Source organism: Lepisma saccharinum, chromosome 2 (assembly GCF_977018435.1).
Source record: "Lepisma saccharinum chromosome 2, izLepSacc3.1, whole genome shotgun sequence".
Taxonomy (NCBI): domain Eukaryota; kingdom Metazoa; phylum Arthropoda; class Insecta; order Zygentoma; family Lepismatidae; genus Lepisma; species Lepisma saccharinum.
Window position 1 is genome coordinate 193865072 of NC_139230.1, and position 288358 is coordinate 194153429.

At 38.3% G+C, this 288358-nt stretch overlaps 1 protein-coding gene across 1 annotated transcript; it reads right to left on the minus strand.

The window, feature by feature from the left end:
* Positions 1 to 13157: 13157 nt before the first annotated feature.
* LOC145983817 (uncharacterized) lies at positions 13158 to 120995 on the minus strand. The gene is made up of 5 exons (XM_083116861.1): positions 120884 to 120995; positions 118076 to 118169; positions 115289 to 115376; positions 112518 to 112787; positions 13158 to 13343 (listed from the first exon to the last, which is right to left on the minus strand). Exons 1-5 carry the CDS (start codon positions 120942 to 120944, stop codon positions 13158 to 13160), a joined length of 699 nt encoding a protein of 232 aa, XP_082972987.1. The 5' UTR covers positions 120945 to 120995.
* Between the last annotated feature and the right edge of the window lie 167363 nt (positions 120996 to 288358).

Here is a 288358-nt window from a genome sequence, read left to right on the forward strand (position 1 = left end):
AAGTCACAACTAGCAATTGTGAAACGAAAGATACGAAAATATTTTGAGTTAACTAAGTTTTGGATATCAATTTTATCAATATATTCAAGTAACTATTAATTTTATTTCATCTTGAAATCAGGGAGTGTTTTTATGCTCACTGAGTACAATAATTTTATTTTTCAATTTTAGAAAACTAATAAGAGATCAATGTTTAAAAATCTCCTTGCTTTTTAATCCAAAAAAAAAAAAAATGAAAATATTTTGAACTTTACAGCTAGGTATGGAGAAAGTAAATTAAAATTAAATAATATTATATTGTGCCATTTATTGTTTAATTAAATAACTAATTTATATCAATGTTCTCAATATTAAAGGTTATACATGCTTGAATTGTTTGTTTGAATTGTTAAGTTCGCTTCGTGCAAAATAGGCTAATCGAGACTGCATCTACAGTGGGTGGGATGCAAACGACTGTGCAATATGTCTCCATCGGGTAATGAACCCAGGACCGCTTGATTCAAAGGGGACGACGTCACACATGCTTGAATGCAAAATTCTATACTCACATTTAATGTGTGTGTACTGTCCATCCTTTTAATATAATATATTATGCTACATATTTACATAAGCTTCTATCAATTTCTTAATTCTTGTAGTTAATCTCGTCGATGATAATGAATAATGAATTGATGAAATCGATTAAAGAACAATCACAGTGACATGCCTACCATGCTGCGCGGCCTTTCTCCTCATATTCCATAGACAGAGTATATATTTTGGGGGTATCCGACCCAAGTGTCTCGCATTTAATAATAACATAACAATAGGTAAATTAATTATTATTATTGAATGACCAGATAAAGAAGCATGTACTCATTATCTGTTTTTGTGTGTAGTTAATATCACTAATATTTGGGTAAAAATGGCTGCCTTACCAAAAAAATTAATGTCAATTTTTTAAAAGGCATTAAATAACGAAAAGGTTGTTAGGTACGCAATAATTTTCAGAGGTGCTGTTCACAGAAAGCAGTAAATCCACAATCGTATCCTTACTTCTGTGAAAATCAATCAACTTCGTATAATACAACAGCAACACGTGTTTTGCTTATTAAATTTTGTAATTGGTTAGTCTCTCGGGAGGCTCCCCTTCCCTAAATAAGCCATTGGCCGGCAATTATCTGGGCGCAGGTATAACATTGCATGCTAGAGTAGATCAATTTTCACTAATATTCAGACAGGTGTGAAGAGAATCACGGGCGGTGACTACTACAATGTGTATGAGGGAGGAGGGTAGGTTGGGGTGGTGGGTGAATCTTTTGTTGTCAGCATCGTATGTCGCTGATTTTTCATCTGTGAAGTGGGGGTTGGAGGGAAGGTCGTCTACCTCTTCTGTTAGGGTTGTACTCGTGTTCTGGGGTCTTCTCGGTACTTCAAGCACTGTAGGTTGGGATAACACAGGGGCGTTTCACATGTCAAATGAACAGGGCCACTTTTCACTCGATTCACTTGAGGCCTCCGCAAAGAGCATACAGCAAAATGATGGCCCTCAAGGTCACATACATTGCACGTATGCACCTGGAAAAAGTAGGTTACCCAATATCTATCTCCCTGTATTGTTATGAGAGAAGGGATTCCTTTTTGCAGGACCATTTTAATAATAAAAAGAAAGTTCTGTATTTATGTTCTCAATACTTCTCTTCTTTTATATCGAGAACTTTACCGTATTCACTAATTACACTACCAATCGCATCGTGACTCAATTCTTCTGACACTACATTCACCGTACTAATACACTCCGTTGGTTTACCCATTCCACAAAACATGACGATGGGCACTTTGCCCACTATTACCTCTGCCATCTGCTGTACGTACAGTCACGCACACGTCTGGATTGTAACAATCCCATTAACTTTAGCGTAAAGTTCTAATTCATTGCCCTCTTGCATTATATCTTTGTATGAGCCTCCCCGATGGCGTAGTTGTAAATGCTGTCACCTTTTAATGAAGTGGTCACGGGTTCGATCCACGGTAGATCGGATGCCACTTTAAACTCTGGGACCAGTCCTAATTAGCCTATTTGAGAATAAACTGAACTTAGAATAAACTTTCCTCTATGATAGATAACTGCAATAGGAAATTAGAAAGATGATCTTTCACTTCAACGTAAAGCATTTCGTCTTGGAGAGGAGAGAGGTATCATATGGCCAAATATTTAGTCCATGATTAATTGATCACATCACCCCCACTCACGACCGGATCAAGAAAGTGTGGGGCGTTACGCCACACCCCCTATACGCCTTCATGGCGTGGTGCTATGCACAGGGGAACACTTTACCTTTTTTTATGATTAATTGATACAATTTTTAACAAAATAGTGAAAAATACACACACACACTCCACTGCCTACTTAACGATCAACTTCCCAGTTGGTCGATCCTCCCCGATGCCGCAGTGGTAGAGTCCATACATTTTAATCAAGGGGTCCCGTATTGAATACCCGCTGGAGGCACATAGTTGTTCGGATCTCACTTTAAACTGTATGTCCAGTCCCGATTACGCTTACTGTGCATAAAGTGGACATTAAAACACCAACTCAATCAATCAACTTTACAGGCGGAAATCAACTTGTGTTAATGTTTCTCACAAAGTACCATCTTACAAACCGCCTGCGAGGGCTGGTTCGGTCTTCGAACCAAAACTTTAAAAAATATCCATCCACAATCATTTTATGTTATGTTAGCCTTCAATAAAGTGATTAAATAACTTCAACATATTGTGTACCAATGATCGCATTAAACAGCATACGTCAATTTTCATTTTATAATCCGCGGACAATAGTAAAATGGTTAAATTGTGAAAGCAATACATTCACGAGCACTGCGTTGTAACACTCCCATTAACCTCCAAATGGAATCATTACAACCCAGAAGTGTCCGTGATATAGAACTGAATTTCTATTATGATCTCGATCTATTTCTAATGTATCTTCACCGATAATCACCATCATTACAACATTTTGTATTCAGTGGTGTAGTCGTGCTAGGGCTCACTAGGCCGACGTCCTGGCTGATGACAATAACAATAATAATTGCAATAATAATTATAATATAAAGTACCATTTTATCAACAGACTGCAGAACGAGGTGCGCGATGCACCTCCTCCCGCGACGTCGTAACTCTCGGCGCCAGCGCTGTTGTCTGGTTGATCTGCTGTGTATTCCCCCTCTCCACTTCCCTTGCAACCATGTTAGGTCGCCCACCGTAAGACTAGACAAGAGCTATAGTGTTTTATGTCACTCCGATGCAGATTTTAAAACGCCCCGGCACTATTTATTTTACGACTACGCCACTGATTATATTTATTATTACTATTTATTTATTTGCTTTAGTTTACTTCGAATTTTGTGCAACTTTTGGGCTAATTTGTGACAATGGGGATGAGTCATGATATGATGAAATTAATGAATGGACACTCACAAACATCCATGCCCAGGCCAGGATTCGAAATCGGAACCCGTGGCCGGCCATTATTATTATTATTAGTTATAATGATTAATCTAGTGGCCGCGGTGGCTCAGTCGGTAACGCGTCTGACTACCATGCTCAAGGTCCCGGGTTCGATCCCCGGCCGGTTCAAATCCGGGAACTTTTCTAACGGTGGAAGCGGCCCCGGCGCCTACCCAGCGTCGAATAACATGGGTACCTGGGGGAAACCCTGGGGGGTAAAGGCGGTCAGGGGCGTGATGCTGATCACATCACCCCCACTCACGACCGGATCAAGAAAGTGTGGGGCGTTACCCTCACACCCCCTATACGCCTTCATGGCGTGGTGCTATGCACAGGGGAACACTTTACCTTTTTTTTTTTTTTTTTTATAATGATTAATCTGAAGGAACCATTTGGTCCCTTCTCCAAAAAGTTCATGACACCATTATCATGTACCTAGAACGAAAAGAAAAAAGGTATTAGTTACCCATGCCGTAATATTTCTTGGGGTTCGTTAATATAAGACAGTCTCAATATTATTACAGCGAGAACCTTAAGGTAATTGGACATTCGACCTGTTCTGAAAAACTAAGAAGATAGCAATCTTTAAAAATGTTTACGCTTTTTCATTTGATTATATGTCTTTGAAAGTGTTTTGAATTTATTAGCCATAAATGTAAAACATTGTTCTAATTAAATAATTCTGTAGAGCGCCATCTCTTGTCGTAAGATCGTATATAATGAATTCACACAAACGTTCTCTGTTCATCACATTTCTATACTCATATATAATGTGTGTGTGAAATGTCCGTCATTCTAATATATTGTTAAAATTTCTATTTTTCTCTCCTATTTCTCTTCAAGGTTAATCGCGTCTATGAGGATGAATTGATAAAATCTATTAATCACAATGATGTATCTTTTTAGCAGCCTTCCTTAACTCCATCAGAGTAGACACTCGTGAAACCATGGTTCGATCCTCGGTGTGGATAATCGCAGGTAGGAATTTTTGTCGATTCCTACATAATAGGTTCCGGGCCCTTGGAGGCCCTGGGTGGTAACGGCGGAAAGAGCGTGATGCTAATCACATCACCTGGAGAGATCATTCCCCCCCCCTGATCTCTGTTTGTGATGATCAGTTGTGCAACTACAGGGGGTCAGGGTAGCATTGCTCCCCCTAACCTTGGACGGAAATCAGTTCAAGGGGTGCAAGCGGGTGGGGGGGGGGCAAACATTCACGGCCAAGGACACCTGCAGGGGGCACAGAGGGACAATTGCCCCCTATATTTCAAATTTTATGTAAATAAAAATACATTTTGTAGAATTTTCTTGCTCTCTTCGATCGCATTCCCTGGATTTCTTAGTCTTATCAAGTTCAGAGGCGTAGCTAGGGGGGGAGTCGGTCCTGGGCGCCGAACGATCTAAGTGAAAGAGTTGTAAAAGAGAGAATGCCATGACACTCCTTGAAACTATTTGCACCCTACTAAATCAATATTGTTTTCAGTTTGCAAAAAATTGGATCTAAAAATTTTCTTTCTCGCTTCGCTCGCAATATTATATATACACTATGTGGAAGAAAGTCATTGGACACCAAGGTTTCAACTCTGAAACGAACTCCTCATGGAAAAGAGAGTACAGACGGGTATATATACGGCAGCAGGAGGCTTCTCAGATCATTCGCTGATTAAATGACGAACAGGAAAGAGCTCAGCATGTTTGAAGGAGGGATCATAGTAGGCTGCTCCATAGGAGGCATGAGTATACGTAGCATAGCTTATGCCCGACAGGTCCCTAAATCAACTGTAGCCTTTGTCATCAAGAAGTGGAAGGAAAAGGGACACTGCAGCAATGCACCACGAAGTGGCAGACCTACGAAATTGGACGACCGGGACAGGAGAGTGCTGAAGAGGGAAATTAGGAAAAACAGGACTCGTCCTGTGCATTCAATTGCAGAAGAGTTTCAAAGTGCGACCTATTTGACTGTTTGGACAAAGACTCTTCGCAAGGAGGCCCATGCACTCGGTTATCATGGTCGAGCCACTGTCCACAAACCCCTGAAAACAAAACCCAATAAACGGCAGAGACTACGCTGGTGTAAAGAGCGGAGAAACTGGATTGTGGAGCAATGGCAGAGGGTCCTATGGAGCGATGAATCATGCTTCACAGTGTTCCGATCAGATGAGAGAGTGTGGGTATGACAATTACCCGGAGAACGTCTGTTACCCGAGTGTGTAGTGCCCACAGTGAAATATCGTGGTGGTGGCATCATGTTCTGGGGTTGTTTCAGCTGGCATGGCGTGGGTCCACTGGTACTGGTGTATGGCCACATGATGTCTGCGTCCTACCGATATATTCTCGACAACTCCATGCTCCCCACGTTATGGCGTTTCTATGGAAACGAAAAATGTGTGTTCCAGGACGATAATGCGACTTGTCATGTTTCCAGGGCTACCATGGAGTGGTATGCAGAAAATAATGTCACCCGACTGGATTGGCCTGCTCACAGCCCTGACCTCAACCTTATCGAACATCTATGGGACGAACTGGAGCACCGATTGAGGTCGCGATCGCCTTGCCCTTCTACACTTCCAGGGTTGGTGATTGTACTGAAGGCAGATTGGTGGAATATCCCACTCGGTGTACTACACGACCTTGTGCCAGTTTACCACGACGAGTGGCTGCTGTTATCGCTGCCAAAGGCGGACCGACCTCCTATTGTTTGCAAGAAAACTGATGGTATCCGCTGACTTGTGGTGTCCAATGAATTTCTTCGACATAGTGTATATATAATGCATTGTAAATTACCAGAGAGAGAGAAAGAGAGAGAGAGAGAGAGGGGTAAGACTTCTCTTCATTGATTTTGTCTTAAATGCATTAACAATTATTTTGATTTCAAATCTGTCGTTAGATTCTCTCTGCCCGGAATGGTTTACGGGTATGATTTTATCTTTTACTAATAGTGTTGCAATCTTAAGGTGAATATTAAGTGAACTTATGTAATAATTAATCATCCTTTCTCTACACTTACTACATTACATTATGTTTAAAATTTATCAGTGTGATATGTGACATAACATTCGCACACAGAATTGTTAGACAATACTTATTATACAAAAATATATTAAAATTATTTCATATTATATTGCATATAATAAATACATACATGCTCTTTTCTTTTGTCTGTCGACGTGCTTCAAAATTCTTCATTTTGTTGAAGTTCTCTAATTTGAAGTCTGAAAAAACTTTACTTTCACTTTGCTAGCGAAAGACGAGGGAATTGGCTTGAAAGACACTTAAAATTCTCTTCCAGTTCTGTCCATAGCCTTTACAAATTGTTGGTGTGAAGAGGGGAAGGTTAGACAGCATATGCTGTACATTTTTTCTCCCACTTAACAATTTCGTACAGCCAATTCTTTTTCTTTCTGTCACGGGGATACCATTTGCAGAGGAACCTCGTATAATTTGTGTAGTTCTGCTGCATCCTCAATATCATCACAACTATCCTGAAGTCAACAAATATCTTCCACTTATGGTCATTATATTTAATGGATTTCTTCTAATATCTAAACAAACAAACAAAACAAGTAAATAATAATCAAAGGAACGCAAATTTTGATCTTTCAAAAAGGGTGTCCTAATTCCGTCCCCCCTTTGTGACAGTCAGATTTACCGTCATTATTATTATTATCATTATTATTCATGTATGTAGCGGTAAAAAGACGTGTTGATTCAAAGTGTTGAGTGTTTTAATTTGTAAGACTATATATTTGATTTTTGCCAAGCCGACGGGAGGAACGAGACGTTCGCGTGTGTTAAGGGTGAGCACCTGAAGGGTCACGCTATGCGTCTAAAGCTTAGGAAATTCGACCGTAATGACAAACATTTAAATATCTCGGTTTCCAACGGTCAGATTCACGTGAAACTTATACCAGCGCAGCGGCATGTGTGCAAGGACGGATGTGTGGAGTTTCGTCACGATCAAGCGACAATTACGGACGCCAGATCTAATCGGTTCTAATTGATCAGTTTGTGAACAGCGATTGCAATTGAGCTATGGGCGACAGCCAGGCGGAAGCTTAATCCGCACAAGTAAACTTCGGACACGGTCCGTCCTAGTTTGGAGACAATAGAGCGTGGTGGAATAACCTCTCCGGAAGCGTCACTCCAACGTGCGCCTAGCGTCCTTTTTCAAAATCCAAATAAAACGAAGGACATGGTTTTTCGATACACAGTCTTACCGCGATCCTTGTAGCGAGAGCAGCTCCGTGCTACCTCTCCATATACAGTTTTGCCGCGATTCTTGGAACGAGAGCACCTTCGTGCTACCTTTCGTGTACAGTGGACTTTGTTGTGTTGTGCGAACACCAGTGTGTGTGATAGGCAGTAAGTCTACACGAGTGCGCCTACCTCAACCGCGGGGGGAAGTTGAAGCGAAACCGTGTTTCCGTGATTACCTTACGCCATTTATAATTTTTGAGAAACGAGGAACACCGGAAACTATGGCGGGCTAGAGGAAGAAGAGAGATGAGGGCGTTACGTCGATTCACCCGATGTCAGACGAGACTACGCCGATGATGCCTACCCGCCACGGAGAGAGAGAGAGAGAAAGATGAGCCACGCCGACGATGCCTACCCGCCACGGAGAGAGAGAGAGAAAGATGAGCCACGCCGACGATGCCTACCTGCCACGGAGAGAGAGAGGGACGACGAGCCACGCCGACGACGCCTACCAGCCGCGACAGAGAGACGTAGAGAGAGATGTTGATGCCCCGACGACGCCGACGACGCCTACCAGCCGCGACAGAGAGATGTAGAGAGAGATGTTGACGCCCCGACGACGCCGACGACGCCGACGACGCCTACAACGACCGCTCAGATGCGACGTCCGAACCGCGCCATACCACGGAGATCCACCGATCCCGAGAGGAAGAGGAGCCGGGGAACTAGGTGTTTGAACCCTTTTCGCATCTTCATCGTCGTGACCAAGGAAACCTTTCGCGTGGATACTATGCGTTTTCAATCGCCCATAAAGACGCCAGGATGCACCCCGGAAGCTGAGAGATGGTAAAGTATTCATCTGTGTGAACCTTAACACGTGACGGCCCGATTGATTTAGAGAACGCCCTTGAAATTCGTCGACATTTTGAAAACGCCCACTCAACTCGAACTTCATACCAAACTCCCGTCGCGCTTGTCATTTGTAATCTATTCGTCTGAGGTCAATTTTTCTTATTCCTTGTGATATTTTTTTTATGATCTTAAATTCATTGTTGTTTGTGCTCCTTTGTATTTGTTTAAAGTGCGTACTATTAGAGTAAAGCGCCGCCCGCTTAATTGCATATTCTACTTGAGGTTTGTTCATTTTTATGTGTCAGCGCTGTGTCGCTGCTAGCTATGTCAGTTCGCATATGTGATTATTTGTTAAAGTATTTGCCTGGTAATATGAATTGCTCGTCGCGGCGAAGTGTTTAAGTCCCGCCTGCTAGAGAGTATATGTTTGCGCCACTCAACGGAGGTTACTTGTTATGTTTGGAACCACGTGAGGTCCGGTAAAAGGAAAACGTCCGCCCACGTGAATGTAATTGCCGTTGAGACGCCTTTGTTTATACTGGTCAAGTAATGTATTGTCACCGCGCCGACTAGTTTCTTTTTTAAAAACAAAAGGTGAACTTAAGTAAAGGCTGGCTAGGATTTAAGTAGCACTGGAGCAAAATCACAAATGACCTGATTAGACAAAAAGTAAGATAAAATTAATTGAGAATGCAATAATTAGGGCTTGTCGTCATAAAACCTGTACATGTCATGTATAATTTCTTGTGTCGATGACCCCATGAGGATTGAATCTGAGAGAGAATGTGAGAGTGCAAGTGTGGGGACCTGTAATAATTCCATTTTTGTTGGTTACGAATAGAATATACTTTTTATTTTCATGTTAATTTTGTGCTATATCATTTTCGTATGCATGTCGCTACCCGTGATTTTCAGGTATGCAGCTAGCCGCTTCCCGGCTACAGGTAAAGAGGTGGTAATTTGAAAGTACATATGTCTTTGTTTTTATTCGATATGGCTTATTACTATGCACTGTTGGTCACCGGTTCCTACACACGAACTTAACCTGGACCGTAACGCTATTTCGCTTGTCCGAGGGAGATTTTGCCGCCTCTATCTAGGTAGTGGTAGCATTTGTTTTCCCGGGCAAGGGAGGGCGTAACATACACCTTTCCAGTTCTTATCTACTCATTTATTTTATAGGACATTTGATTAACACAGTGTTAATATCTCTTGTGATAAATTTATTGAAATGAAAACATGTTTATACATTTATATACATAAGTTACATCTTTTTACCCATCCAGACATAAATCGCAAACAAAGATTTTGACTATTGTTGAATATTAACACATCTCGTGGTACCACTGGAAGTATTTCGAAAACGTTGCCCATTTCTCTCCTCGCTTGTCTTGGGAAAAACGCTTTCCACAAATTGGACATAACACTTCTTCATCGCTTCAACTATCCTCGTCATCGGTGGACACCAGAGGAACTTGTATAGGCATATAGAAGTGTTAAACACATTATAATAAAAATGTCGACAAGTGATCATACATCAATTGAAACTAATCTAAGTGGCCAGGAAAAAATTAAAACATATCACAAGATAGATACACAATGTGGGTCGACTGCCAAACGACTAAAGCTACATGGCTGTGACAACTGGGAAGCAATATTCAAGTACTAATCTATAATTACACCCTGTAACACGATTTTTGTTCCTGTGTAGTGAGTTTTATTTTCTAAAGGCTCCTGACTGGAAGCAATAGAAAATGCCCATTATTCCCCTCAAACTTTGTTTTTGTGACCAGGACAGTGTTATTTTTTAATTTTACTTGTTTTCAATGAGAAAATGTACGAATTCGTGTTTTTAATTTACAATACATAAAGAAAAAGACAAACACATATACATCAAAAGTGACATATATTTGCACTCTAGCTGTGAACAAAATTATTGCAAAAGATTTAAAACTGAGTAGTTTTCCGGGATTTACGATTATACTGTACATTACTTTCACGAATCGGCCCCCAAATATAGTCTCCCATCATTTTCTCGTTATACTGGCCTTGGTAGCGACGTTCGAAGTCCAATATATCTTGATGTAAACGCTAGGCTTGCTTCTCCGAGTATGTTCCCATGTTATCCTTAAATGTATGAAGGTGAACATCGAAGACATGAATTTTCAGGGACATCCTGCAACCTATTTTGTCGTAGTTCTTCACCAGAGTCTCAACCAGTTCCACATAGCTCTCGGACTTATGATTCCCCAGAAAGCCCTTAACCACTAAGTCAAAGCTGTTCCAAGCCGCTTTTTCATTCTCACTGAGATTCTTGGGAAATTCTTCGCACGCCAAAAGCTTATTTATCTGTGGGCCGACGAAGACGCCGGCTTTGATCTTTGCATAAGACAGCTTAGGAAAGAAGTCTTGAAGGTACTTGAAGGCTGCTGACTCCTTATCTAAAGCTTTGACAAATTGTTTGATCAGGCCCAATTTAATATGGAGTGGAGGCATTAGCACCTATTGGGGGTTTACCAGTGGCTCCCACTTGATGTTGTTTTTTCCCACAGAGAACTCGGTCCTCTGTGGCCAGTACCTCGTGTTGTAGTGCGCTTTGGTGTGTCTGCTGTCCCATAGGCAAAGATAACAAGGAAACAATGGAGACCCATTAGATCCTATGATTTTGAAGTCTCCGATGACTTCCCACCCATACTCATCATATTTCAAGGTATCTAGCAATTGCTTTATGCTGTTGTAATCCTCTTTGAGGTGGACTGAGTGAGCTAGTGGAAGAGACTGTTATGCATTTCCATTATGAAGCAGCGCGGCTTTAAGAGTTGTGGAAGAACTGTCAATAAAGAGGCGCCACTCATTTGGACTGAAGTTAGTTCCAATTGCTTCAAACATACCGGTGACATTGTGACAGAAGCAGAGTCTATCTTGACTTATGAAAAAGCTGGAAAAACTTTGATGGACGTAAAGAGTGCTGCATTGGACTTGACCAAGATATCTTATTAAGTCGTTAAGATCTTTTTGATTGGGGTAGTACGGGTTTCTTTCCTCGGCTCGAAAATTGTAAGTATCAAGGTCAATGTCTTCCTCGCTCTCTGACTTACTACTCTCATCTGAAGAGGGCAGCTTTTTCTCTGGAGGAGTGGGCACGGGAAACTCAGGGCAATGTGGCACAGGGGCGATGGACGAAGGTATATCCGGATATATAATAGCTTGCGCATTCTTTACAGCCCGACGTTTGGAAGGATCCACCATGCAAAAGTAGCAATTATTTGAATGGTCAGTGGGTTCCCGCCAAATTCTTGGGATAGCGAACTTCATGGCTCTCTTTTCTCCTCTGTACCATCCTGCAAAAGACCAAAGACAAAAATAAACTAATGTGTATTTTCACAACATATTTCACATATGAGATATGTAGATATATATTTAATATGCACAAAATTATATACTTTTATTAACTTTGTCAATCAGGTGCACAACTGCACCCAAACCTTGTGACTTAGGTGCACTACTATTGGTTAGGTGCATAACTTACAAAACAGAATGTACAATTCAACATTAATGTGGGTAAAAATAAAGTATATAGCAGTTTATTAAATGTTAAACATGTAAGGTGTTAGTAAAAGTAATTTTTCAAAATACATTTGAAATAAACAAAAAATTCTAGGCCTCCTCAAGAAAACCCTAAATATTTAATATATAATTGAAATTATTAAAATTTTACATTTTAATTTTCCGTCTTACCTTCCATAGTTTTTTTGCAGTTCTCGCAGGTGAAATGAGGTGCCCAGGTTTTGTCTTGTTCCCCTACAGACATGTCGAAATATGCTCTGTATGCTTCACACATTTTAGCAGATGCTTTCACAGAGTACTTGTTTCCTCTTTTCTTGATAAAATGTCCAGACATAACAAAATTCGTCTACCTTATACTTGCAGCCTCTTGATGTCATTGTAAACGTGTAACTAATTAGGCAGCTAGAACGACAATGAACCGCTTCAAACTGCACGATTTTCACTACTGTTGCTGTCAGAATGACAAAACCTGTCCATTTCAGTTATAGGGTAGACCAGTATATTGCTAGAGCGCGCAATATGACACGTTATTTATCTTCTTTATTCGTAATGAGAAAAAACGTGTACTGGAAAAGGATAAATCTCAAAACATCATTGTCCTGGTTACAAAAACAAAGTTTATGAGGAATAATAGCCATTTTCTATACTTTTGGAACACAAGGAATTAGGAAATAACAATTATTACCCAGGAAAGAAAAAAAATATTTTTTTGTTACATTGTGTTATCAATCACTTAATTATGAAAAACGTACCGCGAGGCGTCAATATATCTGTTTCAAGCTGATTTCACACTGTAGCAAGCCTTCACACAAAATATTTTTGAAAAACTAAAGCGTGAATGAACAGAAAAAAGCAACTACGTCACTGCCAGTACGCAACCGAATTGTTCTAAAGATTTTCCTGTTGCTCTCGCAAAATGGCAGCACTTTCCATGGAAGTTAAAGAGGGGGACGAATTTAGGGAAGGGGCGGATTTCGGGCACTTTACCCTATATCACGCAACATCGCATTTTTACCTTTCCATCAATTAATCAAATTAACATAACACTACGCCTAACACATATGTGGTGCACACTCCTTATCCTGGTCTCCAATGTCCTTTCCAAAGTAATGTTTGTGGAGGTTCTTTATGATAGATTGAATCCTCTTCTTGTGCCTTGCAAGGGTGAACTCTCCATAGATGTAGCAGAATCCGTCCGGTTGATTTCGATAGGCAAAGTATGTCAACTTAATTTCAAGCTGAAAATACAATGCGTAGTATTTTGACTATAACTTGCAGGTTCATCATGTAGCTTAGTAACAAAACTGCCAACATCTGAAACAGAAGCTCAGAACCAGATGTTGCCAACTGCTCGACTGATATATCGATGCATTTCATACGAACTGTGAATCTGAGTAAAATGAGGCATTATGTCCTTGAAACTAAAAGACTGTGCCTATCTGCAAAATTCTAATTACAGATTTGAATTTCCTAGGCGATAGTACTTCAGAAAAACATATGTTTACATAAGAAAGAAAAACTTTGTAGAACAGTGTTATTAGTACTGTAAGTACCGTAACGCAATGTTAAAACTGGGTTGGGATCGAACCAAGAACCTTGAATATTCGAATGGGTGATGTAGTTATTCATCACTCGCACCGTCGGTACGATACTGTACAAGTGGGTATTTTAAAACAAGATAACAGTTAAAGTAACAAATTCTACCTAGATGGCAGACAACAAAACATAGCAAACATTTCAAAGGAATGTGATTTTCTTTGAATATTTTTTTAAATTATGGAGGCAAAATGAGCAATTCAAGGAATTTACAAGATTTCCAATGCAGTGTGTTCTTCATTTTAGTATATTGAATGGATTCTGAGCATCTGATAAGTTTAAAATTTTAAATTATTAGTGCTGTAAATACAAATGAGAGTTATAAAACAAGAAAACAGTTAAAGTAAAAAATTCTCACTTAAAAGCTTACCACATATATAATACCATTCTACAATAGGCAATATAGCGATAAATAAGCCTCAAAGTGTGAGCAATTAACTTTGATCGCTTTCCAAATTACCTTAAGTTATACATTTCTCTTCTCCACTTTATCACACACACACACACACACACACACACACCCCCGTTTGTGAGATGTAGATCCGAGGAAAATCAACTTTTCACAGGCGTTCCGAGGTACCTCTCCGATTGCAATCTGACATGTCTTAAATGATAGTTTTTGATGTGGTTTACTAGAAAAAATCTGACTTTGGCGTGTCAGGCTTATTTTAAACCCCAAAAATAGAAATTTAGAACCGAGGTATTTTACAAACCTAAAATCTGCATTCAGAGGAAAAATTTGAATTGTGTATAGAATGTGTATGGGGTTTGTTACACCTACTTTAAGAGGTAATTCTTGCGTGTATGGAATTTCGAGGTAAAATTTGAATTTTCAAATTGTTTATGGAACTTCGAGGAAAATTTCAAATTATTGTCGTTGTGTATGCACATCGAGGTATTCACCTGTGTATCGACTTCCGAGGAATTTCCATTTGTACATATGGCAATACAAGAAACTGTGTATTACTGGCTCCAGAGGAGAGGAAGGGCGTTGAACCCCCCCCCCTTCCCCACCCGTTTGAAGACTTCTTTATGATAAGGTATTCATGTTTTCAGGATTCCAACACAGAAACCTAAAAACTCGGGAGAATCTGGAATTTCAAGCAATTTGAATAAATTACAAATCTCGTGCAAATATCCTAAAAAATCTTCTAATTGATAAATGTAATACCATTTGAGCGCATCAGAGGCACTAGAATATGATTCTTCCTACGACTAATAAGTAATATTCATTACAATTAATAAGCATTAATAATTTCAACTGCAATAACTTACTTTACACAAGCTACTTTGAGGACATAGACTTCAGTTTCTCATTACACATTATTTAACATCGTGAACATTTGTAAAATTCTGTTTGTCAAAAACTGAAATCATATAGAGTTTTTCTATATGATTTGTTTGACATTTTATTTTTTGAACTGTAATACAGTTAGAACAGATGTTTTATTTCAATAAATTTTTCTACCTTTGTCTTTAATTAAATGCAAATATATGTCGCTTTATAATTTGTTTCTTGAGTCGTATGAGAAAGTAATAATTAGGGATGATCCGATGTAAGTTTATGCTACTATCAGTAAACCATAAAATTTACTGATTTTGATAAACAAATAAATTTACTGATATTGATAACCAATATTATAGTGATCCAATGTAAAATTGCAAACTTTCCTTGAAGAACATGAGCAGTTCATACACCTCTTAGTTATTGTGTATAACCAGGTGACCCCAATGGGTTTTGTCTTTGAAAAGGAAACAGGTATTTAGAATTTTTTCCAAAGGTACGGCACTTGAAAATATTAACAAATATTTTAATTTTTCACTAAATTACTGGTCATTGATAAATGTGTATGACTGATAAAATTATCTGTAATTTTCGTGATAAACGGATATGCCTATATTGGGCCTCCCCTATGGCGCAGTGGTCCCGTTTTCGATTCCCGGTGGAGGCACATAGTGGTTCGGATTCCACTTTAAACTGTAGGTCTAGTCTCGATTAGCCTTACTGTACATAAAGTGGACTTAAAACACCAAGTCAAGCAATCAAACGGGTATACCTATATCAGCTAATACTGATAGGATACTAATTAATCTGCAACACTCTTAATGTTAGTAATGTAAGATGAGGTGAGGGTATTATGGTTGTAAGGCAAAATGTAAAGGGCTTTATAACATGAATTTACAATATTAATGAACAATGTATCAGGCATTCTGAAAAAAAAACGTTTCTGAAAATTAGGGGAAATATCACGGAAAATGGACTTGAAATTTATGTGGGAACCTTCATACACTCCTATAACTTCATACCGAGGTACTTTTTTGTGTTTGACAATACGAGGAATGTTCGTCATATTTGTGTATGTTCAAGCTATTTCTAATATGGTCGTGAATGCATATTGAGGTATTCATGTGTGTAGAACTTCCGAGGAGAATTTATACACTCGCATAACTTCATACAGAGGTACTTTTTGTGTTTGACAATACGAGGAATGTTTGTCATATCTGTGTATGTTCAAGCTATTACTAATATGGGCGTGAATGCATATTGAGGTATTCATGTGTGTAGAACTTCCGAGGAGAATTTATACACTCGCATAACTTCATACAGAGGTACTTTTTGTGTTTGACAATACGAGGAATGTTTGTCATATCTGTGTATGTTCAAGCTATTACTAATATGGGCGTGAATGCATATTGAGGTATTCATGTGTGTAGAACTTCCGAGGAAAATTCATACACTCGCATAACTTCATACAGAGGTACTTTTTGTGTTTGACAATACGAGGAATGTTTGTCATATCTGTGTATGTTCAAGCTATTACTAATATGGGCGTGAATGCATATTGAGGTATTCATGTGTGTAGAACTTCCGAGGAAAATTCATACTCTCGCATAACTTCATACAGAGGTACTTTTTGTGTTTAACAATACGAGGAATGTTTGTCATATCTGTGTATGTTTAAGGAATTACTACTATGGGCGTGAATGCATGGTGAGGTATTCACGTGGTGTATCAACTTCCGAGGAAAATTCATACACTCGCATAACTTCATACCTAGGAACTCTTTGTGTTTGACAATACGAGGAATGCTTGTCATATCTGTGTATGTTCAAGCTATTACTAATATGGGCGTGAATGCATATTAAGGTATTAGTGTGTGTAGACTTCTGAGGAAAATTTATACACTCGTATAACTTCATATCGAGGTACTATTTGTGTTTGACAATACGAGGAATATTTATTAGTTTAAGCGATTACTATAATGTGTGCGTGAATTCATGGTGAAGGTGAACTAGTTTGATGGGAATGCTACAACAAAACTGAAATTGTCTCATTATGTGGTGAAAAGACTTAACTACTGATGTGGGATACTATAACAATTGGAGAAAATATGTTTGGTTCGGTATATTTTGCTTCACATTTCTGTCACTTTTGGCAAATTAGAAAGATGAAGATGAATAACAATATGATGAAATTGATGACCAGATGTTCATAAAGGATATCCATGCCGTGATTCCAATCCGGAATCCCTGGCGTAGTAGCACGCTGATTATTTGATCATGTAGAATCTATAGGTCTAAGAAGCAAAGACAAACTTCCAAATTTCATTACCCCCATGTGAACTGGGGATTACATTGTATACATGGGAAGAAGTGCATAATTTTCTGCACAAATACAAGTTGTCGTTTTTCTAGGTTTCCCGCAAATATATATGTAGTCACTGGCGTACACAAGGTTTTTTTCGGTAGGGGCTGGAATTTTGCAGGTATATACCACATAGCTGATTTCTAGGGGGCGCGGCATTCGCAGTATATTTTGTATTTTTAGAAGTTTCCATTCTCAAAACTGGCAATCGGGACGCATTTTAATGGATGTGTGCATTTACCACATTGTTTTTACAGAGTTCTCTACTACTTTCATTTAAAAATGTTGATTTTCTAAAACTTTTGGAAGGATCTGTAGCCCCATCAGCCTCCCTCTGTGTACGCCAGTGTATGCAGTATCTCATTTAGTATAAACATCCTGCGAACTGTTTTATTAAGTGTGATACACATAGTTTATTGGAATGTACACGGATACTATTAATAATATTTTGTAAATTCTGCAGCACAATTAAAGCAAATATGCACATTTATCTATTCTTTCTTCTGACCGTCCGTCCTTACTGAAACAATATTTAACCAACAACAGCGCTTTTTCAACATTTGGCAGCCCGATATTAGTTCTTCTACCTGTGAAGAAGATGGTGAGTCACACGCCTCCTGTTTCTCCGAAGGCAACGTCACTCTGATGGACAGACCAAGTTTTCCTTCTGATCAACCTTTGATGTTAGCCCTACGCAGAAGTTGGAGAGTGCCAGAAGTATGTATCAGAACAATCAATCTTCTTGAGAGCGGCTTTATTTTACACCAACCGTTTGTAAATCTCCACGAAAACCTTACCCCACACATCTGACGCGAGATTTGCCATTTGAGTTTGTGGTTTGTGTCTTCTCCCAAGTTCATATTGAAACTGCATGTACGCTTCTTGGGCATGCTTATGCACTCTCTACAAATAACGGAACACACGCAAAACAATACAACTTTTTTTTTAGCATGAAATGTCTCAACTTTATACTTGGTTTTCAAGCTAACCCCTAGACTTTTCTAAAAGGGTACAAATAGTGTTCTAAAATAATATCGAAGGGACGACCGGGACACGCCTCTCAAACGGGACTGTCTCGGTCAAAACGGGACGTACGGTCACACTATATAAATGACAACATAACTAAGGACCTAATGAGTGAACTGTTAGAAGGCACTCCAATATCAACATTTCCAGTTCTAGTATTTGCCTCGACTGTATGTAATCACTGGCTTAGGCCGAGGGGGGATGTTTGAAGAGGCTACAGTCCACTCCGAAATTTTAAGAAAACCAACATTTTCAAATAAAGGCAGTGAAGAACTGGAGAATGGGGGACCAGAGTGAGTGTTAAATGTGCTGACGTGTCCATAATTTAAATAAACCAATCAAGTAAGTTCCGTCCTGCATGAGTCTACCTTTGTAAGTGTAACTCATAATTCATCTTCGTCGTCGCCAATAGTGGCTGAAAAGCGATGTAAATATTAAAGAATGCAAACATAAATTCTAGCTCTACGCTGTTGCAATTCTGACCACCTCTCTTACATAAATCAATTTTGTATTCTTTTTCTCCATGTCGATGCTTCTCAACACCGATATCTGGTTAGTAAAGGTAGAATGAGAATGAGACAACGAGAGGCCGTCTTTCCAGATGTTCCCAGCTTTGGCTGCAAATCATCGCTTCTCCCATCTGGCTAGAACTCGAGAAAGACCAAACTGTTAAAATTCAAATTTGGAGGCAGTACGGGAGATACAACTTTCATTATTGTAATGGTTGTTTCTACATATTTTATTTTTTCAGGACATATTCGAGGGTGGTCAGGCACCATTGGCGTCCCCCGTGCGCAAGACTATGCCCTCACATATCAATTTTCATTTGCTTCATGTGTAGAAGAAAGTATTGACGGTAACCAAAATTAGCAATGTTGTTTGAAAGTTTGTTAATATCGGGTGTGTTGTAGAAGAAAAGAAAGAATTATTTACACTGTTACTCTTCCTTCTACTCGTATTGTGTTTCGTTTGTTAACTGGGACCTCCCCGTTGGTGTAGTGGTAACGTCGTTGCCTTCTAATCAAGGGGTCGCGGGTTCGATAGCCGATGAAGGCAAAGGAATATAGTGTTTCGGGTTTAAACTGTAGGTCTAGTCCCGATTAGCCATACTGTGCATAATGTGTACTTAAAAGACAAATTCAATCAATGAATCGTTTGTTTACTGAACGGTGCTATTCGAATATGAGCAAAGCGCTTTCGTTACTTACGAAAAATGCTTCTACTTTAACAGAATTATAATCGAAACGTTTTATATCTTTCAGCTATGATTGCTTGGAAAAGTTAAAGGATGTTAGGATTGTAAAATCTCGTGGGCTCATTATCTTAGCACCAAAAATTCTGGGTAAAACAGTAAACATGCCATTTTGGTGGCAGAAGTACTCACTGCATCTACGCACAGTATCGGCAGTTTTTAAAAAAACAATGTCATCTATTTGCGTTGGTAATACATCAAAAGGTGAAGAAAAGCAAATGCTGTTATTCACTTTGTTGATGTCTGGTTAAGTCCTGTCTCGTTGTTGTTAACTTTATCGAAAGAGATTTTTTTTTACTCTGCAAAAGATAAATCGTAATTTTGTTAAGCCTTGCATGTATCCTGCAGCTAAATATTGACAACAGTAAAAACGCAACAAAACCAGTGTAACAAAGGGCTTTGGCCACGTGTGTACAAATGAACGTTCCTTTCAACGAAACTCGCACGACTCCACCGCTATCTTTTACTGGCGCCTAAGCGTCTGGACTCTGGAGTTGTTTCGCCCAGACATGTGTACTGGATCTACGAGTTCTTTGAGAGCTCGAGTTTCGGGTTCACTTCCAAGTGAACAAGAGTAATGTATACACCCAAGCATCAGTGGCATTGGGAACGCAAGTTCGCTGCACAATTAAAGTTAACTGCAAAGAAAGATGGGGAAATAGTCTGACTGTTGTCCACTATCGCAAGTCACGTAGTGGTAACGGTATCACATGTAACGATGCGGCGGTCCGGCGTTCGAGCCTCAGTGGTTCAGTTTCCACTGGATGATATTCATTGCGCGAAATCACACCCACCGTCATGGCCACAATTTCGGCAAACGTTTCGGGGTGTTTTTTTAACACACTTGATAGGCATTGCGCCTACAGTATTTGTGGCAGTGACTGAAGGCACGCATATAACGATTACATTCTAAATGCAGTTCTTCTTCATTTTGTTTTAGTCTCGTAAAAATTACCAGACTATCTATCAGACTATCTAAAAAGATGTGCTTCGATCACGGCCAATTTGAAGATGATGTGATCAGCACTACGTTCCTGCCGCCTTTACACCCCAGAGTTTTGCTTCTAGTTACCCAACATTTATTTGAGGCTGGATGAGCTCCAGTCGCTTTACGCGGGGACAACGGCGGAAACATTTCGACCTTAGATCATCCAAGGGACTCCCGTGTGGCAGCCAGGCGCCCTACTGACTAGATTACATTATATTGTGTATAACCATTATTTATTTGGAATCAGCCCCTCCCCCCGCGCCCTTAATTAAAATGATATATTGTTAGCACTAGCTTACCCGGGGGGGATTCCAGGCCAACCACGTCTTGTTTGTCAAATTCTCAAATGTCGATATTTGTATTTAAAAAATGAAAATAAATTAAAATACGTTGCAATGCTCCCTACCAATATTTCTGAATTACCTTTGCTCATACAATGATGAAGGTAACTTACATAGGAGGAGAATTCACGCTGTGGGCCTATCAGTATGTTCCGCCATGAAACTTGTGCCTGTAACAGTGTACAATTGGTTAGTAATTATGGTAATTAATGTAGTTATTATAATTACTTGAGAGCAGCACATACGAAAACAAGAAATAGCATTGATTCATCATTAACATGTAATTTTGAGGTCTAGTGAATGATAAAATGTGTGTGACACTCGTGCAATAATTGGTTCACACGATGGTCATTTTGCAATTATTATATATTTGTTATATAAGTGCAACTATATGAACAACAAAAGAAGAAATGATTCATTAAAAAATTGTTCCATGAATTAATTTTAATGTTAAAAAGGAAAAAAATGTCTGGGCCTCTGGGACCCCCTCATGTATGTTAATTTCTTGTACACCAGGGGAAGCTAGGGATAAGAAAAAACAAACTTCTTCCAGTCTTAACTGCAGTTCTTTTGTAAAACAATGGTTTTATGCTTGCAATCATGTATTATATATTATTGCTGCAAGGGTTCTTCGCTTTGGTCAGATTCCCATTCATTCAACAATTTGGCTGCTACCTTTCCACTACTGTCTTTTACTCCTGAGCTAGAATACAATTCAAATGTAGTCGAAAAAAGGTATAGTCTAGGTGATGTAATTTGTACCTCTTTCATCTTCGATTCCCACAGATCATAAAATTGTAAAGTCACGACTTCAATAACACGAATCATTTTTGTCGGAATAACAGTTTTAAGTAAGGTATAAAACTGGCTACAAATTGGCCGTGCTTCGACTCTAGATATTAGAGAACCAAGTTAAATCATTTGAGCAGGTAAAAATACAAAATACGTATGTTGATAGAATATACGTATTGTAGAACAAAGTGAAAACTATAAAAACCAGTGAAATTGAAATAAATAATCTACATTTCTCAAGTAAGCATAATGGAAAGGAAAAGTAACGCACAATTCTTGCAGTAATGATAAAATATTACTAATTGCGAGAGCTTAACCGTGAAACGATTGCCCCGCCTCGATGTGGAGACACACGGGAATGAGTCATACAATTCGACAAAGACTGCTAGGCCTCTATTTTGACGTGAACCAAGCTTCGTAAGTTCTTTTTAACAAACATTGTTTCAATGTGCATGAGCTATACCTCCGCAGTTTTATTTATTGGGAATGACCTACTACTGTAAAAGCGCGGATTTTCATGAAAGGCTAGCATGTGAGTCAATGTGTGAAGAACCCCGTCTCCTCGGATTATAAGCGTGGAGTTAGAGTAGACCCGAGAGCCCCCTGGTATCAGCAGATTTTTTGGCGCATGGAGTGGGGGAGGGTTGCACGTAATTTTTCGTTTATACTGTAGGAAAGTTCAAGTCCGTGCTTCTCAAGTAAGACATGAATGCCGAAATATTGAGGACAGCGACAGAGTGCTCAAAACAACTTTTCCCACCCTCTTTTTAATTGTTACTAGCGTTTTGGATAAGATTGATTGATTGATTTTTTGTTTCAAGTCCACTTTATTCACAGTCAGGTTAATCGGGACTGGACCTACAGTTTAAATTGGGATCCGAACCACTAGTGCCTCCACCAGGTATCGAACCCGGGACCCCTTGATTATACAGAAACACAATGACCGGAAGTATGGGAATAAATAATATTCACCCATGAAACCGCAAAATCAAGTTAAGGTCTTGCAACTGATGTGGTGAATGCTCCGTGCAGACTTGAAGGCGCCAATGCAACAGTCTCTTTTCATTTTCACATTTATATCGTTTACGTCTCGGGAATCACTCCCGCAAGCACAAGGTATTTCAGTTCGGCTCTGTGGCTGAATTGTTAGCGTAGCTTGTCACAAAACACGGTGTCCTAGGTTCGCATCCCGTTAAAAAAAACCTGGACATGAAGTTGTGTTTGTTCCAACAGTCTGTTTCATCATTCATCCTAGCCTTCATATTATATGCGACATTTGCATGAAGACACAACATTTGCTGCTGTTATCTACTTATTGATTTGATTAGTTTACATCTCGCTTCTGTCTATTTTGGTCACTCGCGAAGATTAGGGTGAAATTGAAGCCAGGGCGAAATTGAAGCCAGGCAATGACGAACACGCATGGGCGGTTAGCAACACACAGACTGAGTGTGAGTCTAGACGCCAAAGCCACGTTCGTCTGCAAAATGCATACTCTGTACTAATAGCACTTGTATAGTTTAAAATATCGATATATCTGATTAAAAAAAATTGATTAAACTTCGTTGTTCTTTAAAACTGCCACTTTCAATATGTATTTCGCCACACTGGACGCGAACCAAGAAACAAGGATGTTGATTTCAGCCTTCAATATCTCTCCACTTGACTTTTAATTGTTGGCATTCAAAATGTTTACATTCGTTTATTTCGAGGAACAATTGTTTATATTCGAGCAATAAAATTGTACATATTGTTTGTATCACGTGACCTTTGAAAATATGGTCATGATGTAAGAACTTATTTAAGCGCTAGATACTCCTTCGTTCATGAAATAAGCAAGTAAAAGGATTTGACATGTTCTATTTTGCTATTATAACAACGTTAAGAAATTTTAATAGTCCATGGTCTTTTTCGCTTCTGCTCCTTCAGCTTCTCATTTTTATGAGGGCCCTAGGTATCCTAGTACCAACCCCCCGCCCCCCTTCCTTGAGTCCATCGTGTCATACCTAAAAGAGACGTTGACATTTTGGCGCTTGAACGAAAGTCATCCGTTACACCCCGCTCCTGTTTGTGGGCAATATTCCCACCCTCTCAGTGGCGTGCCTAAAAATGTAGTAAAGGGATGTGACCATAAGGAGGTTACGAGTTATTTCTTACCACTCCTGGATCATGCAATTTTTTCCTAAATTTGACGTTTTCTTAAAAGAAAAATTGCTCTAAAACCCCTTGTACGAGTAGATAGGCAGCTGTTACATAACTTTGCAGCAGGCATATCATAACACACGTGAATCACCCAGTGACAGAATTCGGCTCTGTTTAGCGTGAAACATAATACAAGCTGACGTAGTGGACTTAAAACACCAACTCAAAACTCAAACCAAGGATAACAGACTGATTCTTCAATATTTTCCCGCTCATCTTATCAATTAATCATCTATATAACAGTCACGATGAATACATTCCGTGGCAAAACGGCCCTTGAATAACAAACACCTGTTGATTGGTTGACACGTGGTCAGAACATCGAATCGCATTGCCGCTGTTATCACGTTTTCTCGATTGGATCCCACTGATTCACGTAGCTTCCCAACTGGCTTCAAGAGCCAGAAATGTTCGAGCTCCCACCAGTAAATAAATCTGTTATCACGCTAACTTGAGTTCTAAGTTTACTTTATGCAAAGATGGGCTAATCAGGACTGGATCTACAGTTTAAAGTTGTATCTCCCCCGGGTATCGAACCCGGATCTCCTTGATTACAGGCCGAAGAAATTACCACAACTACATAGGACAGGCCTATATGTTAGGCACTAACCGTTCGACTGCTTCAAAGCACTTTGAAAATCGTGAGTTTAGTACGGAAATAATATTGATAAAACAAACACAGTTACAGTAATCCTTGCAATAATGAATTACCAGTACATCTTTTGAACAAACCAAAGAAAAGTTTCGCAAAGATACTCCGTAACACCGTCTTTCAGCCCTGAAAGATGGGTCAAACGTTCCTTTTGTAGCATTTTGACTATCTATTCCGTCCGCAGTCAACCACCGGACACAGGTCTTCTTGTACTGCATGTACAATGTAGTTTGGCGAAAGGAAAAAAAAAGCACGCACTTCTTATCGCTCTCTTGCAGGAAGGGAGAGGGACAGAGCAGAATCGTTTTTCATCCTCTTAGCTTCTTAGTTCTTACACAAGGCATATTTTTCCTGCATTTACTTGGGTCCCCCCGATTGCGCAGTGGTAGCGTTGTCGCCTTGTAATGAAGAGGTCCCAGGTTCTAAACCCGGTGGAGACACAAAGTGGTTTGGATCCCACTTTAAACTGTAGGTCCAGTCCCGATTAGCAGAAAGTGCTATTAAAACACCAAATCAATCAATCCTGCATTTACTTGAAAGGTGAAAACATATCAGCATCAAAGGACGGAATTAGCCGAAGTATGATTGAAAGTCGAACTCCACCTAAGAAAAATAGAGAGAATGAATTTGATGTTTAAGATTCACCAAGATGAGAAAAATCCATTGGCCCTGTTATTTAATTTTCAATAGTAAGGGAGCGGTCGGAGAGTGGTGACGCAATGAGCTCTTTACCATGTAATCCAGCCCCTGCGTTGCCAAAATGTTCAGCATTCTTCAACAGATGGTCGTCACCTTCATTCAGTGCTAAGCATTATCATTATGAACGTCACACATCGAAAGTCGAGATGTAATATTTATCGTTGTTGAAGCTTTTGATAACGAAGGAGTGAAGGAAACTGGCAACACGGCGGTACTCGGGTAAATGCGGAAGAGAGAGGAGAAAATAAATTAATGTCATTGACGGATCTACATATTTTGGGCAAACATCGCTTAAGGTCCCTTCAATGTAAAATACACAAGTGTGTGAAAGGAAATGTCAAAACCTTTGCTGCTATTCCGTTTCTTCAATGTATGTATATATTGTTCGTGCGTGCGGGCCCATGGAAAAATTTTATTTTGTTATTTAGCGTCGCTTTTTTACAAAGTGTGTCTAATCGCGACGATGAGGATGAGTGATGATAGGATGAAATTACGGAATGGATGCAGCAACACTCACAAAGAACAGCCATGCCCAGGCAGAGATGCGAACCCGTTACCACTGGCGTCGTAAACTCTGTGCTAACCACTTCGTACGGAGGTCGGTATATCTCTGGATTTTTTACGGATAGTTTTAAGTCCATTTTTATGCACAGGTAGGCTAAATGGGACTGGACCTAAAGTTTTAAAATCAGATCCGAACCACTATGTGCTCCACCGGGTATCGAACAAGGTATACCTCTGAAGAGGAAGGTAGAATTGGAAAGGTAGAGTTTTGCAAAATCATGGACAGATGAAACTTTTGATGAGTCACTTATGAGAGATGTCTAAAGATAAAACTCAGCTGGGAATGATGGACCAATAACTGTTTCATAATATTTCTACATTTGCTCGTTATTACTTTTAATTTGTCAAGCTTTGGACTGGGTATGCAGTAGTGTTTAGGTAAGCAAATCAGGTTTGATGGTTCCCAATGTAAATAGTGATTTCGTTCTATCCACGGGATTTTCGTCCCTTGCTCCGCCTGTCTGTTGCAATTATTACTCATTCATTGGACAAACCATTCGTAATGTTAATACTATGCAGGTTCTCTCCAAGAACCAAGTACGAAGGTTAACTTTTGCATTCCGAACTCAGTCTCCCTTTGTCTAGGGGGATTAACAATTTCAAATAAGGTATTCTTACTTTTCTTTGATTGTCGTTGTAAATACAAGATTTAGAAAAATAATAAAATAATAATATTACATTTAGAAAAACTGGGAATGAAACGTTCGATCACAGGTGAGTTTCCTAAGTAAACTGTCACAGAAAAACCAACGCTGTTAATCATTTCGTTAATTCATAGTTCATAACTTTGCTATCCCGTTGTTGTTAGTTATTGCGAAAGAGAAAAGTATTTCACTCTGCAAAAGGGCAATCATAATTAATCTCTAATAATAATCGTCATGTTATATGTGGCATGAGGTATCATTTTGTTACACCTTGCTTGTAGCCCGCAGCGAAAATTAGATACCAGTCAAAATAATTCTTACGCACTACTCTCGCAGCCAAACAAATGGGAGAAGGGCAACGACTGTAGATTACGGCAGCAGATAACACCCACTTGCGCAAGCAGTGGAAGCACTCTGCCGTTGAAATATCGAATTGGGACATTTGTACAGTCACTGACATTACTGGTTTGTAATTATCCAATTGAAAGTCAATGAAATCGTTACAACCCAGAACTGTTCGTGACTGTACAGCTTGTCATGATGCAAGAAAGGACAAGTACAAAGCATGTTTTTCTGGGATTGGAAACTTGAAACGTTACCCTTGCGCGCTGCACGTAAATAAAGACGGACTGGAAGTAAAATTTAGATCTGACATTTTTGTTAATCAGGCTCACCAGAATATGACGAAGAGAAACACTCGTGTTTTAATTTTTAGTTGAAGTTTGTTGTGATGGAGAGAGTATAAGCAACATATCTTTGGTCTTTGGAAACACTCATGTAGTCTGCAGGTCATGCTAATTTCGTGTTAAAGAAAGGAACATACTAGTATTACATTTTCGGGTTAGTGTAGTATCTTTTTTATTTGTCCCTAAGTAACTTGGAGTTCTCGATTATAATTTGGCTGGTGTGTCTGTAGAGGCCCTCCCCGATGGTGTAGTGGCAACTTTACAAAGTGGATTTATAATAAAAGCTCAAGTCAATTTAAATTACCTGGTTCGTCTAACCTATTATGCACAAAACATCAACAAAACATAGGACAGCTCTATTATTCAGAAATCCTGGTAACGACGAATTGTCCATTGCCAGTGGCGGCTAGGGGGCACTTCCTCCCAATTTTTTTTTTTTTTTTGCAACTTTTATGCTAAACCTTATATACGAAGGGAAAGTAAACTGTCCTTGCCACCTTCCCCCCCTAGTTTTGGCACCTTGCACCCCAGTTTTAGAACCTAATCGCAGCCACTATCCATCACCATTTTCATTCAGTCTGTATTACACAGTGTGATTATAATGAATTGAAATAATGACATTAATAAGCAGAGGCCATTGCCCGCTTCGAACTAACGTAATTTACACCTAAAAACAACATAGGATGTACAATAGAATGAAAATGTAATGAAAATAGCGTTGGGCAATTTTCCTACCATTATCTTTGCCGTTGACTGTGCCTTGGAAGTGTCAATCCCAGAATAAAATGCGTAGGACAGCCAGTTATGGATTTTAGATACCAGGTTTCGGTGTATTGAAATACAGGTCACATCGAAGATGTACAGGGTGATCACAAAGTCCCATTACCCCCTATGTAATACATAGATGTTAGTGAGCACGAAGTCCCATTACCCCCTATGTATTACATAGATGTTAATGAATTGTTGTTTCTTATTGTTGCATTTACTGCCATCACGCCAGCAATGTTGAGGAGAATGTCCCATCGTACATGGCGGAGAATCATACTCTGTTATGAAAACGATGGTGTACACACAGACACTCTGGACTAAATCATAACGAATAATCACACTACCTCCGAGTTGTCCTCTGCCATGTTCTCACATTAATACAATGCGACCATCTACGACGATGTGGACACGCGATAGAGGGTAATGGGACTTTGTGATCACTCTACAACATATTTGTTTGATGCCAATACTTGGGGGTCTGCTATATTGATATTTCCAGCAGCCCTAATAAGTATCACGTTTCTTACAAGTTGTATTTATTTTGGTATCAGACAACGTCCTGAATTTCTGCACTTCTGTAGGTCCAGTTCCGATTAGCCTATCTATGCATAAAGTGGCCTTAAAATATAAACTCAAAACTAAAAATATATGGAGGGTGAACGTGCGCTCGTTTTTTTTTTTTTTTTTTACTAAATTGGGAATCAACACAAAAGGTATAACCTTTATGAAAATAATGCAACTTTAGACAAATTAAGTATTACTTCTATTTATACTAAGCAATTTTATGGCACTTTTCTTTGTACTGGGTTAACCGTGACTATCTTATATACTTCTAAACTGTGAATCTGCCGTCATTTTAATGTTTTTACTAATATATTATTTTAAGCGTGCCCTTCTCTCACTGACATTCGCCAGAATGCACAGTCAAACAGCTAAACAATAGGAAGGGGGACAGGGGCGTGACTTTTCGTGATAGGCAAACGACGGGTTAATTTTCCATTTCGGCTAATTATAACACACATAATACTTAACGTCGTTAACTTGTAATCAAAGGGTTCGATACTCGGTCGAGGCGTAGCCAGTTCCCACTTTAAACTGTGGCCTAATCCAAATTAGCCTTTTGTACTTAAAAAGTGGAATTAAAACAAATTCAAAAAGAACCACCACATAATATTGTTTTTTACTGAGACACTTTTAATTGATTATTGAAAATTTTCCCGTTTTTCTTACTTGATTTGGTTATGCATAGTTCAGGGCAAGGTCTCTCATAATGCACCACCTCCAGCTTTTCGGTAGAAGTTCTTCAACTGATTGAAAAAATATCCCTAATCGAGTACTGTACTTACCTGCACCACTGCAAATCGGTGGCTCGTCTGGTTTGTCATCCATGGCGGTCATTTTCAATATAGACCCTACTTTCACTCAAGATAGCAGAAGCACAACACAAAAGAACAGAATAAAACAGGACGATGGCCACAGTAAAGAAAACACGTGTCCGCAGCTCCCACGCTACGCTTTCAAATAGCACCCTCTTCATCACCCTATTTGCAATGATACATACGCTCTATATTTCGGAGTTACTGAACACATGACGGATATGCGCAAGTATTGGTTGGTGATTTTACTTATAATAATATACCATACGACCATTGATCATCGACTAACTTTATAAGGTAATTTGTTGATTAGTGAAAAGTTTCACACATGAATAATCGTACCGAGTTAGGTGGTTCTACAGATGCATGTAAAATTCTGGAATTTAGAACATTTTTGGGCAGCGTAGACGAGTTATTTCCAACACACTTGCCAAGGACAAACGCGGGCCTGGAATAGCTTGCTTTCGACTATTTATTTAGCGTGAAGGGGGACGCACAGTGACCATGTAAGAACTGCATAAAGCATGACGTCCACTGAGACCCGTAGAAACCCAGTACATGAACACGACAGACCCGTTTCCGGCGTCTCAGTGGGCGATAATCTGTAAAATAACCTGCCAAAAATTTCGTGCTTCGGTTTCGCGCGTTTCCCTGTAGTGGGCGTTACACCATTTGATTTAAGTAGAAGCGGACAGCAGATCTGTTGCCGGAAATTTCCACGTTTCGCCGCGTCTCAGTGGGCGTCAAGCTTCAGTATCTTCCTTTTAACGCGATCAGCTAACCCGCGTGGCTGAGCGAGCCGGTTTATGTTTGCAGGCAATACGACTGCAAATAGGAGAACTGAAAGGTCTGCACATGTAAATATGTTGTAGAAATTAATTCCATTCTAAGGTGTTAAATGCATTGAAAAACATGAACTTAAGATACAAAAGTGTTAAAGAAAACAACGCAAGTGGTGCTTGCTCCGCTTCCGTTACCGCACGCTTCTGAAAAAAAAAAAAAAAGGCGGCGGGAGGGTTTCGCAGTGCGTCTCGGTTATCAGCTGTGGCTCTGTTCTACACAACTCAATCGCCCGTCTGCTAGCTCACTGCCTGTTGGGGCAGATAATATATACAACTCATAATAATATTAATAGTGATAATAATAAAATCGTCTTTACTAGAGCGGGCGTGTTTCGGCCGTCTCTATCGCAAAGATAACAATGAGTCGAAGTGGTTGGTATGAGAGAAAATAAATACAGACGCTCACAAATATTCTCGTAGGGCCTAACGTTAGTGCCTCTACTCTTCAACCTTACAAGATATAAATGAATGTCACCATTAAAGAGAGTACTTTATGTTGGTTACCGAAGATACCGAAAATGTCGGTTCTCAGTATATCGATATTTAGAGGTCATATTTTCGAGTACAGATAACGGATATCGTATATCGATGGTTTCAGCAACCGGCCTCCGTGGTGGAGTGGCTAGCACAGCGCGCTACGACGCCAGGGGTCCCTGGTTCGAATCCTGGCCAGAAGATGGCTGTTTGTGCGAGTCTCTTCATCAATTTCATTAGGCTATATCAGTAGTAGAGATCTGCGCCAGTGGATGTTGCTAATTAATATTCGCAATTTAATTTGCACGTACTTAGAACTAATTTGCACGTACTTAGAGTACTTTACATTTATGTATTTGCATGTTTATAACTTTTATGAATATATACATAATTATTTATTTTATGAATATCCTATAATTTGTTAATGTTTTGGGCCTAAAAGCTTAGAAGAATCAGTTAAATTGATTTGAGGTTTTATTATAAATCCACTTTATGTACAAATATGTTAGTCATGGTGGACCTAGAGTTTAATGTTGAATTATAACACTACGTGCCTCCATCGAACACAGGACCCCTTGCTTACAAGGCACCGAGATTGCCACCATCGGGGTGGCCCTACAGACATACTGTCTGGCTACCTTAACTGAGACCATGGACGAAAGTGTTCATTGGCAAAATAGGGGCACTTTGTTCAGGAAGTGGGTTTCGTGAAAATCGTCAGCTGTTGAAAAAACAATGAAGTTTCAAACGTAGTAACATCGCCGCCAAAATACGTATAGATGTTTACGAATTATGTAAGGGTACAGAATGAAAAAAAATAACCATCCATATACTATATAAGCAAACGGAACATATCAGGAAAGTATTCATTACGTCACATTAGTAGATAAACCTGTTTGTAAACATGGAACTTTATTTTCGGTCATTCGATTTAATTGGTATCCTTAGTAAATCGTATAATTAGCACAAATGTACACAGCAGTAATCAGAATAGTATTCAACAGTATTATTATTATGCAAACTATTATAAATACAGTAAAGAAAATCTAGTAACTGAATGGTTTGTGGCATTGTGTATTATATCAAGGGTGTTTTGTAGAGTGTGCAACAGGGACCAATACGTCTTTGTTTTCTTTGTTCCACTTCGAAACGGTTTGTTACGAATTGTAAGAGACATCACAAACACAACACAGAAAGCAGTAATAAACACAGCAAGCGAACCCTACAGAGCGACCACAAGGAAAAAAACCTTGGACGAAAAGTCCCAGCGTAGCTTTCCCTTCTTCCGTTCAGCTCGTGCCATAAGGAAGCCTGGTCCACTCTCCCCCTCCCCTCCTCGCAGGAGTACGGTGCACAGGCTTTGCGGGTCTGCGCAGGTTTTTTTGCTTGTGCTTTACTATAGCAGGCAAGAGCCACAGGGTGGTGTTCTACCTGCTTCCCCTCTCGCGTTTGGAATCGTACTTTCCAGCTAGTTTCGTTTCCCTTGGCCGGACTGTACCAATCAAATTATAATTTAGAACTCCAAGTTACTTGGTGACAAAAAAAACCTACACTAACCCCCACAAAAAATACCTTACTTCACAGAATATAATACTTTAACACGGAATTATCATTACCTTCAAACTATATGAGTGTTTCCAAAGATCTGCTGCATATACCCTTTCCCTCATAACAAAGATCAACTAAAAATTAAAAAAAAAAAACGAGCGTTTCTCTATTTGCAGTCCGTCTTTGTTTACGTGTAGCGCGAAAGGTTAAAGTTTTAGTGTTTTAAACCCAGAAAAGCATGATTTTGCACTTGTCCTTTCTTGCATCATGATAAGATGTACAAATGCCTCAGCTCGATATAATTCAATTTCAGAGCTCTTCTGCTGCTTGCAGGAGTGGATGTTATCTGCTTCAGTAATCTACATTCCCTTGTTCCACCTGCCAGGCTGCGAGAGTAGTGCTTTCAATTATTTTGACTGGTATGTAATTTTCGATGCTGGCTGCAAGCAATGTGTAACAAAATTATACCTCATGTGATATAACATGGCGATTATTATTATTATTATTAAAGATTAAGTAGTGAAATAGTTTTCTCTTTCGCTAAAATTAACATAAAGAAGATAGCAAAGAATGAACTATGAATCAACGAAATTAATAACAGCGTTTGCTTTTCTTTGACGATTTAATTAGGAAACAGACCTGTGATCCAATATTTCGTTATTATATATTATATTATTCTTCTTTAAATCTCGTATCTACAAGGAAAATCAAACAAAGAAACATAAGGACGTCTTATTTGAAATTCTTAACCCCATAGCGTGAAACGAAATGTGGGAGGGACTTCTAAATGCAACAGTTAACTTTAGTACTTGGTTCTTGGAGAGAACGTGCGTAATATTAATTTAACGAATGGTTTGTCCAATGAATGATTAATAATTGCGACAGACAGGCGGAGCAAGGGGCGAAAATCCCGTGGATAGAACGAAATTACTATTTACATTGGGAACCATCAAACGTGATTTAGTTATCTAACAACCACTGCATAGCCAACCCAAATCTCAACAAATTAAAAGTAAAAGCGAGCAAATGTAGAAATATTATGCAATAGATATTAGTCCATCATTCCCAGATGAATTGTATCCTTAAACATCTCTTACAAGTGACTTATCGAAAGTTTCATCTGCACATGATTGTGCCAAACACTACCTCTCCAATTCTACCTCCCTCTACAGAGGTATAGCATGTTAGATAACCGGTGGAGGCACATAGTGGTTCGGATGTCATTTTAAAACTATAGGTCCTGTCCCATTTAACCGATCTGTGCAAAAAAGTGAACTTAAAACTATACATTAAAAAACTCCAGAGATATTCCGATCTCCGCACGGACTGCTTAGCACAGAGTTTACGAAGCCAATGGTTACGGTTCGCATCTCCCCCTGGAAGTGGGTTTGCTTTGTAAGTGTTTCTGCATCAATTTCCTAATTTCATCCTATCATCACTCATCCTCATCGTCGCGATTAGCCAAAGTGGTAGAAAAGCGAAGCTAAATAACAAAATCAAATCTTTGCAGACACACGCAAACAACATACATAAATGGAAGAAACTGAACAGGAGGAAATGTTTTGTCATTTCCTTTCACAAGTGTGTTTGTTTTACATTCAAGGGAACTTAAATAATGCTTTGCGATGGGCCAAAAATATGTAGATTCGTCACTGACAGTCATTTGTTTTCTCCTCTCCACATCGCTTTTAGCCGAGTACCGCCTTGTTGCCAGTTTCCTTCAGTGCTTCGTTGTCAAAAGCTTCAAAAACGATAAATATTACATCTCTACTTTCGATGTTTGAGTTACATGATAATACAAATGCTTAGCACTGAATAAAGGCGACGACCATCTGTTCAAGAATGCTGAACATTTTGACGACGCAGGGGCAGGATTACATTGTAAAGAGCTGCTTGCCGTCACCCACGCTCCAACCGCTCCCTTACTGTTGGGCTTATGCGCGTTGTGGTTCGGATACCACTTCTAATTATAGGTCAGCACCGATTAGCCCATCTTTGCATAAAGTAGACTTAGAACTCAATTTAGCGTGATCACAGGTTCCATTACCGAACATTTCGGTTTCTTGAAGGCAATTGGGGAGCTACGTGAAATAGAGGATAAAGATAACAGCGGCAAAGGGATTCGATGTGCTGAGCACGTGTCAACTTATAAGAAAGCCACTTAACAGGCCTTTGTTATTCAAGGCCGTTTCGCCACGGAGTTTTTTCATCGTAACTGTTTTATATAAGATTGGCGAGAAAATATTAACAAAGCATGCTATTATTGTGTTTCACGCTAATCGGAGGTGAATTCTGTTACTGGGTGATAGATGGGTGTTAAAGTTAAGAACAGTGGCGTATTTAGAAGAAGTTTTAGAGCTAGGTAGTCTTATTTTTGCTCAAGTATCCTTAAAATAAAAAAAAATCAAATTTAGGAAAATATGGCATGATCTAGGAGTGGTAAGAAATATCTGATAACCCCTTATGATTTGATTTGATTTGATTTGATTTGTTGTTTGAAGTCCACATTATGCACAGTAAGGCTAATCGTGACTGGGCCTACAGTTTAAAGTGGAATGCGAACCACTTGTGCTTCCACCGGGATTCGAACCCGGGACTCCTTTATAACCCACTTATGTTCACATCCCTTTACTGCATTTGTGAGTACGGCACTGAAAGCGTGGGGAATACTGCCCGCAAATAAAATGGAGAGGGTTCCTTAAATAACGATAACAGAAGCGGGGTGTAATGCGTGGCTTTCCTGCAAGAGCCTAAATGTCAAACTCTCTTCCACGTCCTGGACTCAGGGAGGAAGGGGGTTGCCATTAGGCTATCCTAGGCTATAACCAAGGGCCAGACAAAAATGAGATGCTGAAGGGGCAGAAGTGAAAACCACGGCAAATTGAAACGTGCCAAATCCTTTTACTTGCTTATTTCGTTAACGAAGGACTATCTAGCAATTAAATAAGTTATTTCACCATGGCCTATTTTCAAACGTCACCTAGATCATACAAACAGTATGTACAACTCTATTGTTCGAATATAAGTAATTGTTCCTCGAAAAAAGTAATGTAAACATTTTGAATGCCAACAAATAAAAGTCAATTGGGGGGATATTGGCGACCAAAATCAACATCATTGTTTATCGGTTTACCGGTTCGCGTGCAGTGTGGCTACCATAATGTAGTGTTGATTCGTTTTCCTTTAGGTGGCAGAGCAGCCCTTGGCTGAACCTCGCCCGCTGAATAAAGAAAATTTATTATTATTATTATTATTAGTGCGTGTGCGGTATTTGTGTTGTCTGGCGAAATATATATTGAAAGTGGCTGTTTCAAAGGAAAACGAAGTTTAATGAGTAATTTTTAATCCGATGTATCAATGTTTTGAACTTTACAAGTGTTATTAGTACAGAGAATGATGCAGTTAGTGAAAATGAAGTACCATGAGAACAAATTATTAATAAAAATGTCTACAGTGCCCAAAATAGAGGATAGTCCAAATTCTATATATCCCGCTCTGGATGGGCTACATTTTGCAGACAATCGGTGCTTTCGCGTCTAGACTCAGATTCAGTCTGTTTGTTGCGTACTGCCCATACATTCTTGTTATTGCCCTCACATCAATTCCATCCTAATCTTAGCGATTGACCAAAAGAGACAAAAGCGAGAAGTAATATTAGTCAAATTAATCTCTATATAACAGCAGCAAATGGCTGTGCCTTCCTCAAATTGAGGATTCCTCTCGTAGATATCCCATATAACATGAAGGTTAGGATGACTGATGAAACAGATTGTTGGAACAAAAAGAATTTCATGTACAGGTTTTCCAGGGTGCGAACCTAGGACACCGAGTTTTGTTGCACGCTACGCTAACCATTCAGCCACAGAGCCGACCTGAAATACTTTGTGCTTGCGAGAGTGATTCTCGAGACGCACACGATATAAGTGGCAAGATGAATAAGACTTGCATTGGCCCCTTCAGGTCTGCGCCGAGCATTCAACTATATCGGTATCAATACCTCAACTTTATGTGGTTTCAAGGTGAATAGTATGTATGCCCCCTATACTTTCGGTTGTTGTATTTCTGCCGTCCAACTTACAGATATGTATGTGTAACACAGTGTTAATGACCAGGGACATATGAAAAATGGGATAACCGTTAAAATAAAATAAATTATAATTGCATGATTGTGGATTAAAGGTGTTGCTTTGTTAACTGACTTTCGCAGTTATAACTACCGAAAATTAAATATTTGTGGTTAAACTCCCCTAAAATCAATTGGTAAATTGTTTTACAGTTTCACACAAATGTCAAGTTAATGTACTTGAAGCTAATATATATTTTAAGTTGGAGACATCACAGAGAGCGAAGGGGTGGTTGTTGAAAGACTGCTGAATTCGCCGCATTGTTGCTTCAAGGGAAGGGGGGGAAACTCGTTCAAAACGTAAATACTCTCATCTAAAACTAGAAATGCTAGTGGCAACAAAGAAAGACAGGAGAATTGTTTTCAGCACTCTGTCCTCAATATTTCGCATGCATGTACTATATGACAAGCAGCAACTTGAACTTTCCTAAAGGATAAATGAAAAATCTGCTGCTACCAGGGGCTCTAGTTTCTACACTAACTCCGTGCTATTAATTCGAGGAGACGGTTGTTTTCACATATTGACTCACATGCTAGTCATTTATGAAAATCCGCGCTTTTGGTAGATCATTCCCAATCAGTGACATGAATAGATATTGATACTTTTTAACATTAAAATTCAAGAAGCAATTTTTTAATGAATAATTTCCTATTTTGTTGCAAATAATTGCAAAATTATCATCATAATAAATAGGGAACGAATTATTTCACGAGTGTTACACACGTCATATTTTATTATTCTCTAAACCTCAAAATAATATGTTAATATTGAATCAATGCTTTTTCTTGTTCACATCACAGCACCTCCAAATTAACCGCGATTGAGGGATGTGGGAGGCCCTACACATCGTTTTATCTAGTCTAATAGATAGTCTTGTCATTGTTAAAAGACTAAACAAAATGCAGGACTACATTTAGAATATAATCGTTATATTTGCACCTTCAATCACTGCCTCAATCACTGAAGGTGCAATGTCTATAAAGTGTTTGCAACACGCTCCGAAACGTTTGCCGTAATCATTGCAATGGGTGTGATTTCGCGCAAACAATTGTCGGGGAAGTTGTTGGCTGAATATCATCCAATGGAAACAGCCGCTGAGGTTCTAATGGTGATCAAACGCCTAACCGCACCATTAAATGTGATACCGTTACCACTACGCCATTGGGGAGAATTGCGATAGCAGAAAACATTCACACTTTTTCGCCATCTTTATTTGCAGTTGAAGTTAATAATATAGCGAACTTGAATCATATTGGGAGTACTGTATTCCCAACTAATTGCCCCCATGCACACGCCACTGTTGCTTGTGTATATAAGTGTTCACTCACTTACAAGCGAAACCGAAACTCGAGCTCTCAGCGAGACAACTCCAGGCGCCTTGAAACAGATAACGGTTAAGCCACTGAAGGTCGTTGGAACATGCATTTCTACTGTCGTGGCCTTTGAGCCACTGCTTTGGTTGCGATGAAGTATTTTGGCAGGTGTCCTATTTCGCTGCAGGATACATGCAAGGCTTAACAGAATAATGTTAATGATATGCATATGATATAAAATGGTGACTATTATTCGGAAATTAATACATGATTTCTCTTCTGTAGAGTGTAAGAATTTTTTCTTCCGATAAAATTATCAACAATGAAATAGTAAAAAAAATATTTAACCAGAAATGAAGAAAGTGAATAACAACGTTTGCTTTGCTTTTGATATATTACCAAAGCAATTACCGACCTTTTTTTAATACTGTCGATACTGTGCGCAAATGCAGTCAGTACCCCTTCCCCAAAATGATATGTTTACTGTCTCTTTATATATCTCTGGCTCTAATTGATTATTTATTTGCCACGTAAAACAGATGAAACTGACGTAGGAATTCGAACCCAGAATTTATTGTGCTAATATAATGAGTTGACCGACATTTAACAATCGTGGCGTCCTTTAACTTTTCCAGGCAGTCATAACCGAGATATATAAAACAACGTTTCGATTATAATTTTGTTGGTTAAAGTTGGATAATTTTTCTTAAGTAACGAAAACGCTTTGCTCGTTTCCGAATAGCACCTTTCAGTGAACAAATTGATAAATTGATCGAGTTCGTGTTTTAAGTCCACTTTACATACAGTATGGTTAATCGGGACTAGACGTACAGTTTAAACTGGGACCCGAACCATTTTATGTCTTAACTGGTTATCGAACACGGGACTCCTTGATTACAAGGCGACGACGTTTACTACTACGCCAACAGGGAGTCCCAGTAACCAATATATATATATATACTTTTTTTGTCTATAAAACACCCGATATTAACACACTTTCAAACAACATCTTGTACATATGAAGCAAATTAAAATTGATATGTGAGGGCATAGGAGTGCGCACGGTGGTTGCCAGTGGTGCATGAACACCTCAAAATGCGTCCTCAAAAAATTAAGAATGTAGAAAGAACCATTATAATAATGAAAATAATGTCTTCCCTACTGTCTCGAGATTTGAATTTTAATGGTCGAATCTTTCTAAAGTTAAAGCCAGAAGAGTGAAACGACTTGCAGCCAAAGCTGGAATCCGCCTGGAAAGATGACCTTTCGTTCGGGATTCACCACTGATAAGAGGAAACCCTTGATTGCTTAACGAGTGTCAAGCAAACTATTTTGACAAAACAATAATAATACAATGCCAACAATACCCACAATAATTTGCAAAATGATCTACGTAATCAGTGCGATGTGTGTAGTGGTGCAACAGTCTACGTTAGAGAAAACAGGGTTTGAAGTAGAGTCCGATTGATTTGATTTTTTTAACGTTGCATTTCTTCTACTTCTGGCTAATCACGAAGATGAAGGTGAATGATAATAGGATCGGATGGATGAAGCAGTATTCGAATGAAGGGGTGAACCGGGGAATTCCCCCCCTCTATTTTTCCCATGCCCTGCTCTACATTTATATTTTCATTCCCAACCATGGGAAGAAAATTTCCCCCCTCTGAACGTGTACTTTGAATGGAATGACAGTCATTCACTGTTTGAGTCATAATTTCGAGCTTGCTCTTCAAGATGTTTTTAAGAAAGATAGCCATTGCACCCTAAATATTTTATGGATGCACTTTATTTTATGTTCAGTCAAAACAGAAAAAATTAAAAGGATCTGTTCTAGAGTGGTCAAGCAGTAGAAACAACAATGATGGAAATTAACGAAATGTTTGACATTTCTTGGGTGCCATCAAATCAATCTGTGTGGGTAATAATAAATAATTATCTGGTTCTTGTACATTTCTCTTCGAATCGTGAACTCAGTGCAGCTATCAGTTGAAAAGAAATGGAAAGTGTCAAGGAATGCTGAAGAAAGTACCAACTTAGTTATTTGTAGTACAATTTTGACTTTTCCCTGTTTTATTAGATTTCCTCAAACAGTTTCCATTGCCTCTTCAGAGAAGAAGTGCACGTCAGGAACTGGCTGTGGCAATAAAATCACTAGCGTCCCGTGTTTTAGCGAAGTACAAACTTTTCAACCTTACAACATTTATAGTATTCATCACAAAGTAGGTAAAATATATCAATATTCTCATTATTATTATTATTACATTTACTAGACATGGCATACAGTTTTTCTTGCATGTCAGTTGCGTTACTGAATTCTAATTAGATTTATTTATGTGTAAATAACGTAAATATCTTCACAATAATAAGAAAACGTGTGCTAATGTGAAAACTCATACTCATAAACCATAAGTTAAAATTTCATCTTCACACATCTTATGGTTTCAGTGAAAGGGGAAAATTAACTTGTGACAAATAGGCTAACATTGTCCAGATAGTCAACTGAAACACCCCTTTAGGCACTCCCATATGCATTAGTCTGCACATGCACGTGTGTAGCGGGAGGAGAGAGAAAGGAGAGCGTATATTTGAAAAATTAATTAACCAAATGTATAAGTGACATTTCCAGAAGCTGAATATGTATTCCCCGGCATCATGATGCATGACTGAGACTGCGTATCGTATCGTTATCTAAATAACGACGGAGAAAAGGATGCTCGACCGGTAATGACACACTACTAATTGATTAATTGATTTGATTTTACTTCACTTTTCTTCCACTTTTGGCAAATTGTGAAGATGAAGATGAACTCTAGTTTTATCCCGATATTTTAGTCAAATTAGTCATCACGCACTGTTATTTAAAGGAAACCCTTCTTCCACAACTACATGAGTTTGAATAGAAAAGAAAACCGATAAGAAACGCAGATATCTGCTGGTAAAAGAGCGTTATGTGTGCGCTTTAAAAATGTACGAGAAACTTTTTTTTCCTCCGTGATTAACACAACTCCCAACTTTTTAGTCGCTTGCCGCCATTAGGCTTAGCTTACAAAATGTCACAGGCTCAACTACAGTGTTCGCCTCGATCAATACTCTCATCAGAAGCAATGTAGGATAAAACGAAGAAAGAGTATTTTATATATGCCTTAGAGTGTCATAGTAACGCTTACTCTCCTTTCTCTTAAGTTGTTGAAATTAATATTCCACATTTGATTAATTAAAAATTATTTATTTATTATGGTGGACAAAGGACTGATACTTTCTTAATACTGATACTTTCTTAATGCCACTCGGCCACCCAATATTTAATAACATTTTAAGACGTTTCAGGCGAAAGTATCCCATTTCCCAGTTAATCCGTCCATGACTAAATTTACATTGGAGGAGCTATTTTACGCTTAATGGAGAGAGTTTCTTCTATCGCTGAGTCCCATTTTGGTTATTTTATGTTGCTCTTCACCGTAGAATGATGAAGTAATGGCATGATAATTGCACAAACACAATGAATCGTCTATGCCTAATGTACGTATGCCAATAAAATTGCTTATAATGATAGGTTTGATTAGATATATGGACCGTATTCGACATCCACACACGATATTTAAACGTGACTGTATGCTTGCTTTTGGCGCAGGTGGAACTCGTATTTCTCGTGCTTCACTGCAGGGAGAAAAATCCCGAAATAAGAAAGGAGCGGAGTCCGGTAAAAAAAAAAAAAAAAAAAAAATCGCAAAAACGAAAGGCTAATTGTCTATGAACTTGGACGCAAAGAAGCACCAGCAGATTTCTTGGATGACGTGGAAGTAGAGGTCAGGTGACCAACAGTTAGCGTGATTGGGTGGTTACAAAGGATGAGATTTAGAAAACGTTTTCTTCTTCGCTCCACTCGCGAAACAAACATTTCTGTAAACTCCACATCAAGTTCATACTCTCTACTTTCAATTAAATATTTATTCAATTATGCACTATTCAATTAATATTGAATTTGTTTGAGATGAAAGATTCTATTGACATTTCCATTAAGAGACACGATTTTATTCTTGTAAATTTACTGTACTGGTTCTCTGAGAAATTAACACTATCAAAAGGTAAAGTGCTCCCCTGTGCTTAGCACCACGCCATGAAGGCGTATAGGGGGGTGTGAGGGTAACGCCCCACACTTTCTTGATCCGGTCGTGAGTGCTGGTGATGTGATCAGCATCATGCCCCTGTCCCCTGTTATTCGACGCTGGGTGGGCGCCGGGGCCGCTTCCAACGTTAGAAAAGTTCCCGGATTTGAACCGGCCGGGGATCGAACATGGTAGTCAGACGCGTTACCGACTGAGCCACCGCGGCCTTCTAAAATTAACACTATGGTCATTTTAAAAAGGAATGAAATAAGTGACTTTGTCCTTCGCTCTCTTTGTTGAAATATAGTATATTCGCAAAAGCCACGTGATGCGACCTCATCCTCCCCCAAGCAAATAATTACAACAAAGGTAAAATTTTAGTTAAGTGGGGAAGTGGCTAGCACATCGCGCTGCGATGCCAAGGGTCCAGGGTTGGAATCCCACTCGGGCTTGGTTGTTTGTGAATGTCCATTCATCAATTTCATCACATCGTCACTCATCCCCATCTTCGCAAATTAGACAAGAGGCACAAAACGCGAAGTAAAATAAACTAAATCAATCAATCAATCAATCACATCGCGCTACGACGCCGGGGGTCACGGGTTTGAATCCCGGCCTGGGCATGATGTTTGTGAATGTCCATTCATTAATTTCATCATGTCATCACTCATCTCCATCTTCGCAAAGTAGCCAAAAGTGGTACAAAAAGCGAAGTAATATAAAGCAAATCAATCAATCAATCTATTGTAGTTGACTGAAGGGTATCCTAAATCTGTTCACGCCCAGGGCGCAAGAATCTTAACATCTGTATTGTGAGTGACATTTCAGAACGTTGAAAAAGGTGAAAACTTAGTTTCAGCAATATTTTTTTAGGGTCGCTTCAGTAGATTATAGTGCACACTGAGTGTGCACAGAAAATATGTAGTGAGTGGCTTTGCAAAAGTTCTGCGGATACTGCCTTTGCGTAAGCATTTTCTTCCTTTCCTTAGGTGAAGACAATACAATAATAGCTTAATGTGGCTTCGAGAGGAAAGAAACACGCGATAAGACAAGCTGTCTGTGTCGCTTGTCGCTCGCGTATTGCTCGAATTGGGCTTTTATAATCCTGTTGTCTCAGTCCGTTGTTCGCAGTGAATGTTTAGCTTTAGAGAGATTTCACACCTTGCGACAAACGACAGACGACAAGCGACACGAGTCGCTTGGAAACGAACCCCCAGTAATCAAGTGAAACTTTCCAACAGAAGCGACAGAACAAACCGCACGTGCCGCTTGTAGCTTGTGTGTCGCTCAAACTGGCCCGTGTTCTCAATACCGTCCATGGTGTCGCTTGTCGCTTACAGCTTCTGTGTGAATTCTCCGTATCGCTTGTCGCCTGTTGCTTCCAGCTTCTCGCTTTGTAAGGGAAATTTCACACTGAAGCGAAAACGACACGTAACAGGCGACAAGCGATTAACCACTTTTGGTTAATCGCGGCGATGAGTGATAATCACATGAAATTGATGAAAGGGCAGTCACAAAGAATATCCATGCCCACGAGTGACTCGAACTCGGAAACTTTAATGACGGGATCCAAAATCAAACACTTAACGCACTTGACCACATTGGCCATCGAGCTGGCACGAGTTTCTTTGTAATTCATCCACAAAGGCAGGAGGAAGTTAATCTTTTATTGATGGATTACGTTTTCCCACGACATTAGATTCTATCCTTTTACAATGTCTAGAAAACAATTTCAATTTTTCAAAAATAAAATATATCTGAGTTACGGTTTTCTAAACACAAATCACTTCAGGTAGAATATATCTGCAGTTTTCCCATAGTTTGTGGACAGTGAATTACGTGGGAAATGTTGATTTGAACAGAGTTGCCACACTCATCTTGCCTACGGTCCCATCAAATTTATCATTCATTTTTAATGTTGCGGTTACCATAAAGACGTAGAAAGCGACGTCAAATATCAACAGCTGCATCCTACATATACTAGACATATATAAGTTATTATGAACACGCCATTATAAATAACAAACATCTGTGGAAATTTGAAGGTATGAAGGATAATAAGTGTTGGTGGCGTAGCGAAATATTTCATACGTAAAATTGCATTTATTTTCCCACAAGCAACTTTAGATTTCAATGTAGCGTGATTACTTTTTGATATTTGATACTTGATGATAGTCATGATTATTTTTGCTTGATTTGTATAACGAAATTTATTGTTATTACGTGCTGTAAACTTCTTCATATTATTGCCTAGGTCTTATTTCTTGCTTTTTCCTAATACCCAACTGTAAATGGTTGATAGAACCAAGATATGTACGATTAAAACTTAATACATTTCCCGTAAGTTTGCCTTGCTACGGAGACTCGCAAGCTTGACATACCTCTTGGTCAAGTCAGAGCTTGTAGCGGCTCCTGGCCAATGGGAGACCGCTGTGTATCGGAATGCTCTTTCTATAATACTCTATAATCCTTTGTCACAGTATTCCAGCTCCATCTGGCAAGGCCGCGCCCAAAACTCGTTGTCTTTTGCCGAACTTTCTGTTTAAATGTTTGCATTCAAAGTAAAAATATAAAGAAACAACATACAAATACTTACGCAGGGATATTAGCATTGATACTCGTATATGCGTATAATACATTTTCCTATATACCGTGCGTCCATTTCGATCTGCAGCCGAGAGATCGGGAGAAGCGTGGCGGGCGGCGCTGGCGGAGATGCCGACATTTGCGGCCTGAAATGCCCGCTTATTTTTATGGACATACTCGAAAAAAAACCCGTTAGTTACTGTAGCTTACCCCAGAATTCATTAAGTTAAATTTGATGTAACTCGTATTTCTGTAGGTCTAATGGTAAATTTCTAATTGTAGTGAAAACTCGAGTAGTCATAATTTTTAATCGGACAGTAGTGCGCCGGATTCTTTCTTTATTGTTTCCTTTATGACGCAGCGTTTGTGCGAGAGATCGTGATGATTAGAAATAAAGACATATCGCTGTTCAGGAACAGCACATGTTAACACCTTGTATTGATTGCTTCAATCAAAATTTTTGGGTGCGTCGGCACATCAGGCCATTTTGCACCCTTCAATGAATGCGGGGAAGATTCCCTTATCTAAAACCCTTACTTCAATTTTAAAAAAAATATTAAAAAAAGGAGTGTAAAAAGCCCCTCAAGAAAGGTTAAAAATACAGGTTGTAAATGAACCTGCATTAAACAAACACAACACATGAGAAAGGTAAGGATATTTAAAAACTACCACAGAAGCAGTGGAACAGACCTGCTCTTCTCATTTTTTTTTTAAAAAAAATTGTCTAAAACATTGACATTGTCACCCAAAGAGGATGACAAATCCTTAGGGAGGTTAAATCCCTGTCTGATGTGACTAAAATCGGCACATTCGAGAAGAATGTGTCGAACGCTTAAAACAACGTTGCAAGTACGGCACAAAAGAGAGCCCAGTTCTTGCAGCAAACGTCGATGTGTTAGACGACTGTGTCCGATTCGGAGCCGCTTTAATATTACTTCTTCTCGCCGCTAGGGACGAAACGAGGAAGCAGGGATGGGCTTGATAGCTCGCAGCTTGTTTCCCCTTATCTCGTCCCACTCGGCCTGCCACGTGTGAAGAACCGAACAACTAAAACATTCTGCAGGTCCCTAAATGGCCTTGTAAATGAATCGCCTGTTCTTTGTCTCCTTATCACATTTTAAGTACAAGCACCTTTTAACTCTTTCAGCAAATGCTAACTTGATATATAAATAGCAGGTGTAAATATACTAATTAGTTTCATAATTTAAATTAATACTATAAATATGGACGCTTATAACACGTACGCAAAGTTCAGAACTATTCAATAAAATAGGTTGGATCTTGGAGAAACGGGAAGATTTCAATTTATCGTTACTATTATTATTGTTTTCTTTCACTTTCGGTCTCGGAATGGAGTCTTCATGCACGACAGTGTGTCCAAAGTCACCTGTATTCCTAAAATTGCGTACATTTTTCTGGCAGAGACAACATAGAAATCAGGTTAGATTATCATAAGCCATATAACTCCACACTTACATGATTGATTGATTGATTGAGTTAGTGTTTTAAGACCACCTTATGCGCAGTAAGGCTATTTGGGACAGGCTATTTGGGACTGGGCCTACAGTTTAAAGTGGGATACGAACCACTATGTACCTCCACCGGGTATCGAACCCGGCCACACTACCATGACATATATGCCTTCAGTCATGGCGCAATGCACGGGAAATTCTGCACCTTTACTTCGTTTGCGCTTAATTCTTTCCATTTGCGCTTAAAGCGTTCGTGTTTAAACTTTTCGTGATTATTCTTCTTGTGCTTATTTATTAATTTTGGTACGCGATCGTTTCGTTCTGCATTTCTTTGAAATTTAATGGGACTCGATACACTGACATCGTGTCATTCAATGAAAAACTGCTTGAGAAGACTTGGCTTTCCTAGGCAAGTTGCGCCAAATAGTTTAGTAGCGTCCACTTCCAGGGTGGGGCAAAGGTCTCTTCTCAGACACAAACATTGCTTTCTAAGATTCTAGGGGATCGAAAGCACGTAATATCAAAAACACTTGATTCAGTTAACATGTATTGATTATTATTATTATTATTATTAATAATAATAATATTATTATTAAAAGTGTAACATATAGCGAATACATTGCATTCAGTTAGAGAAGTTGCCAGTGAATATTGAGTAATATTTGTGCATTCATACCGTAGGTGGAGGGAGAACAAAGAGAACAACAAAATTCGACACACCCTTTACACATCATTAAACTTTTAAACCTGTCGGACGTCTTATTTTAGGAAATGTATATACTTTATTTGAAAGAAAGTTGTGGGAGTTGCTGCTATGTCATTGGCCACCGCTGAAACTTATTTGTGCAGTTATAAGCCCTACGAAATGAACCCCAGTTCAAAGGGGGAAGGGAAGGGGGGGGTGATGGACGGCGAGGTTCATGCAGTTTATGGACAGCACCAAACGTTGTCGTCTGCCAGGCCAGTGTTCTTTAAAAGTCATTTGTATATTATAATTATTTTACGTCACTTTTTTGCCACTTTTGGCTTATCGCGACGATGAATGCTGATTATGTTGTATGGATGAAGAGACAAAAAAAAAAGTCTAGGCTGACGGGACTCGAACCCGGAGCATACGGTGGCGAGCTCCTGCAGTCAACCAATCAGCGTACTCGCTCACAGACTACAACCTTTAGACAGAGAGTATGCTTTAGAAGTGGGTGGAATTAATATTTTCATACCGTTCCGCTCAGGAAATTACGACAACCATTGATTGAAAATATAAACATATTTTAACTGGCGTTAAAAGTGATCTGTAAGAATGTCCGTTTAACATTCATATTGTTTGAAGAATAGAATTTAATAGGTCGGTTGTTATAACTACAATTAAAACTTTGTTGAAGAGTTTGTTTCATGTTATAAGATTATAATTTATATTATTATGATAGTATTGGAGGCAAGGCGTTAATTTTCAACCGAAAATTTCCAATCGGTTGTTTGACGAATGGGCTAAAAAACAGAACACTGATCGGCGCAGAACATGTTGACCATTCACATCTCTCCAGTAAAGCTCGGATCACCCTCCCCCCATGGTCCGGTCAAGGTTCGTTCAATCGCGCTCAGCTCGAGGTCCGGTCACGATCGGGTGGAAATAATATTTGACCGGAGCGTGAGGAGGAGGAGCTTGACTTTGCGAAGCTCGGTCATTGATGTGAACGTCTGATAGGTTCAGCCCCGTTGCAAAGAATACGTGACCAAGTTTTGTGCGAGAAGATGAGCCTTCAGAAGGCAACGACCTATTGTAACAACTGAAAAAAAGGCGAGTAATTATGAAATTGATTGATGGGGCCATTGAGCAATAAAATCCCACAATATTTTCCTCTCAGTTCTGTTTTTAAAACATTGGTCCAAATATGTGATTTCAAGAACCTGACTAAAATAAATTTAAGAAAAAAAAAAACTGACCGAAACAACCAAATTACAATTAGCAAATGAAAGAAAGTTAAATAGGGAACTAACCACAAGTACGATCCGTAAACACTAGTTGTAACTACATTTTTTCATCTCGTTGCATCAATTAAAATCCTTAAGTCAAGAAGCTAACCTATTGGCGGTCATATTTTCCCGTACAACCAAGTTGTCATTTTTGTGTGTGCAAAGGGAAGGGAGGTGGTGGTTGGTCGAACCTCTGCCAAGGGAAAAATCATTTTTGATAAGTGGCCCCGAATCAAGATTAACAACGAACTTGTTCTTCGTTTAAGGAAAATTACTACCTATTTTTTTTTAAAAAAAAAAAAGTCGAGGAAAGCCACGTTCCACACGATGCGCGTAACAATCGGGTCGTTGAAGCTAGGCTTACAGCCTGCTGTATATTTGTCATGTGTTGTGTGGGAAACTTTCTAATAAAAGAGATGGTCAACAATGTCGATGTGAAACAATGAGCCCGAAATTTTTTATGTCGAACCTAGATCGACAAAGTAGTGTTACCATTGCTGACATTTACAGTTTTGCACATTGTACTTGCAAATAAACGCTGTGCTTTCTGTGACGTCACCTGTGCTGTTTGGGTCTGTGATAACGACAAAGATTTTTCTGATTTGATTTATTTTATTTTCCTTCGCGTTTTGTACCTCTTGGCTAATTTGCGAAGATGGGGATGAGTGATGAAATGATGAAATTGATTAATGGACATTCACAAACAACCAAGCCCGAGCGGGAATCGAACCCGGGACCCTTGGCTTTGCAGCGCGATGTGCTAACCACTCGGCCAGAGAGTCCGGCAAGTGGTGTTGAATTTCCAAAAAATGAAGAAAGAACAGTAAAAAAAATCAATAAATTATTATATGTGGGCCTATGAACCCCGCCCCCCGCACAGGGAAGTAAGTTTCTCGTACGGCACGGGTAAGAAAAGTACATCGGGAGACAAGTTTGGATGTTAGTACCTATCCAAGAGAAGAAAGACAATCTTATCATTGAAAAATGTGGAATATTTAGCTCGAACGAATGAATATGTGTAATATTTAATATGTATTATAGTTTTATTTTCCCCATACTATTAACATTCTTCATACTATCCGTGAATGATTTTTGAGTTGTTAAGTTCATTTATACAAAGATAGGTTAATCGGGACTGAACCTACATTTTTATTTGGGATCCGAACAAGTATGTGCCCTCCCACCCACCCCGGGTATCGAATCTGGGAGCTCTTGATTACAAGGCAACGACGTAACGTTTACCACTATCACTAATATTTCATTTATACGATTTTTCAATTTAATGTTGCTAACAAAATGTATTTTTTCGTTATTGATATTATCATTCTTCATAATACTCAGTCATTGTTATGTGCCCCTACGTGCGCCCCTATATCCCGCTAAATCCGCCAGTGTATCAGTCGACAGCACCTATCATTGCTCTGTGTTTCTCTTTAACCCCTTGGCTATGCCTGCCGTGGTTTGTCGACGAGTCTGCCCTCTTGCGCCTGGAACTAGAAGCTAACACACGTGGTTGGGGACCGTTAGCTGATTTCCCTCTCCTTCCGTCCTTGTCGACCGTACACGCATGCGCACGTACCTCGGAAAGTAAGTGCATCTGACGCTGTGTATGGGAGCCCGCCATCTGCAACGAATTCTAACGACCATAACCGTCATTTGTGTATCGCAAAATTGTCAAAAAAAGCTACACTAGCGCCACATACCCCCCCGTCCCGACCCTCAAGTTTGTGTATCGTGGTTTGTGTGTAGCATATCCGAGGTAAAAATAACTTTTCGCTGGAAACAATTTTCTGGGCTATTTACAGGTCGTAGAGTCCAAAAAATTGGGAGAGCTTTCCGAGGTACCGTCATTTTTACCTCGGTTAAATTTTTTACCTCGGAACGTTGGTGTTTAATCTCATGGGGCACCTCGGAACAACGGATTTGCGAACTCACACAAAAACACACAAAAAAAGTGATTAGCGGAAGTGCAAACCCAGCGAACTTCCAGTGCAAATCTCGTCCAGTTGGTCGGGTTCGTCACGGACAGTGAAATCCATTCTGCAAGTGGCAATATATCGATAAATAAGCTTCAATGTTCGTGCAAACTGCTTTGATGGCATACCAAATGAGCTGTGCCGTTCACAGTTCTCCTCTCCGCTCTCTCGCACATAAAACACCTAAATGGGAGCCAAAAAAGTGATTAGCGGAAGTGCAAACCCAGCGAACTTCCGGTGCAGAAATCTTATCGAAGTCGAGATGTATCCACAAAATGGCGGCTTCGACTAACAGCTGATAAAACACATGCACTCTCATGCTCTGTTCACGGCTTCTGATTGGCTGCTCAGCCGAATGTAATACTGCTTACGTCAGTTTCAAGTCATCAACATTAAATTAGTTTGAAACTGTTGTTTCATGCAATTTCCACATTTCTGTAGGCTTCTAAATCAAATATTTCCATTAATCACATTAAATTATAAGAATTAACAACACGTAACATATTATTTAACAAAAAAATACGATTATATCATTATATGTAATTTAACATTACGATACATTCTTATGGTTTTACACATAACATGAGCATTACAAAATGAATTATGGAGTATCAATTTAATTGCAATTAATATCCTGAGACATAAAGAATAATAACATTTACAGTTTATCAATTAGACAAATTTTAGGACTGGTTTGAATCTGCCTTCTTAATGGTAACACATTGCAGGCAATGTGTAATATATAAGCCCGATATGAAAGTTACTGTTTGAAGGGGGCGAACGGGCAGAGTATCCAGTGTTGTTCATTGGACACCTGTATACACACACAAATGAATTTCGGACTGATGTTAGGGTGCTGGGCACTTTGAAGGTTCGTCCCTTTTTGATATTTTGTCTCCATCGGGTAACAAACCCAAGAAAGCTTGATTAAAAGGCGAGGACGTCACACAAGCACGAAAGCAAAATTTTATACTCACATTTAATGTGTGTGTGTACTGTCCATCCTTCTAAAAAAAGGTAAAAAAAAAAAAAGGTAAAGTGCTCCCCTGTGCTTAGCACCACGCCATGAAGGCGTATAGGGGGTGTGGGGGTAACGCCCCACACTTTCTTGATCCGGTCGTGAGTGGGGGTGATGTGATCAGCACCACGCCCCTGACCGCCTTTACCCCCCAGGGTTTCCCCCAGGTACCCATGTTATTCGACGCTGGGTGGGCGCCGGGGCCGCTTCCATCGTTAGAAAAGTTCCCGGATTTGAACCGGCCGGGGATCGAACCCGGGACCTTTAGCATGGTAGTCAGACGCGTTACCGACTGAGCCACCGCGGCCAATAATATATTATTCCCTACATTTAATTAAGTTTTCGCAATTTCTTATTTATATTAATTAATCGCGTCGACGATAATAAATAATGAGTTGATGAAATCGATTAAAGAACAATGACAGTGACATGCCTACCATGCTGCGCGGCTCTTCTCCTTAGATTCCATAGACAGAGTATATATTTTGGGGGTATCCGCCCCAGTGTCTCGCATTTAATAATAACATAACAATAGGTAAATTAATTATTATTATTGAATGACCAGAAAAAGAAGCATGTACTCACTATCTGTTTTTGTGTGTAGTTAATATCACTAACATTTGGGTAAAAATAACTGCCTTACCAAAAATATTAATGTCAATTCTTTAAAAGGCATTGATTAACGAAAAGGTTGTTAGGTCCACCTATGAAAAGTAACGTCCCTGATCACTATTTTTGTGTATTATTAGTAATAGTGACACGCATAATTCTCACAGGAGCTGTTCACGGAAAGCTGTAAATTCACAATCGAATCCTTGCTTCTGTGAAAATCATTCAACTTCGTATAATACAACAGCAACACGTGCTTTGCTTATTAGATTTTGTAATTGGTTAGTCTCTCGGGAGGGTCCCCTTCCCTAAATAAGCCATTGGCCGGCAATTATCTGGGCGCAGGTATAACATTGCATGCTAGATCAATTGTTACTAGCATTCAGACAGGTGTGAAGAGAATCTCGGGTGGTGACTACTACATTGTGTATGAGGGAGGAGGGGACACAGCAGCCTTACAATGATACAGATTCTAGCTACATGGAGAACAACTGACCAAGGGACCGGTTGTATGCCCAGGATTTTCGAAAGGAAGGGGTTATGTACACTATTTCGGGTAGTCAACCCTCATTTCGCCATCTTTTCCTACCTTTGATGTCCTTTTTTAGGAATACTGGACCAAAGGGAGGGGGTTATAACCCCACAAACCGCCCCTTGGGCACGCCACTGCAAGGGACCATAAAAATATTTAAGACTTATAGTCTAAAAAAGGCAAGAATATGTGCTAACCACCATTTTTGGACACTACAAAATCCTCCCAATAGGTCTAATGTTCTATAGTTCTCAAAGAAATTGTTGTACACTAGCATGTATAAATAAATCCATGTGTAAATACTTACTGATCAACAATCACACAACAATTTGTAATTAGAAGTGATTTTCCATTCCTCAGCGACAAATATTAAGTAAGAACGATTGTACAACCAGCAGCAAAGATAATAGTAGACAATTTGCTATCATAATCTTCATTTACTTCATTTTGAACAACGCAAGGTTATAAAAGAAACAAAAAGAAAGCCAAATAAACGGACGACAACTGATGCCCCAGCATTAATGTAATTTCATTCCTTAATATGTAGCGCTTTTCTGCAATTCACATTGCAAAATCTTACAACGTCCAACTCGTTGTGTTGGAAATTGCTCCGCTCAGAATAGCGATAAAAAACGACTTATCAGTTAATTCCCTGATCCTCCGCCAGATGGCATGACTGACTATTTGTAAAATATTTCGTTGTTATCACGCCATCTGCAGCTCAGAAGTTACAGGAAGTGAAGGCAGTGCGTGGGTATGTGCGTGAGCACAGAGCAGTTGCGTATTGTGCGTAATTTGCGTGCTCCTCTGCAAAAATATCTCTTGTGATATGTAGTTTGGACTTGGTCGTCTTCAGAAACTCCTGATGAATTGCCGAGACTTGTGGAACATTTAATCAAGAGTCTTCAATGCTAAAATAGAAGTAGCTACGTTTCGAATATGGTGCTGGTTGCAAAATTGAAGCATAGGAAGGAACGCGGCATTTGACAATTTGTATGCAGCCAGTGAGATGGAAAATGGGAGAGTGAGGTACTTCGGTTTCTCACCACGAGACACGTACACCCAAGAGTGAAGGAAGTCGTCCCCTGCCAGAACCTATAAGTTGCGACGCATAAAACGAAGGTAGGAAAGTGAAATTGTAGTTTTTGATGGATTATAGTGTGTCAAATAATGCCGATTTTTACTCGACAAAAACTATTCGATTTTTTTGTAACGTTTGCTTCAAGATGTTAAAAGTAACTATTTTGTTACCGGACAAGTTCAGTTTTACGTAGTACATATATGTGCATGGGATTGCTAGAGAAACGACGATTGAATCCTGTAATTGATACCAAAGACGTAACTTTAGTGCAGCACGTGGAAAATTAATGGTGCGTCACGCGTTTGTTAGGAACCTAGTACAGTTTGAACAAAATGATGAAAGTAAAATGGTGGTCTTAATATGCTCATACAATACTGTTTGATAAATTGCCTTTCGTGGAGTGTTCGTTATTTTGCAGAAAGACTTGTAGCATTTTTTGAACTCGTCGCAAATAGTTACCTTAGCTAATCGCGGCGACGTCATTAAACAACGCAGTTCTCCATTTTCTCCCCACCCCCCTTTTTTTGGGATTCCGTCAATTACTGACGAATATGGCAAAGTAGTTAAATTACTTGGTTTTTTGAATGAGCATCTAGGAGAGTACCTTGTACAAAATTGACGTGAAATTATCGCAATTTCTTGGCATGGTTTTTTGCTGTTTATACGCCTACGATAATGATGACTGTGTTTTAAAATGTTGAAATCATTGGGCTTAATCTTCGTCTCAGAAAATAATTGAAACATATATACTAAAGTAAGGGTAAAAATTTACTATCCTTCGGACACCTCTATTTTTTTAGTTTCGTCAATTTTTGACATTGATACTTACGTATCTGCTTCGCGGAACATTCCTGAAGGTGTATTAACGTTGTTTTGATGAAATTAATTGCAATCTTTCACATTACCAGAACGTCTTTCTGGTAGGTGTTTTTCCTTGCCTGAGACACAATATCGCGAGTACACCTTCCTACATAATTGCACGTCCGGCTTCTCTTTTGCCAAATTTTTGACATTCGAACTTACGTATCTGCTTCGCGGAACATTCCTGAACATGTATTGACGTTGTTTTGATGAAAGTAAGAGCAATTTTTCACCTTACGACTACTTCTTCCTCCTACCTTTCCATTTGCCTCACACACAACATGGCGCGGACACCTTCGTAAATAATAACGCGTAGGAATGACGCATCGGCCTTGTTTTTTCTCGATTTTCAATTGTTATACAGTGTTTCAACCTTCGGAACCCAAGAAATGCCCGTCGACAAACTTAATCAGATCTATTTCTTTTTAACTTTATTTTTCGCGTTCTCACACCAAATTTTAACTATGTATCCCAACCTAACTGAACTAACCTATCCACGCACCAATGGTTCGTGGGGCTAGCGCCAATGGTTCGTGGGGCTATCTTTTTCACTATTGAAACCTTTGCGTGGCCCTACTAACCTATCCACGCGCCAATGGTTCGTGGGGCTAGCGCCAATGGTTCGTGGTGCTATCTTTTTCACTATTGAAACCTTTGCGTGGCCCTACTAACCTATCCACGCGCCAATGGTTCGTGGGGCTAGCGCCAATGGTTCATGGGGCTAGCGCCAATGGTTCGTGGTGCTATCTTTTTCACTATTGAAACCTTTGCGTGGCCCTACTAACCTATCCACGCGCCAATGGTTCGTGGGGCTATCTTTTTCACTATTGAAACCTTTGCGTGGCCCTACTAACCTATCCACGCGCCAATAGTTCGTGGGGCTAGCGCCAATGGTTCATGGGGCTAGTGCCAATGGTTCGTGGTGCTATCTTTTTAACTATTGAAACCTTTGCGTGGCCCTACTAACCTATCCACGCGCCAATGGTTCGTGGTGCTATCTTTTTCACTATTGAAACCTTTGCGTGGCCCTACTAACCTATCCACGCGCCAATGGTTCGTGGGGCTAGCGCCAATGGTTCGTGGTGCTATCTTTTTCACTATTGAAACCTTTGCGTGGCCCTACTAACCTATCCACGCGCCAATGGTTCATGGGGCTAGCGCCAATGGTTCGTGGGGCTAGCGCCAATGGTTCGTGAGGCTATCTTTTTCACTATTGAAACCTTTGCGTGGCCCTACTAACCTATCCACGCGCCAATAGTTCGTGGGGCTAGCGCCAATGGTTCATGGGGCTAGCGCCAATGGTTCGTGGTGCTATCTTTTTCACTATTGAAACCTTTGCGTGGCCCTACTAACCTATCCACGCGCCAATGGTTCGTGGGGCTAGCGCCAATGGTTCGTGGTGCTATCTTTTTCACTATTGAAACCTTTGCGTGGCCCTACTAACCTATCCACGCGCCAATGGTTCGTGGGGCTAGCGCCAATGGTTTGTCCACACCCGGCACAAACTTTACAACACACCCACCACACGTCATTCTCCAAACCCTCGATCCACAGTTCTAACTCTCGTCGCAAACGCAGGCAGTTCGAAACACTGGATACCAACAAAACACAATCACGACACGTCATGATAGTCACGACGGTGTATGAAGGTGATGGTGTATGAAGGTGTACGAACTTCATGGTATACGCAGATGTACGCGCCAAACACTATCTCCGTCGGAGAATTAATTTTCAACGAACAACATGAATTTCAGCTCTGAAACATTCCCAAATCACACAAAACACCTTCCTGATGTTCGACAATGCTACAGGAACTAATTACGGTAAGTAGTTTCTTCTGTAAAAATAAATAAATGTGTCCGAAGGATAGTAAATTAGTACCAAAGTGAGATAACAAAATTGTAGATTTCACAAATTTTGCTTATTTTCCAAATTTTGAACATTTTCCTTTTTTTTGTTGAATGGTTGCTTAACATTTTTGAAGTACAAATACAAGTATAGTGATAAATGTGGTACATAAATGCTTCAAACAAATTGTTTCTAGTCAACGTCGAAAGGGGCGTAATTTGTTGCTTGATTGGGGTTAGTTAATATTAACTTAATGTTATGGGAACTTTGTTAATGATTTAATTAAGGAAATCTTGTTGTGGTAAATGTAAAAGGAATATACTCCTTGTTGTGAACATTTAATTGTTGAATAAAATGTGTCATTGAATTGTTGAAATTTGTACATCCGTTTTTGACTTCATATAAACTTAATTTTCCCTTTATCACTGCGTGGTCAAAAATACCAAAAGAAGAGTGAAATAGGCATTTGTAGTTGCATGTAATTGTAGTTTTTGGTGGAGGTGAATAATACTAGATTGCAATAAGGTTACTGTAACGCATAAAGCATTTTGGAAGTTCTTGCAGTGCCTCTTTCTTAATTTTCAGGATATATTCGCAAACGGCAACATTCTTGTGTTTACCCCCTCCTTTTCTCAAATTGAAGTTAAGGAATTGTGAAGTTCGTAGTCAACTTTGAGGTGCCGCGAACAACGTGGCAATAACCTCCACCCCTCAATTGATTTTGTAAGTTCATACCAAGGTGCTAAATCATACCACGGCCTTTGAGGTAACATAAAAGATCCAGCCCAGTCACGACTTTGAAAATAAAAGCACCTTGGAAACTTGAACGTTACAAATATGAAGCTAGAAATAATTGGAAAAATACTTATGAACATTGTTTACTACTATCTCTGCCATTACATGTACCATTTTGTAACAGTTCGTACTAATAGGGAAAATCTTGTTCATGATTACTACTTACTGTTGCTAAAAGTAAAAATAATTCGAAGTAACGATCACATTTTACAATTTCCGTGTATGAAATACAAGCAGTCATGTGGTAAGCTAAGTTAGCACGAATATTGTTATAAGGTCATTTCATGTCAAATCAACAGATAAAAAATAATTTTGAACCTTAAGAATTCAGATTTTTTAGATTTTTTGATTATACATTGCACCTATCAAGAGGAGAAAAACTGTCAAATTTCAGATTTTTCCTACTCTTAGTTTTTGTGTTATTGACTTTCAAAAAAGCAAAATTCCCAAAATTTGACGATATTTTGAAATCTTTAAACAGTTGTAGTTCAAAACACATTTGACCTAGAGAGTTCAATCTGTTGTCATTCTCTTCTGCTTCTAATTAGCTTTAATTCGAAATGCAACTTGGATGTGGTATTAAAATTTTGTAATTTTTAAAAAAACTTGAAATGTGTTTTTTAAATCTTAAAAAAAAAAACATTTTAATTTTTTTTTAAAATAAATGTTTCACTTGAAGGCATCAATTGACTCTTTTTGTGTAAAATTTCTTAATGGGATGGCAATGGGTTCCTACGGAAATGAAATTTTTGTATTTTTGTATGCAAAATTTGTTAAATTTTTGACTTTCATGTTATAACCACAACTATACGCTGAGTGGTTGGTGTTGAAGTCTTCATATTAGTGTATTATATAATTTTTGGAGTACAAATAACATGAATACACCTAAAATTTATAACTTTTAATATCTGGTAAGTAAATGGAAAAATGTACGAGAGGAAGTCATAAAATAATGGGAATATTATTCAAAACTTCATTAAGATTTGTGCACAACAAAAATTTGTGTTTCGGCACTCTAAAAGGTTCCTTAGCAACACGCCATAAAGGTGTCGTTACAGTCGAGCAGTATGCGCCTGCGCAGTAGCTAGTACAAAATGGCCGCTGCACTGTTGACTTGCGGCGTAGAAGAGCCACGTAGCGTTATTCGTTTTTTGAGGTCAGAGGGAGTGAAACCTTCTGAACTCTACAGCAGAATGAAGGTTCAGTACGGAGACAATTGTTTAAGGCAGGGAAAAGTGTACTAAAATTAACGGATTCGCTGATCGATCTGCTGTTTCACTGCCTCAGTTGCCACGCAAACTCGCCTCCCAATCCGATGTCCATCGCTGACATTTTGTCTTCCGCCTCTAAATCTTTCCACCCCCTAATAAACTCTCGAATCTGTCGGAAAACGATACGTAGGTAATTGAGAATAATAATTTCTTCCCGATCACATGCTCCACTGGAAGTATAGTTCAAACTCGCGCCAAGAGATTCATTAACATTTAGTATTTAATACTTACGTATTTACTTTGTAAGAAAATTCAACTTAAATTCTCATATGGCCTGACATCTAGGGAGCAAATTAGTAAAAGTTTGTTTAGGAAATTTGAACTGCGTTGAGGGCGTCCTGATGCTGTTCCTCATTTTTCCTGATGGTGCTATGTTCCTCTGTCGTTCCATAGAAGCTATTAGTCCTCCTTAAAACGATTGTAAACTGTACCAGTTATTAGATATCAAAACTATATTAAAAGACTCAAGATGCTTGAGGAACCAACGTATAATCAGTCACGCTCACTGAATGCAGAGAAGATTACATTTATTAATTCGCTCTCTGGGTGGTGCTACTAACTGTATTTATCATTTTCTTGCAATAATTAACACATATGATTGTGGCTGAAATGAAATTCTGTGTGTGAAATATATAATTTTTTGTTTACTTTCATTTTCTGTGGGGGGATGCATGGTCTCTCTTGCCCTTCACTCTTCCAGACGCCCATGAAGGTCGCCCATTAAAATAAACAGATGATATTCTTAAATTTGAATTTAGAATCTTGGGTGCCTGAGCACTTAGGCTATTTTGCACCCGTCATTTGATACGGGATCCAGCCCCTTACCTGAACTAAAATGTAACTAATAACATAATTGTAAAGTTGGAAGACTAAAATATTCTGACTTAGGTTAACAGAACTAAAATAAACATAACTGTCACGTCGTGTCGTAACTAAAATATTAAAATATTCTCACGGGTTAGAAGCTGAGGCTGTAAAGAGACACTCAGCATATATAAGGAGAAATTGTACTGGCCATACTGCCAGTCGCCAGAGCCTCGTTCGTCTGCAAACTGCAGTCCAGGGTGTACTACGTGAAAGTAAGAGTAAACAGATGATTTGCGGTGAGATACATACATGTATATTTGCTTCTTCCAGTAAATCAAAATAACGGTCATTTTCAGAGAAGACTTAACATTTCAAAATTTCAGTGTATGATCTACAAGCTGTCACGTCGTAAGCTAATTAGCACGAATATTGTTATAATCAGGTAATTGAACGTGATATTTCAAGGTTCAACATGTATCTTCACATCTCAACCTACAACCACATAAAAATGTGTCCCAGTGCTACTTGATGCTCAACATAAGACCGTATCCAAAATGGATGAACAACTTCCGTATGAGCCAAATTGGTAAAACTCCAGCCTGGGGAAATCTGATTGAAAGTCCCAAAATAGCATTTCCAATCAGAAATATTTACATAAGGCTAGGCAGCTTATGCTAGGTGTGGACACTATATCATCACCTTGTATTTGTAATTCATGTGTGTAATTTTCTAAGCTTAAAAACTACAAATTCAAATAGCAGTAACCTTAAGCCATAATTACCATATGCTTCAAAACTTCCACACTCTTCTTGTGCTCCCATACGTCTTGTGAAAGTAGTAGATTATTCGGAAGTCAGGCCATTTATGCATCTCCTTGAACTAACCATGAGATTCAAACATTACCCATTTGTACTTACTCTGCAAAGAGCTTAGCCCGTAGCATTTTAATGAACTCAGTACTTGCACGCATGGGATCATAATGTTTCAGAGCAAATCTCTCTGTAATTTATGATTTCCATCATAAAACAATGCTAATTAATATTAGAAACTTGGAGGGAGTACGAGTACTTGTATTTTATTTTCAAATTATTGATATGTTAGGCACATTTGTTTCTCTCTGATTTCAAGTTTAGTACTTGTTCGTTTCATGGTGTTTCTGAATATTTAAAGGTTTATTTGTTTGTATTCCAGCTGATTTGTAATTTCAGGAAAAAGGGGAGAAAAGGATTTTCTACTGATGTAGGTGGTTTGAGAATTCTGCATTTGACATGAAGATGAGATTAATTATAAACATCGAAATACTGCGATCACACCAGATGTTGTGATGTTGTGCACTCCAATACAACCACCTTAATTTTATAGCTTTGAGCCCTTAAGTACAATTTCTATGCTACACCCAAGTGTGTTCGTTCCATCACGGCTAATGACATGCATGGTGGCAAACAGTTAATCTGAAGTTTGTACTCAACATATGTAATTATAATATTTTCTTGTTCTGTAAGTTAAACAATTATAATTTTAAGACGCGTAAAATATTTTAATTGGATCTACTTAGCGGTGATGAAGCGCCGACTGCAGCGACTAATCAATCGTGTGTTTGTTCCCAATCCTTTCGTTTTACTGCTTGAATCCACTTATTTTTCCGTATCGAATCTGTCAGAAAACGATACGTAGATATTTGAGAATAATCACTCGTTCAAGATCACATGCTCCACCGGAAGTAAAGTTCAATCCAGCTGCAAAAGACTTACGAAAATATAAACATCCTGTGAATAGCTTCTTGGCTAAGCCCCATCAGCTCCATCTAAGTACGCCAGTGCTGGACAATGACCACTGCACACCACTACACGTGGAATTTTCCTCGTTTTGCGTAAATTAATTTGCAACTTGAAATTGTCAAATTCAATAGGGTGATTTTTACATTCGCCCCACTTGGTAGATCCTGCAGTCTGTTTCTTTCCACAGCATATTTGCAGAAGATACAATTCAATCTACATTTGTATCAATATACGCTGTATATAGCAGACCTTGTTACTAACATCGTTGACTATACTATTACAAAAATTAAAATGGCCTCAATGTGGCAATCTTTACTTCATTTGAATTTCATATACAACCTTCACCAACGACTTTATACACCGACAATGTAGGCTTGAAACCTCCCCCCCCCCCCCCCGACATCTCTTCTACAAACAGAACGATGGAAGGACTTTGCTTCCCTTGACCATTCCCGAACAACGTTTGTGTCACGCACGTCTAAACCAGTGTGTAGACATTGACTCGTGTTGGGTTTCTAGTCGCAAAGTTGTACAAAGCCAATCGAGATTTGTACCGTGAGGAAAGTAGTACCACAGAGTAAGTAAAGCTACATACCGTGATGAGCATGTGTCGCTGAATTTTCTCGCGAAGTAAGAATATCAAATTTTTGAAGCGTGGGAGCACAATGGCGTTGGATACCTCCAAGCGTGGCCATGTTCATATTTCTAGCAGAGGGTATAAGTACCTGCTGCGCCAGAAAGTGTCGTATGAACACACTTTCTCTTCCCATCCTGGGGAACGGTGGCAAATATCTGAACATCTGTGATATCAATTAATTGTATCTTTGAAAGATGCGTTTACAATCATATTAACTGAGTCCCGGCAATTTTATACAAAATCTTCAGAAGCGGCGGAACTTTTAACAATCCAACCAAGTAAGATGTGTTTCACTTTTATTATTGAAATCTTTTGAATGTAATATTTTTAGCGCTCTCTACATGTTTTCGAAATACAAATATATAATCTACCTATCACCTGTTAGAACCCTCGAAGAAACCGTCACGATTCGGGAAAGACAGCTGTGAATTACATCAGAAATTTCAATGGACTTACTTACGTATTTACTTTGTAAGAAAATTCCACTTAAATTCTCATATGGCCTGACATCTAGGGAGCAAGTTAGTAAACGTTTGTTTAGGAAATTTTAACTGTATTGAGGGCGTACTGATGCTGTTCCCCATTTTTCCTGATGGTGCTATGTTCCTCTGTCATTCCATAGAAGCTATTAGTCCTCCTTAAAACGATTGTAAACTGTAGCAGTTATAAGATATCGAAACTATATTAAAAGACTCACGATGCTTTAGGAACCAACGTACCATCACTCACGCCCACTGAACTGCAGAGAAGATTACATTTATTAATTCGCTCTCTCGGTGGTGCAACTAACTGTAAATATCTCTGCATAGGAGAAATCTACAACAAACTGATGCACAATATTAGATAAATATTTAAAAGTTAAATATATTCACTACATATTTCTCAGAACCCATCGTGGGTGGGAGTCCACAATGTGTATTATTGTGCCTTAAGTTTTCCTTGTGTGAATTATTAAGTTCACTCCGTGCAAAGTATGTTAACTGGGGATCCGGAATCTCATACAAAATCTTCAGACGCGGCGAAACTTTGACTCTTCTAGTCAAGTGCTGTGCTTTACCTTTATAAGGAGAACTTTTGCATTGGCTTTTTGAAATGTAACCTTGTAAATGTACTCAAGAAAATAGTTGCATACTAGCATGTATACACAAATCCATATGCACATAATTATTGCTCAACTATCATGCAATAGTTTGATATTAAAAGTGATTTTCTATTCCTTAGCAACAAATATTAAATCAGACAGATAATAGCAGACAATTTGCTGATCATGATTTTCATTTATTTCATTTTGAAAAACACAAGGTTGATAAAGAAACAAAAAAAAAAATCATAGGACAATTAACGGCCCATCTACAATGCAATTTCATTCCTTAAAATGAAACAAGAAATAACTGGAAAAATACTTATGAACTTCGCTTACTACTATCACTGCCATCACATGCACTATTTTGTAACTGTTTGTACTAGTAGGGAATATCTTGTTCATGATTATCGATTCCTGTTGCCTTTCATAGAGGTATATCTTAGCATGTTCTTGCTCTGAAGTACTAGTGATTTATGGGAAGCTTCATGGTAATGAATTATGTTGGTGTGGGTCATCGAAACTCGACCTTTAAAGTAAACAGATGATTTGTGGTCAGATGCACATGTTTGTTTCAGTTTCATCTTAAAGTAAAAATATATTCAATCTAACGATCACATTTCACAATTTCATTGTATGAAATACAAGCAGTCATATAGAAAGCTATGTTAGCACTAACATTGTTATAATCAGATAATTTTACGTGACATTATCAAGGTTCAACATGTTTCTTCACATTTCAACACACACCCACATAAAAATTTGCTCCAGTTCCACTTCATGTTCAACATTTAACTGTATCCAAAATGGATGTGCAATTTCGGTGTGATCCAAACTAGAAAATCTCCAGACTGGTGGAATCTGATTGAGAGTCTCAAAATAGCATTTCAAATCAAAAATATTTACATTAATTGGCTAGGCAATTTATGCTAGATGGGGATACTATATCATCACCTTGTATTTGTAATTTATGTATGAACATTTGTAAGCTTAGAAACTATAAATTCACATAGTACAAACTTCAAGCAATAATTGCTGTTTGATTCGAAATTTTCACACTTTTCTTGTGCTTCCATACGTCTTGTGAAAATAATGTATTACACGGAAATCAGACCATTTATGCTTCACATTGAACTAACCATGATATTCTATCGTTACAAAATAAACATTGGTGGATCCATTTGTACCTACTCCGCTAAGAGCTTAGCCCATAGCATTTCCATGAACTGAATTACTTCATGCATGGGATCATAAGGATTCATAGCAAATCTCTCTGTAATTTATGGTTCTTAGCTGTGAAAAAGCTAATTACCTAATCTAAAAAACTTGGAGGGAGTACGAAGAGTCCTATTTTTACAATGATTGATTTTTAGACAGATTTTCTCTTCTTTGATGTCAAGTTTCATGGTGTTAGCATTTCTGCATTTATTACATGTATGCAAACTGATTTGTAATTTAAGGAAAAAGGAAAAAATAGAATTTCCACTCATGCAGGTGGTTTGAGAATTCTACGTATTGACATCAACCTTAGATTATTTTTAAACATTGAAATACTTAGATCACACCAGAAAAAGGGATAATTTTTCACGTTTAGTACTCCAACACAAGCACCTTAATTTCATGGCTTAGAGGCCTTAACTACAATTTCTGGGCTACAACCAGATGTGTTCTATGTACGGCTAATGTCATTCATGTTGGTATATAGTAACATCTGAAATTTGTTATGTCAACACATGTTATTGTAATTAATTCGTGTTCTGTGCGTTAATCAATTGTAATTTTAAAACAACTACAATATTTTTATTGGATTTACTTAGCAGTGATGAGGTGTCGCCTGCAGTGCAAAATCCCTCGTGTTGGTTCCCAATTTTTTCGCTTTACTGCTAGAATCCGCTGATTTGTCCGTGTTGAATCTGTCGGAAAATGATACGTAGATATCTGAGAATAATTATTCGTTCTGATCACATGTTTCACCAGAAGCAAAGTTCAATACCGCGCCAAAGACTCACGAAAATGTAAACATTCGGTGAATAGACTCTATGCTGAGCCCCATCAGTTCCATATCACTACGCCAGTGCTTGACACTGACCACTGAACACCATCACACATGGAATTTATCATCGTTTTGTGTAAGTAATTTGCAAGGTGCAATTGTCAAATGCAGTAGCGTGATTTGTACTTTCACAACATTCAAAAAGGCCTCTATGTGGCAAATCCTACTTGATTTCAATGTTATATTCAACCTTCACCAACGCCTTTATACACTGACTATATGGGCTTAAGACCTCCCCCTCCGACTTCTCTTCTACAAGCAGTACGATAGAAGGATTTTGTTTCCCTTGAGCGTGCGCGAGCAACGTTTTTCTCAGGCGCTTCCAAAGCAGTGCTTAGACAATGGCACGAGTTGGAATTTTGGTTGCAACTTTGTTAATAGCAAAACGAGATTTGTATCGTGAGCAAAGTAGTAGTAAATCTACATTCCGCAATGGGTGTGTGAGGTTGAATTTCCCTGCAAAGCGAGTAGCCTGTAGCCTGGGAGTAGAATGGCGTTGGATCCCTCCGAGCGCGCGTCTGCAGATTTCTAGCCATGGGTATAAGTACCTGCCCAGAAAGTGTCGTATGAACACACTTTCTTTCCACATCCTCGCAAATGGCGGCAAATATCTGAACATGTGTGATATCAAATAAATGTATCTTTGTGAGATGCGTGTAAAATCATGTTAGCTAGAGACTTGCAGTCTCATACAAAATCTTCAGAAGCATCGGAACTTTGAACAATCCAGCCAAGTAAGCTGTGTTTTACATTTATTAATGATTTTTTTTTTTTAATTTTACCATTTTAGCGCTCTCTATATATTTTCGAAATACAAATATATAATCTACCTGTCACGTGTTACAACCCTTTAAGAAACCGTCACGATTTGGGAAAGACATCTGTAAATTACATCAGAAATTTGAATGGACTGTCTTACGCATTTACTTAGTAAGAAAATTCCACTTAAATACTCATGTGGCCTGACATCTAGGGTGCAAATTAGTAAACGTCTGTTTAGGAAATTGGAACTGCGTTGAGTGCATACTGACGCTGTTCTTCACTTTTCTTGAAGGTGCTATGTTCCTCTGTCATTCCATAGAAGCTATTAGTCCTAGTTAAAACGATTGCAAACTATAACAGTTATAAAATATCAAAACTATATTAAAAGACTCACGATATTTTTAGGAACCAACGTACCTTCAGTCACGCCCACTGTATTGCAGAGAAGATTAAATTTGTTAATTCGCTCTCTCGGTGGTGCACCTAACTGTATTTATCTGTAAATATCTCTGCATAGGAGAAATCTACAACAAACTGCTGCACAATATTAGATAAATATTTGAAAGTTAAATATATTTACTACATATTCCTGAGAACCCATCGTGGGTGCAAGTACACAATGTGTATTATTATGCCTTACGTTTTATTAGTTTGAATTTTTAAGTTCACTTCGTGCAAAGTAGGCTAATTGTAACTGCATCTACAGTGGGTGGGATGCGAAATACTGTGCAATATGTCTCTTCTGGGTAACGAACCCGGGACCTTTTCATTTAAAGGCGACGACGTCACACATACTTGAATGCAAAATTCTATACTCACATGTAATGTGTGTGTACTGTCAATCCTTTTTATATAACAGGATACTCTGTAAATTTGTGTACGATTTAACAAATTTTTTAATTCTTGTAGTTAATCGCGTCGATGAGAATGAATAATGAATTGACGAAATCGATTAAAGAACAATCACGGTGACATGCCTGCCATGCTGTACCACGATCCGAACCTAAAACACCTGGCATCGTAGCTCTCTGATCACAGCTACCCCCCCCCCCCCCCCCGGCCTGGTCTCCAAATCATTCACGGTATGAAGCAATGTGTACGGAATAAACAAGTAATAATATACAAGCAAGCACTTAAAACATTGGCCATTTTCCTTGTGTGAAAATGCAATTAATATCAATTTCATGCAAGTCACTTTTCTGTATCATAATTGTTATTAAACCATTTCTCTAGGAATCCACAAAAACCTTCCATGAGTGGCCGCATTTTCACCAAGGCCTATGCGCCGCAGTACTTTAAATCCGGCCCTGGCCTTGGCCCTTGAAGGTCTCTTGGCCATTTTCACCATTCCACACATTTCACAACTTTGAAATCTTAAGCTAGACCCAGCTTCCTCACCGAGGCACGTCCCAGGTTCGAATCCTGGCCTGGGAAGGTGTGTTCTTAGCCAAATATTGCACAAATGCGACGAAAACCATCAAATATTAAGGCTCCTTCATACATTGACGAAAACGCGCAGTGCAGACGTTCCGTTTTAAACAGATTTTTCAGTTACGAGCAAAGATAGGACCTCGGGGTTTGTTTTCTATCCTTCAGAAAATATGGCTGCGTAATTCCTACAAAGCAGAAATTTAAAAAAATACCCTCCTTAATAAGTAAATTGGGCATAAAAATGGGGAAAAACCGTAATTTTCACATGCAATTATCTCGTTAACCACACAAGCTTATGGAAAACTGTTTTGTTGGGGCCATGCAATGTTCATTGTACTTGACATTAACATCATCACTCTAGAAGTCAGTTTTCCTATGTTGAGACTGTTTGAGGAAAACGAAACCCTTGCAATACGTAAAAGTGTCCCTGCACTGTGGCGACATCTCGTGCAGATAGTTAGAAGCGTTCTAAACCCCACCCACATTAGAACGCGGAGGGATACAACAAAATAGCTCGTGAAGACAAAACACGATCGCAAGAGACAGGGAAGTGTGCTTGCGTCAACTGGACGTGTTCAATTGCAAAATATGGGTGACGGCAGCAAGTGTGTTTGGCGTAAGATGTGGGCTCCGAGAAAATCGTCTGCTGCAGAAACAACAATGAAGTTTCAAGCGCTACAAAATCGCCGGCAAAATAAGGGTTCAGAATGAAATATAAATAATACCTATCCGTTTACTACATCATCAAATGGGGAAGTATTTATCGGTTTCCATTAGACGTTTACATTGTACGTACGTACACCAGTAACGTTATTTTGAGTAATTCAATTAAACCGGCGGTGTCCTTGGCAAATATTACGCTATAATACGTAGAACAAGTTTGCTGGGGGTCCGGACCCCCCCCCCGAAAGGATTATGAAGTACTAAAATTAAATAATATAAATATACTCCTTTAGCAATATTTGCATATTCGATGGATAATTTCCTCTGAACGCGTATTGGAGGGAAGGATTATAGCTATAAATGTAATACGGCTTTGAAGTATAGCACCCGAAATACTTATCAAGTACTACTATTTTTACTCTGAATATTTTGGAAGGCAATGATTAGGATTGACATCATAAGGCTTTGAAAGACAAAGGATTTATTTAGGGCGTCTGGACCCCCTCCCCCAAACGAAAAGATTACCAAGTAATAAAATAATGACAATACTCGTTTAGCATTTGTTGTATATGATGGTTGTTAGTTTTATCTGAAGAGACTGAACTTATTGGAAGGCAAGGATTATATTGGGATAGCACGGCTTGGAATGATATTACAAAGAAGGTTTATGCATACTACAACTCATAACAATATGTATACAATATCTATCAGAAACTTCACTGTATCTAACATTTATTTCGTTATGCAATTATCGAAATTAAGTGTCCCTTTTCTGTCAAACATGTAACACCTGCACATGCCATCAAGACGAAGAAAGTAACTTTCTGGAAATTTGACGAAGAGCTTAACGCCAATATCGTGAACACCACACATAATTACTATTACCACGTGTAAGGTAATAGTAATTATTACACGGAGAAGGTACTGTATTTTTGGTCTGTGGACACAGAAAGGTGTTAAAATAGAATACATCCAGAGAGATGATCAATTCTGGAAGAAGAATATGGAAACGCAGCTACAACAATTCTATGTTGAGTGTCTACTACCAAAATTTGTCTATCCACGGCACACATGTTCAATGCAGATACGAAATCCCACGAGAATAATCCAAGCCCAAAATAGAAGGGAAGAAAAAAAAACACCGGCAAACTGATCAAGAAGGAGAATCTTTCTAAACGAGGTAACTTTGTAGGTAACGTATGCACTGTTTGTGGCAAGTAGTACAAAATTCACCCTCCCCCATATGTGTGTGTATATATATATATATATATATGGGGGAGGGTGAATTTTGTACCCCCCCAAATGCAAAACGTTCCTGCGCCACTGTTCACATACAACGATGCCCAGGCTAGGATTCGAACCCGGGACCCCTGGCGTCGTAGCGCGATGTGCTAACCACTCCGCCACGGGAGCCGGCAATACATTATTTTTATTATATACACACACACACACATACTACTTCAAACCAAGTGTCACAATAATAATAATTATTATTATATTTAATTAAATTAAAATATTAATTAAATATGTAAATTAATTAATAATGAATTATTATTATTACATGAATAGGTAAAATATAGTAAAATAATATAGATATAACAGCACGTATTCATTATCTAGCTTACGTGTAGTTAAGATCGCCAAGATTTGCATAAAAGCAACTGCCCTGGCAAGGAATTTAATGTCAAATAGAAAAGTGATTGAATATTTATTAAATAACAAAAAAGGAGTTTGATCCAATTAATGAAAAGTAAAGTTCCTGATTAATATTTTATGGATGATATTAGTAGAGTCCATAAATGTTTGGAACCCTTCAAAGCTGTATGCGTCAAATTCCTTGCCTTCCAATAAGTTCAGTGGAAATAATCATCGAACAAAAGCTAAACAATATTTTGATTATTTACTTTTACTACTTGGTAAGTCTTTCGGGGAGGGGGATCAGGAACCCCCCCTTAAATACGTCCTTGATATCTAAGTATAATGTGAAATATTATATTTTAGAACAACACACACGGATGTCCTGTTATTTAATGCATATTTTGCATAAATATTTTTTTCTTTGTTTTTCTTAGAATTTTAAAAAAAACAGATTTTAAAACCAGATAAAAATTCTGAAATATATAAAGCTCTGGACCTTGTTCGGGGTTTGTTTTAATTTAACGGAACGGAAAATCAGGAGTTTTAAATGTGAAAATTGCGAACAAAGATACATCTATTCATTTTAATGCAGGTTGAGATTAAAGGGGATGAGGAGGATCTTGGGCCACCCCAACCAGAAATAATCATCTCCCACCCAATGGATATAGAAATTACATTATTAAATATATAATACTTATGGAGTTCCACTTCAGTTCTTTTCATTCTAATTTTAAAGTGCCATAGCTACGCATAGAAATATCTTAAACAATTTATGGCAGATGTGTACCACATCCAATGCCTTTTAGAAGCCATGTATTTGGTATTGTTGTATTAAAAAAGAAAATAAAACTAGAGTTGAGATGGTTCCCGATCAACTCGTAAGAAGTCTAAGTTTGAAATATTTGTGCAACATTTGACAAAGCATTTATTTCTTATATAATTACAATTAGCTGTACCTAATGACAGTCTACAAGCACTTTATCATTACATATACAAAACCGAAATCCTTCAGATCTCAGAGGAAACAAGGAAAGTTATATGCTCAAGACTTTTTTTCTTCTTTTCAATCCTTGGTGGACAATATGAAGAGCCGGCCAAGGTTTATTTTCGTATGTAATGGTATTAAATGCAGGTGCATGCGTGTGTTTTTGGGTGACATGTCAATTTCTCGTTTATGTGAAAAGTTAAACTTTAATGTAAGCAAAAGCATGTGCGCGTCACAGTTAAAGATTTTCGCATCTACAGAGAAAATCCAAAACGCATTCCCACCTCGCCGGCCTCCGTGACGATATGGGTTAGAATAGCGCGCTATGACGTCAGAGGTCCCAGGTTTGAATTCCGGCCTGGGCATGGGTGTTATTTGTGAGTGTATATCAATTTCATCATATCATCACTCATCCTCATCTTCGCGATTAGCCAAAAGTGGCAGAAATGCGAAGTAAAATAAATAAAATAAATTAATCAAACACCTTGTGAATCCATCCAATCCAAAATATACCAATAGAACCTGCAGTGAATCTCATTTATGTCGTTCATTCATCTGACTAATGTAATGTACAGTTTGACTTTAGGGTTTAACTTAAAATGGCGTTGTGTTTGTGTTGCATTCGATATCACAATTAGATTATAAGCAATTAATATCCAATTATAAGTATACCCTAATACATAGGTAAAAATAAGTCCCCCTGATAAAGTCGCAAATTGCATCCTGTTTAAATGTCTAGGAAAAATATAATTTCACCTAGGAATGATATCGCTATGCGATGAGTCGAGAATTGTCACAGCCTCATCTCATCTCCTGTGTGGTGAGGTCCTTCTCGTTCTTGTTTGTGCTTATTTTTGTTTCGGTTTCCACTCTGAAGTTATTAAAACTTATTCTAGATTCACTTCATGCTCAAATAGGCTAATCGGGACTCTATTTCCAAAAAAATATCTTAAAATATACGTTTAAGTTTAGTTTTCCGTACACCATCTTACAAAGTTATGAAAAATATGGGTGAGGTACAGGAGTACATTGTACCCCCCAAGTTGGTCTGTCGTGTCTCGTCTCGTTTGTGTAAATATTTCGTTTCGAAAAATTACATTTTAAACATTCAAAAGAAAATGGAGTCAGTCATATACTCTTCTGATGAAGATTTGTATCTTATCTTCGAATCGACGAGACCACTTCTTTAGCATTCGTCTGCAGCATGATTTTCTGAGAGCAAATATGGTTCCATCGTTGCACACACATTTTAAACAATTTTCATCTCCTTAAGGAGGTTACCAAGAACACAGGTCAATGAACTAATTAGTAGAAAGCACAATGTAGTAGAATAAGTTTGCAATGGATTGAATTTCTGTGGTAAGAAAGATAATGCTCATAAATTATAAACAATATACACTTTTTTTATTGGGTGAATTGAAAATAGGTTCTTTTAACAGTAGCACCTTCCGTCTACTGTAAAATTACCAATGGGGGGTACAACTCGATTTACGGGGGTACAGTACCCCCCTTTAAAGATTTGGGGGTACAATGTACCCCTGTATCCCCCCCCCCGTTCCTGCGCCACTGTATGTGAGTGTTCATTCATCATATCATCACCATCTTCGCAAATTAACCTAAAGTGGCACAAAAGGCGAAGTAAAATAAAGCAAATCAATCAATCAATCAATCAAAAAACAATGTATTGTTATTATTACTATAAATACTAAAATCTAAACAAACTTGAAACACCTCGCGACAAAATTCTGCGTACGCCAATTATAGTTACAAAAATTGTAATTTTTATTTAGGAACTGTGGGTACAAAATAGAAACAGTTTTCGATTTTTCTTTCATTGCTCTTTATGGAAGATTAAAGAGAAAGAGAGAGAGAGAGAGAGAGAGAGAAAGTGCCTTTTCCCCTCTCTGCCTCTCCCACATAATGATATATCCAATATTCAATACATGAAAGCGCGGCTGTGTTTACTATCTTCTATTTCATGAATGTTTGAGAATTTTTTGTCATCAAATTACGGATTTACTATCCATGAAAAATTCGTTACGTGTTAAAAGAACGATAATTCATGTGCTTTCTTCGCTCGCCTGCGCGCCAGATTGTCAACTGCTTCACAACAAACAAATTCTCCTCCTTCCACCCTTGCAAGCGATTGTGTAAGTTTCCCCTCAGGTACCCACCCCACTCCAACTGCTCTCCCGTCAGCCGTGAACAGTAAACAGCAAATGCCTACCTTCAACGATCTCATATGAAGATCTGTTTCCATGTGTAGGTAATCTTTTATACTTTTTAAAAATCATTTCGCTGTTTCTTTAACATAACTTGTGTAGGTTCGTTAGGGACTATTTACTGTGTCGGAGCTCTACGAGGAAGTAGAAGCTGAGACCCAAGCAAACTGTGAAGACTGCCAATCTCGTGACGTACTCGGTTACGTCCGAGATACGTTACAGAGTAAGCCACGCAAAAAGCAACCCACATGACCCTCCTTTTTTCTTCTTCTTCCTCAGATTCGACTTTCGTCAAATGTATGAAGGAGCCTTAACGTAACTTCAAACCACTCCCTCTCAATTAACCTCATGCTTTTATGTTACGCAACATTGATAGTTTGAGAAATTTGTTATCCTTTCAGAAAGAATTAGCGCGTCTGTGCATATACGAGAGAGAGGAGGGAGTGTGTGTGTGTGTGTGTGTGTGTGTGTGTGTGTGTGTGTGTGTGTGTGTGTGTGTGTGTATGGAGGTAAGTGGTTAACACCACGCTCCAGCCGACGTGAAGGCTGAACCTCCATTGCTCAGAAGTTCAGTGCCCCCAGAGCCACCTATTCAGAGGCGAAAGAAAAATTGTACCTTAATTACCCTACCGGGTCTGCCGCGTGGGCATTGGTGAAATTGTTACCATAACACCTACGAAGTCAGGGGTCCTAGGTTTTAATCTGTTCCAAATTATTTCAATCTGTCAGAAATTCGCATTGTGACTTTAATTTTCAGACTCTATTGAGTCGCCATTTTGAGGCGAAGGAAGATATTACGCTTTCACATACGATTGAAAGAAAGAGCTGGAATACACTGTTTAGTTTTTTTTGACGTTTTGCTATTAAATCCAATTTTGGCGCCACGGCGATCTGTTTAAATGCCATACACTAGTCGCAAATTGACGCATAAAGGTAGGAAGTCCAGTTTTGAACACTTATTCGATTCGTAGTAAGGCGTGGTGGACATATTAGGCGAAATATGGTTGTGGTTGATCTTTAATCGCTTTCGGAGCCTTCCCGATGGCTTTGTGGTAAGGTCGTCGTCTTGTAACCAAGGGGTCCCTGGTTCGATACCCGGTGGAGGCACATTTAAACAGTAGATTCAGTACCGATTAGCATTTCTGTGCATAATTAACAACAATTAAATTTAACCTCTTTCAAAAATTCATCATTCATCTTCGTCGCTGAGATTTACCAGAGAGAGGAAAAGAATTAAGCAAACTAATAACAAAAATAATACAAATAGATGTAATATTTAAATAAGTGATATTGCGCACATGTGCGCGCACACGCAAGCGGAGTTAAGAATTTAGAATGCAAACAGCATGTCATTCAGTACTGTAAAACCATTGATATTGATGTTTTGCTATTGTAATAAACGATGACGTAATATGCTATTTAAATATGATGTACATTTTGAATCCATAATTATTAAATTGAAAATATTGTCAGCTGTTCATTTCGAAATAGTTAGTGAAGAAAATTATTTACATTACCCGAAACAGGGAAAAAATCAAATTATCATCAGGCTCTCCCATGTGTGAAATTTGAGGCAGTCCTATAATAGACAGACCAAGAAACGTGAGGCATAATTACTAATAGCATTTCATTTTCTCGTATAGGGATTATAGAGAATTGGATCTCCTTTTGGAGAAGGACCAAATGGTCCTTTCACATTACTTAATGCAAATGAAAATCATAATTAATATAATGTATATTAATAAGTAGCCTATAATTCATGGATGACGATTAGCAGCTGAAAATCATATAATTAGGATAACGATTCTTCAGCAAATTTAAAATGATAGAAATATGTCTGTAAGATGACTGAAGCTTAGATGTACTTCACATTTCATCATTCTGATACTGTTCGGATGGTTGTAAACTCAGTTCAGTGTTAAAGTCTGCTGTTTCAAAAACTTTTGGATTCCTTTGAATAAGACCCAACCTATTCGATGAATTTGATCACGTTCGTTGATTATCCACTTGATAGTGTTTGAAAAGTTACTTAAATTAGGTGTCAAAAACACATGAGAGACGCCAGCCACCGCAAAGTAGCAATACCGGCAAGTTCATTGTATTTACAAGGCGCCGGGTGGCATGGCTATTGAGCGTCGGGGCTATTCCCCCCCAAAAGCAACATTTCTTCCGTTATTTACTCACCAATATCGGCGATTGGGTGCCAAAACTGAGGCAAAGGAAGACAGTTTACTTTCTCTTGGGAGATAAGCTCAGCACTAAGAAGCCATAAGGCGAGAAGGGGTGTGGGGTGGACTGGATTAAACAAAGTTTCAAATTTATTCAACAGATATATTGTTAAAGATATTCTGTCACAAATGAATGGCGCTACAGGCAATAGAGCAGGTGGTAGAGCAGCCCTAGGCTGAACCTCGCACAGTAGAAAATAAAGAGTCTATTCTATTCTAACATAAAAGCATAAGAATATAATATTTAAGTTCGTAAATCTATTAAATGCAATGATAAGGTAATATTAACGTTAACGTGCACGCAAAAATCATTGCTCGTATTATTACGTTACGTAACAGATAATAGTTTTAATAACTTCATAAAATAAACTACAATAACCAACGCTGCTTTCATGAAGTAGTAGTAATCTAACGATGTGTTAAGACACATCACGTCATTTATTCACTACAAGATGCAATGTGGCCTGATAATATATGGCAGAACATAGTGCAATACATTTGCAGAACACGTAATTTACAGCCAAAAGAGTGATTAACAGAAGTGTAACCCCCAACGAACGTCTGGTACAGATATTGTATGGTTGGTCGGATTCGTCACGGACAGTGATATTCATTCTACAAGTGGCAATATATCGATAAAAAAGCTTGAAAGTGCGTGCAAAAAGCTTTGATCGCATCCCAAATGAACTGCCTCGTGCATAGTTCTCGTATCCGCTCTCTCGCACACGAAACACCAGGAAGTTAGGGTGCAGAAATCTTACCGTTGTCGAGATGTAATAACAAAATGGCGGCTTCGACTAAAAGCTGATTCAACACATGCACTCTCGTGCTGTGTTCAAGGCTTGCTTCCCATTGGTTGCCCGAATGCAATAGTGCTTACGTCACTTTCACGTCATCAACATTAAATGAATAAAAAACTGTTGTTTTATGCAATTTCCACTTTTGTGTAGGTTACTAAATCAAATATTTCCATTAATCACATTAAATTATAACAATTAACAACACTTTACATATTAGTTAACTAAACATTACGATTATATCATTATATGTAATTTAACATTATGATACATTTTTATGTAGATACCCATAACATGAACATTTCAAAATGAAGTATGAATTATCCATTTAATTGCAAATAATATCCTGAGATATATAAAATAATTTCCGATATGAAAGTTCAACAAAAGTTCTTGCAAATCAAGGGACCTTCCAAACGAGATGTCACTCCATTAGCATTTGAAACCATCGAAGTACCCCCTTAAACCCTTTCACCCACACTCGTACGCCCTTAGCCGGGTACCACACACTTTCAAAATTCCACGACTCAACTCGACGCATACGTTTTTGAGGTAACTGTAAGATTCTGTGCAATTTGATCTGTTAGTAAACTATTCGTTCTGACTGTGTGTTTGTTTGTGTATTGGGGGGAGGGAGATCAACAGGTGATGCGGTTAGCATCATTCTCTAGCCGCCATTACCTTCCAGGGATCATTGATGGAAAGTTGGGTGAAGTCTAGAACTGCTTATGTGGATGACCCACAAATACGTATATTCCCACATGCGTTTGCCTATCCACACCGGATATGGAACCCTGGCCTCGCGAGTTCTATTGTGGTGAAGTTGTTAGCGCAGCACGGCACCGAAGGTTCGACATGGTGTGCATATCATTGTGATGATCTTTCATCAGTTACATCAATTCATTATTTATCCTCATTGAGGCGATTAACCTTGAGAAGTAAAAAGGTAAATATCAAATAAAAAGTACACAGGATAATATATCATATATAAATTATGGACGTCACACACGCATTACATGTGAGTATCGAATTTTAGATTCAATTCTGTGCGAGGAAATATTGAGAGCATTTATGTGAATGCCCTGGCTAATTACCCGGGTATTTATTTATCTTCTATTAGACAGGAAAATAATGAATTCTAACGATAGTGTAAAATCTAACTAATTTTATTTAAAGGTATTTAAAGGTATAAGTACAGTATACAAATTATAAAGTAAAATATTTTACAAATTCACTATAATGTTAATTTAACTCAAACTTGATTATAATCAACATTTTTTTTAGTTTCACCTCCAGGAGCAAGAATAAATAAATTGAACGGCATTGGGAGTGTCACTATTGATCTTAGAGACTCCGAAAACTATAGATTCCAGACTAATATCGGTCGTTTTCGAATATTTTTGCATTTCACCCCCTTCCACCTCACCCCTAGGGGTGCCAGGGTTGTCTTACCCCCACAGTATTTCTGTCGAGATGGCAAGTGATACGCGATCCAAGTTTGGTTGAAATCGCTCCAGGCGTTCGAGAGTTATGCCGGAACAAACACACACACACACTCAGACATATCCATTTTCATATACATATTGTAATATGAGATGGCGTAATATAATAATATTTAATTATTTATTTAATGATAAAATAGTGTTCTCTATCACGACCTATTATTCTTTTCAATCTTTTTATTCAAAGTTGAAATTAGAAATTTATAAACGTTGCTACCTAATATTTTTTTCTAAAAGAGGAATGAATCAACATATCTTACGTTTCTCACTGTTGAAAATGTGATGGCATGTTATAATAAAGAGCCTTAAGAAATCTTGAAGCATAATCATCAATAGCCTTTTGTTTTCTCTTTTAGAACTCTGAAGGAACATCCAATTCATTGTATTTTTGGATTAAGGACTAAATGGTTCCTTGATATCAATAATAGTAATAATAATAATAATAATAATGAAGAATAATACACAGGGTGTTTCCGTGACCTTCAATCAAACTTGCAGGTTGGATGGAGTCTGACCCAAGTACCAATATGAGATAGGAACCATGATCCGGAAACGCGTCATAACAAAACTATAAGGCAAAACTGGTTGGGCTGCCTACGACAGTGGAATAAGGCAACTGAAAGACATATTTGTGGCCTATAGTTATGGCCCTGGAATTCTTTATATTCAGCTGAACGATTGTTGCGATAATATTCCGTGCATAATGAATATCAAGGCTTCTGGCATCGTTTCGAGTTTTTCTGTTTGTTTATTAGGAGCCTCTCATAGGTTCCTTTCCAAAAAGATCATCCTCTAATCCAAATTTTTTCAGAAGACTTCACAAAACTATTCTGGATCTCTCAAGATGTAGAACTTTTATGCAAGTACTATTAAGCGTTCTTAAATTTTGAGACTTCTTATACCACAACCAAAAGTCAACATCCGGTTTTATAAACTAGTTTAGTCCCTTTTAGTTGTTAGTATTACCCAATGAAAAATTTTGAAATTTCTATTATTATTATTTCTTTTAGATATGATTAAGTAAACACATGTGTAGGGTGTTGCCATCTATGAACGAATATAATTAACTTCTTCCATAGAGTTTTTGGTTAAAGATCTTGATGAATCAAAATTTATATGGCATACCGAAGGGGTGATCATAGGACTATAGCCCCCTCCCCCTAAATACAGGAAAATTATTTTGTAGTATTTGGGTATCTTAGAAACAATGACATATTTTTTTCTGCATTACAAACATTTTCTCTCTCGAGATCTAGATCTATCATAAAATTTCTACCAAGTCTGGTTCAGCGTGGAGGCTTCTCATATCGTAATGGAATGTCAATTCTCGGTTACTTAAAGAAATTAGTTTGATTTATAAGTTAATGTACCTAACTAATAATACGTGCCTTCAACCTGAAGACAACAGACTGCTAATGGAGGAATGTCACAGGGAATAATTGGACAGAATTCAACTGATAATCAAATTTGTATCTTAAACAATAATCATTCATTACTCTTACTAACTTAGTACTATACGTAACCTACAATTTAACTTTTCGCAAATTTCAATAACCAACATCTCATGCGACAACATACAACTAACATATCTAATTTGATTAAATGATGATCTTTTACCACTAGTTCACATGCACCCTTTGCACATTCCACGACTGAATTAGCACTTAACCAAACTTCCTGAAGCTCTCCAGGACTTCTATTCTGAAAAATCCAGGAACATCTAATAATCAACATTAACTAGAGGCATGCATATTTCGTCTTTGATGAAAACATGATATGTGGAATAACACATTGTAATGTTAATTTTTCATGTTTCTGAAAGGTGTGAGGTTCATTTTCTTCCACTGTTTTGTCACGAAATAATGCGAAATGAACTGCAAAATGCTAAATAGACTCTTAAACACAAAGTTTAGAGTTCGTTTACCGACACGACTCCTTGTGAAGTCAGAATTATCCTGTGAGTTATGCCATTTACGGAAAAATTATTACTTCTATTGTAAATGTTTGAGAAGCAAGAATGGACCCCTTTATACAGGAATAAAATTAATATTCTGGTAACAACAGAACTGTGTTATTAGAAGGGACATGTTTATTTTGTATAGTAAGTGAAGTTTTTAAATCAAATTTAGGATTATATTCGCATTTTTAAAACCAAGATGTAATTTTATATACCACATTTTCACAGCTATAACAGCGAAATTTTATTTTATTTACCGCTTCTGAACCCGAAATTGACTCGGTTCTTGTACCGAAACTTTGCTTTTTTTGTACCAAAAATATATACCCTAACAATAACCAATAATAACCATATATAATCCTACTAATGATTATTCCCAGTTAGATTTTTTTCATTTATTATTATTTTTTTAAATTTATTTATTATTATTATTATTATTTTCTATCTTCTCTTTTTCTGTTTTGCTGGCTGGCAGTAGATACTACACTTTCTTACTTCTTTCTTTAGCTAACTGGAATTTTTCTAATCCTCTTTTTCTCCTTGATCACTATCCGACATTTGCTATACCTTCCTTCCGTACTTCTCTTATCCACTATCAACTCAACTACTAACAACAATATATTTTTCTGGTTACCCGAATATCCGATTCAGTATATTGTATTGCTTTGTGGTATCATTGTATTGTATTGTATTCTACTGAATTATGAAATAATAAAAAAGAGATAACGGGGGAACTGCAAAATATCACCGATACAACGTCCTGGTTTATTTCAAAGGCTCCAGGACACTAAGTGCATACCCCTGAATGTAGTGGCGGCTGGCCAAGCGCAACAAGTGCAGATGTTTTCACCTAATTTTCAAATTAATATTGACATTTTTCATTTGCTTGTTAAATTAAACTATTTCCCAGCAGAACGCACACGATAATACTCAAATAACACGCCGCTCGGCGCTACGCACGTATTGAGTTCGTCCCAACCCAAGAGCAAACACCGCTAGGTTGCGGAAAACTTAGCCGGTTGTCATGGCAACGGTGACGTCACCTAGCGTTGGCCTTGAACGGGTGTCGCCTTCTAGATGAAGCAGTTCTCTCGTCGGAGAAAACATCGCATCCAGTGCTTGTGGCAAAATCTTCGCGTTCTCGCGAGATCTTGTTCCGCGTGTGTGTTTCGCGTTTCCTATCGTGTGTTGTGTTCATGTGTTGAGCTGTGGTTTCTACAATGAACCCAGTAAATGACTTAGTGTGTAATTTGTTGCAGACACCATTTTCCAGATGGACGGATGAAGACAAAAAAGACGTTTTAAATTGGGGGGGGCACTGGCACTTACTATTTGTTTTCATTGCCTATAAATATACTTCTTCACCTGTTATTTTAGGCACGAGCCGCTACTGGAATGTAGGCGGGTGGAGGAGGGGCTACTTCGGGAGTTCCACCTCTTTCCTTCGTCATACTTACATTAATAATAATAATAATAAACCATTGACACGACAGCCCTCGCAATCTTGTTCCTGGAGCCGAAATAGGAACTAATTACTTTGTTCCAGTTAACTCCCAGTGCATTACTTTTGTCCATGCTCATTGTGGAGTAATGACGTCATCCAGACATTTCTCACAGGAACCTAGCTCTCCATTCTACAGCAGGCAATATAACGATAAATGAGCTTCAAAGTGCGTGCAAAAGAATTTGGTCGCTTTCCAAATGAACTCAATCGTTCACATTTCTCATCTCTGCTCCGTCACACACAAAGCACCTAAATTAGAGCCAAAAAAGAAGTGATAACGGAAGTGCAATCCCAGAGAACTTCGGCGCAAAGGTCGTATATGTAGTTGGCCGCATTCGTCACGGACAGTTATTTATGTATCACTTGTCGAGCCGCAATTTTTAGTTGGTTTTAGGCTGTGAGAAAGCAGGTATTGCGAACGAAGCGAGAAACAACATTTTATGAAACGTATTTTTCTTGCATAACATTTGAAATCGATGGGGGAGGGCAATTGCCCCCTCTGTGCCCCCGCCTTGCAGATGCTTCTGGCCGTTTGGAAGAAAAATACAAGAAATATATGAAAAATAATGTCATCTTTAATATAATTTTGTCATGCTATTGTTAGATTCTGCTAGCCTTGATTTACTTTACATCAATGTTTGCCCCCCTTTCCCCCAACTAGAATTGGTTTTCTTCCAAGGTCGGTAAGGCAAAGCCCCATGCCCCCACTGTGGTTACGCTCCTGCACACATTACACTGAATTCTGAGAGCTGCATGTCTTGTAAAAACCATTGAAATGAATGTTTACATTTTCTGATGAGAGATGGCGCTGAATATTATTGAAATATTATTCACTTTCCTCATCTCTGGTTTCGAAATTCAAACAATCTTCGGTGAAAGTTATTTCCAAATAGTAAGTAAAAATAGTCTTATACACTACCAATAAACTAAGTTTCTAGAGCAATGAAAATGTTAGACTAAAATACGTTTCTCACTGTAAGAAATTTGAGAGGGTGCTATAATAAATAGCTCAAGAAATAATGCATGACTACTAATAAGATTTCCTTTTCAGGGATAATAATCATGAACAATTGGATATTTTTGGGAAAGGGAACAAATGGTCCCTTCATAATAATACAAATTAAAATAATGCATACACACACACACACACACACACATATATATATATATATATATATATATATATATATATATATATATATCTTCCAAGGATGAGGTATCGGCTGGATATATTATTATATCGATTCATCAGGAAACATGCAAAGAACTTTAATATAAATTATATTTCTAAATGTAGTCTACAGTTTCGTTGGTTAAGAGAGATGATAGTGTTTGGAAAGTTACTAATTAAGAGTAACTGACAGTCAGATATACCTCACCCCAAAATATATCGGTTACAGTTACTCATTTGAAAAAGTAATTCATAGCTACCGTTACTTTAAAAAGTAATGCCGTTACTTTTACCAAGATGAGATATTTCTATTGTTTCTGGATGCTTTTCATCACCCTTTGAGTAATAATGACGATGAGGATGAGTGATGATTAGATGAAATTGATGAAGGGGCAATCACAGATAACATCCATGCTCAAGCCGGGATTTGATCTCGGGTACTTGGATTGCTGGGTCGAAAGTAGACCACGTAGCCGACTCGGTTTTATTTACTATAATGTAAAAAGACAGTACTTATAGATGGCACTGCTACCAGACGACTTGATAAGTACAGGGTTATTCAGAAAGCAGGAGCAGATTACAAATCCTTATCTTGAACACGTGTAAAAATATGCTAACATGTGCTATTTGTCACCGGAGAAAGTAAAAATCAAAACTTTCATAACCCAGGTATAATTTACGTTTGATCCCGTACTCTGGTGAATGCGATGTGCCGACTTCCAAAGAGATGTTCTTCTACGTTCCGGGATGTTAAATTGCATCTCTGGCGGCCGCTCAGGTCTCCCGACATAAACCCCTGCGTCACTTATCTATCGTGGTATGGAAATACACTGTTTACTTCCCAGCTCTACCTTCAAATTCTCATTGAGCTACAGCGTATAATTGTTGCGGCTGTGGAGTCCACGATGGTAGAAAAGTTGAAGAGTCGTGTGGAACTGAATGAATTATTCTTGCGACGTTTGTCGCATGACTCACGATTATCATATTGAGTGCATAAAACGTTGATTCTTACTCTCCCTGGTGATGCATGGCACACGTTTGTATCTTTTATCGTGATCCACAATACAGATCTGTAATATGCTCCTTCTTTTTTTGAATAACCCTGTATATTGATTTCTTGTAAACAGAAAGTCATAATTAATATTATTTCTCCGATATTCAGGTTGAATTTATTTAAGTAAGCAAAAAATTGCAATCCATATTTAGAAAGGATTATTATTATCATTGTTATTTAGTCATTCACACGATCCTCGTTGATTGCCTAGTGACCGTCCCTATGAGGATAGCGTAGGTGAATGCATTATTTTTTTTATTCCCTGCACATTGAAACCTGCCAGAGGGTACACACACACACACACACAGTCAGCAATTTGAAGAGGTAATGTGATCAGCGCCACGCTCCCACCGCCTTTACCGCTCAGTGATGCACCCGACTACCCATTATCTTGAAAAATACCCAACTAAATCGAACCCGGGGCTTCCGCGTGGAAGGGGTGTAAGGGGGGACCCTTTCTAAAGACATCCAAATGTCAATCTCACTTCCACGTCGTACATACTGAACTCCATTGTTGCGGACTAACGATGTTCTGGCGCCTGGACGTGCAGGAGTGGCGGATATTCAAGTGAATGTAGAAAATGTTTTTATTGGATTATCTTTATCACATATGAACGTATCTCTGCCTTGGAGTCTGTTGACCTGCGCGCGCACCCAACAACAGCACTTTGCCGCAGGGAATCATCACCAAGTGCAGAGCTCTTGGCTCTTGGGTTGGGCTAGGGCTCCGCAACTTAAGAACTAACGGGAGGCAAATTAGTCTTCTACACTTCGCCTTTGAGGAGTTGAAACTGAGTGCGTATTGTTACCTGGTTCCTTTCGTCCAGTTCAAAGAGAGATATGAATCCTGTTTATAGTTTAGTGTGTGTTTTGTTAGAAACCCCATTTTTTCGTTGGAAAGATGAGGATAAGAAGGATGTTTTACATTGTGAGCGCCATATCGAATCACAAGCAATCAGTGCTAGTAAATAAGTAAAGAAATCGGTTAAATGCTACAATGTGAATTTTAAACGTCCATGGAAAGAAGCTTTTCATGCCCTAAACGAATGAAAACATACATCAGGAATGCAATTTCACAAGAGAGACTCTTCATTAGGGAATATTGCAACTCAGAAGGAACTGTTACATCAGCTATATTCTGTCCCAGCTATCTCTGTTTTCTGTTAATTGCATTCTTGTTCTTGCAGCCGAAATAGGAACATATGACTTTGTTCCAGTTAACTCCCAGTCAGTGATGTGCCGTAGACTATAAGTTTACGTCTACATGCGTTATCTACGCGTAATCTACTGGAAGATTACATTGGCTTATAGTTTGCATAGTCTACTGTAGACAATGCAAAGAACAGGGAAGAAGGAAATCCCAAAGGTCTTTGAAAGAGAAAGTATTTTTTTCTTCAAATATGTCGATAATCTGGGCCTATAACCAACTTAAGACCATCCGACGTTATCAAAGTTTTCGAAAAAGTGGAAAAGGGATTACCGGAAGAAAAATAAATGACAGCCACAGTGAAAACTCACATTATTTTTTACACTGACAAAAAGGAAGTCTTAAAATAGTTATTTTTGTATTATTTCTGCATAGGAAAGTGCATGTGTCTTTAAAGCAGATTTTTCCACGTGTGAAATGGTGGAAATAGAAGTTAAACAAGTCTTGTCATTCTACGAACATAGCATTTTTTGGGTTTATTTTGCGACAAGTTTATTTTGCAGTTCAATTAATAAGTAGTGAATTGGTTGAACGTACATAAATACTTAAACACTTATTTCTGGACAGTCGAATACTTCAAGCTCTCTATATCCACCTGCTGATGCTGGTTGCTGCTTCTAGAATGATGCGCGTGCCTTGCACGGAGAACGCTGGGCGCCATGTTGTCTACGTTGATTACGTAGATTAAATAGTTTACATAGTCTATGTTGTCTACACGTAGAATGTAGGCAATCATTGTTTACGCGTAGACGCACATCTCTGATCCCAGTGCATTACTTGTGCCCATGCTCAACGTGGAGTAATGACGTTATCCCGTCATCTCGTAGGAACTTAGTGCTCCATTCTACAACAGGTAATATAACGATAAATAAGCCTCAAAGTGTGAGCAAAATACTTGCATCGGTTTCGGTAGCTTATACGATTCTCTTCTTCACTTTGTCACACACAAAAAAGTGATTAGCGCAAGTGCAAACCTAGCGAACTTCCGGTGCAAATCACGTACAGTTAGTCGGATTCGTCACGGACAGTGAAATCAATTCTGCAAGTGGCAATATATCATTAAATATGCTTCAAAGGTCGTTCAAAAGATTTTGATCGCTTGCCAAATGAACTGTATCGTTCACTGTTCTCGTCTCCGCTCTGTCGCACACAAAACACCTAAATGGGAGCCAAAAAAGTAATTAGCGGAAGTGCAAACCTAGCGATCTTCCGGTGTAGAAGTCATAATTACCGTTGGTCTGATTCGTCATGGACGGTTCTGCCATCTATCGCCGCTCCGCGATATTATCTTTCATTCTTCTTCTTGCAGCCGAAATATGAATATATGACTTTGTTCCAGTCAACTCCCAGTGCATTAATTGTGTTCATGCTCATCGTGAAGTAATGACGTCATCCCGTCATCTCATAGGCACTTAGTGCTCCATTCTACATCAGGCAATATAAAGATAAATAAGCCTCAAAGTGTGAGCAATTAACTTTGATCGCTTTCCAAATTACCTTAAGTTATACATTTGTCTTCTCCACTTTGTCACACACACACACACACACACACACACACGCAACAGACACACACACAAAAAAGTGATTAGCGGAAGTGCAAACCCAGCGAACTTCCAGTGCAAATCTCGTCCAGTTGGTCGGGTTCGTCACGGACAGTGAAATCCATTCTGCAAGTGGCAATATATCGATAAATAAGCTTCAATGTTCGTGCAAACGGCTTTGAAGGCATACCAAATGAGCTGTCCCGTTCACAGGTCTCGTCTCCGCTCTCTCGCACATAAAACACCTAAATGGGAGCCAAAAAAGTGATTAGCGGAAGTGCAAACCCAGCGAACTTCCGGTGCAGAAATCTTATCGTTGTCGAGATGTATCCACAAAATGGCGGCTTCGACTAACAGCTGATAAAGCACATGCACTCTCATGCTCTGTTCACGGCTTCTGATTGGCTGCTCAGCCGAATGTAATTTAGCTTACGTCACTTGCAAGTCATCAACATTAAATTAGTTTAAAACTGTTGTTTCATGCTATTTCCACTTTTGTGTATGTTACTAAATCAAATATTTCCATAAATCACATAAAATTATAACAATTAACAACACTTAACATATTAGTTAACAAAAAATTACGATTATATCATTATATGTAATTTAACATTACGATACATTCTTATGGTTTTACACATAACATGAGCATTACAAAATGAATTATGGAGTATCAATTTAATTGCAATTAATATCCTGAGACATAAAAAATAATAACATTTACAGTTTATCAATTAGACAAATTTTAGGACTGGTTTGAATCTGCCTTCTTAATGGTAACACATTGCAGGCAATGTGTAATATATAAGCCCGATATGAAAGTTACTGTTTAAAGGGGGCGAACGGGCAGCGTATCCAGTGTTCTTCATTGGCCACTTGTATCCACACACAAATGAATTTCGGTCTGATGTTAGGGTGCTGGGCACTTTGTCGGTTCGTCCCTTTTTGATATTTTTTATATATATATTTTTTTTAATTTAACCTTTTCTGCAATTGCGGACATATATTTTATTATTTTTCGTTCTATGATAACACGGTAAGTAAGCAGTACAAATGAACGCAAAACACCTGTCGTGTCAGCCGAGGATCTCGTTGCACGCATTAATGTCGTCGGAGATACGATATCAGACGGGGGGGGGGGGGAGGTTGTTTGCTCGCACTAGACAATCCTTGATTCGGCGTTGTCATCTCTGCGTGGAAGTTAATGGCAGACAGTTTGAAAATTGTCTGTGATGTGGTTCCCTCGGCACCTACACTCTGCACACAGTGAACATGTCGACACATATGCAACCTAGCGCAGCACCACCACCATCTTTGTTTTTTCTACGTAATGGTGATGTCCACTACGGATATTCGCTTTCTTCTTAGTTGTCAGTCTCCACACATCACTTTCCGTGGATAACACATCTCGCTAAACCCTTTCCTACCCCATGACTTCAGCAGACCCATTCGCTTCCTTTGGGGAAACCCTTGCTCATCAACTTTGCACATCTGCCATGTGCTTTTTTGAATAGAGCATGCCGCATTTCTTTGTGGAACGCCCTTCGCCGCGGTCATATGGTTGGCCGTTGTGCCACTATTTCTTGTAAACATAATTTTCCCACTTTTTCCCACTTCAATAACTCCGAATGGGTGCAGTTATCGGCATTTCGTCACATGATTTTTTTTTGTTTATTTTCATTTGAAGAATCACCTCCTAAGCGTTGGAAACGAACATTAGTAACACCCTGTATATGTGTGTGTTCCAAGGATGACGATTATCGGCCGCATATCATATTATTATATCGATTCATCAGGAAACATGCAAAGAACTTTAGCAATAGAAATTATATTTCTAAATGTAGTCTGTAGTTTCGTTAGTTAAGAGATAGTGTTTGGAAAGTTACCATTTAAGAGTAACTGAGTGTCAGATATACCTCATCCCAAAATACAGTATATCGGTTAAAGTTACTCATTTGAAAAGGTAACTCATTACTTTAAAAAGTAATTACGTTACTTTTACGAAGATGAGATATTTGTATTGTTTTGATTTGATCCCGGGTACTTGGATTGCTGGATCAAAAGTAGACCACTTAACCGACTCGGCTTTATTTCCTATAATGTAAAACAAAAAGTACTTATAGATGACACTGCTACCAGACGACTTGATAAGTACAGGGTTATTCAGAAAGCAGGATCAGGTTACAAATCTCTATCGTGAACACGTGTAAAAGATGCTAACGTGTGCCATTTGTCACCGGAAAATGTAAAGATCAAAGTTTTCATAATAACGGTAGAATTTCCATTTGATCCTTTTCGGTTGTGAATGCAATGTGCCGACTTCACACCTAGTTAAAAACCGAGGCTGTAAAGGGGAACTCGGCACACCGGCCAAATAGGACAATATCCAACCCCATGGAGGATTATACATCTTTTTGGTGTAGGCACCATATCCTCGTTAGTCTGCAAAATGAGGACCAAAGTGTACTTACTTCAAGGAAGAGGTTGACGATTAGGTGCCTTCCGCAAAGGTCACTCCTTGCTCCCTAGACAGGGTATCGAACTCGGATCCTTCGGCAACTAGGTCGCCCCTGTATGTACAGTGGGATCCATGAGTATTACCGTGCAAATCGTCCAAAGCTATTTTCATTAATTTTTCTCTCACATCCAATGTTTTTAAGCGATGGACTTTTATGTATGCTGGTGCAGAAGTTGTCAGCAGCTTGTTTTGAGTTTTCCTTTAATTCTTGAAGCTCTTATTGGCTCAAAGAGTGCACGAAATGGTGATGGACAATTTCCACGGTAATACTCATGGATCCCATTGTACCACTGAACACGCTCGGCAACGAGGTGTAGGCTATACTTTTGAGTAATAGATTGCACAGAATAATGTTTCACGCTGCGTTGATGGAATCCAGGACGACTCCTATTAGGTTAATTAGTAGAGAATACTTTTCGCAGCAAGGTAATATTCATTATACATTTGTATTTGCGTGTATTAGAAACGATTCAAGAACGAAGAGATTAATATGACAACGTTAATCATAGTATTCCTTCCTCGAATATATCGGTACGTGTTTAATGTGTTCAATAAAATTATTAAATTCTACCATATCAAATCTCCTTGGAAGGACTCGCTTCTCGCTTTGAGAACTTTCAAACCTGCATCTTCAGTTTCCATGTAGGTATGTTCGGAAGCGTGCGTAGACATTGTAGCATCATTCCATTGTAAGGAAAGCACCAAACAATGTATGACAGATGAACTACGGAACATCAACATTGCATCTGTAGCGCTCTCGCTCCTTGGAAAACAATCTTCCTGGTTTGCTTTTGCGGTTTTCTTTGTAATAAATATCTCGGGATCTATTGGCAGAGAGCTGTTGTAAACGCGATACTCTGGACTTGCTTGAGTTCTTTGCTGTAAGTAAATATCAGTCGAGAACCTGAAGGGAGCGTTTTAGAATCATGTTACGGCTTTCGAAACTAGTTCAGTCATGTCAAAGAAGGAAAGAGAAACAATCGAAATTAAGAAACAAGAATAAAAATTACAGCATAATATCATGGGAGTGCGCGGACCCTCTGATTAAGGGGGTCAAAACCCTTAATGAGACACCGTTTTATTGTATAGATAGGTATGAAAGGGACGTATGTAGTGAGTTACCGGACCCACAGAAAATCAAATTAGTGTACTATATATACATATTTTCCCTATAATGTTATTGTCCCTTCAAAAAATAGCTTCAATTTGAAGTTACCATGTTCCTGTTATGCCCTTGCATTAATTAACATATTACTGGAACTGAAATGAAATTTGATGTGGGAGGTACCGAAATTATTGCAACATTTCATTTTACAAGGAGGCGTGTCCCACTTGCCCCACCCTATTGGACGTTTACGGATTGTCCAATTTCATACGAGAATACGTAATTTTTCTAAAAGTTTAATATTGTTTGATAACGACGATAAGATTTCTCTACACTAAGATTATAATTGAAATAATTAAGGGGGCAACTGCCCACCCGTGCGCACACCTATGCATAATATATTAGAATGATGGACATTCCAGACAAACATTACATATGAGTATAGAAGTTTGGATTCAAGTGTAAGTACATGAGTTTTAACAGAGAATGATGGTGTAAATTCATTATATATTACGATAAGAGATGGCGCTGTACAGCATTATTTAATTAGAACAAACTTCTAAATCTGTGAAGGTTAATTTGAAAATATTTTCAAAAATTTATATTCGAATTAGAAAGCATAAACACTTTTAAAGATTGCTCCCTTATTATTTTTTTAAAAAACACAGAAAATCCATTTATCATAAGTTTCTCGCTATAGAAAATAGAGACTGTCTTATGATACAGAGACCAAAGAAATCTTACGGTATGCTAGCTAATGCCTTTTATCTTTCTCTGTTAGGTGCACTGGAATCTGTTCTTAACTTTTTGGAGAAAGGTACCAATTGGTTACTTCATATTAATGAATAAATAATAATAATAATAATAAAAAATATAATCAGTGGCGTAGTCGTAAAATAAATAGTGCCTTGCAAATTGCATCTCAATGATAAAACACTATAGCTCTTGTCTAGTCTTACGGTGGGCAGCCTAAGATGCTGTCAAGGGAAGTGGTGAGCAAGGAATACGCCGCAGACCAACTAGCGTCGAGAGTTACGACGTTGAAGGAGGAGGTACTTCGCGTATCTCGTTCTGCAGGCTGTTGGGTTTCTTATCGCGCTGGATTGGTAGTTAAAATTGTATTTTTTATTATAATTGAAGACTAAAATTGGTACACGCTGTAAGTGCCACAATAATTCGAACACCGTTTTCCACGTTAAACTGTGAAATGAGCCATGCTTTATAATGTAGTAAACGTGAAATGTAGCTGGTAGCCAACTGAATAGTTCAAAGGGCGTGTAAAAGGTCACTAGTGTGCACGTTCTTACGGTCTGATGTGCGGAACGATGCGATTTCCCAACACTTTCGCTTTGCCACTTACAACGTTTACTGCTTTGAGTCCTCAATTATTAATACAATTATTATTGTAATTGTCATCAACCAGGACGGTGCCCTGGTGAGCTTTAGCACGACTGCACCACTGAATGCAAGAATACAATACAAATACAAAATATTATAATGATGGTGATTACACTAGGGAGCAGCAGAATAGGTGTTCTTAACTAATTTCGGTATGCTGATTTCGGATTTGCTCCACCGGGTATCGAACCCCGGACTCCTTGATTACAAGGCAACGACGCAACCACTGCGCCATCGGGGAGGCATATACAACAAAGGAGCCATTGTTCTATGTTAGGGTTTGTTTAGACAACAAAAATGTTAAATAAAGCCAATTTACTGTAGTCTTTTGAAACAGGGCGCGCCCTGGTAGCACACAGAAGATATCGAAGCGGTACATGGTGCGTCCTTGTACCGCTGCACCTCTGAACATGTCGGCGTGTTCTTCTGAAAGCGGCAGTGCATGAAATTGCTTGCATAAAAGGGGTCTAAAAAATTTACAAGTCGACAGAATGAGACAGAGAAAATTTTAAAACTTAAAAGATAGGAGACATAGGAAGAAGGAAAATGAAACGAGGGAGAAACAAGAAGATAGAAACGGTGGAAGAAGGAGAAATGAAAGAGAAAAGCGAAAAGAAAGAAATAGGTAAAAAGGAAATGAAAGAAAAGGACAAAGGAAAAGAATCATATTGCAGTGTTTTCAGGATGGGCTCTTACGTTTGAGATCATCACCCCCAAAATGAGAGAGTTTTTGTCACAAGGAAAAGTCGTTAACACTCGAAAATAACAAATGTGCACTAGGAAATGTTGTATTATCACTTTTACCCTTTCTCCTAGAATCCAGATCATCTTACAAAGGCGTTTCTTCTGTCTTCCACGATTGGGGGTGAGGGGGACAAAACGAACAGCCCGCTGGCTGTTGCAACTCGCTGCATATAATCTAGACATTTCAGAGCTTATACGAGAAGTATTTATAAAGCTATTTCTTTGAATGTTATATTATAGCCAAATGTCTGGAATGCCGAAAAGTCTATACCTTACGATTTGCTTTACGTCCAGAGTGACGGGTTTTCCAATATGGCCGCCACAATATTTTCCTACATGTACCATGAGCTAATAATTTGGTTTATATCTTTCTTCGTATCGCAAATACGAAAGATTGTATTCTCGGATAAATTATTACCAATTAATTGATAAGAATCATTATTGTAGGGTAAATATTGCACTTCACAGGCTAATTTTCGTCACAGAAGTTGATAATTTTTCAATCGTGTCATTATTCTGTTTACTTACAATGGATTGCTTTTCAACTTGGGTGAATATCTTCGAGTCTAATGTTTTACCTTGAAGAATTAGCTTACAAATGAGATACGTTTCACGATTTTACACAAAGGCGTCGCCAATGGAGGCCGATAATGGGCACTAGCCCCTCTTCCTGCTCAACAGAATAGCTTCAAGATGCTTCAAGGACGATTCCTACATTCTGCAATTCTGTCTTCTTGTGAGCTTCTTTCTCGAGTTGTGGTATATTTTCTGAAAAGTGTCGTTCCTTGCCAGTCGTGCCTTGTACTATAAATGGTACAGGGAGGGAGGGAGGGGGTCTTGCTTCTTTCCTCATTTCCATTTTGTTGTTCGTCCTTCTTCTTGTCTGCATCGTTGTTCTTCTCTTGGCTTGGTGGGGCATCTGTAGGTTGGGGTGGTGGGTGAATCTTGGTGTCAGCGTCGTATGTCGCTGATTTTTCATCTGTGAAGTGGGGGTTGGAGGGAAGGTCGTCTACCTCTTCTCTTAGGGTTGTACTCGTGTTCTGGGGTCTTGTCGGTACTTGAAGCACTGTAGGTTTGGATAACACAGGGGCAGTTTCAGATGTCAAATGAACAGAGCCTCTTTTCACTCGATTCACTTGAGGCCTTCGCAAAGAGCATTCCGCAAAATTATGGTCCTCAAGGTCACATTCATTGCACGTACGCACCTGGCCAAATTAAGTTTCCCAATATCTATCTGCCTGTATTGTTATGTACGAAGGGATTCCTTTGCGCAGGACCATTTTAATAATAATAGTAAAACGAGTTCTGTGTAGATGTTCTCAATAGTTCTCTACTTTTACACCTAGAACTTCACCGTATTCACTAATTACACTACGAATGGCATCGTGGCTCAATTCTGCTTACACTTCATTCACACGTACTAATATACTCCGCTGGTCCACCCATTCCACTTCTATTATATGCTGGCCGTCTGCACGAACGAAACATGACGATGGGCACTTTGCCCACTATTACCTCTGCCGTCTGCTGTACGTACAGTCACGCACACGTCTGGATTGTAACAATCCCATTAACTTTAGCGTAAAGTTCTAATTCATTGCCCTCTTGCATTATATCTTTGAATGAGCCTCCCCGATGGCGTAGTTGTAAATGCTGTCACCTTGTAATGAAATGGTCACGGGTCCGATCCCCGGCGGAGGCAAATGGTAGCGGATGCCACTTTAAACTCTGGGTCCAGTCCCAATTAGTCTATCTGAGAATAAATTGAACTTAGTACCAACCTTCTTCTGTGATAAATAACTGGAACAGGAAATTGGCAAGATTACCTTTCACTTCAACGTAGAGGTTGCAGCCTGCATTCCGTCTTGGAGAGGAGAGAGGTATCATATGGCCAAATATTTATTCCATGATCTTTCTATATCTTGTTTGACACAATTTTTAACAAAATAGTGAAAAATACACACACATTTCCCCTGCCTACTCAACGATCAGGTGGTCGAGCCTCCCCGATGGCGCAGTGGTAGCGTCCTTACCTTGTAATGAAGAGGTCCCAGGTTGGATACCCGGTGGAGGCACATAATGGTTCGGATCCCACTTTAAACTGTAGTTCCTGTCTCGATTAGGCTTACTGTGCATAAAATGGACATTAAAGCACCAACTCAATCAATCAAATTCACAGGCGGAAAACAACTTGTGTTATGTTTCTCACAAATGTCCATTTTACAAATCGCCTGCCAGGGGAGGTTCGAACTAAAACTTTAAAGGAATATCCATCCGCAATCATTTTATGTCATGCTAGCCTTCAATAAAGAGATTAAATTACTTCAACAGATTGTGTTTAAGAAAATAAAATTCACTCTGTACCAAAGATCGCGTAAAATAGCATACGTACATTTTGATTTTATAATCTGCGAATTGGTGAAATTGTTAAACCAACACAGTCACCGACCTATAAATGGAATCATTATAACACAGAAGTGTCCGTGATATTGAACTGAATTTCTATTATGATCTTGATCTATTTCTAGTGTATCATCATCATTTTGCATTATGTATTGTATTCTTATATTCAGTGGTGCAGTCGTGCCAGGGCTAAGCAGAGTTGGTGACAATTACAATAATAATTGTAATAGTAATCATAATTATAATAAAAAATACCATTTTATCAACGACCAATCCAGGGCAGTAAGAAAAACAACAGACTGCAGAACGAGATGCGCGATGCACCTCCTCTCGCCACGTCGTAACTCTCGGCGCCAGCGCTGTTTTCTAGTTGGTCTGCGGCGTTTTTCCCGCTCGGCACTTACTTTGCCAGCATTTTAGGCCGCCCGAAGTAAGACTAGACAAAGAGCTATAGTGTCTTATGTCAATGTGATGCAGATTTTAAAGCGGCCCGGTACTATTATTTTACGACTACGCCATGGATTATATCGATTATTATTATTATTATTATTATTATTAATTATATTGATTAATCTGAAAGAACCATTTGGTCCCTTCCAAAATGTTCAGAACACGACTCTGATGTACCTAACAGAAAAAGGAGAAAGGCATTAGTTACCCATGCCGTAAGGTTTCCTGGGTCTCTGTATTATAAGACAATCTCACTATGTTTACAGCGAGAACCTTATGATATTTGGATTTTCGTCCTGTTTTGAAAAACTAATAAGGTAGTAATCTTTAAAAATGTTTATGCTTTTTAATTTGGGTATATATCTTTGAAAGTATTTTCAATTTAACGGCCATAGATGTAAAACTTCTAATTAAATAATGCTGTAGAGCACCATTTTTATCATAATATGTAATGAATTCACACCAATATTCTCTGTTTACTCATGCATACCTGAATCCAGATTTCTATAGTCATATACGAGAATGTGTGTGTGTGGATGTCAATCATTCTAATATATTGTTATATTATTTTTTTTGGTTATTTTTCTCTCTTCTTTTCTCTTCAAGGTTAATCACGTCTATGAGGATGAATTGATAAAATCTGTTAATCACAATGATATGGCCAGAATGCTGTATATTTTTAGCGCACTTTCTTAACCACGCCATCAGAATATACACTCGTGAAACCAGGATTCGATCATTGGTGTAGATAATCGCAGGTAGGAATTTTTGTCGATCCCTACATCATAGGTTCTGGGCCCTTGTAGCCCCTGAGTGGTAAGTCGGCTAGATCGTGGTGCTAATTACATCACCTGGTGAGATTATCCCCTCCCCCTTCTATCTATCTCTCTCTCTCTCTCTCTCCCACAAGGGGCAGGGTAGCATTGCCCCTCCAACCTTGGACGGAAATCACTTCTAGGGGGGCAAGGGGAGCAAACATTGACGGCCAAGGGCACCTGCAGGGGGCACAGAGGTGCAATTGCCCCCTCGATTTCAAATTTCATGCAAATAAAAATACATTTTGTAGAATTTTCTTGCTTGCTTCGTTCGCATTCACTGCATTTCTTAGTCTTATCAAGTTCAGAGGCGTAGCTAGGGGGCGTGGGGTGTCGGCACTGGGCGCCGAACGATCTAAGTGAAAAAGTTGTAAAAGAAAGAATTCCATGACACCCCGAGAAACTATTTGCGTTCTATTAAATCAATATTGTCTTCAGTTTGCAAAGAAATGAATCTAAACATTCGCTTCGCTCGCAATACTTTTATATATATATATATATATATAAAAACCATTGTAAATTTCCAAAGAGAGAGGTAAGATTTCTCTTCATTGATTTTGTCTTAAATGCATGAACAATTGTTTTGATTTGAAATCTGTCGTTAGATTCTCTCTGCCCGGATTTTATTTTTTACTAATGGTCTTGCAATCTTAAGGTGAATATTAGGTGAACTTATGGAATAATTAATCATCCTTTCTCTACACATACTACATTACGTTCAAAATTTATCAATGTGATATGTGACATAACATTCGCACACAGAATTGTTAGACAGTACTTATTATACGAAAATATATTAAAATTATTTCATATTATATTGCATATAATAATTACATACATGCTCTTTTCTTTTGTCTGTCGACATGCTTCAAAATTCTTGATTTTGTTGAAGTTCTCTAATTTGAAGTCTGAAAAAACTTTACTTTCACTTTGCTAGCGAAAGACGAGGGAATTTGCTTGAAAGACACTTAAAATTCTCTTCCAGTTCTGTCCACAGCCTTTACAAATTGTTGGTGTGAAGAGGGGAAGGGGGGACATCATATGCTGTACATTTTTCTCACATTTGACAATTTCGTTGAGGCCAATTCAAAAATAGAAAGAATAGCCTACTCCATAGGTGTGACTTGGCGGGGCAAGGGAGCCACTTGCCCGCCCCAAAAATTCAGGTTTGTTAAAATTTACAAGTTAAGGAAATTTTTGCTAACATCCTGAGACCCGAAGAACTAAGTAATACTTAATAGCATTGGTGATTTCGCAAATGTAACAGTTATTTAGCAAATAATCCTGAACACTATTTTTACTGGATGAAAAACTTTTGAACTCTGCCCCCTAAAGTTAAGTAACAAGTTACGCCCTTGGCCAACTAAGTGACGTAGGGGTACATTGTATTTACCTATTCTGTTTTTTTTTTTGAGAGGGGTATGCACAGTAACCTCCTTAATCAGCAGATCCATGTTGTACACCTTCCATCCCCCAAATAATTTGACCGACGCAAGGTGCTGCTGTAAAAAGAACGTATTCTAATGGTTTCTGAGGAATATGTTGTCAGTCGTTTGACGATTAAAATTTAACTTTTAAATACCAACACAAGATTCTGCAACAGCTTGTTGTAGATTTTTCCTACCATATTAGTGTATTATCAGCAGAGATATTTACTATTGCACCACCGAGAGAGCGAATTAAATCAATCTTCTCTTCTCTGGGTGTGACACTGATGGTACGTTTGTTCCTACAACATTGCGAGTCTTTTATTATAGTTTCGATATCTTAAAACTATTACGTTTATATTCATCGTAGGGACGATTAATAGCTTGTGTAGAATGGCAGAGGAACATAACAGCAACAAGAAAAATGAGGAACAGCGTCAGTACGCATGTAAAGCAGTTTCCATTTCCAGAACAAAAAATTACTGATTTGCTCTCTAGATGGCATTGCTTATCAGAATTCAAGTGGAATTTTCTTACGAAGTAAATACATGGGTAAGTCCCTTGAAATTTCTGATATAAATTCTACATGTCTCTTCCGAATCGTGACGGTGTCTTAGAGGGCTCTAACACGTGATAGGTAGATTATATGTTGGTGTTTCGAAAATACATAGAGAGCGCTAAGAATGACCAAATTGATTATGCTGATTCTGAGGGTGTTAAATTGGTTGCAACTGACTGGCTGCTTGAACTCAATGCAATAACCGATTAGAACTGATTTAAACTCAATGTAAAAAAGTATTTGGAAATTATTTCTCCTAAATGTGAGAGCCTCGATACTAGGTACTAACGGTTTCCTTCGTTTAATGTCCAATAATAAATTCGAAATGCTGCTTGTATTGCTCATAAAAGGAAGTAGAGTATTAGATTTTGAATATCCCAAGGTACAACCACAGATAAGCGCCTTATAATACGCTCATCTGTGATAATACTAACCGTGCGCTGCAAGTACAGTATTTCCTGGGGATTCGATTCAACATAGCCACGTGATACATTCCCTTGGCGCAAACAAAGCTCCACCAAATAAGGGAGGGGAAGACACTTAAATGAGAAGCCTATCCAGAAATTTTGCATAAAGTTTTATTATAGGGACCTAAAGAGTATATTTAAGGCACAAATGACAATAAAATTGACTTTTCTGAGCATTTTTGGAGGTTGTTTGGAATAATCCCGTCTCAGAAGTCAGAAAACAACAGCGATGGGACACGACGGCTGATCACGCATCACCGTGCAAAAAGCCGCTTGTCAGGTGTTGGCACTGAACGGACTACTTATTGTCCATGTCGATTGTCCACACCGGGGATCGAACCCTGGTCTTGCGAGTGGCTATCATGGCGGTTTGCGAGTAGGGATACAAAGACAGGGGTTCTATAACCCTGTCCCAGCTAACTATGGAGCAAGGCCGCGAATAGCGTCAGAGAAGCGAGGGAAATTGAGTGGCCAGAGCGAATAAGTACACGCTGCTGGGAAGGCAGTCGCTTTCCCCCACCCCACGCCACGCAATTCCGTTCCTCTCACGTGTTCATTAGTGGAGCCGTCTCCCGTCACTACTTGCGCAGATACTTGATTTCGTTTGCCTGCTCTACAGTTAGCTGGGACAGAGTATGTGTTCGAATCGTGGTACAGCATGGTAGGCATGTCACTGTGATTGTTCTTTAATCGATTTCATCAATTCATTATTCATTCTCATTGGATATGTATATATTCATAAAGACACACACACACACCACACACACACACACACACACACACACCCACACACACACACCCACACATACACACACACACACACGTGTCCACAAATAAAGGACTTTGGCATGTCAGAAGCATACAGATATTTAATATACAATATTGTTTACATATGTGTGGTACAACTGAAAACGTTAACAAAACACAAAAACCAACAATTGTGCCTTAAACTAATGGTCAAAATTGTCAAAAAGCAAATGTAGAGCCACACACTGATTGGCACGTCTGGCACAGAAGCAAATTTGAATGCTTCACAGAAATGGTACTAACGCATGTGATGTCCCCTGACAGAAATGCATGCCTTGCTACGATGTGGCATGCTGCGCATAAGAGTTCTCAGCTGTTCCTGAGGAATGGTGTCCCACTCCTGCAACAATGTTATACGCAGCTCTGGAGGGGGACGATACGCCCTGCAATACGTCGCCCGAGCATATCCCGCGCATGTTCTATTGGATTGCGATCGGGGGACCTCGCAGGCCACTCTCTTCGTCAGATACCCTCCGATTCCAAAGACCATTGACAAGACCCGCTCTATGGGGACGTATATTGTCACCCATAAACAGGAAAACAGATCCTATTGCAGCCCTCAAGAGACGGACGTATTGTTGGGTAATCACAAAACCCCTAGCGAAGACATGGAGAGATGTACAAGAGCTCAGCATAATGCCAGCCCTCACAAGGATACCAGCAGTAAATGTTGTTCTCTGGTTATATCTACTTCCACGTGTTCTTCATAATATGTTCACACGCCGTCAGTCACTCTTCTTCTTGTCCGAGAACAAAACCACTGGTTGTCAATCAACGAACTATGTCACACTTAACTCGGAAATCTTAATAAAACTGGAAATTTGGAGGGAGGGGCGAGTGCCCTCCTTGCCTCCAAGTTACGCCTTATGACCTCACCTGTCTCTCGTTTCAACAACGTTAACCACAGAAGCATTTCCCCAACAATTATTTGCAATAATCGAGACGAGACGAGAACAGGAACTTGGACATGCCTCTGGAAACCGAGGAGAGACTGAGACTTAGTGTTCGAGGGTTTGTAATTCAGGCCAACAGAAAGAAATTCAGGACAAAGGAAGAAAACTTGGGCCGTGTCCGGATTGGCATGTAACTCCGTCGTGTCGCCTATTTGTCCCTCATATGCAACGTTCCGTTGTCCGAATTGGAAAGGAGTTTCTATCGTGTACTACTAGATGGCAGACAGATGAAACAGTTGAATTGCTTTGTCCGGGAGCCATTGATTTGTTTAAGTTGTACGTAAGGCGAAAAGAATAAAGAGATCCTAATCCGTGTGAAAGCGATGGGAAACGAGCGTCCACAAGAAGAGAGAAACATTATCTTTCTTATGATTATGCAATTTATAAGAAATCAGCAAAACCTACGTCGAATTCATAGGGCGATTATAGAAATACTAGGGATCATTCTTCAGCTGGAAGAGTTGGAACGAGTAAGTATGAAATTTGTTATAATAATAAATTATTTATTTCCTTGGGTATGGAAAACGTCATACAATGCTAAGTTACATAAATGGGAGACACTACAATAAGAAGAAAAATGCAAGATGTATAGATGTGAATTTAGTTATTTTAATCAAAATATGGACCTACAATTGTGTTTTAAAAGCATGTGTACTTTGTGTTCAGTTTTTTGTGAACAAAGGCTAACTGGCTGGACCTACAGTTTAAAGTGGAATCCAAACTACCATGCACCTCCACCGAGTATCGCACCCGTAACCGAAAATGCCTGTTTCAGTTGAACATTTTGATTCACACATTGCAAAAATAGTGTGCGGTTTTAGAACAAAGACCTCTCTGGCTGAGTGATTAAATCGATTGATTGATAAAACGGGGGCCGTTTACCCACTGTAGCCCCTCGATAATCACGTCGAATTTTTCTTTAATCGGCAGATTTCAATGTTTTAATGTAAAAGAGGGTCGAGCATTATGAAAGCCAAAGAATGTCACACGTAAGATAAAACCTGCAATTTCGTAGTATTTTCGCCGATTTTTGTTAGTAAAAACTGTTTGTATTCCCACTAAAATAGCGAAATAACACGTTAAAAGTAACTAATCAATACGAAACCTAACCTAACTTCGTGAAATAATGGCTGCTGTTGTGGAAAGTAGTTTTTGATGCTAGATTGACTTGCACGAAACCTTCGTGCTGTTTTCAACATGGTAAAGTAGCACATTAAGGTAACATGCTTACTTTTCTTCACAATAATACATTGCCACAAGCAAAAATCAACTGAAAACATTCATAAACAACCAGATCTTAACAAACCTTGCAAAATATTTCACTTTCTCCCGGGGGTACCGAGGGTCAAGGGTACCCTTATGTCATTTTTTTGCACTAAATATACGATATAGCCCGAACGGATTTCTTCAAATTTACAGGAGAAACTACTTACTGAAATCAGTTTCTGTTGCATTGTCGAAGTTCTTCGAGGTATTTTCTGTTACCCAAGCGGAACAAGGAGGACAAATAATGACACGTAACATGAAAAGTTGACACTATTTTATGGAAAAAGGCATAACTTCACCTAAAAGAATCTTCCGCAATGCAGAATATGTAAGTATCAATGCTAAAATGAACAAAATAAATGAGTGAGAGGTGTTCGGGCTATATCGCATAATTACCCACATTTCCACAAGCAAAAATCAACTGAAAACATTCATAAACAACCAGATCTTAACAAACCTTGCAAAATATTTTACTTTCTCCCGGGGGTACCGAGGGTCAAGGGTACCAAATTTCGTTATTTTATGTCATTTTTTTGCACTTTTGCCTAATTGCGACGATAAGAATGAATGATGTGATGAAATTGATGAACACTTACTAAGAACACACATGTCAAGGTCGGGATTGGAACCCTCTCCCGTGGAGCTCAAAGAAGTTATCACACTATCCTAGGACCCAGTATAATTTCAGAGTTTGTTTGACTGTTCAGAGTTTTATAAGTCATTTTGGTATAAACTTACAATACCGGAAAATATCTTAGATTGCTTTGAAATTCAGCATACTCACTAATTTTGGCCTCGTGATCACGAATCTGCAGTTAAAAATTGGCACTCACGTCTAGAAATTGCAAAATTACATGCAGATATTACCGCTATGATTGTCGATACACTAATATGGTGGCCATGTTTGATGATGTGAACAAGTGAAGTTTGCTATTCGTTACGCTGTCTGAGAAAATGGCATCTTGCATAAGGTGGAAAAAATGTTTGCCCCACGAACCATTCACGGTAAGGTTAGGTTAGGCAAGCATAGTTAAAATTCAGGGTCATCATAAACATACTTTTGAAATGCTAATCATTGCAAAAAATAGTTGTTTTCTTCATAAATCAAGGGTGTTTACTCCGTTCACGGACAGACTTATTTCGGCTTATTTTGCAATTTCTAGACGTGACCACCAAATTTTAACAGCAGATTCATGATTACGAGGCCAAAATTAGTGAGTATGCAGAATTTGAATATATTTCCGGTATTGTAAATTCGCTCCGTCATTTTGACTAAAGCTGAAATTTTGAAAATAAATTACTCCTCTGAGAGTAAAGATGTGTATTGTTTAGTATTGATGACAAGTTTGGAATTTTTTTTATTCCAAAAATAATAATTTTGTGAATATTTGTGTCTTACATTTTTACTTAAATTTCTACATTTTGGGGCAGCATGTCCTACTTTTCTCTTATAAGTGATCTGGTAACATTAGTGATGGCCTCCATACGGGAGTGATTAGCACAGCATCCAGGTTTGGATTTTCTTTGAGAGTGACCCTACATCAATTTCACCATATTATCACACATCCTCGCCTTTGTGATTTGCCAAAAGTGGCAGAAATTCAAAGTAATCCAAATCATTCAAAAATCAAAATGTGCTTTATATGCTGTTGAATGCCCTCTTGTCCCAAAATATATATTTGAAACATGCAGCGTGTTTTGAAGTCCGAATTTGTATTCACCTGTGAGTTACTATACAAGAACTGAATTTATCTTCTCATTTTCTTCACACTCAGAGTTTATGGTTAGAACTTTCATTTTAACCACACTTACAAGTTTCCTACATCATTATTTAAGTCCTAAACAGATGTTCTGGAAAAGTTTGTAAAAGGGATACACTTTTAGTATGAACAATTAGAGATAGTTTTAATGTATTCTATTTTTTTATCATTTTCATCTTGCTACAGTGTGTAAAGTACTTATTGAGAGTGTTTTTTACAGGAACATAGAAGACGGATGCCGTATGCAGTGATTAGAGAAAATAACCACTTGCTGCAAAGCATCCTGGGAGAAGAAGATAATCATAGCTGCAGGATTCATCTTAGAGTGTCACTTAGATCATTCCGGAGCTTTATTATCCAGCTGGGGCAAAACAAGAGGCACGGATGGAGCAGAGACATTGAAGCAGTTGTTCCTTTTCTGGCTCGCTACTGGAACTTCTTACCGGGTGGTTGCAGCAGTTGTTAACATGGCCAGACAATCAGTGCATGACATTGTTAAGAGAATGCTGCACCTGGTTTCTGTATTGTTAACACGTGTGGTATGTCTGCCAACCCAAGATGAATTGAATGCAGTAGGAGAGAGATTTTGTTTGCTGGGGAGGACTGATATATTCCGGCAGGCAGCTGGTGCATTAGATGGTTGCCACATCAGAATTATCTGTGCCAAAAGGCTTCACGACGACTACATCAATAGAAAGCTATATTACTCCATGCACTTACAAGGTGTTTGTGATCCTAGCATGAAGTTCATTGATATATTCACTGGATATCCAGGCTCTGTCCACGATGCGCGTGTCTTGCGATTGAGTCCATTATATAGAAATGGGAACTTTCCACCAGAGGGACACTTCCTGCTTGCTGATTGTGCGTTTCCATGCATTGCTAATCCGATATCAATAATAACACCTTATAAAGAACCCTTCAGAGCACACTATCAAGCAGTATTTAATCAATGCCATGCAAGGGCAAGATGTGTTGTAGAAAGAGCTTTTGGGCTCCTTAAGGTGAGATGGCGCTCCATTTTTACAAAGGCTCTGGAAGTTCATGTAAGAAAAGCTCCTCTTGTCATTGCAGCATGTGCTGTGATGCATAATATATGCATTACAGAAGGAGACATATTGCGTGAACCTAGGGTGAATGTGCCCCAACAACGCAATGATGACAATGCAATTAACAATGATGCTGCTGCCGTAGGGATTAGGGAAAGACTGGCAATCCAAATTTTTTTTGGAAACAACCCTGCTCTACGAGATCATGATTATATTTAACTTCATAAGGTTAAATTCAAAGCCTAATTGAAGAACTTGTTTCCAAAGTGATGTATTCCCTTGAAAATAAGTTTCAGTAAAAAAAATCATAGACTTAGGATTTTTAGGTTCTAAAAAGTGTTTTCAGGTTCCTAAAATAGGTTCTAAAGATCTTAAATTAGGCACAAAAAGTACTGAAATAGGTTCCAAAGAAAACTTATCGCACTTCATAATTCTTGAAAAATATTGATCAGGTACAATCGTCAAAAGTAAAATTTCAAAATAACCGTAAGAAATTTTAATATGGATATACACCACCAAATATTAATTTTCTGACCAAATTTTCATTTGTATGCATCATTCTCAAAATTAAACACAAATTGTTGCAATACTATAAAGAATGAATTGTGTATGAATTATTTGCTGCACAATAGCAGGGTGGCTACTACCTGGGAATTCCTTTAAATCCAGCAATTATGTGTGAAGTTTTCTGCATGGACTTGAAAAATTGCTGCTTTTGTTAATCCAAGTCCCATTGAATTTATGCAAAATTATAAATGACCTAAGGCAAGTTTTTCACAGTTTAACTTTTGTTTTTATCGAGGAAGGAAAAGAAAAGAAAGCCGTGTGTAAAACCAGAATTCTGTCAATCTCTTTACTTCGTTAGCGTCATTTGTAGAACAATCTATCTGGCAGATGGAGAATCATTGCAAGATATGTTCGTGATGACTAGGTAAATTTTAGTTTGAAATTTGTGTACAGTTAAATTTCTTTTTCATCCTGTAATATTTGATTTGTGTTTGTAGATCTGTATTTCTAGTCTGAGTATGTAAAATGGCAAATGTAAACTCCACTCCTTAAATTCAATATTAAGAATTTATATATAATTCATTGAATTGAGTTAGAATTCTTGGATGCACTGGAATCGCACAGAGGCCACTCTGAATACATAACAATCTTTTTCATTTTATCCACCGTCAGACTCAGCCTTTTTTCTGTGAGATCATCATAAATGCCACAAAGCACCGAACTGATGCGAGAGTGAGCACTTTGGTCCATGCAGATCACAGTGGCGTCAGATATTTTCCTTTGTTTAGAGCATTGAAAACACATCGTAGACTTGGAGGGAGGGAAATCAACAGAAAATATCTTTGAAATTCATTAGTCATTGATCTTTTAGTATCAAACTGAGATAATACCTCGGTATGACATAAAAATTCTGAAAAACCTACAATAGATTCTAATTGGCAAAATAGGTTATTTTAGGTACTATAAAACTCCCATCAGTTGTGTTCTGTCATGAAACTTTGATGTAACTTATTTCTTATTTATCTACAAAGGGAAAAATAGGTTAAAAACCTAAAATCTGATAAAATGACAACACAAACAACCGGTACCTCAGAAAGGAGAAAATTTTAAAATTGAGATACATCACTTTGGAAAGAAGCTCTTCAGTTACAGTTTGACTTGTTGGGAAACAAAATTGTATTTTGAATTTATTATGAATTTTTCTTTTTTTAAATATTGTTTCCATATAATTTTGTATTATTTTCTTAATGTAAAATGTAAAGTTGCACATATATTGCAAAATGGCAGTAATGTATGTGTCTTGATATGTACAAAAAATACTGAATAATGATTTCCAATTTTAGGGTGATAATTGTAATTTTTTTGGTTTACCTAAAGTAAATATTATTATTTTTTCTTTAACCAAGCACGCTAACAACACATGCTTAATGAGTTGGGTCTATTGCATACAGCTTAAAATACAAGTGGTAAGTGCATGTGCAAACTGGTGTGCTTTCCAGGATAATTGCATAAGCCAAAAATGAATTATAGAACTGTGTGCTGGAATTGCTATATCTTTGTACTACTGTCACAACGATAAAGAAAAAATATGTAAAGACTGATTACAACCGCAGTCATGAATAGATAATGTTTTATCTTGTAAGTAGTTGCCTATTTCCCAGCTATATTAACAATTTACTGGAACATTCTTATTTATTGAAAACTGAAGAGCGATAATTTCAACTTTGGCGGCAATTTCTGTGTACATGAAAAAGTTGGTTAACTGGCAGTAATCTAGATACGTAACATGGGAAAAGACACCTCTATTGAGTAACATATTACTTGTCACAAATAACATACCGAGCTCTGGCAGTTGTCTTTGAAAATCAGCAGTACACAATTTGCACAACTGTTTGTGGCCTCAACATGTACGGAGTCAACTGTTTTCTATTCCTAGGTTAAGTGACTCAAGATTGATGGAGGGATATATTGAAGGTGGGGAAGTAGATTTGAACAAAGAGCTAGCTCTGTTCTTAAATAAAATGCTGCTTCAAAAATTGTATCAATTTTTGCCCTTTGCGGTAAACAGTTCCCACTTTCAGCTGCAGTTAGAAGTGTTTCTTGTCAGAATTTTTAACCCTTCGTTGTTCATGCCTGAACTCTAGTTGCGGATATGGGGTTTTAATGTCACCTTATTACCGAACATTTTGTCAACACCCTCAATCTCTAGCTGAGTTTCTGACCTTCCTTTTTTACATAACAATTTATTTTTCAGCATTACTCAGATCTTCAAGCTTGAAAATCTGGTCTGCCGCTCCTTGCCTTTTTTCTTTGTTTATGTGCTTTTGACTTATATTAAACTGTGGTACTTTTGCAATAACTGAACAGTTGTTACAATAAGATGGATATAAAGGTAAAAGATCAGATAAAACAGCTAATCCTACGAATTTTGAGAAAAATTGACTTGACAGTTGGAATCATGAACACTGAGACCCATCAGTGTAATATGTGTTAGAATGCTGTGAAAAATTATAACGATTTTCAATCACTGGTTATTTTATTTGCAAAAGAAACTTTTTTTAATTCTCCCCCGATGTCGCAGTGGTGACATCATCGATTGTAATCACAAGGTCCCAGTTTCAATACCTGGTGGAGACACATAGTGGTTCTACATCCATTAAACTGTAGATCTAGTCCCGATTAGCTTTTCTGTGATTAAAATGATCTCAAAAGAAAAACTTTAAAAAACAACTCATTTCATGATCACATTTTTAACATGTGGAATATTATGACCCGGCTATATTTTTTTAAAAAGTTGTTTTTTTATTTCTTGGCAATATTCTTCCGAACCAATCTTTGATTCACATATTTCTTGCTTCCAGCGCGCGAATGTTTTCAACCGTTTGCCGTGGAATGTCCGTCAGGCTTTTTCTCCAGCTGGTGGAATCTGGTGACGTCAGGGTGAGATTCCACCTGCTCCCTTTAAATCCCTTGACGGAAGAGAGGGGAAAGAAACACTGCTTCTCAGGCACGGTGATTCCGTGGCAAGGGCAACCTCCTTCTGGAGAGAGTCCATTGGTTGCACTCTCCATCCCAGAGCCTTTGCCGTTCCCTCGGCTGGCACCCTCTTCTGCTATTCTTCCCCGATGGCCTTTGTATCGTAGGAGCTGTGAAAGTAGGGAAAATACATCTGAAAATGCGCAAGAAACAGGGAAATCTGAACAACATTTGCGAACCAATTCTATGTTAATTCTCATTTTACATTTGCGTCTGTCTTCCTGATCTCTGCTATTTCAACAGATATTGTCAAAGAAAAAAACTTTAATATTGAAGATGAAGGTAATTAAATAAATTAAAATTTTAACTAGAAATTCAAGAAATTACACCGACCTCTGTGGCGGAGTGGTTACCACAGCTCCCTACAACGCCAGAGCTCCAGGGTTCGAATACCGGCCTGGGCATGGGTGTACTTTGTAAATGTCCCTTCATCAATTTCATATCATCACTTGTATTTTAAAATGCGTGATTACTTTCTTAGTAGTCTTCAAAACGAGTGAGAGTACTTCTTTCACAGAAATGAATAATTTTTAAAAGAAAGCTATCAGAAATAAATTGTATATATATATATATATATATATATATATATATATATATATATATATATATACGTACACATATATTAGGTAATTTAAGTTGCTTTCCCCCCTCTTTAGATTAATAATGATCATAATGATAAAATATGTTTGAATGTAAAATATATAAACAAAAAACGCAATGATTTCAACTTATAACACATCGCGCATCACAGGGAATATAAAGCTGGGAAAGGGAATTTTTCAGCATACATAGGGAATTTAATTCTGTGTCAAGCAAGAATGAACCACAATAGAAGATTGTCGCAGGAAATTGAATGCGTGTTTTAGCGATTCGAGAATTTAATATTTGTTTAGCTGTTAGTGGTTTAGTATTCGTGCTAGTGCTGCGTTTAATGAAGATAAAGGCAATGGATATATAATACAATATTTGCATCTGAAAATATTTGGAACAGAATCTTTTCCAGAGAAATTGGAAATAGTTAATGTAGGTAGGCCAGTAGCATCTCTTGTACCACAGGTCTTGAACTTAAACTTCCGTGTATAAAAACAAAAATTAAGAATGCATGAGCAACTGGGTACTTGGGTAACTTGAATTTTACACTTCAATTAATATTGAGGGTATTTATTTCACTACCACATTCCTTTCATATTCTTTGTTACAGGTTTCTTTCTTATAGATTTATTATATTTTCTTGTTTTATTATTTGAAATTCTAAACGTAGATTAACTGCAAGTGCAATCACAACAATTATTCGACAGTGGTCGCAACAATAAGGTAAAATTTTGAACACAATAAAATAAATCATTCATAAATCCTGTATGGATGTTGAGGTAAATTTGCAGGGAGACTTCAGGAGTGGGTGGATGAATCAAGTGTCGGAGATTACCCACTAGTTAAAACCAGCATACGCCACTGCTATTAATTATAAATTATTAAATGTATTAATTATAAATTCATTAAATGAAGTTTATTTTGAAAAAAAGTGAAGTTCTTATTTTGGGCAGGCATATCAGAAGAATTACTGTTCAGTGAATCAATCTGTATCATGGTAGTGTGTGATGATAGATTATATTTAATACTTGAAAGAGTCTGCCTACGCTAAAGCTATCCATCTTGATCAACTATATTAAGACTGATGATAGCATAGTCTTATTTTTACTGAGACAACTGCAATTAGTGTTCTACTTACATCTAAATAATAATGCAAACACTTAGAACATCCTTATTAAGTCCACTTTATGCACAGTAAAGCTAATTAGGACTGGATCTACAGATCCAAAGCTCTGTTCCTCCACCAGGTATTGAATCCAGGACCCCTCGATTACAAAGCGACAACACTATTGTCATGAAAGCTGCATTGCAATATTGTTTTCCATACTTGAAAACCTTGTTCTGCATGAATTGTCTTGCCATTGAAAATACAACACCGGTAGTAATGACCAGCATGTTGTGAAGTGACAAATTTATACTAATTTAATATTTCATCTAGTTATGCATGAACTCCAAAATATGGAATCCACTAACAACCAGGTTTGCACACTTTAGTAGCACACCGGCAAAGGTCCAAAATGACTGGTGTCTTTGGGAGTCCCAAATAGGACTTTTTTTACTCCATATTTTATGTATCTTAATGCATTATCTTCATAATTATTTTGTCTAAAACATTACATTTTATGTTCTTTCCCTACAAACATGTTTTATGTGCTAAAGCTAAAGTTATGCATTTTAAACCAAAAAAATGTGTTTACCTACAAATAACTTGTCTTGGCAACTTTTTGTATATAATTTAAATAATTTTGTGTAAGAAATTTACCAAATACAGTGTCAGCTTTTTTCATATTTTCATGCACAAAATATTGTTTCTAAAAACAAGAATCTCCACATGTACAGAACAAATCAGTGCACATAAACACACTAAAAGCCTTGCAGGTATTTCAAAACAAATCATCCCATTGTAATTGCAATATAATCTTCAAGAGGTGTTGCCAATTGCAGCCAGCCTATTTCACTTATAGTTTCTGCTGTTCGTGACTATTTTTATAATGCCATATTTTACAACTAAAATAATTTTACGTAGCACATTAGCCATTGCTTCTTGTTACCAATTTGGTTTTGCCTTCTGTGTGTGTATGTACTCAATGAAGTAGTGGTAAAAATACTACACGAGTGAGTTGTAATTTAAATTTACAAATAAGTGTCTTTTATAGTAGAGAACGTCCTCCTGCATGGCCATGCAGTCTGGTATGGTATGGGTTTGAGTCCACCCGGGTTCAATCTCCGGGATTTCAGCCTGTGATAGTCACGCTAAGTGAAAATTTGCAAGTTGTGCACATAGGAAATTACATATAATGCTGAGTATCGTGAAACCAACTTCTCTATTTAAAACCCTCCATTCTATTCACAGCAACACAAATGGTATTAAAGACAAAAAGAGTGCTTCTGCATTTCTATGGAAAAAATATCCCCATGTGCCATTCAATTCTGGGTAAAATACCTTCATTATAGGCTGCATATGGATAATGGAGCCACAAACTGGTAGCATGGAAGAAAACACTCTTAGGACAATATTAGCCTTTCCAGTTCATTTTTCATTAATGTAAAAACAAAAAAAAATATGCCACCTTGTGCCCTTTGACCTCACTGCAGTTAACATAGGGTTACCAGATGACAAAAAAAAGGACATTTTTAGATTTTACAAATGTATTACACAGGGTGGAACAAAAGCCGCAATACATAGGAAAAATAAATATGATAAACAATGTGTTCATGTAATCTGCTCGACGTGGTTATCATTAGTTTGCAATAAGTTTCTCCCACTCTTGATGAACATGGTTTAGAAGAGAACACGTTTAAAAATAAATAAATATGGAAACTCAAAAACAAAATTTTATTTTCCTACATATTGCAACTTTTGGTCCACCCTGTACTATATACTTCTATACATAAATATCCGAATTTTGAAGTCCTGAAACTCAAATCAAAGGACGTTGCAGTGTCTCACATATTCTTGTCTACTGTTAGAAACTTGCAGCTCACGGCAAGTCATGGTAGATGTCTGAAATTAAAACCTCACATACAAACATCCAACGATATTTGTTTGTCGGAAGAAACATTTCTTGTTTTTTGTGCTTGCAACTGAGTGTGTTGTATTTCCTTACTTTGAAATTGAAAAGAGAAAATATATTAACAATTATTTACAAATACAACATTTTGTTACGAATCCTGAAGTTGAAGTACTTTTCTATACCCCAAAGGGAGAACATTTGACCATTTTATTAAAAACTCACCAGCCAAATCAGTATACCCAAATCAAGTTCACATGTGACTTTGTAAGGAATGACCCTAATATTTTCTAAAATTTACCAACTGGTCAATTCCACGAACTTAAGAGGTGTCTAATATTGGCTGCATTGTGTACTTTTCTCAGTCTTAGGCAGCCTTATGTTTGGTTATAATTCATCGTACACAAACTATTAGCTTCATTGTTTTCAGTTACTTTATGTAGCACTCATTCAATCTTCCAAGTTTAATCACAAATATTCGTACTGACAACAAAATATCAAAAGAACAATGGCAACAACACAAATATAATGTGAATCAGCTCAGCAACAAGATTTATTGCAAATAATAAACATCCAATGTGTTTAGTTAGCATGTTATATGAAGAATATTTCAGCCACATCGAGGAGCCTTCAACATAAGTGTTATATATATATTTTACTATATTCCACTATGGAAACCCCCTATGATTAACATCAATGGGATGCCCTGAACAGAAACCCTTGAGGCACGGTGGATTGATTTAAATCAGGTGATATTTGAAAAAAAAAATCAATGTTTTAAATCACTATAAATAAATAATCTATAGAATAATGTACATAAGGATTTTGCAGGTAATAAGAATCACTTTCGGTGAAAGTACATTCATCTCGTAATCATTTAAGTGATTACAAAATATATGTACTGGTGGGAGGAAGTTCATACAAAAGGAAATTTAAACTGTGAATACACTTAAATTTCTCTTGGTTTAAAATTCAATAATTTTCATAGGCAAAAATAACATTTAGTGTACAAGAAAAGCTGTATGTAAAATACTAATCATGTTAAACTGTAAATACTGTCATTAAGTTGTAAATAAACATGGCATCTGATGTTTTTCAAAGTACCTTTAAAAAATTGCCAAAATTCAGATACAAAGACTTAAAATATCTCATCTTACAATTATACAGTACATCCAGAATGTTTCGTTTTCACTGGAAGGAAAGTTACTAAAATTATGTATTCAAGTTTCATTAACACCGTCAATGAACATTTCCATATTAGGTTCATAAATACAGTATCAGAAACACAAAAATGTATACTAAGTAATAAAGACCACTTTTGGCATGTACTTACTTTGAACTCAAGCCTTCACCAAATCATGTGGCTTCCTCAGGAGATAAGACAAGTACAGTACAGATTTAAGACACAGGAAGGTAAGTTAAAGATTAAAAAGAAGAAAGATAACTTATGTTTTTCTTTTCAACCTTTAAGAAGGGGTTGAAAAAACGAATTCAGGTACCAGCTTTTTCGTATAAGAAAGCCATGTATGCAACTAAGATAAAGGCATCAATTTTGAAATATGATCTTCAAACAATAATTAATTTCTAATTACTACAAGATTGGAATGAAAGTAATTAATTTTTGTGCCCTTCTAAAGAAAGTCTAACTGTAACACCATGAATATATATTACATTGTACTATATGGTCAACTATACAATATCCCTGCAGATTTAATATTCAGCTAGCAACAGTGCAAACATTTATAATTGCTAGAGGCATGCACATTTCATTTTTGACGAAAACAGGAAATCTGAAATAACACATCCTAATGTTAATTTTTCATGTTTCTGAAAGGTGCATTTTCCCACCCTCTTTTGTCACGAAATGAACTGCAAAATGCAAAATAGACTCTTAAACACGAAATTTACCATTTATATACCGACACGACACTTTCTGAAGTCTGAGTTATTCAATTCACGGAAAATCGATTAATTCTGCTGTAAATATTTGAGAAGCAAAAATGGACCCCTTTATACAGGAATAAACTAATATTCTGGTAATGATTAAATGTGCTATTAGAAGGGATATGTTTATTTTGTGTAATAGTGCAGTTTTTATATCAAATTTGGGATTATATTCACATTTTTTTAAAACCAAAATGTCATTTTATATGGTGCTTTTTCATGGCTATAACAGCGAAATTTCATTTTTACTGCTTTTGAACCCGAAATTGACTGTTTTTGCACTGAAATTTTGCTTTCTTATTTACCAAAAAAATGTGTGTGTAATAATTGCATAAAGGGATTTCGAAAGCACTGAACTGGAAAATTCACCGGGCAGGTGATAATATTCATGCACCATGGCAACCAGGTACCCTGTATTTTTTCACCCCTGATTAAAAGTATTAGTTTATATTGGAGCAAGGCACACATTCAGCAATTCCTTAAACAGCCATAAGCCTTGTTAACTTACCTGACACTTCTGAAATGCTGAGAAAATAATAAAGCACCAGCAAAAACAATGTAAAATTGTCTCTGCAATGGACCAAACTTATGAAGACACATGATAATGTGGAAGTAGGAACAGACATTCTCTTGGCTTCAGTGAAGGTTATTTCAACAGTAACATGCTGCATGGAACTATGCAACACAGTGAATTTTCATACAAAACTCAAGCCTTTTCATAATGCGTGGATAGCTATCACACGTATAATTTAAGTGCACATGATTTTTCTTTTAAAAAAAACAAAAAAATATGCTATAACTCATATTTTATTTCAAACTATATTTTCATATATGATTCTAACATTGACAACATTTTATTATTTGTTGCCGTCATCTCCTCTCCCTGCCTAGTCAGTTCACTTAGAGTCCTCTCTAAAAGTACTTTTACTTCACTATCTCTGTCAGTTCTTCTTCTTTTGTGTCTTGGTGTTTCGGCAGATAGGCATGGTGTATCCACCGAGCTGGATGGCCCTGGGCTGCTGAAGACTACCGGCATGTTACCTGAAGTGGATGGGCTGCTGGACACTAAGACAGGAGGAGAAATGTTGTGCCTCTCCCTCAATGCTGCATCCATGGCCTCATAATAAGGCCACGAAATTGGAGTTTCCTCCCCATTTTCGGTGCCAGTCCCTGTCCTTGGATCCTTTAGTTCCTGTGACAAGAAAGAGAACTCTAATTCCACACAATCCTTGTGTAATATACAGGAGAGGACATCAAAAGGTTTTGATCATGCAAGGTATCAAAATTATATTTGAGAGGAGTGAAGTTTATTCTCGATGAGCCAAGAATACATAGTTATTTACATCTCCACAGCCATATAAATTTTATTTTAGAAGCTTCAGGTTCGATCCCCAGTGAAGGTATATAGCGGTCCAAAATCCAGGAGATTTCTTTACAGTATTCAAATTCTTTAGATTATAGAGTTCTGGAATACTAATGCCCTGAATATCAGCTGTTATCTGCTTATAGTTTTGCTACCAAGAATACAAAATCTACTTAATCAAAGCAACTACAATTTCTATGTAAAAAAACATTGTGAAGTTTCAATTATTTTGCTTCAGGTAACAAATTTGTTCGCTCAGCAAATGCATACCAAGAGAAAATAAAGGAGTCCAATAACAATGAGATACTGCATTACAATAATTGCTGGTAAAAGGTGATTACATTTGTAAAAAGAAGATTGAGAGATTTGAGTAAAAAAACAATATCACAAGAGATGTATGCAGCAAAAGTGTACACATAAAATACTATGATGATACCTGGTGTATATGTGTGTGTGTGTGTATAGTGTATATATATATATAAAGACTTTTCTTTCAATGTGGTAAGTGTTTATTGCCTCCTACGCCATTTCTGTTTATCCGTCCTTCTGGCACTCCTTCTCATCCTATTCCTGTATATATATTTATATATATAATGTTATTTAGGCCTTGTGGCCCTCCATCATTTTACACACACATACGAGGGGGGGCTGGAAAGTTCATGAAATCACCCAGAAGAAATAAAAATTGAAACAAATTGTTGTAGCCATTAGAAAGAGCATATATTGTAAACCTCTTATCCTGCATATGATCCTTTTGTCATTGTTATTTTTTTTGTTTCACGTTCAGTAAGAAGAGATGGCGGAGGACCTAAGGAAATTTGAGAAGAATGAGCTTCGCAGTGTCATCAAGTTTTTCGTGTTGCAAGACAAATCCCTCATGGATATCCATAAAACTTTGCATGAGACTTTGGGGGAACATGCCCCAGGATATACAACAGTAGCCAAATGGGTGAGGCGTTTTAGGACTGGACATGGTGAGACTGAAGATGAACCCCGCTCTGGCAGGCCTGCAAGTGCAGTGACTAGGGAAAACATTGTCAAAGTGCACGACATGTTCATGGAGGATAAGCGCATATCCACCAAAACCATTGCTGCGTATCTGGGGATATTGCGTGAGTGTGTGGGTGTCATAATATCAGAGTATCTGGACATGCGGAAGCTCAGTGCGAAATGGAACCCAAAATGTCTGAATGCTGACCAGAAGAGAACACGAGTGCAGATGTCACGGGAGATCGTGCGCAAATTTCAACACCCTTATGAATTTTTGCGCTGTCTGGTGACTGAAGATGAAACATGTATTCACCATTATGATCCACAGACTAAAAAGCAACCCATGGAGATGCGCCACAGTGGGTCTCCTCGACCGAAAAAGTTCCGAAGTCAAAGGTCAGCAGGGAAGGTTCTGGCATCGGTCTTTTGGGATAAGGACTGTGTCATCCTCATAAAATATCTTAAACAGGGTGAAAACATCAGTGCTGCTGTTTATTCCCAATATTTGATTGAATTGAAGGCGGCTCTGAAGGAAAAACGTCGGGGAAAAGTGAGCCGTGGTGTGCAATTTCTCCAGGACAATGCGCCCTCGCACAAGGCCCATCAAACCATGCAATTGCTGGCGGATCTGGGCTTTACCTGTGTACCCCACCCACCCTATTCCCCTGATATCGCCCCATCCGACTATCACCTCTTTCCAAACCTCAAAAAACATCTCAAGGGCACACATTTTCCGTCCGAAGAGGCACTGGTTGAGGAGGTGGAGGGCTGTTTTGCATGGCAGGACAAAACCTTCTATTTGAAAGGGTTACAAATGTTGAAACATTGTTGTGAAACGTGTATTGAGCTTCGGGGGGAATACCTTGAAAAATGTATTAAAATGGTTGTTCCAGCTGTATTCCTTCTGGGTGATTTCACGAACTTTCCAGCCCCCCTCGTATATATATGTGTGTGTGTGTATGTGTGTGTAGGACACACACACATACTAGAGGACCTAATTCTGAATTAGGTCTCTAGTATATAACAAAAAACAATAAAACATTTTTAGTTAATCTGATATTTCACGTGTGCAATAATACCAGTAGATTTTAGTGGAGAACAATTTGTTAATTACATCAAGGGTCTAGAGAGAGAAGATAAGAAGAATGCAATCAATGGCAGTAGAGAAACTTCACCAACAAGAGAACAGGAAGCCGCAACAAGATAACTAAATATTCATTTTTATTTTGAACGAACCATGCAATGAAAAAAATGCTATGAAATGAACTCCTTACGGTTTTTATGCAGCTCTATGAAGAACAATGAGAAAACGTCACAGCTAATAATTTTACCAAACTTACTTTGTACTTTCTAACCAGGTTCTCCCACTTCCTGCGACATTTTACCTCAGACAGTTCATCCTGAAGCCCCATCAGGTGAATTACTTTTCTGTAAAGGATGGAAATATATGAACATACATGTGAACTATTTCTGATTAATTTATTCTTAGACACAAAAATTAAGATATCACAAGTGCATTGGAAGACAACAAGCTAATTCTACAATATTAAATACACATTCGCATATAGAAATCAATGGCGATGGCTTATGTGTTTGTAAGTTTTTTTTGATAGAGAAACAGTAAGCATCTATATTCACTGAAACTGGTGTTAACACCAAAATCATCGCATCATTACAAAATTTGCAGGGTTCACCAAAGCATTTATGTTAACCAATGCTGTTATATATATATATGGTAGATTATCAGGCCTGGGCATGTGTGTTTGCGAGGGTCCAATCATCAATCTCACCATATCATCACTCATCCTCATATAATATTACATAATGAAACCAGATATACTAAGTAGCATTATTATTGGCAAACTAATCCCTTCAAAATATGCCACCTATATTACACTCCAGAAAACTGTAAAAATCCACTGGTTCTAAACATGGTGCAGCTAATGAAATTTCTAATAAAAGATCCGACTGTTGAGCAAACTGTTGCCGCCGAATGTCAAACTGCATCAGACATTGCATGACAGTTATTAAGACATTTAAAAGGCTACAATATGCCACATGCCTGAACACTTGTTCAAAGTATATTACAGAAAAATGCTCTCACTACTAATATAGAAGTAATATTTTTTATAGGTGACTGTTCTCAAAGTTTAATGATTTTTTGCAAGTTTTATAGGAGTATTACGAAATGTTTTGCAATAACGATTCTCTAAGTATTATTCACCAGAGAAACTATGCTTTGAAAAGTAGTTTACGTGATAATCCACACTTTAAATTGAGCAAATATTCTTCATTTAGAGATGTCTCATGCATGGAATCTTATTTGAGGCTCAAAGGCAGTTTCATGCTTGAGACCAGATTATGTGATCAGCTGTTGAAAGCATTTAGGGATGTTATTTTAGTGCAAAGAGCCCTAAACCTGGTACACCTACAACGAAAGCATTAACTCCTCCACGCCTCACATGTGGCAGCAGCTAGCAGTATAAACATTAAAAAAATGGCCGATTGCAAACAAAAAAATCATAGGAGTTTGCGGAATGCAAAACAGTTTTCCAGAAAACACAGCAAGTAATCATTAAGCTTCCAAAGTATGGGATAATAGACAAACAGAAATCATACCACGTCCAAAATACCTCTGTACCATGATTAGTTAGGGATTAAAGAATCAGAACTGGGACCATTTTGCTTATTAGTCTCAACATAATAAGTAATTTACTTATGTGTATTGGAAGAAAAAAATTGCAATATCAAACAATCTCAACATTATTGTAGAGAACATGTGAAGGAAATAGTGCAGTCTGATGTACAATAAATGATACTTCATACTAGGGATAGATAAAACAAACTAATTCAGGCACCAGCCACTTCTATTTTTGGTAAATATGGTCCAAGAAATCCATGAACCCAACTAAGATAAAGCCACACTTTTTCAAATATAATCTCAAAACATTAAATGTATTAATTAAAACAGGATTAGATTAAAATTAATTAATTCTTACAGCAGAATGACATTCCTAAAGAAGCCTCAACTGTTAACAGCATGATAATCGTCACGACAGATTTTAAAATTCGACTAGCAACAGTGGAAAATTAATGACACGTTTATTATTCTGATTTAATGATACACATGACACAGAAAACACTAACATTAAAAAACACATAATGTATGTTATTTTTTTTTAAAAAAAAAGGTAATTGAAAATAGCACAAATGAACTTTGAATATATAAAAAAATATCTTTGGCACAATTTATTAAATTCAGGCAGCAGGTGACATGGAAACTGGGAAACCAGTATTTTTCTATCCAGCTTCTTACAACATATTTAATCCGCTTCTTTTCCTCTGGTCAAAGCAGAGTGTCCACCAGCACTTTAACCCTAGAAAGCTAATATGTCCTGTGCCAAACGTATAGGCTAACCATTCGTCTGCTAAATTACTGATTTCTGCAGAATTAAAATGCAGCCGAATTTTGCAAAAACTATTTTATTTACTACAAAAGTTAGTATTTACTTCTGAAATACATGAATAGATTTGTCAGGAATGGAAAATTATATATATATTTATAAGACTTGTGTGCACTCAAAGCAACACTGACTGGTGTTCAACGCACATGGCTTGAGCCATGGCAGCAGAAGCAGCTGGTCATCCTCCTCTTACGAGAGGGTCACATTGCACCAATTTTCCTTATTTGTTGCTGAGCAAAGGGGTGTATCCAGGATTTTCCCGGGGGGGGGGGGGTTGGAAACTTTGGGGATAAGTTGGACGGTTTTCAAATGTTCGCCCTAATTAAATTTGTTCATAGCTGTTTCCAGAGATTAACCCTCCCTCACTCGGTGAGATTGCATTACATGGGTGCGTGTGCCCTTGCCCGTCTGAAGTAGTAGTAGTAGTAATAAGTGCATGTATCTGCAGATATAATATGATAAATCACTGGCTGAGCATCTGCATTAGTTTCTTGCATTTCCACGTTCAGGATGATAGCAAAATCTTAGGTAGTTGCTGTGGAAGTTTTGATATACGTAGACACTAATGTTTCGTCTGCCAGACAACGCATCAGCTTTCTAGGGTTACACAAATATAAAAGATAGTTACACTTAAAGGCTGAATATAAACAAATATATAATTACCTCCATCCCATCTTTGCAGCATTACGTTTGCCAGTGAAAATATTTGAATTTTCAACTCTCAACTGAATGAACTGCAGAGTTCTCACCTCAGTCCCTGAAAAAAAAATGCAAGTATGCTTAGTAAATTACTTGAGATAATATTTATAAGTAACTCTGCTAAAAAAAAAAAAAAAAGTTGAGCTACCTGTGTATGGTCCTGAACCACAGTTAATAATTCTTTCAAACTAATTTGAGTGAGAGGATAATGGGCTCGTCCTTCAAACTTATATAATTTTTGGGTAATGGTTCAGATTGTTTTAGGATTTTTTTTAAAATGCTCCTAGCAGAAAGATTAATTATCAAAAATTTGAAAATCATTGTCACACGAAATTTGAACCTTCTTTAAAATAACGAGTACTGATTGGATTTCTAATAAAAGGTTGGTAACAGTTAGATATAGTGAAAACACATTTCTTCAAATTTACAGGAGAAAAGATGGGAAAGTACTTATGGAATTGAGTTCCTGTGGACTTTTGAAAGCTGAAAATAGTTTTTTTTTTTTTAATTCGTGCAACCATTACCGTCAACTTCGTGAATCAAATGTTCCATGCGTTCGATTATGTAACCCCCTGTCAGTGTAGCAACCACACAGTAGTTTAGTTTTACAAGATGACACGTGAGCTGTATTTTTTTTTCAATTTAATTTTATATGTTTGCCTAACATAACCTTCCGTGACTGGTTTGTGGATCAAATTTAGCCTAAAAACAATCATTTTTCGGTTAATTAGTGTTAGTGTAGTAACCATGCGGTAGTTTTACAAGATGACGTGCGAGCGTTTTTTTTTTCCAATTCAATTTTCTGTTTGCCTAACCTAACCTTTCGTGAATGGTTTGTGGATCAATTTTCACTTAAAACCCTTTGTGAATAGTTTGTGCGGCATTTATCGGTTCATTAAGTTTGGAAACACTGCATATCAGCTGACAATAGACGTGAGTCAAGATTTGCCCACCAATTAGCAACGACCAATAAATACTTGTAATGTCAAAAATTACGCTTTCTTCAGTGAAAAAAACCAACATAATCCCACGTTGAAAAATGTTCTGCTATGCATATAAGGTAAGTACAAATGTAAGTAATTCGGAACTAAACGAGATAAATGTGTTTTCACTATATCTAACTGGTACCAAAAAGTTATTTATGTTGAAAAAAACAACTTTAAAATCACCTTATACAAGCATGTATGCTTCCCATGGACAAGGTATTCTCCATTGACAAGCCTCAGTAAGTATCGTGGACTAGTGGGAATGAATGTTGAAGTAAATCGGAACCTTAGCAGAATGCATGTAGGGACTTTATCTTAGTGCTAAAAGTACCTGACCTGCCTAACCTAACGACGAAAGCATATATTGAAAAAAACTTAAGTAGGCTAATTGCTGAAACTCTGCAATATGTGTTAACAGACTTAAATCTAAATCGAACCATGTAAAAATTACATTTGTATCATAATAAAATCGCAATAAAACAAAATGAACTTGGGCCAATTTTTGGCCATGACCATTTTCACCAGTGGTGAGAATAGCACATAGAGCCATTTTCACCAGGATCTGAGAACAGCATATGTGGCTATTTTTACCAACAAAAGTAAAAATCTGATTCACACCATAACATTCTATTTTATCTTCATTGGCAGTGTTGCTAAACTTACTGTTAAGAAGATAATTTAAATTAAGAATGGGTGTGACTACTACTTTCACCAGGCAGTGAGAATAGCAGAAAGTGCTGAAGACCAGAAATTACATGATCAGGTGTTGGGAAATAATTATAATGCTAATAGCCCCACACCTGACGTGTCTAACCTAACAATCACATTTACCCCTTCATACTTGTCATGATGTAACATATTAGCAGCACCAGTCCATCTGTACAAACCAACAACTAAAGAATACACGTATCCACACTTCACAGATGTCACATAGCAGGCCAGGCAAGGTTGTAGATCATACACATGCGCAGTTAAAATCTGGTGGAAATAGGCTAGCTCAAAAGCTACCTGGTGAAGATAGTCACTACGATAATTTTTTGTTCGTTGGGAAAAATGGAATAATTACACAAGTTAACCGCACTTTGTTACAGCATATCCCTTTAAAGAAAAAATATATATATAAAAATTGGGGTGGGGAATATGCATACTCATGGTAACAGTTTGGATTGTTTTTTGTTTTTTTTTTCAAATTCTCATAGCAGGAAGATTAATTATCGTAGAACTTTGACAATCATTGTCACACGAAATTTGAACCTTTCTTAAAGTAATGAGCACTAGATTTCCAAAAAAAGAACTTAAAAATTACTTTACGCAAGCATGCGCGCTTCCCATGGACAATGTATTTTTCGTTCACAAGCGATTGTAAGTATCGTAGACTAGTAGAATGAATGTGTAAATAAATCAGATCCTCAGCAGGCAGAATGCATTTAGGAACTTCATTTTAATGCTGAGACAAACGGCCTGCCTAAACTAACTACGGAAGCATATATTGAACAAAATCTTAAGCAATCACTAAAACTTCGCAGTATGAATTAACACAAGTGAATCGAAATTGAACCATGTTCAAATTGCATTCGTTGCATGATGAAATCGGAACAAAACAAAAGGAACTTGGTCCTCTCATCATAATTACAAGTAGCTCAACCCCGCTAGATATATATATATATATAAACCTGTATCAACGACAATACACGTGCTCAACCATCACGTAACAAACATTTCAATCACTTGCAAGACAAAAATAATAATTGGACTTCCATGGTAAACAAGAAATACAAATACTTACATTCAAAACACTTCTCCATCTCCAACACTTCTTCCTGAACCACAAACATATTTTCCGCCATTTCCCTTTTACTGCCGCTTGGCCGCTTCGGTACTCGCTGCGCTGGCGCGTTGAGAAAAAAAACAAAAGAAAGGTTAAAGATGGTGTCCCAACATACAATCAAGCGTGCATCTGTTACACCGTTCGCGAGCACACTTCAACTCGCCATCTGCAGCAAATTCGGACAACGAAGGTAGCATGAGTCCCCGGATGGAACGGTGCTCTAGGCAACATCAGCTGCGGATTCGGACGCGGCCATAGAAAAGGGGAATCTCCTAACTTCCACCCTGCCTTTTACGTGAACAGTGACGCCCTTCCCCACCACCTGCTTCTGTCTGTCCCTGCCTACCCTCATCTTATGTGGGTATGAGTGCATAATATTTGTACAGAAAATGCATACATATGTTGTTGTTCTTTAATACTGGTAAAATACATGTCACTGGTTTCATGCTAACCCTCAGTGACATTCGGGCCTCCCAGATGGCTCAGTGGTATCGCCGTTGCCTTGTAATTAAGGTGTCCCGGGTTTCGATTCCAGATGGGAGCACTTAGGGGTTCGGATTCAACTTGAAACTGTAGGTTTAGTCGCAATTAGCCTTACTGTGCATAAAGTGGACTTTTAAACACCAAATCACTCACTCAGTAACATTCGAATCCTTAATCAACGAATGTGTTCAAATAAATCAAACGGATAGTATTTCAGGCAGAATAAATTCCCTCTTATCAAAGATATACGTAATACGTATAGAACGGAATGCACACATTAATTCTGATTGTATAATTTGCGAACAATATAGCATAATGAAAAAAAATTGAATAAAACTACAAGTCACAAATTGAAATGACGTTTCTATTAAAATTATTTGCATGTGCCGATACATCCGTATACTAATTTGATCTCGAGGACGATAAACATAATCCTTGGAACATTTTGCATTATCTAACTGTGTAGGTTTAATACTCATTATTATTATTATTATTATTATTATGAGAGAACCATGTGGTTCCTTCTTCAAAAAGATTAACAGCAACAGGATCTTTATATCTAAAGAAGAAAATAAAGAGCTATTAGTTATTATGCTTTAAGTTTTCTTGGGGCTCTTTATTATAATTAACCCTCAATTTCCTAACACTGAGAATGTGGATATACAATTACTTTTTTTTCGATTTTGTAAAACTAATAAGAGATCAATGCTTTCTATTCTCCTTGCTTTTTAATCACAAAAAGTATTTTTTTATATATATATATATATCTCGAACTTTACAGCTAGGGATGGAGATCGTAAATTAAAATTAAATGATATTATATTGTGCCATCTATTTTTTAATTGAATAACTAATTTATATCAATGTTCTCAATATTAAAGGTTATACATGCTTGAGTTGTTTGTTTGAATTGTTTAGTTCACTTCGTGCAAAATGGGCAAATCGGGGCTGCATCTACAGTGGGTGGGATGCGAACCACTGTGCAATGTGCATCCATCGGGTAACGAGCCCAGGAACGCTTGATTCAAAGGCGGCGACATCACACATGCTTGAATGCAAAATTTTATATTAACATGTAATATGAGTGTACTGTCCATCCTTCTAATATATTATGCTCTACATTTACGTAAGTTTTTCGCAATTTCTTAATTATATTAATTAATCGCGTTGCGATAATAAATAATGAATTGATGAAATCGATTAGAGAATAATCACAGTGACATGCCTACATGCTGCGCGGCCTTTCTCCTCCGATTCCATAGACAGAGTATATATTTTGGGAGTATCCGACCCAAGTGTCTCGCATTTAATAATAACATAACTATAGGTAAATTAATTATTATTATTATTGAATGACCAGATAAAAAGAAACATGTACTCATTATCTGGTATTTTGTGTAGTTAAGATCACTAACATTTGGGTAAAAATGACTGCCTTACCAAAAATATTAATGTCAATTCTTTAAAAGGCATTGATTAACGAAAAGGTTGTTAGGTCCACCTATGAAAAGTAACGTCCCTGATCACTATTTCTGTGTATTATTAGTAATAGTGACATGAGTAATTTTCACAGGAGCTGTTCACGGAAAGCTGTAAATTCACAATCGAATCCTTGCTTCTGTGAAAATCAATGAACTTCGTATAATACAACAGCAACACGTGCTCTGCTTATTAAATTTTGTAATTGGTTAGTCTCTCGGGAGGCTCCCCTTCCCTAAATAAGCCATTGGCCGGCAATTATCTGGGCGCAGGTATAACATTGCATGCTAGTGTACGAGTAGATCAATTGCTACTAGCATTCAGAGAGGTGTGAAGAGAATCACGGGCGGTAACTACTACATTGTGTATGAGGGAGGAGAGGACACAGCAGCCTTACAATGATACAGATTGTAGCTACATGGAGAGCAACTGGCCAAGGGACTGGTTGTGTGAACAGGATTTGCGAAGGGAAGGGTTATGTACACTTGTTCTGTTAGTCAGCCCTCATTTTGCCATCATTTCCTACATTTGATGTCCCTTTTTAGGAATACTTGGCCAAAGGGAGTGGGGTTATAACCCCCACAAACCGCCCCTTGGGCACGCCACTGCAAGGGACCATAAAAATATTTAAGACTTATAGTCTAAAAAAGGCAAGAATATGTGCTAACCACCATTTTTGGACAGTACAAAATCCTCCCAATAGGTCTAATGTTCTATAGTTCTCAAAGAAATTGTTGTACAGTCTTAGAAAAAAATACCTGGGCCACGGGACGTAGAATTTCGTAACGTCTTAAAGCCTGTTGTTTATGCAACCCAAATAACAAAACATTCGCTTAAGTTTGCCTGGTGATTCTGAGTTCTCGGGAAGGATTGAGCATTGATAGCATGAGTCACATGACTCGTGCCCCAGCCACAACAAACAGCTGGGTGCTACGATGCCTCCAGAAGAAAATTTCAGGAACTGGTTTCTTGACAAGAGCTACTCGTAAGGAAATACTATTCTTTCAAGTGATATTAGAGTCATTGTCAAGAGGTTCGCTGAAATGATGGTTCTCATCACAGACCACATGCCACACGTTAATTGTTTAAGTCCAGTTCATGCACTGGACCTACAGATTAAAATGGGATCCGAACCAAATGCCTCTCTATTTGGTATTGAATTCGGAAGCCTTTCATTACATGGCGAAGACGTTACCACTACGACATCAGAGAGGCAATGGAACCCATTGAGAAAGAGATAAGCGAAAATTGCTGCGTGACAAACCATATTTGCCCGTAAATTTTAAAAATAAGACAATATTTTGTACTGACAGTTTCGAACCGTGGGAGAGGCATATATTTTTTTGTACCATCGTCCATTTCACGAGTTTATAATTCTTCCTCACCGACACGAGTAACGCGAGTGGTAGAAGAAAAGCGAAGTAAAATAACTGAAACAGAAATAAAAGGAAAAAGCGAAATAAATTTTATTCATAATATTCTGCAGTCACTTGAGTTGTATTCACGGGATGCTATCTTTAAAGAAAGCCGTGGTCTCTTCCTTGTCTTTTTTGCTTTCTTTGTGCTCTTGCTTCCCCCGTCACGATTGGTCTAAAACTAATTAATGCGACGTTAATTAAACAATCCAAACAACGAAACAATGCACAATCAACTGCACAAAACAACATTCCAAATGTTTTCGAATCGGAAAACAATTGAGATGCTGTAAAATGACTTAAGATGCAGTAATAAAGTGGGAATTCGGTACCGTATAGAATTAAATCGGTAGAGATGTTCGATTTGATTGGATGTTTGTTATTTAGATTTGCTATTCTTTCACTTTTGGCAAATAGCGACGATGAAGATGAGTGATGCTATGATGAAATTGATGAAGGGACACTTACCAAGGACACCCACGCCCAAGTCGAGATTCTAACCAGGGACCCATGGCATCGTAGCGCGCTGTGCTAACCACTCCTCCATGGAGTGGACATTATAGCATATTTTGTGTGCTCAATTGGGATCAATCAATGGAATGAATAGGCATATTATATGATTAATAAATTCATATCATAATACCACGTCATATTATTCGGCACGAAGTAACATCAGAGACATTCAATCTTGCATTTTTGCCTTTCAACTAATTCTTTGAATTCAGGTTAATCACAACAATAAGATAAATTATGAAGCAAATGATAGTGAATGTGGGATATTATTACGAATTACCTGACAGAAACAACATTAAGCAGGCTCGGTGGTCAAGCTCATTAAGTGATTGACATTCGATATCGTCGCCAAAGTTCCCGGGTTTGAGTACCGTCCTTGTCGGGGGTGTTTGACTATTTCGTCATCAATTTCATGTAATGGTCACTCGTCCTTATCGTCGCGATCATCGAACAGGGAATAAAAATTATAAAAATAAATACGATGGAAGAGTACTTATTTCATCTCTCACGAAATCTCCTACAAAACCGGAATATATAAAATACATGTATATTCATTCACATACATTTTCGATTTCTATATTTAACTAATCGAGACCGAGAACGGGAGAGCAATTTTCAATTCGACAAACCGAGAGACGGAGAAACTGTCAAGTCTCGTTTCTTCTTGGCACCTCCGTAATCGAGTTGTTCTGTTTGTCATTGGCTTTGTATTGGCAATTATTGTCATTATTCTTCCCCTGCAGGTAAACCATAACGATGAATTATGATGAAATGAAGCAGATAAAAGGGCAAGAACAAGAAAGTCATGCCTGTTCGGGACTCCAACCCAGAACCTTATGTAACGAGATTTGAAATTCTGGAGAAGGCGTCCGTGTTTCGCTTGGTTTTCTCTTTCCTCTACTTCTCTTATATTATCATACATGTATAATAAAAATGGATCTGATACGATATGTTGCGATTCATAATTGTGCTGGTTAGATGCTACAGATGTGAACTCCAAACTGCAATATAGTATTCCCTTGTGTTTCGTATCTGGTTGAACATGAAATTTTCTTACACTGTGACAATTTCTTTCTTAGTTTTGGTTTGGTGCACAGATATGCTAATCTGGACTCGACCTTCAGTTTAAAGTGGGATACTAACCACTATGTGCATCCACCGTGTATCAAACCCGGGATCCACTGATTACAAGGCGACGACGTTATCACTACGCCATCGAGGAGGCCCCATGACAAAATGTTATTCACTCGATCTCTACCATAATTTATTTCAGCATTTACATTTTCGATTTCTTCTTCTTTTTTCCTTTTGTTAACTACTCTTATACAACTCTTTTTGCGTCTTCGAATTTCTTCTTGTTTCAGGAAAAAATAATACATGCAGGCTGTATAAAAATCCCCCGTTCAAATAGATAAAACGTTCACTCTCGAGAACTAATTTACATGTTTATCACTAACGTAACCATTAGGAAACTATTGAAATGTTAACTGATATAACTGCAGATGAAACAATACTTACAGCCACTAACGAAATAACTGCAGATGAAACAATACTTACAGCCACTAACGAAATATCTATTCTTGTGTAGCCTCACAGACAAGTATATGGTGAGTCATTCACTCTTGCTGACTACGGGCGAAGGTCACTGAACTAAAGGGTGGTGGCAAGCAAGCAGGCTTCTGCTCTACCAAAGACGAGGTCACGTGTTCCAGTTATCAATGGCATACGAAATAAGGAGGAACACAGCTATCTGCCGTATGTTTTGGTCCCGTCATTGCACACTTTATCGTCGTGGCCTTGAAGTTCCCTCAGGGCACTCCTACGTAAAGGCTTCTCAGCTAGAAGGATATCTTCCCCATTGAGTGGAGGAAAAGTGGGTGCGTATAAAGGTCCTTCAACTTTCGTATTCTTTTTCATTTCAGAACCCGTGCTGTATCGTCGACTTAATCCAATCTATCCGATGTAGGTTTTAGGTTCTGTTTCTGTTCGGTTATTTCACGTTGTCTTCCTGCTTATGTTATTCGCGACGAAGGTTCTGGATTCGATAATCTGGACAATAACGGGATTGTGTTAGTTGCTTGATTTGGTGTCTTAAGTCCACTTTATGTCCTGTTAGGCTAATCGTGAATGGACCTATAATTTAAAGGGGGATCCGAACCACTATGTTCCTCCACCGAGTATCGAACCCGGGATCCCTTAATTACAAGGCGCCCACGATCCCACTGCGCCATCGGGGATTGTGTTCGAAACGAATGAATCAAATTTGAGTGATATGATATGCAACCATTGGAAGACTATTGAAAGAAACGCTATGGGAACCTGCCAGTTTTTCTACTGCAGACAGGAAACCATAAACATGGAAGAGAAGCTTATATTCTATGAAACCTGACGCTATGTGCTCGAATACTGGCTAAATATAATCCATAGAGGCATAGCAACGTTAAACAACCTCTTATATGATACATATAGGTTTAAAAAGGTCAAAATACAAAGATTGTGTGCGCCTCACTGATGGCGTAGTGGTAAGGCCTTGTAATCAAGGGGTCTGGGGTACGATACCAGGTGATCGCACATAGTGGTTCGGATCCCACTTTAAACTGTATGCACTTCAGATTAGTCTATCTGTGCCGGTGACTCAGTCGGTAACGCGTCTGACTACCATGCTATAGGTCCCGGGTTCGATTCCCGGCCGGTTCAAGCCCGGGAACTTTTCTAACGTTGGAAGCGGCCCCAGCGCCCACCCAGCGTCGAATGACATGGGTACCTGGGGGAAACCCTGGTGGTAAAGGCGGTCAGGGGCGTGATGCTGATCACATCACCCCCACTCACGAACGAATCAAGAAAGTGTGGGGCGGCGTGATGCTGATCACATCACCCCACTCACGAACGAATCAAGAAAGTGTGGGGCGTTACCCCCACACCCCCTATACGCCTTCATGGCGTAGCGCCAAGCACAGGTGAGAACTTTACCTTTTTTTTTTTTTGCATACAGTGGACTTACAACAAAATTTCAACTTGCGATAAAGATTATGATAAGGTATTAAAGAATTGGGTCTAACACATTTTTTATTGTTTACCAATGACATTATTAACTAATATTCTTAATTTCAGTTTCAAGATGAAATCGGCTACGAAATAAAAGGAGTGGGTTCATATTTCTGTTACGAAATTCCACTTTTGTAGTAGACCTGTGCCACACTAAGTTGTGACAATAAACAAATCTGAGACACTTTCAAAGTATTAAATTTCTATCTACGTATTTGGGAAAAATCTTTCAATATAATACTTTTTTTGGACGCGTCAAATCATAGTATTTAATTCCTGTTTTAGCAGCTTTAAGAAACCTGATTGTTTTGGGGGGGTTACAAATGCCCTTTCTGCTCCCGTCAAGTTACGCCTATGACAAACAGGAATTCAAAGTAAAAGACTGTCCCGACTAAATCAGGAGACACGTCTGATAGATTTACAATTGGGAAAATCATAATTAAGCGTGTAGTTGAAAACAACCTATTTTCATATATTGCATGCAGCTCTACATTTTCTGCAATGTGGATCAAGAACTGGGGACGTGGAGAAGCACAACACTCCACGTAACCAATAGTCACGTGACCCTCTTTGCTTTCCTGTCATGTTGACCTTCGCGTGGAACACATTTCTCGGTGTTAAGACAGGCAAAATCACCCGATCATCGAAGGGTGCAATATGTGTTGCCTACCCTAATGCATTACTTGCTCCTATTAAAGCCTTATGGGGAAGAACTTTTTTCCATGACTGTACACTAGCATGTATAAATAAATCCATGTGTAAATACTTACTGATCAACAATCACACAACAATTTGTAATTAGAAGTGATTTTCCATTCCTCAGCGACAAATATTAAGTAAGAACGATTGTACAACCAGCAGCAAAGATAATAGTAGACAATTTGCTATCATAATCTTCATTTACTTCATTTTGAACAACGCAAGGTTATAAAAGAAACAAAAAGAAAGCCAAATAAACGGACGACAACTGATGCCCCAGCATTAATGTAATTTCATTCCTTAATATGAAGCTAGAAATAATTGGAAAAATACTTATGAACATTGCTTACTATTATATCTGCCATTACATGGACTATTTTGTAACAGTTCGTACTAATAGAGAAAATCTTGTTCATGGTTACTACTTACTGTTGCTAAAAGTAAAAATTCAAAGTAACGATCACATTTTACTATTTCAGTGTATGAAATACAAGCAGTCATGTGGTAAGCTAAGTGAGCACGAATATTGTTATAGGGTCATTTCATGTCAAATCAACAGATAAAAAATAATTTTGAACCTTAAGAATTCAGATTTTTTAGATTTTTTGATTATACATTGCACCTATCAAGGGGAGAAAAACTGTCAAATTTCAGATTTTTCCTACTCTTAGTTTTTGTGCTATTGACTTTCAAAAAAGCAAAAATCCCAAAATTTGACGATATTTTGATATCTTTAAACAGTTGTAGATCAAAAACTATTTGACCTAGAGAGTTCAATCCGTTGTCATTCTCTTCTGCTTTTAATTAGCTTTAATTTGAAATGCAACTTGGATGTGGTATTAAAATTTTGTAATTTTTAAAAAAACTTGAAATGTGTTTTTTTTAAATCTTAAAAAAACATTTTTAATTTTTTTAAAATAAATGTTTCACTTGAAGGCATCAATTGACTATTTCTGTGCAAAATTTTTTAATGGGATGGCAATGGGTTCCTATGGAAATGAAATTTTTGTATTGTAATGTATGCGAAATTTGCTAAATTTTTTACTTCCATGTTAAAACCACAACTATATATGCTGAATGGTTGATGTTGAAGTCTTCATATTAGTCTATTTTGTAATTCTTGTAGTACATGTAACAATACCTAAAATTTATCACTTGTAATATCGGGTAAGTAAATTGAAAAATGTAGGAGAGGAAATCATTAAATAATACGAATTTTATTCTAAACTTCATGGAGATTTATGCACAACGAAAATTTGTGTTTCGGCCCTCTAAAAGGTTCCTTAGCAACACACCATAAATGTGTCGTTACACTCGAGCAGTATGCGCCTTTGAAGTAGCTCGCACAACATGGCCGCTCCACTATTGACTTGCGGCGTAGAAGAGCCACGAAGTTTTATTCGCTTTTTGTGGTCAGAGGGAGTGAAACCTTCTGAAATCTACAGCAGAATGAAGGTTCAGTACCGAGACAATTGTTTAAGTCAGGGGAAAGCGTACTTAATTAACGGATTCGCTAATCGATCTGCTGTTTCACTGCCTCGGTTACCACGCACACTGGCCTCCCAATCGGATGTTCATCTCTGAAATTATTGAAAAGTATCATACTTGAGATGTAACAAGGTGAAAAATATTTTAAATGTGTAACGATGAAATATATTTTTTATTATTATTGAGCACAGGGATTCATTTCTGAAATATAATTATTTAACATGTGAATTATTGGGTGGGCTCCAACCCCACGTCTCCATATAAGTTAGCGCCATTGCACACAGCAGAGTTTAAATTATTATGGTGACATATTAGTTGACTGATCGATGGTTTTGTATTATGTTACTTCCCTTTTCTGCTACTGTTGGTTGATCACCAAGATGGGGATGGAAAATGATGAGATGTCATTCTCAAACAACATTTATGGGCATAACACAAGCATCACAGAGGATTGTACTGGCTGAATCCAGACCCCAGAGCCTCGTTATACTGCAAAACACCAGGGTGTATTACGTGGAAGGGAAGCTGAAATGTGGGTGCTTCTGGGAAAGTTACCACTGTAACTAAATTATAAGATCGTGAAGCTTTGATTCTGTGAATCCGTCCTCCCCGATGGTGAAGTGGTAAGGGGTTCCGGGTTGGATAGGCCGTGGGGATAAATAGTTGCTCGGAACTCAGTTTAAACTGTAGGCCGCCCAAAGACCGCAAGGGTCACCCCTATATAGAACAAAGGTTTGATTGATTGATTGATTGATTTGGTGTTTTGAGTCCACTCTATGCACAGTAAGGGACACAGGACTAGACCTACAGTTTTAAAGTGGGATCCGAACCACTATGCGCCTCCACCGGGTATCGAACCCGGGACTCCTTGATTACAAGGCAACGACGCTACCGCTGCATACACAACAAAGGAGTCATTGTGCTACGATAGTGTTTGTTTAGACACAAAACAAAAATGTTAAATAAAGTCAATGTACTGTCGTCTTTTGAAACAGGCGCGCCCTGGTGGCACACTGAAGTTATCGAAGCGGGATATGGTGCGCCCTGGCACCGCTGCACCTCCTAACATGTCGGCATGTTCTTCTGAAAGCGGCAGTGCATGAAATTGCTTGCATAAAAGTGGTCTAAAAATATACAAATAGACAGAATGAGACACAGACAAATAAAAACGTAAAGAATGGGAGACATAGGAAGAAGGAAAATAAGGCGAGGGAAAAACAGGAAGATTGAAACGGTGAAAGAAGGAGAAATGAAAGAGCAAAGCGCGAAGAAAGAAATAGGTAAAGAGGAAATGAAAGAAAAGGAAAAAGGAAGAGAATCACGTTGCAGTGTGTTCAGGATGGGCTCTTACGTTTGAGATCATCACCCCCGAAATACGAGAGCTTTTGTCACAGAGAAGAGCCGTTAACATTCCAAGCAAAAATAATAAATATGCACTAGGAAATGTTGTATTATCACTTTCTACCCTTTCTCCTACAATCCAGATCATCTTACATAGGAGTTTCTTGAGTTTTCCCCGATTGGGGGTGAGGGGGACAAAACGAACAGTCCGCTGGCTGTTGCAACTCGCTGCATATAGTCTAGACATTTCAGTGCTTAGACGAGAAGTATTTTCTAAGTTATTTCTTTGAATTTTATATTATAGCCAAATGTCTGGAATGCCGAAAAGTCTACACCTTACGATTTGGCGTACGTCCAGAGTGGCGGATTTTCCAATATGGCCGCCACAATATTTTCCTACATGTACCTAGAGCTAATAATTTGGTTTATATCTTCCTTCGTATTTCAAATACGAAAGATTGTATTCTCGGAAAAATTATTAGCAATAAGATTGCCTTTCTGGTGAGTTAGGTATCATTATTGTAGGGTGAATATTGCACTTCACAGGCTAATTTTCGTGACAGAAGTTGAGAATTTTTCAATCGTGTCATTATTTTGTTTGCTTACAATGGATTGCTTTTCAACTTGGGTGAATATCTTCGAGTCTAAGGTTTTACCTTAAAGAATTAGCTTAGAAATGAGATACGTTTCACGATTTTACATAAAGGCGTCGCGAATTGAGGGCCGATAATGGGCACTAGCCCCTCTTCCTGCTCAACAGAATAACTTCAATATGCTTCAAGGACGATTCCTACATTCTGCAATTCTGTCTTTTTGTTAGCTTCTCTCTCGAGTTGTGGTATATTTTCTGAAATGTGTCGTTCCTTGCCAGTCGCGGCTTGTACTATAAATGGCACAGGGAGCTTCTTTACTCATTTCGATCTTGTTGTTCGTCCTTCTTCTTGTCTACATCGTTGTTCTTCTCTTGGCTTGGTGGGACATCTGTAGGTTGAAGTGGTGGGTGAATCTTGGTGTCAGCATCTTATGTCGCTGATTTTTCATCTGTGAAGTGGGGGTTGGAGGGAAGGTCGTCTTCCTATTCCCTTAGGGTTGTACTTGTGTTCTGGGGTCTTGTCGGTACTTGAAGCATTATAGGTTGGGATAACACAGGGGCCGTTTCAGATGTCAAATGAACAGGACCACTTTTCACTCGATTCACTTGAAGCCTTCGCAAAGAGCATTACGCAAAATTATGGCCCTCAAGGTCAGATCCATTGCACGTATGCACCTGGAAAAAGTAGGTTACCCAATATCTATCTCCCTGTATTGTTATCAGAGAAGGGATTTCTTTTCGCAGGACCATTTTAATAATAATGTTCTCAATACCTCTCTTCTTTTACACCTAGAACTTTACCGTATTCACTAATTACACTACGAATCGCATCGTGGCTCAATTCTTCTGACACTACATTCACACGTACTAATCCATTCCATTGGTCCACCCATTCCACTTCTATTTTATGCTGGCCGTCTGCACGAACGAAACATGACGATGGGCAGGCACTTTGCCCACTATTACCTCTGCCGCCTCCTGTACGTACAGTCACGCACACGACTGGATTGTAACAATCCCATTAACTTTAGCGTGAAGTTCTAATTCATTGCCCTCTTGCATTATATCTTTGTATGAGTGGTCACGGGTCCGATCCCCGGTAGATCGGATGCCACTTTAAACTCTGGGCCCAGTCTTAATTAGCCTATCTGGGAATAAACTGAACTTAGAACAAACTTTCCTCTATGATAGATACCTACAATAGGGAATTAGAAAGATTATCTTTCACTTCAACGTAGAATTTCGTCTTGGAGAGGAGAGAGGTATTATATGGCCAAATATTTAGTCCATGATCTTTGTATTTCTTGATTGATACAATTTTTAACAAAATAGTGAAAAATACACACACACTCCACTGCCTACTTAACGATCAACTTCCCAGTTGGTCGAGCCTCCCCGATGCCGCAGTGGTAGAGTCCATAGATTTTAATTAAGGGGTCCCGTATTGAATACCCGGTGGAGGCACATAGTTGTTCGGATCTCACTTTAAACTGTATGTCCAGTCCCGATTACGCTTACTGTGCATAAAGTGGACATAAAAACACCAACTCAATCAATCAACTTCACAGGCGAAAACAACTTGTGTTATGTTACTCACAAATGACTATCTTACAAACCGCCTGCGAGGGGTGGTTCGGTCTTCGAACCAAAACTTTAAAAAATATCCATCCGCAATCATTTTATGTTATGTTAGCCTTCAATAAAGTGATTAAATAACTTCAACATATTGTGTACCAATGATTGCATTAAACAGCATACGTCAATTTTCATTTTATAATCCGCGGACAATAGTAAAATGGTTAAATTGTGAAAGCAATACAGTCACGGACACTGTGTTGTAACACTCTCATTAACCTCCAAATGGGATCATTACAACCCAGAAGTATCCGTGATATAGAACTGAATTTCTATTATGATCCAGATCTATTTCTGATGATTCTCCACCGATAATCACCATCATTACAACATTTTGTATTCAGTGGTGTAGTCGTGCTAGGACTCACCAGGCCGACGTCCTGGCTGATGACAATAACAATAATAATTGTATTAATAATTATAATAAAAATTACCATTTTATCAACGACCAATCCAGCGCCTGAAGATAAACAACAGACTGCAGAACGAGATGCGCGATGCACCTCCTCCCGCGACGTGGTAACTCTCGGCGCCAGCGCTGTTGTCTGGTTGGTCTGCTGCGTATTCCCCCTTTCCACTTCCCTTGCCATCATGTTAGGTCGCCCACCGTAAGACTAGACAAGAGCTATAGTGTTTTATGTCACTCCGATGCAGATTTTAAAACGCCCCGGTACTATTTATTTTACGACTACGCCAATGATTATTTTCATTATTATTATTTATTTATTTGCTTTATTTTACTTCGCATTTTATGCCACTTTTTGGCTAATTTGTGACAATGGGGATGAGTCATGATATGATGAAATTAATGAATGGACACTCACAAACATCCATGCCCAGGCCAGGATTCGAAATCGGAAGCCGTGGCCGGCCATTATTATTATTATTGGTTATAATGATTAATCTGAAGGAACCATTTGGTCCCTTCTCCAAAAAGTTCATGACACCATTATCATGTACCTAGAACGAAAAGAAAAAAGGTATTAGTTACCCATACCGTAATATTTCTTGGGGCTCTTTATTATAAGACAGTCTCAATATTTTTACAGCGAGAACCTTAAGGTAATTGGACATTCGACCTGTTCTGAAAAACTAAGAAGATAGCAATCTTTAAAAATGCTTACGCTTTTTCATTCGAATATAAGTCTTTGAAAGTGTTTTGAATTTAACGGCCATAAATGTAAAACATTGTTCTAATTAAATAATTCTGTAGAGCGCCATCTCTTGTCGTGAGATCGTATATAATAAATTCACACGAACGTTCTCTGGTCATCAAATTTCTATACTCATATATAACGTGTGTGTGAAATTTCCGTCATTCTAATATATTGTTAAAATTTTTATTTTTCTCTCCTCTTTCTCTTCAAGGTTAATCGCGTCTATGAGGATGAATTGATAAAATCTATTAATCACAATGATGTATCTTTTTAACATGCTTCCTTAACTCCATCAGAGTAGACACTCGTGAGGGGTGTAAGGGGTGACCTTCCACGTAGTACACCCAAATGTCAACCTCACTTCCACGTCAGTACACCCTGGACTTAAGACTAACGAGGTTCTGGCGACTGGCACTATGGCCAGTATAATTTTGTGTGTGTTGTCCTGTTTTTTTGTCCTTGTGTGTGTTGAGTGCCCATTTACAGCCTCAGCTTTTAACAGAAGTCAGAACATTTTAAGCTTTTTAGTTATGCAACGTTAGAGTTGTTATTTGTAATGATAAGGGGCTGGCCCCCGTATAATGTGACGGGAGCAAAATAGCCTAAGAGCTGACGCTCCCAAAATTTTAAATTCAAATTCAAATTCAAATAGACACTCGTGAAACCAGGGTTCGATCCTCGGTGTGGATAATCGCAGGTAGGAATTTTTGTCCATTCCTACATAATAGGTTCTGGGCCCTTGGAGGCCCTGGATGGTAACGGCGGAGAGAGCGTGATACTAATCACATCACCTGGAGAGATCATTCCCTCCCCCTGATCTCTGTTTCTGATGATGATCAGTTGTGCAACCACAGAGGGGCAGGGTAGCATTGCTCCCCCCCAACCTTGAACGGAAATCCGTTCTAGGGGGGTAAGGGGGCAAACATTGAAGCCGAGGGCACCTGCAGGGGGCACAGAGAGACAATTGTCCCCTCGATTTCATATTTTATGCAAATAAAAATACAATTTGTAGAATTTTCTTGCTCTCTTGGTTCGTATTCCCTGCATTTCTTAGTCTTATCAAGTTCAGAGGCGTAGCTAGGAGGGGGGGAGTCGGTCCGAACGATCTAAGTGAAAGAGTTGTAAAAAAGAGAATGCCATGACACTCCTTGAAACTATTTGCACCCTACTAAATCAATATTGTTTTCAGTTTGCAAAAAATTGGATCTAAAAATTTTCTTTCTCGCTTCGCTTGCAATATTACATATATATATATAATGCATTGTAAATTACCAGAGAGATAGAGAGGGGGGTAAGATTTCTCTTCATTGATTTTGTCTTAAATGCTTGAACAATTGTTTTGATTTCAAATCTGTCGTTAGTTCTCTCTGCCCGAGATAGTTTACGGGTAATCGTGATTTTATCTTTTACTAATAGTGTTGAAATCTTAAGGTGAATATTAAGTGAACTTATGGAATAATTAATCATCCATTCTCTACACTTACTACATTATATTTAAAATTTATCAGTGTGATATGTGACATAACATTCGCACACAGAATTGTTAGACAATACTTATTATACAAACATATATTAAAATTATTTCATATTATATTGCATATAATAATTACATAATAATAATTACATCCATGCTCTTTTTTTATTGTCTGTCGACATGCTTCAAAATTCTTGATTTTGTGGAAGTTCTCTAATTTGAAGTCTGAAAAAACTTTACTTTCACATTGCTAGCGAAAGACGAGGGGATTTGCTTGAAAGACTCTTAAAATTCTCTTCCAGTTCTGTTCACAGCCTTTACAAATTGTTGGAGTGAAGAGGGGAAGGGGGGACAGCATATGCTGTACATTTTTTCTCCCACTTGACAATTTCGTTGAGGCTATTATTATTTTTCTTTCTGTCACGGGGATACCATTTGCAGAGGACCATCGTATAATTTGTGTAGTTCTGATGCATCCCCAATATCATTACAACTGTCCTGAAGTCACCAAATATCTTCCACTCATGGTCATTATATTTAATGGATTTCTTCTAATATCTAAACAAACAAACAAATAAATCTCAAACGTTTTCCATGATATATTAGAAGAACATGTGAGCGTTCATTAAACCACTAAATTCGTTGCAGTGAGTCAATATGCCGTCCGTTTGAAAATTGGCCATAGGAACTGTTACACTTTGCTTAAATTTAGTAAAATTTGCACTTGGGTGCAGAAGATTATATTAATGTAACCTAACATCCAGCAGTTACGCCTTTGTTTACTTATGCCTGATGCAGAGGGTTATTTTTATGAGGAGATGATGGCAGTTCTTCGTTGCTACTTTCTGTTCTCTCCTTGTTGATTTCGTTTGTTTGCATAGAAGGCACTGGAAGCCTTTCAGAGGAGGCACTTCTCGTAAATTTCAATAATCAACATCTCATGTGGTAACATACAACTAACATATCTAATTTGACTAAATGATGATCTTTTACCGCTTGTTCACATGCACCCTCTGCACATTCCACGACTGAATTAGCACTTAACCAAACTTCCTGAAGCTCCCCAGGACTCCTATCCTGAAGAATCCATCAACATCTATTAATCAACAATAACTAGAAGAATGCATATTTCGTTTTTGATGAAAACATGATATGTGAAATAACACATTGTGTTGTTAATTTTTCATGTTTCTGAAAGGTGTGAGGTGCATTTTCCTACATTGTTTTGTCACGAAATAATGCGAAATGAACTGCAAAATGCGATATTGACTCTTAAACACGAAGTTTAGAGATCATTTACCGACACGACTCCTTGTGAAGACAGAATTATCCTGTAAGTTATGCAATTTACGGAAAAATGATTACTTCTGCTGTAAATATTTGAGAAGCAAGAATGGACTCCTTTATACAGGAATAAACTCAATATTCTGGTAACGACATGAATGTGTTATTATAAGGGATGTTTATTTTGTGTAGTAAGTGCAGTTTTTAAATCAAAGTTGGGATTATATTCACATTTTTTAAAACCAAGATGTAATTTTATGTAAAATATTTTCACTGCTATAACAGCGAAATTTTATTTGGTTTACCGCTTTTGAACCCGAAATTGACTCGGTTTTTGTACCGAAATTTTGCTTTTTTTTTTTGCCAAAAATATGTACCTCTAACAATAACCAATAATAACCATAATAATCCTACTAATCATTATTCCCAGTTACATTATTGTCATATATTATTATTTTCTTAAATTTACTTATTATTATTATTTTCTTTCTTCTCTTTTTCTGTTTTGCTGGATTCCAGTAGATACTACACTTTCTTACTTCTTTCTTTAGCTAACTGGAATTTTTCTAATACTTCTTTTGTTCTTGATCACTATCCGACATTTGCTATACTCTCATGTCGCACTTCTCTTATCCACTATCAACTCAACTACTAACAATAGTATATTGTTTTGGTTACCCGAATATCCGATCCAGTACAGTGTTTTGTTTTTTGGTATCATTGTACTGTATTGTACTGAATAAAGAAATAATAAAAAAGAGAAAACGGGCGAACCGTAAAATTCCGCTGATATGACGTCCTGGTCTATTTTAAAGGCTCCAGGACACTAACTGCATACCCCTGAATGTTGGCGGGTGGAGGATGGGTTACTTCGGTAGTTCACCCTCTTTCCTTCTTCATACTTACATCATTAATAATAATAATAACCCATATCTCGACAGCCCTCGCATTATTGTTCCTGGAGCCGAAATAGGAACAAATAACTTTGTTCCAGTTAACTCCCAGTGCATTACTTTTGTCCATGTTCATTGTGGAGTAATGACGTCATCCAGACATTTCTCACAGGAACCTAGCTCTCCATTCTACAACAGGCAATATAACGATAAATGAGCTTCAAAGAGCGTGGAAAAGAGTTTGGTCGTTTTCCAAATGAACACATTCGTTCACATTTCTCATCTTTGTTCCGTCACACACAAAACACCTAAATTAGAGCCCAAAAAGTGATAACGGAAGTGCAATCCCAGCGAACTTCGGCGCAAAGGTCGTATATGTAGTTGGCCGCATTCGTCACGGACAGTTGTTCTTGTACCACTTGTCGAGCCGTGACGTTTAGTTGGTTGGAGGTTGTAAGAAAAACAGGTATTGCGAACGAAGCGAGAAACATCATTTTATGAAACGTATTTTTCTTGCATAAAATTTGAAATCGATGGGGGAGGGCAATTGCCCCTTTGTGCCCCCGCCCTGCAGATGCTATTGGCCGTTTGGAAGAAAAATACAAGAAATACAGGGTGTATCAAAAAGAATCATCCGATTTCGAAAAGCTATATTTAGGAAACCAATGAACATAGAATCTCGAAGCAAGTTGTACAATACATGTTGTAACATCAAGTTTTACTTACACTAGGTTTTGATTTGTTGCAGGTAAGTGCTTTACTGGTACAGCTCAATCTTTAGTCCGCATCAATAAGGCAACCCAGCAACAGGAAGCATTCTGCGTTCTCCACTTCAACAAATGTGAGTCCGTTACAGCTGTGCAGCGCGAGATTCGTCGTCACCACCTACTGCTCACAGTATTCGACGTTGCACAGTTGTCACGAACTCACATTTCTTGAAGCAGATCATGCAGAATGCTTCCTGTTGCTGGGTTGCCTTCTTGATTCAGACTAAAGATTGAGCTGCACCAGTAAAGCACTTACCTGCAACAAACCAAAGCCTACTGTAATAAAAACTTGATGTTACAACATGTATTGTACAACTTGCTGCGAGATTCTATGTTCATTGGTTTCCTAAATATAGCCTTTCGAAATCGGATGATTCTTTTTGATACACCCTGTATATGAAAACTAATTTCATCTTAAGTATAATTTTGTCATCCTACTATTAGATTCTGCTAGCCTTGTTTTTCTTTACTCAATGTTTGCTCCCGCCCCCCCCCTTTCCCCCGCTACAATAGGTTTTTCGTCCAAGGTCGGAATTGCAATGCTTCCCATGACCCCAGTGTGCTTGCGCCACTGCACACATTACACTGAATACAGAGAACTGCATGTCTTGTAAAAACCATTGAAGTGAATGTTTACATATTCTAGTAAGAGATGGCGCTGAATGCACTTTCTCCGTCTCTGGTTTTAAAACTCAAACAATTTTCGTTGACATTTATTTCCAAATAGTAAATAAAAATACTCCTACACACTACCAATGAATTAAGTTTCTAGAGCAATGAAAAAGTTAAACTAAAATAAGATTCTCACTGTAAAAAAGTTAAGAGGGTTCTACAATAAACAGCTCAAGAAATGTTGCATGACTACTAATAAGATTTCCTTTCCAGGTATAATAATCATGAACAACTGGATATTTTTGGGAAAGGGACAAAATGTCCCCTTCATAATAATACAAATGAAAACAATGCATACACACACACACACACACACACACACACGTTTATATATATATAATATGTGAGTGTGTGTGTGTTCCAAGGATAACGATTTTCGGCCGGATATCACATTATTATATCGATTCATCAAGAAACAAAGAACTTTAATAGAAATTATATTTCTAAATGAAGTCTTAGTTTCATTGGTTAAGAGAAATGATAGTGTTTGGAAAGTTTCTATGTACGAGTAACTGAGTGTCAAAATATATAGGTTCCAGTTACTCATTTGAAAAAAAATAACTCATAGCTCCCGTTACTTTTACCAAGATGAGATATTTCTATTGTTTTGCGATGCTCTTCATCACTATTTGACTAATCGTGACGATGAGGATGAGTGATGATTAGATGAAATTGATGAAGGGGCAATCACAGATAACATCCATGCTCAAGACGGGATTTGATCCCGGGTACTTGGATTGCTGGATCGAAAGTAAACCACTTAGCCGACTCGGCTTTATTTCCTATAATGTAAAACAAAACGTACTTATAGATGACACTGCTACCAGACGAATTGATAAGTACAGGGTTATTCAGAAAATACGAGCATAGTACAAATCCTTGTCATGTACACGTGTAAAAGATACAAACATGTGTCATTTGTCACCGAAGAAAGTAAAAATCAAAGTTTTCATAACCCAGGTAGAATTTACATTTGATCCCGTACTGTGGTGAATGCGATGTGCAGACTTCCAAAGGGATGTTCTTCTACGTTCCGGGATGTTGGATTGCAAGAGGTTTGCACCGTGAACTTGTGCATCTCTGGCAGTCGCTCAGGTCTCCCGACATAAACCTAGTGTCTTTTATCTATCGTGGTATGGAAATACACTGTTTGCTTCCCACTTCTACCTGCAAATTCTCATTGAGCTACGCGTCTAATTGTTGCAGCTGTGGAGTCCACGATGGTAGAAAAGTTGAAGAGTCGTGTGGAACTGAATGAATTATTCTTGCAACGTTTGTCGCATGACTCATGAGTGCATAAAATGTTGATTCTTACTCTCTCTGGCGATGCATGGCACACGTTTGTATCTTTTATCGTGATCCACAATACAGATCTGTAATCTGCTACTTCTTTTTGAATAACCCTGTATATTGATTTCTTGTAAACAGAAAGTCATAATTAATATTATTTCTCCGATATTCACGTTGAATTTATTTAAGTAAGCAAAAAATTGCATCCATATTTAGAAAGGATTATAATTATCATTGTTATTTAGTCATTCACAAGATCCTCGTTGATTACCTAGTGACCGTCCCTATGAGGATAGCGTAGGTGAATGAATTATTTTTTTTATTCCTTTATGACGCTCTTTCCTCGGCTTGTTGAATGTCACGGTCATATATTTCTTTAAAGGATTAATTTATTGTTTTCAAATATCCAATCATAAGCTTTCCTAAAATTCAACTCAAAATTTCTATGCATCAACTTACTGTACAAATAAGTGTAATAATTTTGAAGTAAGAAGAAAATTACCACATGTCAAGAATTAAAGAACAGTATATTTTTGGAAAATTACAAGTACGAAATATACGTTCATACACTTCTTATTGCATGCATTCATATTATGAAACAAGATTATACATATCACTTATCATCATCTTTTTTACATATTTTAGGTTTTTCGTCACTTTAATGTAACCAAGTCAATTTATTACGATGTAGAATTACTTCCAATCTTGCGTAGATTTTTAACGAGAAAATCAGCACGAAACGCTCGATTATCATCAGAAGAATCCAAGAGAAATTAAGTACATAAATACGTTCAATACACTTTCCACATTCAGTTTAGACACTTTACGTATATTTTCAAACTAGGCCTTTCATTTATGTAGCTACATGCATGTTTCATACTTATCTTAAAATTTCAGTTTCATGAGAAGATGGCTGCCATTTTTACGTCCTATGGACCGGTCACTTTTTAATGTCCTATTCACTTTTTAGGTTCTTCACGGCTTTTCTGAAGTTTGAAAAACCGTTACTGCTCTTTTGGTAACATATTTGTAATTTTTCCTGGACAAATCTTGTTGTTTTACATGAAATATTTCCAATTTAAGTCTCCGAAATATTTAGCGACTTCATTCTCGTCGTCCGTGATCTTTTAGATGAAGCAGTGTATCCAAACTCACACTGTTACAACTTTCCGCACAGAATACAAACTTGCGAATACTTTTCAAATGACAATTATTGAATTGTACAGATATTATGCATGAAAACGCATGTAAAATAAATTAGATACAATAAAATAGATATTACAATATTCTATTACATGTTTACGTATTTTCTTTTTACCTTTTTCAGTAATTTTAAGTTTTACAATTTTGGTGGGAAAAAGGTTATTTACGCACAACTTAGATTTTTCCCTTTATATGAGTTGGCTATGTTTCCAGTTTTAGGATTACTTCACAACTTTAGGATTACTCTTCAAGGCGCTCAATTTAGCAAATCGTAAGTTTATCGTCGAAATTCTGCCAAAACTTATTTCAAATGGAGTGTACGTGTTAGTTATACATTTTAAATACATGTTCGTACCCATATAGTAATGAAAGAGTAAATAAAAGCTGTTGAAACCAAACATATGTGCGATTATGCATAAAATTGACAATTTACGGTAAGCACTTTCTTGATACTTCACTAACCAAATTACATCGCTGAGATATATAAAATATTTTAAATGTTTGAAGTTTACATACGTACTTCAGTTATAACAAAGTTCAAATATAAATCACTAAATACGAGCTCAAATCGTAAAATTCGAGTAATAAAATTATTTTATTTTTCACATTATGATGGTACTCATCCTGATACCGTCATACCTTGCACATTGAAACCTGCCAGAGGGCACACACACACACACAGTCAGCAATTTGAAGAGGTAATGTGATCAGCGCCACGTTCCCACCGCCTTTACCGCTCAGTGTTGCACCCCACTACCCATTATCTTGAAAAATACCCAACTAAATCGAACCCGGGTCTTCCGCGTGGCAGGGGTGTAAGGTGTGACCCTTTCTAAAGACATCCAAATGTCAATCTCACTTCCACGTAGTACATACTGAACTTCATTGTTGCAGACTAATGATGTTCTGGCGCCTGGACGTGCAGGAGTGTCGGATATTCAAGTGCATGTAGAAAATGTTTTTATTGGATTACCCTTATCACGTATGAACGTATCTGTGTCTTGTAGTCTATTGAACGGCGCTCGCACGCAACAACAGCACTTGACCGCAGAGAACCATCCCCAAGTGCAGAGCTCTAGCTGGAAAAGACATATCCCTGCACACCAAATTAGCTGTGTTACGTTGGTTGCCATGGCAACAGTGACATCTCTCTTGGGCTTGGGCTCCGCAACTTAAGAGCTAACGGGATTCAAATTAGTCTTCTACAATTCGCCTTTGAGAAGTTGAAAATGAGTGCGTATTGTTACCCGTGTCTGTTACTTTCGTCCATTTCAAAAAGAGATATGAATCCTGTTTATAGTTTAGTGTGTGTTTTGTTAGAAACACCATTTTTTCGTTGGAGAGATGAGAATAAGAAGGATGTTTTACATTGTGAGCGCCATATCGAATCACAAGCAATCAGTGCTAGTAAAGAAGAAAAGAAATACGTAAAGTGCTACAATGTGAATTGTAAACGTCCATGGAAAGAAGCTTTTCATGCCTCAAACGGATGAAAACATATATCAGGAATCCAATTTCACAAGATAGACTCTTCATTAGGGAATATTGCAACTCAGAAGGAACTGTTACATCAGCTATATTCTGTCCCAGCTATCTCTGTTTTCTGTTAATTGCATTCTTGTTCTTGCAGCCGAAATAGGAACATATGACTTTGTTCCAGTTAACTCCCAGTCAGTGACGTGCCGTAGACTATAAGTTTACGTCTACATGTGTTATCTACGCTTAATCTACACGAAGATTACATTGGCTTCTAGTTTACATAGTCTACTGTAGACAATGCAAACAACAGGGAAGAAGGAAATCCCAATGACTACCGGAAGAAAAACAAATGACAGTCATAGTGAAAATTGACATTATTTTATACACTGACAAAAGGGAAGTCTAAAAATAGTTTTCTGTCTAATTACTGCATAGGAAATTACATGTGTCTTTAAAGCAGATTTTTCCACGTGTGAAATGGTGGAAATAGAAGTAAAACAAGTCTTGTCATTCTACGGACATCGCATTTTTTGGGTTCATTTTGCGACAAGTTTATTTTGCAGTTCAATTAATAGTAGTGAATTGTTTGAACGTAAATAAATACTTAAAACACGTATTTCTGGACAGTCGAATACTTCAGGCTCTCTATGTCCACCTGCTGATGCTGGTTGCTGCTTCTAGAACGATGCGCTTGCCTTGCACGGAAAACACTGGGCGCTATGTTGTCTACGTTGATTACGTAGATTAAATATATGTTGTCTACATGTAGAATGTAGGCAATCATTGTTTACGCGTAGACGAACATCTCTGCTCCCAGTGCATTACTTGTGTCCATGCTCAACGTGGAGTGATGACGTCATCACGTCATCTCATACGAAATTAGTGCTCCATTCTACAACAGTAAATATAACGATAAATAAGCCTCAAAGTGCGAGCAATTAGCTTTGATCGCATTCCAAATTAACTTAACTTATACATTTCTGTTCTATACTTTGTCACACACACAAAAAAGTGATTAGCGGAAGTGCAAACCCAGCGAATGGCGGCTTCGACTAACAGCTGATAAAACACATGAACACTCATGCTCTGTTCACGGCTTCTGATTGGCTGCTCAGCCGAATGTAATACTGCTTACGTCAGTTTCAAGTCATCAACATTAAATTATTTTAAAACTGTTGTTTCATGCAATTTCCACTTTTGTGTAGGTTACTAAATCAAATATTTCCATTAATCACATTAAATTATAACACTTAACATATTAGTTAACAAAGAAATAGGATTATATCATTATATGTAATTTAACATTACGATACATTCTTATGGTTTTACACATAACATGAGCATTACAAAATGAATTATGGTGTATCAATTTAATTGCAATTAATATCCTGAGACATAAAAATTAATAACATTTACAGTTTATCAATTAGACAAATTTTAGGACTGGTTTGAATCTGCCTTCTTAATGGTAACGCATTGCAGGCAATGTGTACTATATAAGCCCGATATGAAAGTTACTGTTTAAAGGGGGCGAACGGGCAGAATATCCAGTGTTCTTCATTGGCCACCTGTATACACACACAAATGAATTTCGGTCTGATGTTAGGGTGCTGGGCACTTTGTCGGTTCGTCCCATTTTGATATTTTTTATATTTAATTTTTTTAATTTAACATTTTCTGAGATTGAGGTCATATATTTTATTATTTTTTGTTCTATGATAACACGGTAAGTAAGCACTACAAATGAACGCAGAGATGACAAAACACCTGTCGTGTTAGCCGAGGATTTTGTTGCACGCATTAATGTCTTCGCAGCGACGATATCAGACACCAGGGGGTTGTTTGCTCGCACTAGACAATCCTTGATTCGGCGTTGTCATCTCTGCGTGGAAGTTAATGGCAGACAGTTTGAAAATTGTCTGTGATGTGGTTCCCTCGGCACCTACACTCTGCACACAGTGAACATGTCGACACATATGCAACCTAGCGCAGCACCACCACCATCTTTGTTTTTTCTACGTAATGGTGATGTCCACTACGGATATTCGCTTTCTTCTTAGTTGTCAGTCTCCAAATATCACTTTCCGTAAATAACACATCTCGCTAGACCCTTCCCTACCCCCATGACTTCAACAGACTCATTCGCTTCCTTTGGGGAATCCCTTGCGTATCAACTTCACACATCTGGATAGAGCATGCCGCATTTCTTTGTGGAACGCCCTTCGCCGCGGTCATATGGTTGGCCGTTGTGCCACTATTTGCTGGTAAACATAATTTTCACACTTTTTCCCACTTCAATTACTCCGAATGGGTGCAGTTATTCGGCATTTCGTCACATGATTTTTTTTGTGTTTATTTTCACTTAAAGAATCACTTCCTAAGCGTTGGAAACGAACATTAGTAACACCTTGTATGTCTGTGTGTTCCAAGGATGACGATTATCATATTATTATATCGAGTCATCAGGAAACATGCAAAGAACTTTAGTAATAGAAATTATATTTCAAAATGTAGTCTGTAGTTTCGTTGGTTAAGAGAAATTATAGTGTTTGGAAAGTTACCATTTAAGAGTAACTGAGTGTCAGAAATAACTCATCCCAAAATACTGTATATCGGTTACAGTTACTCATTTGAAAAAGTAACTCATTAATTTAAAAAGTAATTACGTTACTTTTACCAAGATGATAGTATATTTGTATTTTTCGCGTTGCTTCTCATCACATTTTGACTAATGGTGAAGATGTGGATGAGTGAAGATTAAATGAAATTGATGAAGGGCAATCACAGATAACATCCATGCTCAAGCCGGGATTTGATCCCGGGTACTTGGATTGCTGGATCGAAAGTAGACCACTTACCCGACTCGGCCTTATTTCCTATAATGTAAAACAAAAGTATTTATAGATGACACTGCTACCAGACGACTCGATAAGTACAGGGTTGTTCAGAAAGCAGGAGCAGATTACAAATCTCTATCGTGAACACGTGTAAAAGTGCTATTCTTCACCGGAAAAAGTAAAGATCAAAGTTTTCATAATCCAGGTAGAATTTCCATTTGATCCTGTACGGTGGTGAATGCACCTAGTTAAAAGCCGAGGCTGTAAAGGGGAACTCGGCACACAGGCCAAATAGGAAAATATCCAACCCAATGAAGGATTATACTGCTTGTTGGTATAGGCACCTGAGCATCGTTAGTCTGCAAAATGCGGACCAAAGTGTACTTACTACAAGGAAGAGGTTTGACGATTAAGTGCACTCCTTGCTCCCTAGACAGGGAATCTAACTCGGATCCTTCGGCAATTAGGTCGAGTGTGTACGTACAGTGGGATCCATGAGTATTACCGTGCAAATTGTCCAAAACTATTTTCATTACGTAATTTTTCTCTCGCATCCTATGTTTTTAAGCGATGGGTTTTTATGTATGCTGGTGCAGAAGTTGCCAACAGCTTGTTTTGAGATTTCTCTTAATTCTTGAAGCTCTTATTGGGTCAAAGAGTGCGCGAAATGGTGATGGACAATTTCCACGGTAATACTCATGGATCCCACTGTACCACTGAACACGCTCGGCAACGAGGTGTAGGCTATACGTTTGACTAATAGAATGCACAGAATAATGTTTCACGCTACGTTGATGGAATCCAGGACAACTCCTATTAGGTTAATTAGTAGAGAATACTTTTCGCAGCAAGGTAATATTCATTATACAATTGTATTTGCGTTTATTAGAAACGATTCAAGAACGAAGAGCTTAATATGACAACGTTAATCATAGTGTTCCTTCTCCCTTGAAAATATCGGTACTTGTTTAATGTGTTCAATAAAATTATTAAATTATCCACATATTTAACATATAATGATAATAAGGAAAATAATAATCATGACATTGAGGAAAACGAAAGATTTGTAATTAGACGCGTGCTCAGTTATTTGTATTGACAAGGTAGTACGGTTAGTATATTTTTATATACCTGCAACCTTCACTTTCAGACCTGTAATGACAGCAAGTAACACATATCAATTACATATCAACTACAGTTTCCATATAACATGTATCCAATAATCACTTTCAAGGCATATAAACATATAACTCATCCCCCCTTCAGTAAGTGGTAACATATTTTTAGACCGCCCTGTATTCTACGAGTACTCGCGAGTTGCGACCGCCATTTTCTAGGTTAAGAACCTTGTTTGGCATTTCAAATTGCATTGGGGTAAATTTCTAACCTTAAATTGCTCCATGATTTTGCAATTACTTATCACGCTTAAATCTTTTTAAAACAGATAACATCCGGTGAACGCAGAAGTGTCCGTGACTGTACAAGATGAAACTTGCATTTCGTGAAACTGAAGTGATCCCCAACTGAGGCTACTTTGAGTGTCACTAAGCGGAACATTGCTCCAGAGATTTGCTTCATGAACTGTTTTCATTACAAACTGTGAATATAGAGTAGTAATTTTGAGTGGGAGGGAAATAATGATAATGAGCAAGGACAGTGTCACCTGCTCCGCAAATAATGTGAGAATTTAATGTGTTTACACATTTTTAGCCTGAAATAATATGACGAGATAACGCAGTAAGTAATAAACTAAATCTATAACTATAAAAGGGAAACTAACGAACATATATAACGATTTATTGCGAAAATTTGTAAGTGAATCAAATGTAAACAAACTAATAACAATGAATGGCAATTACTTTATACATCGATATAGGAGCCAACGTAGGAACTGCTTGAAAATAAGTACATTTTCTGCATGTTTAAATCCTGTATCAAGGCAGGAAACCCTTTTCAAAATACGGTGTACGTAAGTATTGTTGTAACTGGTATCATACCAAATGTGTCCAACTAAAGGAGAATGACTTGGAATTTATTAAATCAACAAATGAAGTCATGCTGTACATAAAGGGGACTTAAAGACATGGAAAAAGGAATAAAGAAGTTGTAGGATACATGGCCTATTCAATGATACTGATAAACATTTTACATACTGATCTATATAATTAGGTAAATCTGCATGTACATATTCTGTAATAAATCAAACAAGCAACATCAATTTGAACATAATAAGAAACTGTCGTGTTTAAGTGTGTGTGCTTATATATATAAAATCTACCAGCGATTATTCACACCGAGGATCGAACCCCTGGTTTCACGAGTGTCTATTCTGGTGGAGTGCTTAGCGTAGCGCGCTTAAAAGACAGAGGTTCTAGGTTCGAAACTTTGGCCAGCATGCCATTTTGATTGTTCTTTTATCGATTTCATCAATTCATGATTCATCCTTATAGACGCAATTAACCTTGGAGAGAAGAAAAAAGTTAAAAATTCACAAAATATAAATTACAGCATAATATCATGGGAGTGCGCGGACCCTCTTATTAAGGGGGTCAAACCCCTTAATGAGACACTGTATTATTGTATTGATAGGTATGAAAGGGACGTATGTAGGTAGTCTCCGGACTCGCAAAAAATCCAATTAGTATACTATATATACATATTTTCCCCATAATATTAGTGTCCCTTCAAAAAATTGCTTCAATTTGAAGTTACCATGTTCCTGCAATGCCCTTGCAGTAATTAACATATTACTGGAACTGAAATGAAACTTGATGTGCTAGATACGGAATTTTTTTGCTACATTTAATTTTACAGGGGGCGTGCCCCAACTTGCTCCACCCTATAGGACGTTCACGGATTGTCCAATTTCATAGGAGAATACGCATTTTTTCTAAGAGTTTAATATTGTTTCATAACGACGATAATATTTATCAACATTTACTTTCTAAGTGAAATAATTAAGGGGGCAACTGCCCACCCGTGCGCACGCCTATGCATACTATACTAGAATGACGGACATTCCAAACACACATTACATATGAGTATAGAAGTTTGGATTCAACTGTAAGTACATGAGTTTTAACAGAGAATGTTGGTGTAAATTCATCATATATTGAGATAAGAGATGGCGCTGAAGAGCATTATTTAATTAGAACCAAGTTCTACATCTGTGGGCGTTAAATTGAAAATATTTTCAAAGATTTATATTTGAATTAGAAAGCATAAACATTTTTAAAGATTGCTATCTTATTAGGTTTTCAAAACAGGAAGAAAATTCATTTATTATAAGGTTCTCGCTATAAAAATATTGCGACTTTCTTATAATAAAGAGACCAAAGAAATCTTACGGTATGGGTAAAGTAATGCCTTTTTCTTTTCTCTGTTAGGTGCAGTAAATCTGCTCTGAGCTTTTTGGAGAAGGGACCAAATGGTTCCTTCATATTAATGAATATAACTAATAATAATAGATATAATCAGTGGCGTAATCGTAAAATAAATAGTGCCTTGCAAACTGCATCACAATGACATAAACACTATAGCTCTTGTCTAGTCTTACGGCGGGCGGCCTCACGGTACATAGAGATTGGTTCTTCCTATCCTCGTACCTAAGCCGACTCGTCGTTGCAGAGACTGTGCAACAAACCAAGGTCACCCACCAGGCGCAGGCAGGAAAGAAGACTTCACGATGGACCGGCAGGAAACGCTGGGATCTAATTCTTTTTTACGCGGTTAGAGAGCAACAGCGTGCGAACAGTATGAAACGTGTTACTGTCCCGTGTCGTAGAGCAACAGACAAAATGTCCACGTTAAGCAAAGATAAATATTTTCTTTTGTGGAGAATTTTAACCTAATTTACTAACCTTACTACCAATCACCAGTCCAAATTCAGTTTAAAATATAACTTTTTATATAAATGGAGTGCTAGTTATTATTGTGGCGTGGATGCTGGGACTAATTGTGTATTGTCATAGTTGCGATAATTTGTGTACTGCTGTTAAGTCGTGTTCCAACCGATACCGATACCAATGCTTGAAAATTGGAACAATTAAAAAATACTGATTAATATTATTGGGTGAGTATTCTAGCCCAATTAGAAGCATTGATTTATTAGAGTTTTCCTTCAAAATAATTAACAGTTGAATCGGAACATTAAAGTACTTCTTAGGTAACACAAAAAACACAATTCTGCACAACATTGTTGCCGAATAAATGGAAACTTGCATGATAATTGTACCACCTTGAAAGTGTCACGTGGCATTTTGTAGATCCTGCGAAAGACCAAAACTCCGAAAAGTGTCGGTCGCCCGCCCGTACCGGTGAACAAAATACAACCGATACTTTCCAATACCCATACATCGACATCGGCTCAACCCGAATATAAATACATATAAAATTATAAATATATATAATTAGTTAAAATTATATATAATTATATTATATATATATTCCCTGCCACCACCCACATTTCGAACCACGAGCCGCCACTGGAATAGAGCGCTAAGTTGCTATGAGATGACGTCATTACTCCACGTTGAGCATAGACACAAGTAATGCACTGGGAATTAACTGGAACAAACTCATAAATAAGCCAAGTTATGCCATGGAAAAATAAATGAACTAAGTAATCTAGTGTGATATACATTTCAGCAGAGCTGAAAGCTCTTACGGGAATTTCGCAATCTTTCACCTACTGAAGGTTGCAAAAGAACCAAGTCTGGCTCCAGAAAAGCTGAGTTGGTAACAGTGCTAACGTGTCTAGCTCATCAAGTGGCACTTTAAGTTATTTAACTATTACAGAACGTAGTTTCCTTTAATATTTTACCACTTGTTACTTCGATTCGTGCTTGAATTGTACGATTGTACTTGAATTTCAATGCACTAAAACGATTGGAAGTTAGTAAAATTTGACTATATTTTTTCCTTTAGAATTTGAAAGGGTGGGATTTGCATGTAACGAGTGCACTCACGGTCCCCGAAATGACGTGTCAATCATACCCCGGCACGGGGCCAAACGTCGTTATGTGTACGGGAGACCGGTCGTGACCCTCGGTCCAGGTTTTCAAGTTCGGTACTGAGACGGTCGTTTATTGTCATACTATTTCGAGGCGGAGATAAATACGTTGAAATGTTACACTGTTTTGTTTACCTTTGATATGTAGATTCGAACAATCATAACAAACTAATAGCATAATATCTGGTACCTGAAAAACGTCAAATAACAACACTGACGAACGGTAAAAAGTGAATATATATTGTAACAAACAAAAAAAATATTGCAATCAACAACTGTTTACAAAGCCTCCTCAAACGCTCATAACATTCACTCTTCTCTCTTTCACACCTATGAGGTATTTTTACATGCAAAGTATAGATACAAATCATGGATCTCATTAACATATCATTCCTTTTAATTTTTAAACCTTTATGTGAATTTAGGGCATTTGTCTGCCAGCTCCTGTGCTCTTTTAAATTAACTTAAGTGCCAGCCCTCGGAAAGCGGTTAACTAAGACAATTCGGTCGGCGTGGTTAAATCTTTCGTTCGAATGAACGTATGCATCCAGTCGTAAGCACGACATTTAAAATGTTTCTCGGACGGGGGTAATACACATAAGCCTCTCTCGTCCAATGAGAACAACTACACAATTACATAGTGATGCAAAAACTTAGTTGGCTCCAGCTGCCGGAATACACAAACCAATCGTCGGCGCGAGCAAAAATTTACATTAATAACCACTATGCAACAAATAATACTACTTCATGCGCACGACCTTGCAATAAAAATTACGCCTTCCACAATTAAAAAGGACTCATCAGTCAACTAATGACAAGTTAAATGGCGCGACGGGGCGGTCGGTTACAAAAAAAATGGAGCACACTTTGACAATTTACACTAAATATTAAAGAAATGAAATGGAGCTTCTAACGCTGAATGCAGACAAATAAATTAGAACATCTGAACATGAAATAACCCTTTTTTATAACAATACCAAAACAATTTTTAGACGCGGAAATTCGGTTAAGGTTTTTCTGGGTCACTTTGCAAATAAGTGAGACTTCGGCGTTAACATTACGGTGTTGATACTAACAATGCACGTTTACATGGACATAGACCCTCTGAAGTATACTCTACCGGACTCTGCTACATTGCGTGGTCGTCCATTCCTCCTGGACGCGGGACTTGCACACGGTTCCTTTGTGGCGAAATTGTTCTCCGAGGTCGATCGCGACGAAGAATAATTGCGACGATATGGTGTACTTGCACCTCCTTAGTACTTCGGGCGTTCCTCTTGTCACTAGCGTCGGGTGTACGTGGTCACGCGCCGGTCAGGAATCTCTCTAGTGTCGGGCATCAATTGGGCGTCGATCTGGAGTCGTCCTTCTCTCTCTCTCTCTCTCTCTGGTAACGGGCTTCAGTTGGAACGTCGATCTCGAAACGTCCTTCGGGCTTTGGTTGGAACGTCGATCTGGAAACGTCCTTCGGGCTTTGGTTGGAACGTCGATCTGGAAACGTCCCTCGGTCTTTGGTTGGAACGTCGATCTGGAAACGTCCTTCGGGCTTTAGACAGTGTTCGGCTTTTTGCTGTCGTCTTTGGTGCTGGCTGGCTGGCTTCACCGGATGGTAGCGGCGCATCGTTGCGGGTGCCGGGGAGGCGACGGCCCCCCTTCTCTATCTCCTTTAGCCCTGCATTATTATGTAGTCCACGCTTGGCAAAAACAAATCACCGCGTAATCTTCACCAAAATAAGGCGCACACTGGTAACTCTCTATCTGCAATTCGCTCACGGTACGTAAGGAAACAAAGTTCACGGACACAAAACAATAATCACGCGAGAGTGTAGCGCGGAGATGCTCTCTCTATGAAATCCGGGTAAAAACTGTGTCTGGAATGGTAGTACCGTATATTTATAAGCGATTCAAATTCGTCCGTTGAAAGGCACGCTCAAGTAGCTTGGCTTCGCTTTCGGAGGAGATGCGAATGACCTGTGTCCATTGTCTTGAAACGCGGTCGGCAGCGCGTTTTCGATCCTTGCAGGCTTGAGCTCCAGCTGGTTTTCCTGGTCATCCGTGAACATGGGTTCGACCGCCCGCCGCGACTTGAAGCCCGGTCTCGACGAAAATAATCCCTCCATTTCTCCGTGTTGGTGCAAATATGTCATGTTCTAAGGCGAAATGACAGTTCGGCTGTCACTCAAGAAAAACCCGTCCCCCAACTCCCGACGTCTCGCTCGGATACAAATTTATCCACAAAATAAAATACCTCACACTTTTTTATATTTGAACATAAAATGAATCAATAAACAAAAAATAATTAATATCGAACTGCGTTTTACATGTCACTAGATACCGTGGCATGCAAATGCACTTAAATGCTTTAAAAAATTCATAAAATTCGCCGTAGAGAGTTGAAGTTTGTTTTATTTTGGCTCGAATGAGTACAGCGCTCTACGACGACGCTAGTGGTACAAGGTTCGAACCCCCGGCCTGGGCATGCGTGTTCGTGTTTCTTGCGAGTGTCCTCCGTCCATCAATGTCATCATATCATCACTCATCCTCATCCTACACTACGATCTACGCTAGAGGAGCTTAAGACTGATTTCTACAGAGCAGAATTACCTATTATTTTTTGGATGTTTGAAATGATGCTTATTATTATTTCAAAGTGACAGTCTCTCACGGTTCACTAAATAAAAGCAGGACTGGAGTAACAACAACAGTTTCAAGAGATAAAATAGTGGATCAACTTCGAAAGTAGTTGCGAGACACTGCAAAGTGCATGGTTAATGAATAAATAGTCCTGCTAACCTGGGATTAGTTCCGAAAGAAACCGAACTTCACCGCACATTCAAGAACCGTCCCTTAGAAATGGTGGATTAACCTCCATGCTAATCGGGACTGGACCTATAGTTTAAAGTGGAAGCGGAGCCATCATGTTCTTCGCACCGAATATTGAACCCGGTACCCCTTGATTGCCAGGCGACGACGTTACCACTACGCTATCGGGGAGACCACGCTGGTAAGAATGGCACCTTTCAGAATATCCTCAGGATGTTCAGAAGTATAAGCTAAAAACTGTCTGCTGATGGAGGTGATTTGATTCCTTTATTTTATATCTATTACTTCTTATTTTCAAGGTAGTTTAAAAACGGTTACAAGTATGTCATCATAAAGTTGGTAATTCACTTCAGTGAGGAAAGACTAAAATTCCTACATGTGTCTGAAGTATTGATTGCGTAGGGAAAAGTATTTTATCTTTCAGGTCCTGAGTCTTAACAGAAGCTGCAAGATTTAGCCACCACTACAGTGACTCTGTAGAGACGAAACACGCCTACTTGAGCTAGTCATCCTCTTGGATGAATGACGTCATATACTACTCGCGATAGCCATATTGGAGACCGAACATCTTTCTGACGGCTCAAAATAGCATTATTTCTCACAGAACGTGTTCACGAGGAAACTCTAATTTTTGTCATTTATTTCGAATGTTTTGTTTTCAGTTTGTTTTGAAGTCCACTTCATACACGGGAAATCTAATCTGATCTGGACCTACATTTTAAAGTGTGTCCGAACCGCTCTGTCTCTCCACTGGGTATGGAACCCGAGACCCTGTGATTACAAGGCGGCGACGTTACCACTATAAGGGAAAACATCTTAGTTCGTTTCTCTGTAATTCTCTATTTCTATTTTCTGGTTTCTCATTCAGGACAAACACAATCATCGTTCCTGGCGTTGTAGAGTGCTGTGCTAACCACTCCGCCACGGAAGTCGACATCGACTATTTTCATTAATTATTATTAAAACTATTATTAATTGACCTATTTTAATAACATTATGCACAGTTTGCATGTAATAACGAAAGTTAGGCTACAGTTTGAAATACGAAGCCTTGGGATTTCATAGATATAATTAAACCAAAAATGTCAACAGGAGAACAAAGGACCATATTTTACCTTAAAACACATGAAACAGCAATTATATGCTTATATGCCTTCATCCTGCTTGGGATTTGCTGCATTACAGTAGTTTTTAAAAAATATCAAAAGATGGCGCACCGGACACGATAACACTCCAATACATTTTCAAGTGCCTTGATGAACAAAAAGCCCAATCCCATTTAGAAATTCTCTTAATATCGGCAATAAATAAGTTATTCTACTCATAATATCAAGAAAGCAATTTTCCTGTAAATTAACGCGAAACTACATATAAAACTACGAAACTAGGAACATCACTTCACTGATGGCACGTGTTCAAACAGATGTTACTGGAAGCCGCCATCTTGTTGTGCAATTTCTTATATGACGTCAGAGCATTAAACAGAGAGCTCTTCCTGGTTGGGAGTTGCTGTATTACGATGGCTTTTAAAAACATCCAAAGATTGCTCACCAAACACATAAAATCTTCCAACAAATTTTCAAGTGCCTTGATTAAGGATAATAAGTCCAATTCCATTCATAAATTCTCTCTTAATAACAGAAATAAATAATTTATTCTAATCATAATAACAAAATAGCCATTTTCCCGTAAAACTACATAACTTTGCACAGTGCATCATCAGTCAAGTCACGTGCAAAAGCAGCTGTTACTGAAAGCCGCCATCTTGTTGAGTGAGAATCTCTCTAAAAAAAAGAAAAAAATGAACAGCAGCAAGTGATATATCGTAGCATTCTCCGTGACGAATCCGACCAAGCAAACGATTTCTGCACCCGAAGTTCGCTGGGGTTGCGCTTCCGCTAATCACTTTTTTAAGCTCAATTCAGGGGTTTCGTGTGCAAGAGAGCGGAGATGACAAATGTGGACAATGGATTTGGAAAGCGATCAAAGTGATTTGCACGCACTTTGAAGTATTTTTATCGTTATATTGCTTGTTGTAAAATGGAGCGCCAAGTTCCTATGAGATGACGGGATGGCGTGTAGATGTTGTTTACGGGAATCTCTGGAGTGACTAAACGAAAGCAAGTCTCTGAGCAATAAGTGACTCGAGAGGGTTCGACCAATGAACACGTGCGAGAGAACAGGATTCCGAGGGGGGGGGGAGCTACTGTAGCTCCCAGCGGTTTGTTTCAGCGTGTACTACTTCGCTCCGCCCATATCCTTGGTATTCTTCTGAGCGACTTTGCTCCAGAGATTTTAGGGATAGAGTATAGTGTAGGATAAGGATGAGTGATGATATGATGAAATTGATGAAGGTAAACTCGCAAGGAACATGCATGAGCAGGTCGGGGTTCAAATCTGGAACCCCTGGCGTCGTAGAGCGATCTGTTAACTACTCCACCGCGAGGGATATACATATATATATATATATATATATATATATATATATATATATGTGTGTGTGTGGGTGTATATATATATATATATAATACGACTTACTCCCCGCCAATGTCTCCCATTTCCATGACTCATCAATGACAGTGAGGGGCAGAAGTTCTGAAGATGAATCTCTCAGTATACTAAGTACAAATTATTTTACATTATGTTTGATTTTGCTAAGGAAGTAAAATTAATTACCACTATACACTATTTAAATTATATATTTGTTTGAAGTCACCCGAGCCCTCCTTCTAGCTATGTGGCTGCCATGTTACATTATAAATGTTGATTCATGAGGAGCAGGGAGTCGTAACGTACCCAATTTGCGTTACACGGTACGTTCCATTTTGTAGGAGGAAGAGTATGGTTCAACTGCTGGTACCCATGTAACGTAACGAAATGCAATATCTTATAGAGTGACGTTACAAGGAACGTAACAAAATGTACTATGGTAGATATTAACGTTATAAAGGAACGGAACGAAATGAGCACATTGGAACATAACGTAATATGCAATATGGTATATACTACCGTTACAAGGATACAAGGAACGTAGTAACGAAATGCATTGTGGTATATACTAGCGTTACAAAAAAACGTAACGAAATGCAACATGGTAGTAAATAACGGTACATAGGAACGTAATGAATGCAATCCTCCGTAACGGAACGAAGTGAAAGGCAATATGGTTAATTAACGTTACATAGGAATGTAACAAAATGTAAACCACTGTAGCGGAACGGAACAAAATGCAGTTGGGTACATACCATCTGCATAAGGAACGTAAATAAATTCAGTATGGTAGATGTTAACGTTACAAGGAAAGAACAATTCACAAATGTTAGGTAGTAACGTTATAGGCGCGTGACGAATATAATCTATTTAACATCAAGGAAGAAAAAGGAATAGCCCAAGTCTCTTACCTTTCAGTATATCGTATGGGATTAATGTGTAATAGCCGTTAAAAATATGGTTGTTTGTAAAAAAATGAATTTCAACCAGGGTTGATAAAGGGTCAGGAATTTTAAATCAATTCAATTCCGGTTCAGCAGGGAATATTAGCAAGCATAAATGGATCTGGACCGTAAAGAGCCTTTTTATGTTTAAAATATTTCAATTCGTTCCAGGAACCTTTTCTCCGGATCAATTGAAATACGGCACAAGGACCTTCTTTCCGGATCAATTTAAAGACTGTCTAAGTTCCATATTGAAATGAAAGAATACGCAACTTGGACCGAATTAAAACTGTGCGATAAAGAAGGTTCCGGTGTTGTTGCGGAACCCAATAGAACCCATTAGAATTTATGGGTTCGTGGACGTTTAACAATCCTGATTTGAAAATTACATTTTTGGCTCGAAATTGAATACAGCTTCCAACTAGTGTAGAAATGAGTAGTCATAGACGTGCGCACGGGGTGCAAAGGGGGGGGGGCACATGCCCCACCCCCTAATCATTGACGTCTGCCGATATTTTCGACGCAGGGACAAGCAAGGTATTTTTCCATGGGGCATATTAACCAGATAATAGTGTTGCCCCCTCAAGAAACACCACTTGAATTCGAAATTATCGCATTCCTGCATTCCCATTATAATAATTAATGTACATTACTATGACTGGGATCAAATTATACGCGTGAAATATATACTTTTAGCTGACATTCGTTTTCTAAAGGGGAGATGTGGCCATCCTCGCCCCCTTTCAGATTTCCATGCTCCTATATTATTATACTTTAATCCAGAAATTTAGGGTTGAGGAATCTTATCACCGGTTATTAAACGATATTATGCTCTTGAAGAAAATTAAGTATTTTCAAGCAGATGAAAGTTCACAAAGCAACAACGGCGGAAGAAGGTGCAGTGGCGCAACCACAGGGTGCAGGGGAGATTAGCTCTCAAACTTGTACGGAAATCAATTCTAGGGGGTTAGGGGGCAAACATTGAACTATAGAAAGAAAGGTTACAGAATCTAAGAGTAGCAAGACAAAAGGGTACTGAAGATGGATTTAGTTTTCACGTCTGTCGTGCACTATTTCTTCCAGACGGTCAAGAGCACCTGCAAGGAGGCACAGAGGAGCAATTGCCCCCTCTTGATTTCTATCTTTATACAAATATAAATAAAGTTATATAAACTTGGACAGTTGCTGCTGCTTACGGTGTACGTTTTGCCCGTGTAAGGTAATATATAGATGTATTATTAATTTTTGAAACCCCACCGTTCATTTATAAACACACTGTATATGAGTCATTGTGAATTCGAGTCAATTAAAACATTTTGCGTTGTTGGGAGATTATCTATTAGAATAAAATTTGGACATAATGAATCTAAGTAGAGAAAAATCCAACTTGTATATCAAAATTGCCATGTCCAACTGATCTCCGAAAGTAGTGTTTAGCACGTCACATTTCAAGTATATTGTAATAATCTTCAATTAGGCCAAACGTTAACGAACAAAACAACATTTATTTAACTTATAACTTCATGTTATATAAACTACATGAAATACATTTAACAAAGACAAAAGACAAAATACAATCTCTCTCCAATTCGACTTGTTCACAGTATCTCTTCTAAAATTTTTATCTTTTTCTTAACTTCCATCATATATGATTGATTGATTTGAGTCCACTTTATGCACAGTTAGGCTAATCAGGACTGGACCTACAGTTTAAAGTGAAATCCCAATCACTTGTGCCTCCACCGGGTATCTAACCCGGGACCCCTTCATTACAAGGTGATGACGCTACCACTGCGCCATCGGGGAGGCCATTTCAAGTATAGTCCATGATTGTATCTAGTAGTATATGAACGAGATGTGTCCCTCCATTCAAACAATACGTGGCTTGTCCCTATAAGTGTGTCACTTATAAATTAAGTTTCCGAAAGCAGGTATTATGCATGAACAGAACAAAATATACTCGTGAGAAATTACAAAAATTATAAGTAAGTTCGTGGCGGGAGTTATTGACGGTTTTCCCCACAACCTATCCGCTTTAGGTTCCGGGTTCGAGTCCTGGTCTGTAAATATCTTTTTTAGGTGTCTCTTCATTAATTTAATCTAATTATCATCCATCTTCATAGTTTCGATTAATTATAAAAGTCACATAAAAGCGAAGCAAAATAAGAACAAATAAAAATAATTGCAAAATGATTACAATGTCAGAAGTACATTTGAAAAATAAAATGCGGACAGGAGATTCATTTTCAAACAGGTATTTGGGTAGAATTGTGTAGACAGACAGCATGCTCCCGAAAGTTGCCAATCCACGTGTAGCATGACCTTCGATACTGGGGTTGTGCTTTTTCAGGAAAGTTTGCTCGACGCTCCTCAAGCGTCTTATCAAGAATGCCTCGGTGTTTGCAGCATTACTAACTTATTTTCCGTCGGGAAAATCTTTTTTCTCCTATTTAATCTGCGGTTGACTCTACAATACAGCATATTAATCAAGATACAACAACTGAATTACGGCGAAGTAGGTTAGAAACCCTGCGTGCTCAAGAGCAGCTTCGATAAGGCACCTGAATTGTTTCGAGCTGAAGCAGGAAATGGGCGATGTTTATTCCCCAAGGCCATTCTGTAAAACTAATGCCACAAGAAGTTTTCTGTGTGGATTTGTGAGCATGAAATTGTAGGTTAATGATAGTACTACAAGACGTCAAGTGGATTTATTTTTCTGTTTCGTTATTTTATATAGCTTTCCTACCTATATAGTTTGAATAACTAATTAATCATTTCATAAGCAGACAAACACGAAGAAGCCGATCCCGTGGCAAATTGGTTAGCGTAATAAACTGCGAAGTCTAATGTCGGATTAGATTGATTGATTTAGTTTATTTTACTTCGCGTTTTGTGCCTCTAGGCTAATTTGCGAAGATGGGGATGAGTGATGAAATGATGAAATTGATGAATGGACATTCACAAACAACCAAGCCCGACCGGGATTCGAACCCGGGAGATGTCGGATTAGAGCCTGGACTAGAAAATATGGATGGGTTGGGTCATTGTCTTTATACCACTTCCATCACCTATCACATCCTTTATCATCGCGATTAACCGAAAGTGGTAGACGCGAAATAAAAATAGAACCTTTGCATGGAAGTCCGAAAGAGAGGCAAGGGGGGGGGGGGGTGCACGACCCACCTGGAAAATGAAAGTCAACCAAAAATTATATATATATCTCACACAATTCCATTTCAGCTGCAATAATATATGTTAATTATTGCATGAACATAACTAGCTAACTAACTAACTCTCTAGCCTTCTTAAACCCGAAGGTTCATGGCTGCAGAACACAGGCCTTCCATCTGTCCCTATCCTGAGCAAGATCTATATACTCTTTTCCATCCCTACCGATTTCCTTTAGGTCTATCTCAACGTTGTCCCTCCATCTTCGTCTTAACCTTCCTAAAGGTCTCTTACCATCAGGTTTCCCAACAAGAATCCTATAAACTCCTCTTTCCTCTCCCATCCGTGCCACATGGCCTGCCCACCTAAGTCTTCTTGATTTATTTATTCTAATTATCTCCTCATCCCTTTTAGGTCCAAATATTTTCCTAAGGATCTTATTTTCAAATAAGATGAATATGATAACTTCAAATTAAAGCAATGTTTTTTGAGGAGACAACACTGTTATGCACCTTGTTTGCCTCCCTCCCCCCGGAAAAACTACCTTGCTTGCCCCTCTTTGGAAAAAATCCTGCAGACGTCCATGAACCTTTAGTATCGACTTCGGACTATAAAGCATTGATTCTTCAATGTATAGAGCGGCAATATACCGCGACAGCCTCTTACAGAGTATTTGCCAGGAAATATAAACACGAGAACAGGGATAGGAATTCCTCTTATTTTAGATTTTCTCAAACTAATTTCAAGTATCTGGTGAAAATTCTTTCTATTTAGTATGCAAATAAAGGTTTTAAATTTGAATGGGCGTATTAATTTTCTGGGTTTTTCCAGAGACGATATGAAGCACTGCGGATACGAAGGGCGAACTCAACAAAGTGCATTGTGAGGGAAATGCGTTTCAAGTTGTCAGGCACAATTCGAGCTCCACAAAAACTTGGTAACTGTAGATCGGAATGTTTCATGCGTGATTTTCAAAGATTTTATGGAGTTTGCACTGTGCCTGGCAACTTGAAACGCATTTCCATCACAATGTACTTTGTTGAGTTCGCCCTTCGTATCCGCAATGCCTCATATTTTCAATTACTTTGAAGCATTTTGGACCATTTTTTATTTTTATAAGCAACTGCATTAATTGATAGAATGATCTTAAACATGAAACTAATTGTTTTTTCCAATGATTGACTGTTTTCTTTGCCTTTCATTACGCTAGGTCACTCAGCCGCTATCTTTGTTGTGAGCCTAGATTAAGTGTGATTGGAGCTTATCCTATATGCTTTCTTCATACAACATGGCTGTCGGCTACATGTTTGACATCTTAACACAACTTCTTTGAAACATCGCTCATGAAATGTATTTCACCTATCGTCCTACGGGAATCAGAGGAACGTAACTACAAAAATTCTGTTTTCAGTTTCGTTAAAAAAAAAATCCTCTGAAGAGTATTTGGAGAAAATCGACATTTTCCACTTCTAATTCTTATCTGTAAGGCGGAGTCACGTTTAAGAGTCATATTCCTAAGAATACATTATTTCCTCTCCTATTAATTTGATAAATTAGAGTTAAGTCGCTCTGGTTCTCACACACGCTATCAGCCCCTATTTTCCAAAATTTGGCACGTTAGGTATTACGCCAGATGTGTCATTTGGGTATGATGCATTTTTGTTATATGCCTGTGGAGATTCGAACAGTGTTCTCGGCTTGCGAGCCAGGTTATATCGGCGTCAGCGTCCAACGTTTGGAGCGCATACATTGCTCTAAGCAGGATGCTCTCTACCTTATGATGGGACACTTTTTTACCCATGAAAGTTATTGTCCGTGGCCTGCAAGCAAAGTTCTTGCAACAAACTGCCTCGAGAGAATTATGCGTAGGCTATGTGTGACTTTTCTGTTTCTCAGACCACGTGTGACTACCTACAAATTATGTGAAACAATAACATAAACAACTTCCCATGTGAGTATGAGAAAACACTTGCATTCTAGCCGGGTTCGATTCCTGTGATTCGAATTCCACTTTGAACTGTAGGCCCACTCCCAATTAGCCTATCTGTGCATACAAGTGAACTTAAAACAAGACAAACTTTCATTCTAACCTCAGTCACTTATGGGAGCTGCTTAGAAGTAGTAGTGTTGACTGCCATGACTAAAATTTCTGGATCCAAGTTCACTTCCTCTCAACGATTTTATTTGTTGTTTTAAGTCCCCTTTATGCACAGTAAGGCTAATCGGGACTGGACCTACAATTTAAAGTGGGATCCGAACCACTTGTGCCTCCACCGGGTATCGAACCCGGGACCCCTCTCTCGACGATTTGACTGAGTCTGCACTCCTGCGCTACACTCCGCTGTCTATGCAATGTAGTTTTAAAAGTTGTTAACTGAGGTATCCTAGTCACTAATTCCACCGCTGCCACCAGTTAGTCAAGGTATGACTCATCATCAGCCAGGCTCGGGCGAAATGCAACTCATTAAACCGTCGCGGACGAACTGTGACATTTTTCTAGGAATTTCGCTTTCGGACCAAACGCTACTGAACGTACAGCAGTCCCAGTGCCTGCTCCAAGTTGCACTGCTGCTTTCGGAGCCCTTGGTTTGGGAAGGGGATGGGGGTGAGGAAAGGGTCTTTATTTTTCATACTGAAGCTCGTTCATTTCGTTCTCCTATTTCTCTTGGTTGAATTTTCTGAGATACGGAATCTACCTCATTTTCCTTTTCATTTTGTTTTATTGCGTCACCCACGGTACTCTTACATGTACTTAACATTTTTAATTTCCCTGTACCTGCACCCTTTGGTTAGGTAAAAATAAATAGCTGCAGTTCGTCAAATGTTGTATTTTTGTTTTTGTTACCCATTTTTCTCGTACTTCAGTCAAGGGCAATGGAGCTACTGGTAACAGACGTAGTTAGGAAATAGCATGAATTGTTTCTTCCCCGCACTGTAGTTGACCGATAAAAGAACTATGTAAAGTCTCGTTTCTATTACCACAAATTTTACCGCGCAACATGACACGCGGCATGCGACGCTGCATGTGCCAAGCATTTGTTGAAATGGAAACTGTCTGCAACATGCCGCGGCGCAAGTGCCGGGGACAAAATTGCCCCAAACGATTAAGACGCACAACGTGCGCGGCGGACAATGGAAACAGCCTGCAGCAAGTTCCTGGGGCATACGAACTAGAGTAGAAACAGACGACGCGACTACAATCTGTGGTCCAACAAGATTTAATAACAATGCAAAATCACTTGCAGTCATTCTTACAAAGTTTTCGTATCCACTTTGAAGACGTAAGTCTCTCATCAACGAGTTAATTTTTTGCTAGAAAACTTCTAATCCACCATCTAGGTTGTTTTCGCCTCTTTTTTTAGAAATTCATGATACGCGCCTGCCATAACCAACAAACCCGCCATAGCTTTATTTTTCATCTTTACCCAAGTTAAATCACCACCAAATTATTACAATACAAGAGAAGGAACACTGACTACTCTAAAGCACTGCACAACGCTACACTGCGATCCTGCACTCCAGTGTTGTTGCGGACGTATTTTGAAGAAGTAGTTTTGAATTGGAAGCAGTACGAGTACACTAAATGACGCGCAACATGCGCCGGCACATGTTGCACGTCATGAGTCTGGAACTTGTCTGAATGGAAACGTAGCTTAACAGAAACAGAAGGCTTTCACGATTTGTCTGAATATTAAAGTGATCTCTTCTTTCACACCAAAACATAAATAACTATTCTCAGATTTGAAACCGTAACAGGGGTGTAAGGGGTGACCTTCCACGTAGTACACCCAATCGTCAACTTCATTCCACGTAGTACACCCTGGACTGCTCTTTGCAGACTAACGAGGCTCTGGCGACTGACCCTATGGCCAGTATAATTCTGTGTGTTCTGTTTTTTGTCATGTGTGCTGAGTGCCCCTTTAGAGCCTCAGCTTTTAACCTAAGTCAGAATATTTTAATATTTCAGTTATTCGATATTACAGTTACGTTATTTGTTATGGTAAGGGGCTGGACCCCGTATAACGTGGCGGTTGCAAAATAGCCTAAGTGCTGACGCACCCAAAATTAAAAAAGAAAAAAATGTAACAGGGAATATAGCTTTAATAAATGCCTATAAATATTTCACTATCGTTTATATTTATGTACATGTTGTTAATTTCGAAATATTGGGAAGAAATGCAGCAAAATGCTACATATTCGATTACTAATTTGAGCCACTATACATGTTATGTTTTTATTTCATGAACAATGCGACACCACAGGTCCCGAGTTCAGATCCCAGCCTGTGTATTGTTTTCATTATTTTCTTCGTGATGTCCTTTCATCAATTTTGTCATTGCATCACCCATCCTCGTCTTCGCGATTAGCCAAAAGTGGCAGAAAACCAAAGTTAAATATAACAAATCAAATCAAACATTACTTGCAAGACAAGAATGGATAGGTTATTTTGAAGCTTCTGTTATTAAAAGCAAATTGTGTGTAGCTTTCCTAGACAGAAGTTTCAAACACAGAAAGTGATTGATTGGATAAGGGCTGTGGATTCCTACTCGAGCAGAAAATATATATGTTTCAATTTATTACTTACAACAATAGCAAACTGATTTCCCGCTAAATCAAAGAAAACTTGCATTCACAGTTACAAATTGACGTGTTGAATGACCTTAACTACAGATTTCTCTCACTCCAATTCTGATTAATCGAACAGCACACCACAACGTGGGTCATTAAATATTTCCAACTTACTCTCGAGTTCCTCAACTAAAAATAAATTGACTGCGAGACAAAAACTCCTCTCCGATAACACATTATATGCAGAGTATACGTAAGTTGAAATTCCATCATAATAATTTGAATTCTTCAAGTAGTAGCTACAAATATAATTTTTCATGCATATTTTCTTAGCAGAATATGAAGTTTCTCACTTCAGAAGGATAACATATACACAGTATTTCACAAGCGTTTTTAGTTCGAGCTAGTCGTAGGCCTAATATGAATATAAACGTGACTTCATTACTTACTTTAAAAAAGTGCCAGGCAATCAAAATTCGAGGGTATGCCTGAAATTATTTGTAGTATCTCATGTGTCAAGGGGGCTTTATAAGTAGTAGTAGTAGAAACGTAATTATACTGCATGTTGCAACTGAAACCGTAGCCTCGAAGACCGAAGTCGTTGAGTGGTCCACTCATACACTCGGTACCAAACATTCCAAGTTCGAGTAGACACCTGGGCATGGCTGTTTTTTTTTTTTGTAAGCATCCCTTCATAGATTTAATATGATCATCATTCATCTTCATCGTCGCGATTATCTACAAGTGGCAGAAAAGCGATATAAAACAAGAATAATACAAAAGTATAACAAACAAAAGAGGATAAAAGGATGAACTGAGTTAATGATAGGAAGTTTTATGAAATTACTGTTTCTTGAAGAATCCTGTCCTTTGTTACGATTGTATTTCGCAGTCACACGTTGCTCAATGTTCACGTCGACTGTCGTCCTTACGTACTTGAAAATTACTTTCATGTCTGCCTATGCTCTTCTTTCAAACGTGGTAGGTGGGCGCTCTGTCTGTTTCTACACCAAAAAGTTTAATGAACCTCCTGTCCAAGAAGACAAGAATTACTGAAAGTAATTTTCAAAATTGTAAGCGGATGAGGGCCCTTGTAAATGATAAAATATACTGTCCTTTTATTCGCTTAGTTTTGAGAATCACTTCCCATACAATTCTTGCCTTCTTGAGAGTCCAATGGCCCTGTCTAGCCACAAACCAGTTGCACAAACGCGGTTTCGTTTGTTTCGTACAACAATTCCATCTAACGTTTCGTTTCTACGTAGTTTCTACTTGCTAAAAGTGCCTTTCATATCGCCCCAGGGCGTTGTCTACTCGGCTGCTTCGTGACCGAAGGTCACGTGTACAAAGTTTGAGGATTCACATTTTCCGATTTTGCGTGGTGCTGCTGCTGCTACGAGCGAACACAAGGGAAAAAACCTTGGACGAAAAGTCCCCGCACAGCTCTTCTACTCTTCAGCTCGGCCCATAAGGAAGAACGGTCAACTCTCCCCCTCCCCTCCACGTGGTAGTAGTACAGTGCACAGGAGTTGCGGGTCTGCACAGGTTTCTTTCCTTGTGGTTCAGTTCGCCTTATCAAGGTCGTGCAGCAAATAATTATTTTTCGTCTTCCGATAGGAAAAAGCTTGCCTCTCGCTTACGTGGATGAACGCGTAGCACAGATGATTCCTTGGTTGGTCCTTTATGTTTCGTCCTTCAGCAATTTAATCTAAGCATGAATCATTCTCATCGCCAAACATACTGTATTTTTTAATTGATGTAACACATGTAAACTGAAAAAGAGAGAGAGAGAGAGAGAGAGAGAGAAAGATATACATAAACGTTTTCTTACAACAAACGTTTGTTTTCTATCGTATAAAGTGAACGCACATGTTAAAATTCATCTTGCATACATAATCAAATTAGAACAAATCCACGTAAAGTGATTTAGTATGCAGAAAATAAATATATTTGTGATAAATACATAGTTAATCAGTAAATTCCAATAACCAGAACTTCTGTCACGCTGAATCTTGTTTACGGATGTTTTCAAACGTTTTGTTTTACAATTTCATTTTTTCACTGACATCCAAAACGAAAATACGTATTATAATTTAATGACTTTCAAAATGTCAAATGCTGTAATGTTAGTATGCTGCCGATCATAATTGTGAGGCTTCTTCGAAAACGCCTTCGATAACGGTATTTACTATTCGTAACGGATATGTGTATCACTTTTTTGAAACAGACTTTTGTGAAGGGAAAGAACTGTAACGTTACAAAAGTAACGAGCACAATTATACGAGAGGCCTATGTTATTCTCTCCGGAACACGGCATCGGACACGTTATTGCACATCGGAACGTCTGTATGATACCAGCTATAAATAACGTTGTTGCTTTGAAGCAAAGAGTGTAACGTTTTTACAATCGTGACCTCAATTAAGTTACTGGTTAATTGTAACGTTACTATCACTTTCCACACACACTAAAGTTACTAGTCAATCGTGACGAACTTGTTTCTTACCCTGTAACGTTACTGGTTGCCGGCAATGGATGTAACGTTAAAGCGTCACCTAACGACCTACTGATTTACAGATCAGTTATGGTTCGGTACCGTTATGCACACCTGTAACGTAATGTTCATATACCTGAGGTAACGTTTCTGTTCACGAAAAAAGTTATTCAGTTTCTGGTTGTAACGTAACGGAAACCGTAATTGAAAATACCGTTCCATTTCGTTACGTTACGACTCCCTGATGAGGAGCATTAACCTACGTAAGAGTCTATTGGATGAGTTACTATTATTCGTTCATAGATGGCAGCGCACTACACTTTTTGTATTTGATTTCATTCAGAAGAACTATCTAAACGAATTTTGAGATTTTTTACGGAATAATACTAATAAATAAAACAAACTTGACTGGTTTACGTAACTGAGATACCGTTTTTTTATTACCATGCAAGAAACCTCCAACTTAAAGCATGCGTAATAGTTATTTTATAAAAGCTGTAGAAGTTGAGAAAGAGAAAACAAATCCATAGGGTTAATGGAGATTGTCTCTGTTGAATTTTTGAATAGGAGCCTTGGAGAGGTTCCTAATAAAAATAAGTGTAAACGAAGGAAATTAAAGTCCATAGGCATATCCAGGTGTCCTAGTATTAGTGGAAGCCTGTACATTTAATATGCAGAGAGTCATCACAACAATCGTTCACCTGAATTCAAAAAGTAACTACAGACAATGGACCCTCCATCAATAGTAATAAGAGAACATTGGATATCGTATCGTACCCAAGGTATTGGGTAGGATGTATAAATTCTTAGCATAGTAGGAAACAGAAAAAGGAATGCTGAAACCTTTTGCTTTCTTTTCTTGATATTTGGTAACAATTGATAATTAACACAACGTGAAGCGCTAACAAGTGAAAATTTCGGCGCCATATCTCCCGTACTTAATTTGAAAAGCTAGAAGGCTCTATTATTTTCATCATATTTCGGGATGAAATAGATGAAAATCGCAGGATTTCCTACTGCAGTAGAGTTTTAAAAGACCATGAAACTCGACTTTCAACCATCGAGCAAGAATTGTTGGCAATCATATACGCATTTAAGTCATTCAGATTCTTTTTACTTGGGAGACATTTCGAATTATTTACCGACAACCAAGCAATCACATTCATTCGCACCTCAACGCAACTTTCAAACAAATTATTTAGATGGTACACGTTGATGGCCGAGTTCGATTTTACGCCAATTCACTGCAAAACTACACAAAATATGGCGGATGCTATCAGCAGAGAAACAGAACATGATCCACAGGGAGAAGACGAGGAGCTTCCAGAGCCACATACATTATTATTGTTAGATGAGACAATTGATGTTGCTATACACCAACCAGAGGATTCTTTTTTTGGAAATATCATTAATATTTTGGAAGAAAAAGAAGACGAGGGGGGCAACAACCCACCCAATCCCTCCCTGCAGAGGCAAGCTTGCTATTATGTTATGGAAAATGGACTTCTTTATAGACAACATAAACTGGGAGCTACGACTAAAAAATTATTATGCATACCGAAGTCACTTCGCAACACTGTTATTGAGACATTACATAGTTTACCAGCTGGAGGAGCGCATTACGGCTTCACTAAAACATACAAAAATGCACTGGATAGGATTTACTTTCCATTCATGAAGAACCATATTCAGAAAATGGTCAAGGAGTGTGTAATTTGTCAGCAGAATAAGCGCATAAAAGGACCGCCATATGGAGAACTTTTAACGTTCAACTCACAGAAACCATTCGATAGAATCGCTTTAGATTTTAGCGGACCGTATCCACCAAGTGGTTTGCTCCGCCATAAATATATACTAAGTGCAATCGATCATGGTACTCGATTTTTAATTGCTCAATCAGTAGCAGATACTTCAAGTGAGACAGCAGCTAACTTCCTTTTTGAAAATGTAATTTTGCGCTACGGATGTCCTTCTCATTTAGATACAGACAGAGGTACTTCATTCACAGCTAGTTTATTTAAAGAACTATCGGAGAAATGTGGAATCCATCTGAAATTCGCTCCAGCAGCTAATCACAATTTAATTGGATTATTGGAACGATCACATGCTATTTTACAGGGACTTATGAAAAACTTAGTTAACTCAAAACACACAGACTGGCTTTTATACTTGCAATCGGCCGTGTGGTCATACAACGTTAATTACCAGGAGAATTTGAAGAACAGTCCATTTTTTCTTCTTCATGGATTTACGCCTAGATTAGTCTGGGAGAGCGGACTACATTTAACGCCCAGTGTGAATGTAAACAACGAGATGAGATTCAAGATTCTCGAAAAAGCACGAGAAGCAGCTTATGAGTCTCTACAGAAACGCCACCGACAAGCAAAAAAGTACTACGATAAACGTCATCAGTCCATTGAATTTACGCCAGGAGAATTGGTTCTAGTATACGATGGTAGTCATCGTGTACACACCGCTAAATGCTTTTCGGGAGTATATAAAGGACCTTCTAAAATTATAGCAAAAGAAAATCCCAATGTTTGCAAAGTGGAATATAAGACAAAACGGGGACAGACAGTCGTAGACTCAATTTCGGTCCAGAGATTGAAGAAATACTATGCTTCGGAACACGGTAGCGGCGATGAGAATGTAAATTGTGATGATGAGAATGAAGAACAGCAACAGCAGGAGTGAATGAGTGAGAACATACCCTTTGCCCTGTACGTAACTTACTTTTCAGTACTCTGATGCACTACATAAATTTTACATCTTGCAAATATTTTTTTTAAACTAACAAACACTAAAATTATGTGAAATATTATTGTTTAGCCCTTAATAATTGCACGGAAGTGTAAAACTAGTTATTACCACACTAAAATCATTAGTTATAACACGTAGACATCGAGGTTTCATAATAATGAACAACAAGTACAGTAACGCGCAAAAATAATAATAATTTATATTATTGTATTCACGGATAGTGAACAAAGGGAATGGTGATGAATATAAATTGCGCGCAAGGAATTTTCCTCAGATTTCTGTAGGCCTGCAGAGAACTGATGGAAATAATCTTTTGTGAACTACAAAAGATAAATAGTGTAAGTCAATAATAGACTTTAGTATTTTTTTATGAATAAAATGTGTTAAACACATTCGGTAAGGAAAATGAGAATTAAAATTCTCTATGATTTAGCGTGGTTAGTCAAAATAGGGTTTAAACAAGTACATATTTTAATATTTCAATTGTTAAATTTAAGTTAATTACATTTATAATTTTAATAACTAAATAAATGACAGAAATATGAGATTATCAGTTTTATAAGATTTAAATAACGTTAAATAAAGAGAACAGTTATAATAAGAGCTGACTAGGCATACAGCCAGTAAATTATTCAGTTAAACAAGTTACAGATCAATAATAACTAAATAAGAATTGCGATAATAAGAATTATAATATAAATAATAATAATAACGAAGAGAATAGTAAACATGTTGAGTTCTTTGATATTTACGACAGTCTTGAAGAAGTAAAGAGTCTTTCATTAAACACGTACATTACATTGATCCATCTAATTTGGGATATTTCATTCCAAATATCACTCTACAATTTGTGAATGTTATAATCAAGTTGCTTAGAGTACTTCCTAAGATATTTTCCCGTATTGTAAAATCCTACTACCATAAAATTTCCCTCACATGTATTTCACATTCTGAAAACAATATCGCAAATCAGCGTCGAACGTCTTCATGGTAAATTATCTGTCGTCAGCAAAAGGATAAAGTTCAACCGGGATGCAACGGAAATGTCCTTCCTCCTTAAGCAATGGGGAAACTTGAGTTACATTGAGAAAGACAGAATAACAGAAGAAATATGCAAGTTAGGCATTCTATTCGTTTCTTGCGGCCACGATATCTCCCTACATCGGCAGGAGCAAAATTCTCTCTTAACATGAAGTAACCAACACGTTGCAAATTAAACAGCAGATATCTCACATTCCACATTAGCGGGGAACTGAATAAACTGCCGGCAGAGCATTCTTTCAACTCAGGTTATCAGCTCGAAAGATACGAGGGAACATGGAATTTTATGTCTGTTCAGAACGCTATTTCTTTGTGAGACAACATTTGGAATCTACATTGGAATTAACTTTTCATTTTTATATCATTTAATGTTAGGTGCATATGCATATAGTTACACACTACCAATTGTCAACTTTCATTTTTTTTTCTCTCCATATTTTTTTTGTATACACAATTGTATATTATTTTTCTTGAATATTCTTAGGCTGATTGCAATATCATTAGGGGAGAAAGAGTCAATAATGGACAACGAAATTTCGAATTCTTAGAATATTATCTGATGTATTTCAATTTATGTGGACAATATTAGCAAGTGCAAAGGAAATTTTACAATTACTCTTTATTAATGACGATATTTTATCAATATTATACTAACAGAAGGACGATTGATCAACACATTATTTTTAGTAATATTTAAAGTATTTTATTCAATTCAATGGTTATTTATAAATATTTTCAGACATCAATTATAATTTAAATTTTGCAGTAGTATACGGTATACACTCATAAAATCTTCAAGAGTATTTACAGTATTACATTTAATTCATATGTAAAGTTCAATTTGCTTTTAGTAATTATTAGTAGTTATATTTATTTATTTTCTCTTCTCCAGATTGTAATTATATTTGGTGTGTAAAGGATGGCATTAATTAGAATTTGGGTAATTTATAGTAAGAGTAAATAGTAGTTGTATTGATGCTATTATAAACTCAGGAAAGTATGAACCCCCCTCAAGCAGATTTGCTTACACTTAAAACAAGCTCAACATGCCCATATGAGCTTTTTGTTCAAGTGTGGAACCCTGTCTAATCCAAGATTTTTGTAAAAATGCCCCTCGGAAAGTATGACCCCCCTCAGATTGATGTGCCTATACTTATAAAAGGCACTTCTGTGAGATTGTTGTTCATAAACTTGTCAAAAATATGCCCCTCTTGATATTTTTTTTGCCCACACCTAAAACTAAGCCAAGATGCTTATAAGAGCCACACCCACACCCACCCACACCCACCCACACCCACACACACACACACACACACATATTTACTTCCGGTCCACTTCCGGTTTACTTCCGGTCCACTTCCGGTCCACTTCCGGTTTACTTCCGGTCCACTTCCGGTTTGACTACTTCCGGTCCACTTGTGGCCTATTTCTGAGCACAGCTCTGTTAGAGATAGGGATATTATATAAATTTAAAAATTATTTTATTCTTCACAAACAAATCTTATCTAACAATTCCATAACAGTTCCATGCTCAGCTCTGTGTCTGTGTGAAGCAAGCACAGCTCTGTTAGAGATAGGGATATTGAGTATTGAAACATCTAGAAATTATTTTATTCTTCTCAAGCTCAACTCTGTGTCTGTGTGGGGATTTGTACCTAATAACATCAAAACAACACAGCTCTGTTAGAGACAGAATATTCAATTCCATATCTATAACATCTCTGTGTAATTCCATAACAGTTCCATGCTCAGCTCTGTGTCTATGTAGAGCAAAACAGCACAACTCTGTTAGAGATAGGTATATTTTATAAATTTAAAAATTATTTCATTCTTCACAAACAAATCTCATCTAACAGTTCCATAACAGCTCCATGCTCAGCTCTGTGTCTGTGTGAGGCAAGCACAGCTCTGTTACATGATAGGAATATTAAGTATAGATTTAAATTTTATTCTTCACAAACAAATCTCATCTAACAGTTCCATGCTCAGCTCTGTGTCTGTGTGAGGCAAGCACAGCTCTGTTAAATATAGGAATATTAAGTATAGGTTAGGGTATAATTAATTCTTTACATCTATTGAGTGTCTAGATGTTATTTCATCCCTATGCCATGACAGTTTCAACTCTGTATTTGTATGGAATTTAGAACTTGTCTGAAAAGTGGCAATCAATGCCCACTGTTTCTATATAAACGTTTCAACGTATGTTCAACATGTTGTACAACTATTAATCCCTATCTCAGAGCTGTGCTCTGTACAAATCCCACACAGACACAGGAACTATTATGAAGGAATATAATATTAATATCCCTATCTACACAGACACAAAGCCTTGCTGAGCATGAAACTGTTATGGGAATTGTTAGATGTGAAGAATAAATTTCACAGAGCTGTTATGGATATGGAGGTGAAGAATTGAATGAAATAATATTTATACCCATCTACTCTGTCTCTAACAAAGCTATGTTGCTGTACAAATCCCACACAGACACAGAGCTGAGCATGGAACTGTTATGGAATTGTTAGATGAGATTTGTTTGTGAAGAATAAAATTTAAACCTATACTTAATATTCCTATATTTAACAGAGCTGTGCTTGCCTCACACAGACACAGAGCTGAGCATGGAACTGTTAGATGAGATTTGTTTGTGAAGAATAAAATTTAAATCTATACTTAATATTCCTATCATGTAACAGAGCTGTGCTTGCCTCACACAGACACAGAGCTGAGCATGGAGCTGTTATGGAACTGTTAGATGAGATTTGTTTGTGAAGAATGAAATAATTTTTAAATTTATAAAATATACCTATCTCTAACAGAGCTGTGCTGTTTTGCTCTACATAGACACAGAGCTGAGCATGGAACTGTTATGGAATTACACAGAGATGTTATAGATATGGAATTGAATATTCTGTCTCTAACAGAGCTGTGTTGTTTTGATGTTATTAGGTACAAATCCCCACACAGACACAGAGCTGAGCTTGAGAAGAATAAAATAATTTCTAGATGTTTCAATATTCAATATCCCTATCTCTAACAGAGCTGTGCTTGCTTCACACAGACACAGAGCTGAGCATGGAACTGTTATGGAATTGTTAGATAAGATTTGTTTGTGAAGAATAAAATAATTTTTAAATTTATATAATATCCCTATCTCTAACAGAGCTGTGCTCAGAAATAGGCCACAAGTGGACCGGAAGTAGTCAAACCGGAAGTGGACCGGAAGTAAACCGGAAGTGGACCGGAAGTGGACCGGAAGTAAACCGGAAGTGGACCGGAAGTAAATATGTGTGTGTGTGTGTGTGTGTGGGTGTGGGTGGGTGTGGGTGGGTGTGGGTGTGGCTCTTATAAGCATCTTGGCTTAGTTTTAGGTGTGGGCAAAAAAAATATCAAGAGGGGCATATTTTTGACAAGTTTATGAACAACAATCTCACAGAAGTGCCTTTTATAAGTATAGGCACATCAATCTGAGGGGGGTCATACTTTCCGAGGGGCATTTTTACAAAAATCTTGGATTAGACAGGGTTCCACACTTGAACAAAAAGCTCATATGGGCATGTTGAGCTTGTTTTAAGTGTAAGCAAATCTGCTTGAGGGGGGTTCATACTTTCCTGAGTTTATAATAGCATCAATACAACTACTGTAAATGTTATGACTGAATCGGTACTCCTTTTCAAATTCCATTTCCTCAAATATAACAACCCTCGACTACAAGATTTTTCATACTTGTAATATTTACAAGTACTATTTTCTTAAAATAAGGGTGACTTAGAGGCGCCCTTGTCTCAACAAAACCTCTACACATACCGACATATTAAGTTCTCTCACAAACAACATTACACTAACGATCAGGAGGAAATGCCTGTTCGGTATATGAAGCAAATTTCCTTTCCAAAACCTACCTGAATTGCCTCACAGATAACTCAAATTTTAACGGTGAAATGAACGTTTTAACAATTTTATGAAACCATGTTAACAGTCCTCAGTTCAACTTTTTCACAGATGTCAACGTCTAGAGATGGTCACCAGCTAAAACCTTGGAGAAATAAGAAATCAACACGATTTACACCTGAAGGACGCAGAAAAATTATTTTGATATACGAACCTTCTTAAGATTTTCTCAAGAGTTTTATTTCTGAGATTTTTCTTTTATTTTTTTCGACACGTGGAAACAGGAATTACAATTAGACCTTTCATCAATTTTAATTACGCAGTTCAGCGAAATCAGTCGATAAGCACCAAATCGTTTAACACGGATCTCCTTCATTCTATTCTAATTAACTCCTACTGAAGTCAAGTAGTAGTGAGACCTGATATTCAACGCTGATAATACATACATCGATTTGAAGGAATATTTACATACAACTAAATACTTCACATTCACAATTCGACGATATGCAGTTCTCTACTATACGTTTTTCTTCAATGACAATATTTGTAGCTGCAAAGTTAAGGCATCAAAGTGAAAAACATTTTTCACGGCCACAAGGAACTAATATATACATATATACGTGGTTTAGTTCAAGAAGAAACTTCATTGCTATGCGCAAAGACTATTAAGTGATGATAACAAGAGTAAAATAATGGTATTTTACTTGAACTTTTTGTGAGAATCAGGTTAACTCAAGGATTATTTTATGGACAAATGTTAGTGCTGTGATTTTATGTATCGAACACTATTATATTCTTATTTTCAAATACATAAATTCATGTACATATATTATTATTCAAGGACAGTTATTGATAAATGAACCAAAAACATAGGTATTTTTACTAAAAAAGCAAACACCATTCTATACAGTATATATATTTTGATTAACTTCAAATTTTCTAATAAATATTTATTGTGATAGTTGACATATATTATAAATAAAAACGACAGCGATATTTAAATGATACAATAAAGTAAGAGACGGTGAAATTTACATCGATAATGACATATGTGTGCAAGTGTAACTCGGATGAGTATCACAAACGTTGCTGATTTTGTAAATATTAACTTCCAAATACATAACAGTGTTGTACAGTGTCAGTGCTTGCAGGATCGATTACACTACTTCGCTAGTGTGTCATTGAGACATAAATTTTGACAAGATCCATTCTTGTGGAACAATGCTTTCATAATTTTCTCACGTGGTGTCAGAGTGTTGCATGCTTATGCACGGACTTCGCTACGTCATCATGTAGTATTGGAACTCAGATGTGTAGCGTAAGCCTCTCAATGAATACGCGCACGAGCAGATTGTCAAGTTAGCATAACAAACTCACGTGCCAGTGTTTACCTTTTATATGCTTTACGCAGACATGTATTTTTTCTTCTCTTTGTTTCTATCGGGACTCGTGATATATCTATATTTTCAGGACCTATATTATTCCATTTACATATATTCTGGGTAATGGTATGTTATTACAATATTTTTAGTATACTATATTTTATAATAAAAAAAATCTCTCCATAGAATGGATCGATATGGAATACAACTTTAAATCTTTCATCTTTAGGTGAAAATCAAAGGATTTTATTTAGGGGGTAGAGGAGCGTATCGTACCCAAGGTATTGGGTAGGATGTATAAATTCTTAGCATAGTAGGAAACAGAGAAAGGAATGCTGAATAAGTAATCAGGCAAAGGTCGGGTGATTGACTTGGAAGTCGTATGTGGCATGAGTGTTGGAATTGTCAGGAGGTGTGATCAGTTGGCGAGAATACGAGAGAGAGTAAGGACTACGGATTGTGAGAGAGGAGCAAAGTGGGGAACGACTATTGGACGATGGTGTGTGACAAGAGACAAGTGATAGTTGAGAGGACAAGCGTGGGAACAATCTTCATATATTTGTAAGGCAAGTAATATCCTTTTCTTAACCAATCCATATCGGTTCAGTCATGGAGAGTATAAAACCCATATCCAATCTAAGCTAATTTCTATCGCCATTCCCTTAAAAGGAATTTCTTGCATTTATCACATTTAGGTCAAGCGAGTGATAACCATTTGAGAGATGAATGAGGAATAGCTACATCACCCAATTAAATCTAGAGGTTCTTGGTTCGATCCCAAACGCAGCATGGGAGTTGCGTTACGATATTATGTGCTATGGGAATTGGATACAATTTCCAAAGTTTTAGACGTTCGATACCTACTGGTCTAGTATTTTTCGATTGGTTGCAGTTTAGTGAAGTATTTTTTGTGCTGTTAAAAGGAAATGATCTATCCTATGTTTATTGTTCCAAGTAACCAATACGTTAGTTACATTCTTTGTCATTTGTTATTATACCCTATCTCTGTTATTCGTGGAGCAATGTCGTGCATAGCGGCAGAGAAAGAAGTACACGCTGCTGCGAAGCCTGGAAAGGGCAGTCGCTTTCCCCCTCCACACAATCCCGTTTCTCTCACGTGTTCATTGGTGGAGCCGTCTCGAGTCATTACTTGCGCAGAGACTTGTTTTCGTTCACCTGCTCCAGAGATATATGGAATAGTGTGTATCTGCTAAAATCAGTATTTTCATATTGATGATCATTATCATAGTAAAAGTATTCCTTTGTTTTATTTCCGCAAAAACAATCAAGTTTGGAAGTGCTGACTCAAGCCTCTCTACATTTATAATATCACTTTTCTCACTGAAAGTGCGTTAATCAAATGGTTTCTGCAACACATCTCTAATTGGCCACGCCTTTTCTGCCATTCCTGTAGAATCCATGAGTATTATCTCGCAAATTGTCCATGACTATCTCAATTATTTTTTTTTTCTTATATCCTATGTGTTTTTATATATGTTGGTGCAGAAGTTGTCAACAGCTTGTTTTGAGTTTTCCTTTAATTCTTTCTTGAAGCTGTTATTGGGTCAAATTAAGTGCACGAACATGGTGATGGACAATTTGTATGGTAATACTCATGGATCCCACTGTATACATTCAATGGTAATGCGCAATGAGGACATCTCCTTGGAAGTCGGCACATTCCATTCACCACCGTGTGGAATCAAATGTAAATTCTACCTGGGTTAAGAAAACTTTGATTTTTACTTTCTCCGGCGACGAATAGCATATGTTTGTATCTTTTACACGTGTTCACGATAAAGATTTGTAATCTGCTCCTGCTTTCTGAATAACCCTGTACTTATCAAGTCGTCTGGTAGCAGTGTCATCTATAAGTACTTTTTGTTTTCCATTATAGGAAATAAAGGAGGGTCGATTAAGTAGTATACTTTCGCCTCTTTCACTCCCTGAATGATTTTGCTGAGAAAAAGTGTGGACATTACGCAAATTAATTTGTTTGAATCGAATTGTGTGTGTAATTTGCATTTGAAAGTTGAAGTTCAATAGATGTCTAAATAAAATCGTCTCATTTTGAAATTAGCTTCAAGAGTTCCAAGAAATTCCTTCTGTTGAGGAAGCATCATCTCAAAAAAACAAAAACAAGATACAGCGATGAATCCACAACCGACATGTAGTGTCACCATTTTTTTTAAAACCACCTTGAAATATATTTCACTAATTAGCGTTACCACTTATGATCCACTATTAGAATAAATTGCCCGTACCACAGATGATGTTTTGTGGTCCTCAGAAAGTTCATAATGTTTAAGACCATGCACGTTTAACTATTTGGAGTTCTTAAAACTGGTTAAAACTTGCATACAGTGCAACCCCAGTGAACTTTCACTGCAGAAAAAGTATCGTTGGTCGGATTCGTCACGGACAGTGAAATCCATTCTACAAGTGGCAATATATCGATAAATAAGCTTCAAAGTGCGTGCAAAAGGCACAGTTGATCAGATTCGTCAAGGACAATAGTCCGAGCTTCCTGCGTCACGATATTTTTTTCCATGTATTTTTTTGGAATTTTTTTACAAGAAGATGGCGGCTTCCAGTAACAGCTGTTTGAACACGTGGTTTGACTGATGAAGCACTTTGCAAAGTTACGTAGTTTTACAGAAGTATGGCAATTTGGTTATTATGAGTAGAATACATTATTTATTACTGATATTAAGAGAGAATTTCTGAATAGAATTAGACTTATCATCTTCAATCAAGGCACTTGGAAATTTGTTTGAAGGGTTTTTGTACCAGGTGCGTCATCTTTTGAATTTTTTTGAAACTATTGAAATACTGCAACTCCCAACCAGCAAGAAAGAGCTCTGTTAATGCTCTGACGTCATGTACGAGATTGCACAACAAGATGGCGGATTTCAGTAACAGCTGTTTTAACACGTACCATCACTGAAGTGCTGTGCGTTGTTTCGTTGTTTTATAGTTTCGCGTTAATTAAGGGAAAAATTGCTTTTTTTGTTATTATAAGTAGAATAAATTATTTATTACCGTTATTAAGAGATAATTTCTGAATGAAATTTGACTTATTGTTCATAAGGCACTTGAAAATATGTCTGAGTATTTTCGTATCTGGTGCGCCATCTTTGTTTTTTTTAAAAAAAAAAACTATGGTAATGTAGCAAGCAAGTCCCAAGCAGGAGTAAAGAGCATAAAAGCATTTAAGAAGCATTAATTGCGGTTTCATGTGTTCTCAAAGTAAAATATAGTCCTTTGTTTTCCTTTCTCACGTTTCATTTTACTTGAACGCTGGTAATATCAGGATAAAAAATTTAAAAAACTTGTTAATCGTATTTATAACAAAATATTGTGTTGGCATTTTTGGTTGAATTATATCTATGAAATGCCAAGGGTTCATATTTCAAATTTTAGCCTAACTTTTGTTACTATATGCAAATAGTGCATAATGTTATTACAATAGGTAAATTAATATTAGTTTTAACAATAATTAATAACAATAACTGATGGTCGACTTCCGTGGCGGAGTTGTTAGCACAGCACTCTACGACGAAAGGGACAATGTAATTGTGTTTGTCCTGAATGAGAAAGTAGTAAAACTGAACAAAGATAGAGAATGACAGAGAAACTACAGCTTAGAAGTCTTCCTTTGTAGTAATAACGCCGTCGCTTTTTTTATCACAATGTGTCGGGTTCGATACCCAGTGGAGGTACAGAGTTTTTCGGTTGCCACTTTAAAATCTAGGTCAAGATCAAATTAACCTTCCCGTGTATAAAGTAAACTAATAAAAATAAACAAAAATCGAAACATGCAAAACAAATGACAAAAATTATAGTTTCCTCGTGACCACGTTATATAGGAAACAATGCTATTTTAAGCCGCGAGAAAGATGTTCGGTCTTTGATATGGCTATCGCGAGTAATATGACGTCATTCATCCTCGAGGGGGACTAACGCAAGTAGGCGCGTTTCGTTCTACAGAGTCACTGTAGAGGCTAGATCTTGCAGCTTCTGTTACGATTCCTTGCGCAATTAATACTTCACTTGTATATAGAAATTTCAGTTTTCACCCTCTGAAGTGAATTACCAAATGTATGATGACATACTTTTGACCGTTTTTAAACTAGCCTATCTGGTAAATAAGACGTAGTAAGTATTAAATAAAGGCATGAGAGCTCTGTTATGAGAAGATTTTAATTCATGCTTCTCTCTTACGGGAATTTGTGTAACATGCTGATGACATTGCGAAAGATACAATCATCGTTATCTTACCAGCGCGGTCTCCCGATAGCGTAGTGGTAACTTCGTCGCATTGTATCCGAGGGTACCGGGTTCGATATCCGCTTAAGGCATATAGTGGCTCTGCTTCCACTTTGAACTGTAGGTCCAGTCGCGATTTGCTTGGAAGTTAATCCACTATTTCTAAAGGACGGTATTTCAATGTGCGGATAAGTTCGGTTTCTGTTGGAACTAAACCCAGCTTAGCAGGACTATTTATTCATGAGATAAAACCATGCATTGCTAGCTACCTGCAGGATTGCAATTTCTCGTAAGAGCTTTCTTTCTCCGCTGAAATGTATAGCACGCTGGATTACTTAGTTCATTCAATGTTTCCACTACATAACTTGGATTCTTTATGACTGTATAACTCCCCAACTACGACGCCAAATGTGTTGCGTTCGAATCCTGGCCTGGGCATGGATGTGTGTGTGTTCATTCATCAATTTCATCATATCATCACTCATCCCCATCTTCGCAAATTAGCCAAAAGTGACACAAAAGGCGAAGAAAAATCAACCAATCTTTTCCCTCCCAGTGCAGAACTTGCGTCTATGCTCAACGTGGATTAATGACGTCATCCCGTCATCTCATAGGAACTTAGTGCTCCATTCAAGAACAGGCAATATAACGATAAATAAGCCTCAAAGTGCGTGTAAAATACTTTGATCGACTTCCAAATGAACTGCATCGTTCACATTTCTCATCTCGGCTCTCTCGCACACCAAACACCTAAATTACAGCACAAATAGTGATTAACGGAGGTGCAACCAACCATAGAGAACTTCTGGTGCTGCACACACTCGTTACAACAGCTCGCATGAGCATGCCTCCGAAGCGCAGCAGTCTGCATCTGGCCGGAAGCCATGCAGTGTGTATTGGTTTATTAATGCTGCGCCTCCTGGTCCTCCAGCGAGGGTTATAAAGTAATTTGTCATCTGGCGCATGGATCTTTCTAGTACTTCTCACGGCATCGTGCACTTCGTTGACGGTTTGTGAAACCTGTTCATCGGGGAAAATGAAGCCAAAGAAGAGCGAAAAGAAGAACGACAAGCAATCAGATAGTGCTGAAAAGCATAGAGATCAACCGGGACAAGAATGCCTGGAACAAACAACTCCTCCTCCGCTCGACGAGGCATCGAAAGCTGCTGCATCGACGGAAGTCGAGATGAGGGATGCACCGCCGGCGTCGCTGAAGAGAGCCATGGAAGTCGTGAGTAGCGATATTACCTCAGACACCGACGATGACATTATCCCTCCCACTGACGGATTTCAAATACCTAAGAAATTCTCTAGACGTAGGAAATTACCTCCCCCTACTAACTGGGCAGACGACAACGTCTTCTGTCACATTGACACTGACGACAACGACATATCTCGTAGTCAGAATTACAATGCAGGTAGTGTAGCTATCCAACCAAACCCACCACATGTAGCAGATAGTGCAAAACCCACCTGCACCCACCCTACAAAAAATAACCCGCCGCGCCCACCAAGTGCTGCGAGCAGTGGAAGTTACCCGCCGCGCCCGCCAAGTGATCCGCCGCGCCCACCAGGAACCATCAGGCCGGCGGTAGCATTTCTGTACGACGTACAAAACAAGTACGCCACGATTGCCAACCTTGTTCAACATCTAAAGGAGAAGCCGATCGTGAAGCACACTGCCTCCTGCACAAAGATACAGTGTAGAAGCCAGCAAGATCTTGAAGTAGTGAAGTCCTTCTGCGAGGAACAACACATTGACATGGCCTTCGGACTGACCAGGCAAGAACGTCCCATCAAGGCAGTTATCAGGGGTCTGTCTACATGCACACCCATCCCAGATCTACAAGCAGAGCTCACAAACATGGGATTTGTGATGAAAAGAATTAATATCCTCACGAAACGAGGGAGAGGGCAAAACAAAGGGAAGAGAATTCCTATCCCTTTGTTTCTAGTAGTGCTCGCTAAAGAAGGAAGGTGGAAGGAGTTCTCCACGTTAGAATACATAGGATACTACAGTATCTCGATTGAACCGTACAGAACCAGAGTGCTTCTCCAGTGCTACAGATGCCAGAGGCTGGGGCATTCTTCAGAGACTTGTAGAGCCACACCGCTCTGCATCAAGTGTGCAGAGAAACACATGTCCACGGACTGTCAAAAGAAAGGAACTGATCACCCTGCAGTATGTGCGCTTTGTGAAGGGGAACATCCAGCCAGCTACCAAGGATGTCCAGTGATCAAAGCCATGAAGGCTGCAAGGAACAAAAACTCAAATGCACAACCAGGAAATGGGCCAAAACCCGCACCAAACAACACAGCCCGTCCCCTCTCCCAGAGAGCCCGGACACCTTTCAACGTGACAAAGATGCCTCAGCTTCCGCAGAGGGAACATGCCATGTTACAAGGATGCTCAAGGAAAGAGCAGGGGAATGCGGACGCCACGCCTGCAGGACAAACTCCATCTGGCTCTTCACCAGCTAGGAACAAACGGCAGTTCTCGTCTGTGGTGCAAGAACATAGACAACCTCCAGGCTTTCAAACAGCTAGAAGCCCCGCTCAAAGGGAAGAGATGGTGCACAGGCGAAAAGAGGGCACTCCTGCGAGACCAGTGCAAAAGTCAGCCATGTCGGACGACATCACTTCTCTCATCAACTTCGTCAAGAGCGACTTTATTCAGCAATATGTCCCAATCATCAGGGAAGGCCTCAGGAAGGTGGCTGCAGCACCTGACGGGCCGGGAAAGCTTACTGCCGCTGTGGAGGTATTACTGGAAATGTTGCTTCATGGCCAGAAATGACTCCTCGACGCTACTCAGACGACAAATAACCATGGCAACATGGAACGCGGACGGTCTCTGGGAACAAAGAGTGCTCCTCAGGCTCTTTTTTCAAGAACACCAGATAGATGTAATGTTAATTTGCGAAACTCATTTGACAAACAAACTGCAGACAAACTTTCCGAACTACACCCAGTACAGGCAGGACAGGGCAACAGGCGTGAAAGGAGGATTGCTAATCCTTGTGAAATCAGATGTACCTTCCACGCAAATAGCCATAAATAATCTTCAGGCACTGGAAGCAATCTGTGTGGAAATATATGCTCCCGGCTCAAAATTCATTGCGGCAGTCGGATATATTAAACCGCCAGCGAGAATAATAGACGCTGACTTCAGGGAAATTTACCAACTTGGCGATAAAGTTCTTCTAGCCTGTGATCTTAACGCCAAACACGGACACTGGAACTCCCGACACACCAATGTTGCAGGAACCCAGCTCTTGAGACTTTTGGGAACTTTAAATTTCCGAATTCAAGCACCTATAGAACCGACACATTTCCCGAAGAATGGCGGTCTTCCCGATGTCTTGGACGTAATCCTCACCAAGGGCTTACAGCTCTCGACAGCTCCTTTTGTTGTTAGCGCACTGAACTCGGACCACGAGCCAGTTTGTTTCGAAGTGCAACACAATCTCCAGCAACGCATCCCTCAACCTAGAAGGGAATATGTCTGCAACTGGGACATCTACAGACAGCAATTGAATGCTAGGATAGATCTGCACGATAAGATCGAAACTGTGGCAGACATTGAGAAGGCGGTCCACACCATCACTGTGAACATCTCAGAGGCAAAGAGAGCTGCCACCACCATGAGCACCATCGAGGCACCGGCTGCAAGGGAAGATCTATATCTACGGCTTCTCATCAGTGTAAAAAGATGGGCCCGGCATAAATTCCAAAACACGAGAAACAGGTTCCACACACACTTATGGAACATATCCCAGCGACAGATCCGACGGCACCTGCTAAGGGAAACGGTACATAAGTGGGACAGCATCCTGCAGGATATAGAGGAAAGACCCAATAAATTCTGGGGCCTGGCTAAATCCTTGCAAGGAAAGAAGAAGAACCAAAGAACACCAGTCCTGCACACAGCAGCTGGGCTTTCATTTCACCCAGAACAGCAGGTTGAGGAATTTGCGATATTATACAAACAACAGATGTCCCCCAATGCATGGCCATGCGATGACGACATCATTGAGCAAGTCGAAAACTGGGCTGAAGACTTCTTCACGGAGCATCCACCGCTCATAGTTCCCATGCTTATCACACCACGGCATGTGGCGGAGGTATTTTCGAAGATGAAGATACGAAGGCAGCCGGAATTGACAAGATCAAACCTGAGGATCTGCGACATGGCACAAGGAAACTCTTAGTGTACACGACCAGAATCTTTAACGCCATGATACGTCACAGCTACTTCCCGCAACAATGGAAAGTGGCTGAAGTAGTTCCCATCTTGAAAGCAGGGAAAAGTCCAATCTTCCCGGTTAATCACAGGCCAATCAGCCTTCTCAGTAACTTGGGAAAAGATTTCGAGCGCCTCTTCCTGCAGAGACTGCAAAACTACACCCAAGAACATCGGTTGCTGCCGAATTTCCAACATGGCTTCAGACCAGGCAACAGTACTGAGACTCAGCTTCTGAGAGTTGTGGACTTATTGACTGTCAATTTCAACCGGAAGGCATCTATCCTAAGTAGTGGGGTTGGTGCTATTATAAACTCAACAAATGATGAGCCCCCCTCAAGCAGATTTGGCTACACTTACAACAAGCTCAACATGCCCATATGAGCTTTTTGCTCAAGTGTGGCACCCCGTCTAACCCAAGACTTTTGTAAAAATGCCCTCGGGAATTTCCCGAAACTACAGTGTACAAATGATGAGCCCCCTCAGATTGATTTGCCCACACTTACAAAAGTTGCATCAGCCAGATTTTTGTCCATAATCCTGTCAAAAATATGCCCCTCTTGATATTGTTTTGGATATACTTAAAATTAAGCCAAAATCCTCATAAAACCCACACCCACCCACACATATTTACTTCCGGTTTAAGTTCAATTGAATACCAGGTTCAATTTGTTTATCTAATATTAAAACAATGTAATATGCAGAGGCCTTCTAGAATTGCTCTGTGACTCTCTCATTTCTTACATCATAATCATATGATTTTTCACCTATAAGAATAACACTACATATGGTGTCATCAGGGAGTGTTTCGTGGAATTCACAGATAATTTTAATGTTTGTCCTGTCATTAACCACAACTTGTTTCCTTTTTGAAGTGTTGATGACAAACATGGGTCTCTGTGCTTTGAATTCATCTGGTGTGTAATACATGTCAGTATTGCCAGTAGTGACCCTTTTGTATGCTGTAAATGCTTCATATAATTTAAGGAAATCATCCTTGGACATGTCTAAATTATAATTTTCTCTGGGGAATACCTCATTTCTGCCATTTTTAAGATATATGTTCTTGATGTTGCAGTTATCAAAATTACTTGAATTTTTTTCCTGATTATTGTGTCTTCCAGTCTGAAACAGTACCACCACAAAATCTGGCATGTCATATTGTATACTGGAGAATGAATTTGTAGCATCAAACTCATAATAAGTACCAGTGGCAGGTTTCTGTACACATTGATATGTATAAAATTGTAAAGGAACCTGTGGATTTTTTAGAATATCTGTTTTGTATTTAAGAGCATAACTGGCTTCATATTCAACAACCGGGATTCTTAGCCCCATAGTCTGAATAATGCATTTGCCTTCATCAGGTAGGGTATTAGGCAGAGCTTCCCCTGTAGAGTTTAATGCACTGTACCTCATCAAAGCATTATTATCATTGGCAGCTCTTCTAAATGTAATTCTTAAACCACCCTTCCACATAATATCTTTGTAATCTGAGAAGAATCCTGGCAACAGGCGCATAGGAAACAGCACTGTGTGGCTCTTAGATAATATTTTATCACAAGCCTCAAATCCACCTATTTTGTAGTAAGAAGCCTCGGTCTTGGATAATTTTAGTGTGGCCAAAGCTGTGGAGGTAATGCCGGGATAATCTACTCTGTTTATAACAACACCATGCTTTCTGATCTCAATTTCAGAGAACAGATGTGGCACAAAATTGTCTACCAATCTTATATTTTAATTTGCCGGATAATCTGTACCATCGAGCTTTACAACATCAAATTTGATGTATAGATCTGCTCTGTGGGGGTGTATAAAGCCATCCCCTACATCAAGATCAACCTCAATCTCTGTGTTGGGTTGATTTAAATTTGCAAATGTCCTCCTGTTTTGAGGGAATGATTGTAGCTCATAACTCTCAATATTTTCCATTTTTTTTGTATGTATTTTTATTTAAATATTAATCTCTATGATTGCAGTTGTTGTGGCTCCAGCAAAATCAACTAATTCTTCTTTTTCATTAGTGACCATCAACTCAATGTAATCTATTCTATTATGACACACAGGAAAATATAATATTGGGGATGGAGTGTAGATGATTGGCTCCATAAATTCAGAATTAGGTTTAAATGTTGCAATGATGCCAGTTTGTTTGTGAGTGCCTATGCCATCTGATTTGGTGATCATACCCTCGGCCACATTACAGTGAATATTTAGAGTCTCTATGGCTAAGAATTTAGGTATATTAATAGCAGTGTGTTTAATGGCTGGTTCAAGTTTTGTGTTGTTCTCAAAGCCTAACAGCTCTCCTATAGTACCCAGATCCACTGTTTCTGTAGCAGATACAATCTCTACTCTGTGAGTGACAGAATTTTGAGTTAACACTATACCTCTGGGTAATTGAGCATTTAGAGTGGACAGATTATACTGCCCTGGAGTGATGACAATTTTTTGATCCCCTACTGCAATTGTGTTGTTGTGGTGTGTAATATTAGGGATCAAGTACATGCCATAAAATGCTCTGAGAGCTATTGTTTTGGGATACACTATATCATCATGTAATCTGAGTTTCAATATTGAATTTTGGCTGGTGAGTTGGAATACCCCCATGATGTTTCAGATACCACAGGGCTTTTTGAAAATTTTCAATTGATGGTTTATTTATTTGAGACATATATCTAAGAACAGATAAACACAAATGTCCACAATTAACATCTTTGAAGTTTTGAACACGGGCATTATTGTAATAAAGATTAGTTGATTTTAGATATTTTACTAAATTTTTAGGTGGAATACCTCCAAATGAATCAAACACTAATGCCTCATTTTTTAAATATTTAAGATAGCAGATCCAGTGAGTGCCCTGATTTTTGTACTTATCCAAATTAACTATGCCACACTCTTTGTTGAGTGGTTGCTCCGGCAAAGAATCAGACATGTACACACCTCTAAAATGTTTGATGCCCAGTGGCTTGATTAAAGCTTCAATATCTTGGTTTGTAAGCGGCTCTTGTTTTTTTAAACTTATTCATGGCTCTCTTAACACCTTTGCCTTGTTTCTCAATAGCCAGATTATGGCGCTTCAATTCATCTAATTCTGCCCTATTCTTCTTGGCATCTATTACTGTTTTTGCTATGGCAGCTGATCCCCCAGCCAAGCTCCCAACAGCACCAAGTGCTGCTAAGATGGCGGGGATAGTAAATATAAATGTGATTTTTTCCTAGATTGCTGTAATTTTTTTAATTGGGGGGAACTAAGTAATAATTTCATACCATGGCCCTTGGCAATACAAGAATTTTTTTTCTTGCGCTGCTTTTTGGTTAAAAGACTATCAATAGTTTTAAGAGATTTAAGACCTGCATAAGGTATCTGATACATAACACCCTTGGCCTTCATCCTAGGTTTATTATATACATATTCACAACCCCCACCCCAGTTTTTGTTTGGTGTTCATAGCTATGGTGGTTCCCAATGCTGCTATTCTTTCACTTAAAGAAGCATTTTTGCTTACAAATCTACCAAATGCAGCCTCTTCTAATTTCTTGTGTGCAACATGTCTCTTGTCAAGATCAGAATGTGTGTTGTATGCTATGTCATGGTCTCTACAAGCAGCATCTAGAGGATTAACACCAGGATCACCTCTGTTTAATCTATGGTCCAATTTTGTGCCTGGACCACAATACTGATAGCCTGGAATGTGTAGTTCAAATGGCAGCTTGTTTATAATGTCATTAACCAGCCCCCGACCCTCAGAAATATTCCAAAATTTAGGAGGTAGAGTATTAATAATTTTTATAAGATATCCAATCCCCTTAGTGTCATTCACTATAAAATTAGACAATTTGGTGCTTATCATGTCCATAATTCCAACCTTTTCATTGTAAAAATTGTGGTTGCCAGCATTTTCCTCCCCAGCTATCACCAATAACCTATCTACAAGTTTCCTGACATCATCAACCCACACAAATTCTTTGGGCAGGGTGTTGTAATGTTTGATTCCACTGCCAGTCTTGATCTGTGACCATATGGGCTTGATTAAGTTGTTATATTTTGCTCCACTGCTAGACTTGACTCTTTTTTGTGTGGGATCATTGTTCTGGTATAGAGCATCTGATTTTATTAATATTTCTTTGTAATGCTCATAATCTTGATCTGTATAGCTGCCAGGTCTCTTCCTAGTCATCAGTTCCCACAATCCAGGTGTGCCGGGATATTTAACAAAACCACCTTTTTCTCCAAGATGAGATTCTGAATATACAATCAGATCATCTCCCATAAATGTTACTCTAAAATTGCCAATTCTATGTATGATGCTACCATCACGCTCTGTGTCAGCATATAAGCCAAAGACCTCATCTTTGTTGTCTTTAGGTGTGCTTAAATATTTTTGAGCAAGAAGACCCAATTCAATAGGATCCTGGCTAGCTTCAATTCTTCGAGGAGCAACAGGACTAGGTGTATGAATACTGGAAAGTGGGGTGATTGGATAATCTAATATGTTCCTTGCAGCTACAGGTACAAGCTCTGTGATCAAATTTTGATTTTGCTCTAACAGTTTTGATATTTTAACCTAATTCACTAATAGCATCAATAATAGGCTGTTCTGTTTGTTTGTGTTTTTCATAGATTCCTCGGTTCTCTGATTTCCATCCCTTAAATCTTTTTACAAGATAATCTCTTAATTTAAGATCATCAATAATTGGCCTTTTCATGGTTATTTATATATGTTTCAATGTCTAGAATATTGTTAATTTTATTTCTATATTTACCAGTATTAGGTGTTCTTGTCATATCAATTGTGACAAACCCATAACTATCCTGGTTGCAGCACCTACTGCAAAACTTGGAAAAATCATTGTAGCTCAGGTCCCCACCTACATATTCATCATGTATGTGTTTGAGGTTGGTATGATCTTGATGAAACACACATATAAAATTACTGTTGTCTCGGATCAGCTGCTTCGGTATTTTTGAAAAAGTCTGTGCAAGGTAGAAGCAATCAATGTTTTTGTGTTGGCCCTGAGTAAAGAAATTTCTAACCTTGTTTTGATTATCCAGTATAATGTCATCAAACACAACAACAGAATTATCGAGACATTCATGGAGTGGCTTAACATCTGGTTCAAAAGTTACTATATCCAGTCCATCATATAGCTTCATCAGCTGCTGATATTTTAATTGTTCCAAGCTCTTAGAGAAGACATACAAGTGCCTGTTTTTCCAGTCTAACCAGTTGGGTGCCAATAAAAAATTATCAACCATTAGTGTAGTTTTACCACAAGCCGATGGCCCAACAATAAGACATCTAATATTATCAGGTAGCAACTTGCCATTTCTCTTAATCTGCTGTTCAGGTTCTGGCAGCCTTTTTATAACATCCCAGGTGTTCATATTATCACTTTGTTTGCCTCGATCCAGCTGTGTTCTGGAAGTCCTAGCCATTTGACAACTAACTTTTTGCCTTTTCTGCGGATGATTTTTTCTATGAGATATGTGTCAGGCTGTTTAGTTTTGGTGAGTTCTTCTTCATAGAACCTGCCTTTGAGAATTTCTCCTCGGTGGTCTTTTATTATATATGTGTTAAGGGTCCCAGGTTTAACTTGAACCACTGTAAATAATTCAGTGCTCCAGTTTCTTGTAAAGCCTCTTTTGAATAAGTGCTTATATTTGCTGATTCTTACTTGATCACCCACCTTGTATTTGGCTTTTCTTGTTGGCTGATATTTAGGATAATAAACAGTACTGATCAATCTTTGCTCATCAGATGAAGTTACTTCAGAGGGTTTCATGTTGATTGTGGAATGGACCGAGTTGTTATATTTTTGTAGAAGTTCTGGAAGAATATTAATCCATTTATAATTACCTTGAAGTGTAAATTGTTTATACATATGATTTTTTAGGGTTTTGTTGAATCTCTCTACAATTGAGGCCTTGAGATCACTGTAACTCGAGTAATGTTGTATTGACTGGCTTTTAATAAATTGTTGGAACACAGAATTATAAAATTCTTTGCCATTATCTGTTTGCAAATAGCGCGGTGATCTTCCACTCTGATTGATGATTGTCCTGAAGGCTTCTGTAACATATTTTCCAGTCTTGGATTTGAGTGGCACAGCCCAGGCAAATTTTGAAAATGTGTCTATTACAGTGAGTAGATACTTGTAGCCCTTGTTGATTTTGTCTAAGTTTTTCAGCTGTCCACTTGCCATCTCAATCAAGTCGCTCTGCCATAAATCATCTATGCCTTTTGTGACTACTGGCAGTCTCTTATAATTATGTCTGGCTTGTCTGTGTAATTCATCAACAATAATTTGTCTAGACATAATATGTAAACAAGAATATTGCAACTATGGGGTGTTCAGCAGCTGATACTACAGGATTTTCTAAATACAGTTTGTCTCCTATTTGTATATAAAATTCCAGAGAGCCATCATCTTCAACATAAGATGTTTCTAATGTATTAGGGTCTGCAAAATCCTCTAACTCTACACTGGTGATTTTTGGTTTGTTATCAGCATTTGTTATTGATAAGGTGGGGTAGTGGTGTGCCTGTGGTTGTAGCCAATATTTGATCTTGATTGGTCTCAGTGTGCCCCCAACAAAAAACTGGTAATAAAATTGTGCAGGGGACAGCATATATATTTTGCCACCTGGTGTAAATGGTGAATCATATTCTTTGTTTGGGATACTGTACAATTCAAGAATTACTGTATGTTTAGGATTCTCGATTATGCCGGTTATTTCTTTTTCTGCTGTAAGCAATCTACTTGTTACAGATTCAAGGTGCTCATTGATAGTCCTAACAACATCATCATGGCCTGGCTTGATTTTTATGTCCACAACAAGTTTCTTGTATTGTTGCACAATTTCTTGAAGCTGGGTGGCAAAAACAGACAAAGCATTTGCTTGATTGGATTCCATGGTCCCTAGCTGTTGCTTGATATTAGCTACAATTTGCTGTAAATTTTCAACAACTGCCAATTTTGAATTTTGAGCTGTAAGATCATGGACTTGTCTTCTGATATCCTCAAACAGGGCATGCAGTTCATTAATATGTTGATTGGTTGGTAGAGTGGCCACTGTCTGAGTAAGTTGTTTGATCTCTGTCTGGATATTCTTGATATCTTCTGATTTCAATATGCGATTCACAGCTCTCTTAATATTTTTAAGTTCCTGTGATGTAGGCAGATTTGATACAGTATTTTGCAAAGATTCAAGTGCCAATTTCACATCATTTAATTCAGAAGCATCAACCACGCCACGCATAGCATTTTGGAGCAGGGCTATATCTGCCTGAGTGGGTGTTGATTGTTGTAAAATTTCAAGCTTTGTTTGGATATCATCGATCAAGTGATGAAAATGAGATAGCTCAGATTCAGTGTTGAGGTTTTCAAGTTTTGTGATCTGTTGCTGGACACTGACAAGGGTATCTACAATCCCAGGCAGGCGAGATTCTTGTACATTTGTCAAATCACTTTGCACTGCTGCTATTATACCCTCAAGATGGGTTATGGTACTTTGAATTTTTCCAAAATCTTCATATGTTTCAAGTTGCAGCTTAATGTTGGCAACACTCCGAGTTATTGCACTCAAAGCATCAGAAGATGGCAAGTTGTTCATAAAATTTTCAAGTGTCTCAATTTTTTCTTTAACCTCGGCTATGGCATTGTTCAAGGGGTCCAGATTAGGTATCTGTAATGACTGAATCTGTTCTTTTAGAGTGGAAATCACTAGATCAAAATCTTCTTGTGATTTTATGCTTTTGACAATTGTTTGGAGCTGTGCCTGGACATTATTTATTTGCTCTTCCAATTGTTGTTTCAATTGCTCAGAGTTGGTGGCCTGGGTCTTAAATTTGGCTTGAAGAGCTGCTACAGCCTCTTCTAAACTTTGAAAATTATCCAATGTGGCAAATTCAGTATATTTCTGAAGCAATAATTTGAGTTCAGAATCAATTTTAAGAAGAGGGTCCATGCATTGTGATTGCAAATTTGTAATTTCTAGTTGAAGACTGGCATTGAGTGTGGTTTGTAAAGCTTGTAAATCACTTCTTAATTTCTTGACTCTGACATCAAGCATCAGAATCTCATCACTGTGATCTTCATGTCTTGTATGGCCAAATATATCATTAGGCATTTTTGTTTTAGCGGTTATTTATTATTGAATATCTAATTCTTAATTCTATAAAAAAGGGTATAAGCTTGTCATAGGATCCCGGGACCTCAATATATAAGCAGTCACCAGCAGAAACAGTATATACAGTGCCAGAAATCATGTTTGAGTGCTTTATCCTGTAAATATTTCTCCCTATTGAAATCTTGACATTACCCTCAGGGGTTGTAATAAATTGTAATTGTCCACCTACAGGTTATTGGTAATGATTTAAATTATTGTTAAATATGTACAATGTTTTGCCTGTTTCATCATCAACATCTGTAAGTATTCTGTTCAGATGAATAATTAACAAAGCACTTAGTTTAGATATTATATCAGAAGAGGGTTGTGGTGTTGGCAGGTCCATAATAGCCTGTTTTTTGAACCCAAATAAGTTCATAGGCATGTTTATTTATTTCAAATCATGCTCTGTAATTGGGCATTGATTCCCACTTTTCAAGTCACAATGACCCCATGGTAGAGTATGTATGCCACATGACAAAATACATCTCTTATCATCATGTGGGTCCAGAGCCACTTTTCTTACAATATTGCTAGTCAACAAGTGATCCACACTCTGAATTCTGGATTCTGATGTTCTGATTGTGCTACATGATTTGAGGCAATTTTTGTAATCTTCAAATTCAAGCTCTTTGTCAACAGTTACTCTGCCAATGCCCTTGGCTTTTTTGGCAACAACACCACTACATGTTTCAAAACTGTACATCTTGGCCCTTAACCCAGCAAATGCCACAATAACATCACCAAGTGTCTCATCTTTTAACTTGCCAGGCACCTTTTTGTTGTGGTGTTGAATCTCTGTATGTTCACTGGTATCAAAGTATTTAAACAATTCAGGCTGGAACACATCTTGATAAACATCTTCTGTCTGAATATCAAGAACAAAACTATCTGTGTCCATGTACATCAATTTTACACAATCACCATAAAAAGGTTTCAACACATTATAATAGAGCTCCAGCATGTGTAATTTGGCCAATTCCAATATTACAGCCCCTACATAAATAGGCTTATCAAACTTAATCTTTGTTTTTTTCATATTAAAAAGTGCCATATGCTCGTCATAAATTCTTCTGGAATTGAAGTTGGGCTTTGCTATCAATTTTTTGCTCCGGCTGGGGTCAGTAATTATTTTAACATGAATATGTTTTCTGACATTTTCTATTGTTTTGCCATACACAGAATTGACCATCAATTTAAACAAGGTCTTATCAAATTGGCTCTTTGCGGATGTTCGAAGCTCTGTGTTTGTATCAATATATGGCTTCAACCATCTTGAGTGCCTGAACCTCAAAACTTTGCCAACTTTGCTCACTTGAACACCATGATGCATCAGGAACTGGAGGTTTTTGTAATATATGACATAACCCTGTTTTGGCTCTAGAGTCATCATCAGTTTCTTCTGTTTAGAGCCAGGTGAACACTGAACCTCAGGAATTGGGGGCAGATCAGAAAATATGTTGTGTAAATCATCAGGAATTGTCAGATCAACCTCTAAGAACAGGCCATAGTTACTGTCATCAAAATCCTTAAGATCTTCAATATTGAAATCTTCAACCCACTCAAGCCCTGCGTATGGCAGTTTATCCATCATAGAATAACCATACAGGCTATTGGCATCTACATACAGTATATAATTTGATGGCAGTGCTGGATCATAATCAGGAATATATTTGTTATTTGCTCTGGCATTTCTCTGAGAGCATTGCACCATGCCCCCTCTTATACATTGTTCCATAAACAGATACATATCTTGATCCTGGATCAGATCCAATTGCATTTTAGTGTTTAAAAACATTGCAGACCATGCTAGGCCCGGAGCACTGTAAAAATACATTGGATCCAGCTTATAATTTTCCATGGAAGATTTTCTGAATGCCTGCAGTATATCAGCTAAGAGAGTCACATCAAGTTTTAAATATGCCTTGTGATAATCACCAAATGACTTGCATTTTAAATTGTTCCACATCAACTGGGCATGGTGATAATCATCATCAGTGATTCCAGATCCTCTGATTTTGCTGTAAAACTCTTGTTGTGGTGGCAGAGCACACTCATCAAATTTAGAAAAATCTGTAACATAGTCATATGGATATACACCCTTCCGCCTAATTAATTTCAGGTTCTGATTTGGAAACAAAGAACATGTGATTTTGAATTGATCATCAGATAATTGAGTGGCCAGTGTAGCCAGGCTAGCAGACAGAATTCTGTAGGAATCAAGAAATCTTAAGTGAATAGGAACACCATTAACTTTAATTATTTTGCTAATAGCTATATATTTCTCATCATTTTCAGCTAAAATATTTAAATTCTGCTTGTCAAACCCCTTGTACCTGATCAGATGATGGAAATCATAATTGGATGCACCATGTCAAAATATAGGGACAAATTTTGGTCTCTGGATCTTAATATTACAGCTATTACACAGGGCCATTAAGAAATTACCATCTGTATGAGAATGGTGTTTCACCTTGATATTTGTATCTGAAAATTCAGAATCACATACCGGGCATTTTTCTGCATTGTTGAAATCTTCAATCTGTTTCTCTGTTAAAGGCAACATGGGTTTTGATTTTAATAAGACATTAGATGCTATGTCAAGGCACTCATTTTCTATTCTATGTGCAAATTCTTTGATGGCATCTGGTCCTATGTATAAATATTCTTTACTAACAACACCATCCTGTACAATCACATAATAAAAGCTGGAAGGTTCATGTAATTGATATGAGGTAATTGAAGATTCCTCAGGGTCTGGGCTACAGAATGCAAGAGGTTTGAGATTTGATTCAAAATCACAGACTATATATGCTGGGTGTTCCAACAAGGCTTCAAACTTTTTGAATTTGGCATTTTCACTTGGTATTGGCATCACCATATGAACAGGTTTATGGTTGCCACAATATTTTAAATGTTCAATTAACTTGCTTTTAGCAATTTCTGCATTCACTTCCCGAACCCCATTCACCATTTTTCTACCATCAAATACAGTTAAACATCTTCTGCACAACTTAAATATTCTATTAAATTTGTCTAGTTGTGTTCTAATTAAAGCTTCAAGACTGTGTATCAGAGTGTAATGGTGTGTGTCTTCCCCTTCAATTAAGAGCAGATCAATCGGAACAGCAGAATCATCATCAAGTGTACTGATTCTGAGAGGTGCTATCAAGCAATTGCCACGGCCAGTAGAACAAATAAATACATTAATAGATAATTGTTTGCCATTGATATGCCTGGCCTTTTTTTCAAATTTATCAATATTCTGAACAGACATTGGATATTCTAAGCCCTTCATTGCTTCATCAAAATTGTGTTTATAATAACTTATTCTCTCAGGATTCCTTAAAACTGGAAACAAAGCAGCTAAAATACACCACAAAAAGCATTTCTGGTCGGTATTTTCTATGTTAACCACGGCTCTTTTGTTTTTAATATTGGCAGGTAATGGCAGATATGTAGATCCTTGTAATGGGCTGAATTCAGAAATATTAATATATAACTTGTGTGGAGATCCGCATAGGCTCCATCCTGACTCTTTTCCAGCAAATTCAGAGTGTTTAATATTCAATTGATCTATCAAACTGCTTATTATTTTGTCTGAATTTGTATTTGAATATACAGGTACAGTTTCTGTTATGTGGGGCAGTGTAAATTTTGTGCCATTTGGCTTCTTATATTGTGTAAATAATTTGAGGGACAGCTTATAAGAGCCATTTTGTGCATTTAGAATTGCCTGCACATCAGGATTTATACTGTACAAAAAATTCTTAATGTCACATCTTGGCTCTGATACAAAACAGTGATCCCTAAGTTGGCCATTAAAACTGCTATGGATAGGTGGTGCATAGCGTGGCTGCTTTCCCGGTCTAGCATTAACAGGTGTTTCATGCTTCCTTTTCAGACCAGATGTAGATGGTTGTGGGGGCAATGTTGATGACTGTGCAGAACAAGAGCCTACATGTCTATTGAAATATGCCTTGCTAAATATTTTATGGCATTTGGGGCATATTTTTGTGGGAGTTCTATATTTGCCTGGGTCACAATTTTTTTGGTGCCTAGCAAAATTGGGGCTGGATATATTTTTATTACACTGAATGCAATATTTTTGATTTTGCATTTTTTGTTGTTGGTTTATTATATAAGATTTCCTGGGGTTCAATTCAAAATTTTGTACTTAATATATATATATATTGTTCAGCTGTGTGCTTTGTATATTTCTTGTGTATATTTAATATGTTAATATTATTAATTTTTATCCTCGGTTTATTATATAATTTTTTTGGGTTTTAAATCAAAACTCTATGCTTACTATGACAGGTTGTAAAGCTAATAGCCTACAAGTGGAAAAAGAGAATAAATATTGATCTACACTGACCTAGCACAAATGCCTGCACAGACATGCATGTCCTAGAAAGGCAATGACCTTACACTGTGTTATGTATTGATTTTTGTATAACAGGCTGGGACAGATATAAGCCTGACTCTAAATATGAGTGGATTACAACAAACAAGCTGGATGTAACAAATATCAGATTTTTTTATACAAAATATAAACCCTTTTGTTCAATATACCAGAAATATATTTAATATGAATAATAAGAAATGTTTTATATTAAACCAAACAGGCCTGTAGTATGAAAAGCACTGTAACAACACATCTGTACTCCTCAGCCACTCTCACAATACTGGCTGATATGTAATGCAAAATCTCTTTATATACCCTAAGCCGGTCCGAGAAGAAAAAAATGGGAATTTCCCGTGAATTTTGTTTTTACGGGAAATTCCCGAGGGCTTTTTTTATGGGAAATTCCCGAGGGGTCATATTTTTCACGGGAATTTCCCGAGAGCTTTTATTAAAATTATCTGTAAATTCCACGAAACACTCCCTGCAGACACCATATGTAGTGTTATTCTCATAGGGGAAAAATCATATGTTTATGATGTAAGAAATGAGAGAGTCACAGAGCAATTCTAGAAGATTTCAGCATATTACATTATCTTAGTATTAGATATATGAGTTGAGGCTGGTATCCAATTGAACTTAAACCAGAAGTAAATATGTGTGGGTGTAGGTGGGTTTTATGAGGATTTTGGCTTAATTTCAAGTGTATCCAAAACAATATCAAGAGGGGCATATTTTTGACAGGATTATGGACAAAAATCTGGCTGATGCAACTTTTGTAAGTATGGACAAATCAATCTGAGGGGGCTCATCATTTGTACACTGTAGTTTCGGGAAATTCCCGAGGGCATTTTTACAAAAGTCTTGGGTTAGACGGGGTGCCACACTTGAGCAAAAAGCTCATATGGGCATGTTGAGCTTGTTTTAAGTGTAGCCAAATCTGCTTGAGGGGGGCTCATCATTTGTTGAGTTTATAATAGCACCAACCCCACTACTACCCTAGGAGTCATTCTCGACATTGAGAAGGCTTTTGACCGGGTTTGGATCGAGGGTTTACTATACAAGCTTCACCGCCTCGGTTTTCCGGACTCCGACATACGGTTACTCCACTCATTCTTCAACAACCGTCAACTGATTGTGGGGTTCAATGGAGCAAAATCCACTGCGAGGCCAATTACAGCAGGTGTGCCCCAGGGCTCTTTGCTATCACCATTACTATATGCCCTTTATACTCACGATATGCCAGCTCCGCCATCAGTGATGGTAGCGGTCTATGCTGATGACACGGCAATCTTCGCGTCAAGTATAAGAGCGCAATATGCTGAAAGATATATGCAGCGCTTCCTCCGGCTCTACGAAGAATGGACCACTAAGTGGAGGATCAAGGTAAACCCGGAGAAGAGTTCGGCCGTCCTTTTCACCAAGAAATTCGAGAGATTCCACCCACAATTACGCCTTCACTGGAGAAACATTCCACTACAAAGTTCAGCGAAATATTTAGGAGTTCTTCTGGAAAGGCCTTACCTTTCGCCAACACATCCTGGACACAGCAAACAAAGGGCCTCAAAGAATAGGTAACCTTTTCAGCCTATTCAGAAGCCAGGTGTTACCATTAGCCACCAGAATTTCCATATACAAAATTGTGATCCGCTCCATGCTGACATACTGTACGCGTGTGCAGTTTGGGGCCACGCAGCTGCAAGCAACCTACGCAGACTCTATAGTGTGCAAAATAGAGCTCTAAGAGTAATAGCTGGAGTAGACAGATACACGACGAATGTACAACTCCATGATGACCTGGATATGGAAAGTCTGTTCGAGTTCATGCAACGCATGAGAACTAAAGTCTGGGCCTCGCTTCCACACCATTTCAACCCAACCATCCATCTCATAGGCCAGGTTCAACCAGCTAGACGAGTACACAAAATGCCCAGGTTACAATAAAATCCGGAAAGTTGAAAATGCCCTCCGGCATCACCACCATAACATTTGAAAATGCCCTCCGGCATCACCACCATAACATCTGAAAATGCCTCCGGTATCACCGCCATAACATTTGAAAATGCCCTCCGGCATCACCACCAAAATCCTTGACATTCATCACTATCTTGCAAATCATCACCGACTCACCACATTTCATCGCCTTATCGGCAACATGTTCTAATCTACATCTTATTTTCTACCACACCAAAAGAGCTCTACGACAGTTGTAGAGCATCACTTTATGACATTAGACAATTACAATTTAAACAGACATGCAAATGAAGAGACAAAGGGCAAAATGACATATACTGAGGCATAGTCCTACAAGACTGAGACTCAATAAAATACAAAACCGCCAAGATACGACCGACCGACCGACCGACGAGATGTCCTTCTACATTCCGGGATGTTGGATTGCATCTCTGGCGGCCGCTCAGGTCTCCCGACATAACCCCCTGCGTCTTTTATCTATCTTGGTATGGAAAGACACTGTTTACGTCCCAGCTCTACCTGCAAATCTCAATGAGCTAAAGCGTCTAATTGTTGCAGCTGCGAAGTCAACACAGGTAGAAGAGTCGTTGGAACTAAATGGATTATTCTTGCGACGTATGTCGCATGACTCACGATGATCATATTGAGTGCATAAAACGTTGATTCTTACTCTCTCTGGTGATGCATGCCACACGTTTGTATCTTTTATCGTGATCCACAATACAGATCTGTAATCTGCTCCTTCCTTTTGAATAACCCTGTATACCTATTGATTGCTTGTAAACAGAAAGTCACAATTAATATTATTTCTGTGATAAGTGAGGTTGAATTTGCTTACGTAAACAAAACAAAATCAATTCATAATTAGTAGGATTACCCTTTCTGAAGACATCCAAATGTCAACCTCACATCCACGCAGTAGAACTCCATTGTTGCAGACTAGCGATGCTGCTCTGGCGCTAGGACCTGCAGCAGTGACAGTTATTCAAGTTAAGTAGGTGCAGTGGCCCTTCAACACACATGAATATACAACATTTTTTTTTTTATTAAATTATCCTTATCACGTATATTAATATGAAAAGAAACTTATTTGTGCACTTTAGTCTGCTACCCGGCGCGCTACCCCCAACAACAACGCTTTTGCCGCAGAGAACCATCCCCAAGTGCAGAGCTCTTGATGGAAAGCCATATCCCTGCACACCAAGGTTATACGTTGGTTGTCATGGCAACCGTGACATCACTTTTGGACTCGGCTCCGCAACTGAAGAGCTAGCGGTAACGAAAATTCAACCAAAGAAATATCCAAGGTGGTTTCTCACGGGAAATTTTAAAGAATGTCAGGCAAAAAATATATCACAGGAAAAAATGGAAAACTAATGCTCCCCACGCTGAATGTCATTATGAAAAATTCAAAGAACTCCAGAATATTGTTAAACGAGGGAAATCCTACAAAAAGCATATAAGCTACGCATAGAATGTAACATATTTCCTACCCCTAATCTCTTTTCAGCTTTGCCAAAAATATGAAAAAAACAAGAAAAAGCGGAAGCCATTAAATATAAATATAATACATATAAAATGCTTTCTGACACTCCAGAAGTAACTACAGCGTTTGCTAAATATTTTCAATCGGTGTACCGGCAAGATGATGAAAAATATAAGACTTTGAATATTCAATCTTACAGTGAAATCGATAACCTAAACTTATCAGATATAAGTCCTAAAGAAATCTAAGATGCCATAAAAAATCATAAGGAGAAAAAATCTACTGATTCCGATAAAATTCCGTCTTACATACTTAAAGGATGCGGTGAGAGAGCCTACTGAAATACCCCCTATACACGTTGTTCAATCTTGTGCTCTCCGCCTCAACATTTCCAGATATTTGGAAATTAGCAACATTTACCCAGATACCAAAAGCAAATAAGCCAAATAATATAGAGAATTACAGGCCGATAGCAGTCCTGGCAGTACCTGCCAAGCTCTTAGAGCAAATCCTTTACAATAATTTTTCTTATCACATACGATCAGTGATCTCTCCTTTTCAGCATGGTTTCTTAAGTAAAAAAGTCGGTCTGTACCAACCTTTCATAAATCACTCATTTTATCGTAACCGCGATGGGTAGTGGAGCCCAGGTATATGTAATATAGATTTCTCGAAAGCGTTTGATATTGTAAACCATAGATTCTTAATAAAAGAAACTGAAATCATAGAATCTATGGAATTCGATGTTACAATTGTGTCAATCCTACTTAACAAACCGCAAACAGGACGTCGCGTTTCAGGGAAATACTTCCGATGAATTCGAGGCTACATCCGGAGTTCCCCAAGGCTCTAACCTTGGTCCCTTATTCTTTCTCATGTATATCGATCTTCATGAACATTTGAACCAATCGGGTAAGCTACTTTTTACGGACAACTTAAAAATATACAAAAGCATATGCAGTTACAATGACTACACAGAGTTACAAGCGGACATAAACAGTCTTGTAGGATGGTGTGAAAGCAACAAACTAATCTCAAATAGCCAAAAATGTTATCGATTGCCATATACTCGAAACACTATACCAATAAAATACGAATATTGCATAAAAAAAATTAAAAGAGGTAGAAACAATCAAAGATCTAGGAGTTCTGTTTGATTCTAAACTTACATTTCTCGCTTACGTTAACTTCATAACAAACTAGGCTTACAGACATGTGGGACTTATAATTCGTGCATGAAAGGAGTTCAAAAGTGTCGGAAGCTTAATGATGCTTTATAATGCTTACGTTAGAGTGAAGATTGAATACGCAAGCATAGTGTGGCACCCTCAAACCCAGCAAGATATACAAAATAGAACAAATTCAAATTCAATTCTTAAGACACGTAAAGGATAAACTAGATGGTATTTACCCTCAAATGGAGGGTAGCTGCAGAGAAGGGGATATCCACTTTAGGATATCCGTGACCATGATGGCCAACTATAAGCACTCGTTGTTCGAAGTAGGGTTGAAATAGTATACTATTCTATACCCCACCCGAACCAGCAAAACTTACACTAAACATCGGCCCATCTAGCACCGTAAATAGGGAGGGGGGACAGAATGCAAACCTCATCCCACAAGATTAACAAAACCCTTAATAAAACTGGAAATTTGGAAGGAGGGTCGAGTGCCCTCCTTGCCTCCTCACGTTACGCCACGTGTCTCTCATTGCAACCACGTTATCCACAGATGCATTCCCAACTATTCTTGCAATAATCGAGCCGAGACGAGAACAGGAACTTCGAGACAGACCTCTGGAAATCGAGGAGATACTGAGACGTAGTGTTCGAGGGTTTGTAATTCAGGCCTATAGAACTATCCAAATTAGGGAAGAAAACAGAGAAAGGGGAAATTTCATTACTTCCACCCCTTAATTTTCACCCCTATACCTTTTACATGAACACTGACGCCCTCCCACACCACCTACTTCTGTCTATGTCTGCAATATTTGGAACCCAAATCTTCTTACATGGGTATGAGTGCATAAAATTTGTACAGAGAATGCATACATATCTTTTTTTTAATACTGGTAAAATATATAGGCAGAAAATGTCACTGGTTTCATGCTAACCCTAAGTGACCTTTTGGCCTCCCCAAAGGCACAGTGGTATCGTCGTTGCCTTCTAATCAAGGTTTCCTGGGTTCGATTCCAGGTGGAGGCATTTGGTGGTTCTGATCCCACTTTAAACTGTAGGTTCAGTCCCAATTAACCTTACTGTGCATAAAGTGGACTTTTAAACACCAACTCACTTACTCAGTGACATTCAAATCCTTAATCAACGAATGTGTTCAAATAACTCCAACGGATTGTGTTTCAAGCAAAATAAATTTCCTCTTATCAAATATATAGAGAACGGAATGCACACATTAATTCTGATTTTATCATCTGTAAACAATATAGCATAATGATAAAATTTTGGAATCAAGTTACAACTTCAGATTGAAATTACATTTTTATCAAAGTTAATTGCAAGTGCTGATAAATCAATATGCTAATATGATCTCGACGACCATAAACATAATCCTTTGAACATTTTGGATTATCTAACTGCATAGTTCGACCGGATGAAGAAAGTGTGGAGCGTTACATCCACACCCCTATAAGCCTTCATGGCATGTTGCTAAGCACATTTTCACATGTTTATTATAATTATTATTATGAAAGAACCGTTTCGTTCCATCTCCAAAACATTACCAGAAACAGGATCCTTATATCTAAAGGAGAAAATAAAGAACTGTTAGTATTATATTATGCTTAAGTTTTCTTGGGGCTCTTTATTATAATTAACCCTCGATATTTCAACACTGAGAATGTGGATATACAGTGACATTTTTTTTAGATTTTCTAAAAATAATTCTAATAAGAGATCAATGATTAAAAGTCTCATTGATTTTCAATTTTAAAAAATCTTTGAAAATACTTTGAACTTTACAGCTAGGGATGCAGAACGTAAATTACAATTAATTAATACGATATTGTTCCATCTATTGTTTAATTACATAACTAATTTATATCAATGTTCTCAGTATTAAAGGCTATACATAGTTGAACTGTTTGTTTCAATTCTTAAGTTCGCTTCGTGCAAAATAGGCTAATCGTGACTGCATCTACAGTGTGTGGGATGCATACCACTGTGCAATGTGCCTCCACCGGGTAACGAACCCAGGAACGCTTGATTTAAAGGCGACGACGTCACATATGCTTGAATGCAAAATTCTATAATCACACGTAATGAGTATGTACTGTCCATCCTTTAAGTATAATATAATATACTGTACATTTACGTAATTTTCTCGCAATTTCTTAAGCCGGATCCTGTGGCTGATTGGTAGCACATCGCGGTACGACGCCAAGGGTTCCGGGTTCGAATCCCGTTCGGACTTGGATGTTTGTGAATGTCCATTCATCAATTTCATCATTCCATCACTCATCCCCATCTTCGCAAATTAGCCAACAGGCACAAAACGCGAAGTAAAATAAACTAAATCAATCAATCAATCGCAATTTCCTAATTATTGTAGTTAATCGCGTCGATGATAATGAATAATAAATTGATGAAATCCATTAAGGAACAATCACAGTGACATGCCTACATGCTGCGCGGCCTTTCTCCTGCGATTCCATAGACAGAGTATATATTTTGGGGGTATCCGACACAAGTGTCGCATTTAATAATAACATAACAATAGGTAAATTAATTATTATTATTATTGAATGACCAGATAAAGAAGCATGTACTCATTATCTGTTTTTGTGTGTAGTTAATATCACTAATATTTGGGTAAAAATGGCTGCCTTACCAAAAAAATTAATGTCAATTTTTTAAAAGGCATTAAATAACGAAAAGGTTGTTAGGTACGCAATAATTTTCAGAGGTGCTGTTCACAGAAAGCAGTAAATCCACAATCGTATCCTTACTTATGTGAAAATCAATCAACTTCGTATAATACAACAGCAACACGTGTTTTGCTTATTAAATTTTGTAATTGGTTAGTCTCTCGGGAGGCTCCCCTTCCCTAAATAAGCCATTGGCCGGCAACTATCTGGGCGCAGGTATAACATTGCATGCTAGTGTAGATCAATTGTTACTGGCATTCAGACAGGTGTGAAGAGAATCTCGGGCGATGACTACTACATTGTGCATCAGGGAGGAGGGGACACAGCAGCCTTACAATGATACAGATTGTAGCTACATGGAGAGCAACTAACCAAGGGACTGGTTGTGTGAACAGGATTTTCGAAAGGAAGGGTTATGTACACTTTTTCTGGTAGTCAACCCTCATTCGTCATCTTTTCCTACCTTTGATGTCCTTTTTTAGGAATACTGGGCCAAAGGGAGGGTTTGTAATCCTCACAAACCGCCCCTTAGGCACGCCACTGCAAGGGACCATAAAAACATGTAAGACTTAGTGTAAAAAAAGGCAAGAATATGTGATAACTACCATTTTTGGACAGTACAAAATTCTCCCAATAGGTCTAATGTTCTATAGTACTCAATGAAATGGTTGCACACTAGCATGTATACATAAATCTGTGTAAATATTTACTGTTCCACTATCACACGATAATTTTAATTAAAAGTGATTTTTCATTCCTCAGCGACAAATATTAAGTAAGAAAGATTGTACAACAAGCAGCGAAGATAATAGTAAAGAATTTGATGATCATTTGTTCAGTTGAATTGGTGTTTTAAGTATACTTTATACACAGTAAGGCTAATCGGGATTGGACCTACAGTTTAAAGTGGGATCTGAACCACTATGAGCCTCCACCGGGTATCGATTCCGGGAGCCCTTCATAACAAGGCGATGACGCTACCACTGCACCATTGGGAAGGCCCAATTTGATGATCATGATTTTCATTTAAAGAGGAGAACTAATGCTCCACCATTAATACAATTTAATCCCTTAAAATAAAACAAGAAATAACTGGAAAAATACTTATGAACATTGTTTACTACTATCTCTGCCATCATGTTCAATGTTGTAACAGTTTGTACTAGAGGAAATCTTGTTCATGATTACTACTTACCTGTTGCTGTTGCCTTTCGTAGAGGCATAGCTTAGCATTTTCTTGCTCTGGAGTTCTAGTGATTTGTGGGAAGCTGGATGGTACCCTTTAAAGTAAACAGATGATTTGAGGTGAGATACACATGTTTGTTTGTTTCATCTAAAAGTAAAAGTAATTCAAAATAACGATGACATTTTACAATTTCAGTGTATGAAATACAAGCAGTCATGTGGTAAGCTAAGTGAGCACGAATATTGTTATAGGGTCATTTCATGTCAAATCAACAGATAAAAAATAATTTTGAACCTTAAGAATTCAGATTTTTTAGATTTTTCGATTATGCATTGCACCTATCAAGGGGAGAAAAACTGTCAAATTTCAGATTTTTCCTACTTTTAGTTTTTGTGTTATTGACTTTCAAAAAAGCAAAAATCCCAAAATTTGACGATATTTTGAAATCTTTACACAGTTGTAGATCAAAAACTATTTGACCTAGAGAACTCAATCTGGAGTCATTCTCTTCTGCTTTTAATGAGCTTTAATTTGAAATGCAACTTGACTGTGGTATTTGAATTCTGTAATTTTTAGAAAACTTGAAATGTGTTTTTTTAATCTCAAAAACATATTTTTTTTTCAAATAAATGTATCATTTGAAGACATGAATTGACTATTTGTGAGCAAAATTTCATAATGGGATGGCAATGGGTTCCTAAAGAAATGAAATTTTTCTATTGTAATGTATGCGAAATTTGCTAAATTTGTTGACTTCCATGTTATAACCACAACTATATGCTGAGTAGTTCATGTTGAAGTCTTCATATTAGTCTATTTTATAATTTTTGGAGTACAAATAACATGAATACACCTAAAATTTATAACTTTTAATATCAGGTAAGTAAATTGAAAAATGTACGAGGGGAAGTCATTAAATAATAGGAATTTTATTCTAAACTTCATGGAGATTTAGAGCCACTCGGGGGAATACGCCCAACTTTTTTTTTGGCGGTTTATAGCTTCGCTATATGAATGAATGTGGCAATGAAAAGGATGTCAAATGAAAGCTACATGTTTTGTTATTGTTACCTATAAGTTTTATTACTGTAAGTCTTATAGCAAAAGAACCAGAGAAAAATAAACAGATGAACATCAATTTTTGCAAAACCGTGCGGCAGTTTCACTCTGGAGATATGTTTAGCTCACTATTGATCTTTACATCAAATATAATTCATTTTCTTTCTCTCTTGAGAATATTATTGCACACTGTTAATACAGCAACGTCCAAAAAAATATTACCCCAAAAATTGTCTTCTTACCTCATGAAATTAACCCTGGATGGCTTTAGATTCTTCTCACAAGCTCCAAACCTGGTGCCTCGTCTCACCACGAAGAGCGCTTTCAAACAAGAGTCGGAGAGTTGCCACAACATTAACGTTACTCGAGATAGGAGGGATTGGGCATTTAATACCGATGGGCATATTCCCCAGAGTGACTCTATGCACAACGAAAATTTGTGCTTCGGCCCTCTAAATGGTTCCTTAGCAACACGCCATAAAGGTGTCGTTACAATCGAGCAGTATGCGCCTGCGCAGTAGGTCCTACAACATGGCCGCTCCACTGTTGAGCCAAGAAGAGCCACAAAGTGATATTAGTTTTTTGTGGGCAAGGAGAGTGAAACTTTCTGAAATCCAGAGCGGAATGAAAGTTCAGTACGGAGTGTTTTAGTCAGGGGAAAGTACACTAAATTAACGGATTCGCTGATGGATCTGCTGTTTCAGTGACTCGGTTACCACGCAAACTGACCTCCCAATCCGATGTTCATCACTGACATTTCGTCTTCCGTCTTTAAATCTTTCCACCCACTCATAAACTCTCATATCTGTCGGAAAACGATACGTAGATATTTGAGATTGATTATTTCTTTCCGATCACATGTCCCACCGGAAGTTTAGTTCAAACCCGCGCCAAGAGACTCATTAAAATTTAAATATCTGGTGAATAGCCTCTTGCCTGAACTCCATCAGCTCCATCTCAGTACGCCATTGCTTGACACTGACCACTGCATCCAACACACACGGAATTTATCCTCGCTTTGTGTAAGTAATTTGCAAGGTGCAATTGTCAAAGTCAGTAAAGAGATTCGTGCACTCACCACATTTAGTTCTTCGGCAGTTTGTTTCTTTATACAGCTTATTTGCAGAAGATGCAATTCAACCTGCAATTGTATCAATATACGCTGTATAAAACACACCTCAAAATGGCCTCAATGTGGCAACTCCTACCTGATTTAAATGTCATATACAACCTTCACCAATGCCGTTATACACTGAATATATGTGCTTAAGACCTCCCTCTCCTAATTCTCTTCAACAAGCAAGGCCACTGAACTTTCTCTCTCGCTTGCTGAGCCACAGTGGAAGTACTTTGTTTCCTTTAACCGTCACGCGCGTCTAATGCAGTGCGTAGACATTGACAAGACTTGGGCTTGTAGTCGCAAACTTGATCACAGACAAACGAGATGTGATGTAGAGTAATGTAGATCCAAAGCTACATTCCCCGATGGGCGTGTGACCTTGAATATTCCCGCGAAGCGAGAATATCAAAGTGTTTGAAGTCTGGGAGCGCAATGGCGTTGGATCTCTCCGAATCTGCAGATTTGTAGCCATGGGTATAAGTACCTGCCCAGAAAGTGTCGTATGAACACACTTTCATTTCACATCTTGGGAAACGATGGCAAATTTTTGAACATGTGTGATATCAAATATATGTATCTTTGAGAGATGCGTTTAAAATCATGTTAGCTGGGAACCGGCGGTCTCACACAAAATCTTGAGATTCGGCGGAACTTTGAAAAGTCTAGCCAAGTGAGCTGTGTTTTAAATTTATTAATATATTTTTTTTTAATTTTATGATTTTAGCGCCTCTATATATTTTCGAAATACAAACATATACGCTACCTGTCACGTGTTAGAAGCCTCTAAAAAACCGTCACGATTCGGTAAAGACATCTGTAAATTTTCTCAGCAATTTCAATTGACTTACTTACGTATTTAGTTTGTACGAAAATTCCACTTAAATTCTCATATGGCCTGACATCTAGGGAGCAAATTAGTAAACTTTTATTTAGGAAATTGGAACTGCGTTGAGTGCGTACTGATGCTTATCCTCACTTTTCCTGATAGTGCTATGTTCCTCTCCCATTCCATAGAAGATAGTAGTCCTCCTTAAAACGATTTTAAACTGTAACAGTTATAAGATATCGAAACTATATTAAAAGACTCAAGATGCTTTAGGAACCAACGTACCATCAGTCACACCCACTGAATGCAGAGAAGATTAAATTTATTAATTCGCTTTCTCGGTGGTGCAAACTGTATTTATCTGTAAATATCTCTACATAGGAGAAATCTACAACAAATTGTTGTACAATATTAAATAATTAATTAAAAGTTAAATATATTCACTACATATTCCGCAGAACCCAACGTGGGTGACAGTACACACTGTGTGCTATTATGCCTTAAGTTTTCTCTGTTTGAATTTGTAAGTTCATTTCGTGCAAAATAGACTAATCGGGACTATATCTACAGTTGGGGGGATGCAAAGCACTGTGCAATGTGCCTCTACTGGGTAACGAACCCGGGAACTTTTGAGTCAAAGGCAGCGACGTCACATGCTTGAATGCAAAATTCTATACTGTAGTGTGGGGCCTCCCCCATGGCGCAGTGGTAGCGTCATTGCCTTGTAATCAAGGGGTTCCGGGTTCGATACCAGGTGGAGGCACAAGTGGTTCGGATCCCCCTTTAAACTGTAGGTCCAGTCCCGATTAGCCTTACTGTGCATACAGTGGACTTAAAACAACAACTCAAACAACTCACATGTAATGTGTGTGTATTGTCCATCCTGTAAATATAATATATTACGCTGTAAATTTGTGTTGACTTTTTACTTCTTGTAGTTAATCGCGTCGATGAGAATGAATAATGAATTGACGAAATCGATTAAAGAACAATCACAGCGACATGCCTACCATGCTGTACCACGATTCGAACCTAGAACCCATGGCTTGTTAGCCCTCTGATCACATCAGCTCCACACAACACCCCCCCTTTACACCTCTCCAATTCTTTCACGGTATGTAGCAATGTGTACGGAATAAACAAGTAATAATACACAAGCAAGCACTTAAAACATTGGCCATTTTCCTTGTGAAAATGCAAGTAATATCAATTTCATCCATGTTACTTCCCCGTGTTACAATTGTTATTTAACCACTTCTTTAGTAATTCACAAAACCTTCCTTGAGGGGCCGAATTTTCACCAAGGCTTATGAGCCGCAGCCCTTTAAATCCGGCCCTGGTCTTGGCCCTTAAAAGTCTGTTTGCTATTTTCATAATTTAACTTCTCCTACCAGTTGAAATGTTCATGCTGCATCCAGCTACCTCAGCAGAGCACGTCCCGGATTCGAATCCCTGCCTGGGCATGGGTGTTTTTCAACATCATTCATCCTCGTCGTCGCGATTACTCAAAATTGCATAAAAGTGACGTAAAACAACAGAAAATCAACGTATCTTCAAACCACTCCCTCTCATTAACCTCAAGCTTTTTTGTTATGTAGCATTGATAGTTTGAGAAATTTGTTATCCTTTCAGGAAGGATTTCAAGGAGAAAAGAGAGAGAGAGAGAGAGAGAGAGAGAGATGTGGGATAGGGGAGGGAAAGAGAGCGCGCACACGTGTGTGTGCGTGGGAGTTTGTGTGTGTGAAGTTTAAATAGCTCCTGTGCATGCAGGCTCATGAGTGAGTAATGTGGTTTACACCACGCTCCAGCCGCCTTCACCCCACCCCCTGCTCCCGCCTCCATTGCTCAGAGGAAGAATGGCCCCAGAGCCACCTATTTAGGGATGAAAGAAAAATTGTACCTAATTTACCCTACCGGTCTGCCGTGTGGATACTGGTGAAATTGTTAGTATAACGCCTACGAATGCAGGGATCCTTGGTTTCAATCTGTTAGAAATTCTCAAGGAGACGGTAATTTTCAGTTTGGCGACTATTTTAATCTATTGGGTCGCCATTTTGAGGCGAAAGAATTTATTACGCTTTGAAATACGATAGAAATAAGGAGCTGGAATACACTGTTAGTCTTTTTGACGTTTTGCAATTAAATCAAATTTTGGCGTCACTGTGATCTCAACTTGAGCCCTTCAATGTTCTGCTTCAGTCGCAAATTGACGCCTAAAGGTAGAAGTCCAATTTTGACCACTATTTCGATTTTTAGTAAGGCGTGGAGGACATATCATTGTGGTTCGTCTTAGTAGTAACGTCGTCGCCTTGCAATCAACGGGTCCCTGGTTCGATACCTGGTAGAGGAACATTTAAACAGTAGTTACAGTCCCGATTAGCATTTCTGTGCATAAAGTGGACTTTGCAATTCAATTTAATCTCTTTAAAAAATAGTGACTAATTTAAAAATGTGAAATGTATAATCACTTCTTGTGAAAAAGAGAATGAAAGAACTGTGATAGTATGTTGCTTAGCAACCAGTTGTTGAAAACAAATGAAAAAGATATCAAGGACGCTTTGTGTGTAGTTCAAATCACTTTAAATCGAGAACAAGTTAATATATTTATTTAGTGCAAATAATAAGGATACTTATCAGTGAAGTGGTACAGTGATTTACTGAGTATAATACAAAACGCTCAAGCCTCTACGACAGTAGCAAAATTCATCATTCATCTACATCGCTGAGATTAACCAAGGAGAGGAAAAAACAATAGCAAATTAATAAAGGAGATAGTCAAAGAGATGTAAAATTTAGATGCCTGATATTACGCAAATGTGCGCGCACACACACTCGAAGTTTAGAATTTTGAATTCAAAGCAGCATGTCTTTGAGTATTGTAAAACCATTGAAATGAATGTTTACATAATGTAATAAACGATGGCGCAATATGCTATTTAAATATAATTCACATTCTCAATCCCTAATCTCATAACTGAAAATGTTTTCCACGATTTTTATTTGGAAATAGTAAGGAAAGAAAATTGTTTACATTTCCATCGAATTAAGTTCCCAAAACAGGAAGAAAAAGTCAAATTATCATAGGGCTCTCCATGTGTGAAATGGGAGAGAGTCCTATAGTAGACAGGCCAAGAAACGTCAGGCATAATTACTAATAGCATTTCATTTTGTCGTATAGGGATCACAGAGAATTGGATCTCTTATTGGAGAAGGACCAAATGGTCCTTTCACATTACTTAATGCAAATGAAAATCATAATTAATATAATGTATATTAATAGGTAGCCTATATTCCAAGGATGATGAACCATATAATTATAACGATTCATCAGCAAATATAAAAAGATAGAAATATTTCTGTAGTTGTCTGACGTTTACATGCATCATCGCATCACCTCCATAATATGGCCGAGGTCGAGAATGTGTGGAGCCCAACCTCCACATCCCCATATGCCTCCATACTTTACTTTATTTTGCGTCCATTCATTTTTTTGTATGAAAATCCCAGAGATTTTATGACTGTCCTTAAAGATGTTTCGCTACCTTGAAAAAAAGATACGAATCTTTCAACGAAGTGCGCAGTTTCCCAACAATGGGATGATCTTTCCTCCTATAATAAGAGTAAATATGGCGACGAATAGCATTTTGCTGAAAGGTATCTAAATTTGTCACGCGTTTACTGATATTCCTCTTCTTTCCTGGGGTTTCCAGTTTTGAAGTCGCTTTGATTTATTTATATATTTATTTCTACCACATTATATTTTTCTTTCCTTATGGTTGTTCTTAGACACGCCGACAGCAGCAGCAGTCCTGTCCAGAACTTTATTTACAGAAATGATTGGACCCCCATTGTTTTTCTCTTGCTCAAATTATTTGCGCTCAGAACAAACCATCTCCCGCGTTTGGCTTTGAGACGAATTCCTTTTTCTTTTAGTGCATGGCCTTTTTGGTACATTGTCATCTCCAGTATTGCCTCCTGTGTTTGACATTCTTCACACAAGCAAAGGACACACACAAGCAGAACACAGAAAATTATGTACAATCAAATAACACACTAAAACAACACGCTATATACAACAAAGAATACTCCAAATTCAATAAACATTAAACAATTAAAATATCACAGCAACGTAAAGCAACAAACAAACAACACGTCCTCTCCCAACAACATGAAAACTGATGTCAGGAAGCCATAAGCGGCAACACCGAGATAAACGTTTTCTGTTACTAGGTAACCAGGGCTTGGGTGAAGCACTTGGAAGATTTTCATTGGCTCGCATGCCAGCAACCCACCCTCCCGCAGTGACGTAGACCCGATTTCTCCGCGTGTTTCACAAGCGTCAATACCAAACTAATTTTGCGGCAGGTATAGTGCTCATGGGACAACTAATTTGGTAAGGAGGACTAAGGTTGATGTAAGAAAAGATATCTAGTGTTAGATACTTTAATATTTGCAGCCCAGTAGTCCTTAGCCACTCGGTAATTTCATTTTCAATTTCTTTCCCTTGCTCTCTTGCAAATTTTCAATGGGCCTATAATGTTTTTATCAAACGTAAGAGTAAGTAAACGTACTTCCGAACCTGCATGTTCAGTTTCCATGTGGGTACGTTCGGAAGCGTGCTTAGACATGCTAGCATCATTCCATTGTAAGGAAAGCACCAAACAATGTATGACAGATGAACTACAGAACATCAACTTTTCATCTGTAGCGCTCCAGCTGCTTGAAAAACAATGTTGCTGGTTTGCTATTGCGGTTTTATTTGTAATAAATATCTCGGGATCTATTGGCAGAGACCTGTTGTATACGCGATACTCTGGACTTGCTTGAGTTCATTGTGATTGTTATTTTATCGATTTCATCAATTCATGGTTCATCCTTATAGATTACCTTTGGATAGAAGACAAATGTTAAAAATTCACAAAATTAAAAAATACAGCATGATATCATGGGAGTGCGCGGACCCTCTGATTAAGGGGGTCAAAACCCTTAATAAGACAACGTTTTATTGTATCGATAGGTATGAAAGGAACGTATGTAGCGAGTCTCCGGACCCACAGAAAATTCAATCCAATTAGTGTACTATATATATACATATTTTCCTTATGATATTAGTATCCCTTCAAAAAATTGCTTCAATTTGAAGTTACCATGCTCCTGCAATGACCTTGCAATAATTAACATATTACTGAAACTGAAATGAAATTTGATGTGCTAGATACGGAATTTATTGCTACATTTCATTTTACAGGGGGGCGTGAGTAGTGGGGGTTTATACTACGGACAGCGCAACTTACAAGTGTAGAAAAGGCGAGGCTATTTGATTGAACAATCAGATTTGCTTACACTTAAAACAAAGCCAAGAGAGGCCTATACCCCAATTTTTCAGGTGTGATATGCTCTGATTTTTAAGAAATTCTGAATTTCTAGTGTAGAAAAGGCGAGGGCTCAACAGATAGATTTACCCATACTTAAAACAATGGCAAGAGGGGCTTATACCCCAATTCTTCAGGTGTGGAGGTTCGGGTTTAAGTCCTCATAAAATGTGAAGCCTCCCTTGATGGCAAAATGTTAATATTGTTGTCTTGTAAGCAAAAGGCTCAGGGTTCGAGTCCTGATAAAATATTTAAGATTGAAATACATGTTGCAAAATAATATCTCTACAAGTGAGATTTTGAGAATAATTATTGTTAGTTGATATACAACTCCCATATCTGAAAACCTTCTTTCTCCTCTGCTCAGACAGATTCGGCCATGTGTGTAAAAGTTATATCTGTATGATTGTTGTTTATAAACTTGTCAAAAATATGGCTTTTTTGTATGAAAACATGCAATCCTGAATATAATTCTGGTTTTGTCTTGTTCTGTTAATATAAACACAAGTGAGACTTACAGAATATTTATTGCACAGTTCAAAATCCAATTTTGAATTGTATTTAGTTGATATAGAGATGAGGTTTTAAACCTGGTGAAGTGTGTTGTACATCAGCAAAACTATCACCAAAACCTAGTTACTGCTGTTGTTTGGGTATAAAAGCACCAGCTCAGCCATTAACTGCTGAACCCAACTGATATTTTTATTAAGTATAAAGTTTTGAATTGAAGCCCAGAAAATCTTATATAATAAACAACAAGAAAAAATGCCAAAACAAAAATATTGCAATCAGTGTAATAAAAATATATCTAGTTCTCATTGGGCTAGGCACCGGCATATTTGTAAGCCTAGGAAATGCAGAAAGGCCATGAAAATATGTCCAAGATGCCATAAAATATTAAGCAAGGCATATTACAAATGGCATAAGTGTAATTCTTATGTACAGTCATCAGCATTGCCCCCGCAACCATCTACATCTGGTCTGAAAAGAAAGCACGAAGCACCTGTTACTGCTGGACCTGCAAAGCAGCCACGCTATGCGCCCATCCACAGCAGTTTTAATGGCCAACTTAGGGATCACCAGTTTGTATCAGAGCCAAGATGTGGCATTCAGAATTTTTTGAACAGTAAAAAACCTGATGTACAGGCAATTCTAAATGCACAAAATGGCTCTTATAAGCTGTCCCTCAAATTGTTTGTACAATATAAGAAACCAAATGGCACAAAATTTACACAGCCCCACATAACAGAAACTGTACCTGTATATTCAAGTGCAAATTCAGACACAATAATAAGTAGCTTGATAAATCAATTGAATATTAAACACTCTGAATTTGCGGCAAAAGAGTCAGGATGGAGCCTATGCGGTTCTTCACACAAGTTATATGTTCATATTTCTGAATTCAGCCCATTACAAGGTTCCACTTATCTGCCATTACCTGACAATATCAAAAACAAAAGAGCCGTGGTTAATATAAAAAATGCCGACCAGAAATGCTTTTTGTGGTGTATATTAGCTGCTCTGTATCCAGTTTCAAGGGATCCTCAGAGAATAACTTATTACAAACAACATGAACATCTTTTTGACGATGCAATGGAGGGTTTAGAATATCCAATGTCTGTTCAGAATATTGACAAATTTGAAAAAAGGGCCAGGCACATCAATGGCAAGCAATTATCTATTAATGTATTTATTTGTTCCACTGGCAATTGCTCGATAGCACCTCTCAGAATCAGTATACTTGATGATGAATCTTCTATTCCGATTGATTTGCTCTTAATTGAAGGGGATGACACTTATCATTACACTCTGATACATAATCTTCAAGCTTTAGTGAGAAAGCAAATAGACAAAACTCATTCAATATTCAAGTTGTGTAGAAGATGTTTAACTGTATTTGATGGTCAAAAAATGGTAAATAGGGTTCCTGAAAAAAATGCAGAAATTGCTAAAAACAAGTTAACTGAGCATCTGAAATACTGTGGCAACCATAAACCTGTTCATATGGTGATGCCCAATCCAAGTGAAAATTGCAAATTCAAAAAGTTTGAAGCCTTGTTGGAACACCCAGCATTTATTGTCTATGATTTTGAATCGAACCTCAAACCTCTTGCATTCTGCAATCCAGATCCTGAAGAATCCTCAATTACACCATACCAGTTACATGAACCTTCCACCTTTTATTATATGGTTGTACAGGGTGGTGTAGCTGGTGAGCTGTGCTTATACATGGGACCAAATGCCGTCAAAGAATTTGCACATAGAATAGAAAATGAGTGCCGTGACATAGCATCTAACATCTTATTAAAATCAAAGCCTATGTTGCCTTTAACAGAGGAACAGATTGAAGATTTCAACAATGCAGAAAAATGCCCCGTATGTGATTGTAAATTTTCAGATACAAATATCAAGGTGCATCACCATTCTCATACAGATGGTAAATTTTTAATGGCCCTGTGTAAAAGCTGCAATATTCAGATCAAGAGACCAAGATTTATCCCCATATTTTGCCATGGAGCATCCAATTATGATTTCCATCATTTGATCAGGTACGAGGGGTTTGACAAGCAGAATTTAAATATTTTAGCTGAAAATGATGAAAAATATATTGCCATTACCAAGATAATTAAAGTTGATGGTGTTCCTATTCAATTAAGATTTCTTGATTCTCACAGATTTTTACCTGCTAGCCTGGCTACACTGGCCAGTCAATTACCTGATGATGACTTAAAAATTACACGTGCCTCGTTTCCAAATCAGGACCTGGAATTAATTAGGCGGAAGGGTGTGTATCCATATGACTATGTTACAGATTTTTCTAAATTTGATGAGTGTTCCCTGCCACCGCAAGAAGAGTTTTACAGCAAAATCAGAGGATCTGGAATCAGTGATGAAGATTATCACCATGCCCAGTTGGTGTGGAACGATTTAAAATGCAAGACATTTGGTGATTATCACAAGGCATATTCGAAACTTGATGGGACCCTTTTAGCTGATATATTGCAGGCATTCAGAAAATCTTCTATGCAAAATTATGGACTGGACCCTGTGTATTTTTACAGTGCCCCGGGCCTAGCATGGGCTGCAATGTTTTTCAACACTAAAAAGCAATTGGATCTGATCCACGATCAAGATATGTACTTGTTTATAGAAAAAGGTATAAGAGGAGGGATGGTGCAATGTCCCCAGAGATATGCCAGAGCAAATAACAAATATATTCCTGATTATGATCCAGCACTGCCATCAAATTATATAGCGTATGTAGATGCCAACAACCTCTATGGTCACGCCATGATGCAAAAACTGCCATATGCAGGGCTTGAGTGGGTTGAAGATTTCAATATTGAGGATCTTAAGAATTTTGATGACAGTGACCATGGCCTCTTCATAGAGGTTGATATGACAATTCCAGAACATTTGCACAATAAATTTTCTGATCTGTCCCCAATTCCCGAGGTTCAGTGCTCACCTGGCTCTAAACAGAAGAAGCTCATGATGACTCTGGAGCCGAAACAAGGCTATGTCGCATATTACAAAAACCTCCAGTTCCTGATGAAACATGGTGTTCAAGTAACCAAAGTTGGAAAAGTCTTGAGGTTCAGGCACTCAGAATGGTTGAAACCATACATTGATACAAATACGGAGCTTCGAACATCTGCAAAGAGCGAATTTGATAAGGGCTTGTTTAAATTGTTGGTTAATTCTGTGTATGGCAAAACAATTGAAAATGTCAGAAAACATACCGATGTTAAAATAATTACTGACCCCAGCCGGAGCAAAAAATTGATTGCAAAGCCCAACTTCAATTACAGAAGAATTTATGATGAGCACATGGCACTTTTCAACATGAAGAAAACAAAGATTAAGTTTGATAAACCTATTTATGTAGGGGCTGCGATATTGGAATTGTCCAAATTACATATGTTAATATTGTATTATGATGTGTTGAAACCTTTTTATGGTGATAATATAAAATTGATGTACATGGACACGGATAGTTTTATTCTTGATATTAAAACAGAAGATGTTTATCAAGATATGTTACAGCCTGAATTGTTTCAATATTTTGATACAAGTGAACATACAAAGATTCAACACCACCACAACAAAAAGGTGCCCGGCAAGTTAAAAGATGAGACACTTGGTGATGTTATTGTGAAATTTGCTGGGTTAAGTGCCAAGATGTATACTTTTAAAACATGTAGTGCTGTTGTCAAAAAAGCCAAGGGTATTGGCAGAGTAACTGTGGAAAAAGATCTTAAATTTGAAGATTATGAAAATTGCATCAAATCCCAGAGTTCAATCAGAACATCAGAATGCAGAATTCAGAGTGAGGATCACTTGTTGACTAGCAATATTGTAAGAAAAGTGGCCCTGGACCCACATGATGACAAGAGATGCATTTTATCATGTGGCATACATACTTTACCTTGGGGGCATTGTGATTTGAAAAATGGGAATCAATGCCCAATTACAGAGCATGATTTGAAATAAATAAACATGCCCATGAACTTATTCGGGTTCAAAAAACAGGCTATTATGGACCTGCCGACACCACAACCCTCTTCTGATATGCTGTCTAAACTGAGTGGCTTGTTAATTATTCATCTGAACAGCATACTTACAGAAGTTGATGATGAAACAGGCAAAACATTGTACATATTTAACAATAATTTAAATCATTACCAATTACCTGTAGGTGGGCAATTGCAATTTATTACAACTCCTGAGGGTGATGTTAAAATTTCAGTAGGGAGAAATATTTACAGAATTAAGCACTCAAACATGGTTTCTGGCACTGTTTATACTGTTTCTGCTGGTGACTGCTTATATATTGAGGTCCCGGGATCATATGACAAGCTTATACCCTTTTTTATAGAATTAAGAATCAGATATTCAATAATAAATAACCACTAAAAGAAAATGCCTAATGATATATTTGGCCACACAAGGCATGAAGATCACAGTGATGAGATTCTGATGCTTGATGTCAGAGTCAAGAAATTAAGAAGTGATTTACAAGCTTTGCAAACCACACTCAATGCCAGTCTTCAATTAGAAATTACAAATTTACAATCACAATGCATGGACCCTCTCCTTAAAATTGATTCAGAACTCAAGTTATTGCTTCAGAAATATACTGATCTGGCGACATTAGATAATTTTCAAAGTTTGGAAGAAGCTGTAGCAGCTCTTCAAGCCAAATTTAAGACCCAGGCCACCAACTCTGAGCAATTGAAACAGCAATTGGAAGAGCAAATAAATAATGTCCAGACACAGCTCCAAACAATTGTCAAAAGCATAAAATCACAAGAAGATTTTGATCTAGTCATTTCCACTCTAAAGGAACAGATTCAGTCACTGGAGATACCTAACCTGGATCCTCTGAACAATGCCATAGCCGAGGTTAAAGAAAAAATTGAGACACTTGAAAATTTTATGAACAACTTGCCATCTTCTGATGCTTTGAATGCAATAACTCGGAGTGTAGCAAACATTAAGCTGCAACTTGAAACATATGAAGATTTTGGAAAAATTCAAAGTTCCATAACCCATCTTGAAGGTACAATAGCAGCAGTGCAAAGTGATTTGGCAAATGTACTAGAATCCAGATTGCCTGGGATTGTAGATACACTTGTCAGTGTCCAGCAACAGATCACAAAGCTTGAAAACCTCAACACTGAATCTGAACTATCTCATTTTCATCACTTGATCGATGATATCCAAGCAAAACTTGAAATTTTGCAGCAATCAACACCCTCTCAGGCAGATATAGCCCTGCTCCAAAATGCTATGCAAAATGTGGCTGATGCTTCTGAATTAAATAATGTGAAATTGGCACTTGAATCTTTACAAAATACAGTATCAAATCTTCCCACATCACAGGAACTTAAAAATATTAAGAGGGCAGTGAATAGGATATTGAAATCAGAAGATATCAAGAATATCCAGGCAGAGATCAAACATCTCACTCAGACAGTGGCCACTCTACCAACCAATCAACATATTAATGAATTGCATGCCCTGTTTGAGGATATCAGAAGACAGGTCCATGATCTTACTGCTCAAAATTCAAAATTGGCAGTTGTTGAAAATTTGCAACAAATTGTAGCTAATATCAAGCAACAGCTAGGGACCATGGAATCCAATCAAGCAAATGCTCTCTCTGTTTTTGCTACCCAGCTTCAAGAGATTGTGCAACAATACAAGAAACTTATTGTGGACATAAAAATTAAGCCAGGCCATGATGATGTTGTTAGAACGATCAATGAGCACCTTGAATCTGTAACAAGCAGATTGCTCACAGCAGAAAAGGAAATAACAGGCATAATCGAGAATCCAAAACATACAGTAATTCTTGAATTGTACAGCATCCCCAACAAAGAATATGATTCTCCATTTACACCAGGTGGCAAAATATATATGCTGTCCCCTGCACAGTTTTATTATCAATTTTTTGTTGGGGGCACACTGAGACCAATCAAGATCAAATATTGGCATCAACCACAGGCACACCACTACCCTACCTTATCAATAACAAATGCTGATAACAAAGTGAAAATCACCAGTGTAGAGTTAGAGGATTTTACAGATCCCAATACATTAGAAACATCTTATGCTGAAGATGATGGCTCTCTGGAATTTAAAATACAAATAGGGGACAAATTATATTTAGAAAATCCTGCAGTATCAGCTGCTGAACACCCCATAGTTGCAATATTCTTGTTTACGTATTATGTCTAGACAAATTATTGTTGATGAATTACACAGACAGGCCAGACATAATTTTAAGAGACTCCCAGTAGTCACAAAGGGCATAGATGATTTATGGCAGAGCGACTTGATTGAGTTGTCAAGTGGGCAGTTGAAAAACTTAGACAAAATCAACAAGGGCTACAAGTATCTACTCACTGTCATAGACACATTTTCAAAATTTGCCTGGGCTGTGCCACTCAAATCCAAGACTGGAAAATGTGTTACAGAAGCCCTCAGGACAATCATCAATCAGAGTGGAAGATCACCGCGCTATTTGCAAACAGATAATGGCAAAGAATTTTATAATTCTGTGTTCCAACAATTTATTAAAAGCCAGGCAATAAAACATTATTCGAGTTACAGTGACCTCAAGGCCTCAATTGTAGAGAGATTCAACAGAACCTTAAAAAATCATATGTATAAACAATTTACACTTCAAGGTAATTATAAATGGATTAATATTCTTCCAGAACTTCTACATAAATATAACAACTCTATCCATTCCACAATCAACATGAAACCCTCTGAAGTAACTTCATCTGATGAACAAAAATTGATCAGGACTGTTTATTATCCTAGATACCAGCCAACAACAAGAAGGGCCAAATACAGGGTGGGTGATCAAGTAAGAATCAGCAAATATAAGCACTTATTCAAAAGAGGCTTTACAAGAAACTGGAGTACAGAATTATTTACGGTAGTTCAAGTTAAACCTGGGACCCTTAACACATATATAATAAAGGATCACCGAGGAGAAATTCTCAAAGGCAGGTTCTATGAACAAGAACTCAGCAAAACTAAGCAGCCTGACACATATCTCATAGAAAAAATTATCCGCAGAAAAGGCAACAAGTTACTTGTCAAATGGCTAGGTCATCCGGAAAACAGCTGGATCGATGCAGACAAAGTGATATTATGAGCACCTGGGATGTTATAAAGAGGCTCCCAGAACCTGAACAGCAGAATAAGAGAAATGGCAACTTGCTACCTGATAATATTAGATGTCTTATTGTTGGGCCATCTGCTTGTGGTAAAACTACACTAATGGTTGATAATTTTTTATTGGCACCCAACTGGTTAGACTGGAAAAACAGGCACTTGTATATCTTCTCTAAGAGCTTGGAACAATTAAAATATCAGCAGCTGATGAAGCTATATGATGGATTGGATATTGCCACTTTTGAACCAGATGTTAAGCCACTTCATGACTGTCTCGATAATTCTGTTGTTGTGTTTGATGACATTATACTGGATAATCAAAACAAGGTTAGAAATTTCTTCACACAGGGCCGGCACAAAAACATTGATTGTTTCTACCTGGCACAGACTTTTTCAAAAATACCCAAGCAGCTGATCCGAGACAACAGCAATTTTATATGTGTGTTTCATCAAGACCATACCAACCTCAAACACATACATGATGAATATGTAGGTGGGGACTTGAGCTACAATGACTTTTCCAAGTTTTGCAGCATGTGCTGGAACCAGGATAGTTATGGGTTTGTCACAATTGATATGACAAGAACACCTAACACTGGAAAATACAGAAATAAAATCAACGATTTTCTAGACGTTGAGACATAAATAAATAAACATGAAAAGGCCAATTATTGACGATCTTAAGTTTAGAGATTATCTTGTAAAAAGATTTAAGGGATGGAAATCAGAGAACCGTGGAATTTATGAAAAACACAAACAAACAGAACAGCCTGTAATTGATGCTATTAATAATTTAGGTAAGAATATCAAAACTGTTACAGAGCAGAATCAAGATTTGATCACAGAGCTTGTACCTGTAGCTGCCAGGAACATATTAGATTATCCATTCACCCCACTTTCCAGTATTCATACACCTAGTCCTGTTGCTCCTAGAAGAATTGAAGCTACTCAGGATCCTATTGAATTGGGTCTTCTTGCTCAAAAATATTTAACCACACCTAAAGACAACAAAGATGAGGTGTTTGGCTTATATGCTGACACAGAGCTTGATGGTAGCATCATACATAGAGTTGGCAATTTCAGAGTAACTTTTATGGGAGATGATATAATTGTTTATTCAGAATCTCGTCTCGGAGAAAAAGGTGCTTTTGTTAAGTACACCGGCACACCTGGATTGTGGGAATTGATGACTCGGAAAAGGCCTGGCAGCTACACAGATCAAGATTATGATTATTACAAAGAAATATTAATAAAATCAGATGCTCTATACCAGAACAATGATCCCACACAAAAAAGGGTTAAGTCGAGCAGTGGGGCAAAATACAATAATTTAATCAAGCCCATATGGTCACAGATCAAGACAGGTAGTGGAATCAAACAATACAATACCCTGCCTAAAGAATTTGTGTGGGTTGATGATGTCAGGAAACTTGTAGATAGGTTATTGGTGATAGCTGGGGAGGAAAATGCTGGGAACCACAATTTTTACAATGAAAAGGTTGGAATTATGGACATGATAAGCACAAAATTGTCTAATTTTATAGTGAATGACCCTAAGGGGATTGGATATCTCATAAAAATTATTAATACTCTACCACCTAAATTTTGGAATATTTCTGAGGGTCGGGGCCTTGTTAATGACATTATAAACAAGTTGCCATTTGAACTACATATTCCAGGCTATCAGTATTGTGGTCCCGGTACAAAATTGGACCATAGTTTAAACAGAGGGGATCCTGGTGTTAATCCCCTAGATGCTGCTTGCAGAGACCATGACATAGCATACAACACACATTCTGATCTTGACAAGAGACATGTTGCAGACAAGAAATTAGAAGAGGCTGCATTTGGCAGATTTATAAGCAAAGATGCTTCTTTAAGTGAAAAAATATCAGCGTTGGGAACCACCATAGCTATGAGCACCAAACAAAAACTGGGGTGGGGGTTGTGAACATGTATATAATAAACCTACAATGAAGGCCAAGGGTGTTATGTATCAAATACCTTATGCAGGTCTCAAATCTCTTAAAACTATTGACAGTCTTTTAACCAAAAAGCAGCGCAAGAAAAAAAGCTCTTGTCTTGCAAAGGGACATGGTATGAAATTGTTACTTAGTACCCCCCAATTAAAAAAATTACAGCAATCAAGAAAAAAATCACATGTGGGGGGTTTCATATTTACCATCCCTGCCATCTTAGCTGCTCTCGGGGCAGTTGGGAGCTTGGCCGGCGGATCAGCCGCCATAGCAAAAACAGTAATAGATGCCAAGAAAAATAAGGCAGAATTAGATGAGCAGAGGCGCCATAACCTGGCCATGGAGAAACAAGGCAAAGGTGTTAAGAGAGCCATGAATAAGTTTAAAAAAAACAAGAGCCACTTACAAACCAAGATATTGAAGCTTTAATCAAGCCACTGGGCATCAAACATTTTAGAGGTGTGTACATGTCTGATTCTTTACCACAACAACTACTCAACAAAGAGTGTGGCATTGTTAATTTGGATAAGTTCAAAAATCAGGGCACTCACTGGATCTGTTATCTTAAATATTTAAACAATGAGGCATTTGTGTTTGATTCATTTGGAGGTGTTCCGCCTGAAAATTTAGTAAAATATCTAAAATCAGCTAATCTTTATTACAATAATGCCCGTGTTCAAAACTTCAAAGATGTTAATTGCGGACATTTGTGTTTATCTGTTCTCAGATACATGTCTCAAATAAATAAACCATCAATTGAAAATTTTCAAAAGGCCTTGTGGTATTTAAAACATCATGGGGGTATTCCATCTCACCAGCCAAAATTCAATATTGAAACTCAAATTGCATGATGACATAGTGTATCCCAAAACAATAGCTCTCAGAGCATTTTACGGCATGTACCTGATCCCTAATATTACACACCACAACAACAAAATTGCAGTAGGGGATCAAAAAATTGTCATCACTCCAGGGCAGTATAATCTGTCCACTCTAAATGCTCAATTACCCAGAGGTATAGTGTTAAGTCAAAATTCTGTCACTCACAGAGTAGAGATTGTATCTGCTACAGAAACAGTGGATCTGGCTACTATAGGAGAGCTGCTAGGTTTTGAGAACAACACAAAACTCGAAGCAGGCATCAAACACACTGCTATGAATATACCTAAATTCTTAGCCATAGAGACTCTGAATATTCACTGTAATGTGGCCGAGGGTATGATCACCAAATCAAATGGCATAGGCTCTCACAAACAAACAGGCATCATTGCAACATTCAAACCTAACTCTGAATTTATGGAGCCCATCATCTACAATCCATCCCCAACATTATATTTTCCCGTGTGTCATAATAGAATAGATAACATTGAATTGATGGTCACTAATGAAAAAGAAGAATTAGTTGATTTTGCTGGAGCCACAACAACTGCTATCATAGAGATTAACATTTAAATAAAAATACATACAATGGAAAATATTGAGAGTTATGAGCTACAATCATTCCCCCCAAACAGGAGGACATTTGCAAATTTAAATCAACCCAACACAGAAATAGAGGTGGATCTTGATGTAGGGGATGGCTTTATACACCCCCACAGAGCAGATCTATACATCAAATTTGATGTCGTAAAGCTCGATGGTACCGATTATCCGGCAAATTCTAATATAAGATTGGTAGACAATTTTGTGCCGCATCTATTCTCTGAAATTGAGATCAGAAAGCATGGTGTTGTTATAAACAGAATAGATTATCCCGGCATTACCTCCACAGCTTTGGCCACACTAAAATTATCCAAAACCGAGGCTTCTTACTACAGAATCGGTGGATTTGAAGCTGGTGAGAAAATATTATCTAAAAACCACACTGTGCTGTTCCCTATGCGCCTGTTGCCAGGATTCTTCTCAGATTATAAAGATATTATGTGGAAGGGTGGGTTAAGAATTACATTTAGAAGAGCTGCCAATGATAATAATGCTTTGATGAGGTACAGCACATTAAACTCTACAGGGGAAGCTCTGCCTAATACCTTACCTGATGCAGGCAAATGCATTATTCAGACTATGGAGTTAAGAATCCCTGTTGTTGAATATGAGGCCAGTTATGCTCTTAAATACAAAGCAGATATAATAAAAAATCCACAGGTTCCTCTGCAATTTTACACATATCAATCTGTACAGAAGCCCGCATCTGGTACCTATTATGAATTTGATGCTACAAATTCATTCTCCAGTATTCAATATGACATGCCTGATTTTGTGGTGGTACTGTTTCAGACTGGAAGACACAACAATCAGGAAAAAAATTCAAGTAAATTTGATAACTGCAACGTCAAGAACATATATCTTAAAAATGGCAGAAATGAGGTATTTCCTAGAGAAAATTACAATTTAGACATTTCCAAGGATGATTTCCTCAAATTATATGAAGCTTTTTCGGCTTTCAAACGCGTCACTACTGGCAATACTGACATGTATTACACACCAGATGAATTCAAAGCACAGAGACCCATGTTTGTAATTAACACTTCAAAAAGGAAACAAGTTGTGGTGAATGATAGAACAAATATTAAAATTATCTGTGAATTCCATGAGGCATTACCTGAGGATACCATTTGTACTGTTATTCTCATAGGTGAAAAATCATATGTTTATGATGTAAGAAATGAGAGGGTCACAGAGCAGTTCTAGAAGATATTATCCTGTTGTACAACACACAAACCTCAGCTGTATATCAGCTAGCAGTGAATATCTTATGTGTGGGCAGTTGTATATATTCCAATCTTATACAGAACTCGAACCCAAAGCCCCTGATTACAATGCCACAATATTAGCACGTCTCCAAATGGAATATGCCCACATTTTACTAGGTTCTGAGACCCTTATACAGACAAAATTGGATTTTGAACTGTGATATTATTTTCTAAGTCCTTGCCTAGGCTTATATTATCAGAACAGAATTGCTTTCAACATGATGAGGGGGCAGTTCATTGCCACTGGGTCAGAAAATATGTATCTTTGTCTCAATCTTTGTTACATTTTCCTTGTTACAGACATGTTACACGCACAGAAAGATTAATGGCCCCTTCAGTGAATCGCACAGAAAAATCATTATTATTCCCTTCTAGCGTGTAGATTTTATCTCTTGCGTGCCGGCAAGGCATGGAGGCAATTAATTATGCCTACCCACTTTTCTTCTATTGTATTGAGCAAGTGGTTATAAAACATGAGGAAATAAGAAAATTGAGAAATTCAGTTTTTGTACAATATATTATTGTAAAACATTTTTTTACCAGGTTTTCAGATCTGGGAGTTGTATATCAACTAACAATAATTATTCTCAAAATCTCACTTGTAGAGATATTATTTTGCAACATGTATTTCAATCTTAAATATTTTATCAGGACTCGAACCCTGAGCCTTTTGCTTACAAGACAACAATATTAACATTTTGCCATCAAGGGAGGCTTCACATTTTATGAGGACTTAAACCCGAACCTCCACACCTGAAGAATTGGGGTATAAGCCCCTCTTGCCATTGTTTTAAGTATGGATAAATCTATCTGTTGAGCCCTCGCCTTTTCTACACTAGAAATTCAGAATTTCTTAAAAATCAGAGCATATCACACCTGAAAAATTGGGGTATAGGCCTCTCTTGGCTTTGTTTTAAGTGTAAGCAAATCTGATTGTTCAATCAAATAGCCTCGCCTTTTCTACACTTGTAAGTTGCGCTGTCCGTAGTATAAACCCCCACTACTGGCGTGGCCCCCTTGCCGCACCCTATCTGACGTTCACGGATTGTCCAATTTCTTACGAGAATACGTAATTTTTCTAAAAGTTTAATATTGTTTCGTAACGGCGTTAAGATTTATAATTGAAATAATAAAGGGGGCAACTGCCCAGCCCTGCGCACGCATATGCATAATATATTAGAATGACGGACATTCCAGGCACTCATTACATATGAGTATAGAACTTTGAATTCAAGTATAAGTACAAGAGTTTTAACAGAGAATGTTGGTGTGAATTCATGTATATTACGATAAGAGATGGCGCTGTAGAGCATTATTTAATTAGAAGAAAGTTCTACACCTCTGGCCGTAAAATTGAAAATGTTTTCAAAAAATTTTATTCGAATTAGAAAGCAAAAACAACTTTAAAGATTGCTACCTTATTAGTTTTTCAAAACAGGAAGAAAATCCATTTATCATAAGCTTCTCGCTATAAAAATTTGAGGCTGTCTTATAATAAAGAGACGAATTAAATCTTACGGTATGCTAACTAATGCCTTTTATCTTTCTCTGTTAGGTGCACTGGAATCTGTTCTTAACTTTTTGGAGAAGGGACCAAATGGTTCCTTCATATTAATGAATGTAACTAATAATAATAATAGATATAATCAGTGGCGTAGTCGTAAAATAAATAGTGCCTTGCTAACTGCTTCACAATGACATAGAATACTATAGCTCTTGTCTAGTCTTACGGCGGGCGGCCTAATATGCATAGCTGACAAGGGAAGTGGGGAGCGGGGAATACGCAGCAGACCAACCAGAAAACAGGGCTGGCGCCGAGAGTTACGACGTCGCGGGAGGAGGAACTTTGCGCATCTCGTTCTGCAGGCTGTTGTGTTTCTTATCACGCTGGATTGGTCGTTAAAATTGCTTTCTTTTTATAATTATTATTACAATTATTATTGTAATTGTCATCAACCAGGACGGCGCCCTGGTGAGCTTTAGCACGACTACACCACAAAATGCAAGAATACAATACATATTACAAAATATTATAATAATGGTGATTACACTAGGGAGCAGCCATTTTGTATCCTGTTAGCGAATAGGTGTTATTAACTAATTTCGGTATGCTGATTTCGGATTTGCTACTCATTTTTCTCCATCACGTACCATTTTCGAGATATGCGTGACGTCATATTTAGTAGCTATATCAATGTATGCTCCACTGAATTCTGCTTTTCGTGTAATCTGGCAAACTGTTTGCGTATAAAATCATCATGTATACCTTCAATCGTGTCTTATGTGTTGGTGTGTGAGGTTTATTGTAACCCTGTTTTCTACAATAAAATATATTATTATAGTATATCGCAATAAATAAACATGCAGTTTACAGAGTTTGATTTGTGCAGTGACACAGTGGACTGTGCTGTGATAAACTAAGTCTACTGAAAGAACCCCTTAGCTGTGTATATCACCCGAAAACTTTCTGTTACGTTTCTGACGAATGCACTACAAAATTGCAATGTAAAAACATCACAGATTGTGTAAAGATAGTGTACCGACTGTACTTTGGATGTCACTGGGGAGATCAAGACCGGTAACGCATCTGACTAGCATGCTAAAGGTCCCGGGTTCGATCCCCGGCCGGTTCAAATCCGGGAACTTTTCTAACGTTGGAAGCGGCCCCGGCGCCCACCCAGCGTCGAATAACATGGATACCTGGGGGAAACCCTGGGGGATAAATGCGGTCAGGGGCGTGATGCTGATCACATCACCCCCTCTCACGACCGGATCAAGAAAGTGTGGGGCGTTATCCCCACACCCCCTATACGCCTTCAGGGGGTGGTGCAATTCACAGGGGAGCACTTTACCTTTTTCATTATTATTATTATTATTATTACCTCTTTGGAGTTTGTAATCAAAGCAGTTCATGAAGCAAATCTGTCTGGAGCAATGATAAGTACCACTCAACGTAGCCTCCCTCAGTTGGGGATAACTTCAGCAACAAGAACTTCAGCATCTTGTAGAGCCTTTGCCACCCTTCTGGGTTGTAACGATTCCAGTGAGGGACCCACCGGTGGCGCAGTGGTAGCGTCGTCGCTAGTGTTGCCCACAGGACGAGACGGGACAGGCTTTTAAAAATTCGAGACGAGACGAGATTGATCATGTGTCCCGAGACGAACGAATATTTTCGTGACGAGACAGAATTTCACATTTCCACGAGACGAGACAGGCCAAAGTCTCGTCTCGTGGGCAACACTAGTCGTCGCTTTGTAATGAAGGGGTCCCGGGTTCGATAACCGGTGGAGGCTCAAAGTGGTTCGGATCCCATTTAAACTTTAGGTCCAGTCCCGATTAACCTATCTCTGCATAAAGTGGACTTAAAATAACAATTCAATCAAACAGTCAATAGTGGACAAAGTGTTCATCGTCATGTTCATTCATTCCGTATGAGGTCGAAAATTAAAACATAAAATATCTCTGTTCTAATATCAGTGCAATTCAATTCCCTGAAAAAGCATAGAACGTATTTTTCTATTTTTGTTATTTGAGGTCGATTTCTTATCTCTTGGGCTAATCGCAACGACACAGGAAACTAAATGCATCAAATCCTTTTTATGTACAAACACAGATTGATGCACTAAAGTGTGTTTTTTCGCCTTTGCCTATAACAAGGTTTACAGTTTGATCAATTTTTAAAATATTGGTTGTAAACATAGCGCCAAAGTGTATCATACGATGATATGATGATATGATACGATAGTATTACTTTTATGACGAGATGTACTTACGTTCATCAGATTAGGCGATTCTTGATGCACCTTTCTTCATCTTTCTCAATGATGCAATTAAACGTTTGCTCTAAGCGATAGACATTATGCATTTATTTTTGTTTAACTGGTGCATTTACTTTTATCCGAGTAGGTAGCAATGTTTATTAAGAGACGCAATCGAGGATAAAGTCTTAACCACTCCTGGTTTCCCATTAAGTAAAGAGGGGTACAGAAGTGGCAAAGGCAGTAATAATGCAATCGAGTGTCATGGGTTCGATTCCCGGTGGATGCAAAGAGAGCAGAGGTTTGTATTTGTGTTTCTGAGCATAAATTGAACTTGAATAATACATCCGTTGCATTGGGTGGGCTGAACTTGGAGATTTGTTTCATAATTTTATGTAATATGTAATAAGTAAGCTGATGATTTGCCCTAAAATGCCTTGTTTTGTTCTTTAGCGAGAAGAGGTAGGCTTTTACATGTAAATCCCTATCAGGCTATTTCCCAGAGAAATACATTATTGTATACTGGTCGTTTTTGTCTATTTTAATCACAATTGCCTATTTCGAAGATATCTGCTTTAAGTGCCTAATATGAAAGAAATATATTGATGTTCACCAATTTTAGTTCCTATTTAGTATTTTCCAGTGCTTTTGCGTGCCTATTATGAGAGTCTTTAGTGGCTATTGGTCCCCATCCTTATTACAAGTCCTATTCTCCCTTACATTTCTAATAAAGAAGTGACTAGAATAGTTTAGATAATACAGGACATTCAAAATTATCATACTTGAGATGTAACAAGGTGAAAAAATATTTTGAATGTGTAATGATGAAATATTTTGTTTTCTTGAGCACAGGAATTGATTTCTAAAATAAAATTATTTAACATGTGAATTATTGGGTGGGCTCAAACCCCACGTTTCCATATAAGTTGGCGCCAATGCAGAGTTTAAATTCTTATGGTGACAGAACTCACTCTCCAATATTAGTTGACTGATCGGTGGTTTTGTCTTATGTTACTTCCCTTTTCTGCTACTGTTGGTTGATCACCAAGATGGGGATGGAAAATGATGAGATGGAATTGATGAAACGTCAGTCTCAAACAACATTTATGGGCATAACACAAGCATCACAGAGGATTGTACTGACTGAATCCTGACGCCAGAGCCTCGTTATACTGCAAAACAATAGGGTGCATTACGTGGAAGGGAAGTTGAAATTTGGGCGTTTCTGGGAAAGTTACCACGGTAACTAAATTATAAGATAGTGAAGCTTTGATTCTGTGAATCCGGCCTCCCCGATGGCGTAGTGGTAAGGGATCACGGGTTGGAAAGCCCGGAGGGATAAATAGTTGCTCTGAACTCACTTTAAACTGTAGGTCCTTAGAAGGTCGTAAGGATCACTCCAGTATTCAACAAAGGTTTGATTAAATTAATTGATTTGGTGTTTTGAGTTCACTTTATGCACAGTAAGGATAATCGGGACTAGTCCTCCAGTTTTAAAGTGGGATCCGAACCACTATGTGCCTCCACCGGGTATCGAACCCGAGGCTTCTTGATTACAAAGCAACGACGCTACCACTGCGTCATCGGGGAGGCATGTACAACAAAGGAGCCATTGTGCTACGTTAGAGTTTGTTTAGATATACACACAACAAAAATGTTAAATAAGGCCAATGTACCGTCGTCTCTTGAAGCAGGGTGCGCCCTGGAGGTACACAGAATATATCAAAGCAGGCAATGGTGCGCCCTGGCACTGCTGCACAACTGAACATGTCGGCGTGTTCTTCTGAAAGCGAGAATGCATGAAAATGCATGCATAAAAAGGGTCTTAAAAATATGAAAAGAGAGAGAAACAAGAAGATAGAAACGGTGAAAGAAGAAGAAATGAAAGAGAAAAGCGAAAAAAAAGAAATAGGTAAAAAGGAAATGAAAGAAAAGGAAAAAGGAAGAGAATCACATTGCAGTGTTTTCAGGATGGGCTCTTACGTTTGAGATCATCACCCCCAAAATGAGAGAGTTTTTGTCACAAGGAAAAGTCGTTAACCCTCCAAAATAATAAATGTGCACTAGGGAATGTTGTATTATCACTTTCTACCCTTTCTCCTACAATCCAGATCATCTTACAAAGGCGTTTCATGAGTTTTCTACGATTGGGGGTGAGGGAGACAAACAGCCCGCTGGCTGTTGCAACTCGCTGCATATAGTCTAGACATTTTAGAGCTTATCCGAGAAGTAATTTTAAAGCCATTTCTTTGAATGTTATCTCATAGCCAAATGTCTGGAATGCCTAAAAGTCTACACCTTACGATTTGGCGTACGTCCAGTGATTGTTTTCCAATATCGCTGCCACAATATTTTCCTACATGAGCCAATATTTTGTCTTATATCTTCCTTCGTATCGCAAATACAAAAGATGGTATTCTTGGATAAATTATTACCAATAAAATTGCCTTTCTGGTGAGATAAGAATCATTATTGTGGGGTGAACATTGCACCTCACAGGCTAATTTTCGTCACAGAAGTTACGAATCTTTCAATCGTGTCATTATTTTGTTTACTTACAATGGATTGCTTTTCAACTTGGGTAAATATCTTCGAGTCCTAGAACTTTACCGTATTCACTAGTTACACTACGAATCGCAACGTGGCTCAATTCTTCTGGCACTACATTTACACGTACTAATACACTCCGCTGGTCCACCCATTCCACTTCTATTTTATGCTGGCCGTCTGCAGGAACAAAACATGACGATGGGCACTTTGCCCACTATTACCTTTGCCGTCTGCTGTACGTACAGTCACGCACACGTCTGGATTGTAACAATCCCATTAACTTTAGCATAATGTTCTAATTCATTGCCCTCTTGCATTATATCTTTGAATGAGCCTCCCCGATGGCGTAGTTGTAAATGCTGTCACCTTGTAATCAAGAGGTCAAGGGTCCAATCCCCGGAGTACGCACATGATAGCTCGGATGACACTTTAAACTCTGGATCCAGCCCCGATTAGTCTATCTGAGAATAAATTGAACTTAGAAAAACTTTCTTCTGTGATAAATAACTGGAACACGAAATTGGAAAGATTGCCTTCCACTTCAACGTAGAGGTTGCAGCCTGCATTTCGTCTTGGAGAGGAGAGAGGTATCATATGGCCAAATATTTAGTCCATGATCCTTGTATTTCCTGTTTGATACAATTTTTAACAAAATAGTGAAAAATACACACACACTCCCCATGCCTACTTAACGATCAACTTCCCAGGTGGTCGAGCCTCCCCGATGGCGCAGTGGTAGCGGCCCGGGTTTGATACATGGTGGAGGCACATAGTGGTTCGGATCCCACTTTAAACTGTAGGTGCAGTCTCGATTAGCCTTGCTGTACATAGTGTGGACATTAAAACACCAACTCAATCAATCAACTTCACAGGTGGATAACAACTTGTGTTATGTTTCTCACAAATGACCATCTTACAAACCGCCTGCGAGGGGTGGTTCGGTCTTCGAACCAAAACTTTAAAAAAATATCCATCCGCAATCATTTTATGTTATGCTAGCCTTCAATAAAGAGATTAAATTACTTCAACAGATTGTGTTTCAGAAAATAAAATTCACTCTGTACCAAGGATAGTGTAAAATAGCATACGTCAATTTTTATTTTATAATCCGCGGACTATAGTAAAATGGTGAAATTGTTAAACCAACACAGTCACTGACCTATAAATGGAATCATTACAACCCAGAAGTGTCCGTGATATTGAACTGAATCTCCATTATGATCTCTATCTATTTCTAATGTATCTCCACCGTAATCACCATCATTATAATATTTTGTAATATGTATTGTATTCTTGTATTCAGTAGTGCAGTCGTACCAGGGCTCACCAGGGTGCTGTCCTGGTTGATGACAATTACAATAATAATTGTAATAAAAAATGCAATTTTATCAACGACCAATCCAGCACGGTAAGAAAAACAACAGACTGCAGAACGAGATGCGCGATGCACCTCCTCCCGCGACGTCGTATCTCTCGGCGCCAGCGATGTTGTCTTGTTGGTCTGCGGCGTTTTCCCCCCTCTCCACTTTCTTTGCCTTGTTAGGTCGGCCACCGTAAGACTAGACAAGAGCTATAGTGTTTTATGTCATTGTGAAGCAGATTTTAAAGCGTCCCAGTACTATTTATTTTACGACTACGCCACTGATTGTATCCATTATTATTATTAATATTATTAGTTATATTGATTAATCTGAAGGAACCATTTGGTGCCTTCCCCAAAAGGTTCAGAGCACGACTCTGATGTACCTAACAGAGAAAGGTAAAAGGCATTAGTTACCATGCCGTAAGGTTTCTTGGGTCTCTATATTATAAGACAACCTCACTATATTTACAGCGAGAACCTTATGATATTTGGATTTTCGTCCTGTTTTGAAAAACTAATGAGGTAGTAATCTTTAAAAGTGTTTATGCTTTTTAATTTGGGTATATGTCTTTGAAAGTATGTTCAATTTAACGGACACAGATGTAAAACTTTATTCTAAATAAATAATGCTGTAGGGCGCCATCTTTTATCGTAATAAATAATAAATTCACAACAATGTTCTCAGTTTACTCATGCACACCTGAATCCAAATTTGAATAGTCATATACGAGAATGTCTGTTAATAAAAATGATATGGCCAGCATGCTATGCTTCCTTAACCACTCCATCAGAATATACACCGTAAAACCAGGATTCGATCCTCGGTGTAGATAATCGCAGGTAGGAATTTTTGTCGATTCCTACATAATAGGTTCTGGGCCCTTGTAGCCCCTGGGTGGTAACGGCGGCTAGGGCGTGGTGCTAATCACATCACCTGGTGAGATCATCCCCTCCCCCTTCTCTCTCTCTTTCTAATGGTGATCAGTTGCGCAACCACTAGGGGCAGGGTAGCATTGCCCCTCCAACCTTGGACGGAAATCTGTTCTAGGGGGAGCAAGGGGAGCAAACATTGACGGCCAATGGCACCTGCAGGGGGCACAGAGGGGCAATTGCCCCTTATATTTCAAATTCCATGCAAATAAAAATACATTTTGTAGAATTTTCTTGCTCTCTTCGTTCGCATTTCCTGCATTTCTTAGTTTTATCAAGTTCAGAGGCGTAGCAAGGGGGGGGGGAGTCGGCCTTGGGCGCCGAACGATCTAAGTGAAAAAGTTGTAAAAGAGAGAATGCCATGACACCCCGTGTAACTATTTGCGCCCTATTATATCAATACTGTTTTCAGTTTGCAAAAAATTGGATCTAAACATTTTCTTTCTCGCTTCGCTCGCAATATTTTTTTTTATATATAATGCATTGTAAATTACCAAAGAGAGAGGTAAGACTTCTCTTCATTGATTTTGTCTTAAATGAATGAACAATTGTTTTGATTTGAAATCTGTTGTTAGATTCTCTCTGCCCGGGATTTTATTTTTTACTAATGGTCTTGCAATCTTAAGGTGAATATTAGGTGAACTTATGGAATAATTAATCATCCTTTCTCTACACTTACTACATGATGTTTAAAATTTATCAGTGTGATATGTGACATAACATTCGCACACAGAATTGTTATCAATACTTATTATACAAAAATATCGTTAAATTAGTTCATATTATAATGCCTATAATAATTACATAATTACATAATAATAATTAAATTATATTCATCCTCTTCTTTTTTGTCTGTCGACATGCTTCAAAATTCTTGCTTTTGCTTTAGTTCTGTAATTTGAAGTCCGAATAGACGTCTTTCTTTCTCTTTACTAGTAAAAGACGAGGATATTTGTTTGAAAGACACTTCAAATTCTCTTCCAGTTCTGTCCACAGCCTTTACAATTATTGGAGTGAAGAGGGGAAAGGGGGACATCATATGCTGTACATTTTTTCTCCCACTTGACAATTTCGTTGAGGCCAATTCCAAAATAGGAAGAATAGCTCTCTCTATAGGCGTAACTTGGCGGGGGCAAGGGTGGAACTTGCCCTCCTAAAAAAATTCAGGCTTGTTAAAATTTATAAGTTAAGGAAATTTTTGTTAACATCCTGAGACCTGAGGAACTAAGTAATAATTAATAGTATTGGTGATTTCGCAAATGAGACAGTTATTTAGCAAATAATCCTGAACACTATTTTTATGGGATGAAAAACTTTTCGACTGTGCCTCCTAAAGTTAAGTTCCAAGTTACTCCCATGGCCTACTTAGTGGCGTAATTTTTTTGAGCGGGTACAGTCCCCCCCTTAATCGGTAGATCCATGTTGTACTCCTTGCATCCCCCAGATAATTTGACCGACGCAAGGTGCTGCTGTAAGAAGAATGTATTCTAATGGTTTCTGAGGAATATGTTGTCAGTCGTATGACAATTAATGTTTAACTTTTAAGTACCAACATAAGATTCTGCAACAGCTTGTTGTAGATTTTCCCTACCATATTAGTGTATTATCAGCAGAGATATTTATTATTGCACCACCGAGAGAGCGAATTAAATCAATCTTCACACCCATGGGCGTGACACTAATGGCACGTTCGTCCCTACAACATTGCGAGTATTTTTATTATAGTTTCGACATATTAAAACTATTACGTTTATATTCACCGTAGGGACGATTAATATCTTGTGTAGAATGGCAGAGGAACATAACACCAACAAGAAAAAAGAGGAGCAGCGTCAGTACGCATGTAAACCAGTTCCTATTTCCAGAACAAAAAATTACTGATTAGCTCTCGAGATGGCAGGGCATATCAGAATTCAAGTGGAATTTTCTTACACAGTAAATACATAGGTAAGTTCCTTAAAATTTCTGGTATAAATTCTACGTGTCTCTTCCGAATCGTGACGGTGTCTTAGAGGTCTCTAATACGTGATAGGTAGATTATATATTGGTATTTCGAAAATACATAGAGAGCGCTAAGAATGACCAAATTGATTATGCTAATTCTGAGGGTGTTAAATTGGTTGCAACTGACTGGCTGCTTGAACTCAATGCAATAACCGATTAGAACTGATTTAAACTCAATGCAAGTATTTGGAAATTATTTCTTCTAAATGTGAGAGCCTCGATACTAGGTACTAACGTTTTCCTTCGTTTAATGTCCAATAATAAAGTTGAAATGCTGCTTGTATTGCTCATAGGAAGTAGAGTATTACGTAGATTTTGAATATTCCAAGGTATAAGATTATCCCCTGTTGCCATCCAGTGCATATTTAGTAAACATGTTCTACCGACAGGGAATCCCTGAAGCGCAGTGGTACCATTGTCGCCTTTATCAAGGAGTCCTGGGTTCGTTTAGCGGTGGAGTCGCATAGTGGTAAGGATTGCACTTTAAACTGTAGATCCAGTTCCGATTAACCCATCTCTGCATAAAATAGACTTCAATGATTAATTCAAGCAAACAAACAACGAAGTCAACGCAGTTCCCACTTCCAAAACAAAATTTTGCTAATTTGCTCTCTAGATGGCAGGGCATATCAGAATTCAAGTGGAATTTTCTTACGAAGTAAATACATAGGTAAGTTCACTGAAATTTCTGAGATAATATAGAGATGTTATTCCCGAATCATGACTGTTTCTTAGAGGACTCTAACACTTGACCATTATATTATATATTGGTATTTCGAAAATGTAGAGCGAGCTCTAAAAATGACTAAACTGATTGTACTGATTCTGAGGGTGGAAAATGGTTGCAACTTACTGGCTATTTAAACTCAATGCGACCATTTGGAAATGATTTCTCCTAAATGTGAAAGCGTCGATGCTGGGATGTGAACGTTGCCTTGGTTTAACGTCCAATAATAAATTCGAAATGCTGCTTGTATTGCTCATAAAATAAAGTAGAGTATTAGATTTTGAATATCCCAAGGTACAACCGTAGATAAGCGCATTATAATACGCTCATCTGTGATAATACTAACCGTGCGCAGCTCGTGCAGTATTTCCCTGGGGATTGAACAAAGCCACGTGACACATTCCCTTGGCGCAAACAAAGCTCCCCCAAATAAGGGAGGGAAGAGATACTTAAAATAAGAAGCCTATACAGAAATTTCCCATGAAGTTTTATAATAGGGACCTAAGAGTATATTTAAGGCACAAATGACAATAACATTGGCTTTTCTGAACAATTTTGGAGGTTTTTTGGAATAATCCCGTCTCAGAAGTCAGAAAACAACAGCGATGGGACACGATGGCTGATCACGCATCATCGTGCAAAAAGCCTCTCGTCAGGTGTTGGCGCTGAACGGTATACTTTTTGTCCATTTCGTGCTTACATTATCCACACCGAGGATCGAACCCTGGTCTCCCGAGTAGCTATTATCGCGGTTTGCGTGTAGGGATACAAACCAAGGGGTTCTAGGTTCGAATAGTGGTGAATGATATTTAATCGAATTCATTATTCATTCTCAATATTCATTATTCATAAACACAAACACACACACTCACACACACACCCGTGTCCATAATTAAGCATCTCGACATGTCAGACGCATACATATCTTTAATATACACAATATTTACATATGTGTGGTACTACTGAAAACGTTAACAAAACACAAGAAACAACAATTGTGCATTAAACTAATGGTCAAAATTGTCAAGAAGCAAATGTAGAGCCGCACAGTGATTGGAACGTCTTCGCACAGAAGGAAATTTGAATGCTTCACAGAAAAGGTACTAAGGCAAGTGATGTCCCCTGACAGAAATGCATGCCTTACTACGATGTGGCATGCTGCGGATAAGAGTACTCAGCTGTTTCTGAGGAATAGTGTCCCACTCCTGCAACAATGTCGTACACAGCTCTGGAGAGGGGCGATACGCCCTGCAATGCGTCGCCCGAGCATATCCCGCGCATGTTCTATTGGATTGAGAACGGTGGACCTCGCAGGCCACTCTCTTCGCCAGATATCCCCCGATTCCAAAGACTCATTGACAAGACCCGCTCTACGGGGACGCATATTGTCAACCATAAACAGGAAAGCAGATCCTATTGCAGCCCTCAAGAGTAATCACATCCCAGGCACAAAACCCCTAGCGAAGACAGGGAGAGGTGTACAAGGCCTTAGCATAATGCCAGCCCTCACAAGGATACCAGTAGTAAATGTTGTTCTCTGGTTATATCTACTTCCACGTGTGCTTCATATGTTCACACGCCGTCAGTCAATTTTCAGTGATAATCTGGCTCGTCCGCGAACAAAACCACTGGTTGTCAATCAACGCACTATGTAATACCCTTAACTTGAAAATCTTAATACTAACTAACTAACTCCCTAGCCTTCTTAAACCCGAAGGTTCATGGCTGCAGCAACACAGGCCTTCCATTCTTCCCTATCTTGAGCAAGTTCTATATACTCTTTTCCATCCCTACCGATTTCCCTTAGGTCCATCTCAACGTTGTCCCTCCATCTTCGTCTTGGCCTTCCTACAGGTCTCTTACCATCAGGTTTCCCAACAAGAATCCTGTAAACTCCTCTTTCCTCTCCCATTCGTGCCACATGGCCTGCCCACTTGATTTAATTATTCTAATAATATCTGGACGTGAATACAAATTATGTAGTTCTAAATTATGTAACCTTCTCCACTCACCTGTCTCCTCATCCCTTTTAGGTCCAAATATTTTCCTAAGGATCTTATTTTCAAATACTCTCAATTTATGTTCCTCTTTCAATGTAAAGGGCCAAGTTTCACATCCATATAATACTAAAACTGAAAATTTGTAGGGAGGGGCGAGTGCCCTCCTTGCCTCCAAGTTACGTCTTATGATCTAACCTGTCTCGTTTCAACAACGTTAACCACAGAAGCATTCCCTCAACTATTATTACAATAATCGAGAACTGACGAGAACAGGAACTTCGACAGACCTCTGGAAATCGAGGAGAGACCGAGTTTTTGTGTTCGAGGGTTTGTAATTTAGGCTAATAGAAAGAAATTCAGGACAAAGGAAGAAAACATAGAAATGGGGAATCTCCTAACTTGCACCCCCTTAACATGAACAGTGACGCCCTTCCCCACCACCTGCCTCTGTCTGTCTCTGTCTATGTCTGTAATCTTTAGTGCCCAAATCTTCTTATGTGGGTATGAGTGCATAATATTTGTACAGAAAATGTATACATATGTTGTTGTTTTCTAATACTGGTAAAACACATACGTAGAAAATGTTACTTGTTTCATGCTAACCCTCGGTGACATTCGGGCCTCCCCGATGGCGAGTGGTATCGTCGTTGCCTTGTAATCAAGCGGTCCCGGTTTCGATTCCCGGCGGAGGCACTTAGTGGTTCGGATCCCACTTTAAACTGTAGGTCCAGTCCCAATTAGCCTTACTGTGAATAAGTGGACTTTTAAACACCAACTCACTCACTCAGTGACATTCGATCATATTTTTATGACTTATGGCTATTGTTATGAGATTGTATCAGACAATGCGTCATATTTTGTATCAGATGCATTTACCAGTTATTTATTTAACCATGGAATTCAGCATATTAGATTATCTGTTGGCAATCCTCAGGCCAATTTAAGTGAAAGATACATACGTACCTTGAAAACTGCATTGATATGTTATTATTCAGCAGATCAAACTAAATGGCATGAAGGTTTGAAAAAGATACAGTATAGTTTAAATTGTTCATACCATCATACATTGAAGTATACTCCGTCGGAATTGTTTTTAGGAAGACAATTGTGGGATCCATTGGAAATCCAATGGCAATTATTTGATATGGATTATAATGTGTCAAAGGGTACTTTGCAAGATAAATGGAAAAACGCTATTAGAAATATGCAAAGGGAATGGGAACAGAGAAAACAATTGTATAAGAAACGATATGCTCCCATAACGTTTCAAGTCAATGACAAAGTATTGGTTAGGACTCAGGTTAAATCTTCCTTAGAGGACAAGATAACTAAAAGTCTTTCTAATATGTACGAAGGTCCATATTTCATAAGTAAATTTCTAACAGAGAATTCAGTTCTGGTTAAGAAAGTTGATGATGACAATGTATGTTCCAAAGTACATGTACATAAATTGAAAAGATATTTGGAGCCCAGGAGAGGCAATAATAGGTAATTTTATACATGGATCGGCAAGATCTCTGACTATGTAAGGTTAATTAAGGATTCTCCCATTATATAAATGTAAATTATTGTAGATTTGGTGTAGGTTGCCTGTATTATGGTATGAATGAATGGTTTGTTTGTAAACTTGTACTGGTACCAGTTTGTTTTCTTTTTCTTTTTGAATATTTACAGGCGATGGAGTTGGAGGGATGACATGCGCAAACCCCTATAACTATTACGAAACCTCGCTCTAAAGCTTGAAACTTGGTTATGTAAGAAGAGTATGTTTGAAATGTGAATTCTAAAAAGATATGTGTAACTAGTAGTACACTATGTGCTAGAAAATTGTAATTTTTGGGGGAGAGGTTGTTTTGTAAGCCCATAGTGTAATATTGCTCATGAATGACGGATGGAGACTCAACAGACAGGTGACTCTGGAAGGTTCTGCCATTGGCTGGGCTTCTGCGCTGGTCGAGCGAGAAGTTTAGCGTGGCAGATCCTTGCCGACTACGAGAGACTTCTGACGTACTGGACACTGGCTGGATGAGTATATTGCGTTACAGTCTATCACCCTTTATAGGCCCTCATCGCCGGGTGTAATTTACCTAAAGTCCATTGATTTATTTTGAGTTCTTAAAAGTGCAAGATGATGTAGACTTACTGGGGGATGATATAAATACGATTAAGAATAATGCTAAAATATTTTTCAAAACTGCTAAAGAGATAGGTTTGGAAGTTAACAAAGAGAAAACTAAATATATGCTTACAGGCCGAAACCAAGTGTTAGGTAATAATCAAAATCTAATTATTGATAACAACTCGTTTGAACCAGTTTCCAAATTCAAATACTTAGGAGTAATATTAACAAATGAAAATTATATTAAAGAGGAAATAAAAAGTAGGCTTAATTCAGGAAATGCATGTTACTTCTCTCTTCATAAACTTTTGTCTTCTCGTTTAATATCTAAGAAACTAAAAGTTAAAATATACAAAACAGTAATTTTGCCTGTAGTATTATATGGGTGTGAAACTTGGTCCCTTACATTAAAAGAGGAACATAAATTGAGAGTATTTGAAAATAAGATCCTTAGGAAAATCTTTGGACCTAAAAGGGATGAGGAGACAGGTGAGTGGAGAAGATTACATAATTTAGAACTACATAATTTGTATTCATGTCCAGATATTATTAGAATAATTAAATCAAGAAGACTTAGGTGGGCAGGCCATGTGTCACGAATGGGAGAGGAAAGAGGAGTTTACAAGGTTCTTGTTGGGAAACCTGATGGTAAGAGACCTGTAGGAAGGCCAAGACGAAGATGGAGAGACAACGTTGAGATGGACCTAAAGGAAATCGGTAGGGATGGAAAAGAGTATATAGATCTTGCTCAAGATAGGGACAGATGGAAGGCCTGTGTTGCTGCAGCCATGAACCTTCGGGTTTAAGAAGGCTAGAGAGTTAGTTAGTTAGTTAAAAGTGCAAGAAAAGGAAATTGTTTTAGTTTAGATTTTTTTAGGTGGATTGCTCCGGGTCATGTTGGCTGTGGGGGGTTTTGCGCTGGGTTGCGATTTGCTCTGACTCGTGTAGCCTTTACTTACTGACTGCTGACTATCAAATGGGACAACTTAAACTAGGTTAACTGGGAGATAATCCATAGACATTTCTGTTGAATTAATTGTATTTGGAAAGTATAAGTACTAATATGTTTTGCAATAAATATTGGGTTAACGAATATTAAGTTCCAATTGTATACTTTAAGTACCTAATATATGATCATCCACTGCGCCGATAAGACAATCCTCGTCTCACTTCTTTAGTATTAAAGGGGAAACAAGAGACGTAGAGGATTATATACTCCAACGGATTGTGTTTCAGGCAAAATAAATTCCCCCTTATCAAAGATATATAGAACGGAATGCACACATTAATTCTGATTTGATAATCTGCGAAAACTATAGAAAAATGATAATTTTTTTAATCAAACTACAAGTCACAAATTGAAATGACATTTCTAAAATTATTTGCATGTGTCGATACATCCCTGGACTAATTTGATCTCGAGGACGATAAACATAATCCTTGGAACATTTTGCATTATCTAACTGCATAATTTTAATATTCATTATTATTATTATTATTATGGAAAAACCATGTGCTTGCTTCTCCAAAAAGATTAACAGCAACAGAATCTTTATATCTAAAGGAGAAAATAAAGAGCTATTAGTTATTATGCTTTAAGTTTTCTTGGGGTTCTTTATTATAATTAACCCTCTGTATTTTAACACTGAGAATGTGGATATACAGGGTGAACACCCACTCCAGAGTCCAATCGACAGTCAGCCGAGTGGCTGCACGTGATGAACCGAATCCAAAGCGTGGAAAGACGCAACAGTCGGCTGGCAAGGTTATGGCATCAGTATTCTGGGATGCGCATGTTATTATATTCATCGATTACCTCAAAAAGGGCCAGACCATCAACAGCGATTATTACATAGCGTTGTTGGAGCGTTTAAAGCATGAAATCACGAAAAAACGGCCCCATTTGAAGAAGAAAAAAGTGCTGTTTCATCAAGACAATGCACCGTGTCACAAATCAATGAAAACGATGGCAAAATTATATGAATTAGACTACGAATTGCTTCCCCATCCACCATATTCTCCAGATCTGGCCCCCAGTGACTTTTTCCTGTTTGCAGACCTTAAAAGAATGCTCGCTGGAAAGAAATTTAGCACTGATGAAGAGGTAATCGCCGAAACTGAACCCTATTTTGAGGCTAAAGAGAAATCGTACTATAAAAATGGCATCGAAAAATTGTATGACCGCTATAATCGTTGTATCGCCCTCAAAGGCAACTATATTGAATAATAAAATCGAATTTTGTCAAAAAAATATTTTTTACTATGTTAGCCTACGAACTTTTCAGCCCAACTGTTACCAATGATCGCATTAAACAGCATACGTCATTAACCTCCAAATGGAATCATTACAACCCAGAAGTGTCCGTGATATTGAATTGAATTTCTATTATGATCTCGATCTACATCTGATGTTTCTCCACCGATAATCACCATCATTATAACCTTTTGTATTCAGTGGTGTAGTCGTGCTAGGGCTCACCAGGCCGCTGTCCTGGTTGATGACAATAACCATAATAATTGTAATAATAATTATAATAAAAAATACCATTTTATCAACCACCAATCCAGCGCTTGAAGAAAAGCAACACACTGCAGAACGAGATGCGAGATGCACTTCCTCCCACGACATCGTAACTCCCGGCGCCAGCGCTGTTGTCTGGTTGGTCTCCTGTGTATTCCCCCTCTCCGCTTCCCTTGCCATCATGTTAGGTCGCCCACCGTAAGACTAGGTAAGAACTATAGTGTTTTATGTCACTCCGATGCAAATTTTAAAACGCCCCGGCACTATTTATTTTACGACTACGCCACTGATTATATTCATTATTACTATTTATTTATTTGCTTTATTTTACTTCGCATTTTGTGCAACTTTTGGGCTAATTTGTGACAATGGGGATGAGTCATGATATGATGAAATTAATGAATGGACACTCACAAACATCCATGCCCAGGCCAGAATTCGAAATCGGAACTCGTGACCGGCCATTATTATTATTATTAGTTATAATGATTAATCTGAAGGAACCATTTGGCCCCTTCTCCAAAAAGTTCATGACACCATTATCATGTACCTAGAACGAAAAGAAAAAAGGTATTAGTTACCCATGCCGTAATATTTCTTGGGGTTCGTTAATATAAGACAGTCTCAATATTTTTACAGCGAGAACCTTAAGGTAATTGGACATTCGACCTGTTGTGAAAAACCAAGAAGATAGCAATCTTTAAAAATGTTTACGCTTTTTCATTTGAATATAAGTCTTTGAAAGTGTTTTGAATTTATTGGCCATAAATGTAAAACATTGTTCTAATTAAATAATTCTGTAGAGCGCCATCTCTTGTCGTGAGATCATATATAATGAATTCACACAAACGTTCTCTGTTCATCACATTTCTATACTCATATATAATGTGTGTGTGAAATGTCCGTCATTCTAATATATTGTTAAAATTTCTATTTTTCTCTCCTATTTCTCTTCAAGGTTAATCGCGTCTATGAGGATGAATTGATAAAATCTATTAATCAAAATGATGTATCTTCTTAGCATGCTTCCTTAACTCCATCAGAGTAGACACTCGTGAAACCAGGGTTCGATCCTCGGTGTGGATAATCGCAGGTAAGATTTTTTGTCGATTCCTACATAATAGGTTCTGGGCCCTTGGAGGCCCTGGGTGGTAACGTTGGAGAGAGCGTGGTGCTAATCACATCACCTGGTGAGATCATTCCCTCCCTCTGATCTCTGTTTCTGATGATCAGTTGCGCAACCACAAGGGGGCAGGGTAGCATTGCTCCTCCTAACCTTGGACGGAAATCAGTTCAAGGGGTGCAAGCGGGGGTGCAAACATTCAAGGCCAAGGACACCTGCAGGGGGCACAGAGGGACAATTGCCCCCTATATTTCAAATTTTATGTAAATAAAAATATATTTTGTACAATTTTCTTGCTCTCTTCGTTCGCATTCCCTGCATTTCTTAGTCTTATCAAGTTCAGAGGCGTAGCTAGGGGGGGGGGAGTCGGTCCTGGGCGCCGAACAATCTAAGTGAAAGAGTTGTAAAAGAGAGAATGCCATGACACTCCTTAAAACTATTTGCACCCTACTAAATCAATATTGTTTTCAGTTTGCAAAAAATTGGATCTAAAAATTTTCTTCCTCGCTTCGCTCGCAACATTATATATATATATATATATATATATATATATATATATATATATATATATATATATATAATGCATTGTAAATTACCAGAGAGAGAGAGAGAGAGGGCTAAGACTTCTCTTCATTGATTTTGTCTTAAATGCATTAACAATTATTTTGATTTCAAATCTGTCCTTAGATTATCTCTGCCCGGGATAGTTTACGGGTAATCGTGATTTTATCTTTTACTGATAGTGTTGCAATCTTAAGGTGAATATTAAGTGAACTTATGGAATAATTAATCATCCATTCTCTACACTTACTACATTATGTTTAAAATTTATCAATGTGATATGTGACATACCATTCGCACACAGAATTGTTAGACAATACTTATTATAAAAAATATATTAAAATTATTTCATATTATATTGCATATAATAATTACATACATGCTCTTTTCTTTTGTCTGTCGACGTGCTTCAAAATTCTTGATTTTGTTGAAGTTCTCTAATTTGAAGTCTGAAAAGACTTTACTTTCACTTTGCTAGCGAAAGACGAGGGAATTTGCTTGAAAGACACTTCAAATTCTCTTCCAGTTCTGTCCATATCCTTTACAAATTGTTGGTGTGAAGAGGGGAAGAGGGGAAGAGGGGACAGCATATGCTGTACATTTTTCACCCATTTGCCAATTTTGTTGAGGCCAATTCTTTTTTTCTTTCTGTCACGGGGATACCATTTGCAGAGGAACCTCGTATAATTTGTGTAGTTCTGCTGCATCCCCAATATCTTTACAACTAACCTGAAGTCACCAAATATCTTCCACTTATGGTCATTATATTTAATGGATTTCTTCTAATATCTAAACAAACAAACAAACAAATAAATCTCAAACGTTTCTATGAGATATTGGAAGAACATATGAGCGTTCATTAAACCACTAAATTCGTTGCAGTGAGTCAATATGCCGTCCGTTTGAAAATTGGCCATAGGAACTGTTACACTTTGCCTAAATTTAGTAAAATTTGCATTTGGGTGCAGAAGATTATATTAATGTAACCTAACACCCAGCAGTTACGCCTTTGTTTACTTATGCCTGATGCAGAGGGTTATTTTTATGAGGAGATGATGGCAGTTCTTCGTTGCTACTTTCTGTACTCTTCTTGTCGATTTCGTTTGTTTGCCTAGAAGGCACTGGAAGCCTTTCAGAGCGAGGCATTGGTCTTACGCCAGAAGATATGGTAAACTATGTTTCTGTTAGGTTCCCTGTGTCAAACAAAATTAAAAGTAGGTGCTTCTTTGGTTCTTCACACACCGTGGTAAAGAATAGCGCCCAAATACCGTCCCCCTAAGCCAATTCTTCAATTCTGAAAATTTGTTTAAAGTTAAAAATAATTCAACAGCTGATTGAAGCAACTCAACTCCATACCTACCAGTGCTGCTGGTCTGATTCTACTAAATATTTTTTCTTAACCAAAAAGGGAAAATAATAATCAAAGGAACGCAAATTTTGATCTTTCAAAAAAGGTGTCCTAATTCCGTCCCCCCTTTCCAGTTCTTATCTACTCATTTATTTTATGGGAAATTTGATTAAACAGTGTTAAAATCTCTTGTGATAAATTTATTGAGATGAAAACATGTTTATACATTTTTATACTTAAGTTACATCTTTTTACCCATCCAGACATAAATCGCAAACAAAGATTTTGACTATTGTTGAAGATGAACACAGCTCGTGGCACCACTGGATGTGTTTCGAAAATTTTGCTAATTTCTCTCCTAGCTTGCCTTGGGAAAAACGCTTTCCACAAATTGGACATAACACATCTTCATCGCTTGAATTATCCTCGTCATCGGTGGACACAGTGGAACTTGTATAGGCGTATAGAAGTGTTAAACACATTATAAAAATGTCGACAAGTGATCATACATCAATCTAAACTAATCTAAGTGGCCAGGCAAAAAATAAAACATATCACAAGATAGATACATAATGTGGGTCGACTGCCAAACGACTAAAGCTACATGGCTGTGACAACTGGGAAGCAATATTCAAGTACTAATCTATAATTATCAATCACTTAATTATGAAAAAAGTACCGCCAGGCGTCAATATAACCGTTTCAAGTTGATTTCACACTGTAGCAAGCCTTCACACAAAATATTTTTGAAAAATTAAAGCGCGAATAAACAGAAAAAAGGAACTACGTCACTGCCAGTACGCAACCGAATTGTTCTAAAGATTTTCCTGTTGCTCTCGCAAAATGGCAGCACTTTCTATGGAAGTTAAAGAGTGGGAGGAATTTAGGGAAGGGGGCGGATTTCGGGCACTTTAACCTATATCACGCAACATCGCATTTTTACCTTTCCATCAACTAATCAAATTAACGTAACACTATGCCTAACACATATGTGGTGCACACTCCTTATCCTGGTCTCCAATCACCATTCCAAAGTAATGTTTGTGGAGGTTCTTTATGAAAGATTGAATCCTCTTCTTGTGCCTTGCAAGGGTGAACTCTGCATAGATGTAGAAGAAGCCGTCCTGTTGATTTCGATAGGCAAAGTATGTCAACTTAAATTCAAGCTAAAAATACAATGCTTAGTATTTTGACTAAAACTTGCAGGTTCATCAAGTAGCTTAGTAACAGAACTGCCAACATCTGAAACAGAAGCTGAGAACCAGATGTTGCCAACTGCTCGACTGATAATTCCATGCATTTCATACGAACTGTGAATCTGAGTAAAATAAGGCATTATGTCCTTGAAACTAAAAAAAACTGTGCCTAACTGCAAAATTGTAATTACAGATTTGAATTTCCCAGGTGAAAGTACTTCAGAAAAACATATTTTTACATAAGAAAGAAAAACTTTGTAGAACAGTGTTATTAGTACTGTTAGTACCATACGTAACGCAATGTTAAAACTGCGTTGGGATCGAACCTTGAATCTTCGATTGGGTGATGTTGTTATTCATCATTTGCACCTTGGGTACGATACTGTACAAGTGGGTATTTTAAAACAAGATAACAGTTAAAGTAACAAATTCTATCTAGATAGCAGACAACAAAACATAGAAAACTTTTCAAAAGAATATGATTTTATTTTTACAGTTTTTAAATTATGGAGGCAAAATTAGCAATTCAAGGAATTTACAGGATTTCCAATGCAGTGTGTTCTTCATTTTAGTATATTGAATGGATTCTGAGCATCTGATAAATTTAAAATTTTAAATTATTAGTGCTGTAAATACAAATGAGAGTTATAAAACAAGACTACAGTTAAAGTAAAAAATTCTCACTTAAAGCTTACCACATATATATTTCATTAATACGCCATCTTACACGTTTCATCAGCGAAGAATCCAAATGTATTCTTTTTACAGAAACTTATTTGTAATATGGTTCTCTAAAAAGTAGATAATTTCTTCTCCAAGAGGTAAATAAACTGTGAAAGGCATCTACGATCAACAGTTGTTCTTATCCTGTCGCCATCGCAATAGCCAACAACAGTTGGTACTCATGCTTCAAGATGAAAAGCATTATGTTATGGATTCCACTTTAAACTTTAGGTCCAGTCCCGATTAGCCTCACTGTGCATGAAGAGGAGTTAAAACAAAGCACAACCAACCAGCCTTGTGCTATTAGACTTCTATGTTAGAATTGATTTGGTTCATTTTACTTCGCATTTCTCCCACTTTTAACCTAAAGGTATGATGAGGATGAGTGATCATATGATGAAACTGATGAGAAGGCACAAAAGGAACAACCCTGTCTAGGCCGGGCTTCCAACCAGGGATCCCTGGCGTCATAATCCGCTGTACTAACCACTCCGCCAGGAAGATTGACTTCTGTGTTAGAAACTATCATTCTGATCCAAGAAAATATTTACAAGAAAACACAGGCAGCCTCTGATACTCAGTCGTGGCTGCTAACTATCGCCACAAACATAGATGCATCTTTCATTCATCCGATTCCATCCTTTGTCTTAGATACTGAAATGATGTGTGCCGATATCCTCATTGGTAACATGCAGAACAAGAACCTCACAACAATTTCCAAAACTTCCATGACGCTCGATCGCTACATAATTCCTCCATAATCTTTCCATTTCCCGCATAATCCGTCATCTTGGGATTATTCTTTCATATCTTTTAGAACTATAATTGACAACATTTTTATTCCCACTATGGAAACTTGTCCAGCCAACTAAACATTACGCACGGCAAGAGATATATTGCGTTACTGACCGTGACGTATCCGACCAATTGCACGAGTTCTGCACCATAAGTTCGCCGAGATTCCACATCCGCCATTTCTCTTTTGGCTGCAATTTAGGTGTATTGTTTGCGAGAGAGCGGAGATGAGAAATGTGAAGGCTGCAGTTCATTTGAAGAGAGATCGAAGCCTTTTGCACGCACTTGGAAGCTTATTTATCGATTTATTGCCTGTTGTAGAATGGAGCACTTATTTCCTATGACATGGCGGGATGACGTAAGTTAACAGAACATTTATCTAAATATGAATGTTCATATAAAATTATTTATATGCTGTACATGTAGAATGTTCTCGAGCGGAAATAATTATATGCATGAAGCTTTTGTGAATGGTGCAAAGCTGGATCATGGCTCAATTCCAGGTAGATCTATAGGTAGGTATTGGTCTTTTTGAAAGTGGTGTGATCAAGGATTGCATCCGAGTGTCTTTAGGTGAGGAGGCTGGTTGAGGCCGGGGGTTCCTTTGTGCAGAATGTTTGCGTTGGATCACAACGGTCGGATTCTAATTGATTGTTTTGGTTCATTTGACTTCGCTTTTCTATCACTTTTGGCTAATCGCAAAGATGAGGATGATACTCACCCAGCCTCAGAACAATGGGTACGTGGGGGAACCGTGTGGGGGGAAGTAAATGCGGCCGGAGCGTGGTGCTGAGCATTCCACCTCCAATATGGCCGAGTCCGAGAATATGTAGGACCCTACACCCACATCCCCTAAATGTGCCTTCATGGCATGGAGCTATTTACACGGGAAACTTTACCTTTTACCTTACACAATATCCTTTCTGGGTAGTATAGGATACTAGGATCCTGTTTCTGATTGGTATTCGAAGTACCTCAAAATATAATCTTATACAAATTTACCTCAGTATAATAAGGAACGCTTGGTCCCTTACATTGAAAGAGGAACATAAATTGAGAGTATATTAAAATAAGATCCTTAGGAAAATATTTGGGCCTAAAAGGGATGAGGAGATAGGTTAGGGGAGATAGTTACCTAATTTTGAAGTACATAATTTGTATTCATGTCCAGTTATTATTAGAAAGATGAAATCAAGAAGACTTAGGTGGGCAGGTGATGTGGCATAAATGGGAGAGGAAAGAAGAGTTTAGAGGATTCTTGTTGGGAAACCTGATGGTAAGAGACCAGTAGGAAGACCAAGACGAAGATGGAGGGATAATGTTGAGATGGACCTAAAGGAAATTTGTAGGGATGGAAAAGAGTATATAGATCTTGCTCAGGATAGGGACAGATAGAAGGCCTGTGTTGCTGCAGCCATGAACCTTCGGGTTTAAGAAGGCTAGAGAGTTTTTTTAGTTAATAAGGCACTCAACTCGAAAAAACTCAAATTTGATAGCTTTCAGATTATATTTCATTTATAAGGATAGGCCAATTTTGCTAAAATATGCATTTCTTTCTCTTGAAGAAGACACTGCTACAAGACAAGACTAACTGTGGCAGCGAATTTGACCAATCTTATCAATTCTATGCCAACGCAGGGGCAGAATTTTCTATGTAGTGATTTGTTAGCCGTTCCTATCACTCAGTACAAAGGGAGTCTCGAACTTCATGCTTCCCACTACATAGGAATGTTATCACGGAACCTTTGATGGTTGCACTGGTCAGAAAAACTGGAGATAATGATGCTCAAATAATTAAGTTAATAGGAAAAAAGGCGAAATATTGATAAAAATAATGGAATCCCCAATTTAAAATGGCTTAACCGCGACGAATAAGTTAGAGGATGGAATGTGGAAGGAGACCGACAAGGAATTGAAAGGAAGTGTTCGTGGTCTTCATTATAGGTACCATTCCAGTATTGACCTGCACGCAGAAAATGAAATGCATCATATGATGCAGCAGAACGCATCTATTGATGCACTAAAGTGTGCTTTAAGGCCTGTGCAAACAATCAGGTTCACAGTGTAATGCATTTTTATGTATTTTTGTATATCGTAAAAGAAACACCAAAGTGCATCCTTCATATTATGCATGTGAGTATATTTTTCAGTAGAGATGCACTTTAATTCATCAGTTGATGAGTTTTGATGTACCTTCCTGCATCTTTTTCGAAGATGCACTTAAACGTTTGGTCTCAGCTACAGACTTAATCCCCTGAGGTAGTACACATTCAACGCAGTTCACATTTTAAAAATGAAAAGTTATTAATTTGCTCTCTAGATGGCAGGGCATATGAGAATTCAAGTGGAATTTTCTTACACAGTAAATACGTAGGAAACTTAATTGAAATTTCTAATATAATTTACACATGTCCTTTCCGAATGGAGACGGCTTCTTAGAAGGATCTAACACATGACAAGTAGATTATATGTTGGTATTTCGAAAATACGTATGCCCCAGCATCAATGCAATTTCATTCCTTAAAATGAAACAAGAAATATCTGGAAAAATACTTACTTGCTGTGGGTCATCCGAAGGTCGCCCTTTCAAGTAAACAGATGATTTATGGTAAGATACATGTGTTTGTAAAATTAATGTATTATTAGGAAGTCAGACTATACATACATAACACTGAACTGATCATGAGATTCTGTCATTACAAAATAAACATTAGTGGGTCCATTCGTACCTACTCTGCTGAGAGCTCAGCCCATATTATTTCCATGAAATCAATAATATTTTGCATGGCTTCTTAAGGTTTGAGAGGAAACCTGTTTGTAATTTATGGTTTCCAGCTGAAAGAAGGTAATCAATATTAAAAACTTGGAGGGGAGTACGACGAGTCGAATTTTTTTCAATTATTGATTTTTAGGCAGGTTTTCTACTCTTTGGTGTCTAGTTTCACGGTGTTATCATTTCAGGATTTTTACAGGTTTCCTTGTATGTATGTCAGCTAATTTGTAATTTGAGGATAAAGGAAAAAAGGAATTTTCACTCATGTAGATGGTTTGAGGATTCTGCATCTTGATATCAAGCTTAGATGAATTATAAACACTGAAACACTTCGATCACACCATAATAAGAGATCTATCTGGACATCCAGTTTCCTAATCGGTTGATAGGTCGATGGGGGCCTTGGGAAAGGCCACCACGCTCGCCGGACCTGATCCCTCAATTCTTATCTGTGGGACCATGTGAAATCACTGGTCCATTCCGTAAAAATTCGTGATATGGAACATTTGAAAGACAGAATTGTCGAGTGCTGTGCAAGCATCACACCCGACATGTTATCGAAAGTCCATCAGGAATGGGTGAATCGACTCAATATGACACTGGCCAACAATGGTGGACACATTGGGCATATCCTCTAACATCCTGCAACAATGAAAGAAACCGTTGAAAAAACTTCTTTAACACCCTGTAGGATTAACATGAATAAAGGTTTGCAAAAATGAATCCTAACCATCGTGTTTGTGAGCTTTCTCCTGTGTAATTTCATGTGTCACATGCCTAGGTTCCCATTTAAAGAAAGTGATCTCGTTCCACGATGGCGGCTTCCGAGATAGCGACCATATTTCAAAAGCGGTCGGTAGGTTTTATCCCATCCCCAAACTACATGTACACATATAAAATTTCAATAACCGCATGCATTTCGGTTTTATTCGGCCCCTTACACACTTTTGGACCACCCTGTATATGTAGCAGGAAACGTTTTATTTTTAACAACATGAAAATAAATGAACTTGAAGGCCTAAAAATAAAGCTGCAAAGCAAAGAGGAAGGGCTAATCCAGCCGATATCGAGCGTCGAAGATATTAGAAATTCCCATAATGTAAGATATTCAATGTGTTCTTATTTATATTTATGGAAGGCCAACTGCCTATAGTTACGGCCCTGTACTTTTTTTAAATTCAGCTGAACGATTGTTGCGATAATACTCCGTGCATAATATATATATCCAGGCTTCTGGCTTCGTTCAGAGTTTTTCCATTTGTTTATGAGGACCCTCTCATAGGCTCCCTTCCAAAAAGATCATTCTCTCCTTCAGATTTTTTAAGAAGTCTTCGAAAAACTATTCTCGCTCTCTCATGATCTAGAACTTTTATGCAAGTACTATTAAGCCTTGTTCAACTTTGAGACTTCTTAAACCACAACCAAAAGTCAACATCCGGTTTTGTAAACTACTTTAGTCCCTTTTAATTGTTAGTACTACTTAAGGAAAAATTTTGAAATTTCTAATATTATTTCTTTTAGATATGATTAAGTAAACACATGTGTTGTGTGCTGCCATCTTTGAATGAATATAATGAACTTCTTCCATAGTGTATTTGGTTGAAGATCTTTGTCAATCAAAATTTATAATGTTCCAATGGCATACCGAAGGGGTGCTCATAGGACTATACACCCCTCCCCCCAAATAGAGGAAAAATATATATGGGGTATTTGGGTATCTTGGAAACCATGACATATTTTTTTCTGCATTACAAGAATTTTCTCTCTCCAGATCTAGAGCTATTATATAATTTCTACCAAGGCTGGTTGAGCTTGGAGGCTTCTCATATCATAATGAAAAGTCAATTCTCTGTTACTTAAATAAATTAAGTTACATTTATATGTTAATGTATCTAACTAATAATACCTGCCTTCAACCTGAAGACAACAGACTGCTAAGGAAGACGAGTGGAGGAATGTCACATGGAATAATTGGTCAGAATTCAACTGATAATCAATTTTGTATATTAAACACTAATTATTCATTACTCTTACTAACTTAGTACTATACGTAAACTACCTTTTAACTTTTCGCAAATTTCAATAACCAACATCTCATGTGATAACACACAACTAACATATCTAATTTGACTAAATTATGATCTTTTACCATTTGTTCACATGCACCCTCAACACATTCCACGACTGAATTAGCACTTAACCAAACTTCCTGAAGCTCCCCAGGACTTCTATCCAGAAGAATCCAGGAACATCTAATAATCAACAATAACTAGAGGCATGCATATTTCGTTTTTGATGAAAACATGATATGTGAAATAACACATTGTAATGTTAATTTTTCATGTTTCTGAAAGGTGTGAGGTGCATTTTCCTCCACCGTTTTGTCACGAAATAATGCGAAATGAACTGCAAAATGCGAAATGGACTGTTAAACACAAAGTTTAGATTTTAATTACCGACACGACTCTTTGTGAAGTCAGAATTATCCTGTGAGTTATACAATTTACGGAAATATGATTAATTCTGCTGTAAATATTTGAGATGCAAGAATGGACCCCTTTATACAGGAATAAACTTAATATTCTGATAACAAGATAAATGTGTTATTAGGAGGAACATGTTTATTTCGTGTAGTAAGTGCAGTTTTTAAATCAAATTTGGGATTATATTCACATTTTTTAAAACCAAAATGTAATTTTGTATACCACATTTTCACCGCATTAACAGTGAAATTTTATTTTATTGCCGCTTCTGAAACAGGAAATTTACTCTGTTTTTGTACCGATTTTTTTTTCTTTTTACAAAAAATATGTGCTTCTGACAATAACAAATAATAACCATATATAATCCTACTAATGATTACTCCCAGTTAGATTATTTTCATTTATTATCATTTTCTAAATTTACTTATTATTATTTTCTTTCTTCTCTTTTTCTGTTTTGCTGCATTCCAGTAGATACTACACTTTCTTACTTCTTTCTTTAGCTAACTGGATATTTTTTTAATCCTCTTTTCCCCCTTGATCACTATCCGATATATGCTATACCCTCATTTCGTACTTCTCTTATCCACTATCAACTTAACTACTAACAATAATAGTATATTGTTCTGGTTACCCGAATATCCGATCCAGTACAGTGTATTGTTTTTTGGTATCATTGTATTGTATTGTACTGAATAATGAAATAATAAAAAAAAGAGAGAACGGGCGAACCGTAAAATTCCGCTGATATGACGTCCTGGTTTATTTTAAAGGCTCCAATACACTAAGTGCATACCCCTGAATGTAGGCGGGTGGAGGATGGGTTACTTTGGTAGTTCCCCCTCTTTCCTTCTTCATACTTACATCATTAATAATAATAATAACCCATATCTCGACAGCCCTCGCATTCTTGTTTTTGGAGCCGAAATAGGAACAAATAACTTTGTTCCAGTTAACTCCCAGTGCATTACTTGTGCCCATGCTCAATGCGGAGTAATGACCAGTCATTTCTCACAGGAACTTAGCGCTCCATTCTACAACAGGCAATATAACGATAAATAAGCTTCAAAGTGCGTGCAAAAGAGTTTGGTCGCTTTCCAAATGAACTCAACCGTTCACATTTCTCATCTCTGTTCCGTCACACACAAAACATCTAAATTAGAGCCAAAAAAAGTGATAACGGAACCCAGAGAACTTCGGCGCAAAGGTCTTATATGAAGTTGGCCGCATTCATCACGGACAGTTGTTTATGTATCACTTGTCGAGCCGCGATTTTTAGATGGTTGGAGGCTGTAAGAAAAGCAGGTAATGCGAAAGAAGCATATTTTTCTTGCATAAAATTTGAAATCGATGGGGGAGGGCAATTGCCCCTCTGTGCCCCCGCCCTGCAGATGCTATTGGCCGTTTGGAAGAAAAATACAAGAAATATATGAAAACTAATTTCATCTTAAGTATAATTTTGTCATGCTACTGTTAGATTCTGCTAGCCTTGTTTTTTATTACTTCATTTTTGCCCCCCCCCCCTTTCCCCCAACTAGAATTGGTTTTCGTCCTAGGTCGGGAAGGCAATGCCCCCCTGACCCCAGTGTGCTTGCGCCACTGCACACATTACACTGAATACAGAGAACTGCATGTCTTGTAAAAACTATTGGAGTGAATGTTTACATACTCTAGTAAGAGATGGCGCTGAATATTACTATAATATAATGCACTTTCTCCGTCTCTGGTTTAAAAACTCAAACAATTTTCGTTGATATTTATTTCCAAATAGTAAATAAAAATACTCCTACACATTACCAATGAATTAAGTTTCTAGAGCAATGAAAAAGTTAAACTAAAATAAGTTTCTCACTGTAAAAAAGTTGAGAGGGTTCTATAATAAACAGCTCAAGAAATGTTGCATGACTACTAATAAGATTTCCTTTTCAGGGATAATAATCATGAACAATTGGATATTTTTGGGAAAGGGACAAAATGGCCCCTTCATAATAATACAAATGAAAAAATGCATATACACACACACACACACGTTTATATATATATAATATGTGAGTGTTTGTGTGTGTGTGTGTGTGTGTGTGCGTGTGTGTGTGTGTGTGTGTGTGTGTTCCAAGAATGACGATTTTCGGCCGGATATCATATTAGTATATCGATTCATCAAGAAACAAATAACTTTAATAGAAATTATATTTCTAAATAAAGTCTTAGTTTCATTGGTTAAGAGAAATGATAGTGTTTGGAAAGTTTCTATGTACGAGTAACTGAGTGTCAAATATACCTCACCCCAAAATATATAGGTTACAGTTACTCATTTGAAAAAAAATAACTCATAGCTCCCGTTACTTTTACCAAGATGAGATATTTGTATTGTTTCGCGATGCTCTTCATCACCATTTGACTAATCGTGACGATGAGGATGAGTGATGATTAGATGAAATTGATGAAGGGGCAATCACAGATAACATCCATGCTCAAGCCGGGATTTGATCCCGGGTACTTGGATTGCTGGATCGAAAGTAGACCACTTAGCCGACTCGGCTTTATTTTCTATAATGTAAAAAGAAAGTACTTATAGATGACACTGCTACCAGACGACTTGATAAGTACAGGGTTATTCAGAAAGTACGAGCAGAGTACAAATCCTTGTCTTGAACACTGTAAAAGATACAAACATGTGTCATTTGTCACCGAAGAAAGTAAAAATCAAAGTTTTCATAACCCAGGTAGAATTTACATTTTATCCCGTACGGTGGTGAATGCCATGTGCCGACTTCCAAAGGGATGTTCTTCTACGTTCCGGGATGTTGGACTGGAAGAGGTTTGCACCGTGAACTTGTGCATCTCTGGCAGTCGCTCAGGTCTCCCGACATAAACCCCGTGTCTTTTATCTATCGTGGTATGGAAAGACACTATTTGCTTCCCACCTCTACCTGCAAATTCTCATTGAGCTACGCGTCTAATTGTTGCGGCTGTGGAGTCCACGATGGTAGAAAAGTTGAAGAGTCGTGTGGAAGTGAATTAATTATTCTTGCGACGTTTGTCGCATGACTCATGATGATCATATTGAGTGCATAAAACGTTGATTCTTACTCTCTCTGGTGATGCATGGCACACCTTTGTATCTTTTATCGTGATCCACAATACAGATCTGTAATCTGCTCCTTCCTTTTTGAATAACCCTGTATATTGATTTCTTGTAAACAGAAAGTCATAATTAATATTATTTCTCCGATATTCAGGTTGAATTTATTTAAGTAAGCAAAAAATTGCAATCCATATTTAGAAAGGATTATTATTATCATTGTTATTTAGCCATTCACACGAGTCTCCTTCATTGCCTAGTGACCGTTCCTATGAGGATAGCGTAGGTGAATGCATTATTTATTTATTCCCTGCACATTGAAACCTGCCAGAGGGCACACACACACACACAGTCAGCAATTTGAAGAGGTAATGTGATCAGCGCCACGTTCCCACCGCCTTTACCGCTCAGTGTTGCACCCCACTACCCATTATCTTGAAAAATACCCAACTAAATCGAACACGGGTCTTCCGTGTGGCAGGGGTGTAAGGGGGTGACCCTTTCTAAAGACATCCAAATGTCAATCTCAATTTCCACGTGGTACATACTGAACTCCATTGTTGCAGACTAACGATGTTCTGGCGCCTGGACGTTCAGGAGTGACGGATATTCAAGTGAATGTAGAAAGTGTTTTTATTGATTTATCCTTATCACGTATAAACGTATGTGTGCCTTGGAGTCTGTTGACCGGCGCGCGCACCCAACAACAGCACTTTGCCGCAGAGAATCATCCCCAAGTGCAGAGCTCTAGCTGGAAAAGCCATATCCCTGCACACAAAATTAGCTGTGTTACGTTGGTTGCCATGACAACAGTGACATCTCTCTTGGGCTAGGACTCAGCAACTTAAGAGCTAACGGGAGGCAAATTAGTCTTCTGCACATCGCCTTTGAGGAGTTGAAACTGAGTGCGTATTTTTACCCATGTCGGTTCCTTTCGTCCAGTTCAAAGAGAGATATGAATCCTGTTTATAGTTTAGTGTGTGTTTTGTTAGAAACCCCATTTTTTCGTTGGAAAGATGAGGATAAGAAGGATGTTTTACATTGTGAGCGCCATATCGAATCACAAGCAATCAGTGCTAGTAAAGAAGTAAAGAAATCCGTTAAGTGCTACAATGTGAATTTTAAACGTCCATGGAAAGAAGCTTTTCATGCATCAAAGGGATGAAAACATACATCAGGAATGCAATTTCACAAGAGAGACTCTTCATTAGGGAATATTGCAACTCAGAAAGAACTGTTACATCAGCTATATTCTGTCCCAGCTATCTCTGTTTTCTGTTAATTGATTTCTTGTTCTTGCAGCAGAAATAGGAACATATGACTTTGTTCCAGTTAACTCCCAGTCAGTGATGTGCCATAGACTATAAGTTTACGTCTACATGCGTAAGGATATAATTTCTTTTTGCATCTTTAACTGTTTTTGTTACGTAGTTCCTTATGGTCTTATATTGTTCCCACGTGTAATTATTATTATTTGGACTACGTGCGCGCTTAAACATCCGGTTCTTGAGTGATATCAATCTAAGAAGACCGCAAGTGATCCAGGGACGCTTGTTGCCCCTAACACGAAACGTTTTTATTGGCGCATAGACATCCAGAGCTTCGGTTATTAAAGACTGCAAATATGTCACCTTATCGTTTATATCCGGCATCATTGTTGTTTTGTGAAAGGGTAGATAAGAACAATGATCAACGAAACTGAACGCTTAGTTACGAGTATTCTTGGAGATCTTTGTGGCCTTAGGTTAATTGAGGTATATATCAGAAAATGATCGCTTAAATCATGCATTACTACGGCGGATTTGTCATGCAATTCTTTCTTGTTGGTAAAAATGTGGTCTATGAGACTCTCACTCGTGTCGGTGACGCGTGTCGGCAGGCGAACGAGCTGCTTGTACCCCCCTGATTCAATCGCATCGAAAAATGCATTGTCCGCTGCAGTTGGTTTCATGACGTCATGATTTGTATCCCCGACGAGAACCGAAGCGTGGCAAGCCGGAAATGACTGCAAAATATTTTCTAGTTTTTCATTAAAAGTGACGGGGGCCTTGGGATTTCTATATACGCATCATTCTGTTTGAGTTTTCAAGAAACCCACAATCCTTCAATATCTACATCTGACACAGAATATATAAGTTCCGATATTACAGCTTTTTTTACGTAAACAATAATACCTCCCCCTTGCTTAGGATAGCCTCGATCAAGTCTGTATATCTTGAACCCTTCAATTTCAACATGTCTGTCTGGAATGGAATCATGGAGCCAAGTCTCGGTGATTGCAACGCATGTGAAGTTTATTATATGTGAAGCTGCGATTTCATCTATTTTGTTCTTTAGGCGGTTAATATTGATGTGGCCCACCGTGATATTTTCTGCGTTTGCGGGGAAAGCAAGGTCTTCTACGTGCGGATACAAGTTTGCAAGGAATCTCCGGTTTGCCACGCTCAGCCTGTGTAACGTCACGGGGGGTGGCGGCTCATTGCCAGGCGGGGAGGGAGGAAAACTATTTACAGCCCCAGTATTGTGGTCTCGACCTTGGCCTCGGGGGGAAGGGAGAGAGTGGCCATTCTTGCAAATATCAATGAACATCTTTCAGGGGTGTCCAACGAACTATCTGACACTGACACTGCACGTTGACCTCTTGCCTTCCTACATTTGAAACAACGAAACTCATTATTAAAAAAATGACTGAAAAAATATAATATATGTGAAACAAAATTACATTATTTAAAGAAGAAAGGTAAAACTAAAAAAATATAAGATTCAGAAGCACATGATTGAAGTGAGTGAATGATTACGGTGGTTAATATATGCAATGAGTGCCAACCGAGGGCAGAGTTTGTCATTTTCCATACTTGTTTAGGTCATCCAGGCTGTCTACTTTAACTGTGGCGTTGTTGTGAAGTGCCAGGATGTTGCAGTAAAACAAGTCTTGTCATGCTACGGACATAGCATTTTTTGGGTTTATTTTGCGACAAGTTTATTTTGCAGTTCAATTAATACGTAGTGAATTGGTTGAACGTACATAAATACTTAAAACACTTATTTCTGGCCAGTGGAATACTTCACGCTCTCTATATCCACCTGCTGATGCTGGTTGCTGCTTCTAGAATGATGCGCGTGACTTGCACGGAGAACGCTGGGCGCCATGTTGTCTACGTTGATTACCTAGATTAAATAGTTTACATAGTCTATGTTGTATACACGTAGAATGTAGGCAATCATTGTGTACGCGTAGACGAACATCTCTGCTCCCAGTGCATTACTTGTGTCCATGCTCAACGTGGAGTAATGACGTTATCCCGTCATCTCATAGGAACTTAGTGCTCCGTTCTACTAGGAATAAGTATTTATTGCTTATCTCATGTGCGAGCCATCGGCTGTGCGCACTACATCTATTTGTATTACACAACTATGATTTTCCTTACAGACTACACTTTCCATTACATTCCGTATATGTGTTAAATAGCAGTTCTGGTCGTTTTAACTGTTCTCACTTAAACTAACCCTATTCTTCTTCCTTATCCCGTCTCTGTGCAACACTTCTTTTCCCCCTAACTGTTTGTAAATATACCCCCACTTTTTCCAATAGTTCCATGTTTCTTTGCACTACGATTGATTTGAACACAGTTTCCAAGCTGATGTTGCGTAGCTTCTCCTCCTGCAGAACGCGCGTGTCCTGACATAAGAATAAATGTTCTGTCCCATCATCACCATTGCATAATACGCATTTATATATCCCTTCCTCATTTTTTACTGTGTTGTGTCTCCATCCCCCTAGCCTCATCCATGCCAACCCCTTTCTTGCCACCATGCTCACCTTCTTGATGTACGGTACTTGTCGCCATTCCCGCGGTCCTCTTCTTTGGAGTTCGAGCGATCTCTTGGTTTCGCATTCCGCTATTATTTCCTGCCCATCTATATCCTCTAATCTTTGTTTCACTAATTGCAATGTCCCCTGGTCGACGTGTTCCCCTTCCCAGATCCATCCCAGTCCAATTTCGTATAGTTTACCTCTGATCTCTTTCGCCCATGTTCCCATTTCCTCCCCTTGTACCTGTTGCATCAGCGCTTGCCCTTTTACCGAGTTCTCCCTTCTCGATATTAATGTCGCCCAGTATTTAACCCTTCTCAACATACCCCATGTTTTCTCCCTTACCAATCCAAGTTCCCGTAGTACGCCGCAGTTTGCAGTGCCCATGCTGATATGCAAAGCCCTCTTGTAAAATGTGCATTGGATTCTGTTTAGTGCATCGCACCCCTTTGCTCCCCATATCTCCCTCCCGTACCCTATTGACCCTATTAATAATGTACGATACAGTTTTTCCACAAAATGTATATCGTATTTCTCCAATTTCCATACTGTCCGCATTATTTCATTTGTTATTGTCCCAGCCTTTCCTTGTACCGTTTGCATATGTCTTGTCCATGTCCCTGCCATAGTGAGAACTAATCCCAAGTATTTTATTCTTTTTACACTTTCTAATTCTTGCCCTCTGAAAGTCCACCTTTCGTCTTTTCCATATACATATCCGTTCTTGAACACCATAATTTTTGTTTTTGTGAGATTTACTTGCAGTTTGGATTCTCTGCTGTATCTTTCCAACCCGTCCAGAGCCCTTTGTAGGCCGCCATTTGTCTCTGAGATCAGAACCACATCATCTGCGAACAAGAGCGCCGGTACCCTTGTCGTCCCGACCTTGGGGTTGTCGGCTTGTTCACCCTCTATATATGCCACTCTATCATTTATATAGAGAGTGAAGAGCAGGGGTGACAGAACACATCCTTGCTTTACCCCCGCTTCCGATTTTCGTTTCTCTGTCACGGTATCCACTTGACACCGTACACAGAATTCGACTTTTGAATATATTGCCTTTATTGCGTTTATCATCATGGCCGACATTCCCATTTCCCACAGTTTGTCCCAAAGTTTTTCTCTATTTACAGTATCGAAAGCCTTTTGGAAGTCGACAAAATGGGTATATAGCTTCCCTCTCTTTTTCTTCAGTTTTTTTTCCATCAATGTTTGGAGTGTAAATATATTGTCCAACGTGGTGCTTTTATCTCTAAATCCGTTTTGTAATGGCGTTATTTTGTCGAATATGTCAGTCCATTTTTTAATTTTCCAGTACAGTATGCTCGTGTAGACTTTACTTAAGACTGGAAGCAACGAGACCCCCCTATAGTTGTTTGATTTGTCCATATCCCCCTTTGCTTTGTAAATGGGACAGATGATAGACTGGCTCCAGCACTCGGGGAATAATCCCCTGTTGTACATACTATTAAACAAACGTGTAGCTACTCCCACCATATTGGGCCTTTGTAGTCCTGTTTTTACCATTTCCCCCAAAATTCCATCCGCCCCTGCAGCCTTCCCGCTTTTCAAGTTTTGTATTGCTCGTCTGACATCCGTGTCTGTTATTTCATTGTCTAGGACAGGAATATGTGTCCCCAGGATTGGTTGGAAAATTCCATTTACGCCATTGTCTCCCCCCTTCCTCCTCTTGTATTTTGTATAGTTCTGCAAAATATATATATCCCATGTTTTTGGCTCTATGGTACTGTTTACCTTTACTTCCCCTTAGCTTCTTTATCACCCCCCATATCGCTCTACTGTCTTTTGTCTCCATTGCTGCTTCGAGCATCTCCGTATTTTTTACTTTCCAATCCTGCTTCGCCTGTTCTATGATTTGTTTATATTTTCTTCTGAGATCTACATACAGCTGTCTTTTATTTTCACTATTTAATATCCTAAAATCTCTCAGTGCTTTTTGCAAAGTCTTTTTTGTTTCCCTGCATTTTCCGTTGTACCACCCTCTTTTCGTTGGTTGTTTTATTTTGTGCACTCGCATGTGCCTCCCTGCTCTTGTAATAGTGTGCTGCAGCAAGTCTACGGCTCTTTCCACCTCCCCATTTTCCATTTCCCTCTCTATTTGCTCTGCCATCATCAACGTAAGCCCGTCCCCCATGATTTCTCCCATCCTTTCCCTTTCCGCCTCGTTCCATTTAAATTTCGGAATTTTTCTAGTTTGTACCTCTTTTCCCTTTTTCTGTGAACTCTGTTCTCCCATGCTCATCTCATGTGGTTCTGATCTCAGTGACAATATGATTGGGAAGTGGTGCGAATCTATTCTGTCTCCTACATAGAAGTCCCTCAGCTCCCCTATTATTTCCCTCGAACAAATAGCATAATCAACGACAATTTTCCCCGATTGAGCTACAAATGTATACTCCCCCTCCCGATCTCCAAAATATTTCCCATTTAATATCTTTAGGTTCATCGCTTCGCACATTTGTAACAGCTGCCTGCCGTCCGTGTCAATAGTCTTATCCTTGCTTTTTCTACCCCTCCCCCCTCCCCTTCCGATATGACTTCTTCGTCTCCAATTCTGGCGTTCATATCTCCTAATATTATAATGCCTGCTGTTGGGTCGCTATCTGTTATATCCTCTACGCATTTTGTTAAGTCCTCAAAGAATTTTTCTGAGTGAAATTTTGAATTTTTCGGTTGGCTGTAGGCTACTATTATATATAAATGCCAGTTTCCAATATTTATCCTTGACGCTAATAACCCCATTACACCTGTATCTATCTCTTCCACGTTCTTCCTGATATTATGAGCTAAGTTAATAAGAATCCCTCCCGAGTGTCGCCCCCTCTTCCCCGACCTTTGCGCGCCCTGCAGGAGAGAGTATTTGTCCATCGCTTGCGGCGCTTCGCCTGCTGGTAACCACGTTTCCACCATACATGAAATATCAAACCCTTTCACAAAATTTACAAACGAGGGATTGGAGAGTTTCCCCCTGAGACCCTCAATGTTCCAAAATAGAATGTTTATGACCCCACTTTCAACTCCCTCAAAGTCATTGACCTTACCTCCTCCTCTCCCGTCGTCCTGGTCCTTCTGGATACCTTCCTCTTCCCCCTCTCCGTCGGTCGGTCCTTGCCTTCAGGAACTTCGCCTACCTGCTCCTAGGCGGGGGGGGGGGCGGTCCACCCCTCCCCCTGTAGCTTCCATCTCTCAGGCGCGGGTCTCTCGTCTCCTGATGGACTGCCCTTTGTTCTTCCGATGTCCCGTTCCTTAAACCGCCTGGTTCCTGCGACGTTGCCACATACTCGATGGATCTTGCGTTCTCCCCTCCAGGCGACGTTGTCACACCGTTCTTTGCAGCCGGGGTCTGGTCGCTCTTCTGCAGCTCTTCAAGTGTCCATGGCCTCCCGTTTATGTACAACGTTTTGTATCTGAGTTGCACTTGACATCCTTCCGACCTTGCTTGGGACATGTACGTTTTTAGCTTCTTCCTGCACTGCCTCGTTTCATAGGAGAAGTCTTCCGCGGTGCTAACGCCGAACTCTCGTAGGTCCTTGGCCCTTTGAAGCACAGCACATCTGTCCTTAAAGTGCTCAAATTTGGCTATCAGCGGTCGTGGCTTATCCTTATCTTTCTTTGTCCCCAGCCTGTGCACTCGATGGAAAAATCTTTCACTAACGGTCATGTTCAAACTGTACTCTATCACCTTCTTTAGCGTCTCCTCAGATTCTTCCAATGTTTCTTTGTTTTTCTCCGGAACATTGTAAAAAACCAGGTTGGAGCGCCTGCTCTGGTTTTCCATTGAGTCTAATCTATCCTCCAACTCATACACCTTGTCGAAGAGCCACTCGTTTTGTCTCCGTGCCACTGCCAATGATCCTTCCAGTTCTCTGTTCTTCTGTATGAGACTTTGCACACTTTCACTGAGTTTTTTTTATTTCTAGCTTCAGGTTCTCCTGCCCTGCCTGCACTAAATTATATATCTCTTCCAGCGTTCTTTCTGGCCCTGGGTTAGATTCCACCCCTGCACGCAAGAGTAAAACTAGCACCACTATTCCATAAGTAAAATATACATTCACTTGGGGTTCCTTTCCATTTGGCCGACTCTTCTCTTTCTTTCCCCCCCTCGAAGCCGCCCAGGCCGATCCGCACTCTCCAAGTGACGATGTCCACCCCCATCTCGGAAACCTGGCACCATCGCGCACGAGCTCGTCAACCCCACAACCTTCCCCCACGACAGTCAAGCACGAAGTCCCGTTCTACTACAGGCAATATAACGATAAATATAACGATAAATAAGCCTCAAAGTGTGAGCAAAATAAGGATAGCTTTCCAAATGAACTGTAGCTTTTACATTTCTCTTCTTCACTTTGTCACACACAAAAAAGTGATTAGCGGAAGTTCAAACGTAGCGAACTTCCGGTGTAGAAGTCATAATTACCGTTGGTCTGATTCGTCATGGACGGTTCTGCCATCTATCGCCGCTCCGCGATATTATCTTTCTTTCTTCTTCTTGCAGCCGAAATATGAATTTATGACTTTGTTCCAGTCAACTCCCAGTGCATTACTTGTGTTCATGCTCATCGTGAAGTAATGACGTCATCCCGTCATCTCATAGGCACTTAGTGCTCCATTCTACAATAGGCAATATAACAATAAATAAGCCTCAAAGTGTGAGCAATTAACTTTGATCGCTTACCAAATTACCTTAACTTATACATTTCTCTTCTCCACTTTGTCACACACATACACACACACACACACACACACACACACACAAAAGTGATTAGCGGAAGTGCAAACCCAGCGAACTTCCAGTGCAAATCTCGTCCAGTTGGTCGGGTTCGTCACGGAGAGTGAAACACATTCTGCAAGTGGCAATATATCGATAAATAAGCTTCAAAGTTCGTCCAAACGGCTTTGATGGCATTCCAAATGAACTGTGCCGTTCACAGGTCTCGTCTCCGCTCTCTCGCACACAAAACACCTAAATGGGAGCCAAAAAAGTGATTAGCGGAAGTGCAACCCCAGCGAACTTCCGGTGCAGAAATCTTATCGTTGTCGAGATGTATCTATAAAATGGCGGCTTCGACTAACAGCTGATAAGGCACATGCACTCTCATGCTCTGTTCACGGCTTCTGATTGGCTGCTCAGCCGAATGTAATATAGCTTACGTCACTTGCAAGTCATCAACATTAAATTGGTTTAAAAGTGTTATTTCATGCTATTTCCACTTTTGTGTATGTTACTAAATCAAATATTTCCACTAATCACATTACATCAAAGCATTTAACAACACTTAACATATTAGTTAACAGAAAATTACGATTATATCATTATATGTAATTTAACATTACGATACATTCTTATGGGTTTACACATAACATGAGCATTACAAAATGAATTATGGAGTATCAATTTAATTGCAATTAATATCCTGAGACATAAAAAATAATAACATTTACAGTTTATCAATCAGACAAATTTCAGGACTGGTTTGAATCTGCCTTCTTAATGGTAACACATTGCTGGCAATGTGTAATATATAAGCCCGATATGAAAGTTACTGTTTAAAGGGGGCGAACGGGCAGAGTATCCAGTGTTCTTCATTGGCCACCTGTATACACACACAAATGAATTTCGGACTGATGTTAGGGTGCTGGGCACTTTGTCGGTTCGTCCCTTTTTGATATTTATTGTATATATTTTTTTTAATTTAACCTTTTATGCAATTGTGGACATATATTTTATTATTTTTCGTTTTATGATAACACGGTAAGTAAGCACTACAAATGAACGCAGATATGACAAAACACCTGTCGTGTCAGCCGAGGATCTCGTTGCACGCATTAATTTCGTCCCAGCGACGATATCAGACACCGGGGGGTTGTTTGCTCGCACTAGACAATCCTTGATTCGGCGTTGTCATCTCTGCGTGGAAGTTAATGGCAGACAGTTTGAAAATTGTCTGTGATGTGGTTCCCTCGGCACCTCCACTCTGCACACAGTGAACATGTCTACACATATGCAACCTAGCGCAGCACCACCACCATCTTTGTTTTTTCTACGTAATGGCGATGTCCACTACGGATATTCGCTTTCTTCTTAGTTGTCAGTCTCCACATATCACATTCCGTGGATAACACATCTGGCTAAACCCTTTCCTACCCCCATGACTTCAACAGACCCATTCGCTTCCTTTGGGGAATCCCTTGCTCATCAACTTTACACATCTGCCATATCCTTTTTTGAATAGAGCATGCCGCATTTCTTTGTGGAACGCTCTTCGCCGCGGTTATATGGTTGGCCGTTGTGCCACTATCTCTTGTAAACATAATTTTCCCACTTTTTCCCACTTCAATAACTCCGAATGGGTGCAGTTATCGGCATTTCGTCACTTATTTTCACTTGAAGAATCACCTCCTAAGCGTTGGAAACGAACATTAGTAACACCCTGTATATGTGTGTTTTCCAAGGATGGCGATTATCAGCCGGATATCATATTATTATATCGATTCATCAGGAAACATGCAAAGAACTTTAGCAATAGAAAATATATTTCTAAATGTAGTCTGTAGTTTCGTTGGTTAAGAGAAATGATAGTGTTTGGAAAGTTACCATTTAAGAGTATCTGAGTGTCAGATATACCTCATCCCAAAATACTGTATATCGGTTACAGTTACTCATTTGAAAAGGTAACCCATTACATTAAAAAGTAATTACGTTACTTTTACGAAGATGAGATATTTGTATTGTTTCGCGTTGCTTCTCATCACATTTTGACTAATCATGAAGATGTGGATGAGTGATGATTAGATGATATTAATGAAGGGGCAATCACAGATAACATCCATGCTCAAGCCTGGATTTTATCCCGTGTACTTGGATTGCTTGATCGAAAGTAGACCACTTACCCGACTCGGCTTTATTTCCTATAATGTAAAACGAAAAGTACTTATAGATGACACTGCTACCAGACGACTTGATAGGTACAGGGTTATTCAGAAAGCAGGAGCAGAGTACAAATCCCTGTCATGAACACGTGTAAAAAATACAAACATGTGCTTTTCGTCACCGGAGAAAGTAGAAATCAAAGTTTTCATAATACCGGTAGAATTTCCATTTGATCCTGTGCGGTGGTAAATGCAATGTGCCTACTTCACACCTAGTTAAATGCAGAGGCTGTAAAGGGGAACTCGGCACACCGGCCAAATAGGACAATATCCAACTCCATGGACGATTATACTGCTTGTTGGTGTAGGCACCAGAGCCTCGTTAGTCTGCAAAATGCGGACCAAGGTGTACTTACTACGAGGAAGAGGTTGAAGATTAGGTGCCTTCCGCAAAGGTCACTCCTTGCTTCCTAGACAGGGAATCGAACTCGGATCCTTCGCCAACTAGGTCGCCTATGTATGTACAGTGGGATCCATGAGTATTACCGTGCAAATTGTCCAAAGCTATTTTCATTAATTTTTCTCTCACATCCAATGTTTTTAAGCGATGGACTTTTATGTATGCTGGTGCAGAAGTTGTCAGCAGCTTGTTTTGAGTTTTCCTTTAATTTCATGAAGCTCTTATTGGCTCAAAGAGTGCACGAAATGGTGATGGACAATTTCCACGGTAATACTCATGGATCCCATTGTACCACTGAACACGCTCGGCAACGAGGTGTAGGCTATACTTTTGAGTAATAGATTGCACAGAATAATGTTTCACGCTACGTTGATGGCATCCAGGAGGACTCATATTAGGTTAATTGGTAAAGAATACTTTTTGCAGCAAGGTAATATTCATTATACATTTGTATTTGCGTGTATTAGAAACGATTCAAGAACGAAGAGATTAATATGACAACGTTAATCATAGTATTCCTCCCTCGAATATATCGGTACGTGTTTAATGTGTTCAATAAAATTATTAAATTCTGCCATATCAAATCTGCTTGGAAGGACTCGCTTTGCAAACTTCCAAACCTGCATCTTCAGTTTCCATGTGGGTACGTTCGGAAGCGTGGGTAGACATGGTAGCATCATTCCATTGTAAGGAAAGCACCAAACAATGTATGACAGATGAACTACGGAACATCAACATTGCATCTGTAGCGCTCTCGCTCCTTGGAAAACAATCTTCCTGGTTTGCTTTTGCGGTTTTCTTTGTAATAAATATCTCTGGATCTATTGGCAGAGACCTGTTGTAAACGCGATACTCTGGACTTGCTTGAGTTCTTTGCTGTAAGTAAATATCAGTCGAGAACCTGAAGGGAGCGTTTTAGAAACATGTTACGACTTTCGAAACTAGTTCAGTCATGTCAAAGAAGGAAAGAGAAACAATCGAAATTAGGAAACAAGAATAAAAATTACAGAATAATATCATGTGAGTGCGCGAACCCTCTGATTAAGGGGATCAAAACCCTTAATGAGACACCGTTTTATTGTATAGATAGGTATGAAAGGGACATATGTAGTGAGTTTCCGGACCCACAGAAAATCCAATTTGTGTACTATATATACATATTTTCCCTATAATGTTAGTGTCCCTTAAAAAAATAGCTTCAATTTGAAGTTACCATGTTCCTGTTATGCCCTTGCATTAATTAACATGTTACTGGAACTGACATGAAATTTGATGTGCAAGATACGGAAATTATTGCAACATTTCATTTTACAGGGAGGCTTGTCCCACTTGCACCACCCTATTGGACGTTTACGGATTGTCCAATTTCATACGAGAATACGTAATTTTTCTAAAAGTTTAATATTGTTTGATAACGACGATAAGATTTCTCTACACTAAGTTTCTAAGTGAAATAATTAGGGGGGCAACTGCCCACCCGTGCGAACGCCTATGCATAATATATTAGAATGATGGACATTCCAGACAAAAATTACATATGAGTATAGAAGTTTGGATTCAAGTGTAAGTACATGAGTTTTAACAGATTTTGATTTGATTTAGTTTATTTTACTTCGCGTTTTGTGCCTCTTGGCTAATTTGCGAAGATGGGGATGAGTAATGAAATGATGAAATTGATGAATGGACATTCACATACAACCAAGCCCGACCGGGATTCGAACCCGGGACCCTTGGCGTCGCAGCGCGATGTGCTAACCACTCGGCCACAGGGTCGGGCAAAGGGAGTTTTAACAGAGAATGTTGGTGTAAATTCATTGCGATAAGAGATGGCGCTGTAGAGCATTATTTAATTAGAGGAAACTTCTAAATCTGTGGCCGTTAATTTGAAAATATTTTCAAAAATTTATATTCGAATTAGAAAGCATAAACACTTTTAAAGATTTCTACCTTATTTTTTTTTAAAAAAAAAACAACAGAAAATCCATTTATCATAAGTTTCTCGCTATAGAAATTAGAGACTGTCTTATGATATAGAGACCAAAGAAATCTTACGGTATGCTAACTAATGCCTTTTATCTCTCTCTGTTAGGTGCACTGGAATCTGTTCTTAACTTTTTGGAGAAAGGACCAAATGGTTCCTTCATATTAATGAATAAATAATAATAATAATAAATATAATCAGTGGCGTAGTCGTAAAATAAATAGTGCCTTGCAAATTGCATCACAATGACAAAACATTATAGCTCTTGTCTAGTCTTACGGTGGGCGGCCTAAGATGCTGTCAAGGGAAGTGGTGAACAAGGAATACGCCGCAGACCAACAGCGCTAGCGTCGAGAGTTACGACGTTGCAGGAGGAGGTACTTCGCGCATCTCGTTCTGCAGGCTGTAGTGTTTCTTATCGCGCTGGATTGGTGGTTAAAATTGTATTTTTTATTATAATTGAAGACTAAAATTGGTACACGCTGTAAGCGCCACAATAATTCGAACACCGTTTTCCACGTTAAACTGTGAAATGAGCCATGCTTTATAATGTAGTAAACGTGAAATGTAGCTGGTAGCTAACTGAATAGTTCAAAGGCCGTGTAAAAGGTCACTAGTGTGCACGTTCTTACGGTCTGATGTGCGGAACGATGCGATTTCCCAACACTTTCGCTTTTGCCACTTACAACGTTTACTGCTTTGAGTCTTCAATTATTAATACAATTATTATTGTAATTGTCATCAACCAGGACGGTGCCCTGGTGAGCTTTAGCACGACTACGCCACTGAATGCAAGAATACAATACATATTACAAAATATTATGATGATGGTGATTACACTAGGGAGCAGCAGAATAGGTGTTCTTAACTAATTTCGGTATGCTGATTTCGGATTTGCTCCACCGGGTATCGAACACGGGACTCCTTGATTACAAGGCAACGACGCTACCACTGCGCCATCGGGGAATCATATACAACAAAGGAGTCACTGTTCTATGTTAGGGTTTGTTTAGATATACCAAAAATGTTAAATAAAGCCAATTTTCTGTAGTCTTTTGAAACAGGGCGAGCCCTGGTAGCACACAGAAGATATCGAAGCCGGACATGGTGCGCCCTGGCACCGCTGCACCACTGAACATGTCGGCGTGTTCTTCTGAAAGCGGCAGTGCATGAAATTGCTTGCATAAAAGGGGTCTAAAAAAATTACAAGTAGACAGAATGAGACACAGACAATTTTAAAACGTAAAAGATAGGAGACATAGGAAGAAGGAAAATGAAACGAGGGAGAAACAAAAAGATAGAAACGGTGGAAGAAGGAGAAATGAAAGAGAAAAGCGAAAAGAAAGAAATAGGTAAAAAGGAAATGAAAGAAAGGAAAAAGGAAGAGAATCACATTGCAGTGTTTTCAGGATGGGCTCTTACGTTTGAGATCATCACCCCCAAAATGAGAGAGTTTTTGTCAAAAGGAAAAGTCGTTAACACTCGAAAATATTAAATGTGCACTAGGGAATGTTGTATTATCACTTTCTACCCTTTCTCCTACAATCCAGATCATCTTACAAAGGCGTTTCTTCTGTTTTCCACGATTGGGGGTGAGGGGGACAAAACGAACAGCCCGCTGGATGTTGCTACTCGCTGCATATAGTCTAGACATTTCAGAGCTTATACGAGAAGTATTTATAAAGCTATTTCTTTGAATGTTATATTATAGCCAAATGTCTGGAATGCCGAAAAGTCTACACCTTACGATTTGGTTTACGTCCAGAGTGACGGGTTTTCCAATATGCCCGCCACAATATTTTCCTACATGTACCATGAGCTAATAATTTGGTTTATATCTTCCTTCGTATCGCAAATACGAAAGATTGTATTCTTGGATAAATTATTACCAATTAAATCGCCTTTCTGGTGAGATAAGAATCATTATTGTAGGGTAAATATTGGACTTCACAGGCTAATTTTCGTCACAGAAGTTGATAATGTTTCAATTGTGTCATTATCGTGTTTGCTTACAATGGACTGCTTTTCAACTTGGGTGAATATCTTCGAGCCTAAGTTTTTACCTTAAAGAATTAGCTTGGAAATGAGATACGTTTCAGTTTTTACACAAAGGCGTCCCCAATGGAGGGTCGATAATGGGCACTAGCCCCTCTTCCTGCTCAACAGAATAACTTCAAGATGTTTCAAGGACGATTCCAACATTCTGCAATTCTGTCTTCTTGTGAGCTTCTTTCTCGAGTTGTGGTATATTTTCTGAAATGTGTCGTTCCTTGCCAGTCGTGGCTTGTACTATAAATGGTACAAGGAGGGAGGTGGGGTCTTGCTTCTTTCCATATTTCCATCTTGTTGTTCGTCCTTCTTCTTGTCTACAGCGTTGTTCTTCTCTTGGCTTGGTGGGACATCTGTAGGTTGGGGTGGTGGGTGAATCTTGGTGTCAGCGGCGTATGTCGCTGATTTTTCATCTGAAAAGTGGGGGTTGGAGGGAAGGTCGTCTACGTCTTCTGTTAGGGTTGTACTCGTGTTCTGGGGTCTTCTCGGTACTTAAGGCACTGTAGGTTTGGATAACACAGGGGCCGTTTCAGATGTCAAATGAACAGGGCCACTTTTCACTCGATTCACTTGAGGCCTCCGCAAAGAGAATACCGCAAAATTGTAGTCCTCAATGTCACGTCCATTGCACGTACGCACCTGGCCAAAGTAAGTTTCCCGATACCTATCTCCCTGTATTGTTATGTACGAAGAAATTCCATTTCGCATGACCATTTTAATAATAATAATAATAATAAGAGTTCTGTGTATATGTTCTCAATTGTTCTCTTCTTTTACACCTAGAACTACAATGTATTCACTAATTACACTACGAATGGCCTCGTGGCTCCTGCTGACACTACATTCACACGTACTAATACACTTCGTTGGTATTCACATTCCACTACTATTTTATGCTGACCGTCTGCACGAACGAAACATGACGATGGGCACTTTGCCCACTATTACCTTCGCCGTCTACTGTACGTACAGTCACGCACACGTCTGGATTGTAACAATCACATTAACTTTAGCATAAAGTTCTAATTCAATGCCCTCTTGCATTATATCTTTGTATGAGCCTCCCCAATGGCGTAGTTGTAAATGCTGTCACCTTGTTATCAAGTGGTCACGGGTCATCCCCAGGCGGAAGCACATGGTAGCGGATGCCAATTTAAACTCTGGGTCCGGTCCCGATTAGTCTATCTGAGAATAAATTGAACTTAGAACCAACTTTCTTCTGTGCTAAATAACTGGAACAGGAAATTGGAAAGATAGCCTTACACTTCAACGTAGAGGTTGCAGCCAACATTCCGTCTTGGAGAGGAGAGAGGTACCATATGGCCAAATATTTAGTCCATGATCTTTGTATATCTTTTTTGACACAATTTTTAACAAAATAGTGAAAAATACAAACACACTTCCACTGCCTACTTAACGATTAACTTCCCAGGTGGTCGAGCCTCCCCGATGGCGCAGTGGTAGCGTCCTTACCTTGTAATGAAGGGGTCGTGGGTTGGATACCCAGTGGGGGCACATAATGGTTCGGATCCCACTTTAAACTATAGTTCCAGTCTCGATTAGCCTTACTGTGCATAACTTGGACATTAAAACACAAACTCAATCAATCAACTTCACAGGCGGAAAACAACTTGTGTTATGTTTCTCACAAATGACCATCTTACAAACCGCCTGTGAGGGTGGTTCAGTCCTCGAACCAAAACTTTAAAACAATATCCATCCGCAATCATTTTATGTCATGCTAGCCTTCAATAAAGAGATTAAATTACTTCAACAGATTGTGTTTCAGAAAATAAAATTCACTCTGTACCAAAGATAGCGTAAAATAGCATACGCCAATTTTGATTTTATAATCCGCGGACTATAGTAAAATGGTGAAATTGCTAAACCATCACAGTCACAACACTACGATATGGCATGCTGCGGATAAGAGTACTCAGCTGTTCCTGAGGAATGGTGTCCCATTCCTGCAACAATGTTGAACGCAGCTCTGGAGGGGAACGATACGCCCTGCAATGTATAGTCCGAGCATATCCCGCGCATGTTCTATTGGATTGCGATCGGGGGACCTCGCAGGCCACGCTCTTCGCCAGATATCCTCAGATTCCAGAGACTCATTGACAAGTCACGCTCTATGGGGACGTATATTGTCACCCATAAACAAGAAATCAGATCCTATTGCTGCCCTCAAGAGACGGACGTATTGTTGGGTAATCACATCCCGGTATATTTGTCCAGTCACAAAACCCCTAGCGAAGACAGGGAGAGATGTACAACATAATGCCAGCATAATGCCAGCCCTCACAAATATACCAGCAGTAAAAGTTATTCTCTGGTTCTCGTATTTACTTCCACGTGTCCTTCATATGGTCACACGCCGTCACTCTCCAGTGAAGATCTGGGCTTGTCCGAGGAAAAAAACCACTGGCTGTCAGTCAACGCACTATGTAACACTTAACTCGGAAATCTTAATAAAACTGGAAAATTGGAGGGAAGGGCGAGTGCCCTCCTTGCCTCCAAGTTACGCCTTATGGCCTCACCTGTCTCTCGTTTCAACCACGTTAACCACAGAAGCATCCCCCCAACAATTATTGCAATAATCGAGACGACACGAGAACAGGAACTTCGACAGGCCTCTGGAAATCGAGGAGAGACTGAGACTTAGTGTTCGAGGGTTTGTAATTCAGGCCAAGAGAAAGAAATTCAGGACAAAGGAAGAAAACATAGCAAAGGGGAATCTCCTAACTTGCACCCCCTTAACTTCCACCCTGCCTTTTACATGAACAGTGACGCCCTTCCCCACCACCTGCTTCTGTCTGTCCCTGCCTACCCTCATCTTAAGTGGGTATGAGTGCATAATATTTGTACAGAAAATGCATACATATGTTGTTGTGTTTTAATACTGGTAAAATACATGTCACTGGTTTCATGCTAACCCTCAGTGACATTCGGGCCTCCCCGATGGCGAGTGGTATCGTCGTTGCCTTGTAATTAAAGTATCCCGGGTTTCGATTCCCGGTGGAAACACTTAGTGGTTCGGATCCCACTTCAAACTGTAGGTCCAGTCCCAATTAGCCTTACTGTGAATAAGTGGACTTTTAAACACCAACTCACTCACTCAGTGATATTCGAATCCTTATTGAACGAATGTGTTGAAATATATCCAACAGGCAAAATAAATTCCCTCTTATCAAAGATATACGTATAGAACGGAATGCACACATTAATTCTGATTTTATAATCTGCAAACAATATAGCATAACGATAAAATTTTTGAATCAAACTACAAGTCACAAATTGAAATGACATTTCTATTAAAATTATTTGCATGTGCCGATACATCCGTATACTAATTTGATCTCGAAGACGATAAACATAATCTTTGGAATATTTTGAATTATCTAACTGCATAGGTTTAATATTCATTATTATTATCATCATTATTATTATGAAGGAACCATGTGGTTCCTTCTCGAAAAAGATTAACAGCAACAGGATCTTTATATCTAAAGGAGAAAATAAAGAGCTATTAATTTTTATGCTTTAAGTTATCTTGGGGCTCTTTATTATAATTAACCCTCTGTATTTTAACACTGAGAATGTGGATATACAATGATTCTTTTTTCGATTTTGGAAAACTAATAATAGATCAAAGAAATTGAAAATATATTGAACTTTACAGCTAGGGATGGAGAACGTAAATTACAATTAAATAATATTATATTGTGCCATCCATTGTTTAATTACATAACTACTTTATATCAATGTTCTCCATATTAAAGGTTATACATGCTTTAATTGTTTGTTTGAATTGTTAAGTTCGCTTCGTGCAAAATAGGCTAATCGGGACTGAACCTACAGTGGGTGGGATGCGAACCACTGTGCAATGTGCCTCTAGCGGGTAATGAACCCAGGACCGGTTGATTAAAAGGCGACGACGTCACACAAGCAGGAAAGCAAAATTTTATACTCACATTAATGTGTGTGTACTGTCCATCCTTCTAATATAATATATTATGCTCTACATTTAGGTAAGTTTTTCGCAATTTCTTATTTATATTAATTAATCGCGTCGACGATAATAAATAATGAATTGATGAAATCGATTAGAGAACAATCACAGTGACATGCCTACATGCTGCGCGGCCTTTCTCCTTTGATTTCATAGACAGAGTATATATTTTGGGGGTATCCGCCCCAGTGGTAATAATAACATTACAATAGGTAAATTAATTATTATTATTGAATGACCAGAAAAAGAAGCATGTACTCATTATCTGTTTTTGTGTGTAGTTAAGATCACTAACATTTGGGTAAAAATGGCTGCCTTACCAAAGAAATTAATGTCAAATTTTTAAAAGGCATTGAATAACGAAAAGGTTGTTAGGTACGCAATAATTTTCACAGGTGCTGTTCACAGAAAGCTGTAAATCCACAATCGAATCCTTGCTTCTGTGAAAAACAATCAACTTCGTATAATACAATAGCAACACCTGCTTTGCTTATTAAATTTTTTAATTGGATAGTCTCTCGGGAGGCTCCCCTTCCCTAAATAAGCCATTGGCCGGTAATTATCTGGGCGCAGGTATAACATTGCATGCTAGTGTAGATCAATTGTTACTAGCATTCAGACAGGTGTGAAGAGAATCTCGGGCGGTGACTACTACATTGTGTATGAGGGAGGAGGGGACACAGCAGCCTTACAATGATACAGATTCTAGCTACATGGAGAACAACTGACCAAGGGACTGGTTGTATGCCCAGGATTTTCGAAAGGGAGGGGTTATGTACACTATTTCGGGTAGTCAACCCTCATTTCGCCATCTTTTCCTACCTTTGATGTCCTTTTTTAGGAATACTGGGCCAAAGGGAGGGGGTTATAACCCCCACAAACCGCCCTTTGGGCATGCAACTGCAAGGGATCATAAAAACATTTAAGACTTAGTCTAAAAAAGGCAAGAATATGTGCTAACCACCATTTTTGGACAGTACAAAATTCTCCCAATAGGTCTAATGTTCTATAGTACTCAAAAAAATGGTTGCACACTAGCATTTATACATAAATCTGTGTAAATATTTACTGTTCCACTATCACACGATCATTTTAATTAAAAGTAATTTTTCATTCCTCAGCGACAAATATTAAGTAAGACCGATTGTACAACAAGCAGCAAAGATAATAGTAAACAATTTACTGATCATGATTTTCATTTACTTCATTTTGAATAACACAAGTTTGAAAAAGAAACAAAAAGAAGCCAAATAAACAGAGGACAACTAATGCTCCACCATTAATGCAATTTAATTCCTTAAAATAAAACAAGAAATAACTGCAAAATACTTATGAACACTGTTTACTCTGCCATTAAATGTTCAATATTGTAACACTTTGTACAGTGTCTCTCAAAAGTTTTAGGACAACGATTTTTTATAATAGGTAACCGAACTTACATGAGGCGTTGGTGGGTTGCCTGTAAAGTTAGGCTCAGTTTCAGGGTTGCACAAAATATATGTATGAATTACGCAAAAGGGATATAGGTATAAAAATATTTAAAATATCAGTATTGTATTGCAAATGACAACAATACTTTCTGAAATAAAGAGAATCGATTTTCTAGTATTTCATCGCTGATGGGTCTACTCAAAGGGAAATAAGAGGAGAGAGGAAGCGAAATGAGAAGAGGTAAAGTGGAGAAGGGAAGAAAAGAGAGGATAGAAGAGGAAACAAGGAGTAGAGAGAGGAAACGAAAGAGATGCGAGGGGAGATGAGGAAAATGAAGCAAAGAGGAGAAGAGATGATCAAACGAGAGGAGAGGGGAGGAGAGGAGAGGAGGAAACCAGAAGAGGTGGGTGGAGACTTTAAAAGAGAGAAAAGTAGAAGAACGAAGAGGAGAGGAGAAAATGCAATGGAATCTGAAATCGAATTCAGGACAGGAGATGAGGGGTGTGAAGAAAAGTGGGATGGAGACAAAATACGAGGAAGAAGTCGATATGAGAAGCAGAGGAGAAGGAGGGAAGAGAAGACGGAGAAGGAGAGGAGAAGAGGAGAAGAAGAGAAGAGAGTGGAGATGAGAGGAAAGAAGGGACAGCTGAAGAAAATATCGTCTCAGCTTCAGGAATTGGTGCATTATTCCAATTATCAATATGAAAAATTCAATGTAATACATTCTCGATGCGAAATGTTTTTTGTCAGACTTCAGCAAGATAAAATATTCCGCGTTAGATATTCGATTTTACCTGCGATTACACAACTAAAAATACGAATTTAATTTCATATTTATAAGAATGATCCAATTTTTCTCCACTTCTCAGTTTGGTGAAATGAAGATTATATTCTTTCATATTTCATCGTTAATGGCAAATAGAATCATTCCATTTCACACAGCGTGATCAATTAATACAATGGAATATGTCCAAAAGTAGATAAAAAGATTCTACCAGCGGAGGCGTTTGAAACTACGACCATGAGATTTGCAATCATTAACGATATTACATGCTAAGAATCTTGTAGGGTAGTGGTTACCTTTAATGTGAACAAGTGGTAAAAGATCATCATTTAATCAAGTTAGATATGTTAGTTGTATGTTACCACATGAGATGTTGGTTATTGTAATTTGCGAAAAGTTGAAAGGTAGTTTACGTATAGTACTAAGTTAATAAGAGTAATGAATAATTAGTGTTTAAGATACAAAATTGATTATCAGTTGAATTCTGACCAATTATTCCATGTGACATTCCTCCACTCGTCTTCCTTAGCAGTCTGTTGTCTTCAGGTTGAAGGCACGTATTATTAGTTAGGTACATTAACATATAAATCAAACTTAATTTCTTTAAGTAACCGAGAATTGACTTTCCATTACGATATGAGAAGCCTCCAAGCTGAACCAGACTTGGTAGAAATTATATGATAGCTCTAGATCTCGAGAGAGAAAATTTTTGTAATGCAGATTGTTGATTTATTGTTTTAAGTCCACTTTATGCACAGTAAGGCTAATCGGGACTGGACCTACAGTTTAAAGTGGGATCCGAAACACTTGTTCCTCCACCGGGTATCGAACCTGGGACGCCTTGATCACAAGGCAACAACGCTACCACTGCTCCATCGGGGAGGCCCTTTTGTAATGCAGAAAAAAAGTCATACTTTCCAAGATACCCAAATACCCCACAAATATTTTCCCTCTATGGGTGGGGGGGGCTACAGCCCTATGACCACCCCTTCGGTATGCCATTGGAACATTATAAATTTTGATTCATCAAGATCTTTAATCAAAAAGGCTATGGAAGAAGTTCATTATATTCATTCATAGATGGCAGCACACTACAAATCTGTTTACTTAATCATATTTAGAAGAAGTAATAACAGAAATTTCATAATTTTTCACTAAGTAGTACTAACAATTCAAAGGGACTAAAGTAGATTACAAAACCGGGTGTTGACTTTTGGTTGTGGTATAAGAAGTCTCAAAGTTGAAGAACGCTTAGTAGTACTTGCATAAAAGTTCTAGATCATGAGAGAGCGAGATCGCTTACTCACTCAACTCAAATGACACTGAAAATTGTGTGTTTTTGGAAAGGGGCGTCACAAGAGGCTCCTCATAAACATAAATAAACACTAAACGAAGGCAGAAGCCTGGATATTTATTTCGCAGTGAGTCTTATCACAACAATCATTCAGCTGAATTAAAAGAAAAGTCCAGGGCCGTAACTAGGCAGTTGGCCTGCCATAAATATAAATAAGAACACATTGAATATCTTGCACTATGGGAATGGAATTCCGTTTCTAATATCTTGGACGCTCAATATCTACTGGATTAGCCTTTTCTCTTTTCATTGCAGCTTTATTTTTAGGCCTTCAAGTTTATTTATTTTCATGCTGTTAAAAAGAAATTGATTCCTGCTACATATACAGGGTGGTCCAAAATTGCGGAACGGGCCGAATAAAACCGAAATGCATTCGGCTATTGAAATTTTATATGTGTACATGTAGTTTGGGAATGGGATAAAACCTACCGACCGTTTTTGAAATGTGGTCGCTATCTCGAAAGCCACCATCTTGGATCGAGATCACTTTCTTTAAATGGGAACCTAGACATGTGACACATGAAATTATACTGGAAAAAGCTCACAAACAGGATGGTAGGATTCATTTTTGCAAATCTTTATTCATGTTAATCCTACAGGGTGTTAAAGACTTGTTTTCAACGATTTCTCTCATTGTTGCAGGATGTTAGAGGATATGCTCAATGTGTCCACCATTGTTGGCCAGTGTCATATTGAGTCGATTCACCTAATCCACTGATTGGAAACTGAATGTCCAGATAGTCCCTAATATTTTGACCAAATTGTGGGGGAGCGCCGTCGTGTTGAAAGAACTCGGGGAAACTGCCATCCTCGATCATGAGAGATGGAAACACTTGTATATCCAGTAAGTTCAAATAATCCTTGGCATTGAGGGTACCGTCAATGAAGAAAGGTCCTACCACACGGGTTCCCCATATGCCACACCATACCATCACTTTTGAACGGAGGACTGTCCCAGATGTATGCACCCAATGAGGATTCGATTCAGACCACTATCTCATGTTTTGTCTGTTCACCTCCCCATTGAGATAAAAGTTTGCTTCATCAGTGAACAACACCTTGTGAGGGAAGGTAGGGTCTTGTAACACCTTACGGGACATTTCTTCTGCAAATTCAATCCTGCGGTCAGGATCGTCCTCACTCAGGTTTTGAAGCAAGTGGATCTTGTATGGATACAATTTGTGACTTTTCAGAATCCTCACAATGGAAGCACGACTCACACCTGTAACAGCAGCATGACTACGGGTATTACGGTGCGGACTCAATGTAACTGCCGCCAACACAGCTGTTGATGTTGTTTCATCTGTGGCTACCTTAAGTCTACCTGATTTGGGCCTGTTTGCAACACATCCAGTCTCTCTGAACTTAGCGACCAGTTTCCTCACAGTGCTGTCAACAATGGGAGCTCGTTCTGGATGGAGCTGATTGACGTCCTCCGTGATGACTTTCGAGCTTCTTTACCCACACATCAGGATCATTTTCACGCGTTCTGTTTGTGTGAGCTCCATTTCTTAGTGCACCTGCAACAATGAGAGAAACCGTCGGAAACACTTCTTTAACACCCTGTAGCATGAATATGAATAAAGTTTTGCAAAAATAAGTGCTACCATCGTGTTTGTGAGCTTTTTCCAGTGTAATTTCATGTTTCGCATGCCTAGATTCGTGCAAACGGCTTTGATGGCATACCAAATGAACTGTGCCGTTCACAGTTCTTGTCTCCGCTCTCTCGCACACGAAACACATAAATGGGAGCCAAAAAAGTGATTGGCGGAAGTGCAACCGCAGCGAACTTCCGGTGCAGAAATCGTATCGTTGGCTTGATTCGGTACGGACAGTCGGGTGGTTGGAGCAGCCATCTTGCCAACAATGCCGTTCGCTCAAATTACATTCCAGCAAGGGAATGTCAGTATTGAGTTTCATTTCATTCATCAGCTTCTTGAAGGCAACAGTGCATCTCGGAAAGCATATTTTAATTGTCTGGCTGATTCGCTCTCATTCATTTTCTTTACCCTTTCGTGCTCTTCTATAAAAATAAGTGAGGACGAAGTGCAACAGCGTTTCGTTAGGCAAGGAGGAACTTTAAGAAGGAAAAATCACTAGAATGGAAGCTTTTATCAATTAATTCAGTGAATGTAAAGGAGATTGAAGAAGTGCGTCTGCATTTCAATGCATTGAATTGAATTACATTTGAGTGAACGTTCTTGAAGTGCAAGACCAGTTATACTACCGCCGCCGTACTAACTGGTGTGCAATCACAGCGCAGAATGGCAATTTTGACAAAATCCTGTTTTCCTGGTGGCTGGTTCGGGGAGTAAAGATTGGAAACCGTAAGAATCTGTAGGCCTAATTAGTTGTTAATAGCGGGTGACTGCCATAAAGGCGGTCTCAGGCTGATTTCTGACCCGGCGCAGCTATAGAAGCTGACATTGACGCATCACAGGATGACGTCAGAGATGAGTTGGAAACTGCTCACTACTCGCTGAGTGCCCGGATGCAAGCTTTGTTATCTCAGCATGATTGATTGGTTGAGTTGGTGTTTTAAGTCCACTTTATGCACAGTAAGGCTAATCGGGACTGAACCTACAGTTTAAAGTGGGATCCTGGCCACTATATGCCTCCACCGGGTACCGAACTCGGGATCCCTTCATTACAAGGCGACGACGCAACCACTGCGCCATCCGGGAGGCCTTATCTCAACATGATAAAGTTCAAGTGGATCTTGATGCTGTCAACACGTGGCATACCACAGCAACCCGAAACTTCCTACAATAGGGTTTCCAACGTTTGAGGGTGATTATCGACATTGGCTGTCCTATGAAGACACTTTCACGTCTTTAGTATACCCGAGAGGAGGGGAACTGTCGGGCTCACCACCCGATTCCATTTTTCAACTATGATCTTTTTAATAAAAAGGAATTGAAAATTAACATCCCTAAGTGTTCCCAATATTTCTTCTACATTACTTCCATAAAATGCATAAATATAATGTAAATAGGAAGCAAAATGCACTTGGTTGGTGGAACTATCAGGCGCCATCTATGAATGTGTGTCATTCGAGACACTCATGCCAGTGAGAGTGTATAATTGGTTCATAATGATGGTAATTTATGTAATTATTATATTTAATAAACAACCACCTCCATGAACAGAGAGACCACTAATGAAAAATTATTCTGTTTTGTGAGTTTTAGTGAATGCTAAAATATGTGTGTGCATAATAATTGGTTATTATTTTATGTTAATGGTGGTAAATTTTTCAGTTATTATAATTAATAAATAACTGCACGTACTTAATCTAAGAAGGAAGCAGTGATTCGATAACAAAATGGTTTCTTGAATGTTAATGATAAAGAAAAGTGTGACCTGTGAGCTTCCTCTCGGGTAAGGAAGTTTCTCATATGGTGGTAAGCTGTTAGAACGTGACAACAAAAACATCGCTTCCATTCAGAAGTTTCAATATCTACGTTCGTCGCTCAAGGGCGAATTTACCTATCATGGAGGCAAACTACACAGTTGCTTGGAAATCTTTTGGCTAGATATCCAAACAAGAAGCTAATCGCTTCGTCGCATATTCATGAAATATTGCACATGAAGGCAGTTAGCAAGAAAATTGCTCAAAAATTGCGTTCCTCTTTGGGATGTGCGACAAGAAACCTAAATGCAGTAAAAGGGCTTTACACAGACGTGCCGTTGGCGGACATGTTACTCACTTAGTATTTTGTGTCTAAATTACAATCGGAAACTAGCAAAGTGTGAAAACCTCAAAACAGTGAAACGGATGCTATCAGCATGGACAATTGTTTCATGTTTTTAGAAAGACGATTCAGTCCACACCAAGTTATATAAATAAGCAGCCAATCAAACCTCAGCGTTATAATTTAGAATTGAAGAAGTGTTCTTCAAAATCTTTCATTAATACCACTAATGAGACATCCTGTTTCTTCTGTAAACTGCCCAATGCTCTGTTTAGGTGCTCATCGCCGTGACTAATAAACAGAAATATGATTGTATGGAACGAATAAACTCTACAGTACTGTTTATCTCCAGATCACGTATATTCTGTCCTGGATAATAAGGCCGCACATAGCGGCAGAGAAGGTGAGGAAATCGAGTGGGCAGAGCGAAGCAGTACAAACTGCTGCTAATGCTGGTAATTGCACCACCCTCCACGCAATCCCGTTCCCTCTCCCGTGTTCATTGGTGGAACCATCTACTTGCGCAGAGACTTGTTTTCGTGCCTGCTACGTTGACGTAGACTCTGTAAAAATTGCTTCAATTCCACATTTTCTAATTCACGTCCGCGGTGGCTCAGGCGGTAACGCGTTTGACTACCATACTAAAAGTCCCAGGTTCGATCCCCGGCCGGTTCAAATCCGGGAACTTTTCTAACGTTGGAAACGGTCGCGGCGCCCACCCAGCGTCGAATGACATGGGTACTTCTATCTATCTATCTTTTAATATGCAAGAAACATTTGCGAGGAGGTTATTGAAGTAACAAATAATTATTACTAGACGTTGTGATGAAAATTATTAATATATCTGAAATATCGAGAGTTGACCTTGCAGTCTCTAAATGTACTTTTAGGATTACGCAAAACCTTTACTCAAAATTGCTAGTGTAAATTTATAAGCTATTAAAATTTAGAAGTTATTCGTGTTCGAAAAAAGAAACTGCCAAGTAGAATTAATATTTCATATAAATACATATATTTTTCTTTCATGAGGCCAGGACAGTATTTGGAGGGGGCGGTGGCTTGTGAAGGCTATAGCCCCGGATCTCGATCTTCAAAGGGGCTTCCAGTGGGAAAACATCGTCCAGAAGAAGGGGCGAAATGATTATTTTTAAATGGCTCAAGAAAACAAAGATATAAGTGGACATTTGACAAGCGTAGTCTAAAACTTACAACTGAAATCGTACATTTGTGTGTGTGTGGGGGGGGGGGTGTGACTACGTGAGGTAACACAGTGGAATATGATTCACAATACTAAAATTAAAATAAATTTGTGGGAACAATAGAAATCAAAATATGTTGTAGCTAGTGACGGCGCAATAGATAATATGGAGGGGTAAATCATATTTTCCCGGGGCAATCATGTTTATTATTCCGTTACATACGACACAAAAATGCATATTTTGGCTAAAAGAGCATTCATTCATTTATTTATTTTTGTCGTTTTATGGGGGGCAGATGAGAGAGAGAGAGAGAGAGAGAGAGAGAGAGAGAGAGAGAGAGAGAGAGTGAAATTGTCCAACGAGAATAGGGGGACGTTCTCCCCCGCCCCCCGTAGTGTGGTCACTGCCTATAGCTATGCTGGAGAAGAATGCACCAATTAATACGTTATTAAATAAAACAGATACTTTTAAAACTTTTAATCAAATTATTTGTGAACTATGTTTTAAATTTAGAGAGAGCACATACCTGTTTAATTTAATTTGGATGAGTTAACTTCTGAAGCCTGCCATTTCCGAGCCTTCTTCCGGTGTAACTGCACTGCCCTTTGAGCCCTATCTGCTGCGTTCAGGTGGCGGAACGAGCAGAATACTAATTAAAACAAATATGTAACAAATATATATAAAAAAACAACGTGTTGAAGCTATTGACGGCGCCAAAGAAAGACAGAAGAGAAACGTAGAGAGTGCAGTGATATTTTACGGGAAGCAGTCACGTTTATTACACCCTTACATTTACATACCATATTAAAATGTTCTGGTTTTAGATCTCCCACAATGTCTTTTTCACAAAAATGGGCAATCCCGCATTTTTTATAACAATCTTGTCTTTACGTTTACTTACGCAATTACCGACTGGAAAGGCTGTGATATTTTAGATTTCTTCCGTTAGTTTTCTGATAATAGTTTTCACAGCAA

Bases quoted from the DNA above. Each gene is read 5' to 3' on its own strand.
- LOC145983817 (XM_083116861.1), bottom strand. From the start codon at position 120,944: ATGGCGGAAAATATGTTTGTGGTTCAGGAAGAAGTGTTGGAGATGGAG. The intron at 118,170-120,883 runs GTAAGTATTTGT...TTTTTTTTTCAG, and splicing joins GATGGAGAAGTGTTTTGAAT to GGACTGAGGTGAGAACTCTG. The intron at 13,344-112,517 runs GTACTTTTAGAG...TTGTATTTTCAG, and splicing joins ACAGAGATAGTGAAGTAAAA to CTTGAAATTAAGTTGACATA.